The sequence below is a fragment of the Perognathus longimembris genome, chromosome 16, assembly GCF_023159225.1.
Source record: "Perognathus longimembris pacificus isolate PPM17 chromosome 16, ASM2315922v1, whole genome shotgun sequence".
NCBI classification, from domain to species: domain Eukaryota; kingdom Metazoa; phylum Chordata; class Mammalia; order Rodentia; family Heteromyidae; genus Perognathus; species Perognathus longimembris.
The window spans coordinates 2,230,398-2,518,755 of NC_063176.1; the positions used below are offsets into that span (position 1 = coordinate 2,230,398).

General features: G+C 41.8%; 2 protein-coding genes across 8 annotated transcripts; both read left to right on the forward strand.

The window, feature by feature from the left end:
- Positions 1 to 52,085: 52,085 nt before the first annotated feature.
- Positions 52,086 to 174,093, forward strand: Ankrd17 (ankyrin repeat domain 17). Of its 6 annotated transcripts, none has more exons than XM_048364546.1 (34): positions 52,086 to 52,514; positions 100,387 to 100,540; positions 102,473 to 102,629; positions 105,398 to 105,545; positions 105,754 to 105,901; positions 107,330 to 107,563; positions 111,186 to 111,280; positions 112,600 to 112,837; positions 115,101 to 115,292; positions 115,621 to 115,730; positions 117,523 to 117,610; positions 119,092 to 119,219; positions 119,438 to 119,581; positions 120,222 to 120,324; positions 121,793 to 122,545; positions 126,838 to 126,986; positions 136,370 to 136,481; positions 136,635 to 136,780; positions 142,314 to 142,456; positions 143,295 to 143,508; positions 144,751 to 144,926; positions 145,938 to 146,100; positions 149,085 to 149,180; positions 149,994 to 150,110; positions 154,577 to 154,748; positions 155,533 to 155,980; positions 156,458 to 156,613; positions 158,019 to 158,168; positions 159,991 to 161,624; positions 164,765 to 164,962; positions 169,329 to 169,577; positions 171,150 to 171,328; positions 171,772 to 171,936; positions 172,657 to 174,093. In XM_048364546.1, the coding sequence occupies exons 1-34, from the start codon at positions 52,101 to 52,103 to the stop codon at positions 172,714 to 172,716; spliced, it is 7,833 nt and encodes a 2,610-aa protein (XP_048220503.1). In that variant the 5' UTR covers positions 52,086 to 52,100; the 3' UTR covers positions 172,717 to 174,093. The 6 variants fall into 6 exon arrangements, with proteins under 6 accessions (XP_048220503.1, XP_048220506.1, XP_048220504.1 ...); XM_048364549.1 differs by having other exon boundaries at positions 155,536 to 155,980; XM_048364547.1 differs by having other exon boundaries at positions 126,841 to 126,986.
- Positions 174,094 to 177,133: 3,040 nt separating this feature from the next.
- Positions 177,134 to 186,715, forward strand: LOC125364836 (cytochrome c oxidase assembly protein COX18, mitochondrial). 2 transcript variants are annotated; one of them, XM_048364553.1, is made up of 6 exons: positions 177,134 to 177,243; positions 178,528 to 178,632; positions 180,630 to 180,793; positions 181,045 to 181,175; positions 183,423 to 183,530; positions 185,872 to 186,715. In XM_048364553.1, exons 3-6 carry the CDS (start codon positions 180,649 to 180,651, stop codon positions 186,043 to 186,045), a joined length of 558 nt encoding a protein of 185 aa, XP_048220510.1. In that variant the 5' UTR covers positions 177,134 to 177,243; positions 178,528 to 178,632; positions 180,630 to 180,648; the 3' UTR covers positions 186,046 to 186,715. The 2 variants fall into 2 exon arrangements, with proteins under 2 accessions (XP_048220510.1, XP_048220512.1); XM_048364555.1 differs by having other exon boundaries at positions 181,054 to 181,175.
- The last annotated feature ends 101,643 nt before the right edge of the window (positions 186,716 to 288,358 follow it).

A 288,358-nucleotide genomic window follows, 5' to 3' on the forward strand; every position in this document is an offset into this window, starting at 1 on the left:
GTTATCATTTAAATTTTTCATTCTCCACGTTAAAATAGTGATAGCCATGTAGAGGAGTTTCAGGGATCCTGGAGTTTTGTAGACCTCACTTCTGCTCTGACAAAGGAGCCCTGGACTTCAGGATAGGAGGAGAGGCCGGCTCTGCAGGGGGCAACACCGGGCTGAAATGTCATGTTCTAAAGCCTTTCCTTCCTGCAAGGTACAAGAACCAACATCCAGCTTGGTTCTTAACAAGAATTTCCAGCCCACGGAGACTCTTCCTCCGTGAAAAAAATCTATTCTGACCACGAGGCCAGCGAGCACGATTACCCGCTGATGATTTCTATCTGACAACTACTCCCCTCAAAAATTTAAAACAGCCCCCTATTTCTGAGAAAATATTCCTTTGCTCTGTGTTCCATACGTGAAAGGAAGCGGCCTGGAAATCAGAGCCTGTCCGCATTTTGAATCGCTTGGCCAACCTCAGATGACAAGTTGAACTTAGATTTGTCAAGCTGGTTGGTTGGGTTTCTCGTTTTGCTTTGTTTTCATTTTATTTTGTAAAGTTTTTTGTTGTGTTTTGTGTTTTTGAGACAAAAGTTTGTAGCCAGTCTGGCCTTAAACTTGCTATGTATCCCAGACTAGCCTTGAACTCACAGTCTTCTGCCATCACCACCCAAGTGCTGGAATTCAAGTTGCAAGAGCTCTGGAAAGGAAAGGTGCCAAACGGAGAAGGTTCTACCCAATTGGCATTCAATAGATGCTCATCAGGGAGCAGGAGAGTGAGGTTTCAAGGAGGTCAAGGAGGTATATAGAAAAGATACAACATGGGCTTGAGAAAGGTTGGAGATACAGATTGTGAAAGGCTGAGCCTTGAAACAGGTATAGAAAGGTTTTAGATCCAAACACGCTACCGCCAAAAGCATAGCTAAGAGCAAATGGTGAACGCAGAGCATGAGCCGGAAAGTAAAGGAAGAAATATCTGCAAAGGTGGGTGACTAGGAGTGATTTCTAAGTGTCTCCTAGAGGAAAGGAAAGGAGAACTTTGGATTGAGAAAATGTAATCACTTCTTAAGCAAATGTTAGAGGATGCGGGTAGTTTGCTAAGTCAGGAAGTAGAAGTGGAGGCAAATACACAGATAGTGATCCAACAATGTGTACATATTTATCAAGGATCATTTCGTAAATATTTTTCTGGCTTATTTCCTTATATGTTGTCTTCTCCCTGTTCAGTGCTTCAAGGAAGATTAAAATTGTCCCAACAGTAGCAAGAAGGGAAAGAAATGTTAACATCCATCTACCATTATAGCCTTCCCAAAGACGTAATACTCTTTTTATTTCCCCATTCCTGGGGCTTGAACTCAGGGCCTGGACTCTGTCCCTGAGCCTCTCTGTGCTCAAGGCTTCTAGCTTTTTCTGTGTATGTGGTGCTGAGGTATTGAACCCAGGGCTTCATGAATGCTAGGCAAGCGCTCTACCACTAAACCACATTCCCAGCCCAGACACAATGCTCTTGAGACATTTTTTTCTGAGAAAAGTTTTGCTCTTTAATCTTTTTCATCTACGTGTGAAAGCTAGATTCAAGCGTCTTAGTCTACAGTGATTGTTTTTCTTTCTTCTTCTTTTCTAGGCCTTATGCAAACCAGAGAGAACTCTGATGGTAAGGAACACTCCATTCTACCTAAAATTAAAATGGAAAGCCTTTCAAAAGCCAAAACTTAGGAAGGCAAAAAGAGATATTCAAGAGGAATGAGAATGGACTAACGCATCGCTGGTGGTATCCTGAGGTCTGCTCTCCTGGGAACGGGAAGTGGGAAGATGAAAACTCAGGTAGGCTCAAGAAAGAAGCAAAAGTTCTTCCCTGCTTCTCAACTTGGGATTTGTAGAAAAACTTACGCATTGTTCCTATCCATCTGTGCCAACAGGGAGAGACCCCTGTCCCGCAGAAATGACGGGAGAGCTCTCCAGTTAGGTCCAGCACTAGGACCTGAACGTTTGCAATCACAGCCTCTGTGAGTGACTACGAAACACACACTCGGAGCCCATATGCCACTGCACGGGGCTGAGGTGGAGGCAGGACAGCCCTATAGGGCGAGTTCGTCTTCCACGTTATGCGCGGATAATAAATACGGTCTTCCCAGAACCTCACCGTAGGTCCCAAATGTTGACCTGTGGCATTTCCAGCACGCAGTTCACATCCTCACAGGATGGCTATGCTGTGTAGATAGCACAGTGCGGAATCCTGTGGGATAATGACGCGCAGTGCTGGAGAATTAAATTTAAGAATACTAGAGGACAGCTTAAATATCCTCTCAAGAACTTGGGACCTGTAGCTATGGTTGATTTGGGAAAGTGAGTTCTACTCATCCTTTAGGTTACCAAATCGGAAACTAGATGAACTCCCGGCCATCATTCTGGTTGTCATTCCATCCTGTGATAATATTGCCTTAGGAAAAGAACATGGTGTTCTGGGCAGGTCGCAGAGACAGCGGCCCAAACCACGCGGAGGTAACAGTCCTTTGGCAATAGTTTATCAGCAAGTCCAATGTCACAGGGAAAGGCCATCCAGAACATTCGCAACATGTCTCATCCCAAAGAAGCCACCCACACGTGTTTGTCTGCCCTGTGCTCTTCTACAAATCTTTACCAATCCTATTGCAGGCTTGTTGACTCTGGCCCTGAAATCCGAACCAGAGAAACTGGAGGTCACCTATCAGCAAGTTCAAGTGCTTACCAAAACCGCCCACGGTGAAACCAAAGGCTGGCCTCGCTTCCTTCCGCCCTTTTCACTCTTGTTCCCAAGGCTTTCACGCTGCTGTCATCAATTTCTCCTCGTTTCCCTCATTTAAATCTACTTCTAGCATGTATTTCCAAAGAACGAGAGTTCTTAACTTTCCTTTTCTCTTACAGGCCTCTTGCTCACTTGCTTGCAGACAATTCCCTTCTCTGTTGTCTAAGTACGCTGTCCAAAAATGCTTAAATATCTGGCCATATGAGAAGGAAGACCAAATGAAAAATAACCAATATTATTTGCCACAATGAAATCACCATAATGACCATGATCTATAAACTAACCGAGACTGGAGGTACAGCTCAAGTGGAAGAGTACAGCACTGAATGAACAAGGCCAACAAGAGTACAAGGTCCTAGGTTCAAACTCTAGTACTGTCACAAATAAATAAATTAATAAATTTTAAAACCGCATTCACTATTATTCTCAGGAAGTATATGTCAGTTGTTTGTGTAGCCAAAACTATTAGTGAGCCAAAGAAAGAACCCTTAGTAAAGCTTATTCTTTTTTGTTTGTTTTTGTCAGTAGCAGGGCTAGAACCTGGGGCCTGGGCACTGTCCCTGAGCTTTTTCACTCAAGGCTAGTGCTCTGCCACTTTGAGCCATGCCTCTACTTCCAATTTTTTGAGGGTTTAATTAGAGATAAGAGTCTCACTGGGACTTTTCAGCCTAGGCTGACTTTGAACCTTGATCCTCATATCTCAGCGTCCTGAGTAGCTAGGATTATAAGCATGATCCACCAACAGTGGGCTTTCTCCTTCCTTCCTTCCTTCCTTTCTCTCTCCCTCTCTCTCTCTCTCTCTCTCCTTCCTTCTTTCTTTCTTCACTGAAGATGAAACCCATGGCCTTATGCATGCTCCATAGGTCCTTCACTGCTCACTTTCATGGCATTTCTAGTCTAAGCTTTTGTAAGTTGGCCTCTAATATCCATACTATCAAAATTGCCTAAATGGTGCATTTCTTAATACAGATCTCTTTGGTTAGTTAAGTGACACATTTTACGTATAACATTATTCAGAGTACAGTCTTCTGTAACAAAGAAACCTCAAAATAACTGTGGCTTTAAAAGGACACAAATTTCTTTCCCTTTACTATCACATCCAGATGTGAGCAGTCTGAGGCTAATAGAGCAGCTGCACTTTACCTGCTGCTCCCACCGCTGGAGAGAGGGAACTGCTGCTGCGTTTTGCCCACGTCCCAACTAGGGGAAAGAGCAGAATGGGACGGGGAAAAGGCCTGTTCAAAGAAGGCACAGATAGAATTTTACTCATAGCAGTACGCAGAAAGTCACCAGCTGGCTCAGCCCTAGTCTAAAGAGAGACTGCTAATGCACTCATTAGCTCAGTGGACCTGCTACAAAGCGTGAAGCTTTTCATTAAAGCAGGAACGGAGATTTGGCATGAACAGAGTAACCTTTCCCACAGAGAAATATGATTGGACATGGATGGAATAATTCTAGAAGAATAATGGTTTTGGGGGCACAGAACTGAATCCCAAAGATCTAGGTTACAGAACGGTTTCTATATTATTTATAATAATTATCAAATGAACATATTACTGAAATGACATTAAAATGTATTATCACTACTCTCAAATGTGCAATGAAATGATTACCTTTTTGTATTCCACTATTGGTCATGTTTCCTCTCCCCACCGGATAATAAGAAAAGGAATATAATTTGAATTACATTTATTTTACGATAAGGTGTCCTCCTCCATTAAGGACTCGACTTGAGAACTCGGGTTTCCGTTTTGTTTTACTTTGTTTAAAGGCCTATTCTTGCTGGGCACAGGTTGCTCCTGCTTGTAACTGAGATCCCATGATCTTGGTTCAAAGTCAGCCCAGGCAGGAAAGTCCGTGCAACTCTGAGCTCCAATTAACCACGAAAAAGCTGGTAATGGAGCTGTGGCTGATGTAGTAGTATACTAGACTTGAGCAAAAGAGCTCAGGGCCAGTGGTCAAGCCCCAGGACCAGCAAACATACACACACACACACACACACACACACACACACACACACACACACACCTATTCTGAAATCACTCCCATGCCCATAGCGGTCCTTGAGCTTCAGGAAGATGCACAGACAGGCACAAGGAAAGAACTCCTGGGAAGGAGGCAAGTGTGTACCAGGGCGTGCCTGTGGTGTGTGCTAGTCCCGGTCGGGATCCCTGGTAAGAACCCACCAACAGAAACTTTGCCATCTGTTTCTAACCGAGAGTGGGAAACTCTGCCTGTTCCATTCCAGCCACCCAGCAGGCTTCCCTAGAGTGGGGGCACTGGCACGTTAAAGAGGTGGGGGAAACAGCGCTCTCTCTAGAGTATGATCACCAGAACATGTGCTGTCACGTCTTCAGCTGCTCTAACACTTCTCCCCAGGACTCTAGCCGAAGAGAAGTCAGGACGTGTGGCCCGCACTGCTTTCTTGCTGTCTCTGCTTTTCAGTCTTCTGGAGGCATAATAAGTATATTTAGATCTTTTTCTTTGTTCAAAGTGCCCTGTGCCTCAATTGATTTCAGTTATGGTATCTATTATTTCAAAGTAAAGAAGAAACTCTATAAATCCTAGTAAGGGGGAAATTGTTCATATTTTGTGATAGTGTTTTTTCTGTAGTATACGTTTTTGTTCTAGACTTTTAAAATAAATTCTACATTTCATATTATTTTTCTTTCTCCTTATATTCCTTTTGTAAGGCTAAATTCTACCAACTGACAAAAAATATCAGTCAGGTGACATAGACTAACTAGAAAGAAAATCCCACTCCTTACATTGGAACACTAAGTGATATTTACGGTTTCTCGCTTTAGTTTGACAACTTTCACATAAAAGTCTTCTACAATGAAAACTTTGCTATGAGGTGACATTGATCAAGATGCACTGTACTCATAAACTAATATGTTGAATTGAAAACCCTTCGTATCACATCATGAAGATAACAATAATAGTAATAATAATAAGCATTTGCCATGCTTTCAGTGATTGGTTTATTATTAACTCACAATAAACCAAAGTATTTGGAATTTTGTTTTTAAATTTTTTCTCATTTGGACATACAATGGTTACTTTGTTATTAAGTAAAAGGAAATCAGAATGGAAATTCCATATTCACTGTGAGTATAATTTACATTTTATAAATAGGTTTGAAAGGGTATATCAACTAGAACATGTGTAGAATTGAACAAGAATTTTCCCTCTTGAAGTTTCCAAATATTCTCTAACACTACCATGGCATTTCTATAGAAAGATAATAGTGTTAAAACAACAAAAAAGACAGATTCGAAGGATTGTCTGACTATAACTTCCTGATCTCTGGTTTTCATTTTATCTAGTCAATTCTTGCCAAATTACAAAGTTTTTCCAATGTTTATCCAGTTACACAATGTATACTAAGAGTTCCAGATGGCTTCTTATGAAAAGTTAAAGCAATCTTGTTCCTATTAAACACATTCCATGAAAAAGTTCAAAAGATAAATGACACAAATGCATCTTGGCAGGGAGACCAAACACTTTAGAAAACTTAAATCTCAATTTTCTTTCCAGGGATATGTGGGCAAGCTCTGTAACATTATTCAAATGATGAGAAAATTAAACTGACTATAAAAAGACAGTTGAACAGGAAGTTAGAGAACCTGAGTTCTAATCTCTTTTCAGTTGTAGTTAATGACCTTTTTTACCTAACTGAATCAGCTATCATACGCAAAACCTAGAGAATATCTATCTCTCCCACATCACAGACAGTAATGTAAGGTAGAGTTAACAAACACATTAATACTTTTATTTTAACATTTTTGGTTTTGAAGCAATGTCTAACTGCTAAAGAGAACTGAATAGTAATTGTAGAAAGTGTCTTACTGGCAGCACTATTAAACCCCAAATCAGAATTTTAATTAATGGAAATCAGAATTTCAGAAGAAAACAGCATCTTCAGAAATAAATCCATGTAAAGAAGAAGGCAAGTTGGAAAAATCCCACAAATGATGCAAAAGAAAAGCATAGAAACTTGCAGAAACATTAGCTCTGATTGTACAAAATACATTATCTGTTAATGTATTATGTGATATAATATGCTTTCCTAGATAAATCCTTCCCTAAGGATTTAGAAGCTAATTTTCTAATTGCAATGTCTCAAATATTTCCCTCAAGCAGTACTTAAAATATTATAAGATGTAAAAATTCAAAACAATTTGCATAATCGAGACAACTACAGAGTGAGAGAAAGATCTTTGGAAGCTATTGATCGATCAATAATGAGTATATATAAGGGATTCAAAAAATTAAAAAGTAAAAGAACAAATAATCCAACTAGCAAATAAAGGCAGTGGAATTGAAAAGACAATTCTCAAAAGAAGTAGTACAAAGGGCTAATAATTTCATGATGAAATAGTCAATATCTTTAGCAATAAAGAAAATGTAAATCAAGATAACATTGATATTCTCAAAACAATGAATTCTGTTGAGGATGTGGGGCAAAAGAATTCTTCGACACTGTTGTTGGGGAAAGAAACTAGAGCAGCCACAATGGAAAGTAGTGTGATCCTTTTGTATCACTTTGGGGCATAGAGCCAAGGGAACGTAAGTCAACGTACAAGAGAGATACCTAGGGAGGAGAGGGTATTTGTGGGACGGGATTTAACTAATTATCAGATAGTTGTTTGTCATCTAGCATATAGTCTTCTGCAAAGAAAGGTATCGAGTTCTAATAATAGGCCAAGTCCCTGGGATTTGTTGCCACTGCTACTTGCAGACAAGTAAATGGCTAATGAACTTCAACTGGTACATAACTTAGAAAGAAAGAAATGGAAACTGGACATAGTGCCTCATATCAATTATCCTATCTATTTAAGAAATTGAGATTAGGAGGATAGCCATTTGAGGCCAGGCAGAACAGAAAGACTTTATATCAATCAATAAAATAGGGGACATGGTGGTGTACACCTCTCATACCAGCTAAACAAGAAGAATAAGGAGGAGGCCCTTGACCCAAGCAGGCCTGAGCACAAATGTGAGATTGCATTAAAAAAGTAAGGGCTAGAGATATGACTAAGAGACAGGCGGAAGGCCCTGAGTTCACACTCCAGCAGCAAAACCACCAAAAAAATAATCATCATCATCATCATAATGTAATTCATGTAAAAGAAAATAAAATAGCATAATAATTTTTTCTTTCACTTCCAGGAATCAGCAATATGTCAGTGTGGGTAGATGTAAAAACATTTAATTTTCATAATTTGTAAAAGTTCCTTGGGAGGACCTAAAGGTGAAGATACTGCATATCTAAAGAGTGTTTCGCCTTACCTTTGTGCACCATTAAGCAATCCAAATTATTTTTGTCAACCTGCCAATATTGCAACCACCTCTGTCTTTCTTGGAGTTTACCCAAATGTTTGCTTGTTCCTGCCATGTCCACTCTATAACCATGGTGATTTTTTAACATTAAGTTCTTCTACCTTTGGACTTCAAGGCATTAATTAATTGATGATAAATATTTCAATAATATTCCACAGTGACTTGATATGGGTAATTACAGTATGATGTAGCTAACATTTACCCAAACATTTTTCATGTGCCAAGCACCAGCTTTTATAAGAATTATTGCATTTTAACCCTCACAGAATATAAGAAAATTGAATCCTGGTGAGATTAGGTAACTTAACTACTGTAAGGCCAGAGAGCTAATTAGAAACTAAGCCAAGGATTCAAACCCAGATCTGGCTCAACCACCTGCCTTGAAGTAGTCATTAGAAAAGCAAATCATTAAACCTTGCAGCATGTTGAGTGTTTCTAACTCAACATGTAGTACACGCTGAGAAAAACACAGACAGTACAACTTTCCCAGATCTCTCATATGTGTGTGTATTTCAGTATTTTCTGTTTACTATAATTATAAAATATGAATACAAAATTTTAATCTCTGGTGGAATTAATCAAGCACCAGTTGAAAATAAATTGGAAAAAATAACAGAGGTTTCTGCTTTCGGGAATGACAGGCCATGTGATTTAACTCTTACAGATACCAACAAACAAGAAACCAAATGCCTATGGAAACACACCAAAACAAAGGAAAATGTGATATTAGTAGAACACATCTTTTATAAAGTTTAAAGCATAAAAAGGTAGACTAATGTAATGAACCTTGGAAGTAGCAGGGGCCTGCACCTAGCAAAAAGGGCATTCCTCCAGCTCCTGAATTTCTGTTTCCTCGGCTGATATGAACAAAATAAAAATCTATCAGAACTGTATCATGCATTCCGATAGTGTGCAACATTGTGTCTTTGTACATTGATTATATAAATATTAATAATGTATAGTATTTCTCTTTTTTGTAGTACTGGTGTTTGGCTCGGGACCTTGCACATGCTAGATAGGTGCTCTACCATTTGAGCCATGCCCTCAGCCCAATAATGTAAAGTACCTCTAAAAGCAATGTGACAATATATATGGAGTCATAAAAATCTTCATCCCATTTGGCATAATATTTTGCAATTTACCTGAACAAATGATTCACATGTGTCCCCAAGATTTATGTTTCCAGAAGTTCAGGGCAGTTCTGAATTTTAAGTGAATGCACTAACTCATCATGGGGAGATAGAGTTTTCTTTTCTTTTTGCCAGTCCTGGGGCTTGGACTCAGGACCTGAGCACTGTCCCTGGCTTCTCTGTGCTCAAGGCTAGCACTCTACCTCTTGAGCCACAGCACCACGTCTGGCTTTTTCTGCTTATGTGGTGCTGCGGAATCGAACCCAGGGCTTCATGTATGCGAGGCAAGCACTCTACCACATTCCCAGCCCTAGAGTTTTCTTTTTACTCCAGCTTCTTGAGTACATACATAACCAATCATTCTTTTAAAGAATATCTCAAGCTCAACTCCAAACTACTCCTTTTTCAACAAACTAGTAACATATAATAAAAATTATGACCATAAGACTAGGAAGGAAGCAAGGAAAAGAAAACTCGATACCATATACTATACAAGCTATCTGAAATATTAAACAGTATATCAATAAACATGAGAATGGAGAACAGATAATTAACATGAACAAGGATCTCGCCAGGAAGCCTTCCCAAGCAACTGGTACACGGAGTTCCTGTCCTGCCTATGAATTCTAATTTTCTCCTCTGCCTCTCCCAATTCATCACACTTCTAGATCTTCATAAAATGATGCTTTATGTATTTCTTATTTCCCGCCTGATGGCATGACATTTAAGAGCCTGTAACTCTATATCCCAGCACCTACTCATAAAGAGATTCATATACCGTACCACGGATGAGTGGATCAAGAGAATGTGACACATATCTACCATGGAATTTTACTCATCTATCAGAAACAATACTATTATGTCATGTTCAGGGAAATGGACAGACCTAGAAAAAATTATTGCAAGTAAGTCAGGCTCAGAGAGACAAATGACACGTTTTTTCTCATATGCAGAAGATAGATCTGAAACACAAACACACACGATAACATATACAGGGTTTTATGCAAATACACACAAACTGTCTAAAAGATGGCATACTTAGGGAAGGAGTCCAATGGTGTCACTCTTCTGAACAACGAATGGATTGCTTAGCATAATAAATGCAGCGAAATGGAAGCACGCTTTTGGGGGCCAGGAGCAATGAGACCAGGCGCAGCAACGGAGGGAGGGAGGATGAACAAATGCAGTCATTATATTCAATGTGCATTATGCAAAAATTGAAATCCATCACTTGAAGATAGGAATAAGAAGAATAATTCAAGAGAACGATGGAAGGAGTGGCATTGAAGGAGATGCATTGTGCCCACAACTCGACTTACGGAATTGAAAGCTTTTTCTACAACTACTTGATGATTAAGACAACTTTCAGGAAGAAAGAAGGGATTCAATAAGCACTAGTTGGATAAATCAACGATGGAATAAGTATTAATTCAGTAAATCAATGTGAGAGAAATTACTGGTGTTGTATGACAATAATCGCATCTGGTAAGGTCTCCACACTCTATTAGGTGTTCCACATATGCTAACTTGAATCCTCCCAGTCCACACGGTAGGCTTCAAGGAGGAGGTTAACTCAGAAGGAACGAGGTGGGCTCATCCATGAAGATGAAAGGAGAACAGAAGGCCCAGGCAGAACCCTGTCTGTCACATTGGACAATCACAGAGACAAAGCAACAGGACGACGCTCAGGGACTTTAGATTTCTACACGTAAGGAAACGTCAAAATCAAAAACAAAGCAGAATTTTATCCTGAAGACCAAAAGAAGCCATCACGGTTAAATAGAACTCATCATTATCTAGTATTCATTTTAAGTGGGGGGTGGGGGAAGGCAGCAAGACAATTGTCAGACTGCAATAAAGAAGAAGCATGTCTGACGGTGTCTAGTTCCCTTGCCATAGTGCCTTCCTGCACTACTGGATAAGGCAGCTTTCTAGCAAGACTTCCTGGAGCTCCATGGGAACTGTTTATACTCTGTCAAGCCAGAGCCAAAAGACATTCGCTCTGATCATAGGATTTTAGTTGTGCATGGGTTTCCTGATGTCCGCCCGCTGTTCCAGCCCTCACTGGGACAAGGGTGCCACCTAGTGTTGAAGCACCGGCTCTCCCTGGTCCACCACACGTTTCCTTGTTTCCTTTCCCCTTGAGCTACTTGCTGCTCACAAGCCCTTAGACGCTTCCTCCCAGAAGTAACAGGAAAGAGAGCGCTTCTTATCATTTTTTCCCCCCAAAGATAACAGAAAGGGAGCTCGGGGAATTTTCTCAACACAGCCACAGTGGTAATGCCTACGATCAGCAGATTGCTGCCTTCTGGGAAATGTTCGCAGTCTGTGCCCTCTGGACTTGTGTCAGTATTGTCTTTAACAACTTGGTGTTTTTTCTAAAATACATATGTCAAAATATACAACTGAAATTATGATCTAGGAACTGAAACCGATGAGGAATAAAACTACATATACTTTCTCAAAGTGGTCCTTGCCGGTAACAAACTTACAAAGGATTCCAAGAGGTTGTTTGAAAATACATTCCTTGATGTTTAAAAGAAAAAAAAAAAAGTCTGCAAGACTTTGCAGGCAAACCAACTATTTAAAGTATTTTAAAGAGATGATTAGACTCTTAGGGAAGAAATTCTTTGTGTTGATGGATTTCTGGTGGATTTTTTTCTGCTTCCTTGCAGGCTGCTCCTGGTCGCTGTTACACTTTCCCTTTCCCCTCTTCTGGCTTCAAAATTTTCTCATGCATGTTGCAAAATGAACTCTAACTATGTTGCTATTTTCCTAGTTCAGATAGAAGCCATGTATTTTAAGAATTTAATTTTTAACTGAAAAAGAAGTGTGTCTGTAGCTTAAAAAAATAGAAGCCAGTCTTGTGTCATTGCCAACTAAAATTCCTAATGGACACAGATGATCAGTGTAGTTTGACATACTACCTACAAAACAAGAACTATAATTATTAAGCACTTTGAAGTCTGGATCATTTCAAAACTTACTGCAAAGCCACAACCATTAGGATAACATGATACTGATAAAAGGCATCAGTGTAAAAAAAAAAATTGGGAGCCCAAAAACTAGTCCATACATTTACAATCGATTGCTTTTTATCAAGAGTGCCAAAGCTTGGGGCTGGGGATATAGCCTAGTGGCAAGAGTGCCTGCCTCGGATACACGAGGCCCTAGGTTCGATTCCCCAGCACCACATATATGGAAAACGGCCAGAAGGGGCGCTGTGGCTCAAGGGGCAGAGTGCTAGCCTTGAGCGGGTAGAAGCCAGGGACAGTGCTCAGGCCCTGAGTCCAAGGCCCAGGACTGGCCAAAAAAAAAAAAAAGAGTGCCAAAGCCATTCAATGGACTCATCAACAATTTATGCTGGGTTGATAGCCACCGGCACAATAATGAAATTAGACCTTTCTATAACAGCAGATAGAAAAAATAATTCAAAATGGGCCAAAGACCTAAATCAAATAACCAAATCTATCCATCCTTGAGCAGAAAACATAGGCATAAATCTTTGTGAACTTAGCTTGGACAATAATTTCTCCGCTGACACAAAAGGGCCAGCAACAACAACAAACCACAAGTTTTTAAAGAGGATTTCATCATGAAGAACTCTCATGATTTGAAGGACACCTTTGAGAACGTGAAAATTCATCTGGGCACAGTGATTCACGCCCGCATGATCCGCCCTCTCCCTGAGATGAGGGGAAGCCTAACGTGGGTGAATCACAGTCAGGCACACGTCCAGGACAGAAGCAAGCTCTACCTTAAAGCTGCCCAGGAAGAGAATGGCCAGAAAAGACTAACCAAACCAGAGGTGTGGCTCAGGAGGTAGCACACCAGCCTAGCGACGCCCGAAATCCAAACCCTAACCTAATGAATCGAAGCTCGGCCTCTCGGAGTCTTACAGCACACACCGCGCTTCACGTGCGAGCTTGGGCAGACTGTCTCCTCACCGTCTCATCCTCTTAGCATACTGGAAGGCGCAATTTCTTTGGGAAACTCACGGGCCCTTCGTGCTTTCTGCTCAACAAGGGCAAACATCACCTCTGTTTACATTCCACTGGCCACGCCAAGCAAAGCCTGACATCCACAGAGCCCGCAAGGACATTTCCACAAAGAAAGACACTCCTGGACTGGAGAGGGTGGTATCCTCAACCTTGTACAAGGGGAACCACAAATAGGTAGAAACAATAATCGAGCCTGCCTCTCATTCTTCTGTGTTTACAGATGAGATAGCAGAGTCTGAAAGAAGGAAAATGATTTACTGACAGTTCTACAACTAATCAGAGCCAAATCGCTCAAAAAGAATCCTCTCTCTTCCCATCATAGCAGGACCCACCTTTGCTTTTAGAAATAGTTTATCAATAAAAAGGGAAAAAAGTGAGCCACAAGTACCTGTGTAAGACGCAGGCCGAAGTTACTATTTTCAGCTGGCGAATGTGTATGTGTGCGTGTGCATGTATGCATGCATGTGTGTGTGCACGTGCGTGTATGCATGTGTGCATGCATGAGTGCAGGCTAGTCCCGGGGCTGGAAATCGGAGCTTTTTTTGCTCCCAGCTGGCACTCCGTCATTGAAGCCATGCTACCAGCTTTGGCTTTTCACTGTGTGAGTGGAGGTGAGAGTCTCACAGATTTGTCCAGCCAGCCTCTTTGACCCTCAGATGTCAGCGTGCTTAAGGAGCTAGGATTATAGGCATGAACTACTGGTCCCCAAATCAACTGACAAATTTTAATTTATGCTACTAATTGATAAGCATCATGTATATCTAACAAGGTACTTAAACTGAAAAGAAATGTTGTAAATCAGAGTATGATTTAATTGATAATGGAAATGCTAATAAAACAGATCAAACTTGTTTAATGTGCTATCTTATGTCATAGTATAGACAGCACAATAAAATTGGAGAAAAATAATTCACAATCTAAAGGAGCAAAGAACTCCTACATATGACTTCAAGGGAGTAAAGTTCCAACATCAGTCTCTGTTTTGTTTTGTTTTTTCATTTCTATCAACTTATTAATGTAAGCCCAATATCAATCAACATTTTGGATGTACCACACTGATCATTAATTGAAATCATAGGGAAGCAATGGATATAAGAATGTGGTTAAACAAAATCAATGGAAGAGTTCGTTAAGAGTCAGTTGACATGATCTTAGTACTCTGGAAATGGATGCAGGAAGTTCCTACATCTGAGGCCAGCCTGGCTACATAGTAAGAGGGAGGCAAAGCTGTACTGCAGCATGAGACACTATTTCACAAATGAAACTAAACTGGACAGAAAAGAATCATCTGGCTATATGAACTTCACAATAAAGATCACTATATAACATATTATTTATAAGTTGCTTATTACACATCTTTAGGTTTGGTTTGGTTTTTTTTGTCAGTCATGGGACTTGAACTGTCTCTGACCATGTCAGCTCAAGGCTAGTGCTCTACCACTTGAGGCATAGCACCACTTCTGGTTTTCTGGTGGTTGATTGGAGATAAGAGTCTCATGGACTTTCCTTCCTGGGCTGGCTTTGAACTGCAAAATTCTCAGATCTCAGCCTCCTGAGTAGCTAGGATTACAGGCATGAGCCATCTGCACCCGGCTTTTGTTATACATCTTTTATAACAATATCATGTGTCTCCTGAACTATACTACAAGCAAATCTGCCAGGAAAAAAATAACAATCAAATACCTATCAGTATGGGGGAATGTTCAGGACTGGGTCCACAGATGATTGGCAAAAAAAAAAAAAAATGTAGCAAGAATAAGCAGAAGTAATAGGTAGGCCAGAGCCGGGCCCCAGATGGCATGTGAAATCCTCAGAAGTTCTTGGGACTAAGCTCTGCTTTGGACAGTCTTGCCAAAGGAAAACAGCTCAAGGGAAAGAGAGATTAATCAGATTATAGTGCTCCCTGGTTTTGAGATAAACTGAAAGATAAACTTGAGTGTTCTTTTCAAGCTGTCAGCTTTGTATACATAATTGTATCACCTTGATGACCCAGTTCTGTAATATAGATTTGGTCATAGTTCCTCATAAGTCAAGTATATATCTCCAGCTTTTGGCTGTAATCCTAGCTACTCAGGAGGCTGAGATCTGAGGACCACCATTTGAAGCTAGCAGGGGCAGTAGAGTTCATGAGAGTCTTCTCTCCAATTAATTACAGAAAAATCCAGAAGTAGCACTGTGGCTCAAGGGGTAGAGGGCTAGCCTTAAGCAAAAAGAGTTCCGGGACAGCACCCAGACCCAGAGTTCAAACCCCAAGACCAACAAAAACAAAACACATTTCTGCCAGGTGCCAGTGGTTCGTGCCTGTAATCCTATTAGGGAGGCTCAGATCTGAAGATCATGGTTGAAAGTCAGCTTGGGCAGAAAATTCCATGAGATTCTCATCATTATCAACTAACCACCAAAATGCTGGAGTGGAGCTGAGGCTCAAGTGGTAGAACGTTAGCCTTGAGTGAAAAAGCTCAGGAATAGCAACCAGGCCCTGAGTTCAAGTCTCAGGACACACACACACACACACACACACACACACACACACACGCACATAGGCGCATGCACACACACACTACTACCACCACCATCGACAACAATAACAACAAAACAACATATATTTCTAAGTAAATCATTTAATACCCTTTAGGATGCTATCACTCAGTAGTATGTGAAAGGCCTTTGGTTTAATCCCTCGCAATCCCAAAAATCCTACAAGAAAAGTATTTTTTTGTCTAATGTAGATTTATCTTAAATTGAACCTTGGCTAATATATAATTTTATTTCCTTTAAAATGAAAACGGGAAAAGGACAATACAAGAGGGGAAATTGCATATGAATGCCAGTTATAATTATGGATTTAAAATCCTAAATAAAGTATTAGCAAACCAACTCTAATGACTGGCTATAGAAGTGATGAAGTAGATATTATTTCAGGAAACCCCAAATTGTCTCAGCCCTAGTAAATCAATTACGTGATTCATCCATTGATAAACCAAAGAAATAATACAATTTATTCTAATAGATGAAAAATGCATTGGAAAATTTCAGCCTACATTAATGGCTATTTAAAACAATAGCAAACCAAGACTAGAAGAAAATGTACTTAATCATTTTTATTTATGCTTCCGCAAACATCACACTTAATGACATGACTAGTAGAAACGTTTAGACATTCTACACAGATGGGCATTGTGGCCTTTGCTTTCCTGCAATGCACTGCGACGCTAAAGCAATAAAATCAGAAAAAAAGAATACAAAAGAATTATCAGAACCGAAAGCAATGAAGAATTTGATCCATAGTCTTCCTTGTCCTCATTTACAGCAACAAAGCTATTACCCTTTGTACATGGAATCAGTCACGACAGCCAACACCTGGTTTCTTTTTTGGCTCCGTGTGACCAGTGGCATGAATGTTCCAAGGCAATCAATGGGCAGTGTTCATTTTCAACACACCTGGAATTAGTGTGTATCCCAGAGGAAACGTGTAATATCCTTTCAGTATTAAGTAATATTTCTCATGTATCTTTTAGATAATAATACCTCCTAGACATTAACACTTCTCACCCAGGAAAAACTAGAGTTTATTTTTTTTTAAGGACAAGATGTTTTTAACAATGTATAAGCTGGACATTGGGTGCCATTTAGGAAGCACCACTTACGGTCATTACTTCTCAAATCTCTGCTCTCTATCAAGAAAACAGGCCTACGTCCTTCACACTTCAAACCCTGCAAGTGTTAAACAGAAAAATACTTTTATCTCTCAAGCTTTTCCCACCTACTGAGGTGTTTTCCGTAGAGCATTATGACGAACGGCGAGGCAGAGGAGTGTCAGTTACAAAGGAAAAATCAGCTTCTTGGGGACAATGCTGAGAGGGATATAATGACTATGAATGAGATACTCAAGAAATGCACAAAATAGTATTGCCAGCACCAACATGGCAGGCAGAGAAATCCTATCTAATTGTAGTTATCTACTCTCCACCCCTTCGAATCCACTTTATAACACTGTTGCACAGACACTCCCAAGTTAGCTATCAGCTATACTCTTCTGTTACTTCCCTGAGTGTAGCTGGGACTTGTGGTTTGCTTCTAATCAACAGACTATGAGGAATGTGACAGGATAGCATTCGTGGTTATATGGGAAAGGTGATGGATGTCAGTCTCATGGTTATATCATGTTATTAAAAAGTGTCCATCATTGCAGTCTGGAGCTAGAGACTCCTCTTACAGATAGGATTTGCTATACAATTTATGACACTCGATGTAAAAGCAATATTCCCTTTGTCTGAATTCAAAGGGTTACAACAGAGTGAGTAGTAAAGCCAGTATGAGCCTTGTAGGTCACGGCAACATATGTACGCCAACATACACCCATGAAGGCAGCTCTGCTTAGAGGTATTATGCAAGAAGTGGTCATGTGAAAGAAGACATACCAAGGAACCGTGGGAGGCCTCCGGATCGGAGTGAGCAAAAACAAAGTCCCTAAATCCGACAACCAACAATGTGAGCAGGCCTAGAATTAGATTCCTCCCTTACAGAATTTCCAGACAGGAATTCAATCAGTTTCCTAAGGCTTGATAATAACCTTTAAAAAAAAAAATCCTGTGCAGGGGGCTGGGAATATGGCCTAGTGGTAGAGTGCTTGCCCGATATACATGAAGCCCTACGTTCGATTTCTCAGCTCCACAGGTATAGAAAATGGCCAGAAGTGGCACTTGGCTCACGTGGTAGAGTGCTAGCCTTGAGCAAAAAGAAGCCAAGGACAGCGCTCAGGCCCTGAGTTCAAGCCCCAGGACTGGCAAAAACAAAAACCAAAAAACTGTGCAATGCAACAGTGGTACTCACAAGACAAAATGTTGGAAAGTAACTGTACAACTCCAGGGATGGGGGAAGGACTCGGTGAGGAAAGTAGGAAAAAACTGAGGGAGGCATAACAAGTATGACAAGAAATATACTCACTACTGTACGTATGTCACCTCCCTGAACATCTCCTTGACAAGAAAACTAAATTAAAATAAAAATCCTGTGCAGCAAAGCACACCTGTAATCCTAGCTACTTAGGAGGCTGAGATCTGAGGATCGTGGCTCAAAGCCAGCCCAGGTAGGAAAATTTAAGGAACTCTTATCTGCAAGCAATCATTGAAAAGCTGAAAGTGGCTCAAGCGGTAGAGGGCTAACCTTGAGCAAACACTAGCCCAGAGGCAGAACCCAGGCCCGAGTACAAGCCCCAGTACCCGCAGATACACACAAAATCTCAGCAAAGCCGCACGCAGACTCGTGCCTAACAGAAACTAAAACAGTAAACTTGTGTTGTTATGAACTAGTCATTCTGTCGTGCTTTATAGGTAACAATAAACACTAATGGAGACATCAATTAAAAGGTCGATAAGTTCTTGACCTTGTCATTTTGAATAGCGCCCAGGCCCATCTTCAGGAGTAAGTTCCATTCCTCCAGGATTGCCATTTTATTTTGAGCCTATTCAAAAGGCAAAGGCAGCTCTAAGAATTGTCCTGTTTATTTGATCATCCAGAGCTTTCTCAGTGGTAAAGACCTTAAAATGAGCTTTCACTTGGGACAATATTTTCAGATTCTAGGTCCAGTAGAAGAGCTCTAGTCATGTGCCCATTTGTAAGCATTATTTTTTTTTTCTAAGACCCTAATCTTCATTCTAGTGCTATTAGCCAATCCAATGGGCATGACTGAGCATAGTTTCTTGACATGGCCAAATTTCCATATAAACTAGAAAACTACTTGAAATACAACCTTATTCCTTAGAAGGAATTTATCTTTCATGGTCCTTATTGGGCAACTCTGAGTGAAGTGTAAAGCAAGAGCATTCCACTTTCACCTGCTACTAGTAAATCATGTGTATGAATCTATTCAGCAAGGTTACACAATTTAGCTCATAAGGAAGTCATCATGAGACCATAAACGAGGTTGAGGGAAACATAACTGTGTGACAAAATAGCATGTTCAGAATGTGAATCATCTGCATGTGTTACTTACTCATGTAGTAGAGTGCTCGCCTTGAGCAAAAAAAAGCTTTGGCATAGAGCATAGGCCCTGAGTTCAAGCCTCAGGACACACACACACACACACACACACACACACACACACACACACATGTAGAGCCAGGGTCACACCTGTTATCCCAGCCAGGAAGCTGAAGGTAGAAGATTATAAGTTTGAGGCCATCCTGGACTACATGGTAGTTCTACACAGTCTGGATTACCTAGTAAGATCCTGTCTCAGAACAAAAACAGGCCAAGTGTAAATAAGAAAAAAAATAAAGGATCTAAGCAGAAAAGGAAATCCTTGAAAAGAGTTTTTTGGTTTTTTTTTTTTTAGTAACTCATAAAATCACTAGGAGTCCTAGCTATAGGGATGTGCACCAAAAGCAATGCCCAAGATCACATCATAGGAGTTGTCTAATGAGACAAGCAACAGCCTGTCTGCCCTGAAGTGGCTCTGTCTACCTAATGCCACCAATTGCATGGCTGCCTAACTGTACAGAGTGTGACCTACACAACCATCCAGAATTCTTTTCCTATCACGCCTTGGGTCCCAATTTGCTAAGATCATGTGTTCACACCCTAGGTGCAAAAAAAGCTGAGAAATTAACCATGTGACATTTCTCCTAGTGGTGTTAGTAGAAAGAAGGATCTACCTTCCATCATAATTACATTCATGCCAAATTTCTAAAACATGAGAAGGCAGATTAGCTGATACAAATCTACAATGAATAAGTACTACCCATGATTACAATTGTGGGGTGTTGTGTGTACCCCATACTTCTGAAATACTACCTATAGAATCCATAAACAAATTTCCACATTTGCATAAAATAGAAACAAAGATATTTTTCAAGGTTTTATACATATATAATAATACACTTGTGAACACAATTCAAATGTGTTTGATAGAAGATTTGATAAATAGGTTGTAACACGCAGGTATAACAGGGTTTTCCACTCAGTTATTTAGAAATCACTGTGCTGGACACAATACTAAGCTCTGTAGACAAATACTGGATACATAAAATGGTGTGTGTGTGTGTGTGATATAGAAGTTTGTCTTAGTAGGCAGCTGCTCTCCTACCTGAGCCATATCCTTAGTTCTTTTTGCTTTAGTTATTTTTCAGGTAGGATCTCATGGTTTTGCTCTTCTTGGGCCCAGATAGCAATCCTTCTCTCTGTGCCTCCATGGAACTGGTGTGACCGGTGAGCTTCACCATACTCAAGCGTGCTGGTCGAATGGAATCTGTGTGACTTTTGTCTTCACCTTGGCTTGCCTTGAATTGCGAGCTCTCTGATCTCTACTTCCCAAGTAGCTGGGATTATAGGTTTAGCCACTGTATCTGGCATGTAGATGAATTCGTGAAAGACTGCCTTTGAGGTCCTTGTGATTCGGTTGGGAGACATGCATGTGTGTACGTCATGAGGACCTATGTCTTGTGCCAGATCTGGGCTTAAACGAATCATGTCCAAGTGCTGAGATGGTACATGAGAAGAATGGAAATGCCTTCATTAGTGGAGGTGTCAGAGAGGGAAAAAACTTCTCTGCTGCTGAGGACTCTCCAGATTGACAAGAGCCTATGATGTAAAGGAGGCAAGGGGCGTTTCCAGGCACTCCTAAAGCTTGTCATAGTAGAACATTTTTCTGAAAAGTGCCTGTGAAGTATTTGCTGTGCTTGATCTGGATACTAAACAAACAAAAGGTACTCTGTGACAAGAAGGGAAACCTCTAGGAAGGCATCTTAAGTTTCAAGGAAATCCATCTTTAACTTCAAACTAAAGTTACCGAAATAAATAACTAAATAAATAAACAGCACATAACACTCCAAGGTGTTTCATTTTTCTGTTCCATTTTAAACTGCTGTGGTTTAATTATACCTCTGAAAAAAAATTTATAGATAAATTTAACTCAGCCAGTCCAGTGAACCCCTTTACTGTGTACAATTAACACGTACAAATAAAAACCACCATCAATAGCAAATAAGGCATTCGTAGGAAACCAATCAATAATGAAGTTTTCTATCTTAAAAAAAATTGAAAATATTGCCATCTAGTGGCCTCATTTTTTTTTAAAACTGTGAACCAATCAAACTTTTCTTTGGAAAAGTTTCCTTAGTAATTCTCAAATATGTAAACTCTACAGTTGTGTCTTCATTTTAAAAGAAAGTATTCTGGATTTAGATGATCAGATTTTGAAATTTTTTGTTTTATCATTTTTTAGCTTAATGACTACAGAGAAGGTGCATGTAGTAATAACACCTCAACTTAGAGTTTGAGAATAAGAAAATTCAAAGTTTTTTAGCATAGCCCTTAGCTCTGTCATGTACATCTTTTTCTTAATTTTTTTTTTTTTTTGCCAGTCCTGGGGCTTGAACTCAGGGCCTGAGCACTGTCCGTGGCTTCTTTTTGCTCAAAGCTAGCTCTTGATCACAGCGCCACTTTGGGCTTTTTCTGTTTGTGTGGTACTGAGCAATTGAACCCTGGGCTTCATGCATGCTAGGTAAGCGCTCTACCACTAAGCCACATTCTCAGCCTCTTGTCATGTACGTCTTATAGGTAACAATAATTGTATTACCTAATGTGAAAAGTATTGCAAGACATTTGGTCTAGCAATGGAGTTGAAGTTTGATTGATACAATGCCTTAAAGAATGGCAATTTTATTGACAGTTCTGAATTGAGCATTGTGTTTTTCTTAAGTTAGTAGAAAGAATGTTATTATACATGGTTGCTATTATTTAAGTATTGGCTGTAAGTGATGGATAGTCTCCAACTTTGAATGTTATCAAATCAAACTATAACTGTAATATATTGTCATGATGTTTTTAAAGTCCAATTCATGCCTTATTTATTCTCTTAGCTACTCTACAAGAAAATACAAATCTGTCTTTGATAAGCATAGATAGAAGTGGAAGAGAGGAGACCTTTCATCAGTTAATTAAAAACACTTAGGCTCATGTAAGATGTAATCAACACTGAAACTGTGATAAAGACAAGGAAGAGACCATCTCTAGTTCTGACATCCTTTGAGTTATGGTACTGATCTGACTTATTTTCTCCTCCGTATTATCCTCGAGGAATAATTTAATTTGATTTTACCTATCCAATTATGCAAAAATAGCCTTATTTTTTCCATGCATTCTTAATAGTTATTATAAAAGTGATGTACAGAGGGGTTACAGTTACATAAGTCAGATAAAAAGTACATTTCCTTTTGAACAACATTACCTCTTCCCCCCTCTCTCCTTTCCCCTCCCAAATGTACAAGTTGTATAGATCATTTCCCACATAGTATCTAGCGAATACCACTGCTGAATTTTTTTCACTTTTTTTCCCATCATTTCTGTGCCCCCTTACCCTCTCAGAAACAGATCAGTGAAGAACTAAGACAAAAAAGAAAACAGCAACAAGGAGAAAGCCTCTTGTTCCTACTTCCTAGAGTTAATTTTGATACATATTATTTTATATGCTCATCTGCACATAAGTATTGTAACTTTGTGTTCCTCTCCTAAGAATAACGTCCTTTGATCCCACTGTGTGTGAATGCTTAAAGACCTGGAGACCTGTAACATTTATCACATCCCAGTGTATTTTTTTCCTTCTCTGGTGTATTTTTTCTTTGAAGAAATGTTCAACATTTCTGGCCAGAAAGGAAATGCAAATGAAAACAACATTGAGATTCTATCTCACCCCAGTCAGGATTAAGAAAACTACCAATAACAAATGCTAGTGGGGTTGTGGCCAAAAGGGAACTCTGTTCATGGGAATGTAAACTTGTTCAACCACTCTGAAAAGCAGTATAGAAGCTTCTCAAAAGACTAAACCGAGGTACCCTATGACCCAGCGTTTCCACTCCTGGACAATAATCCAATAGAACACAAACAAGGCCACACAAAAGCTACCAGCACAACCATGTATATTGCAGCATTATTTACCATAGTCATGCTATGGAATCAGCCCAGATGCCCTTCAATGGATGAATGGCTCAAGAAAGAAAATGTGCGTGTGTTTGTGTGTGTATGTGTGTGTATGTGTGTGTATATGTGTGTGTGTGTGTGTGTAATCCTCATCCTTCAGAAAGAATGATATTGTACCATTCATAAGGATATGAAAGACTTGGAAAAATTTTATTAAGCAAAGTAAGCCAGCCCTGGAGAATATTTTTCACCATTTCTCTCATTTGTGGTAGCTAGAAGGTGCATATAAATCTATAAGTAAACAAACTAGATGGAAGACTGCCTTTTTAAAAATTCTTTTGACAAAAATTTCTTCTCTTCTGGGCATCAGTGGCTCACACCTGTAACCCTAGCTACTCAGGAGGCTGATATCTGAGTGATATCTGGCTGATCAAAGTGCAAAGCCAACCCTGGGCAGGAAAGTCCTTGGAGACTCTTATTTTCAATTAACCACCAGAAAACCAGAAGTAGTGCTGTGTCTCAAAGTGATAGAGCACTATGTTTGAGTAAAAGTGCTCAGGGACAATGCACAGGCCTTGAGTTCAAGCCCCACAACCAACAACAAAAAAAGTTTCTTGTGATTTGTTCAGATGAGAGGACAAAATGTTAGACAATAGAGCTAGTAGCAATCTGCATAGCATCCGTAGGTAGACAGGCATCAATCTTGAGAGGGAAGAGCTTGCCACAAGACTATCATAAACACTCTTCTTCAATCAGATGTATTCTGAAGTGCAGACTAGTATGGGTAGACAGATAGGCAGTTTAAGATGGCTCTAGCCACAAGCTGGTGGCTCATGTCTGTAATGCTCGCTACCTAGGAGAATGAGATTTGAGGATCATGGTTCAAAGCCAACCTGGACTACAAAGTACATGAGACTCTTGCCTCCAATGAAACACACACACACACACACACACACACACACACACACACACACACACACACGAAAGAAAGCTGTAAGTGGAGCTGTTAACCTTGAAGGAAAAACAAAAACTCTCGGGGATAGCATCCAGGCCTTAAGTTCCTGACCCAGAGCCAATTAAAAATTAAAAATAAAATAAATTAAAAATGGATCAAGCGACTGCCATATCTCGGTGTGTAAGCTTCCCCTTGTGTATGAATTGGACCTAGAAACTCACAGGAGTCACCTCTAACATTAGACGTGAGAACTGTGGCTTCTGTCGCGCACATTACTTCTTGGTGCTGTGTTGGCATGGAATTCGGTTACTGTCCCGGGAACCTTCCCACCTGGCAAGAAACTTCACAGACGACGTGCAGAGCTCCATCGATCAATGAGCGAAGAAGCCCCACGTCCAAAAGCACACCAACAATTGGATCCTGTCAATCCTAAAGCTGGTGGTGCACACCTATAATTCTAGCTACTCCGTCAGCTGAGGTCTGCGGATCAAAGCTCAAAGCCACCCTTGGCAGACAAATCCAAAAGACTCCTGTGTCGAAATAACTAGCAATGATGACGGAAGTGGCTATGAGCATGGTTCAAGTAGTAAAGTAGCATCCAGGAATGAAAAAGCCCCGCCGAAGCAGGAAGTCCCTCCATCAACACACACACACTCACACACTCACACACACACAATTAAATCCTGTCAATAACTACAAGAAAAGCTCAGAAGCGAATATGCTTTCAAGTAAAAGCTTCAGAGAAGGCCCTAATCCCCGCCAGCGAGGGACCCCGAGGGCGAGGCAGGCACTCAGTCACGATCTGGATCCTTGGCTACAGAAACCCTGAAACAATCATGTTTACGATCTTCAGTAATGCATACTAGCTAATAATTTAACTAACAAGCAATTATTATTATTTGTAGCAGCAGTTGATATTACTTAACATTTGTAACAGTAACAAATCATTACCGATAATTCTAAATTATAAATCTGCAGTGGATGGACCACATCTGGCCTAAGGCAGGTTATTGTATGACCTAAGAGTTAAGAATGGTTTTTATCCTTTAAGGAATAGTTTTCCCCACTTGTTTTTAGAATAGATGATTGTGTTTGTGTGTTGTTTGTTTGCTCAGTACAGAGAAGCATGGTTCAGATCCTTACATAGGCTAGGCAAGTGCTCTGCCACTGAGTTGTAGTGAAAGAAAAAGAATTTGTTTTTCTGGTCCTGGGGCTTTGGGCCACGGCTAGTGTTCTACCACTTGAGCCACAGCACCACTTCGGGCTTTTTCTCAGTGGTTTACTGGAGGTGAGCGTCTCACACACTTTCTTGCCCTGGCTGATTCTCAGTTCTCAGCCTCCTAGTAGCTGGGATTGCAGGCATGAGCCACCCACCCGTGCTGGCTGAAAGAAAAAATAAATTTCAAGACTAGGCCACAAAGTTCCATTACCTACAAAATATATTCACTACTTAGCTTTTTACAGAAAAAGTTTACTAACTTCTGCAGAAAATAAGATGGCCATGACAGAATCAAGATCCAATCACCTTAACTGATTAGGAAAATGAAGTGCAGTTACTTAAATCAAATTGATAGTTGTCAATTAAAACTCCTACTCTTAAATTCAAAATTTTAACCTCCGAAATTAAAGATAATGATTGCGTGAAAAGGACTGTCAGCATTTAGTTGATCTCAGATGACTATAATGTGGGTGGTTAAAATAAGGTTAATGTGGGCTGGGAAGGTGGCCTTAGTGGTAGAGTGCTTGCCTAGCATGCAAGAAGCCCTGGGCTCAATTCCTCAGTACCACACAAACAAGAAAAGCCAGAAGTGGCGCTGTGGCTCAAGTGGTAGAGTGCTAGCCTCGAAGAAGCTCTGGGACAGTGCCCAGGCCAGTTCAAGCCCAAGGACTCGTTCCCCCAAAATAAATAAATAAGTTAATGTAACTTTACATTACAATCATAGCTAGCTTTCTGGTTTATATATTTATTACAAAACAATTCATCAGAGATTATTTGAAATCTTCAGTATATTTCCAGGTTGACTTTCAATGTTCAAAATATTTCCACTTGTCCAAAAATTAGAAAGCCTCATCCATAGAAAACACGCATCATAGCATGAGGTCTGCTTCTATGAAATCACACCTTTCTTTTGAATGTACAGCTTTTGGCTATGTCGTACTGGTTATATACAGATTCTCTCTGCCAACTAGAACGGAAACAGTTCCAAAATTAGTATTGCTGTATGTATGTTTTATCATGTAATTGTTATCCAAGAACGTGTTTAATTGAAATTGCTAAGTATCTTATTACAAAACAAGCTATAGAAATAGCTTTTATTTTCCTGATTTTTATGAAGTAAACAAATTGTCAGCGAAGAAAAATAAATATGACTGGCATGCCATCTACCACAACTCTGCCACAGTCTCCTTTCCCTGTTCTCATGATGTTGTGCCCATATTCGTGTCTATTATGTATACATACATACACATATCTACATACATCTATCTACATCTATCTATCTATCTACCTACCTACCTATCTATGGCCAGTCCTGAGGCTTGAACCCAGGGACATGTCCCTGAGCTGCTTTTGCTCAAGGCTAGCACTCTCCCACTTGAGCCACAGCCCCACTCCTGGCCTTTTTCTGTGTATGTGGTGCTGAGGAATCGAACCCAGGGCTTCATGCATGCAAAGCAAGCACTCTACCACTAAGCCACCTTCCCAGCTCTTCATGTCTATTTTACAGTGTTGCGTTCATGGCAGATCAAATGTTATGCTTTAGCTTGTTCACATAAAATCACATAAAAAGTGCCTTGCCCTTGCTGCAAGGATTCCTGAGTATGATCTCCACGTGTAAGCGAAGACTGCACGGATGAGAGAGGACGCTCCCCGGTGGAAAGTCAAGTAACCAGTGCCATTTGCAAGGTGCCATTCGCTTTGCTAAGTCCCTCACTGGCCCTCCACCCTCACATGCTGAAGCGCCATTTGGTCTCTGTCCCACGACTAACCCCACTGAGGAACATCAGTTCATTCTAACACCCTCCAAGACACCGCGGGGTTGATGTATGATGAAATGAGAGCAGCAGTGTATTCATTTGCGCTGTAAAATAGTCCATCAAGGCAACCTCCTTGTGTTTCTCTGTCCTATCGCTTCTCTCTAGGCAAGCTGCACATGATAGAACTGGTGCTTGGTTAGTGCAGACTACAAACAAAATGAAGGGCTAATCTAATTTGAATGCTTGGCCTACACCAGTTCCCACCAAGATAAGAGTGTCATCAGTCAGTGTTAAATGGGCACATCTGTTAGTCTTCAAGTTTTCTTATCTAGCTATCTGTTTATTGATCGGCAGTATTAGGGTTTGAACTTGGGGCCTTTGTCTTGCTTGGCAAGCACTCTGTCAATGAGGTTATGCCTCTAGTCTTGTTTTGATTTATTCATTTCTTTTAAAATAGCGTCTTATGTTTATACCCAGGCTTTCCTGGGCAGTAAGCTTCCTATCTGTGTTCTCCATGTAGCTGTCATGACAAGTATGTATCACTGTGTCCATTGGTTGAGATATAGTCCCATGACCTTTTTTCCTAGGCTAGCATTGAATGGCTATCCTCCTGATCCTTGCCTCCCATTATAATGGCTAGGATTACAGAGGCAAGCTACTTTGTCCAGCCTGATACACTGTTTCCTTAAAAGTGCCAGTAAGTTCATTTTCGTTACAGTTCTATCCTTTGGACCTGAGAGCCATTTTCTTTCTTCTCCTATGATGTGCTTTGATCTGGCTAAAAGAAAGGTTATATTGTTATATGTTTTATATATTTACATGAACACAACATATAATCACGATCATAGTAACTAATATAGAAGCATGATATATTAAATATAACCATAACATAATCATATATGCGTTACATCATATCATATATCATCAAACACACTGCATTATAGAATACAGAGCATTTAATTTTTCTTAAGTTAGTAAAGCACCTCACTACTGTGTTCTGTGATTCTTAAATACCCCCTACAAATGGCAGTATAGTGTTCCATTCCATAGTATTCCACGGAGTTTTTTTTTTTTTTATTAGCCCACTGAGTTCTTGCATCTTATTTTACTTCAGCAATTCTCTGATCATTGGTCTTTTATATTTTCCTCTCCCCGCCCTATGAAATCATAATGCATATAAAAATTTCTTCTTTGGTAGTTTTCACAAGAATAAATTCCTATGTGTATTAGAAAATGAAATGGAGAATATATTGTGCAACTTTTTGTAGTTATTGCCTAATAACTACAAATAGTTTGAGCGATTTATACTGAAAGCAGAAAATACAACAATTTCAACATGATCTTATCATTAATCTTTTTTATTTTTCTGAAATATCTGCTATATTAATGGGAATGATATTGTGCTCTCTCTCTCTCTCTCTCTCTCTCTCTCTCTCTCTCTCTCTCTGTTTAGCCAGGCATTGGTCGCTCCCATCTGTAATCCTAGTTACTCAAGAGACTGAAGATTTAAGGATCAAGGTTCAAAGCCAGCCCCGGCAGGAAAGTCCTTGAGACTCTTATCTCCAATTAACCACTGGAAATCTGAGAGAGATAGAGCCACCAGCCTTGGCTGAGAACGCTAAGGGGTGGCACCCAGGCCCTAGATCTAAGCCTCATAGGGACCTCAAAAAGGAAGGGAGGGAGGAAGGAAGGGAGGGAGGGAGGGAGGAAGGGAGGGAGGGAGGGAGGAAGGAAGGGAGGGAGGAAGGAAGGGAGGAAGGAAGGGAGGAGTAAGGTAGGAAAGGAGGGAGGGAGGGAGGGAAGGAGGGAGGGAGGGAGGGAGGGAGAGAGGGAGGAAGGGAGGGAGGGAGGGAGGGAGGGAGGAAAAGAATGAAAGGCATGGACACACAGACACCTGCGCGGTTGCGTTCACAGCAGCACTGCACACCATCAGCACACGTGCGCCCACGGAATGGATGAAGACATGAAGACAATGCACACGCAAGTGAATAGTATGCAGCCTTAAAAAAGAGGGAAATCCCAACGCATACTGCCCCATGGATAAACCTGAAGAACCCACGCCGCATGAAATACGACACACAATTTTTTAAAAGTCAAAAAATGTGTCATGCGTACACGTAAACTGTGTGCAACCCAGTGTGCAATGGATTACCACCAAGTACGCAGAAAGAAAGCAGAGTCGAGTACGCCAGGAGTTGGGAGGGGCTGAAACAAGGAGTTCAGCCATCACAGAGATTTTATCTTGTAAGACAAAAAGGGTTCTGGAGATGGATGGTGGCGACGGCTGCACAAGGTGGATTTATTGAAGGCCTCCAAACTGTGTACTGAAATACAGTGAAGGCGGTACGTTGTGCTACATTTATTTTACAACCATTAAAAACAAGTTATCTCAAAGAAATTCTTCGTATTATTTCCAACTGTATTTTAACTGCTAGTAAACCAAACATTTTTTTTTTACTGCTCATTTTTCTCATTGAACAAATAAAATTGTATCCTTTATCCATTTTTTGAAAACTTGATATTATGCTAGGACTTGATGTAAATTGTGTGTGTGGATCTGTGACTATGTGTGTGTCTGTGTGCGTAGGCACCAGTACCAGGGTGTAGACCCAGCCTAGGCTCTGTCCTTCAGGGTTGGTTGGTTGGTTGGTTGGTTTTTTAACTCAAGGCTAGTGCTCTACCACTTGAGCCACAGCTCCTCTTCTGGCTTTTTGGTGGTTCACTGAAGATAAGAGTCTCATAAACTTTCCTGCCCAACCTGGTTTTGAACCATGATCCTCGGATCTCAGCCTCCTGAGTATTCTAGGCGTGAGCCACCAGCACCCAGCTTATATGAACTTTCAGGATACAGACTGTTTTTCTGTTGACATTAACGCTCATTTCCCCAATTAACTACCTTAGTTTAAACATTCATATATGCTTCTATGTTTTGTTAAGTCTCTAAAATTTCTAGACCATTTAACTTAGCCATCACCTTTTGGGTAAAATCTTCCTAATTCGCTTCCTCTGACTTAACTATGTTGGTTTTAGCTGGGCGTCAGTGGCTCACACCTGTAATCTTAGGTAATCAGGAGGCTGAGATCTAAGGGTTGCAGTTTGAAGCCAGCCGGGGAAGGAAAATCTGTGACACTTCTGTCTCCAATTAGCTACCAAAAAAAAAAAAAAAAAAAAGCCAGAAGTGGAGCTGTGGCTCAAGTGGTGGGAATACTAACCTTAAGTCCAAAAGCCCAGGGGCAGTGTCCAGGTCCTGAGTGTAGGCTCCAGCCTCCCAACTACAAAGAAGAAGAAGAACCCAATGCTTGATTTTTCATTTTGACAAGCAAACCGTTACAGCCCACATCTCAGCTCTTCACCATTGCTTAGGGAATCCATCCACCACACTCGACACTGGACCGCACGCACCTTCCCACCGCCACACGCGCGTGCATCGAGCCGCACCAGCTCCATGGCTTGCTCAAGCGCTCACCAATACCTGAAATGCCTGCAATTCCGGTAAAGACTCATATTCGAAACTGTTCTCTGTTGGAGCACATCTGAAGTCTCAGTTACGTGGGAGGCAGAAACTGGGAGGATCAGAGTTCAAGGCCAGCCTGGGCAAAGGTTAGTAAGACTTCACGTGTATGGCGGTGCATGTCTAATATTGCAGCGATGTGGGAGTCATATCCTGGTCTGAAGCTAGCCCCTGGTCAAACAAGAGACCCTATCCTAAAAACAAAGCAAAAAAAATGGCTAGGAACAGGAGTTAAATGACAAGAGGACCTGCTACGAAGCAAAAGGCCCTGGGTTCAAACCTCAGCGCCACAAAACAACAAAAGTAACGACAAGCTTACCTTCTCTATTCTGTTTTACCACATATGGCCTGGCTCTTGCAATCAAAGCACTACAGGACTCTTATTTGTTTGTTTGTTCTGGGCTGGGAATATGGTGTTTGTTCTTAAATTTTACAACAATAGCCAATTACTCTTTAATCGTTCTAGAGAGTAATTGGCTATCTTTTAAAAATACTCAGCATAATAATGCCTTCCCCCCTAAAAAGAAAAAGGGTTGTGTACACTAGCATATTTTTATGCCTTTATATAATGTGTCACATTTTTGATCACTGGAATTCTTTTGCACATTTATTTCCATCTCAATATCTAATGGTTTTCCCAAAAGAAATAATTCTATGTGTTAAAGTACATTAAAGAGGATACTCCTGGATTGGGTTAGAGGTGTGGCTCAGTTGGTAGAGAGCCAGCCAATAAGTGAAAGTGTTGGCCACCAAGCTCAAGTTCTGATCTTGGACGTAAAAAAAATAAAAACAAGAAATAAAGTTAATACGCCTAAAAGGAGAGTAAATTTTCTATTTGTTATATCAACTATCGGACTATAAAGCTGAAAAGCATAGCAAGGAAGGGAAGGAAGAAGAGAAAGAACCAGGGAGAATGAAAATACAAGCTCTGGGACTGGGAATATGGCCTAGTGGTAGAGTGCTTGGATTGTATACTTGAAGCCCTAGGTTCAATTCCTCAGAAGTGGCGCTGTGGCTCAAGTGGTAGAGTGCTAGCCTTGAGCAAAAAGAAGCCAGAGACAGTGCTCAGGCTCTGAGTTCAAGCCCCAGCACTGGCAAAAAAAGAAAAAAAGAAAATACAAGTTCTGATAGCATGATTCATGGAAACATAATTGCAATTCTTAGTAAATGAGTCTTTTTTTCACTTCCAAAATACTACCACTCTTGACAATAAATTCTTTGCTGCATTCCAATCAAGCTTAGACACACTACAATGTAAGGTATGCTTTTATATACCTTCCAACCCTTATATTCCTAAATTCGAAAAGCAAAAAGGTATAGATTTAAGTATATGCTGCCCAGGGCTACTGAGAAAGTCTTTTCAATCATGTAAAGGCAAGTCTTTTCCTGTTAGTCTGGAGCCTTTTGTGTAACTAAAACTTAAATTGTCACAATAATCACCAGGGGCAGAGTTGATGCACATGTAGAAAAGGGAAGTGGGAAAATAAATTGTAGAGCAGAAGCTCCCTTTTAGCAACTTTGAAAATAATCAAGTACATACACCCAGGAAGTGATCAGCTACATTTGTAAGAGGGACCTATTGTTACAGTGTCTCTTTCTTTAGAGTGCAAATCGCCATAGACTGGGATGTGGGAAAAAAGAACTGGAAGGCTTTGATACTTTGCAGGGCATGATGGTGATGGTGTTTACACATTCCCTGGTATGCAACCTGGGCACTCAAATCACTTTGAACCACAATAATTTGTAAATCTTTACCACACTTCACAAACTTGAAAGTGGAATTTCACACTTAGAGATTAACAATCGTTTTCCAGTTAAGACCGTTGAGGTTTTCTTCATTCCAAAAGGTAGCAATTGCCTTGCGAACATAGAACCAATAAAAACATTAAATGTTACACATTGTCCTTGTTGGTTTTAGTATTTTGGATTAATTATAAACTCTAAAACACTAAATGAATAAAAAATTTACCAAGAGGGATCTGTCAATATATATGTAGAGTTTTGTGATATTTGTAACTAAAATTCTCACACATGCTTTTCCCCTAAATATTCCATAGAAAGCAAATGGTCTTAAAAACGTCTATCCTTGTTTAAAAGATAGTCTTTTTTTTTTTTTTTTTGCCAGTCCTGGGGCTTGGACTCTGGGCCTGAGCACTGTCCCTGGCTTCCTTTTGCTCAAGGCTAGCACTCTGCCACTTGAGCCACAGCGCCACTTCTGGCCATTTTCTGTATAGGTGATGCTGGGGAATCGAACCCAGGGCCTCATGTATACGAGGCAAGCACTCTTGCCACTAGGCCATATCCCCAGCCCTAAAGATAGACTTAATAGTCCTGCTTTACTCGTTAAAAATTACCTGAAAAATACATATTTTCTGACTAATCTTAAACTCACTACATGACTCACTACTAGCAGGCCCAGTTTTCTTCCTGGTTCTTCAAATATATTTCATCTTCATTATTTTTTATTAATAAAACAAAACTTTTAAACTAAATTTTATGCATTATATTTCTGGAATTTTTTCATCAATGTTTAATCATGCCAATTTGCTACGCTTTAGATATAGTCTTGAATGTTCACTTCAAAGCAGAAAATATACTGGCATATACATCAACTGGGGGATGTAGAAGGTACTGGTCAGGAATTGTCCCAATGTAATTGTTGCCAATCTAATCTTTTAAAACTATTTTCAACAATGAGTTCCTACTCCTAACCACTTTGAACTAAACTACTTCTAAGGATCCTAGTGCCTCTATCTCCATGCCTAATTTTCTTATTCTCAGTGATCTCAAACACTCTTCTTCTATTGCAGTTGGACTTTATTCGTTCAGTAAAAGGTTGTTGAATGCTATGTGACAAGTATCACACTGGAGTGATGGCCCAGGCCCCAGAGCCAAGCAGATGATGTTAAAATATGGTTGGAGCAGTTACTGGGAGAGGCTTTCATTTAGCCCTGCCATTTGCCTCTGTCTCTTTATGTGTCTTCCTGGCACATAGTAAACCCTCATGAAACATCAGATGATATTATTAGAAAGCTGATCATTTAACAAAGAAAATCAAAACAGAAGTAACTGCTGTGTGAGAGGAGGCTGAAAGAAATTCAGTAGAGCTGAGGGATGAGAGATGAAGCCAGAAACGTAGAGTAGGATCTCAAGTAAGAGATTCTTTGAGGGATTTTCAACTCTCCTCCAAAAGAAATAAAGAGCAACTTGAGGATTTTAAGAAAAATGTCATCGGAGCGTGTCTGGATTTCAAAGTATGTGGCTGCAGTAGAAAGGTGGAAGGTCAATTTGTGCCGCGAGCATGCCCCTCAGTAGCTCATTCCCAAGTCCTTCACTCAGGAGGAAATGCAGTGGTTATCACCGTGTACGCCCCACGGGGGTGAGGCAGCGCAGACCTCTGAGAAACGCGGCGAAACTCATCACAATCCTCATCATAACGCGGCTAAACTCATCACAATCCTCATCATAAACGCGGCTAAGCTCATCACGCTTCCCACACGGCCCTCTAGTCCTACCTCCGCGTACGTGTGATCTTCTTTGCAGAAGAAAAATGGATTTGTCAATGTAAACCAGTGGGAAAAGATGGTAAAAAAAAAAAAATAGGAAGAAGAGGAGACGTTCCAAATGAATGAGCAGCTTTCTTTGTGTCGACACTGGAGTTGTGATCTCGGGGCCTTGCCCTGGCTAGCCTAGAGGACTAGCACTCGGTCCTGCTTCTCACTGGTCCTTTTTAGAACAGGGTGGAGCTTCCCACCCAGGAACACACCCGAGGTGCAGGCTGTCTACTGCAGGCTTCCCACCAGTAGCACAGGCACACGCCACCATGCACAGCTCTGCTCTTTGGAGGTGGAGTATTGTAGACATTGAGGTCCAAGTTAGCCCCATAACATGATCCTCCCATGTTTAGCCTCCCAAGTACCTGTGATCCACTATGTCCAGCTACTTTAAACCATTGTGAGGGAACATAACCAAGCATATACTCTAGACATGCCTCTGCTCTCATAGGACTAGTATAAATAGAGGTGTAGACCCACGGAGCACTTAGACTCTCAACCACACCAGCATTCAGCATTCTGCTGAGTTACAGAACAACCACCGTACCTGATGTTTCCACTCTCAAGGCTCCTATAAAGAATATATAAGCCAAGCAAGATGTCTCACACATATAATCCTGGCTACTTAGTGTAAGGTTTTCCAGAAAGGGAACAAAGGAGTTTACTGGGGGGAAAGCAAACTGCCAGCCCATACAAGATGGAGCCATGGGGAGACAGAGGGGAAGGAAGAAGGGCAAAAGAGAGAAAAGAGCAATGGAGAGTAAGAGAAAAAGAAAGAGAGCGGGGACCGTGTTGAGCGGGATTCTATAGGGGCAGGTGGGAGAGCTGGCCGGGTGGATTGGATGTGAGCTCAGAGGAGGAGGAGGTCACGGCCTCCAGGTGTGCCAGTTACCTAGCTAACTCAGGTCCTGGGCACAGACTTAAGCAGGTGGGGGGCATCGGCATGGAGCCCTCCCCCGGGTGGACCTTACACTCAGGAGGCTGAGGGCTGAAGGATAGTGGTTCGAAGCCGACTCAGATGGAAAAGCCTTCAAGACTCTAGCTCCAAAAACACCCAACATAAAGCTGACTTGGAGGTGTGGCTCAAGCGGTAAAACCTGACCTAGGTAAGTCAAGCAAATCCCAGTACTGACCCAAAACAGTATTTAGAATATTTAGTCTCTTAAATAGTCTTGAAACAAGTAGATATTTTTCTGTGACTCATCAGATGACTCCATGATCTATTTTGTATCGGTGACTCAAGATTTTTATGAAAGGAATGTACTCTATTCTTAGAAGTTATCATGTTTTTGGAATTACATAGGTTTGTGATTCTCTCTCAACCGCTCTGCTCCTTTACCAGGGCATACTTTAAAATTCTACCAAGGACTATCGCAACTGAAAGGCTGCGCCAGTCTGATACCATCCGCCTCACAGGCATTAAGCCAACTCAAGGAGAACAAAACATCCAACCCATTTTCCCAAAACATTTATCAGAGAAATGCTCTTCCAGATACACATGAGAAAATTCAAATATCTGGTGATTCTCTGCAGGCAATGTCATACCCAGGTGGTCTGTAGATTCCCCATAATCCCAGTACATCAAAGACTTTGATGATTGAGGCTGCCTTGGTTTTGCCATCCCTAGCATTACTGCGTCATCTTGACTTCTGAGGAACTCTTAATAAATGTATCTCTGAGAGCTTTGAGTGGCATGTCTGAATTTGGTTATGTTGTACAAATTTAGCTAATGCTGGAAACTAAATTCCTCAAAATTCTCCCACTCTATGGTGACAGGTCAGAGAGGGCAAAAGAAGAACCGCAGAACATTTTGGAAGGCAGAAGTGAAGTAGTTATGACTCTCCACAAGTCAGCGTGATCAGACACAGCGAGGACCAGGTGATGAATGTTAGCAGAGATTGCCGTCCTCCTCTTCCCAGCTGCCGCACCTGAGATACACAACATGAACAAGGGGTTGATCTTGGCTCCTGGTTTCAGAGAACTCAATTCATGGTTACCTGACTTCCGTGTTTTGGTCCTGTACGTGACAAGGCAGAATATTAACGTGGACAACTTGTGGTTGAGCAAAGTAGCTCACCAACATGCCTCCAGAAAAGGGAAACAAAATATATATGTAGAAGGCAGGCCTCCAGAGTGACCTACTTTCTTTGCACTAAGACCTACTTGAAGGTCTTACCACTTCCCAATAACGCTCTTACATGTGAGATTTGTGAGGAACATTCCAGATCCAAACAATTGCACCCATAGAGGCAGCAACTGTATGACGGTAATAATCTTCCAGAAGTTTCCACAGATCTCACCACAAGCTTCCCTTTTGCTACTGTTGCACTCGTACGTTCTCAAGTACTTGGTTATTTGTCTCTCCCTGCAAATTGTGACTTGTCCGTTAGATAAATGATTTTTCTGAATTTCCAAATCACCTTCTTGTACATCTTCATTTCCACAGGTTCTACCACATTTTGTAAATCTCTTATTCTGATCATTTTTATAGTGGCTCTGTTTTCCTGACCAAATGGTATCTTCTCCAGGCAAATAAACTAGGGAAGCCAGATGTCATCCGTCTACAAATGATCTTGATTTCTTCGTTTCAACTTTATTTACACTACTCCACCCATATCTTTTGCTCATGATAAAGAGAAGCCATCATGCTCTCTATGGAAGAATCCTTGTCATGATCATGCTTCATGTCAATGTGAACTCTGACAATGCACTTCTAAAGAAAGTTGTCTATATGATGAATTACAGGACATGAAACTGAAGGTGTTCATTATAAATATTGTCTCTAAATCCTGGATACATTAACTTGAGATGACTTAGAACTCTCCTATGTTATAGTACAATGTAAGAGAGCACATTTCATATCAGACTTCTGGAGAGTCAAATTCCACATCATCAATGCAGGTACATGAAAGGCAAAAGGAATCTTTAAATTTATTGATGTGCAAGGTTATTCATGCCTGAATGTCATTTTTTCAAAGGAGGTAAATGTGAAAGCTCTCCTTATGGAGCACCAATAGGTAACCAATAGGAAAACAATAGGCAACATCTGAAGGACCAAGAGAATTATGTGACTACTCAAGTGTTGCTCCACTCAGAAGTCAGCCTACACAAATTGGCTTCCTTTCTGTCAGAAGACTTAGCTGGCTGAATGCTGAGATCTTTTCAAAGAAAGCCCTATGAGAAAAGTTGTTTGTTTCCTACCAAAGTGGGCTCTTTCCTTTCAGTCAATCTTGTGAGAGTTGTTTTTCTGAAAAGTCTTTGTTTGGTCAGGTGGCTTGGCCCTTGTTGATTAAATTAAAATCTTTATCAGTCTACACTTGAGATATTTTGTTACAAGCTCACTAAATTATAGTTACATTCTGTGCCTGTCAATTAAGACACATCTGTTTTCAGATTGTGAACCTGAGTTCGGCCAATTGGAGCAGAGAGGCAAGACCTGCTAGGTTAGGGATAAAAAGGGATGATCACCGGCCTCCTCCTTGTGCTTGGCAGTCTGCCAGATTCTTCACAGCCTTCCGCACAAGTCAACTTTGCCTTGCCAAGTTTCTTTCAAGCTGGAGGCCTTATTCCTACACCCCAACACAAGGCATATCAAACAACCCTGAATGTCTGGCAAGATCCTAGGATGTCTGGCAACAAGTTTTTTTTTTTTTTTTTGGCCAGTCCTGGGCCTTGGACTCAGGACCTGAGCACTGTCCCTGGCTTCTTTTTGCTCAAGGCTAGCACTCTGTCACTTGAGCCACAGCGCCACTTCTGGCCGTTTTCTGTGTATGTGGTGCTGGGGAATTGAACCCAGGGCCTCATGTATATGAGGCAATCTCTCTTGCCACTAGGCCATATCCCCAGCCCCATGGCAACAAGTTTTTTGATAAAGCATTTGGAAGCATAATATTGCATAGCACGCAGATTCAAAGCAGGTCAGGATTCTCTGGGAAAAGAATATACTGTGAAATATTCAAGTTGGTTTCATTTGAGGGTTCCCTATGTAAACTAATAATTATAATTCAAAAGGACTGGGGACTTGGCTAACATGGTTGAGGAAAGAAGTGGAGAGTCGGGAGGAAAAGAAGAGAAGGGAAGAGAACCAACCTCTAGGGGCTACATAGCAGATAAGCCATACGAATGTCACCCATCTGCCATCAGGGAAGTTGGCCTGATTAAATGTTGGTGTTTTTGAATGCCCCTTTAACAAAAATGTCGACTTCATCTTCACTGGTTTCCTTTATGCCTGACACTTAACTACTTTTCCCACAGGTCAGTTTCTGGGAAAGACCCTAAAACAACCTAAAGGAATTATAAATATTGCCGGAAATAAGGTTCTTAGGTTTTCCTATCCACCATGCCCCAGGCCCCGCAGCACCTGGGCCTTCAACTTCCATGTGGGGCGCCGTGGAAACCTCTCTGCAGGTTGTCATTTGTTTAAGCCTAACCACCCCAGTAAAGCTGTTCCTTAGCCCAGCCCCTGCCACACAGGCTCATTGTCTGCGTCCCTCAAAGCAATTTCTTAGGCCTTTCGCTGCTTCCTTCGCATGACCAATTCTATGGCCACCCAAATTCTACCTTCCTGTTACCATTTTCTTTCACTTCCTACAGAGCAGTACTCTCTCATTCCCTTCTTTCCAGTACGACAGTCAGTGCTTGTCAAGACACTCTCCAATATTCCTGAAACTTCTCTGCGCTCTCCCTTTATTCCCTGGCTTTAACTGAAATCTGTCACCTGAAGATGCTACACCCCGAAGCTCCTTTCAAGCATGTGGGTATTGGCAGGTAAAGGAGGAAGTACTTATCCGATGACTTTCACTTTCCTAGTAAGAGACGAGATCGGCTTCCAGGATTTTCCAGAAGTGACCAAGTAGGTGAAATGTCAGATCCTTGAGGGAAGTATTATCTATTTATCGCTCATCAGTAAGTTCTATCATACCTATTTATCATTCATCTAAGTTCTATCAACTCATATTTCAAAATTCATCTGAAACCCAACCTCTTCTAGCCGCCTCACCCAGTAAGCTAATGGTCTACACCCAAAAAGAATCTTTCCTGTCATATCAGCTTATTACTGGTCTATCTGCATCCTTTTGGCCTCTTCTGTAAAAGGAAAATAGGACAATTCTTTGAAAACAAATCATAGCACTCTTCTGCTTAATAAGCTTCAGCACATTCCACTTTTTAAATAAAGACAAATACTTTTAATACCCTCTATGACTAGAAGTTACCTGTTTCTTAGGCTAGTGGCAAGATACTAACGGTAGCTTTCTGAAACAACAGTTCTTTTTCATTTCCTTGAAGCTACCATGACTCAAACAAACACTGTAACAGTAAGGACCATGCCCGATCAAGTTGTAGTGTGTACCAAATACACACATAACAGATAAGGGAACATAGCAAGTGTCTGCTAAATAAAGTTTACCCTGATGTCCTTCAATAAAAAAGGAGACAATACAGAGGGCAGACTCTGACTACTCTCACAATAGTATGTGGCACTCATTACTAATTTCTAGTGTAGACATTAACAAGTTCCTTGATGTGGAAGGCTTCCACATTTCAGTTTTACCCTCCTTACATCTCAAGTACATTTTAACTGCTTCTTGTGCCCTAGGACTCTACTTAGAACCCAGTGCCCTTTTAATCTACTCCAACTTCCAAAAGGGAGTCAAAATACACAATAGTGATCTGGACTTCGGCATTAATATAGCTACTCCTGGCACTGAAACTGGTGAGGGCAGCTTTAGCATGAAACCATGTGAATAACCACTGGGGTGACTCTTGTAAGGTCCACTGGTTTGGGTTGAGGCAGTAATCCTTGACCAGAAATGGGGGTTAAGGTCCTTGGTGAAGAATAAAGTAAAATGGTTTGAAGTAAGAATGCTCATTTGTATGGTTGTTTTTTTTTTTTTTTTTTTTTGCAAGCCAAGAGTCAGAAATAGAAAACAAGATAGCAAAGTCTAGTACAAAGGACAGGAGCAGAACTGTACATTAGAAATGGAGTTAGAATTGGAAGCCACATGAACTATAGAGTGAAGGAGTGCAAATTTGAAAACAGGGAGGCACGTACACAGTAATTATACTATACAGATCAGGACGGGCAAATGACTGGGGCCAAGGCCAGGTTTGGCTAATTTAAGAGTTAAATTAACAGAGTTGGACTAGAACCTCCTCCCAGAAAGAACTGCTATCATCAAGGCAAGTCCAGGGAAAGGTCTCCATTCTTTGACAGAGCAAGCCTGGGTGATTGTGCAGGAGCCTACGGAAATCTTCCCCAGTCAGTTCTCTTTAACTCAATCTCCTACATACATTATCCACTTAACCTCACGCGATAACATAAAAACTCAGGCAATCACTCCTCTCTCACATCTGGAGTGCTAAATTCTCTAGAGTCACTGCTTTCTTGCTTCTCCTTCTCTCTGCGTTTCTGTGCTGACACAACCCATGACTTTTTAAACTTAAAATGAATTCTATTAGGGAACTTGTATTAAGGAGAACCCTAGCAATCTGAAGAAAAGATCACATGAGGTACTGATCAGTGTGCAAGTAAGATTGATTACCCACAGACTGGGGAAGAATCACATCAAAGGATTAGAGGAAACATTATTTGTAGTTCCATAAGAATTGACATAAAATACAAGGAGCTTAAGAAACCCCTCCCAAAGCTAAGCAATCAATCACTAAATGGGTAAAAGAGCTAAGGAGCAACTTCTTGGAAGAGGTAAGACTGGCAAATAAACACATGAGGAAATGCTGATCATCCTGGACATTAAGGGAAGGCAAGTCCAAACAACCATGAGATACCATCTCACATCAGTTAGAATGGCCAGCACTATGAATTTGAACAACAAATGTTGGTATGGATGTGGAAAAAAAGGAACCCAATTGTAGTTGGTGGGAATGTAAATGAATACAGCAGTATAGATGTTCCTCAACAAATGAAACAGATCTTCCCTACAGCCCGGCCATACCCCTTGTGGGCATCTACCCAGGACATCACAAGCCAGGATACCATAAAGACATTTGCACATCCATGTTCACAATGGGCAAGTTGTGGGAACAACCCAGATGCCCTCAATAGATGAGTGGATCCAAAAAACGTGGTACTAATACACAATGGAATTTTACACAGGTATTAGTATGTTATTTGCTGGGAAATGGATGGACCTAGAACAAATCATGCTAAATGAGGTAAGCCAAGCTCAGAGAGACAAATGGCTCATGTTTTCTCTCCTATGTGGAAGTTATATCTAAAATACAGTGCGCAGTTTTTCCAAGAATATTGGATATGACCACTCTTGCTACTCTATTGGTGAGGGATGGGTCACAGAAGAAAATATGCTCTAGTTGGATGGATAGTGCTGTAAATGAAAAATGGCTTGCAGAATTATTTTAGTGGATTGATGAAATAGATTATAAATGAGTTTCCAGGATTAATCATGAAAGCCACATCTCAGCACAGGGACACGAGAGGAGCTACCATTTCTACCAAGATCAGGATAACTGATAAATTCAGCTGAAGCATGTCTTCAAAACCATTTCACCTTTGTTACTAGAGGCTTTAGGTGAAAAATTGCAGGCCAGCTATAGTCAGAAGGCTTGCTGGCAAATGTTAGTGTTATGAGATGGCTTAATCTTTTATGTGCCTTGTGTTTTCTGCTGAAAGGAAAACATGATGTGTGGAGTAAGCAGAAGCATTCTATAGTCCTGTGGTCATGTCTATCTTTTGGTGAGTGAGAAACCTTGCGTTATGAACTTCCACCAGTTTTTCAATTGGTTTTCCTTTGTATTTGGGTCATGTTGACCAGAGAGGGTGGAGTTAGGTATGTTTTTCTTTACTACATAAAAAGCTAGAGCCAAGGGTATTGCTATATTAACGGGAACAAAATTGTATTTAAAAAACAAAACAAAGCACCTGAGCCAGGCAGTTCCTGCGTGTAATCCTAGCTGAGGAGGCTGAGATAGGAGGATTTCAGTTCCAAGTCAGTTGAAAGACGCTGTGGCTCAAGGGGTAGAGATCGAGCCTTGAGTAAATAAGCTCGTGCACAGAGGGTAGGCCTTGAGTTCAAGCCCCAAGAGTAGCATGCACGCACACACGCATGCGTGCGCACACACACACACACTCTCTCTGCTCTGGTGTATTTCAGAAATGGTCCCTTTACAATTGGAAACACAAGGGGGATTTATCTCATATACGAGGACATGGTAGTTGTCAGGGAGGCAAAATTTACGAAAGTGTGGGGTACCCCTATGGTTCTTAGTCTGGTCCATTCTGAGCCGCTAGCAATTCATCAATTATAGTTCAGATGTGCCTACTGAACACTGGTTCCCACACGAGCTTCTACACATAAAATACTTCTTCTGAGGTGACAATAGTTTTCCCTGTGAACTCACTCACATCTCTGACAAACATAAAAGGAGTGTTGACTTTGGTTTCCTCTTCTTGTTATGAGGAGAGAATGACAATTTCTAAGTTCATTGCCAGTCTAGAAAATGCTTGCCTTTTAAAATTCATTGTTATATATGAAAACAAAAAGGTTGCTTGTACTTTATTTTTCAGCCTAAGTTACATAATATATTTGCATATTTGAGGTTCTAGGAAGCACTTGGGTGAATTCTTGTGTTTATTTCAAAGGTGTATTATACTAACTACTGCTTGCATATATTCACATCTATGTATGTTTGTAAAAGGTGTACCCAGCCCCCTTAGTAATGTATAGCATAGCGTTCATACCTCACAAAACTTGTGCCATTGATAATAAGATAATAAAAGAATGAAGGAAATATATTTTTGGTACTCACTGGTTTCTCTCTGGTATTACCAGATCACTCCCCACATTTCCAACAGCCTCAACTTGTCTTTAGAAAGACACAAGAATTATTTTAACTCTTAATGTTGTTATTAGATGTTAACCTACTAACTTGCTCTGAGTTTGAACTCTGAAAATGTTGCTTTTGAGGCTTAATTTTAAAGTTACAAATTTAGAAACTCATAAATCTCAATACAGAAGTCCTACGCAATAACTTTGTGCTTCAGGCAAACAATAAAGAAATTGTTAAATCAACAAGCATAAAATAGAACACAAGATTTAACTGTGGGTCATTTATTTGTTCAGTGATCAAGACTTAATATACATTGTTTTGCCACAGGTTATCTTTGGTATATTTTATTATCAGATTGGCTTTCTCTGCTGCGCAGAAATCTAAACTTTTCTATCTCTTTATTCCATTCTTTATTTAACCAGTTATACATGTAGGAAAATAGTATTGTTTAAATTTTGATCAAAATAAAATTTTCAGTGAAAGAAAATTTATCACAAAAGATGTATTTATTTAATAGATCTTGAACGATTTAGGCAGAAATTCTGATCTACTTAATAATAGTTTAGTAATTTCTACTTGTACTACATACATACGCATCTCCACAGTCCTGCAGCTTACCTCCTTTTACTTTCTTTGTTGCTAATACACTAGAGTAAGAAAAATAACTAATTTTAGAAATCTGTGAGCAGAAGGTAACATTATTCACACACTCATATCATATAAAGGTGAGCTAAACAAGAAAACGATTTATTGAAAAAGAGACTAAGGTCATTACATGAATGAATTTTAGAGAGATCTGATTCTATAACACATCGATGTAAAGAACATTTTTCCATTCACTTTGTTTCAGATCTTTTGACAGTCTCTCTCCCTCCCTCTCTCTCTCTCTCTCTCTCTCTCTCTCTCACACACACACACACACACACAATTTGTTTCAAAACTTGGAATCCAACCCAAGGCTAAGCACTCCACTACTGTGCCACCGCCCTAGCCCACTACCACCCTTTTGAAGAGCTATGGTTCATGCTTTCCTTCAGTTAAGAATATTCTCTAGTCCAGGTACCAGTGGCTCACACCTGTCATCCTACCTTCTCAGGAGGATGAGATCTGAGGATGGCAGTTCAAAGCCAGTCTGGGCATGAACTTCTATGAAACTCTTATCTCCAATTAGCTACGAAAAAGACAGACATGGAGATGTGGCTCAAGTGATAGAGGGCCAGCCCTGAGTAAAAAGCATCCAGGCCCTGTGTTTGAGCCCCAGGACCAGCACAGGAGAAAAAGTATTCTCTATTTCCCCCCCACTACTTCCTACTATAGTTTGCTGATCAAACAAAGGCCTACTGTTGACATCTTTTGCAAACTATTCTCTTAGTCAAATGTGATTGTTTTCCCTCTGTCCTCACCTGAGGGAAATCCTACTCCTCCAAAAAGAACTTTCTAGTTCAAGTTTGTAGCAGTCATTTCATGTGTGCCTCTCACATTTGACTAGTATTCGCTTCAAGCTATAAGGAATTATGTGCCTTTCTAGCCATTTTCTCACATAGCAGGTATGTCACAAATATCAGGTGAATGAATGAATATCTATCCTTTTATTAAACCAATTATTAGTTTTCAATTCAAATGCCATTTTAAAGAAATCTACAAAAATAACAATAGCAACAACAATGAAAATGTACAAGGGCATTAATAAGAGTATACAATGAGAGACACTGGGGGGAATTGAAAACAAAGCATGCTCTCTATAAAGACATTCAATATTCTAACAACTTTGCAAAATTATGATGCCAAAATAAAGTCTGTTCTTATGCTAATTTGTCTGTAGGACATTTGTCTTATACTGATTGACAAGTAGCTCAAAGTAATTAACTGCTTGTCTAGAAAGTGCAAGAACCTGGATTCAATTCCCAGTTCTGGATAAATAAGATTCATCATAAATATTAGTATCAAAGATATTTAATGTCCTGAGGTAAAGGATAAAGTACATATATACATATGTTTATGCCTATATGTGCAATATGTGTGTATATATACATGCATACATATATTCATACACACACACACACACACACACACACACGAGAGCTTTTTTTTTGGTGCCAATCCTGGGGCTTGAAATCAGGTCCTGAGCCCAGTTCCTGAGCTTTTTTTTTTTCCTTCAAGACTAGCACTCTACCACTTGAGCCACAATTCTACTGCTGGCTTTTGGGTAATTAATTGGATATGAGTCTCATAGACTTTCTTGCCTAGATTGGTTTTGAACTGTGATCCTAAGATGTCAGACTCCTGTGCTGCTAAGAATACAGGTGTGAGCAGCTGGTGCCTGGCTGGTTTTTATTTTGTTTTGTCGTACACTAAACCAAGAGCAGTAATGAATGCCTGAAATGTCAGTATTTTGGTGGCTGAGGCAAAAACACAAAGAGCTGCAGGCCAGGGCTCTACAATACAAGACCTTGTCTCAAAAACAAAAAAAAAGCTGGGTGCCAGTGGCTCACACCTGTAATCCTAGCTACCCAGAAGGCTGAGATCTGAGGATCGAGGTTCAAAGATAGACCAGGCAGGAAAGTCTGTGGGACTCTTCTCTCCAATTAACCACCAGAAAACCAGAAGTGGCTCTGTGGCTCAAGTGGTAGAGGGTAGTTGAATTGAAGAGCTCAGAGATAGTGCCCAGGCCTAGAGTTCAAGCCCCACAAGCAACAAAACAAACAAACAAAAAATATCACACACAAAAATACAGCCAGAAAAATAACAAAAGAGAAAAGCACTACAAATACAGCAGAAATGTTCTCATCTTGTTTAAGAATACAGAGAAACCTTTAGAGAGGTTTATACCATTTGTTAATAAAAGCTCTTTCTAACTCATGGAATGAGACGTTCTTGTATGTGTGTTTTTTGTATTTTCTTAATGTCTTACAATGAACACATATTGTTTTCTTATTCAGAAACAAATCATTTTCATAAGGGAGAGCAGTAACTCAGGTGGCAATGTGGAGGGAAAACAAAGTAGAGTAGGATCAGAGGCAGACTGACTACTACAATGGTAAAAACAGGTGAAAAAATGGTAGAAGGCAAACGAAGGCAGTGGCTTCAAGAACAACATAATTAAAATGTAAGGATACAGAGTAAACAAGATTTAGTGATCTTGAGTTTGTGTAGGTTGTAGATACAGGTGAAGGAAACATGGTAATTACCACTGATAGGTCTAGACTTGGACCAGTTGGAAATACAGGTTATGGAATCATTGGCTTTGAACATGGCTATTAAAACTGAACCTAAGTGAGATTCCTTAGGAATATGCAAAAAGAAAAATAAGGCAAAAGTCTGAATTATTAATTCCTGAAGCTTAAAGTCCAGGTAGAATGAAGACATATTGAATACTTAACATTGGGTGCCGGTGGCTTATTGCCTATTATCCTAGCTACTTGGGAGGCTGAGGTGTGAGGATTGCCCTTAGAAGCCAGCCAGGCCAGGTAGGAAAGTCCAGAGACTCTTTATCTCCAATAAACTACTACTACTACTACTAAAAAAAAAAAATCCCTAGGTAGAGCTGTACCCACCTAGAACTCAGCCTTGAGTAGTGCTCCCTTGGGACAGTGCCCCGGCCCTGAGTTCAAGCCCCAGAACTGGCACAAAAACAACAAAGACCTTAGTGGGAATGATAAGACATAACCAGGTTTATTCAGCCCATTAAAAGGCGTTGGTTTCCAGTATGAATTTGGCCAGGACACGATCTGCTTCTGGTTTTCCTTTCAGTTTCTTCCAGGTTTTTATGCTTGGAAAGGCAGTGACTTGTATGAATGTTATGTTAAGAATGTCTGATTACTATGTCCTCCAGCTTTTAAACACAGCTGTACAACTAATATCTACCTGCTGTCCTTGTCAAGCAGTCAGGAATGAGAGGGATAAATCTGCCTAATTCTGGGGATTGATTGGCAGGTGTGTATGTGAGTGTGTAGTTGGGATCGCAGATATATGCCACCATGTCCAGCTTCCCTTCACTGAGATGGAGTTTCATAGATTTTTCTGCCAGGACTGCTCTGTAGCAACCTCCCATATAGCTTGGAATGACAGGTGCCCATCACTGTACCCAGCTATAGATTGAGAAGTCTTGTTAACTTTCCTGCCCTGGACCAAATCATGATCTCAGCCTCCCAAGTAGCTAGGATTATAGGTGTGAGGCATTGGTTCCCAGCTTCTCTTCCTCTTTTGTGGTATCATTGGGACTACCTATTTTCCTGCAATGCTTTAAGTCTTAGTCTCTATATAACCAAAAGCTGACTTTTGCTTGATTTCAATTGGGCACTTGCTTTCTCAATATTGGCTAATTGGTGAGGTTCTCTCAAATTGACTGGATTGTCAACTGACTGTATTTCTGAGCTCATCAGTATGACTGAAGAATCAAGTATATGACCAGCTGAAATCATTAGTCCAGTCAGATAGTATATGTTAGGGTTAGACCATGGATTAAAGCTTCAGAAGAAAAAGGAGCAGGTCTGTATTAGCCAGGACAAACTCTCAAAGGTTAGCGACTTACCACAATAAGCAGCTAGTCTCCATGTGAAGACTCAAGTCAGTCTTCTCCCTTGTGGCTTTACAATCTTGAACACATAGCTCCAATGCAAATCTCCTCAAAGTTAGTGAGATTTTGGAAAACTGTTCGTGTGGTATTTTTGTGGGCGAGCACTGGAATAGAAGTATATTCTTCTACTCATATTCAGTTAGTTAGAACTTGATGACTAGTACAGCTAGCCTTTTGCATTTGTTTGGAAGAGAGGCTAGAAACTACAATGTATCTTCAGAATAATCTACCATCTGCAAGACACTCCTGTTCTGACCACTAAAAATAATTTTATCTTTTCCTTTCTCATAGAACATGTACTCCCTGAGGAAAAAAAAAATCTGAAGTTTTAGCTAGTCACTGGGCCAGGTTCAAATAACGTGTAGTACTCCTTATTAAGTTCAGATGTGACCTATGAACCAAAGTAAACTATTATCTTTACTACCACCCCATGACCCTGCACACTGAACACACAGTGGTGGCAGATCAGGAACAGGAAATTACAATATGTTCTCTCATTTGGAAAAGAGGAACATGTGAGGCGCTGTGTCGGCAATGCACAAAAATAATGAAATATTGCATTTTAGAATGCATCTCCTCTGAGTAAGTTTTGATGTTACCCCCAATTCTAATCCTTGGGAGAAATTTTCTTTTTTTTTTTTGTCTATTGTTTTGTATGGCCCGTGACATTGTTGTTTTTTTTTGCTTATTATTTTGCATTGTCACATCCTATGTAGATATTGAACTGTTACACTTTTATGTTCTCCTTCCTAGTTATGTATGTAAATCTGGGGTTGAATAGTTGCCCCAGTTTTTTTGACACCTGAGCAATGATATTATTAGCTTTATGGTTTCATTAGTAAACCTCATTCAAACACTAGACTTCTGATCTATTTTCTCTACTATTTATTTAGTGTCAATAGAGAATCTGCCTTTCAATTATTCCAAGTGTTTTACCAATTACTTTGCCTCTAGCAAACATGCATCTCCATCTTCCAAATTAATGTTTTTGTTGCCAGTCCTGGGGTGTGGACTCAAGGCCTGAGCACTGTCCCTGGCTTCTTTCTGCTCAAGGCTAGTACTCTACCTCTTGAACCACAGCGCCACTTCGGGCTTTTTTCTATATATGTGGTGCTGAGGAATCGAACCCAGGGCTTCATGTATACCAGGCGACCACTTTACCACTGGGCCATACTCCCAGCCCTCAAATTAGTTTTTTCTTATTATCTGTTCAATAATCGATAAGGCAGTGTAAAATATTTTCTTGTCTTAGTAGTATCCAATTTCTGTGCAAATTTTTGGAGTAGTTATTTTTGTTCTAGCTCCTATAATATATAAATTCTTAAATCTCAACTTTCTTTTTTTCAAAAAGTCCAAAAGAGATGTCTAATAGAGGTAGGTCTTTCAAGTAGTGTTTGTCACTCATACTGTCTCTCATGACTGGTACCTCTAGCATAGTTTTCATTCACCCTGCTTGCTGTTATCAACCTAATGAAGGATAGAAGGACTTCATTAAGCCTAAGAATGAACATATCACTTTCATTCATATTTTATTGATTAGAACTCAATCACATTGGGCAAAATCACACGAGGAAATGAAATTTAGTTTAACTGTATGTCCATGAAGAAAATAGTTTAATAATTAGTCTCTGCCACAAAGTTCTAAAAGGAAAACAAATGCTAAGCAAAACAGAAAGTCACTCCAGACACCTTGACTATTTTAATAGCTTTGACTTTATCTTACTAACCCCAACAAAATCATTTCATTATTCAAAAGAACTCATCTTCTTTCAAATAATGGGACTACCTTAGGTTTTTTATATGGGGATACATATAAAACACTACAAAGGGCTAATAAACCAATTTTAAGTTAGAAATGATAATGAATACAGAGTTTGCTTTTTTCTTTAGTGAGTCCTGGGGCTTGAATTCAGGGCCCGGGCACCATTCCTGAGTGTTTGTGCTCAAGCCATAGCTCCACTTCTGGCTTTTTTGGTGCTTAATTAGAGGTAAAAGTCTCACAGACTTCCTAGTCAGTGGCTAGCTTTTAACTGGTATTCAGATCTCAGCCTCCAGAGTAGCTAGGATTCTAGCCATGAGCTACTGGCATCCTGAAAATATAGAATTTGTGTGTGTTGGGGGGGGGGTGAAGGGAGGGAAAGAGAGGGAGGACAGAGAGAGAGAGAGAGAGAGAGAGAGAGAGAGAGAGAGAGAGAGAGAGAGAGAGAGAGAGAGAGAGAGAGAGGATGCGCTCTATCACTTCTGGCTTTTAAAAATTTTGGGTTGTTTATTGGTGATGAGTCTCACTTTCCTGCTGGGGATGGCTTTGAACTGCAATCTTTGGTTCTGAGCCTCCTGAGCAGGTAGGATTACAGGGATGAGCCACGGGGTGGGGGTGGGGGTGAAACTAGACTATGTGTTAAAGAAAACTTGATTGAAAGAATTAAATAGTGAACCTTAAGAGAAGAATAAGCTCAGTGACGAACAGAAAAAAATAAATAAGTGAAGGAGAAGCGGGTGGAATTTCTCATTCCTCCAAAATTGACAAAAAGCAAAAAACAAACAAAAAAAAACAACCCCGGGAAATTCCTAGCATGTGGAAGACTGAATTTGTGTGTCTTCATGGCCTCAACCGAGTTAAGTTCAAGTAGGGCCCTACAATAATAAAGACGGGGCTGTGATTTGGAGCGGAAAGTATTCCAATGGAGGGGGGGGGGGGGCGGAGAAGAAAAGGCGTCCATGGGAAGGCATCCAGCTCGACTCACCCCTCCGAACTGAATCAAACTCTGGGCAGAGCCCTTGGGGAAACGATCCGCAGGTGTACTCACCGCGGCGCGCATCGCCCCAGGAGCCTCTGCAGCCTGCGGCGTGGATTTGGGGGGGGCTCCTACGGGAGGCGCGTGGATGTCTTGGGGGGCCTCACACGGGAGGCGCGTGGATGTCTTGGGGGGGCCTCACACGGGAGGCACGTGGATGTCTTGGGGGGGCCGCACACGGGAGGCACGTGGATGTTTTGGGGGGCCTCACACGGGAGGCGGCGTGGATGTTTTGGGGGGCCTCACACGGGAGGCGCCTTGGATTTTGGGGGGCCTCACGGGAGGCGCGTGGATGTCTTGGGGGGCCTCACACGGGAGGCGGCGTGGATGTTTTGGGGGGCCTCACACGGGAGGCGCCTTGGATTTTGGGGGGCCTCACACGGGAGGCGGCGTGGATGTCTTGGGGGGGCCTCACACGGCAACGGTGTCGCCCGGGCGTGTGGGGGGGGCGGGCCTCGCCGTCCTGGGGCGTGGGCACACTCACGCGCGCCCCGTACACTTACACACACACGCGTGCCCGCTGACCCACGCAGGCACACGCGACCCGGAAATGGCTGCCGGTGAGTTCCCGAGGCGGCGCTTCCCCTTCCTCCCCACGTCGCGCGGAGCTCTCTCGACACCTGGTCCTAACAAGAAGGAGGAGGAGGAGGTGACCCCGGTTAGCACGCGCCCGCCGCCCCGGCCGCCCTCGGGGGGTGTGTGTGTGAGGAGGTCAAAGGTCGGCCAGGCCCGGCGGGGGCCCCGCTTCCCCTCCCACGCGTGGATGGAGGGGGGACACCCCCCCCCCCCCGCCACCTGGTCCGCACGCGAGGCCGGCGCTGCCCACCCGGAACCCGGCCCGGGGGCCCGAGCTCCCCCTCCCGGGCTCCCGCCACCGGGCCCGTGTGGAGGCTGCGCTTCCGCCCGGGCTCCCCGCCACCCTCCCCTCCCCCCCCCGCGCCTCACGCACCGCGACGCCGCGCGTGCGCGTGCCCTCGGGGACTGCAGGCCCCGGGGCCCTCGGGGAGGGGGGGGGGGAGGGAGGAGGAGGGGAGGGAATCTCCCTCTCGACTTTCCGGCCTCTCTCGCTCTCTCTCACACGCGCACGCGCACGCGCACGCGCGCGCGCCGCCGCCGCCGCCGCCGCCCGGGTCGCCGGGTGATGGCGTCACGCGCGCTTCCGCCCGCGGCGGCGTCCTAGTCCCGAGTCCGGAAAAGGAAGACGGGCAGGAGGGCCGGCGAGGCCGCGCGTGTGGGAAGCGGCGAGGCGGCCGCGGGCGGGGAGCGAGACCGCGGCGGGGCGTGCGGCGCGGGCTCTCCCGCCGCGCCCGCCACTCCCCCCACCCCCTCCCCCGGAGGCCGCCGGGCGCACGCGCGCTTCCGGGCGCCGGGACTGCGAGTGTCGCCCCTCCGGCGTGTGTGTGTGTGCGGGCTGTGTGTGCGTGCGTGCGGGGAGGGTTTCCGACCGCTCCCCCCTCCCTCTCGCCCTCGCTCGCTCTCGACGTCCCCCCTCCCTCCCAGCACCGGGCTCCCCCGCCCTTAGTATCGCGAGAGGAGGTGAGAGCTGGCGGAGCGGCGGCGGCGGCGGCGGCGGCGGCGGCAGCGGCGGCGGCGGCGGCAGTAGAGGTGACCGAGGCGGCGGCGGCGGCGGAGGAGGCGGCCCCCACCCCCACCCCCCCCGCACCCCGAGCGCGGCGTCGGCGTCCGGGCGGCCCGAGGCGCGGCCCCAGCGTAGCCCCCCACGGCCCTGCCCGCTCCGCGCCCTCGCTCGTATCCCCCCGGGCATGGAGAAGGCGACGGTTCCGGCGGCGGCGGCGGCGGCTGAGGGAGAAGGGAGCCCCCCGGCGGCGGCGGCGGCGGCGGCGGCGGCGGCCCCGGCGAGCGGCGGCGGCCCCGGCGGCGGGGCCCCCTCGGCCTCGTCCCCGCGCGGCGGGATCCCGGTGCGAGTGTGCGACCTGCTCCTCAAGAAGAAGCCGCCGCCGCCGCAGCAGCCGCCGCCGCCGCCGCAGCCGCCGCACAAGGCCAAGCGCCACCGCGCCTGCCGGCCCCCGAGCAGCAGCGAGAGCAGCAGCGACAGCGACCACAGCGGCGGCGGCGGCGGCGGGGGCGGCGGCGGCGGCGGCGGCGGCGGGGGCACCAGCAGCAACAACAGCGAGGAGGACGAGGACGACGACGACGAGGAAGAAGAGGTTTCTGAGGCAAGGGCCTGCTGGCTTCCCGAGGCGGGGGGGGGGGAGGGAGGGAAGGGGGGAGGCCCCGCCGTGGGGGGGGGGCGCGGGTTACGGGGGCACCGACGGCTCGGGCTGGGGGGGGAGGTCAGGCCCTCCCTCCCTCCCTCCCTCCCTCCCCCCCTTTCCCGGTCCCCTCGGCCCGAGTGGCGGCGGTGAGGTGTGGAGCGGTGGGGGAGGGTAGCTGACACGTGGGGGGTGGGAGGGCCGGCCTCGGAGTTGGGGGACCCGCCCGCCTCACACACACCCCCCCACCCCCCCCACCCGGGGGATTCCCACGGCCGAGGGTGGAGGGGGTCGGTGGGAGAGCCCACCCCCCCCCGCTTTCTTTTCTGCACACCTGGGGGAGGACGGGGGGGGGTGTCTCCCCGGGGCCCGTCGCGTGGGGGGGGTGATGGCGGAGGCGGGGCTGCCCCGGGGAGGAGTGGGGGGGCCTAGGTGGAGGAGCCTCCCCGGGGACGGACGGACGGACGGGCGGGCGGACGGGGCCGCGCCCGGGTTTCCCGGGGGCGCGGGGAGCGCCGCCCCGGCCCCGCTCGCCGGCCCCGGCGTCCCGCGTGTGCGGGCGGCACGTGAGGGAGGGAGCGGGCTGTACTTTTCCACCTTCTTCGGCGGGGGTCTTCTCTTCTTCTCCCCCCTCCCCCTCCCTTTGTAACCCCCGCGGCCGCGGTAGGAACCTCCGCTTCCTCCAGCGCTCTCGGATTCGGGGACGGGACCCACGGCAGGTCCCTCCGGACGCGGGCAGCTCGCGGCCGGCCCGGGCGGGCGGGCGAAAGTGCGTTCCGATGCCCAGGTGTGCCCGCCCGCGCGTCCGGGGCTGCGTCCCCGGGAGCCCCTAAGCCAGGACCCGTCCTTTCCCAAATACAGGGCGGGCAGCCGAGTCCGCTTTGAGCCCAGGCTGGGTCGTGGTGAGGGGGTAAGGAGGAAGGCCTCTCGATTTGTCCTAGTGATCTGGTTTCATAACTGTTTACCATGTTTCCCGGACTCACAGACAGGCGGCGTTGCAGGACCTTATTCCTCAAAGAAGGCCCTTTCACCCCAAAGCTCGGCGCAGCACGCCGCACCGAGCGCCTACAGTTAGCCTCGCTGACTAAAACTCTATTACAAAAACTTTCTGGTGCCCTCTGTGAAATGGAAGTTAAAACATTCTTAATCTGAAGAAAACAGTGGTAACTTAAAGCCTTAAAGATGGAATAACAGTTGTAAGAGAAAAAAAACAACTGAGTTATCTAGTAGTATCACTGGCTGTATCCTTTTCCATAAACAGAGCTTGGTAAAAAGCTGCTTTATTAGTATATCATTAGTACATGACAAAGTTATTTTTTAAGTCTTCGTTTAAATGGAGTTATCTAGGGGAAGATAGGGGACGGAATGTGTGTGCCAAAAAGACACTCCCTGCTGTTATTTCCACTGGGCTACTGGATTCTCTGGATAGGTTTGTATTGATAGGCCTTGTATTGGCTTGAGCGTTTTAAGTAGTGTATTGCTTAGGTTGCATTTGAAATGGGAAAGGGAGGGCTAGGGATGTGGCTTACTGGTAAAGAGTTTAACCGGCTCGGTGGATCTGGGTTCAGTTCTTGGCACCATTAAAAATAAAAACACATGTTGAAACAATGAAGCAAGAGATAGGGTGAGATTTTTGTCTGTAGTCTATGGTACTTACAATCATTCCGTTTTATAATTCTTAGAAGCTTAGAAAAATATTTTAGAAATAATTAGGCTCATCTTTATTTTATTTTATTTTATTTTTTTGTCCAGCACTGAGGCTTGAATTCAGGCCTGTATGTTGTCTTTGAACTTTTTTGCCCGAGACAGGGGCTCTACCACTTGAGCCACAGCTCAACTTGAGGCTGTTTTTCAGTGGTTAATTGGAGATGAGTCTCTTGGACTGCCTCTCCAATATTCCTTCCTGGGTTGGCTTTGAACCAGGATTCTCAGATCTCAGCCCCCTGATTAGGCTTAGCCACTGGCCCTTGGCTATTTTTAAAACAAAGACAAGACTTACAGGAAATAGGTTGTGCCTAATAGTTAAAAAAGTAGAATTCAAACCAAAGTTTTTAAAAGGCTCCTCAATTTAGTACACTTCAGTTGAATTCCAGTGTTAAACCCAATCATGGAGGTATGGGGAAAATACCAGAAATTAAGACTGAATTTTCCAACACAATTATCAAGCTCTGGTTTGGAATAAGGTAGTACTATTGAGTGCAGCATTTACTGGAATATTCTGAAGCAAGCACAGCCTTGGAATGTGGCCTTAGTAGTTTCTTAAATCATGAATGGCTCCAAACTTGTAAGTTTGCTAACTTAATATTATTATTATTATTTTGCCAGTCCTGGGGCTTAAACTCAGGGCCTGGGCACTGTCCTTGAGCTGCTTTTGCTCAGTGCTAGCACTTTACCACTTGAGCCCCATAGCACCCCTTCCAGCTTTTTCTGTGTATGTGGTACTGAGGAATTGAACCCAGGGCTTCATGCATGCTAAGCAAGCACTCTACCGCTAAGCCACATTCCCAGCCCAGGTATGTTAGTTTTATAGGTCACATTTTTCATAGTAAGTAGTAGGAATGTAGTACATGTTGACTTTTACCAACCAGGGGAGTGCTGTTTGCCTTTTAGTGTGCTTTCTACAGTCTTCTGCACCTTGGAGTAAACAGTGCATTCGTCATTTGTTATGAAGATGAGTCAGGAGAAATCTATGCAACAGTGCAATCATTTAAAAAAAATCTATATGTATACATGACGATTGAGCAGGCAGGAGTACAATTTGTCTCTGCACATGCCTTCATTCTTTGATGAAAGTAAAGAAATAAGCCTCCTGACTGCTGTATCCCGTAGGCTAAATGGAGTTGTGCAATGTTTTTCTTAATTACTATTTTCCTGACATGTCAGCAGAAGTTTAGCTTTATGGAGTTAGGAAGTCTGTGGTTAAAAATCATGGTATATGTAAGGGTTTTCTTTTTTATTTCCTAATTTACTGTGATAGCCTACACAACTTAAAAATGAAGATGACCTACCCTTTGAGCCAAAACTTCTAGTAAAAATTATTAAAAGGTTAAAAATGAATATGGAAGGTTATGCTTAACCTGAAAAACTGAGGGATGATAAAAATGTTGTTTTACTAACAAGAGATGAATATTCTTTCTCTGTTGGAAGAAGAAATGTGCCTGTAATCCTAGCTCTTTGGGAGGCTGAGATCTGAAGATTGCGATTCCAGGGTTCCAAGCCAGGCAAGGCAGGAAAGTTAGGAGACTCTTATTTCCTACCAAAAAAGCCTGAAGTGGCGCTCTGGCTCAAGTGGAAGAGTGCTATCCTGGAGCAAAACGAAGCCAGGGACAATGCTCAGGCCCTGAGTTCAAGCCCCAGGACTGGCAAAAAAAAAAAAAAAAAAGTACTGAGAATTGGATTTTACCCCCAAATGTTAAAGAATAGAAAACTTTAGATAATATGCATAGTTTCAGATGTATGAGGAAGCAAAAGTATCAGATCAAGAGCTTTCCATTTTCTTAGCTCCTTATATTTGACCCCAAACCTAAGATCTAAAGTTAAAATGAATTTTTTTTTTGTGTGGTGAGTGACTGGCCAATAAGAAAATATAAAAAAAATTTATACATGTCTTGAAATTAATGTGCTAGTTTAAATTTTTACTCAAATATTACAAGAACTTGTAATTGCAAGTTTTACATTTTATTTTAGAAATCACATTGTACTTGATTGAGTGCGTTTTTAAACATAAAATGATAGTATTTTCTAAAGCAGAATTCAAGGAAGAGGAGGAAGCAATATTACTACACTTGGGACTTTTATGTTCCAAAGTAATTTTTGTTAAAGATGAGTAAGATAAGTACTTAGTATTGGAAGTATTTGCAGAGCTAGGGAGATTTACAGATATAAAAGGAAAGACTGAGAATAAGTGAGAAAGAAAAATGGATTTCAAAAATTAGGCTGTGGTTTCTTCAGGTTAATTTCAAAATACTGTTTGTTTTTTAAAATGCAAAAAATGCTAAACCCTATGTTGCGAAGGGATATAATTTCAGATTATTCCAGAGAAGCTTGCTTTTTCTGTTCCCCATTTTTTCTTTAATTGATATTGCATTATCTGTAAAGTAAATGTTTTGTTCTTTGTATCCTATTCTGATTTAAGTGCAAGACTTGATTTTAAAGAATCAATTGAATAATTAGTACCTAGAAAATATTCAGAATTCATGAAGGAAAGTTAAGGAAGAAATTGTTTCTTTTTCCTTTCTTGGATCCAGAGTCTATAAATAGCTGATATTTGAGTTTCAATGTCTTTCACTTAGGTATAGTGTTCTTCCCTAGGTATTAGTGGGAAAGCCAGCTAAGTCAGAAGGTTTGGTTGTTGAGTGCCTGATAAGTGCCTTAAGCCTCCTAGATATATTTATATTTTATAGGAAGAACTAATAATTAGTCTAGTGCCTATCGTGTATAAAGTAATGGTAATGATTAGGAGCCTGAATTGTGGAGCTCCTATTCAAATCCTGGTTCCATCAATTAATAATAGCTGACCATAGGCAAGTTACCTCTTGCTACCTCTGTTTCCTTATATGTAAGTAGTAATTATAATAGATCCTACTTTATAACATTGTTATAAGAGTTAGATGAGTTAACAGGGTTTTTAGGTATTCTCATTTTGTTTTCACTATAGCCCTGTCTATGAAATAGGTACCTTCCTATTTTATATTGTTCAAGAAGTGTTTGAAGTTCCAGTTGCTTGCCCACTGTAGTACTATATTGAACAGTACTTTTTAAATACGTAGGTATGTGTGGAAATAACACAATGAATCCCCCTCAGTGTATAACTAGTACATTTTAATAAAACGTGGAAGAAATTAGGACTGGGCCAGTGGGTAAATAAGTTGGATAAATGTACAAGTGAAGTTAAATGTTTGAAAAATCAGCCTGTTTCAGAAGTATAGAGATGTTTTATAGGCTGAGATACTAGTTTAGAAGGGTTTTAAGCAACTTCATGAGTGTCATATAACTAGTAAGTATCGCAGCAGGACTTAACCTGGATCTGTTTGAGTCAAAACATGAACATTATTTCATTTGCAGTTTGTGCTGTATGATACTGAAAATAATGTTTGTAATGTTGGCATTTTAGATAATGTCAATACTGCAGTTTCAGATGGTAGAGGAAGGTACTAACTTGGCAGTAGGGTAGTTGACCACAAGTTTTCCTTGTTCAGAAAAACTCATTTTTTAAAGAAGAAGAGAAATAAGAGAAGTACAAATAAATACCCATATTTCCATTTATAGTTAACAGTTTAATTATTTCATTAATTAATTTTGTATGTTGGTCCTGGGGCTCAGAGCCCGGGCACTGGTCCCTTGGCTTTTTTGTTGAAGGCTTATACTCTTCGTACCACTTGTACCACAGCTCTGCTTTTGGGTTTTTGGTGATTTGTTCAAGATAAATATCTCACAAACTTTCCTGCCAATGCCAGCTTGGGACTGTGATCATCAGACTTCAGCCTCCTGAGTAGCAAGGATTATAGGTGCGAGCAACTGGCACCTGGCAGCAATTATTAATAAAATGACTAGGTTTTTGTTTTGGTCCTAGAGCTTAAACTCAGGGTCTGGGTGCTGCTGTCCTGAGCTGTTTTGTTCAAGACTAGCACTGTACCACTTTGAGCTACACCTCCACTTCCAGTTTTCTAGTGGTTAATTGGAGAAGAGCCTCATAGATTTTCTTGCCTGGTCTGGCTTCAAACCGCAGTCCTCAGATCTCAGCCTCCTGAGTAGTTACGATTACAGGCATGAGCCACTGGCACCCAGTTAAAATGAAAATGAATCTTTATAAACATCTCATTGCTTTTCTGTCTTGTACAGTTTTCACTTTTAAAAACGAATTTCTCCTTATTAAACTAAAACCTTTATTTTCCTTTAAAATAGGGATTGTTGACTTGATAGAATGAATCTGAAATAAAACATGATTTTGTTAAAGGTTTTTTTTCCCCCAGCTCCATAGTATATGTGTAGAATTTTTATTAGATACCTAGGAAAGACTGAACTTGTCCCTACTACCTTATTTTGCAACATTTTCGCTGAAAGATACTGGGAGATGGCAGCCATTTATTTCAGTTGGAGCAGTGATACTGAAAATGACATCAAGAGGACCTCATGCTTGCCTAGGGGGTCCTGTTCTACCACCTGTTCTCTGCACTCCACAGCTCTTAGACTTGTATTTTGTTTTTTATATAGGGCCTTTCTACCTTTGCTCAGTCTGGCCTTGAACTCAATCCTGATTAGCTGGCATTAGGGACATACACAAACCACACTGAGCTCTTATTTAGCTTTAAAATTTGGAAGTTGCTTTCAAAAGTAATTTGGTAACAGAGGTCTCTTTGTGAAGTAGGAGGTTCAAGATTTATCTGTTCTGTTTAGTAGAACACAGCCTTATTCCTGCTACTTACTTTTTTCTTAAATCTTTAGCATTTTACATATTATGAACTGTAGGGTCTAAGAGGAGAAAAGACTTGTCTCATACATCTTTATCTTCCCTGGAATAGTACTTTGTGCTAGATCTTTGTGTATGCGTGTGTGTGTGTGTGTGTGGTGTGTGTATACATACACGTGTGCATGTGTACGCATGTGCGCGCACGCATGCCTGCCAATATGCTTGAGCTCAAGGCTGAGCCACACCTCCACTACTGGCTTTTGGCTGGTTAATTGGAGATAAGAATCTTACAGATTTGTCTGCCTGTGCTGGCTTTGTACTATGATTCTAAGATCTCAGCCTTTTCAGTAGCTAGGATTACTAGTGTGAGCCACCAGCAGCCAGCTCTGTGGTAGGTTTTTATGAAGCAAGATAACTGAATATTACATATTCTTTTCTTTGCTGCTTACTGAAGGAAATGATTGGAACCCTTAAATATTGAGATAACACAAATTGGTTGAAGTTATTTACAGTAGATTCCTGGAAGATGTTTTAATTGGACCTGATTCTCAGGTCTTTTTTTATTTTCTTGTTTGCTAGAACTAGGGTTTGAACTCAGGGCTTTATAGTTTGGTCAGCTTGCGGCTCAGGTTATTATACTACTTGAGCCTGTCTTTTTGCTGGCATTTGGAAAATGGAGTCTTGTGAACATATCTGGCTCAATGACATTGAACCTTGATCCTCTGGTCTCAGGCTCCTGAGTGGTTGAGATTACAGTTTGAGCCACCAGTTCTTAGCACAGGTTAGAGGATCTTTAAATTTTTCCATATTTGGCCACATGTGAAAAGGAATTTTAACTTCACAGTTGCATGTGAAGTGATACCTGTTGATAGGACTCTGTTTTAGGAAGGTTCCAGCATCCATGGTAACTTATACCAACGACTAGCTTCTTTTAGGTTATAATCTTTTGGAAAAAAACTAACAGTTCTTAGGGAGTTGAAGGTGGGTGTTGTATAATTATGAATGTCCTTTTAGTTCTATAATATTACCTGTCTAATGTAGTCCATCCATTTAGTATTCAGATAGGAGTGCAAGTACCCTTCCTGACTTTATGGTGCTTAATATTTTTCTTCTTTGGAAGTTAATTCTTATTCATGAGGGGAAAATAGAATTCTGTAGCAATATATGTTTCATTTTATTATGATTTATAATTTCTTTTTTTTTTTTTCCCCAGTCCTGGGCCCTGGACTCAGGGCCTGAGCACTGTCCCTGGCTTCTTTTTGCTCAAGGCTAGCACTCTGCCACTTGAGCCACAGCGCCACCTCTGGCCGTTTCCTCTATATGTGGTGCTGGGGAATCGAACCCAGGGCTTCATGTATATGAGTCAAGCACTCTTGCCACTAGGCCATATTCCCAGCCCTATAATTTCTTAACTGTATTTTTTTGTCTTTTCTCTTTTGGTACTGGGGATTGAACCCAGGATGTTGCGCTTGCTAGGCAAGCGCTTTGCCACTGAGCTACATCCCAGCCCTATGATTTATAATTTGAGATTTAAATTAGTAAAAAGGGAAATGTTGAAAATTTTTTTCCCAACAAGACTGTAAAACACCAGTTTTAATAGACTTAATTGTGTTGGAGGTGTGGTTCCTGTGACCTAAGTTCTAGAGCACCTGCAGGCCTTGACTTCAGACTGCTGACTGGCTGGCTGGCTAGAAGGGAGGGAGCAACAGACAGACCTAGCTGTTGGAAGCATAACTTGTTACTTTCTACCATAAATGAAACTTATAAACATTACATGCTCTTTTAAAAGGGTTGACTTCTTATGTTTCCTTTAGTAAGACTAACGGTAAAAATGAAGGCTGGGAAGAAAAATGTCAAGACTAAAGTACCGGAGCTAATATTATTTAGTATCTGTAAACAATTATTATACTTAGTAAAATTTCCGTTAGAATCTATGCAAAATTATTATTCGTGTTTCTGGTTGCTATATTGCGAAAAAGATGACTGAAACAAGAGATAGTCTAGAGATGGATAGTTTAAAGGTAATTGGAAGTTTGGGATAGAATCTGTTATTAAGGAGGATTGTGAATTTTACTTCCTTATATTGTTACTGCTCATTCCTCCAAATAAATTAAAATGGAGAAAATCATGAGGGATAGATTATTTTATTTCAATTTGAAAACCAGTTTATTTTTTATTTATTGAGATTTGAACATACAGTATATGCATGGTACAGATGGTCCTGGGGCTTGAACTCAGGACCTAAACTTTTTTGCTCAAGACTAGAGCTCTCCCACTTGAGCCACAGCTCCACTTGTGGTTACTTGAAGGTAAGAATCTCAGACTTTTCCTGCCAGACTTAGCTTTGAACTGTGATCCTCAGAGTAACCAGGATTATAGGCATGAGCCACTAGCGCCTGGTCTAACTAAAGTAAGTTTGACCTGGGCTTTTCCCACAGGGATCATCTCTTATTTTAAAAAATAAGATTTAATTATTTACTAACTTCAGGTGGATCTTTAGAAAGATTGGTTTCGTAAGTTTTTGTTAAAAAAAAAAAGTACACACTAACTTGATCTATTTATTCTTCAATTTTCTGTCATACTAAATACAAAACTTGGGGCTAGGGAAGGAAGTATTCCTGTATGTTCTACTAGGTCAATTGCCAGTTCAGCCTTGGGCCTTATTTATGACTGTCTCTTCTCTGTGCTGTTTCCATCTTTATGAAATTAATAATGAAAAGAGTCCTGGTGTAGAGTCTTTGTAGCTTTTACTAGTGTGAGACAAGTATGGGGCTGATTAATTCTTCAGCTTGACATTTATTGAGTATCTTTGTGTGGCTGTTTTCAATATCTAGTAATCACAACTATTTCTTCCAGTGAATAGGATACAATATATTGAAAGTCATTGTACCTATTAAATACAAGTTAAATAAATGTACACATATTGTCAGTGAAGCTTCCATAGGATCTTCTCATAGTGATTAATTTTGTTATCTATCAAAATTTTATCAGTAATCATAACTTAGTATACTTTTCTAACTATATCAAGTATTCAGAGCTAATCAGATCACTTAGGGATTATTAGGAATATGAAGAAAAGATACTTTTCTTAAAGAATTCATAAAATCTGAGTCTTGTTAATATGAAACTGTGTCTTGTTAATAATAAAACCATGAAGATAACTTTTATTGTAAGTTTATTTGGAAGTCTGTTTAGTTTTTGTTGTCTTGGTAATTTTATTATTTACTCTGAGATTTGTTTGTAACATTTTCTCTGGTATCCTTGACAACCAAATTTAGTAGTTTTCTACTCTAATTTTACCCTGGAAGTTTGATAGTAAGAAATGGGTCTATATTACTGTACTTGGAGATTATTGCAGGTAGAGATCTGTTAAAGTAGGAGAAAGTGAGCTTAGATGACAGTATGAAGTAGAAAAATCATATTTTTAAATAGTTTCAGATTGTAAATTAATGAATCATTAAGTAGATGCATCCATATTTGCAGAAAACTTGGCAAAATCAAAACGATCCAAAGAAGAATATAACCAGTCTTTGTTTTTTCATTACTTTTTCCTTCATTCTTTGCTCTTGGTGTGTATCAATCAGAGATTATCATAAAGACCAGCGCTGTCACTTTGAAATGTACCTGCTAATAAGGTTCATTGAGATTCTTCTGAGATATACCATTTGAAAAGTTGAGCTTTGAAGAATGTTTATTGACTGTACTAAAAAGTAAAAAAGGTCTTGTAATATGTAGTGGTTTGTATCTCACATTTTCACCAGTTCTGCCAATAACTTGATGTGTATCAAATACTCAGTTTCATTTCTTGGAGTGGGAATGTGGGTTTGTGTGTGTGTGTGTGTGTGTGTGTGTGTGTGTGTGTGTGTGTGTGATAGTGGTGGGAGGAAGAGAGAACATTAGGATTTGCCTCATTTGTTTTTAATTACTTGATTAGTTTCATAGTCTGGAATATTACATATGCAGAACATGTATTCATAATTTATATTGATGAACATTTTGGTATTTCATTATATTTGGTATTACAAATATGCTGAAATAAACTTCATTTGCAGTTTTTTTTGTTTTTTTGGCCAGTCCTGGGCCTTGAACTCAGGGCCCTTGAGCACTGTGTCTGGCTTCCTTTTTTGCTCAAGGCTAGCACTCTACCACTTGAGCCACAGCCCCACTTCTGGCTTTTTCTGTTTATGTGGTGGTGAGGAATCGAACCCAGGGCTGCATGCACGCCAGGCAAGCACTCTACCACTAAGCCACATTCTGGCTGAAGTTTTTTGTGGTTTTTTTTTAAACTTATTTCTTTGGGATGGCTGGCTGGAAATTGAATAAGTAGAGTAAGCCAGAGAGAACATACATATTAGACTTGATTAGTACTTTCACATTTACTGACTGCAAAAGTGTGAGAGTAGTTGAGCCCTGATATTGTAATCCTAACTACTCAGGAGGCTGAGATCTGGAAGATCATGTTCAAAGCCTGCCATGACAGAAAAGTCTATGAGATTCTATTTCCAGAAAAAAGGTTTAGAAGTGTAATTCAAGTGGTACAGTAGCAGTAGCTGAGCAAGCAAGCCAGTGAACTGCAACATCCTGAACGCAAACCTAGTACTACCTAAGGAAAAAACTGTGAGAATGCTCCTACTTATTAATTTTATTGATTTTTTTTTTAAAAAAAGTTAAGTCCCAGGTAGCTGTTGTGTTTTTCATTTTTATTTTTCTAATTACTATTAACATTGAATAGGTTTTTGTGTTTTAGTTTGGATTTGTGAATTTCCTTTTTATACCTTATATTTTATTAGAGTTTTCTTTTTTTTTTTCCTTGGAACTTTGTTGATTTTAGTTTGTTAGTTAGTGCACTGGTCCTGGAACTTGAACTTGGGACCTGGGTGCTATCTCTGAGCTGCTTTTGGTCAGGGCTTTTGAACCACAGTTTCCCATTTAACTTTGTTTGAATAGTTTATTGGAGATGAGATTCTTAATCAGTCCTGGCTGGCTTCAAACCTCAATCCTCAGATTTCAGCTTTCTTAGTAGCTAGATTATAGGCAAGAGCCACCAGTGTCCGGCATTGGTGCTATTTATATTTGTTGATCTTCGTTCTTTATGATAGTATTTGTTGCATATGTTTTATGTTGTTTTTACAATGTGAAAGATTGTTATTTGCCTAGCAAATTGTATTTTTTTATGACTTGTCGAGGCCATCCGCAAGTATTTATTTTAAAATTCTTAGAACTTTTCTTTTTATACCTCTACTTTGTTTCCTCAAGATATGTAAGTCTTTTTGAATATACTATTTTAGTTATGGTGTCCATTTCATGTCTATTCAGTAACAGTTGGCCAATCCATGCTTTAAAAAAAAAATACTCGTTTGTTTCTGCCTTACTAGTCTTTTGCTGAATTGGCTTCCTCTCACCCAGCTCAGAACACATATTTCAATCATTTACTACTTTATTGTCCTTCAGAGGGGATGAGCCTCTGTTAATGAGGGTTTGAACTGGGCCTTAGGTGGTTTGAACTGGGCCTTAGGTGCTTGCTATGAGGTATACTTCTAATTCATTGCTTTTTATTTTCTTCCTGTTTTCCATCTAGTCTTCTGTTTTCATATTACCCTTATGCTAATTATTCCTAAGTTTGCATTTCCAGTTAAAATTAATTCAAACTTTATGTAGACCTTCATATAATCCTTTCTCAAGAGTCAATTTAAGATCTTATCCAGTTAGTACATATATATATATTCCTTTATAAGTTGTTAAGCCTTTCTTTTAATTTAGTTCAGTAATATCTGAAATAATATCTTCTTTTCTTTTTACCCACCTCATCAAATGGTGAAAAGAAAAAAAGATAATGATTACAAAAGCTTCTTTGGAGAAGAGAATAGGAAGTATATACTAATTTTTGGTCTATATTAATAATGAAGTCCATTTGGGGTGGGAATTGGGATAATTATGTCCTACCTACTGTGTTTAAGGTCCTTGATTTTTTTTTTAACTCTATTGGAGGAATATTCTTTTTTCTGTGTCCATTACTTTTTTTTTTTTTTTTTGCCAGTCCTGGTCCTTGGACTCAGGGCCTGAGCACTGTCCCTGGCTTCTTTTTGCTCAAGGCTAGTACTCTGCCACTTGAGCCACAGCGCCACTTCTGGCCGTTTTCTGTCTATGTGGTGCTGGGGAATTGAACCCAGGGCCTCATGTATAGGAGGCAAGCACTCTTGCCACTAGGCCATATCCCCAGCCCCCATTACTTTGTTTTTTGGATGATTTGTACTTGTGACCTCATTGGCCACATCTGAAAGTATAGTAGACATTGGGAAATAGGAGAAGCCTTGGAACTGCACTTAGGGTGGTCATAGCTCCTGACCATTTGGTATAGATTTAGAACTTTTGGGTTTCTTTTAAGATTAGTCATAAGTTGGTTTTTAATAAGTCATCAATGTAACTTGGTGATTAAACTCTTCTCAAAAGAGGGTTGGGGATATAATTTAGTAGTAAAATTCTTGCCTAGTATGTACAAGGCCTAAGTTTTATTCGTAGCACTGAAAAAAAACACAAACAAAAACAAATAGATTCTAGATGGTTATGGTGGTACATGCCTCTTACATCCTAGCCTTGAGAAGGCAGATGCAGGAGGATCTGTAGGTAGAGGTCAGCCTGATCTCCACAGTGAGACTTTAAAACAAAGAAAAAGTGGGAAAGGGAGTTGTTGAGGTTTCTGTTCTCATCAGGACAATAGGACATAGCTGTGGAGCAAAAATCCCATTCTGTCCTAAGTTTTGGAACCTGCTGGTCTTGTTTTTACTTTTTATCTATACTAGATCTGTTCCTCTATCCCTTATGTTTCCTACCTACCTGAGGACATCTAAAATAATTTGGGGTGATATCAGTTAAGAAGAGCAAGTAGGATATTAGTATGTGATGCATAGAAGATAGCATTCAGAGATGGTAGTGCAAAGAATTGCCTTATATTATTGTGAGGGCTAACTAAGCCAGCCTGAACTCTGTAAGGCAAGTGATTAGGGAGAGAAACTTGTGAACAAGCTACCATGCTTAGACATAGGCTGAAGCTGCTTTCCACAGGCCATCAAGGGGGGGAAGATCTAGTGAGGAGGAAAGGATTGTGGATTCAGATGTTATTTCAAGCCATGCTTTGAGAAGAAGAGTTCACTTGACTAGTTCACAAGTGGGGATGATTACCTTTAACTGATGAGGGATTTACCTGCAAAATCTCACATTTGAACTTAGGTTAGTAGTTGATTGAATAACTGAGGACAGTATTTGTATACCCTCCCTTCTATTTTTAGTTTAGCCAAACCAAGTTGACACATTAGAAACTGTCATAGGTAGAAAATAAATACCTGGGATTTGCTACTATTTGGGGGGTTGGGGGAGAGTGAGGTCACAAAGTTATCTTCTGATATTTAAAACACAAAAGCAGCTTTTTCTAGTCAGAGAAGCTACAAATTATTGGGCTTTTGTAGGTTAGAGTTTGCTGCTGAGAAAATGGTCCCAGCACTACATTCATGTCTGTTTCTGCTTGTCCACCACCTTGTTTATAGTTAAATTGATCTTTCGGATTGCTTTTAGCCAGCATACACTACTATTTGAGTTTTTCTAACTGCTTTTCTCAAAGCTGTAGATAATGTGATGTTCCCTCTCTGATGTTGTAATCACATAGAGGGTCCTAACAAATTATACTTCCCTAACTAAATGCTCTGCAAGTACATAGTCATTAGCTCTCAATACTGAGGTGTGTTTTCTTGTTGCCCATTATCTACATCTCATCAAGAGTTTTGGGGATTTGTTATATCCTTTATTTCTAAATTAGGGTGATTGATTATACTTGTTTAAATGGATTTGAGATGAGTTACATGAGCAGGCTTGTGGTACAGACAGGATAGAATTTTTTCTGTTATACTCCACATATAGTCTTTTGTGTCATTCACAGATCTGTGCCTTTGTTGTCTTATTACTATACCGTTCTTTAAGTTATGGTGTCTGGTACTGGAGGCACTAGCCACTGTGGCTACTGAGCTAGCTCTTACAGTGTAGCTAGAGTCATCTCAAGAAGTAAGTTTTTAATTTTTTCCTTCTTCCCATTGCTCCTTTCTTTCTACGGATTTAATTTTAATGACTTGGAATACTCATTTATGGCTATTGGCTACCATATTAGAGAGTACAAGTAGTTATCATCACAGAAAATTTTATTGGACAGTTCTTCTTAGGTGTTGACTTTGTCTACAAGGTATGATCTGGCTCATGTCCATGTTCTATGTACTGAGTTGTGTTTCACAGACTGGAGATGAGGCCTTTAAAAAGACAATGAAAGTTGAGTTAGGTCCTATAAGTAAGTTTTAATCTGACTTGTCAGACGAAATTTGGACCTGGAAATCAAGGATAAAATTCTAGCATTATGCAATTCTTAAGGCTGGCAATACAACCACAGATACATGGTTTCAAGGAGACCACCACTGAGGAAAACCCTCAAATGCTCAGTATGCATAGAGATCAGGGCTCTGAAACTACTCGAATTTACCTATACTATTTATACAGTAGGCCTGAGCATCCATAATGTGCATTGAAACTACATGGGATAGGCCATCTTAGTGTCACAAAAAACACTTCTGTACATACTCATACTATTCACCAAAAACTCTTGAGTTCATGATCTTTATATGACACTGTGAATGCTTAATCATTTTCTCCATAATGCCACCAAATTACAGCTAAAGACAGACTGCCTTTCAATAAACTTACCTTTTCATTTTTATCACTCAAGTTGTCATTGAATATCACATTACAGGGGATTAACATAGTTTTTACCTTGCTTTTCTGGCACCATTTTTTGGGAAATGAATTTTCTTCACAAAATTAAGGGTAGCAGTGAAGCACTCAGCCATCACATAATGATTTAATCAGAACTGATGGTAACTCAGGACAAATAGGGCTTCTTATTAACTGCACTGTAAAATGTATATTGTGTGAATTTTTTTTTAAATTTTGATTTTTTTTAAATTTGCTTTTTGACTGCACTTAGTCAAAACAGTGGAATATATTCAGGAACAAGGCAAACTTACTGTACAAGAGAAAATGTCACTCCTGGTTCCTGAGATCTTGTCCTGTATTCATTTTTGAAACCAGTTGCTGTCACTATGGGAAAACACTTTTTACCTCATGTAGTACGTGAACTAAGAGAGCATTTCTACTGAACCTCATGGGATGATTTCCTAGTATAAAAGGATTTTTGTTGCTCAAACTATGGTGGAAGAGTGGGAAGGGATAAGACTTCCAAAGTGTACTTTTTGAGGCTTTCTTCCACTTCAATATTAACATCAACTGCTGTCTTACAAGCATTTCATAGTAGCCTCCTCTTTGGTCTCCTGGCTTTCTATTTTTCTTTCTGTTCTTCACATCATTCTCCATGCAACAGCTAGACTGAAAGTCTTTCTAAGATACAAAACATTATTTAACTTCTAACTGACTTTAGAGTAATGTCCAAGCTCCCAACTTAGCCTACAAGAATTTCTATGGTGACTTCTCTTGTTTGTTTCAGCCTCATTTGTATTCCTTTCATTATCATCTTGTCATAGTGAAACAAAAGATTTTTAGAATATGTGCAATTTTCTGGCATGGGGTCTTTAGGATATTCTTTATTCTTTTAACCTTTAGGTTTCAGAGTAGATACCCTTCCTTCTTCAGGATTGTTGGGAGAAACTTGCTTCTCTATACTGTTCTTTTTGTTTCTGCCTGTAAGTTGAACTGGGCTGAGAAATAGAAGCTCCTGTGAGGTGTTTTGTTTTTTTTTTTTTGACTCAGGGCCTGAGCACTGTCCCTGGCTTCTTTTTACTCAAGGCTAGCACTCTACCTGTTGAGCCACAGTACCACTTCTGTCCTTTTCTGTTTATGTGGTGCTGAGGAATCGCACCCAGAGCTTCATGCATGCTAGGCAAGCACTCTACCATTGATCCACATTCCCAGCCCTCTGCTGATTTTTTAGAAAGCTTTATTAGTACTAATTCCGTAGACTCTTCTGCAGTTCTCTAATTACTTAGAAAGGGCTTTATGTAGGGAGATAGGATATCATTCTTAATTGAACTTTGTGGCATTGCTGTTTATATGTAAGTCAGAAATTGGCAGATATCTAATTTCATATGGTTCAGCATGCATGTTAGCATTCCTTCTTCATTGATCCTGTTTGTCGGGCCTTGGTGCGCACTGCTGGCACTCTACTGATTGCTTCAGCTATGCTTCCAGTCTGGCTTTGCTGGCTAATTGGAGATGGAAATTTACAGACTTTTGATGAATCTGACCTTTACCTTCTGTTGTCCAAGTCTCAGCCTCCTGAGTAGCTGAGATTACAGATGTAATCCTCTTGCACCCAGCTCGTGTGTATTTTGACAGGTTATGTATTGAAATTTGGAACAATTTGGAGTAGATCTATATTGCTGGATATTCTAATCATGCCTCTGTTTTTTCAGGCCCTTAATCTGTCTTGCATAAAACTCTGTAGTTTTCATATAGCTCTTATACATACATTGTAGAGTTTATTACGGAATTTTCCACAGTCTTGACTGTAATGAATCTGAACAGGTCCATATGCTTTGACCCCAGCTGTTTTGTGCTCTTTTTCTTTTTTAGCCAAGGTGTCTAGCAAATGTTTCTGCTGTGCTCCTTCAGATCTCTGCCTCCTGAGTATCTAGGTGACAGACATGAGTCAGCAGCATTAGACTGACTCTTAAAGATTGCTTATTAAAGTTTAAATATTAGAGCATATATAGATGAAGAATTTCTCTTTGTATATCTGAAGTAGAAAGTTTTAAATGTAAGTACTTCTATGCTTCTTTTTGTGAATACTCAGACATACTTATGTGGCCAACTTTTTTGCATAAATGAGAATGTTGTAAAAATATGAGTTTTAAATTAATCTGTCATACAGTCTTTGTGTATGTACATATACTTATTTATATGTATACTTGTTTCTTTAAATAGCTATGGAGTATTCCTTTATTAGGAGTCATGATTTGTTTCCCAACTTGGATAATTTTAATTGTACTTGATGTTTTGCCATTACAAAGCTTCAGTTGCTACATTTTGAGATGTGTCTGCACACTCGTATATACTACATGAACATATATTTCTGTATTATTGTAAGATACATTCCTAATGATAAAAGTGTTAGACTGTAGGTGTATGGGTATGTTTTTATACCTTCCACTTTATATGTGTTAATACCCTACTTTTGAAACTACACTAGTTTTGTAGTGGTATTAGATTTACTAGATTAAATGCCAGCCATCGAGCTCTTATTGATAGGTAGTCTTTCTGGATTCCTATTGACTATGATTACATTTTTATAATGGAACAGATTATATATCTTCTACAGATGTTTATAACATTTAGCACATTGAATAATTATAAATAATTGTACTATTTTAATAAGTACATATTATGTACCAGGAACAGTTCGACTTGTTACTTATTAATATACATATATGTTGTATATGTATATATATGTGTGTGTGTTTGTTACTTTTTTTTTCTTTGTGCTGGTACTGGGGCTTGAAATCTGGGCTTCATGCTCTCATGTAGCTTTGTGCACAGGCTAGTGCTCTACCACTTGAGCCACAGCTCCGTTTCCAGATTTTTGCTGGATAATGGGGGATAAGAGTCTTATGGCTTTGTCTGCCTAGGGTGATTTTGAGCTATTATCCTCAGATCTCAGCCTTCCTAGTAGTTAGGATTATAGGTTCCAGCCACCAGTGCCCAGTAAGGTGGGTTTTTGTTGTTTTGTTTTGTCTTTTGGGCTTTTTTTGTATGTTTTGTTTTGGTGCCCTTGTTGGGGCTTAAACTCAGGGCTTTGCTCTCTGGCTTAGCTTTTTCATTCATGGCTGGTCCTCTACCATTTGAACCACATCCCCACATCGGCTTTTTGATGATTAATTGGAGATGAGCTAAAATTCACATCAGGTGCTGCGAATATGGCTTAAGAGGTAGAATGCTTGCCTTGCATGCATGAATCGCCCTGGGTTCAGTTCCTCAGTATCACATAAACAGAAAAGGCTGGAAGTGGCGCTGTGGCTCAAGTGGTAGAGTGTCAACCTTGAGCAAAAAGAAGCCAGGGACAGTGCTCAGGCCCTGCCAAGCCCCAGGACTGGCCAAAAAAAAAAAAAAAAAAAAAAAAATTCACACCAGACTGAGTATCTAATAAAGCCACCAATTTGTGTGGGCTGGCTGTGAACTGCAGTTCTGAGATCTCAGCCTCTTGAATAGCTAGGATTGCAGGTATGAGCCACCAGTGCCCAAACTAGATTATTATTTTTTGTATGTATTTTTATACCGCAGATGAGGGAGATAAAATCTACATAATAAAATGTATATTTCCTCATTACATATTTAACAAGTTATAAGGCTACTAACTTCTGTTCTTTTGGGGGGTTGTAGATAGTGATCAAAATTTTTCATGTTTCTAACTTATAGCTAAGTTCAGCATATTCCTTTTACTTCCTCCCTCATGGTGTTCTGTTAATTAAATGTACAGATTAAATTGTAAAGGGCAGGAACAGATGTTATATTAATCACTACCCTACTAAAGAGCAAAAGGTCCTCCTTAATTCTTAATTTTAGTGTGTGTTTCCATGTGTGTAGGGAGGGAAATAAGTATCTAACTTAGGTTAGATCCTGACTTGAAAAATGTCAGCAGTATTGTTTCTCAGCAATTTTGATATGTTTTCTTCTCAGTTAAGTTTGTGCTTAGGAAAAATAGTTTCTAGATGACTTGAATCTCATGTGTTTCTGTACAAGCCCTTTGGGAAAACCTTGTGGTTGTGGACTACTGCCACTGTAATGGCACCACCAAACCTCCATCAGCAATTATTTCCACTATTATGGTGTTAGGACAGGCAGCATGGCTCCTTCTTAATTAAACATAACTACTTCTGATTACAATCTCCAAGGTATCTACTCTTAATATACAAGCCCCATGGATTATTCAGGACTGGAGGGGAGTTACCAGCCATTTCCACCAGTAGAGAAAGGACAGGGGACTAAAGACTTAGGGCTAGTCCACATACCATCAAAAACTACTGAGAGGGACTGGGAATATGGCCTAGTGGCAAGAGTGCTTGCCTCTTTCTTATACATGAAACCCTAGGTTCGATTCCTCAGCACCACATATATAGCTGTGGCTAAAGTGGCAGAGTGCTAGCCTTAAGCAAAAAGAAGCCAGGGACAGTGCTCAGGCCCTGAGTCCAAGGCCCAGGACTGGCAAAAAAACAAACAAAACCCCCCCAAAACTAGTGAGAGTGGGGACTGGGAATATGGCCTAGCGGTAGAGTGGGGTTCGATTCCTCAACACCACATACAGAAAAGGCCAGAAGTGGCGCTGTGGCTCAAGGGGTAGAGTGTGAGCCTTGAGCAAAAAGTAGCCAAGGATAGTGCTCAGGCCCTGAGTCCCAAGCCGCAGGACTGGGGAAAAAAACGAAAGAAGTAGTGAGAGGCTGACTTTTTCTTTACTTTATATTCCCTAAAAGATTTCAGGTTCTTAAGTTCTTGAGTGGGTAATGAGAGGTAGCAGCCAGTCATGAGCAATGAGGATAAGCCAAAAATTCTGCGAAGTTTCCCTGCTAGACAGCAGTGACGTGTAAATGGTGACCATGGGAGATGGTTGTAACATGCCTGAGAGAATACTGTACTAAACACCTACTGGGGCTAATCTGAAAGAGTTGTGGAATTTTACCTATAAAAATGAAGGTATACAACATACAGTTCTCCATTGTCCCATGGTATCTTAGAATACCTCACACCTGCTCCAATAAAATACCAAAAACTAACAAATGCTCTTGTTGCTTTATATCTAGAAAAAGCATTTGTAAAAACAAAAAACTAAAACCCTGTGTATATCTTTTTAAAATAATCTCTAGATTATTTATACCTAGTACAGTTTAAACACTGTAAATGCCTATACTATATTGCCTAGGAGATGCCACAAAAAAAGTATACATTTACTTCAGATACAGTTTTATGTTCCTGGTTTTGATTTGCAGTTTGTAGAATCTGTGGATGCAGAAAGCATGCATAACATGCTTCTATTTGCATACAACATAATCTCATAGTAAGATGTGCATTGAGATATGTAGATTCTTATACTAACTGATAAGCCTTTTTAGGATTCATAGGAGGATTGTGTTTTTGCCTCATGGTGAGGGTTCTTTGTATGTACTACGTAATGTCTGTACCATGAAACTACATGTACAGCCTCTTGGTCTATGTTCTTTTTTTATAACGTGTTTTCATGTCCAGGTAAAAGCTATAGTTAACGAAAAAAGAAAATATAATAGCAATGAAAAAATATTACTGTTCTATAGTAGACATAAATCCAGAATCTCTAGTCATTTTATCACATGACTGATTTAAGAGAAATAAAAAGTTTAATCATGTGGAAGTGGCACTGTGGCTCAAGTGGTAGAGTGCTAGCCTTGAACTGAAGAGCTCAGAGACAGTGCCCAGGCCCAGAGTTCAAGCCCCAGAGTTCAAGCCCCATGACCAAAAAAACCAAACCAAAACTTTAAAAAGTGAAATCATGGGGATGTATTGTTTAATAATGAATGGACTTTCAAAGAACATTTATCATGTACAGAGGGATTATAGTCGCATATTGACTTTTCAAAATTTTTACCATATATTAGTCTTTTCACTTAAATTCATCTTTAATTCATTTATATTTGGTCTAAGCTATTTATACACATGAGTTTCATGCTTCTACTAAATTATGTCTTAGAAAATAGAAAAGGAAACAAAGATATAACTAAAATTTTATATATTCAGAGAAATGAAATTGTGTCGTATTTTTTTAAGTACTTTGTATGTTGGTGCGTGGAGTCATTACATTTGGCCTATTACCAGTTATCTGTCCTTGTTGCATTTAAAAACATCAATTTTGAATTCTCACTTGTCTAAACAGAAAAAAAATGATGGAACAAAACTTTTTTTTTACAAAGAATTGTGGGTTTTAAAAGTTTTGTATTGCAGAACAAACATCAACAAAGTATTAAGTATCAAAGCTGTTTGTTAGCATATTTATACAAACTTTGTTTTGGTTTCTTTTTAAAAGAACACCATTTTAGTTGTATGTATTTAGTAAGTTTTGTCTGTCTTTTCCTCTTTTATTATGTGAGACTTCACACTATAAACATTTGGATTTGGTTTCAGACCATATTTTTATTATGACTTGTATGAATTTTTAGGTATTGGTTTACATTTATCTGCATAACTTACTTAGCTATTATACACTTCAGTAACTTGGTTATTGCCAAAAAAAGGAAAAAGTCTTTTGCTTTTAAAATTCATTAGATAGAGGCAGTTATGGGGCTTGAAATCAGGACCTGGGTGCTGTCCCTCAGCTTCTTGGCTCAAGGATAGCACCCTACTACTTTGAGTGCCACTTCGGGTTTTTGGGTTTAATTGGAGATAAGAGTCTCATATACATTCTTGCCAAGGCTGGCTTCAAACCATGGTCCTCAGATCTTCGCCTCCTGGGTAGCTAGGATTTTTTTTTTAACCTAAACCATGAAGTTGAGTTGAAGGTGACTTTCAGAAGGGTGACTCCTAAGATGGATATACATGAATGTCCTGTCATATTCTTTTGCCCAAGGTATTCTGCTGAGTTTAAGTCATATCAACAGCAAAAGCAAAATGAAGACAGCCTTACTAGTAACATGCCTATGATCTTAGCTGTTTGGGGTGGAAACAAGGTGGGTTGTGGTTTGAAGCCACCTCTGGCAGAAAAGTCCTTGAGACTCTAATCTCAATTTTAAAAACCAGCAAAAAGCAAGAGTGAAAGTGTGATTCAAATCACATAGGGCTAGCAAATCTAGCATAGGACGTTTACTAGTACTACCAACCAGGTTAAAAAAAAAAGTGTTTTTTTTTTTTTTTACTGTATAGCAAGGAATTACAGCAAATTTGAGGTTTATATTTTATTCATAATGAGTACTTTAGTGACCTAAAAATATACTCAGAGAACAAATATTTTTTGCCAGCACTAATTTTTACAAGTGCTGTAGCTTGGAGGTAGTGTATATGTATCATGCACAAGGCTCTAGCAACATACTTCCCCCAAACCATTACTATTCTTAGCAGTAGTTTTACAGATTTGGGTGCACTATGAGATAGCAGGTGACTCTTTTAGTGATGTATTTATTAATTTAATTAACAATTTGCCTTTGCTGTAGCTCTTTCTCTATGCCTGAGACCACTGGCCCAAGGTATACATTAGCCAATAAAGTATTTCTTGTTTCACCAAGTTTCTGATCTCTAAGGGAGACAAATGATAATGGTATATAAAACATTTGTTATACTCTAGAAAAATAATAATCTTGTTATAAAAACCTAGGATTCCCAAGGTACCTGTAGAAGTGTGTCTTAGTATGCAATGGCTTTAGGTTTGACCTCCAGTACTCCAGTAGGGAGTGGGGGAAAGACAAAACTTACCTGGAAAGCTAGTAAACAAGAAACACCCCATAGTAATAGAAAGGAGGAAGAAAGTGGTTTAGTTGGCTTGAGTTTGGTTGGCTTAAGTTTTAGTGGGGCCTCATTTCTTATGAAGTAAAATATTTGTAGAGCCTGTTACTGGCTATGGGAAAATTGAACCCAGTCTTGTCTTTGCTTATACTGGAGGAAGTTTTGAGGAAGAGGACCTTTGTTGATGACTTCTAAAGTCTTAAAAAGACAAAGCAGTTCGTTTGAACACTAGAAATAATTGAGCTGGAAGGTAGGAAATTTCAGTTTGCTATTTTCTCTAAGCCAGATTTCAACAATGGAAATTATTTTGAGAAACCACCAAATTACAAGCATAACTGTACATAAATACAAATAATAGGTATATTTTCACGAAATGTACATTTATTATCTTAAATTTCACTTAGTCTTTCAGTTACATAATTCTGTATTTGAATCTGGCTTTGGCTGTTTTGTATAACTAGGTGCCCTTTCTAGGACTTGGTTTCCTTATCGATAGAGTAATATCATCTGGAAAAAATGTATGCTATATGATTCTGAGGATAATCTGGAGCCAGCTGCCTAACCTTTATATCCTAATGTCTCAGCTGAAACAGTTTATCCAGGAAAAATGGAGTAAGGTGCTTGCTTATTACCCTGTTAACCTCTATCTTTATAGTTGGCATAATGACATCTTTTAGAATTAGGAGACTCAAATGAGTTATATTTATACAAAATAGTTTTAGTGGCATGTAGTATACATAGTATACCTATTAACATTAAGTTTTTACATAGCTAGATTGTATTGTATGAGTTTAAAATATACTTAACAAAACAACTGATGTGTTTCCTGGCACAGTATAAGTGTTACCTTAATTCCAGAAACTGTAGTATACTTTGTATCTATCTTGACTGCACCTTTAACACTTTTCTAGTCTCATAGTATTTATGATGAGAGTAAACAGATCCGTCCCTCTTTGTGGCTAGTAAATGATGTTAGTGAATATAAGATTATTTTTCTGGCATTACCAGAAATGAGTATATCACGGTGACATGGTGTCTTTTGTCAGTTCAATGTTAAGTCTCCTTGTGTAGGTATTCACAGACCAATTAGTTTACAGAAAACAAGCTTACTGTTTTTTTCTTTTTCAGTTCTAAATCAAGGTAATTATTTGGTATTCTCAAGTCAACAACTGTAGTCTGTGTACTATATAATCCATTTGCCTGATGTTGCAAATTTCGAACTTGGCATTATCTTGCCGCCTCTTTTGCATCTTTAACATAGCCATTAATCTCACTGCAAGGCTTTACTAAGGATAAATTGCTGCGTAACCCACTTCAACCTCTTTTGTTCAGCCAGGAATTCAGACGTGTTAAATAGCTATTTAAAAAATACATACAATTATTTCATTTTTGAAATTTAAAGATTTTTATAATTTGAAATGGTAAAATAAGAGAGCTTATTCATTGTGTATGTTGAAATTACTTAACAGAAGTTTGCTTTGGAATAGAGCTTCTGTATCTTTAAAAAATACACAGTGAGTCACCCCCTGCTCTTTTGGTAGATGCCTGGCTAGTGAACAGCTAAGCTGCTTTAGGCATGTAATAGAACATTCCATTTCCTGTTCCCTTGCTGACACAGAGGAGTGTTCCTGCTGGCAATGATCTAATCATAGTGCAGTAAGAAACATGGCAGTTTGATAAAACATGGTGGAGACAGCGGCTGAAATGGAAGCATATGTTCTAGAAGATATTCTTGAGGTAGGGTTATGTTTGTAAATGAAATGAAAGTTGAAACCTGAACAAAGAAGTCTTACCGAATTATTTTACAGATGAATAGATTAGAGGAGAAAGCAAAGAGAGGCAGAGCATAAAAAAGCAAGGCACGATCAGACCTTTCATGTGAGAATGTGTCGGTCTGATTCTCATTCCTAAAGAAGCATAGAATTGTTTTATTTAAACTTCATGTTTTATAAATTATAAATATGTATTGTAAGGGGAAAAAGGAAAGGGCGGTAGGTTTTGGTTAAAAAAATACCTTCTGTTGGTGACCTTTAGATTAACTCATTAGAAGGTGGGGTCTGCAAAGCAGCTTTGAATAGGTTTAGTATCACAGTCTTAGAGATCATTTACATATTTAAGCTTAAAGCTTTGCTTGTAATTAACTGTTAAAAACAACTGGCTGTTTTAGCTTACAACTAAGCTTGTAAATCAACTGCTTGATCAGATTTTTTTCATTAGACTTTCATTTTAATCAATTATGAAAGTAAAATTTGGGAACCTAAAATTTAGGGTGCTAGAGTGATCAATAAAAATGTCCTGTATTTTAAGTCATGAGAACTTTAAATCTTCTTTTTTCTGATTGTATTTTAGAAGAACCTAATTTGAGTAGAAATCACTTCAAGAAAATATATGTCAAAGTGAAACTAATTGATTTTGGCCTTGGTTATAGAATGCTACCAAAATCTGTATTCATAAGTACAGATACTTAAATCGTATTTTAAAGGGCTTTTGCCTTTTATTTCTTTTTTCTCATGAAGAAAAAATTGGTTTATAAAGAGATTTAATGGGATGAGTGGAATTCTTTAATATTTTAACTACTTGGATAATTTTAACTATTTCACTGCCTCCAGGAAGAGATTTACTAGTAAGGAGAGGGTTTGAAGAAGCTGCAAAGGGAAGCTAGGCAAGCTAGGCGGGGTTAGCAGGAGAAAAAAAGCCTATGCGCATTATAAAGTGCTGCATGATCAATGAGCATTTTCTGGAGTCCCTCTGTGTGTGCCTGGAGCTGACATTGCAGCAAGTCTCATGGTTCTGCAGAATGAAAACTGATTCCATTGTATTAGCTACTTTCTTGCAGACATCTACCAACATGTTTTTGTGGATTTGGTTTGTGTTTTTTCTTTCCTGAATGCTATCAGGTGGATTGAATTGTGTGGTTATTTGCATTCTTTACCTATTTTTTTTTTGGTTAACTTTGATGTGGCTAGTGAGTTTCTTTAAAATGTTGTAAAAGTGTCTACAGAAAATAACTATGCACTTACACAAAGGACTTTAATAATTACTACCTTTGGTCACAAAATGTTTTTTAATGGTTCAGTTTAAAAATGTTATTTAGATATAAAGTTCTTGTGGTACATTTTTGTTTGCCTTTAAAGTTTTTGCTTTAGAGTTTATACAAGTGAACTGTGTACTTCATAGATTTTGATAGATTTGACAGTTTCCTTGGCATATCCTATTTTAGAAGTCTTAACTTATTTTCTGGTAAAAACTCAAACTTGCACATAGTTTTTTCTACTTTGGAATTACAGATTTATAAATTCTAGGTTAAAAGTTGATTTTTCATTATTTTCATCAAAATTAGGTGATTTTTATTATTAAAATAGCAAATAATGAATGACTAATTTTTAGGTTAAGATTTCATGTTACCTAATTTGTTCATTGTTACTAATTTTTAAAAGAAGTTGTAGTTTGATCCTAAATTGGTTTTTTTTATGCCTGTTACATTGAGATAATATATAATTTTCTCTAAAGCATATTAACAGCATTTATCAATGATTGGCAAGTATTATAATGACTATATGCTTAAAAGTGCAAAAAAAGTGTATTCTCTGAAGTGAAATGTACTGTTTTCTTTTTAAAACATTTTAAAATTGTTATTACAAAGGTAATATATAGAGCAGTTGTAAGCCCAGTAATGAGTATGTTGCTTTGGACAGTGTCATTCCTTCCCTCTCTCCCAGTTTTTCCCTCCAAAGTTACCATTTAAAGTTTACCATCTAAAGCACCTGGTATTGCAAATAAATGAGTTTTCTAGAAAAAAAAAAACATTTATAGAAAAAATTGTGTGTGTGTGTGTGTGTGTGTGTGTGTGTGTGTGTTTGGCCTCCTCCTCCTACTTGGCATTTTTGCTCAAGGCCTGAGCTCCAGTACTTGAGTCATATTCCCAATTACAGCTTTTTAAAAACAAATTCTAAATTGTTATTATAAAAGTGATATACAGGGAGGTTAGTTACATAAGTCAGGTAAGGAGTACTTTTTTTTTTTTTTGTCAGTTGTGGGGTTTGAACTCAGGGTCTGGGTGCTATCCCTGAGTCTCTTTGTGCTCAAGGCTAAGTGCTCTTCTACTTGAGCCACAGTATCACTTCTGGTTTTTGAATGCTTAATTGGTGATAAGAGCCTCACAGAGACTTTTCTGCCCAGGCTAACTTCAAACCACAATCCTCAGATCTCAGGCTCCTGAGTAGGTAGGATTACAAACATGAGCCCCTGTCACCCAGTGTAGATTTCTTTTTGAATAATGTCACCCCTTTCCTCTCTTTTTCCCCATTTTCCCTCCCATGCTCACCCACAAGTTGTATGGTTCATTTTCAATATAGTGTCTAGTGAGTACACTGCTATATTTGTTTGCCCTTTGTTTCTCCATTTCTGTGCTCCTCGGCTTACCCTTCCAAAGACAGATAAATGAACAAACAAGAAGAAAAGAAGTTCATTTCTACAAATATTATTTTATATAATCATATATATAGGCATTGGGCCTTTGTATTTCTCTCCTAAGAATATTCTCCTTTGGTCTCACTTTGTGTGAATGCCTAGAATCATGTATAATTCAATTATAGCTTTTTGCAGGTTAATAACAGATAAGAGTCTCATGGATTTATCTGTCCAGGCTGGCTTCCAACATCAAATCATCAGATCTTCGCTCCCTGAGTAGCTGGGATGTAAGCCACCAATACCCACCATGTTCTTTTTTTCTAAAAGGGCTAGCTTTGCATAAAATATGTCCAATGATGGAGAATAAAGTCCATTTATATATACCACATTGCCCACTCACATCGTACTTAATATTATTGTTACTATGGTTTTGCATGTTCATGATTTTGTTTCTTGAACACAGGAAATTTCATTTAGATTCTGCTTATTTACATTAAATTAACTTTAAGCTCTTGGTTCATATGAATCATGTAGTTTTTAAAGATGCTTCTATTAAGTCTTTTTAAAAGGAAACTTAAATTAGTATTATCATTGAGTCCCAGTGATATACATGAAGGCTGAGGTCTTAGGGTCATGGTTTGAAGCCAGTTTGGGCAGGAAGGTTTCTGAGATTCTTACCTCTGTAACCACCAAATAGCCAGAAATTGAGCTGTGGCTCAATGGATTGAAATGGATTGTTTTTCATCAATCTCTGTGTGTGTGTGTGTGTGTGTGTGTGTGTGTGTCTGTGTCTGTGTCTGTGTGTCCAAATATGCTTAAATTATATATATCCAAATATTCTTAAATTGAATTTTTAGCTATCTTTTAAGTAAAATATTACAACTTTAAAAAATTTATAATAAAATAGTTGATTTGAACTTAAATCATTCTTCTCATCTAGCTATTACAAAGAGAATAATTTGGTAAATCTAATCACTTTTTCTTCTCTAAACCAAACTAGTCTTTTTTTCTTGTGCTCACTCTACTTCTGTAAAAGGAAATAAATACCCAGGAAAGGAAATGAATATACATGGTAGCAATTAGTGTTTACTATTTTTCCTGAGACATGATTATACTTTTAGAATTTGATGATTTTTCCTCTTAGTACAATGGTAATAAATCTTAATCATACTTAGAAGGTTAAGTATGAACCAGGTGCCTATGGCTCATACCTGTAATCCTAGTTATTCTGGAGGCTGAGATCTGAGTTTCTGATCCAAGCCAGCTTAGGTAGGAAAATAAGTGAGGCTTTGACCTCCAATTAATTTGCAAATAAACAAGTGGAGCTGTATATCAGTGGTATAGAGCCAGCCTGGAGGGAGAAAGCTAAGGGTTAGGACCCAAGGCCCTGAGTTTAAGCCCCACTACTGGTACACACAGAAAATAATCAGGCAGGAAAAAATCATGCAATTTTTGTTCCATACCTGACATTTCTATGACGAAGTTCTCTCTCTATATAAATCTAAGGATATTTATTTTTGGTTTGTTTTATTTGTGGGGCTTGGGGCTTGAACTTGGCCTGCACAGTCCCTTGAGCTTTTTTGCCCAAGGCTAGGTAGGGCTCTATCACTTGAGTCACAGCTCCACTGTCAGCTTTTTTTGGTGCTTAATTGGAGATGAGAGTCAGACAGACTTTCCTGCCTGTGCTGGCTTTGAACTACGATATGATCCTCAGATCTGAGCCTCCTGAATAGCTTGGATTACAGGCTTGAACTACTGGCACACATCCAACTTTGGTTTTCTTTTTATGTATGCCTGTTTATTATATATGTTTGTGAATATGAGGCTGTCAGGAACATCCTTTAGATCTCATCTTCATATTTTTATCCTTAGGGTTGTTTTTTTTTTAACCTGTAAATGCTAATAGTAAATGTACCCAAACATGCATCATGCATATATGCTTGCATATTCTTCACACACATGTTCCTACTACTACAATACAGATATTCTTATTTGAAAACTTTTCTTGAAAGAGTATACTTGATATTTTAAAGGAGATTGAGAGAAGATAAAACCTTTTCTCAATTATGAGATTTTTTTACTAGAAGCTTGATGAAAAAAAGATGTTTGAACTTCTTAATTTTTTTTTTTTTCCCTGATGGTACTGGGTATTGTACTTGGGCCTTGGGCTTCTTATACTTCTACTATGTAAGCTATTCTTACATCCTTTTTTATGCTGGATAATTTTAAGGTAGGGTCTCAATGCCAGAGCTGACTTGGGTGGGCTATGGTCTTTCTTATAACTTCTTCCTGTTAGGGATGGCATATGCTACTGTATCCAGCCATTAGTTGCGATGGAGCCTCGTGACTTTTTATGCCTGAAACCTTGATCCCCTGATTTCTATTTTCCAAGATTACAGGCTTGAGCCACTGCACCCTGCCGGAACTTGGTTTTATCTTTGTCTTTCGAGTTGTCTTTTGTCTTATATTTTCTCCTTTTATTTTTCATGATGTCTCTTATCTTGACATTGGGTAGACATGCACATATACACACAAATGCATGTTGTTTAGCAGCTTATAGTTGACTAAGTCTTAATATCCATAAAGAACTACCAGAGTAAGGAGTTCACGTCTAATGTACAAAAGATCGCTAACGTCTGTTATACTCATAAGACATCATTTAAGGCACCATATGAGATGTGTTGTAAGTAAGTGGGCAATTGTAGAATTTTTTTAAATACCGCTCACTTTAAAAAAAGAAGTATTTTAGCGTATTAGAGGAGGTTTGGTTGTTTTTTTATGTGAAAAGTTTTAGGTCATATTCCTTACCCAGTATGTTTAACTTGAAGGATTAATAGCATTTATTTCATATTCACCAATTCTACAATTTATTGATCATATATTTGAGTATCATTAGGAGACAGGTTGGCTTTAAATCTGTTGGAAGACTTGTGGTTTAGGCCATCTATCTGATGAAAGGAATATTTATAATTTTAATTGAATCTCTGACTTTTGGTGGTGGAGTTGTAATACACTAACAGCAGTTTGTTTATCTTGTTTTCCTTGTGATGCTCGTTTATTTATGCACAGCGTCACTTTATTTATTTATCTATCTATCTATTTATTTATTTTTGCCAGTCCTGGGGCTTGAACTTAGGGCCTGGGCACTATCTCTGAGCTTCTTTTGCTCAGGGCTAGCAGTCTACCACTTGAGCCACAGAGCCACTTCTGGCTTTTTTCCCGTTTATGTGGTATTGAGGAATTGAACCCAGGGCTTCATGCATGCTAGGCAAGCACTCTACCACTAAGCCACCTTCCCAGCCCACAGCATTTATTTTTGAGGTATTAATTTTGGATCATATATATGACTGTCAGTTGTCATTTTTGGCTCTATGAAGGTGTGGATTTCATTTGGAATTATGCATAGGAATATTTCAAATATATTTTACCGGCATACTATTAGAAAATTCTGACAAAATAATTGATTTTTTTGCTTTTGGTTAGGCAGACCTATTCTTAAGTGATATCTTTATCAACTGAAGTAACTGATAGCCATTTATTTCATTTGTTTGATATACATTCTTGATGTATATTTTCACTTGAATAATTTCAACTTAAAAATGCTTAATATTTACATTTATAATTAAATGACATTTCACATTCTCGTAATTACTCCAAGTAATGGGTCAAAGTTAGTGATATTTTAATAAAACTTCCTAATGTGAGTGCCCATAAAATTAGGTAGATGATTCTGTATTTCTTTCTTAATATACTTATAAAGCATACCACCTTCTTGGCATAAATTTGGAAGTGTTTGCATCCTCAGGTTTTAAAAAGTCTAGACCAGACTGGATTAAAGCTCCAATACTTGGCACAATAAAGTGGGGGAGGGGGACTTGCCTAGAGCTGGTGGTTCATGCCTGTAATACTAGCTACTCAGGAAGCTGAGATTTGAGGATTATTGTTTGATGCCAGCCCAGGTAGAAAGCCTTATATCTAGTGAACTTCCAAAAAGTCGGAAGTAGAGTTCTGACTTAAGTGGGCGAATGTTGGTATTGAATTAAATAGTTTCAGAACAGCTGGGCACTAGTGGCTCACTCCTGTAATCCTAGCCACTCAGGTGGCTGAGATCTGAGGATTGTGGTTCAAAGCCAACACATGCAGAAAAGTCTATGTGAGAGTCTTATCTCCAATTAACTACTCAGAATAACAGAAGTGGAACTGTGGCTCAAAGTGGTAGAGCACTAGCCTTGAGCAAAAGAGCTCAGGGACAGTGCCCAGGCCCTGAGTTCAAGCCCCACAACTACAAGAAGAAAAAAATTGATATGAGAAAAGCACCATGCCATGAGTTCAAGTTGTAGGACAGGTGTGTGTGTGCGCGCACACACACACACACACACACAGTAATATATATAATTTGAAGTATTGAGAGTACTCGACCCAGTTAACTGTGAACTGAACAGGAAATGATCCAAAGAAGACAGACAGAATGAATGAAAAAAAGTTTAGGGTTGTGGAATGCATCTACTTGCTAGATAATTAAATGACAGGATTGAAGTAGCAAGGTGTAAATAAAAACTTCAGAGTTTTAGGAAGATTGAAATATATACATTATGAAAAGCTCATTAAAAAGTTTTTTTAGTGCACAATAGTTTTGAAAAAGGGTGCAGGGAACTGGATGAACCACCCAAAAGACGAAAGCGCAGCTGTGGCTCAAGGAGTGAGAGAGCACTCTTCTTGAACTAAAAAACTTGAGGGACAGGGCTTAAGGCCCTGAGTTCTAGCCTCAGGACAGGCGTTAAAAAACAGGGGCGGGGGGACAAATATGACCAGAGTATATGAATGTGAAATACATCTTCCTCTGTGCAGTTAATGTATGCTGGTGTTCAAAAACTATCAAGCAGTATATTGACTAGATACAAATGTGTGAAGGAATAACAAAATAGACATTTTTACTATGTGATCCTTAACTTTTCCACCTTTAAATTTTTTTTAAATCTTGAAATGGCAAATCAATATTTTTCTCTTAGTTGAATTGTTGTTTTTTGTTTTTTAGGTTTTTTTTTTTTTTTTGGCAGAGCTGAGGAGTGTACTTAGGGCCTGGCCGAGCTAAATCCCCCAATCCCTCTTGAATTGCTTTTTAATTTATTTCTTTATTGTCAATCAAAATGATGTACAGAGGGGTTACAGTTTCATATGTAAGGCAATGCGTACATTTCTTATCCAATTTGTTGCCACCCCCTCATACCCCTCCCCATTTTCCCTCCTTGAGTTGTGCAGTTGACTTACAGCCTACAGTTTTGTAAGTATTGCTGTTGCATTGGTTTGTCTTTTATCCTTACTTGAATTTTTAAGAGGAAGTTTACCATTAACCTTTTTTTTGCTTTTCTTAAATTTGACACTTAATTGAATTGTAAATTCTGCAAGCTCATTATGTTTTCCCCCCCTTTTCTTTATTTCTTATTGTTGTTTATATTCATAAACTGATCATATTCATGATCCCTCATACGTGTTGGGGGTGGGGAGACAGTCCTGGGCTTGACCACTGTTCCTAAGCTTTTGTGCTCAAGACTAGCTCTCTACCACTTGAGTCATAGCACCACTTTCAGCTTCTTGGTCTCATCCTATCTAGGCTAGCTTTGGACTGGGGTTTTCAGGTCTTAGCCTCCTGGGTAGCTAGGATTCCAGGCATGATCAATCCACTGGCTCCTGACAAGCTCCCCCCTCATTTTTGTACCAGTATCAGGGCTTAAACCAAGGCTTTGTGCTCTTGCCTGGCCTTTTTTTTTTTTGCTTTAAACTGACTCTCTACTGCGTAAGCTACACTTCTTGCATTTTGCTCGTTAATTGGAGATAGTTTTTCAGGTATGTCTGCCTGGGCTGATTTTGAGCAATGATATGAAAATTTCAGCTTCTGAGGGCATAGAATTATAACTATGAGCCATTCACTGCCTGTACCCATTTTTTTCATTGTTACTACAGTGAGCATATGTGAAATGTACATCAGCATTACTTCAAGCTCCTGGACCAATTTAAAAAAACCTCAAAAAACTTGAGAGAAGTTAGAGATCACCTAAATCTGAGTGGATTGATTAGCGTGATGTTTACTATTCCTCCCTCTCCCAAAATGGCATGGCAAAATTCCATGAAGCTTTTTGGGGGTGAAATGTGTATAATTTTTTTTTTTTTTTGCCAGTCCTGGGCCTTGGACTCAGGGCCTGAGCACTGTCCCTGGCTTCTTTTTGCTCAAGGCTAGCACTCTGCCATCTGAGCCACAGCGCTACTTCTGGCCATTTTCTGTATATGTGGTGCTGGGGAATCGAACCCAGGGCTTTAAGTATACAAGGCAAGCGCTCTTGCCACTAGGCCATATCCCCAGCCCATGTGTATAAAATTTATAATCTTTCTAATATCTACATAAAAAAGGCCCCAAGTAGCTAAAACAATTTTGAAAAATATGAATTAAGTTGGAGACTACCAAGATTTAGTTCATATAAAACTTTCCTAACCATGGCAGTATATTATTGATGTGATAGCATAACATAATTAATGGAACAGTGTAGAAAGTCAACAGAAGAACTATAATTGCATGGTCAATTGACTTTCAATGGAGTTGCCTAAAGAATTCAATGAGGAAAATGTTTCCTGCTAGGCACTGATGGCTGACTCTGTAATTCTAGCAACTCAAGAGCCTGAGATAAGAGGATCCTGATTTGCCAGCCAGATCAGAAAGTCCTGATGCTCTGTCTTCAGTTAACCAGCCAAAAGCTAGGTTTGGCTCAAGAAACAGCACCAACAGTCAGCAAAAAGTAGTATTGAGGCCCTGAGTTCAAGGCCTAATACTAGTATAGAAACGAAAGTATGGTGTTCTGAACAATTGGAAGTGAAATGTTTCAATATCTTCTAGAAGGGAAAATCAACCTAATGATTACAGAATACAACAACCTAAAATGAAGCACAAATAAGATGTAAAAGCCAAAACAATAAAACTTGTAGAAGAAATCATAAGTGAAAATCTTTTTGACCTTCAATTGGATAAGGATATTTTAAGGCACAAAAGATGAACATAGAAATCAAAATGATTGATTAGTGTTTTATCCAAATAAATATTTCTTAGATGGTATTGAGATATGGTAGAAAAGACAAGCCACTTAAGTGCAAACTACTTATCTGATAAAGATTTCTTCCTCAACATATTACCAAGTTCTCAGCTGGACACAGGTGTCTCATGTCTCTAATCTAGCTACTCAGGAAACTGAGATCTGAAGTATTGAGGTTTGAGACTAGCCCATGCAGAAAAGTCTACAATTTTCCATCTCTAAAATAGCAAAAAGCTGGACTGAGATCATGGCTAACGTAGTAGGACACTAAATATCAACAGGCAAACCAAGGGAAAACATGAGACTGATTGCAAACCCAGTACTGGCAAAAAAAAAAACGAAACAAAAACTTACAACTTGGTAAGGAAAAAACACAATCCAATAAAAATTGAAGAAAAGATCTTAACAGACGCTTATGAAAGAAAATTTATTGATACCCAGTAAAAATAGAATAAGAACAAGGTGTTCCTCACTCACTAACCATTAGTTAAATGTAAAGCAAAAGTGTAGTGTGATTTTTTTTTTTTTGTTGTTGTTGTTCTGAAAGTGGAAAAATAATACCTAGTCTTGGTGAGAATTTAAAGTAACTAGAAATTGACTGCATTTTGGCTAGGCATATGAAAATGGCGAGTCTTGTTTCTCTTTTTGTTGTGTGTGGAGATGTGTTTTACTCTGTATCTTATGTTAGCCTGGAACTCGTGATCTCCCTGCTTCATCCTCCAGAGTACTGGAATTATAAAAACATGCCACTATGGCAGGCTTTAATTTGGGGTTGGTAGTGGCAGTACAAGGATTAGAACATGGGGGGGGGGCAGTGCACTTCCTAGGCAGATGCTCCACTGCTAAGACACACCTTTAGCCTTTGTTGTTGTTGTTACCTGTTATTTTGAGATAGTCTTTGCTTTTGTCTAGACCAGGATTTTGATTCTCCTGTTTTATACTTCATACTATCACCTAAATGACAAGCATGTACACAGCTCATTTTTTTGAGTTTTGAAAAAGTGGATTTTTATTACCTTTTAATTATCAAAGGTAAAATTTTAGATGTAGAAAAATTTTCTAAACGCAGAATATGGAATAATTTAAATTTTCCTTACTGATGTTATTCTTTGTCATCATTGATAAGTAAATATTACATCTGATTGCAGTTGCCTTGTCAACACCTATTATAGAGATCTTTCAGTATCAGTATTTATATATTTACTTGATAAATGTTTTTAAGTTCTTTTTATGATACTTGTAGGTGTCAAGGACTAGATAAGTGAACAAAATAGTGTCTCTGCTAAAGGGAATGAATTTTCAAGTGAGGAAGATAAGAGTGAATCATCACAGTATTCATCAGTTATGGAATAGGAATGATGCAGGTTAAAGTGATGAGTGTAATGGTGCAGAATGCTACAGTTTGAGATTTAGGCCTTGGCATGAAGACTTCTATTCTTTATTCTTTCTTTCTTTCTTTCTTTCTTTCTTTCTTTCTTCCTTCCTTCCTTCCTTCCTTCCTTCCTTTCTTTCTTTTTCTTTCTTTCTTTTTCTTTCCTTCCTTTCTTTCTTTCTTTCTTTCTTTCTTTCTTTCTTTCTTTCTTTCTTTCTTTCTTTCTTTCTTTCTTTCTTTCTTTCTTTCTTTCTTTCTTTTTCTTTCTTTCCCTATTTCCCCTCCCTCCCTTTTTTCCTTTCCTTCCTTCCTTGGCAGCAGTGGGATTTGAATTTAGGGTCTTGTGCTTTTACTAAGCAGGCGGTTTTGCCTCTAAGCCATGCCTTTGTCCTTGATTTTACTGCTTAGTTTTTCTTGCTCACTGGGCATGCACCTGTGTTCATTGTCACCTATTAGCACATTCCACATATGAATGCATACCACTTTCCCTGAAACTAGTATAATAGGTAGGCTCCAACCACCCAATCCAGCACTTCCTTGAGGGGGTCAAGACGTGAAACTTTTTTTTTTTTTTCTGCTTGGAAGATCTCAGACCATGATGCAAACAATCTCATTTCCCCAAATAGCATGAGCCACTTGTGAAATAGTTACAACTAATAATATTTGTGTTGTTTTATTGTTATTATTTTAGTGGCACTGGGGTTTGAAAAAGCCAGCCTCACATTTGTTTGTCACATGCTTTATCACTTGAATATATGCTTAAGCAAACCTTTGAGTTCATTCTTAAGCCATTTATTATTCTGTATGTAATTTATTTAACCACTAGTATATTGATGTAGCGGTTATTTCATTTTACTCTAATCACTTGTAATGAACATCCCTATACACATTTCTTACATGTGTAAATATTTTTGTAAATTAAATGCTTAGAATGAAAATTGCATCTTAAATGTTGAGATTTTAGATATTATCAAATTTTCTTTCAAAACCTAAAATTTATGTGCTCATACATTTAAAAAGTGTTACCTTGTTTTATTAATAAAATCTCACTTTGAACTCGAACATACTGGAATTTTGTTTTAGTTGTAAATTGTTTAGAATTTTAAATTGATTTACTTAAAATTTTGTCCAGTGTAGTAAGTAATATTCTTACTAAAATCCCCACATTTCCTTGATTCCTTTGTAAATATATTAGATAATTTATGACATTTGCTCTTAGTTTCAATTTTTTTAATTTTGTGACATTTTTGGATCTTTTAATTTTATACTATTAAATAAAATCTTACTTTTTTCATTCTGAGTATGTCTTTATGGAAAAGCCTTCTTATTTACATTTCAGTCTTAATTTTTCTTCTGTTTAGTTTTATTTATGTTTCCTAGTAGATTTTAATTCATCTGGATATTTTTTGTTAGGAGCCTAATTACTTTTTTTTCAGCTTTATAGCCATTTTCCAAAATTAATGCAGTTTAATGATGTCTTTTTTTCTCACACTGACCTGAAAAAAAAAACCCCATCTTTATCATATAAGTCTCAAAGATATTTAATCTGGATTCAGTACCCCATTATTCTCATTTTATATTTGACATCCAATGAAGTTTCCCTTCCCATTGTCTTTTTCAAAAAATTTTTTGGCAATTCTTGTTATTTTCTCTTCCAGATGAACTTTAGCGTCAACATGTCAAGTTCCATTAAAAATCCCTTTGGGATTTTGATTGGAAGTGCATTGAATTTACAGATTAATTTGGGGAGAATTGACATCTTTACACTATTGAGTCTTCCCATCCAGGAACATGGTATGCCTCTCCATTTCTTCAGGTGTTCTTTTATGTCCTTCAGTAATGTTTTGTACTTTTTACATGTAGGCCTTATACTCTTTCCTTGTTAGGTATAGTTTAAAGTACTTTTTCCATTTTTGTTACATCTTCTGCTTTGTATATTATTTTCTTATGGGTATGCTGGAAGGGTACGGTTTTCTTTTTATATTGACCTTACTATTTATTTAGTTTTCAGTTGGTTCTCTTGAGCTTTCTAGAAGGATAATTATATTTTCTGCAAATGATGTAATTTCCTTTCTCAGGTTTTTTTTTCCCCCTTAGTTTTTTGTTGTTTGTTTTCTTCTGATCTTTTGGAAATAATTGGTTAGTTTTTCAGAACTGCTGTTCACTTCTATTTCTGATTTGGACACCTTGTTCCTGATTTGAATTGAATAGGCCTAATTTTTATTTTTCTAAGGTGTATATACCTTAGATTTCTGATATTTAATCAAATAAAAGTTTCTTTTTGGGCTTACCAGGTATTTTATGGTAGTAATATTGTAATTTAGTTTTTTGTTCGGATTTTTATTCTTTTTTCATTATAAATATGGCGAATGAATACATGTTTTTAAATACTTTATTCAACAAAGATTTAGGTACTGAGTTATCCAGGGAGATGTACACACATTCATTGTTTATACTTGTATTTAAAGAGGAGCGATAATAGCCAGGTACACCAAAGTGAGGCAGTTTCAGCTTGTGATACTATCAAGGAGTATTAATGAGTAGTATGTTAGAGTAGGTAGAGAGGGTACTACAGAAGGGAACATCCTTTTTGTGGTATCATTTGAGAGGTTAAAATATAAGTTAAGAACCTGAAGAATATAATTGTAGGAGAAAGAATTCCTGGCCCTGGAGGTAATCACTGCTTTTACTCACTCTCCCCCACCCATCTCACTTTCTCTTCTTTTTTTGGTACTAGTATTTGAATCAGGGCCTTGTGTTTGTTCCCTAGCCCCGCCCCTTTTCTTGCTGATTTCTTCTTCTTTTTTTGTTTGTTTGTTTTTTTTTTTGGCCAGTCCTGGGGCTTGTGACTCAGGGCTTGAGCACTGTCCCTGGCTTCTTTTTGTTCAAGGCTAGCACTCTACAACTTGAGCCACAGCACTGTTTGCGTGTTTTTCTGCTTTTGTGGTTCTGAGGAATTGAACCCAGGGCCTTGTGCGTGCTAAGCAAATACTTTACCACTAAGCTGTTTTCCCACCCCCAGATTTTTTTTTAATATGTGTTTTATTTATTTATTTTTTATTTTTTAGTGGGCTTAGCTTTTCCTGATTCAGGTCTGTTAAAGGGCTTATTTATGATGAGCTAGGGAGGTTCTTCCCCGTCTGTTTTCTTTGTAAATAAAACAAAATACTATGTTACTTTTGATAATACTTCTTAAATTAGATAGAAATCTCTTCTAAGGACATTTACTTAGTGCTATCTTGAATGGTAGATTGACAATCCTTAAGATATATATATATATTTTTTTTAGTGTACCTATTTTCTGTAGCTTTTTTGTGATTTTTTTAGGTGTATTTTAATAACTGTCAAAAATACCCACTTATTTCTGATCTTTCATTATACTTCTCAAAGACTTCTCTCATTTTGCTACATTTGTCCCCCAAATTATCTTAGTGTCTTCCTTTCTATTTTCTCATTATTATTTACATTGCTATGTTTGGGTTTGGATTTGTCTTTCTTGGGTTCTGGTAAATAGTTTCAAATCTGTAATTTTTTTTTTTTTGGCCAGTCCTGGGCCTTGGACTCAGGGCCTGAGCACAACTGTCCCTGGCTTGTTCCCGCTCAAGGCTAGCACTCTGCCACTTGAGCCACAGCGCCGCTTCTGGCCGTTTTCTGTCTATGTGGTGCTGGGGAATCGAACCTAGGGCCTCTTGTATCCGAGGCAGGCACTCTTGCCACTAGGCTATATCCCCAGCCCCTCTAATTTTTTTTCTAATAGGAAGTAATGTGCTCATAATTCAAACTTGTATTTGCTTATGGACTATCATCCATTTATTATTAAATTTTAGTTTCATGGACCAAGGCCATACATACATAGCCTTGTTACAAACTGTTAGTGTAATTTGAGATTTTGTTTTTTGTTTAAACTGTGTGTGTGTGTGTGTGTGTGTGTGTGTGTGTGTGTGTGTGTATCTATATCTATATCTATACCTATACACACCAGTCCTGGGGCTTGAACTCCGGACTTCGGCTCTGTCCCTGAGCTTCTTTTGCTCCAGGCTAGTGCTTTACTACTTGAGCCACTTCTGGCTTTTTTGGAGGTTACTGGAGGACTTCCCTGCTCAGGCTGGCTTCAAACTATGATTCTCGCATCTTTGCTTCCTGAGTAGAATTACAGGTGTGAGCCACTGGCACGTGGTTAGGTTGTTTGAATTAAATTTTAAAACTGTATTTCTTTGTGGCATTAAGCTTGATTTAGTATTAATATTACAGTTCTGTTTCTGAACCTTCTGTATCTTTACAAAATGATTTTTCTTCATTTTGTCAGATAGGTTTGGGAAAGTGTCTCACTATATTTGGTGTATTTTTCAGTTGCTTATGTTTGTAGTTTATCACATTGTAGGCTCTTATGTGTTTTCATGCATTTTTATTTCTTAACAAAATGTCCTTTTATACTTAAATTCTTTCTCAGCTGATATTATACATTATTGAATTTGTATAAGAGTTGCTATCCATTACAACAGTTTATGAATACTCTGCATTTTGGTCAGTCTTACCCCTTTCTTCCCTATTTTTAATCTTTAAAACAAAGATTTAGGTATCTTTCTTAATAATAGCATAGGTTGATTTTTTTTCCTCTTTGGAGAAAAGTATGTCATTTTAAACAAAACATTTTATATACTTTCATATTACTGTGTAGGCTTTTTAAAAAAATTTAACCATGAAGGGTATAAGTGAATATATTGTATTGATGACTTTCACTCCTACTTCCCTTTTTGTGAAACAGCTGTTTTATTATGGTCTAGAGCTATATGCATTTTCTTTTCTCTCCCAATTTAGGAATTATGTGTCTTACCTGTTTTTTCATTAGTTACTGAATCAAGTTAAACAACCTTTGTAACTTAAGTGTTCTTTTCCCCAGAACATCAGCTTTGGTATTATTTCAACTCCAGCTTTTTAATTTAAACAACAACAACAACAAACCAGCTTTTTTCTTAAACTGTTATAGTAACTGTCTGCTTTTCTAACTTTTTTTTCCCCCCGTCAGTCCTGGTGCTTGGGACTCAGGGCCTGAGTACTTTCCTTGGCTTCTTTTTGCTCAAGGCTAGCACTCTGCCACTTGAGCCACAGCACCACTTTGAACCCAGGGCTTTCATGCCTGCTAGGCAAGCACTCTACCACTAAGCCACATTCCCAGCCCCTACTTTTCAAATGGCAGAGCGCTAGCCTTAAGTGCCCTGGCCCTGACTGCAAGCCCCAGGATCAGCACATGCAAAGAAAGAAATTCCCAAATAGCTTTTGTTTAATAGAAATATTTTGTGGGTGGGGGGCAGTTGGAGAGCAGCTTTTTTTTTTTTTTTTTTTGGCCAGTCCTGGGCCTTGGACTCAGGGCCTGAGCACTGTCCCTGGCTTCTTCCCTCTCAAGGCTAGCACTCTGCCACTTGAGCCACAGCGCCGCTTCTGGCCGTTTTCTGTATATGTGGTGCTGGGGAATCTAACCTAGGGCCTCGTGTATCCAAGGCAGGCACTCTTGCCACTAGGCAATATCCCCATACCCGAGAGCAGCTTTTTTTATTATTACATTTCTAAATATTTTGCTATGGATGCCATATGGGGACATTTTTCTTACATAGCCAGAGTAGTTCCTTTATATTACCTAACAATACTATGCTGATTCCTTTACTTTTCAAAAAAAAATGCCATGGTTTTTATAGTTGGATCATTTGAAACAGAATCTAAACAACATATTAATTTGCTGGTTATGTTTTTAAAGTTTCTTTAGTTTGTAATTCCATTTTACTTACTTGGAGATAACTGTCCTTTGCCCTATGACATGTTCTACATTTTAGTTTTGTGTTTTGTTTTATTTTTTGTCTTGTTTGAGTCAATGGTTTCCAACTTTCTTATTCCTTCAGCATTTGTTCAGATTTGTTTTTGTTTGGTAGAGTATTTTTTCCTTCTCTTCCAAGGGGACATTTGGTGATGTCCAGAGATATTTCTGGTTGTCATTACAAAGGTTAAATAGGATTGCTCCTGACATATAGTGAGTAGAAGCTAGGACTGCTGAAAGATTATCCTAGAACAGCCCTTAACAAAAAATAGTTTTCCTAAAGACTGCTTATAGCTGAAGAAGCAAGAATACTTTGTAGGAGGTGCTGCATAATATGTTGTATAAATAAAGCATGTGGATTTTTGTTGCTTTTTTAATCATCAGCAGTGAGATTAGTTACTGACAACCTGATGGTTAAATGAAGAACTTACAGTTAGCTTTACTAAGGTTCTGTGAAAGTTTAACCTCCTACTTTAACATTGAATTTTCTTGTAGGAAGAGTATTGATGTAGTTAGTCTTCTTTGTGCTGGGTATTTAGAAATCTGCCGTATTTTTTCATCTGTATAGTAAGTTTAACTTACGATTTCCAAGGCTCTTGTATTTCTCCCCTTTTCTTTTGCTCTTGAAATTTGATAATTCTTTATAATGTACAATCCAGAAATGGTGGTGTCCCCAAGTAATACAGCACCAACCTTCAGCAGAGAAACCAAATCTTAGTACGGCACCAATTTTTTTTTTCAATCTCTTTTAAGCAGAACATCCTAGATAATAATTGACATGTTATACTTAAACTATTCATAACTTTATTTTTCTCTTAGTGAATAAACCTAATAAATCTTTATGAGTCATTTATACATGTAAGTTACAGAAAATATTTAAAAGGCTGGGATGTAGCTAAGTAGCAGAAGTGTGTGGCTAGCATGTTCTAAAGCCATGGGTTCCAGCCTCATAGAAAGTAATTTAAGATTCTTATTTAGACCAGTTAGAATGCTTACATCCAGAACTTTGTTGTGCTTCTAAATGATTTTTTTCTATAGGAATTGTAATAACACAGGGCTGGGAAATGTGTCTTAGTGGTAGGGTCCCTACCTAGCATGCATGAAGCCCTGGCTTCAGTTCCTCAGTACCACATAAACAAAATACGCTGGAAGTGGCAGTGTGGCTCAAGTGGTTGGTTGCTAACCTTGAGCAAAAAAGTAGTTCAGGGTCAGTGCCCAGGCCCTGAGTTCAAGCCCCATGAGTGGCAAAAAGAGAGAGAGAAATTTGAAGTACATACTTTATGTTGGGGACATGATAGGAGTTTACAGATATAATTTGGTTTAAATTTAAATGAGACCATTTCCCTGCCCTGGCCCTGGGACTTGAACTCTGGGCCTGTGCATTCTCCCTGTGCTTTTTTTCGCTCAAGGTTAGCACTTACCACTTGAACCACAGCTACACTTTCAGGCTTTTTTGAGTAGTTTATTGGCGATAAGAGTCTCATGGATTTTCCTGCCCTAGATGGCTTCCACTGTGCTCCTCAGATCTCAGCCTCCTAAGTAGCTAGTATTACAGGTGTGAGACACCAGTGCCTGGCTTAAGACATTATTTTTAAAGGATTATAAAATCTCATTTCTGGATGTCAGTCTTTCCCCATTCTATATTGTAGTAAAAGATCTTTGCAGCTGGAAATTTGAATTGCATATTTGCATCAAACTGTATATTAAATATTTGTTTTTGCAGCTGTGGGGATCAAACCCTTGGCTCTGTGGTAGGAAAGCACTGTCATGGAGCTATACCCATAACCCTCCAGGTGGGAAAAGGATAACTGATGTTAAAGGAGTTCTCTTCTTCTTCTCTGAATTTATATAGTTACTGTACCCCTTTTTATCATCTTACATATTTTATAACCCAGTTGCACACACACTCATTAAAGAAAGAACTTAATGGGTTATAAGGCTACTTTCTAAATGGAAACTCTATTCCCCCAAGTAGTAACTAAACTATTTTGGAACTTAGAACGTTTGCAGTAAATAGGCTTTAATAAATCTGTGAAGATAGCCTTTTTCCAATCTGCTACTTTATGTACAAATTTTCAGTGTCTTCTGTAACTTCTATAAAATACATCTTTTAAAAATATTTGTTATGGTTAACCCTTTTTCATACATTAAAGCCTTAGAGAATTTGAAAGACAAGAATCTCATACGTTTACTTAATCTAGTAAATTTCAATTTCATAGATACTCGAGAAAGTATTGCTGGGTCATCAGTAATTCTCAGTCCTTGTTTTCTTGGAGTATTGGTAACATGTGTGAACAAATATGAAAAAAGATCTAGAGATGTCTGAAACACATGATTACTTTACAGTAGAAGCAACAAAAGCTGTATTCATTCATACCTGTAACTTCCGATCCTAATAGTCTCTTTGAAATTATCTCCTTTGTTAGTCCTCAAACTGAGGGGGGAAGGAAGGAATACTACCCTTAATATTCTTTTCTTCTGTCCCAGAATTCCTCATTTTTTGGACGTTCCCTTTACAGAATGTCGTAGTCATTTGAATAAACTATACTTTTGTAAGCTATCAAGTTGTGTATATTATATATTGTAAGAATGGTGAATTTAAAATACATTTGCCAACTTTGTAGAAACCTTCCATTAAGTTTTATTTTGTTGTGCTACGGAAGAACAAACAAAATTTTTACTTGACATATTTATGAAGTATATAGTGTGGCAGTTCAGTAAGTATACATAATATATTACGATCAGATGAGGATAGCTTAGCTTCATTACCTCAGACATTTCCTTGTGTTTAAAATACTCACACTCATCCTCTGGTATTTTGAAATATAGTACTAAACATTTCCTTGTGTTTGAAATACTCATCCTCTGACATTTTGAAATATAGTACTAATTTTCAGCCATCATTATCCTATTACACACTATAGAATAGTAAACATTATTCATTTTTGTAACGTTTCTTTTCTGTGGAGAATCTTTAGTAAAAAAGTAATATTAACTTGCAAGAAAAATAAAATAGTAGGGGATGAATTTGATCAGTGCATTATTTATGCATATATGGAAATATAATGAAACCATTCAGTACAGTTAGTATATACCAAATAAGAAGAGAAAAAAAAACTAAACGTTTTTATACATACGGATTAAAATGTAACTTTCTTAGTAAGTCTTCATTAGGTTTAGTGATAATGCAATATAGCATAGAGGACTTAGGAAATAACTGGTAATTGAGAATTAATGCTTCTGTGATCCAACCTCTAATCTGAGTTTTCATGATTCTTTCCTGTCATAGAAAATTATACTTCACCCAGTGCCATAGTTTTTTCTTCCTGTCACATTGAGCAAGCCCTTTTCTATCACTTTAAACGCATACATGAACACATTGAGCACCCTTAAGGATTCATTTCTTCATGGAACTTTGTTTTATTTTATATTTGTTATTTTTCCCCCCTTATGTGCGTGCGTGTGTGCATGCGTGGATGGATGGAATGCAACCACTGTATTGCTTGAGCTGTACCTAAACTTATACCCTTGATTTCTGTCTTTGATCAATATTTAGTTTTCACCTGTTAATTTTTTTCTGTGCTCATATTTTTATGTGTTTTAATTTATTTTTTATGTTCTTTCATTGGATTGAGTGGTTTTTTTTAGAAATCCTTACTTTAGATTGTTTCAAAAGCATTTTTCCTGCTATAACAAAAATTGTCAATTTCCTAAAATATGGCACTTTAATATTTGACATTCATAAACTGTAATACAACTACTTAGCCTGTATGATTTTTTTTTTTTTTTGCCAGTCCTGGGGCTTGAACACAGGGCCTGAGCACTGTCCCCAGACTTCTTTTTGCTCAAGACTAGCACTTTGCCACTTGAGCCACAGCGCCACTTCCGGCTTTTTCTATATATGTGGTGCTGAGGAATCAAAACCAGGGCTTCATGTCTACAAGATGAGCACTTTACCACTAGACCATATTCCCAGCCCCTGATTCTTATTTTTGATTGAAGTTAATGTAGTTCAGAATTTTAGAAAAATTTCTAGATGTTTACAGATAGCATTTTCACCGTTCTATTTGAAAATTCGTTTACTTAGATAGCTTAATTTCAAGATGAAACGATGCACTTTTTTTCTTGTTTGTTTTGTACTAATACCAGGCTTGAACTTGAAGCCTAAGTGCTGTCCCTGAGCTTTTTAAAAACTCAAGGCTAGCATTCTGCGACTTAAGCCACAGCTGTACTTCTGGCTTTGGGGCGGTTGATCGGAGCTGGCATTATGAGTCTCCTGAATCCTGCCCAGGCTACCTTCGAACTATGATCCTCAGATCTCAGTCTCCTGATGAGAGCCACAGGCATGACAGAAGGAATATACTGTTAATGTTGTGAATTTACAGGTGATGCCAACAAAGATGTTTACTTGAGCCCAAGATTTTGATAGAGTTAGCAACACAGTAAAACTCAGTTTCAAAAGCAAACATATATATTTGTGAAGTAAATTTCTTTAAATCAGTAATATTTTGGATAGTATCAACTGTATATCAACAGATACATCTCTTTGCCAGTATCATAGTGACAGGGAATGGCAAAACAAAAAATTTCCCTATTGTCTTGGATGTTTGTTTTCTAATTGTGTGAACTTCTTTTAATTGAATGTGTTTTTATATGGTAATGCTTTTGGTCACGTACTTTGCAGGTCTTTCAAGATCTCAGATACCACTTTAGGATACCTTAGTGTGAGTGAGTGAGTGTGTTTGTTAGAGTGTTCAAGGGATCAAAACTATTCATTACACTAACAAGTTATTGGTCAGTTTTACTGTGTTGACACTTGGACTGATAATTAATTCATAAGCCATTATCAGTAAACTTTTGGTCTCTGGCACCAAAATATGCTAACTATACTAGAATTCTTCATTGCCATGCCAATTATATTTAAAAAAAGAAGCAAAAATGAATTTACTTTTAATGATATCCTTGAGCCAGTCGTTTTATTTATTTATTTTTGCCAGTCCTGGGGGTTCAACTCAGGTGAGCATGGTCCCTGGCTTCTTTTTGCTCTAGGCTATCTCTCTACCACTTGAGCCATATCACCACTTCTAGCTTTTTCTGTTTATGTGGTACTGAGGAATCAAACCTAGGGCTTCATGCATGCTAGGCAAGCACTCTTAGAGATAAGCCACATTCCCAGCCCTAGTCATTTTAATAGACTATATATTACAATGATAAAGTTAAGCTTCCAAGAATTTTATAATTTGTATTTGCTTGGGCCTAACATCTTGTAATAGCTCAGGAATTTTCTGAAGAAAGCAGTGACAATACTATTGAACGTGGGTTTACGGGCAACTGTAATTCAGTTCCCAAAGCTCTTACCTGATGTCTTTGAAAGAACAGTACTATAACAATGTATACAATGGTTATGAAGCCAGGTACCAGTGGCTCATACCTATAATTCTAGCTATTCCGGAGACTGAGATCTAAGGATCATAGTTTAAAGCCAAATGGGCAGGAAAGTCCGTGATTTTTTTTTTTTTGTGGCCAGTCCTGGGCCTTGAACTCAGGGCCTGAGCACTGTCCCTGGCTTCCTTTTGCTCAAGGCTAGCACTCTGCCACTTGAGCCACAGCGCCACTTCTGGCTGTTTTCTGTATATGTGGTGCTGGGGAATTGAACCCAGGGCCTCATGTATATGAGGCAAGCTCTCTTGCCACTAGGCCATATCCCCAGCCCAGTCCGAGATTTTTATGTCCAATAAAGCTACCAAAATCCAGAAGTGGAGTTGTGGCTCAAGTGCTTAGACTGCTAGCTTTGAGTAAAAAATGGTGAGGGACAGCTCTCAGGCCCTCAGTTCAAGCCCCAGGACTGTCACACACATACATACAAACAATGAAAGTAAAATGTTTTAAAACCTCTGAAGTATTAGAGGAGGGAAGACTACTAATACATATTGTCTGTTAAAGTAATTTGTTTCATAACCTACCAGTTTTATAACCTCATATATAACTCTCATAGCCACAATACTATGGAAAAGAATATATATGATTTTATTTTAAAGAATGAAACTGCAATTGAATGAGTTCTCAATAAATTTCTGTACAAATTTAATTTTTTTCATTACTTAAATAATGGGCATAGATATTTTGAATTTATTTGGGGTTGTCATTGTGTTTGTCATTGGTAATAATCATGCTCAATTTTTTTTTCTCCTGGTTTTTCTTTCCTCTTTTCCCTTTCATTCCTTCCTTCTTTCCTTTTCTAAAAACTTGTGTTTTAGGTGGAGTCTTTCATTTTGGATCAGGATGATTTGGAAAATCCAATGCTGGAAACAGCTTCCAAGTTGCTCTTGTCTGGTACTGCTGATGGCGCAGACCTCAGAACGGTAGATCCAGAAACACAAGCTAGACTAGAAGCTTTGCTCGAAGCTGCAGGTATGTCTGTGAACTAAATCTTGACTCTTGTTATTCAAAATGTATGTTCAAAGAGATTCATCAGTTCTTTTTCTATAGAATTCCATGGAACATTTTATTAATACATTTTAGTTTTGTTGCCTGAGTAAAAGCCACATTTTGTAGTGTAGTATATCTTAAAATAAAGGATTGATTGGCTGGGTGTTGGTAGCTCATGCCTTAGTCCTAGCTATTTGGAAGTTTGAGATTAGGAGGAATATAGCCCCGGGAAAGCTTGGTCAGATGTTTGCAATGCCCCTTCTCAACCAGTAGCATGATGACTCATACCTATTATCCCAGGTGGGAAAGCCTAAAATAGGCAGATCGTGGTTCAGGTGCCTGTCTGGGCAAAAGCAAGATCTCTGTCTCAAAAATAATCAGTACAAAAATGCTAGGGGCATGTCTCTGCATAGCACCTGACTGCCTGGTAAGCCCAGGGCCCTGAATTCAAACATCAGAAACCCTCATCCCCCAACAAAAAGATTTCTTAGACAGTTGGTTTTCCTTATTTGTGAATTGCATGATTATGAATTTGTGTACTTGTTTACCTGTAGTTGTCACCTTGAAATGGGTTCTCATAGCTTTTCATGGTAAGGCACAGACTGAAAAATTTGAATCATCCGATTTTCCCTGGTTAAAGTGATACCCTATCTGCTGTCTCCTTCAACTCTTATTATACTGTAGACAGATATTTTTAAGCAATCAGTTTATTGCCACATTTTCCACAACCTTTTGCTTTTTGCTAGTGTTTGTAGCTCCAAAGGATTTAGTGGTAGAGTGCTTGTCTGGATGTGTATCTCCTTGAAATCAATCCCAGCACCCAAGAAAAGATAATAACCTCAAGCATACTGAAATATTCTGGTGTTTTTTAATATGGGAGGGCTGTAGTGGGCTTTACTAGTGAGGCATATTAGGTGAGCATTCAGGCCTGAGTTGTGGTGCCTAAGTATAGTTGTAGACCTCTGAGGTCAATCTTAATAATCTACTGGAATATATTAAGAAATCTAAGCAAAGTTATTTACTAATGAAATATGACCAGAGGCTTGCAGTAATGTAAAGGAATGGTGGCTTATTATTCACTAATTCAGCAATTTCACAGAATATAACTGCATGGATACCAATAATTAATTGTATACAATCCTTCATACCCTTAGATTTTTGGAACTTGCAAAGTGAATCATTAAGAGTTTTTGGAGTGGATTGTATGTTATTCCCATGGGAACAGCGTTTTACCTATTGATTAAATATAAAATTACTTCTTATCTCACTGTTTGTATCTTTCACTTCTCTCCCTTTTTACTTTTCTTTTTCTTTTTTTCTTTTGCCAGTCCTGGAGTTGAATTCAGGCCTGGGCTCTGTCCCTGAGCCTCTCTCTGCTTAAGGCTAGTGTTCTACCCCTTGAGGCACGGCACCACTTCTGGCTTTTTCTGAGTACAGTGGTGGTACTATTATGTTACTACTGATGTCAATAAGTCAAAAAATATTTTCTTCATGTCTCTATCTGCTTTCTGTTTCTGTTTTTTGTATAGACTTTATTTTGGGCAGTCTTTTTCTGTTTGTGGTGACAAAAGTGACTAGACAGCTCATGACTCACATCTTACCAGTTTAGCAACCTTTGAACATAGGTTCTTCTTCCAAAGCCATGACAGATGCCTAAATGAAGGCTACTTAGATTCCCAATGTGGTCTAAAGGCCCTTATCTGGTACTCAAGGGTGACAAGATCATGAACCATATGGAAGACAGATTTTTTTGAAAATTAGAGTGCAGAGGGATTTCCCAAAATATTCTAGATAGACAACATGTATATCCATTGTTCTATTTGGAGGTTAGATAAGATAAGTAGATTTAAGTAATGTGAGTTTTGCTTTATTTTTCCTTTTGGGTGTGTACGTTTTGGCGTGAAACTAACATAGGAATTGGCAAATTATCCACGGCGGATGGTAAGGCCTTTGCAGACCCTGAAGTTCTCCGGAGGTTGACATCATCTGTCAGTTGTGCGTTGGATGAAGCTGCTGCTGCACTTACCCGTATGAGAGCTGAAAGCACAGCAAATGCAGGGCAGTCGGACAAGTAAGTACTCATTTGCTGTGATTAGTATGAAATGATTTAACATTCAGCATGTATTTAATCCTTTACATTGCTAACATCTTAAGATCTAATGTTGGATTTTGTTTTAATTCCCATTTTATACATGAGAAATTGAGAGCAAGGCTAACGTCTTAATTTTGCTAATACCTTTAGCTTACTTAAGTTTTATTGTGTTTATATGCTGGTAAAGCATATATGTAATATACAAAGCAGTAAATACTCTACAGTTACTTTTAACATTTTCCTATTGTAACATGTTCCAGTGTCTAGTTCTGATCATTTTAAAGGGAAAGACTTTTGTTGGGGTTTTTTTGTTTTTTTTTTTTTGACCATCCTGTATCTTGAACTAAGGAATGGAGCACTGCCCCTGAGATTTCTTGGTGAGGGCTAGTGCTCCATCGCTTGAGCACAGCTGTACTTCTGGCTTTTTGTGGTTAATTGGATATGAATCTTGCAGAGTTTCTTGCCTGGCCTCGTTTTGAATCATGATTTTAGCCTCCTGAGTAGCTGGGATTATAGACATGAGTCATGGGTACCTGGCTGGCTGGCTTTCTCTTCTCTTCTCTTCTCTTCTCCCTTCCCTTCCCTTCCCTTCCCTTCCCTTCCCTTCCCTTCCCTTCCCTCCCCTCCCCTCCCCTCCCCTCCCCCCCTCCCCTTCTCTCTTCTCTCTTCTCTCTTCTCTCTTCTCTCTTCTCTCTTCTCTCTTCTCTCTTCTCTCTCTCTCTCTTCTCTCTTCTCTTCTCCTCTTTCTGAAATTCTTTAACTTCTAAACAAGCGATTGAAGAGAATTATTAATGTGTTAATAATTTTCAGTTCTTAGTGACTTCTTTTTTTTCTACTTTAAACTAGCATAGACATGTGTTTTAGCAATTAAGAAAATGAAAATACTTTTATGGTTCTACTATAACCATGAAAATAGCTTTGAAACATGAGATTTTAAGCAATTTTAGTGTTTTGTGAACATCACAGAGGTGAGGTACCAGTACTTTCCAAAAGTAAAATAGGTCAGTAAGTGATAATCACTGTTTCATGTGCAGTTCATTGTTGGCCAAACCATCATTATGTACACCTGTATGAATTTAGACAGAAAATGATACCATTAAAGAATTGCCTGTTTAGAGAGAATTACCTTGTCTGTTTTTATGAAACAACTTTTGAGCACATAAAAGAGGTAGCTCTTTATTAGATTAATTTGCTATTGTCATAGGTTTACTTACTTTCTTTAGTTAATCTTGGGTTCTATTCTTTATTATTTAGGATTATTCCAGGCTTGTAATTTTAGCTGCTCAGGCGGCTGAGATCTCAGGATCACAGTTTGAAGTCAGCCTGGGCAGGAAAGTCTGTGATACTCTTTATCCAGAATAAACTAAAGAAAAACCAATCAAGGGGCTGGGAATATGGCCTAGTGGCAAGAGTGTTTGCCTAGCATGCATGAAGTCCTGGGTTTGATTCTTAAGTACCACATAAACAGAAAAAGCCAAAAGGGGCACTATGGCTTAAGTGGTAGAGTGCTAGCCTTGAGCAAAAAAGAAGCTCAGAGGCAGAGCCCAGGCCCTGGGCTCTGAGTTCACGGCCCAGGACTGGTTAAAAACAATCAACAAAAAAACAGCAAACTTAATAATATATGGGATTTTCAGCATAAGGGGACATTAGAATTAAGTGAACACATTTACACACATTAATAAGACCTCTGAGTAAAAATATGAAAGTGGAAATGCTAAGGTAGAGGTTTGTTTTTAATGGAGGGTAGGTCAGAGAGGGACTTGAAATTGGAGCGTATTTAATATATTTAATGAAAAACAAGACCAGTGTATCTTAACCCAGAAAGAATAAAGGTGAGAGAAGAAGACATCAAGCTTGGGATTAAAATGGAGAAGGCATGATATCCTACCACTGGATAGATGTAAGCATTTTGACTTTTACTATGGGGATGATTTAGAGCAGAATAGTGACAGGATGCCCTTGTCTTTCAGTGAGATACCTGCCTCCCTTGTTGAAAGCTTGAAGAGTCAAAGATGAAAGCATAGATAAGTCAGGAAGTGTTGCCATAACTTGGGCTACATATGATACATTCAACCTGGCTAGTAGCAGAGGTAGCAGTGAGAACAGATTATCATGGGTGCCTTTAGTAACAGGTGACAAGGCCATGTTTCAAGAGGATGATAAGATAATTGATCATATTTTTAAATAGAGCAACAGGATTCTCATGTTTAACTTCGGAGTGAATTTTACCAAAGAATGTCTAGTAATTGTTTTGGAAGACTTTTTGGAAGTTTTTGTTTGTTTTAGTCTAACTTTGTAGTACTCTACTACTCAGATGATTCTGGCCTTTCCTTGCATGGATTTTTTTTGGTGTGTGTGTGTGTGTGTGTGCGCGCGTGTGTTGCATGCATGCATGCACGAACACATACATCCTGGTCCTGGGGCATGAACTCAATGTCTAGGAGCTGTCCTTATTCTGTTTCATTCAAGGTAGGGCTCTGCCGCTTATACTGCAGGTCTACTTCTGGCGACTTGGTGGTTAACTGGCCTCACTCACATCTCAGCCTCATTAGTAGCTAGGATTATAGGTGGCCCACCAGCACAACCCAGTGACTTTTATATGTAAGAATTTAAACCCAGTAGTTTTCTTGTTAAGGTTATAATATAATCATTCTAGTTTTAGCACTATTGTTAAGATTAATATCAGACTAACATGCCGTGCGATTTTTATGTTATATCCTAAGATTACAATATTCTTCCTCAAATAGCCGCAGTTTGGCAGAAGCCTGTTCAGAAGGAGATGTAAATGCTGTGCGGAAGTTACTCATTGAAGGGCGAAGTGTAAATGAACACACTGAGGAAGGGGAGAGCCTCCTTTGTTTAGCTTGTTCTGCTGGATACTATGAGCTTGCACAGGTTTGTATTACTGAAAATAAACTTCAGAATGAGAATCTAACTTACTAAAGAAAGAACACACTTTTTCAGCCATTTAATTCAACAGATAGTTTTGTTAGACAAAAATCGTGTATGTTAAATTGACCCTTACAAATCTCAAGAATGGATGTTAGAAACTTTTATTGAAATCATTTCCCACTATTCTTTAAACTTTCCTTTCTTTTCCAAGGTTTTGTTGGCAATGCATGCAAATGTAGAAGACAGGGGGATCAAAGGTGACATTACACCTTTAATGGCTGCTGCTAATGGAGGACATGTCAAAATTGTGAAGTTGCTGCTAGCTCACAAAGCCGATGTCAACGCACAGTCTTCAACAGGTCACAAGTGTCTTTTCAATTTCATTTTCAATCAATAGTGACATTTTTTAGTAATAGTTTCATTGTAATGACCATTGATGTGACTTTCACAATTCCCTATTTCTTAGATGTGCTGTGCATGTATGCACATCTGTAGATGAGGTTTAAGGTAAATAGAATATATTTGAATGAATTTTTTCCTGTTCTGCTTATGAGGACAGGTACTTTGCCTCCCAATGCTGTTTTAGGTTAGATGAAACATTTACTCTCTTGGAAGTATAAAGCTGTGGGTTATATAGTTCTCAAACCCAAGTTTTCAGTTTTCTGGGAAAAATAGAAAGACAGGAAGCAAGAGATTGGTCTGTCATACCCTACTATTGTTACATTCTGATCCATGGGAAAAGAAAGTTATGAAAATACTGTCTTCCACAGGGGTATAACCTCAACCTAATTTTTTTACCCCAGTAGATTTGTGTAAAAGTTGTACAGTTGTGTGAAAATTATTATTTTTTAATTTCTTTCATGTAAAAGTCTTGGAATTATTACGTTTTAAATAGCTACATTTTCCCCAAATCTTTATTTTTATGAAATATTGGTTTTTCTTGTAAAATGGGAGAATTTTGTTACCGACAGGAATGTTTCTATGAGTTGGGTTTAATGGTACATACCTACAAGCGTAGATATCAGGAGGCTGAAGCAAGAAATGATGACCAGCCAGGGTTAGATAGTGAGACATGATTTAAAGAGAAAAAAGACATCACTGTTAACTAGTCATCAAATTAGTGTTGGGTATTATAGTAAAGCCAAAATGAGTGCTATTATAACATATGGTAATATATGTGTGTATATGTATATGGTACTATGTATTTCATATGTATGTTGTGGCATATGTATTTTATATAAATAATAAACGCATTGTAAGTATGTTTGTATGTATGATGACTTTTGGTTTTTGTTGTTGTTTGCCAGTATAGGGAGTTGAAATCTTAGCCTCTTGGGCTTTTTTACTCGTGATTGTGGATTTCTACCACTCAACCCATGCTTCTATTTTTACCTTTTTGTAGGTTAATTGGACATAGGAATCTTGAAGTTTTGTTTGCCCGAGTTATCTTCAAATCTCATCCGTGTTTGGCAATATTTTAAAATGAAGCTTGTAATTTTTCTAGTTAAAACAACTTTTTTCTCATTTGAAAATGAATTCAGTTTTGGGGTAGAATTGTTTCATTCTTAACTCTACAATTCTATAAAAAGTACACATATGTATATGAATCTTTGAGTGTAAATCTCTTAAGGATTTTTTTTTACAAAACACAAACCAAACACACAAAAAATATTAATTCCTAATATTAATTAGAATTACAGTCTATCAGTTTTCTTAATGTAAATTAAATGCTTTGGGTGTTTCTATTGCTTTATGTTGATTTCTCTTTTTTTGTATCATTAAAATAGGCAATACAGCGTTGACATATGCTTGTGCTGGAGGTTATGTAGATGTTGTCAAGGTGCTCTTGGAATCCGGTGCTAGTATTGAGGACCATAATGAGAATGGTCATACTCCTCTTATGGAAGCTGGAAGTGCTGGACATGTAGAAGTAGCCAGATTGCTGCTAGAAAATGGGGCTGGCATTAATACGCATTCCAATGAATTTAAGGAGAGTGCCCTTACATTAGCATGTTATAAAGGTACAGTATAAACCTCTTTAAAACAAAACTTTTTTAAAACATGAAATTACATTAAGTTTTTAAAGTCTGCCTAAGTTACGGTACTAATTTGTGAATTAAATTGTTTTCAATTAAATGCTTTTATTTTATTTATCATTTTTAAGTAGTTGTAGAAAGAAGTTGCCATGGGTCTTTTGATCAGTATCATCCCTTTCAACATTATTACCCTACTTTCCCACCTCACTTCTTCCCTCACTTTTCTTAGTTGTATAGGATATACAGTGAATTGTTTTTACTGCATTCTCCCTCACTTCTTTTTTTATTTTTATTTTTGTTGTAAGGGTGATGTATGGAGGGATTACAGTTACCTAAATAAAGTAATGAGCACATTTCTTGTCGAGCATTGTTACCCCCTTCCTCATTTTTGCTCACTTTCCCTTCCCAACTATCTTCTCCCCCAAGTTGTAAAGTTCATTTTCACCATAGTGTCTTGTCCCTCTCTTCTTTTCTTATTTGGTCTACCCCTTTCCCTTGACCCCACTCAACCCTTTTAAGTTCTCCCATCAGAAACCTCTGTGTATGGGGCTGGGAATGTGGCTTAGTGGTAGAGCGCTTGCCTAGCGTGCACCACATAAACACAAAAAGCCAGAGGTGGGCACTGTGGCTCGAGGGGTAGAGTACTAGACTTGAGCAAAAAGAAGCTAGGGACAGTGCTCAGGACTCAGTCCTGAGTCCAAGCCCCAGGACTGGCAAAAAAAAAAAAAAAAAACCCTTCTGTGTGAGGCCTGAAATGAAACTATTACAGGAAGGTATATGAGAAACATTAGGACCCCTAGGCACAGGGAAGAACTCACAGGGTAAATGTCCACAGACAGAGAAAAATCAAAGAAAGACTTAATAAATGGAACCTCATCCAACTAAAAAGATTCTACATGGCAAAAGACATAGATAACAAGCAGAAAACCAGCCTATTTTGCCAGCTGCACATCAGACATTTGGCTATTATCCAGAGTATACAGAGATTTAAAAAAACTAAATCCAAGGGATCAACAACCCAACCAATAAATGGAATAATGAGCTAAATGTTTTTCTTTTAAATAAATGTTTTTAAGTATTTCAGAGTTTATGTTTAATAAGTAAACATTTAAAATATAGCCTCAATATTATAAGTCCTGTCAATTAGAAATGACAGTTGATCAAATTGTTTTATCAGAAAATTACTTAATTTTAATAAGAACTAAATTTTTGTGGTAGTTTTTTATGTGGGAGCATACATTTTTTCCTAGTGCAGAGTGTATGTGGAAAAAAAAAGGCCACCTCAACTGAAAAAAGTAAATTTTTTATCTATTGTGGGGGGTGAACTCAGGGCATGTGCACTGTCCCTGAGCCCTTTTTCTCTAGGTTTTTGTTTTCTAGTGGTTAGTTGGAGATAAGAATCTCATGGACTCTATCTCCCTGGCTTGTTTTCTAACTATAATCCTGAGTAGCAAGGATAATAGACTTGAGCCACTAGAAATACCGGACTGGCCAGAAAATTACCTACAGACATGTCTGGTCTGTAATGTTCTAGATTCTTAAAAAGCAGCCACGGGGTGAAAAATACTCAGATTCCTATGTGGAAACAGGCAAGTGGTTATAAAGAAAGGTTTTTTCCCCCTTATAAAATGAGCTTATAAATGAAAACAGTCGTGCATCTTTTGATTTGTATAAACAATCACTTCATTTCATATCTCCAGCTGTGGCATATTTGAATCATAAAATAATTGATCATGTTTGACCCTGAGGTATCAAGAAAAAGTTATAACAGGTACAAAGCATAAAGAACCAATCACTCTCGGGGCCAATACCTCTTTACTTGTGTAAGAGTCTGTGTGAGTGGCTCCTAAAGTTTTACATCCTGGCCTTGGCCTTTAATTTCCTCAGCCTAACCTTGTTTGGATTTTGTTCCATTTTAAGAGTGGCCAAGACTGTGATATCACTTAAAATAATTGTTGTTAAAAGCCTGATAAAATAATGGTAATCACATGACTAAAAGTTTAATTCATATTATAATAATAACATACTTTATTTAAAATGATTTGGTTGTTGTTGCGGGTTCTCAGGTAGGTAGCACAGCTGAAGGCCCTCACTTCTCCAGCTTTGGTGATTTGACAATAGGCCAAACTTCATTGGGAAGGGGAGGAGGAAAGCCGGGAAGTGGGCTGATAAGACAGTCCTCTCCCCTTTGCTGCAGCCTCACCATGCTTTTCGGGAATGGCACCTGAGGTTGCAGCTTGCAGGCTTTAATTACAAGCTGGCTTAGGGGAACTAAACTGTTTAGATGCATCTCTGCTACTACTACCCAGGATCCATGAAACTTCTTTCCTCTGTTTGTGGTGAGGTTTCCTAGGATATGGGTTGACAAGGAGATGAAAGAGCCAGCGTATGAGCTGAACTTGAGCACTGATGCAGCTATGTGGAGGTTGAGGATGATAGAGAGGTTGAGATGACACAAGAGGTTAGAAATTAACAAAAGATGTAACTGTTACTGAGGTCTTGTTTTAACTGTTTACCTATCACTCCACTTTCTTTCCCTCTCAAATTCATTTGGTTACAAATTACTTAGTTCCTTCCAAATAAAGCTGGGCTCAGATAGGGAAGTTATTTTTTTTCCTTACATAGTCCTTTTGCAGTATAATTTACTTCGCCTTTTTAAGTTGGGTTTTTTTTTTTTTTTTTTTTTTTTTTGGTCTTTTCTTTTTTGGTACTGGGGATTGAACCCAGGACGTCGTACTTGCTAGGCAAGCGCTTTGCCACTGCGCTACATCCCAGCCCTACTCTGCTTTTTTAAACCACTAAACATCTGAACTTTAACACGGTTTGTTTGAAACTGTACAAAAGTTGTGTATGTATCTCAGTGAATATATTTGTGTGTTTTATGTAGTGTTTTATATAATAGAAATTAAATATTGTTTCATAAACATGGAGATCCTAGTTTACAATAAGTAGATTATCCCTGAAAATTTTCTGGAATTGGCTATTGAAATTTCAAATGTATTTCCTCAAAGAAATAGTTTCAATGATTGTCATCGAAAACACTCTTAGTTTTGAAACTTACCTTATTCTGTTGCATAAGTAAATATAGTAAGCATGCTTAGGTTCCTAAAACGTTACAAACAGAATATTCCAGATGATTCAGTGTGGTGTCTTTGTTTACCTACAGTAGGGATTGTAGTGGAGGCCATTTCTTAGGGCAGTAGTACTACTTAAATTATTTGTTTAGAGGTTGTGTCTGGGTACCCCTGGCTTATGCCTCTCAGGAGTTTGGGATCTGAGGATCACATTTCCAACCTGGGCATAAAAGTTCCCATGAGGCTCTTACCTCAGATTAACCACTCAAAAACTGGAAGTGATGCGGTGGCTCAATGTGGTAGAACATTAGCCTTGAGCAAAAGTGTTCAGGGACAGCAGCCAGTCCTTGAGTTAGAGCCCCACAATTGAAAAAAAAAAAATAACAACCCCCCCCCCCACAAATTTGTGGGTAACTCATAGTTGACTTTCGTATTATGTTCAATATTTAATCTAATCATAAGCAAAGATGACTATGCTGTAAAAATGTGTTTTAAATGAATTATCTCAGTAATCTAACACAATTTTGGTTTAGGACATTTAGAGATGGTGAGATTTCTTTTGGAAGCAGGCGCTGATCAAGAGCATAAAACAGATGAAATGCATACTGCTCTAATGGAGGCTTGCATGGTAAGATTGGTGAAATATATGCATGAAATAATGTTTTTATGTCAGATAGAAAGACTAAAGCTTTATCATAAACATTGTGAAGTGGAATCCTAACTATGAATTACCAATAGGTTTTTTAAGACTTACATAAAGATTTATAATACAAGCTGCAATTTCTTACGCTTAAGTAATTCTATACTGATGTTTTAGTTGGCACAGAAGTGATTTTTTTAAAAGATTGGTCAGTGATATTAAGGAAAAATATCCAGAGTATCTATACTGTACTATGTATGATATGTATATATCAAACCAATAAAATAAAGGCATAGTTGTATAGTAGTTTTTGTGTTACATAATTCCTCTTACGATGGTCTTTGCTGAACCCTAAAGGTTTGTTGCCTTTTTAATTGTTCCTTAGGAGTGGATAATTATAGTCAAAGGGATAAATAAGAATAAAACCATAGATACATTTATGAGAATAACATGTCAAAGATTGTAAAAAAAATAAATCCCAAGTGAATTTGTAATTTCTTGCCTCAGCTTTAATTTAAAAATGATTATTAAAAGGTTGTTGGATTTAATTTACTGATTTTTAAAAGATACTACCTACCCATCATTTAATACCTGAACTATTTTGTCATGATCTTTATTATTCTAATAAATACATGCTTTTTTTGAACAAGTATAAGTCTTCATCTACAACGTGAAAATAATAATACCTTTCCCTGAGGTTCTTGTGAGTCTTGAATGATATAATTTCCATAACACACCTAAGTGATATTAACATTTTTAACAATTTCCTGTGGTGAGGAAAATTAGTTATTGTTGTTACTCTCTATCAGAGAATCTATGTATAGAACTTTATGGTTATTTTAAAAACAAAATAATGATTTTGAAAACCTACCAAATGTTCACTTAAATTGTGTAAATAAATGAAAGATAGCTGGATGTTGTAACGCACATCTATAATTAGATGCTGACCTGGGCTGCATAGTTTCAGGCTAGCCTGGGCTCTGCAAGGCCCTGTGTTAGGGGAGAGGGTCTTAGTTGACAGAATGACCTTGGTAATGTAATGAGACAGGTGCAGGTGCCTGGATGAAATAGTATGCCATATCTGTGAGGTAATAACCTCCAAAAAATAAATAATAACAGAAGAGAGAAACGTTTATTGAAGGTAAAATAGTAATTAAGTAAACTATGATAAAAATAACAGCATAATAATATTGTAGCTTTATTCTTATTTAAACGGAGGTTAGTATAAACTTTATTGTATAATAGTTGAGAAATCTCAGGATGTTCTTCGTGGCGATTTCATTCTTTTTTAATTGCCTTGTGATTAGGACGGCCATGTGGAAGTAGCTCGGTTACTTCTTGACAGCGGTGCCCAGGTGAACATGCCTGCTGATTCATTTGAGTCTCCACTGACTTTGGCTGCGTGTGGTGGGCATGTGGAACTGGCAGCCTTACTAATTGAGAGAGGAGCCAGCCTGGAAGAGGTCAACGATGAAGGTTATACACCTTTAATGGAAGCAGCTCGTGAAGGACATGAAGAAATGGTGGCATTACTTCTAGGACAAGGTAACCAAATGAAAGAAGATACTAAAGCATAAACAAAACAGAAGAATAAAATTTTATAAAGTTATTGAATTTCAGTATTTTACGGCTCTTATAAATTTGCAGTGTAATATTGGTGTCCAGACTTAAAAGTAGTTGACATAAAAAATGACTCACATACTGTTAAAATCAGGTAGCAGAGAAATGTGGTTGGTGGGCATCTGTAATGTGAATAAACAAAAACAAGTAAACAGGGTGGGCTTAGTATTGGGGACATTATAAAATACAAGGTTGTCAGGCTGATAATGTTAAAGGTATTCTTTGAATCCTTACTAATAAATAATAGAACTAATGTTTCATACAATAATATGAGAAACACTGCCATAATGACCAACCGATGAGAGTGAAAGAATGCATATTAGGCTAGTTATATGTATATTTATAATCCCAGTACGTAGGGTCCTGACATCATCATCATCATTATTATTATTGTTAGACTCTTGAATTAGAAACCAGCCTGGGTTACATAGCAAGGCCTGTTTAGACAAAAACAAAAACATTGAAAAAAACAAAGCACATAGGAAACTGGGAAAAATGAAATAATCTACTTGTTAAAATACCTTAAGTCTAGAAACAATTTCCCAAGAGAACAGCAGAAATGATTCTAATTCTAAATACCCATGTGAAAGGGTAAAGTCCTCTGGTAAAGTTATATAGACACTAAAAGAAGGGTTGAAAGAAGAGTAAAATGGGCTCCTTTCTGGTGATGAGTTATAACAAGGATGGGTTGAGATGTTTTGTTTTTTTCTACACATGAAAAGCAGAACAGTGAAACCTCTTGAAGTTGTTTTAAGAAGAGGATATTTAGAGCAAATGATAGAGGACATAGGAGGTTGATGAGAGGTATATTGTGTGCATGTATAGAAATCTCACAGTGTACAACTAATATATTCTAAAAGTTTAAAAAAGTTTTTCATATTTGTAGCCTGATTTTTTTTTCAGTTGTAAGGTTTACCTTCTAACATGAAACCTACATAAAATTTAAGAGGAATGGCATTGGTTTTTATTTAAGGCTATATTGACTAGAATTTTATAAATAAGATTTTAGAACAGATTACATAGGTTTGAATCTACATAGAAATTTGGTACAAGTTTCTAACCCTCTGGCTCCTTTCTAGTCGCTTTAAGTTTGTTGTTTGAGGTGGGCGTGAGTGTAGATAGGGGGGTGTATAGGCACATGTGCACATACAAGACAAGTTCTGGTTTGTAATAATGTTAAGTGCTAGCTGTAGAGATGATGGCAATGTGACCTTTGGGCAGGTTAATTAACCTCAGGTTTTTAGCTGTACAACTGAGTTGATAGGGGGTTGAAGGCATGGCTCGGTTGGTAGAGCACTAGCCAATGAACGAGAATTAGGTACTAAATTAGAGTTCTGATCTTGGATCAAAATAAAAATCTTAGTTGATAATAATACCTCAATAGTGGATAAAATACTTAGGGTATTTCATGACAAATGGCAAGAGCTTCTTTTGGTTTTTGTTGTTTGTGGGGCAATGGGTGTTGTCCTAGAGCTCTTATTGCTCAAGGCCAGCACTCCACTTTGAGCCACAGTGCCACTTCGAGTTTTCTGGTAGTTAATTGGAGATAAAGTGTATCACGGACTTCCCTGCCTGGGCTGGCTTTGAATTGTGATCCTCAAGTCTCAGCCTCCTGAGTAGATAAAACTACAGGGAGAAACACTAGTGCGTGGCTATTACCTACTATTATCATCAACTTTATCATCTTATTTATAATGAGGATAGTCAACTTATTTTTCTGAGTGCTGTTACCATATGACTTGTATGTCTGAGCCTTTTTCTTTCCCAGTCCTGGAGCTTGGACTCTGCCTGTGCACTGTCCCTGGCTTCTTTTTTTGTTCAAGGCTAGCACTCTGCCACTTGATCCACAGTGCCAATTCTGGCCTTTTCTATATATGTGGTGCTGAGGAATCGAACCCAGGGCTTTTCATGTATACGAGGCAAGCACTCTACCACTAGACCATATTCTCAGCCCTGACTTGTATCTCTGACTAAACAAATATTTTGGCTATGTAATTCAAATGTGGACTTGTGAATGTGGTTTTAATCATTTATTTTTCATTAATTTACTTTAAATTATTTAATAATTTATTTTAAATTCTTTTTTAGTATAGTAATATACATGATTGTTTCTGAGATAGAGTTAAATCTTATTTTGCTTATGCCTGAAATAAGGTAATTAACTCACTTTAATTTTAATCTATTTTAGGTGCAAATATCAATGCACAGACAGAAGAAACTCAAGAAACTGCCTTGACTCTGGCTTGCTGTGGAGGTTTTCTGGAAGTGGCAGACTTTCTCATTAAGGCAGGAGCTGATATAGAACTAGGCTGTTCTACCCCTTTAATGGAAGCTGCTCAAGAGGGTCATTTGGAATTAGTCAAATACCTACTAGCTGCAGGTATCCATTTTTGCATTTGAGAGTTCTTCCTTTGTTTCTTTAAGAAAAAATGTCAGTAGTCCCTATAGTCTGTTGGAACTGTGGTGTGATAGAGTTTCTGAATCATTTCCTGTTGAATTATCTGCAGCTTAAATTTCAGTTTGTTTGTGATTTTTTCATTTTTTTCCTTTTTTAAAAAAGTCTCTGAAAGTTTTCTCTATTCCTAGAAATGGACAAGGCTGTTTTATCTAGTTTGAAGAAATATAGATTATCTTCTAGAAGTATCTTTTGTTTATTTATGCTGTATGACTTTTTTTATTAACTCTCAATTGTTTCCTAACTGCTACAGGAGCTAATGTCCATGCAACAACAGCAACTGGAGATACAGCACTAACATATGCCTGTGAAAATGGTCACACTGATGTAGCAGATGTTTTACTGCAGGCAGGAGCAGATCTGGTAAGCCGTTAAGTTTTAAACCTTTTTTTCTTGTTTTCTTTGTAAAATTTTGTCTTTGTTTATTGGATTTGCCTTTAGGTCCTTGTGCATGGTAGAGTACTTTATGACTGGACTGCATTTCGCCCCTACTATGAAAACCGTAATCTTTAAAATTAAGTAACTTAACTGGGTGCCAGTGGCTCACTTCTGTCATCCTGGCTACTTAAGAGGCTTAGATCTTCATTATCTCAGTTTATGGCTAGTCTATACAGAATACTTTTAAAACTTCCCACCTCCCAAATCACCAGCACAAAGCTGAAGGCTGAAGGTATGGTGAAACGGTAGAATGCCATCCAAATAAGTAGGAAGCTGTGAGTACAGTTTTTTTCCCTTGCCATTCTTTATCTCTTGTGGTGTGATTTGCTTTTTTTCCCCCTGTATTAGAAAGGGAAATTTTTCGGTTACATTTTAATACATACTTTCCTTTAGAGTTTACTTAGCTATTTTAGAAAGCTTACTATATTTTTGAATTGCCTACAACATTAAGAACCTTAGTTTAAAAAATATTGAAAATGGTCACTAAAAGTCCTTTCCCCAAGTAAGTTGTAATTTAAGTTGTCTAAAGGATTTTATTGTTGTTGTTGTTGTCCAGTCCTGGGCCTTGGACTCAGGGCCTGAGCACTGTCCCTGGCTTCTTTTTGCTCAAGGCTAGCACTCTGCCACCTGAGCCACAGCGCCACTTCTGGCCTTTTCTATATATGTGGTGCAGAGGAATCAAACCCAGGGCTTCATGTATACAAGGCAAGCACTCTTGCTACTAGGCCATATTCCCACACCCTAAGTTGTAATTTAATAAATGAAAGTGAAACGTATATATAAAATCAGTTATATGGAAAGTCTCATGTCTGTGAAACATACAGCAATGTAATGATTACTAGTTGCTTAGTTAATAGCAGCAAGCCAAATAGTTAAAGAGAATGATCAACAGTTTTTAGCCAGGTGCTTGTATGACGTATAAATTATATACTTAAATTTTTGGATATATGTGTTTATGACTATACAAAATGTACCATTTCAGATTTATTATTATAAGTCCTCAAAGCTTACCCATAGGATTCACAATCACTCAATCCTAATCTCCATCCTTTTCTGTATTCTCCAGGAAGTTCTTAATAATTATTTACAGTGTTAATTTTTAAATCATTAGCCTTGTTATTCTTTTTTTTTTTTTTGGCCAGTCCTGGGCCTTGGACTCAGGGCCTGAGCACTGTCCCTGGCTTCCTTTTTGCTCAAGGCTAGCACTCTGCCACTTGAGCCACAGCGCCACTTCTGGCCGTTTTCTGTATATGTGGTGCTGGGGAATCGAACCCAGGGCCTCATGTTACGAGCCAAGCTCTCTCGCCACTAGGCCATATCCCCAGCCCCAGCCTTGTTATTCTTAACATTTCTGAGGTGAAGGAAATAATGAACATGCAGAAATTTATACCAAATATAAGGAGTATCACTTTGATAAGACTATAGTGCCATCCATATATATTATCCCACCCCTCTGATCTATTTTGTAGAGAGAAGAGGAACTACAAAGTGGATTTAGCATATCACTAAGCCTGGTTACTCCCAAGTTTTAAATTATTATTTCCTTAAAATCTTTTTGTAATATGATAGACTTTTTTAAAAACGTTTCTGATTTGACTCCCTAAAGCGGTTTTGTGTATTTAATTACAGAAGTTAATATAGTTCTTTTGATTTCCATTAAGAATAGTTATTCTCCAACAATGAAATATAAAATAATTTTGTATTTTTCCAAAAACAGGAGCATGAATCTGAAGGTGGGAGAACTCCTTTAATGAAAGCTGCAAGAGCTGGTCATGTTTGCACTGTTCAGTTCTTAATTAGTAAAGGTTAGTTAATACAAAATTACTTTTCTTCCACTACCCTCTCCAAAACTTGCCTCTGGCATCTAGAGCTTTGAGGAGAGGTAAAGAAGATAGATGATTACCTTCTAAGATAGGTAATATTAACTTGACATAGGGATTTTGATGTTTATGCTACTTAGAAATTTGTGGTAACTGTCCTATTTTGTATTTATTTTGGTCTAAGATTTGTTTTCTCCATAATGTATGGAGAGGTTGGTTATAAATGCAGCTCAACAAGTGTTTAAAATTGAAACCATATGATCGCAAAATGAATGAGGACTAATGACCCAAGTAGCATTTTATTACTTATTTAAATTACTACATCAACTGTTGATTTTTTCCAATTCTTTTTTAATTTCTTTATTGTCCATCAAAGTGATTTTCAGAGGGCTTACAGTTTCATACATAAGGCAGTGTGTGCATTTTTTATCCAACTTGATCCTCCTCACTCATTTTTCCCCCACTCAACTATTGTTAAAAGTCATTTTTCAGGATGAGTTTACTGCAATTGTAAAACAACTACATTAAAGATTTTACTTCTCTTCCCAGAATTGATCTGTATGGCCATAAATAATTTCATGATAATATATATTATTTTATTACCAAAATCACGAAAGAAAAATTTATAAATGAAGAAGAGTTAAAAATCAAATTTATAAAATTCTGTATATACAAAACTCCTGGTCATTCTCAGACATTTTGATCCTTAGTACTTACATGTTTGTGCTCTTTATTTACAAGAATAGAATAATGTCAAGATGCATTATACTCACACACTGATGATGAGTTGAAGTGCCTTTGTACAACTAAAGATAATATGAAAAATTAATTAAAAAATAGAACGATGTACATAGTTACTATCCTATCTTTTAGGTTTAATTATTTTGATTCTACTTCTTTTCCTGCTATTTGCTTTCCATCTTGCCCATTACCTTGCATAGTTATCCAAATCGAAGCTACTCAGATCCTAACGGTGGTCCAGGGGTGCAGGGACTTACCAATAAATAATAATTCTGATAATTCCTAAAATGTAAAAGAGGAGAGGTGATATTATGTTTATTTTCTATTCCTTGTTCACTCTTTGTATATTTAGGCCATATGGGGCAGTGTGGCTTATATCTGCTGCTTTTAATCGATCATTTCTGTAGCAGGACTGAATTGTAAATGTAAATGAAATTTTGTTTTCTTCCAATTTTTAATATTTCTTAGGACTAATACAATTATTCCAATTAAAAGATAATTATCTTTCTGATACATATGAACAAAATACGTTATTTTCATCTGCGATTAACTTTAGGATAATTCAGGGTGGTTGAGGGCAATTAATAGGGGTTTATTTGAATTTGAGATTGGCTGTGTGTTTTTATTGAAGCTGAGTAATGGATATTTGGGGCTTCAACTATTTTCTCTGTTGTTTGTGATTAAGCAAAAGCCTTACAGTGGTTTCTCTGTCTTTTCTGACGTAGGAGCAAACGTGAACAGGACCACAGCTAATAACGACCACACAGTACTGTCCCTGGCTTGTGCGGGTGGTCATCTGGCAGTCGTCGAGCTCCTTTTGGCTCATGGGGCTGATCCTACACACCGTTTAAAAGTACGTAACTGAAGTGTTCCAGGCAGCGTTATACCTTCAATTCTTCACTCTTCATCCTCACAAAATGTTGTATACAAGTTATATTTGTAATCCATTCTGAGTATTTTTTCTGTTTTACTAGAACTTTTAAAAACTAAATCCATGATTTTAATGTGAATCTCTAAGCTAACTTTTTTCTTTCATTTTTTTTCCCCCTCTTCTTTATTCATTCTCTTTAGGATGGCTCAACTATGTTGATAGAAGCAGCAAAAGGTGGTCATACAAGTGTTGTTTGCTATCTTTTAGACTATCCTAATAACTTGCTTTCAGCCCCTCCACCAGACGTCACTCAGTTAACCCCTCCGTCTCATGATTTAAATAGGGTAAGATTCAAAATGAAGCATTTTATATTATCTCTTCTTTTTCTCCTTGTTGCTTATACTTTATATGACTAGTTGACTGCTTGGTTAGAGAATACATGTTTCTTTATAACTATGTAATAATTATACTTTATGCAGTATACTTACCTATAGTATATACCGTCTATACTTACATACACTATATCTGATGTAACGTGTTCTAGGCTGATACAATTTTGCTTTGCCTTTTTACAAAGGTCAGTATGGCAACTTGAATTGAAAGGTCATTTTCAAAAAGAATGGTATCACAAGTGGCGCTTTGGCTCATATGGTAGAACTCTAGCCTTGAGCTGAAGAGCTCAGGAACAGCGCCTAGGCCCATAGTTGAAGCCCCGTGACCAACAATACAAAATGAAAGAATGGTTTCACTGTTGCTCAGTAGTAGGGTGCCCAGTTAGCACGTATAAGACCCTAGTGTAAGTTTCTAGCAACAAAAAAGCATATTAGGGAAAAGAATTTTTGATACCAACATATTTTTAGAAAATAGGTCATTTTGGTGGCATATTAAAGATATTTCAATATTTCTATAACTTAACTCTTTTGTAGCATAGTATTGAATGAGTTGTATAGGAAGAGAAGACATAATCAGTGTCTTTTGTCTTAGGCACCTCGTGTACCAGTTCAAGCACTGCCCATGGTTGTACCACCCCAGGAGCCTGACAAGCCACCTGCCAATGTTGCCACTACTCTTCCCATCAGGAATAAAGGTCAGTTATACTTCTAAAGACTGAAAGACTGACTATTTTGTACATGTTGTCCGGGTAAAAATAACATTAACGCCCCCCCAAACCCCCACCTCCAAAGAAGCTAGGCATACAATTATTTTTCCACAAAAAAAGAATTTTAGTAAGTTGGAACAATTCAAGAAATTTCTAACCAATTAAAAAGCATGTAATTATGAGGGAAGACAGTTATTGACACTATATGTGCCTGAATTAAAAGTTATTAGCAAGAAATTCAAATGCTCATTTTTGATAGAATTTTGGTTATCCATGATTTCCTCTAACAATTTTCATTCATGTTAACCTGTTATAGTGGGGTGATATTTTTATAAAATATTTAACTTTTGTAGTGATGTAAGGCATAAAGATTAACAAGTTGGATCAAATATTAAATTTTATTTTAAAGTAACTGGCTTAATAGAGATTTTTATATCTGAATCTGTCCTCAACCAATAATTAAAACTTAATTGAGATGTATTGTTTATTTCTCTAGAATTCTGAGGTCCATATTTGATTTGTTGATGTTACACCATGCATGTTCTTAAGTTACATCCCGAAGCATTGCACCTACCAGTTTCAGTCGTATTTTTTTTTGTTTTGTTTTTTTTAAGTTTTACTTGAACTAGTGCAGCTTTTATATTTTGGCTTTGGCTACCTATTGTTTTACCAACAAAAATGTTAAGTATTTCCACCAACTTCTGTCAGTCACTACTACCAACTTTAAAGCCTTGGTACCTTTTTCAATTGGTTGCTAAACCGTACGTAGCCAGATCAGTCCATTCTGGCTGTCAGAAGATACAGAGGATGGCATAGTCCAGCATCTCTTCCAGGAAAACTGAATCCCAGTTCTCTATTGGCCAGGTAGCTGTGTGGATATGTGAATTTATATCTTACCAGTCTTGAAGATGATAGACCCCAACAAAGACATTTATTATAGTTGGTTTTTAATTTCTTGGTACTTCTTAGTAGTTTGGGCACTCTTTGTGTGTATGTGTGTGTGTTTAAAGGGCAGACTAGTAAATGTGGAAAAACCTTGACTTAGAGGTCTAAGCTTTCTCTATACCTTAATAATTTAGCATTATTTCTCTGTTCTTATGGTGAGTTTTTGCATCTTTTTGATCATATGAAATATCTACACATAATCTTAGATTTTACTTTAATTGCACCACTTAGATATCACAGACCTACATTCCCTCTATTGTCTAAATCTAGCCATGTTAAATTTTTTTAAATTATGAAATTGATTTTCAGAAATTACTCTATGCACATAAAATACATACATCTTATATTGATAAAGAAGGTGAATTTGTTTTTAGGTCCTTAAAGGTACATCTTCACCTTCTGTAGATATGATAACTTGGTGCATAACTGTTGGCACTAAACCTCCCAACAGTAACTCTGTAATGAGGATGCCATTCATGTGCACTTCTGAGGGGGTTTCTTTTTCACACAGCTGCTTCTAAACAAAAGTCCAGCAGCCATTTGCCAGCAAACAGCCAGGATGTACAGGGTTACATCACCAATCAGTCTCCAGAGAGCATTGTAGAAGAGGCTCAGGGAAAGTTAACAGAACTGGAACAGAGGATAAAAGAAGCCATAGAAAAGAATGCACAGCTGCAATCCTTGGAACTGGCTCATGCTGACCAACTTACCAAGGAGAAGATCGAGGAGCTGAATAAAACAAGGGAGGAACAAATTCAGAAGAAACAAAAGATTCTGGAGGAACTACAGAAAGTAGAACGAGAGTTACAACTGAAAACTCAGCAGCAGCTTAAAAAGCAGTATCTAGAGGTTAAAGCTCAAAGAATTCAACTTCAACAGCAACAGCAACAGTCTTGCCAGCACCTGGGACTACTAACTCCTGTTGGGGTTGGAGAGCAGCTTTCAGAGGGAGACTATGCACGCTTACAGCAAGTGGATCCTGTTTTGCTTAAAGATGAACCCCAGCAGACTGCTGCTCAGATGGGTTTTGCGCCAATCCAGCCTCTGGCGATGCCTCAAGCTTTGCCTCTGGCGGCAGGTCCCTTGCCTCCAGGGTCCATCGCAAATCTTACAGAACTTCAAGGAGTGATAGTTGGACAGCCAGTACTGGGCCAAGCACAGTTGGCAGGGCTGGGGCAAGGAATTCTGACAGAAACACAACAAGGGTTAATGGTAGCCAGCCCTGCTCAGACCCTCAATGACACGCTGGATGACATCATGGCAGGTGGGTTTATATTGTTATGAGCAGGTATCAAATATGATTGCTTAAGGCTAGAGTGTGCCAGAATTTTTTCCGTTACCGAACTTGAGAACTACTTTTGGACTCTTGACCCATGTATATTTTTAGAAATACTAGTTCACTCTAAGAAATCCTCTGATGGATACAGGTCGAATTAAAGATTGGTTCATGCAGTACAAGTGACTAAAGCTTTCTGGCTTTGCAGAGTAGTCTGGCTTTTTCAGTAGTGAGGTTGATTATTTGATTTTTGTTTTTGCTTTTTGTTTTTTCCTTTTAAGTTCAGAACACTGAGATTGAATTTTGGCCTTTTTTACTTCTGTATTCACACCAATAACCTGGAAAATTGATAGACGTTCAAGCTCAAAACTAGTAGGACATAACAGGGAGATTTTTCGTGATGAGAAATTTTTTATGTCCTAAGGTACCAGACTTCAGACTTGATGGATACTTAAAAACAGATGAGCAAAAACACCTTTGCAACATTAATGAAGTACCAAACCAAGTAGACTTTCAGTATACTGTAATTCAGTGGCTTTATTCCCTGTGAATGTTAATGTATAGTCTCTTTCTACCTGTATTATGGGAAGGTGTGGTCCCTGATAGTATGATAGATGGCGTATTTTTGAATGTATGGCCAGAAAAATGTTATTTCATTGTTATTTGTTTCATTGGCAAGAAATATTCATGACATTGTTTTAATGCTGCTAGTTGATAGTGTTTACTTTTTCTGATTTCTGTAGCAAAATGGAATAAGATTTTGTAGTGTTATAGGAATGTTATACTGAGAAAAAGGCTTTGATTCCTTGAATGAAGGGAAAAGGACAAAGTTGTATTTTGGTCACTTTCTTCTGATTTCGTCCCCCTTTTTATTTACTGGTCTGTACTTATACAATTGACTTTTTCTGATTTTTAAACCATATTTTGGTAGCAGTACATATTATGATGAGAGTGTACATAACTTAGTTGATATTTTCAAGTTGCTGTATGTCTCTCACACCTTATTTAATATTGCCTCAGCACAAATATGTGGAATGATCATCTCTTTTAAGGATCTCTTAAGGATGATATAATCACATTAGAAAAAAATGCAAGGCTAGGGTGTAGTTCAAGTCTATCAAGTCAAAAAATTATGAGGCCCAGAATTTCTTGGTACCACTAAGAAAAAGTGTTAATCATTAAAAAAAAAAACAACCCTATAATAACTATGTATTGATGAGAATAGACTTGCCTATAGTCCACCTACCGCTAGCTGGTTAAAAAGTAAAATGGAATATTTTTAGATACTCTGTGAAAAACAAATTACAATAGCTCTTAATCCAAATTTGACACTATGACTGTAGCCCATTCATTAACTTAGATCCAAAAAATAAAAGATCAAGACAAGTTGTTAGCTAAGTTACTGTATTAGTCAAAACTACCTAAGGCTGTTTGGATAGAATTGAATATTATCCATTTAAATGAAGAATGGACAGATATTACATACTAGTGAATGTTGGAATTTTTTTTGATATCCTGTTAGAGTTTGTTTTATCTACTTAAATATAATTGTCAAAAGGGATTTTCCAGTTATATAGATTTTTATGCTGGTGGGAATTACCAGATTTTAGTAAAGGAGCTTTTTTTTTTGTAAATTCATATACATTCTCACCTCCAAATATCTTTTCTGTATTGATGTTCCTGTGCAACAAAAATTTCAGTGGATATAACTTTTTAGGAAGTATGACAAATACCGTGTGTGTGTGTGTGTGTGTGTGTGTGTGTGTGTGTGTGTGTGTGTGTGTGTGTGTGTGTGTGTGTGTGTGTGTGTGTCCGTGTGTGTGTGTGTCCGTGTGTGTGTCCTATGGGCCTGCACTCAGTCCCTGAGCTTTTTTGCTCAAATCTAGTGCTCTACCATTTGAGCCACAGAAGATGAAAGTCCCATAGCATAGACTTTCCTGCCTGGACTGTCTTTGAATCATGATCCTCAGATCTCAGCCTGCTGAGTAGGTAGGATTTCAAGTGTGAGGCACCAGTGATGCCTAAATACACTTTTAAAAATGAATTGTACTCACTAATGTTAAGGAGAAATAGCCTGGAGAAAGTATAGAATTTAAAATGTCTAAGTCTAGGTGTCTGTCTACAACTCTTTCTTAGCATTTTGTATATGTTCAGATGACCTTCTTTCACTTTCTTTCCTCTCCCTATCTTCTTTTCCTCTTCTGAAATAGAATTTGCCCTTTCAATTGGGTAATAATCATTTCCACTTTTTTTTCCCCCAGTTTAAAGTATGCCACAATCTTATTAGGTTTTCTTTTCTCCCTTTATAGCCTCTGCTCTTTATTCATTGGAGAATACTTATTATTTGTAAGATTTGCCTTTCTTTTCTCTAGTACTTATCTGATTAAAATCTTTATTCTTTCTTGTTTTTCATCCTTACCAAAGTAAAATTAGGCCCCCATTTAACCTTTTTAAATAACTTTACTTTGAAAAATTCTTCTCTTCTTATCCCAATGTTAAGACTTTTGTGAAACTGTGGTTCTATTTCTAAACCTAACCATAAATGAAGTCCCACATGGAAAATGTACAACAGAGTACTTTCAGGTATGCAGTGTACATTTGTTACTTTGATCTGTAAGAGAATGATTGGAAGTAAATTAATTAATTTCTTTTTTTATAGTTAGATATGAATGAATTTGACAAAAAGATATGAAAGGAGCAAAAAACTTAATTGTAGATACTTGAAAAGAAATTATTCAATTTGAACTGTTAATTATGATTTGGTCATTTTAACAATAAAGCTCAGAATATTTTTTTGTCCTAAACTGTGAAATAAAAACCAGTGATTTAGATAGGGTTGTTCATTCTACTTAAGTTACTTTATTTGATATTTCCATTTGTGAAAATCATATTGCAAGGAAATATGCAGTCTACTTTGATAGCTATAGTTTCATAATAGAAATTTATAAATAGAAATAGACATAGAAATTTATGTCCAGAATATGTACATTTAAATTACTTGATTGCTTCCTTAACATACAAAATTAACAATATGGAGTAGTATCAAGATACAATTAAATGAGCAATTTAATGTATTTGGTACATGCCCATTTCTATCTTTCTGGATCCTCCACAAGATTCAAACAGTGGTTTGTTTTGTTTTTTGTTCTCTCCTTTGTTTTTCTTTGACTTTGAAGTAAACTTAAAATTGTATGATTATAGAATGTGTGTTGCTATAATGTGTAGTATATGTTTGTGCCTGACCTAAGGATTTATGTGAAGTCAATTTCTTAATTGACAATCGTGTTTTTAATTGTTATATGAGTTCAATTTTAGTTTTGTTTTTGGCAGGATCATAACCTCTTTTGCCTGGTTTCAGATCGAGTTGTGGATCATGATTTTCTGTACAACTTTTTTGGTAGCACATATCCACAGTCCTGTTGACCATTCAAAGATTAATGCCCATACTTTAGTAACATGTTAGCATTACTACTGTTGGGGTGAGGGGTGTGAAGCAATGATAAATATGTTAACTCCAGAATTGAGTTAATACGAAATTAAGAACCCTCAGCTGAATCTTCATGATATCCTATGATACCATCTTTGGAATTCTCGCACTTCAAATACAGACCTTAATTAGTTGTTGCTTAAGTTACATATTTGGGTGGAAACAATACTACAGCAGGATCCAACCTAGAGAAACTAACAGCAGTCTATTTGAAGAATGATGGTGTGTATGTTAATTTCTACCTTGATCTTTTAATTTTGTCCTTATAAATCAGTGTGATTGCTGGATTGATTGATGAGCATTTTACTTCCCTCAAAATAATTCATGTGAGGCCCAGATTTTTATATTCCAAAAACGGTCACATTAGGGCTATAGTGCAGAATATTATCTTCCATTCATAGGTAGTAAACAGTAGATGTTTTAAAGAATTGGATTGCTAGATTCTTCCCACTCAGTGATACTGCTTTCATTACTTGTAAAATATAAGCTGTGACCTTGGCAAGTAAAGAAATGACATTTTACATATTTCTGATCTTGACTTTTACCTTTTATTCCTTTTCTAATTCAGGAATAAAATCAATATTTTATGCTTATTTTAGTTTTAGTACATATAATTTTGCTTTTGGAGTTATCTTGAATTAAAGTTTTATGGCTACATTCAAGAAGAAAGTGCTAAAAAACTTATCTTTCAGATGAATTATTTAGGAAATAGATTACTCTCAGTACACATAAACTATTTTCTCGTACTTAACTATGTTTCATCCTTATTAAGTTCAGTTATTTTGTTCAACAGCAGTCAGTGGAAGAGCATCTGCAATGTCAAACACTCCTACCCACAGTATCGCTGCTTCCATTTCCCAACCACAGACTCCAACTCCAAGTCCTATCATCTCTCCTTCAGCCATGTTACCTATCTACCCTGCCATTGATATTGATGCACAGGTAAGCTGTAAATTCAGGAGAGATGGTTTTTTTCATTGGAATTTAAGTGATTTAAAATATGTTAGACTGCCTTGTCAAAAGACTTGAATCACAGTTATAAATTAAAATCCATGTTTAAAAAATAAAATGCCTAGATCATTACTGACATTTATGTGATGTATGGTTCCAGGCTTATCACAGTCTTTTCAGATTTGATATAGTTTAAAAGGTGATGTAATATAAAAACAACTTGCTGAAGAGTCGTGCTATTTTAACTTGTGCTCTGGTAGCACATACCTATAATCTTAGCTGTTCAGGAGAATGTGACTGGAGGATTATGGTTTGAAACCAGCAAAGAAGGCCCATCTTTTGCAAAAACTAGCAAAAAGCTGTACTGGAGGTATAGATCAAATGGTTACTTTCTAGCTGAATAAATACTAGGACTTGAATTCAAACCCTGTTACTGGAAAAAAAAATAAAAAGACATACTTTATGTAATGGGTTGCATATTAAGGAAAAATGCTCTAACATTTATGGATTTAGTATTTTGTTTTATTATCTATAATGTTCTAAATTCTGATTTTGCTGGTGAGAACAATGTGAGTCTCCATGTGTATCTGGAAATGAGTTTACTCTGTGATCTCAGGGAAAATTGAGGAGAAAGAATAGAATAGGCTAAGAGATCTAACTTAAACTACTGATGAACAAGCAAGGTAAGTGAATATGGCCTTTGGGACCAAGTTTTCAGTTTATATACATTTTGTTTGAGGTAGTCCCACAGTGAGTGAGGGAGTATGTGTTATTTTTTTTATGTGACCAGGTTTGTGTAAGTCTGAATTTCAGAAGAGGGTGACACTCTTCCTAGTAAGAGCCTCCTACTAAAAAAAACTGAAAAATCAGAAATGTCTAGTAAGTGCTAACTGCTGTCATCTAATCCCCAGACTATATATATGAGTTCTTTTACTTTTGAGAAAGAGGTTATGTTTTTTTATTTTTATTTTTCCCAGTCCTACGGCTTGATGAACTCAGTGCCTGAGCGCTGTCCCTGGCTTCTTTTTGCTCAAGGCTAGCACTATGCCACTTGAGCCACAGCGCCACTTCTGGCTTTTTGTGTATATATGTGGTGCTGAAGAATCAAACCCCCAGGGCTTCATGTGTAAGAGGCATGTAGTCTACCACTAGGCCACATTCCCAGCCTCAAGAGGTTATGCATTTTGTTTGTGGTCACTTTTAACTGAAAAAGAACAGCAGGGCTGGGAATTAGACTGAGTCTTTTTGTGGTCAGACACCTTTCTCAGCAGGTGTCATCCCCTGCCATGCCACCCAGCCCTCTCCCCACCCTGGTCTTGCTGTGTTGGCTAGGCTGGCCTTAAATTCAGGATCTTCTGGCCTTACTCTCTTGAATAGGTGCACAATTGGTCCCCCAGCAGCTTTTTTTTTTTCCTTGAAAGAGGCATTCATGTGTTGATCCATGGGTATTTACATTTATTAATAGCATTGTCAAATTACATTAGGCTTAGTATTGAATATAAATTACATCACATTCTTTTTTTTCCTTTGTGGCTTTTATACCAAGAATATTCTTCTAATTTTTATGAGACAAAGAATGAGCTGCAAGCAAAGCTAAATGCTTCTACTTTATAAGTGTTTTTAAAAATAGGCACTGAATGGGGTTAGTATAATTAGAGTAAAAGTGCATTGTCAGAATGCATGAAAACACAAAAATAGAACCTGTTGAAATTGTAGTAGAATGGGGAAAAGAGTACTAAGAGATAGTCATAAAGAGGGGTTGAGAAGATTTAAATACATGATACATATGTGTTAATGTCAACAATATATACTAATAACACGATAGTAAACTATTCACTAATATATGGTTATAAAAATATTAAAAATATAGAAAAATATGTCCAAATATTAGTGTAGTTTTAGTAAATTTGCATTTATTTCTGAGCCCTAGTGTGGTGCAAGTGGTAAACACTTTTATAATACTCTGAGTTTGAATCCCAGTATGACAAAGGTCATAAAGTTATTATAGCAGTAGTGAAATGATTTTACCTTATTATATCACTCAAACCATAATTACTGTGTAAATTAACATGGGTTTTTTTGAAGTACTGAAATTTTGAACGTAAGAGGCATGCCTATGTAGAAAGATTTGACAGTGAAGGCTGGGAGTATAGTTTAGTAGTGGTAGAGTGCTTGCCCTAGCCGCATGAAGTTGTGGGATTGATTGCTTACTACCACACAAACAAACAAAAAAAATAACAACTCGGAAGTGGTGCTGTGGCTTAAGTAATAGAGTGCTAGCCTTGAGCAGAAGAAACTCAGAGACAATGCCCAGGCCCTGAGTTCAAGCCTGAGGACTGGCAAAAAAGAAAGATTTAACTATGAATCTTTAAAATTATCTTTTTATCTGATTTATATTGAGGTAATTCATTTAGGTTAAGTCCTTAAATTAGAAAGTTTCTGCGTTTCAAAAGTATACTTCATACTCAAAAGTAACTATTCTTCCTTATTATCTTTAACTTTTAATTTCATTTAAAAGATTTTTTTGTGATGAGGGTGGGGGTGGCATTGTTCATTTTGTATATGTAGAATTGAACTGAGTACCTCATATTCCTAGCAACATGGTACCACTGAGTCACACATACAATTCCTTACTTTGATCTTTTAACATTTTCAATTTCAGATTTTCGGGTTAAGTATATATGACAAATTTTATTAATGTCTCTAACATAGTCTTTGGAATGACTCCATGAAATAGACACCATTATTATGCCCTTTTTAATGAATAAAGTATGACATGGATATATTGACTATTCAGCAGCTAAGAAGAGCCAGCTTTTAGTAGGCTTATTTTGGCTCCTGGCTCTAGAGTGTGTGCGCGCGTGCGTGTGTGCGTGTGTGTGTGTGTTTCTTGGATTTGAACTTGGCCTTGCACTCACTAAACAGGAATTCTATCACTTTCACCATGCACTCAGCCTAGTCCTTTGTGCATTCATTATTTTTTTGAATAGGGTCTCGATTTTTGCTTAGAGTGCAGTCATCCTATGTATACTTCCTACACAACTAAGTTGTCCAGATATATGACACTATGCCCTGCTTTTTATTGGTTAAGATAGGTTTTTGCAAACTCCTTCATGACACCCCTGTATCACACCCCTGTACCCTTTGCCTGATCTTAAAGCACCATTCTTAGATCTCAAACTTCAACATAGCTAGGATTATAGGCATTACACCACCATGCCAAGTTTGCAGTCTGTAGTCGTAATCACATAATCATATACAATTTTTTGCTTTATAACCTAAGCACTAGCATTGTATTTGAACTATATTAAACTGATAAATTACAGAAGCATAACTACTGTCTAGATGTCTTTTTTTAACCTTTACATCAAAAAGAACAAAAGAAATGTTAGCTTTATTTAAAGTTTCTTTGTATAAGCCCTCGTATCAAATGCAATTAATTCTGATAACTACTTTAGATAGGAATTAATAATTTTTTGTTACATTTTAATTGTTTTTCTTTTTGATATAGTCTCTTTCTTTGTAGCCAGTCTACTCACCATGCTCCAGCCTCAACTAAGTGCTGAGATTATTTGTGTCATCATGCCCAGCTAGAAATAGAGAGAGAGAGAGAGAGAGAGAGAGAGAGAGAGAGAGAGAGAGAGAGAGAGAGTGTGTGTGTGTGTGTGTGTGGTAGTCCTTGGGCTTGAACTCAGGGCCTACGTGCTGATGCTGTCCCTTAATTTTTCAGTACAAAGCTGGTGCTCTACCACTTGAACCACACCTCCACTTCTGGGTGTGTGTGTGTGTGTGTGTGTGTTGTTTTTACAGATAAGTCTTAAGGACTTTGTTCTGTTGGCTTTGTACTCTGATCCTCAGATCTCAGCCTCCTGAATTGCTAGAATTACAAGCATGTATTACCAGCACCATTTATTTTAAAAACTTTTAAGATTAATATCAGATGTGTGGTTTTCAAAATCTAGGGAAAAAGAAATCAGAATTTGGAGGAATTATTTTTCTTAATTTTTGAAAGCATAGCTTTGATCTTTTAATTTAACATGAATTATACAACTTAATTTACTCTTGTACTATATATCATGTATTATATGTGCGCATATTATTTATATGCATATGCCATTATACATGACAGATAGATAGATAGATACAATCATATGGACCAAGCGTGGTGGTGCATTCCTGTAATCCCAGCACTTGAGAGGCTTCTGCAGTAGGATTTCAAGCATAGGTTTTGCTATGGGGTAAAAGTACAGAGGCCCCTGGCTTGATTTTCCCCAGCCACCTGAAGAGATTTAAGAAATGAATCTTGTGGCTCAAGTGGTAAAGCACCAGCGTTGAGTGAAAAAGAAAAGAGTGCAAGGCCCAGAGTTCAAGCCCCTCAGTACCAGCAAACAAAGAGTTGGGTCACTGACTTAATTAGATACAGGATTTATTTCAAAAAATAAACTAGGGAATTTAATTGATTATAACCACTGAATGTAAGAAAGAGCCATCTATTCATAATCTTTTAAAACTTATTCAGGCTGGTACTTTGGCTTAGTGATAGAGTACTCAAGTAATCAAAATATTACTTGGATTTTTTTCTCCATTTCTGGTGATTTTGAAATTCATAGAACAACTTTATAATCAAAGTGATGTAACAAGACAGGAAAAGGAGGCCACAGAAAATTAATTAACAGTGGTATGTAATACACAAGACATTCTACTTTATACTGTTTACAATGACACATACCTGTGATCTTAAAATTTGGGAGCTAGTACAGGAAGATCATGACTTTGAAACCAATGCTACAAGGTTCTCTCCCCCCCCCAAATCTGCATTAAAATACATGTGCTCTAGACCATAACCCATCATTTAGAGTAGAATTAAATAAGTTTATATTGAATATAAACTTGTAAGAATGTTGTAATCCAGAATTTATTATAATAACATGTTATAGTCCATACCATGTTTTATGATACTGGAAGCTTCAAGGGTACTTTCTTTAGAATATAACTCTAAATGAGTTTGTAATAAGGGTATGGGTATCTGTCTTCTCACTCCACCCTCCCTTCCTTTTTTTTTTTTTTTTTTTTTTTTAAAGTTTCGTGTCTGGGAATGTGGCTTCTCTGTAGAGTGCTTGCCTAGCATGCATGAAGCCCTGGGTTCAGCACCACATACATAGAAAACGGCCAGAAGGGGCACTGTGGCCCAAGAGGTAGAATGCTAGCCTTGAGCAAAAAGAAGCCAGGGACTGTGCCCAGGCCCTTAGTTCAAGCCCTAGGACTGCAAAACAAAACCAAAACCAGTTTCTTCACTTTCATAGCATAGTTTTTCTCAACATAATTTATGTGGGAAGATTTTTTTCCTTTAATTACTACGTTGCATTTTATAAACTTCTGTATTTTTTATCATCCACATTCAAACATTAATTCTTTTCTGTACTTTGTCATTTTGGCTCAAATACTATTTTAAGTAATTTTTTGATAGATTGCAAAGCACAGTAATATCACCTTGGGAATTGTATAGAAGAAGTGTATTGGGCCAATAGAAGGCCAACTTTAGAATCTTTTAATTACTTGTATTCCCGTAAAGATCGTTATAAAATAGTGTTCTGTTTTTAATGCCAGTCTTGGGGCTTGAACTCAGGGCTTAGGGCTGTCCTTAGCTTTTTTGCTCAATGCTAGCACTTTACCACTTGAGCCACAGCTCCACTGCTGGCTGGCTTCAAACTGCCATCCTCAGATTGAGACTCAGATCTCAACCCCTCGAGTAGTTAGGCTTCCAGCTGTGAGCCACTGGCACCTGGCTGAAATTATGGTGTTCCCATTAATGTAAAAATTTAACAGACATAGTATTCTTCAGTACATCAAGGAATTTGGTCTGTTCTCTTTTCTCAGCTTTAAATACTTTTCTTTAGACTCTCATAATACATTGTTTATACTTTGCTCATAAGTTTGACATAAATTTGCCTGTACAGTAAGCCATTAAACTCCTTGTAGGTAGAGCTTACATTGACTTTAGCCCAAGAATACACAGCAGAGTACTTTGAATACAAAAAATGTTTACTGCCAGTTTGCTTTATCCTGTGGAAAAAAATAGATTTTAATGGCCCATTAGAATGGGTCATTATTACCTTTTTTAAAATTGAGAACATGTGTCTTTTTTTCTTAAGATTTATACTGCTTTCATAAATTATCCTTTAGATCCTGAAGGAGTTCTTAAACATTTATTAACTTGACTGATGTTCAGATTGCATACTCACTAATGGATAAGTTGACATTGTAGACACCAAAGTTCAGTGTGTGTTTGGACTGTTCTGTGATGTAGGTGGGAGATCAGAATTGTTAGAAGAAAAGCCTTTGTTTTGTTTTAAAACCCATCTCTATTGCTTACTAGCTTGTGTGGCCATCAGAAATTTATTCCTCTGAGCTTTTGTTTCCTTTTTTTCTGAAATCAGACATGATATTTTCTTTTTTATATAAACCAGAAATGACGATCAGATACTATAACAGCATTAGAGTTGTTGCTCATTTTAAGTTTCATGTCCTTCTCCATTGTTGTAGTTGGTGCATCTCTCCCTTGTGGCCATTCCTGATCTCTGCGGTCAGTAGCTCTGCTCTCTGCCAGCCTCTTCTGCAGAGCAGCTTATGCGGTCTCCCTCTTCATCACTGGCTAGTAGGCTTTTTCTTATTTCTTAACTCTTTATCAGTTTTGCCTTTTTGTCTTGTTTTTAGCTTTTTAAAATACAGTTTTGGGTTTTTTGTTATATCTTATGAGGGTTCACCCCTCATTTATACTTATTACATAAATACTATATAAACACAAACTGTATATGTATAGTCTTTCCTTACTAGCAGTCTTTTGAATCTATTACCCCTTACACTTATTTTCATTAATTCTACTTAACTAACAACTAATGTCTCCTAGGAAACTATCACATACACATGGAGAATATAAAAATGAATAAGGCATGTTTATCATTTTTCAGTAGTTTTTAGTCTTCCAAGGATGATAGTCAAAATAATTAGACATAGTCATACATTATATCAAAAGGAAGGAAGTGTTCAGTGGGAAATAAAGTAGTCAAGGGATTGATAGGTGACCATAATCAGCATTTGAGTGACTAAGGTAGGTAGAAACCAACAATAACTGAGTAACATGGATAACATAAAAGATTTTAGTAACTGTCTTTTAAAATGGGATAGGTTAAATTAGTTTTAAGATTTTCAAAAATTTAATATACCTACAGCTTTATTTCATACTAAGCATTTTCCAAATTATTATTTTTGTGATGTTAGTAATGAAATTCCTCATTCCAGAAACCACCACAGTCATTCCCAGATTGATCAACCTGTTAAAGTATATCTCAATTTTTATTTACACAAGAATACTCATTTATGTGTAGGTTTGTCTGAATGTGCAGTGAACAGATACCCCTTTATTCAAGTTCTAGATATGCTAAACAGTTTTCCAGTAGTCAAGATTTGCTTATCAGTGAGTACGTTTATTGTATATATGTGTGCTACCTATGGAGTTTGAACTCCAGTCTGTGTTTTAGCTTTCTTATTCATGGCTGGTGTTCTATCCCTTGAACCACAGTTACCCAACTTTCTGATGATTAATTGGGAATAGAGTCTCAAGACTTTACTGTCCAGACTGGCTTTAAACCACAGGCGCTAGATCTTGGCCTCCTAACTATAGGATTTATTAGCATGAGCCATCAGTGCCTGGCTTTACTCATTTCTTTACTTAAATTAAAACTTAGCACCCTAGCGCTTTTTCAAGACCAATTAATCATGTTACTGGTGGCTAGTTTTCAGACAGCCCAGGTCCTGTATAAGATTGCTAAGCATGTAAGAAATGAGATTGCTCGTCACCATTTAATGATGCACAATTATAATACATTAGTGTTTAAATTATGGTAGAAAACAACCCCTAGTAAATTCAGTATTGATCACTTTCATTAGACAGTCAGTGTCCTGTCTCAATTTTGATTACCTTTGAAAATTCTCCATGTCTTATTTACATAATTTTTTCTTCTTCTCCTAGTCCTGGGGCTCAGACTCAGGGCCTGAGCACTGTCCCTGGCTTCTCTTTGCTCAAGGCTAGCACTCTGCCACTTGAGCCACAGCGCCACTTCTGGCCATTTTCTATATATGTGGTGCTGGGAATTGAACCCAGGGTTCATGTATACAAGGCAAGCACTCTTGCCACTAGACCTTATCCCAGCCCTTTATTTATATAACTTTTTAAATTATTATTTATTTATTTTTGCCAGTCCTGGGGGCTTGAACTCTGGGCTTGGAAGCTGTCCCTATGCTAGGGCTCTACCACATAAGTCACAACTGCATTTCCAATTTTTTTTTGTGTTTAATTGGACATGAGTCTCATAAACTTTCCTGTCCAGACTGGCCTCTAACCGTGTACCTCAGATCTAAACCTGAGAAGCTAGGATTTCAGCTAAGTTATTTCCATACAACTTTTCATATCTAGGCTTGCTTTTCAACATGATCAGGTAGGTCTGGAACAACTAATTTAACCTCGCAGCTGAGGATTTTATATGATATCCTGTCCTTTTAAGATCTTTCTCTTGCTGGTAGGCCCCAACTATTTCTGGCCCTGTGCTCCAGTTAGTTCTTGATATTCATTCAGCCTTATTGTTTTTGGTGTGTTTTTTCCCCCTGGCTTCCATTGAATTTCTCATGCAGATATCATGGGCTGATCTGAAGTCACATGAAGCCTCCATGGGAATCCTCAGCAGATCTCCATAGTATTCCCTCTGCAGTGCGTGCTCTCTTCAGTAATCTGTGTCATGAATTCTACTGGGTGTGACCTGTCTGAACTCTTCTTTTACAAGGGAGATTGCCTGAAACTCTATAAGCAGTATATTGGGATTTTTTTTAGTCCCCAAGTATCAATGTCCCGGACTGCCTATATGAATGCCATCATTTCAAATAGTTTTTCTTTTAAAAAGGAAAGGTTATATTCAAGTTAAGAAAATATACCTAGTCCATATTATCCCATTAAAGGTTAGAGGAAAAATGAGGGCACATTACTTCTTTCACTTGTGTAATGAAAATAGGATAAGACTGCAGATTATTTTAAGACTTCCTTATAAGTTTCCAATATTATTTGTGATCTTAAAAAAAAAAAATACTGTTTGGCCACTACTGGGGCTAGGGGAAGCAATGAACCTTTACTAGTTCAGTGTTTGGTATAAACCCAAAATGGTGACAAGCATGTATCATCTTAACACTAAGGAAGGTTTCAGGAGCACACCCCTGCTGGGGAAATTAAAAAAATATAATAGAGTGGGTTGTGTGTGTGTGTGTGTGTTTTGTTTATTATTGCTGCTTAAATTATTTGTTACACTAATCAAAATAATTTTTTACAGACTGAGAGTAATCATGACACTGCTCTAACACTTGCCTGTGCTGGTGGCCATGAGGAACTGGTACAAACACTGCTAGAGAGAGGAGCTAGTATTGAGCACCGAGACAAGAAAGGTATGGCTTGCCCTTTTTTTCTGCAATACTTAGGAAAACAAATCTATATATTTAGAAATACTACTTAGCTCTATTTCATTGTTTATTATACTGTAAAGGAGTACTGTTCCTTCGCTTAGCATTTTAATGAAAAAAATAATTATTTTTCTTCAGGTTTTACTCCACTCATCTTGGCTGCTACAGCTGGTCATGTTGGTGTTGTGGAAATACTGCTGGACAATGGTGCAGACATTGAAGCCCAATCCGAAAGAACCAAGGACACACCGCTATCCTTGGCTTGTTCTGGGGGCAGACAGGAGGTAACATTCCCCTTAGTGTACTTTTTTTTCTTCCTCTGTTCAATACGTGCTTATATAATTTTGTTCCCTATGGGAACAGTGTTTGACATTTAGATGTTTCATAGTAATTCATACTACTAAGTAAAAATATATGATACCTTCCCAGAAGAAATCATATATTTGTAGAATTTCTGCTACTTATCTAACAGTGTAGTACCTTCTTACTGGGCACTAGTTCTTCACGCCTGTAATCATTTAACTACTCAAGAGACTGAGATCTGAGCCGTTAGAAGTCAGCCTGGGCAGGAAAAGTTGTAAGACTCTTATCTCCAATTAATCGCCTAAAAACTTAAAGTGAAGGTTTGCCTCAAAATTGTATAACACTAGCCTTGAGCACAAAAAAAACCCTCGGGAACAGCATCCAGGCCATAAGTTTAGCCCCATGGCCAAAAAAAAGAAATAGAACCTTCTGTAGGAATTCCTGTTTTATATTTAGGGTAATAAAAAGTGAGCACATTCCAAATAGATAGTAAGCTCCTGATGAACGGGACCTGTATTCACTCTTTCCTTGCTCTAAAAGCTAGACAAATTAGTGTTATCTGGTTGGCCCAAGCAATTCCAACTTTGCAGTTACTTGCATGTCTTCTGGTATTTAATAATTAAGTGGTTAAGCTCATTCTTCCACCTCAACACATATCTGTTCTTTACCACAGGGGCTTATTAGGCTTTTATTAGTAAAGCAGTTGTACTATTCACAGATTCACAGCTTTTCAATCAGGTAATTACTGAGTTTTAAGCTTAGCAAGCACACGGGACATACATATATGCCTTAAAAGGCATTGTTTTTTTACATTCTTTCTTCCCTTTTTCTGTCCTGTCCTCCTTTACCTTTCTCTTATCAAGCCCTAATTTCTCCCAAGTGTTCTTAGTTTGTTAAAAACATGGACACAATTGCAGGGGGAATAGCATCTTAAATTATCTGCATTGGGAAAACTGGGCATCCGTGTCACCATGCACTAATACCTATTCTGAGTGGACCAAAGACCTCAACCTCAGACCCAAAACTTTGAGACTACTGCAAGAGAGAGGAGCAGAAGCTTTAGAACTTACAGGTATAGGTAGAAACTTCTTGACAGCAGTCCCAGGAGCTCAACAAATAGGAGAGAGACTTGACAAGTGGGACTATCAAAATAAAGTTTATGCACAGTGAAGGACATAGTTACTAAGTGGGAAGGAAGGCCAACAGACTGGGAGAAGATCTTAACCAGCAGTATAAGAGACAGAGGCCTAATATATCCAATATATAAGAATCTAACCCCTCCCAAACCTAATAAACCAATCACTGAATGGGCAAAGGAGCTAAGAAGAGACTTTTCAAAAGATTGTGGGAATGGCAAAGAAACACGAGGAAATACTCATCACCACCCCTGGTCACTAAGGAAATGCAAATCAAAACAACTCTGAGATTCCATCTCACCCCCAGTTATATTGGCCAACATTGTGACTTCAAAGAACAACAAGTGTTAGCAGGGATGTGGGGGAAAAGGAACCCTATTGCACTCTTGGTAAGACTGTAAACTAGTAAAAGCACATTGGATACCAGTCTGTTGGTTCCTCAAAAAACTAAACATAGACCTTGCCTGTGACCCAAGCATACTGCTTCTGGATATCTACCCTGAACATCATAAGCCAGAATATGATAAAGACATCTGCACATCCACGTTTATTGCTGCACTAATAACAGTAGCCGAGATACAGAAACAGTCCAGATGCCCCCACAGTAGATGAATGGATCAAAAACTTGTGCTATCTATACACAGTGGAATTTTACACAGCTGTTAGGAAGAATAGAATAAGGTCATTTGCAGGGAAATGGATGGAACTAGAACAAATTATGCTAAGTGAGGTAAGCAAAGCTCAGAGGCAGTGCATGTTCTCTGGTATGTACAAATTAGATTTAAAATACACTGATATTTGATAAATTACACAGAATTCTAGATACACAAAAAAGGATATTAGAGAGTAACACAAAGGCTTAATGCCTATGCACCTGTTCATATTAATATATATATAAATCAAAACGAACTCCAAGATACGAAAACGAGAGACCTGTCTTTTTATTTTTCTCTTAATTTTTTATATTTTTACTTTTTGATGATTCTGTGTTCTTTTCCTTATATATGGTGTACTAGAGCATGTATCTTCAGGAGGGTTTTGGGGAAGGATACAGAACTCGAGAGGAAAGGGACCCTGGTGAAAGTGAAGTGTATAACTGATGGGGAGAGACAGCAGGGAGGGGGTGCGAGAGAGTAAGGACTCAGAAGATGCTACAAAAGGAAATGTGCTCATTACCAGACTCGTAATTGTAATCCCTCTGTACATCACCTCTATAGTAATGAATACATTAACTTTTAGAAAAGTTATGAGGGAAAAACGAAAGCATGGGCACAAGTTTCTTACCTCCAAGTTACTTATCCTTTGAAACAAAATCTTAAGTTATTAGACAATGCATCTTCCAGTCATTTCATTATCTTACCTGTTCCACCTTCACATTAGTTAGAAAATTATCTATAGGAAACCTAGATGGGCATTTTTACCTAGCCCCTCTTCCCTGTGTCATTTACAGCACAGTATGGTTTTATTATAGTCTATAAAGTGATTATACAAAGAGGTTTAAATTCCATAAGTCAGGTTATGAGTGCAGTGCATCTTAATGTACTGAACTCTTTCTATTGGCCTCTTAAATCAGTTAGTTTTAGTGGGTTTATTTAAAATAAATTAGGTGTTTTATTCTTTTTGTCCCAGTCCTCAGGCCTGAACTCAGGGCCTGGACAATGTGCCTGAGCCTGTGTGCTCAAGGCACTCTACCACTTGAGCCACAGCTCCACGTGAAGATTTCTTGGTATATAATTGGAGTCTCATGGACTTTCCTGCCTTGTCTGTCTTCAAATTGTGGTCTTCAGTTTCAGTTCTTAGCCTGAGTTGCTAGAATTAGAAGCATGAGCAACTGGCGCCTGGAAATAAGAGACTATTAAAAGGTAGAATGATTCTCTACAAAACAATGGAAAATGTAGTTAAATGCCACAAATATAAGAATACAGCAATATACTTTTGTTTCTAGGTTAGAAAGGGCTGATTAGAGGCTAGGAATGTGGCTTAGCGGTAGAGCGCTTGCCTAGCATGCTGAAGCCCTGAGTTCGATTCTTCAGCACCACATATACAGAAAAAGCCATAAGTAGCACTGTGGCTCAAGTGGTAGAGTGTTAGCTATGAGGAAAAAGAAACCAGGGACAGTGCTCAGGCCCTGAGTCCAAGGCCCAGGACTGGCAAAAAAGAAAGAAAGAAAGAAAGAAAAAAATGGCTAATTGAAGATATATATGTCTATATATGAAAGTCAAGTTTTGCTTTGGTTATTTCCACAACATTTGCCACTTAGATTGGGAGTAGATGCTTCATATATGTAGTAAGATGTACTTCTTCTTCAAGAGAAATGACAAAGACTATTTTTCTGTGTTGTTTCTTTCTAGTCATGTTAAATGAGAAGTGGAGCTAATAGATCGTATACCATACACTAAGTGAAAATTTTTAAAGGAAATTTCTTAATTTGATAAATTTAATGCGTGCGTGTGTGTGTGTGTGTGTGTGTGTGTGTGTGTGTGTGTGTGTGTGTGTGTGTGTGTGTCATGTGGCTTGGTCTCTCTCTGAGCCTGGGAGCTGTCCCTGAGCTCTTGAGCTCGAAGCTAACACTGTACCAGTCGAGCCACACAGTGCCACTTCTGAGTGGTTTATTGGAAATAAGACTATCGTGTACTTCTCTGCCCAGGCTTGCTTTGGTTTTGAACCACCATCCTCAGATCTCAGCCTCCTCAGTAGCTAGGGTTACAGGTGTGAGCCACCAGCACCTGGCAATAAATTTTATTTCTACCACAGCAAAAACAAGATTCCTATCAGTCTGAGAGTAAAGCACATGTGACTACAAAAAAATTTTACTATTAGATAACAGAATTAAATCAATTCTAGTAAAATATTGAACTGAATTATTTCATTTCTTTTTTGAAATTTTGAATGTAAAATTTTGCCTTAACTGAAATTTTGAAACATTAGTTTGAAATACTTGCTTCAAGTTGTTAGCAAGTATTTAGTGATGAATCAAAGAAATTAGCTGATTTATGTAATAATTGCAATGCCAGCAAAATGCCCTAATTTCTATGAATTGTCTATTCTAATGAAAATTCAAAAAACAGATAACATATGCAAGACCCCTAGGTGTCATCCCCAGCAGTACAAATCACAATAGTAATAAAAAGACGCAAGCAGTGAGGTTATCACTGGTGCAAAAGTCTTTTAGGTTTATCATTTTGCCTATAAAGTTTATGTTGTTTTAACTTGGTATTTTATTAGAACACGTAAGTATTTTGCAGCCGTTGGTGAAACCATGTGATACTAGTATAAAATGATAAGCAGAATTTTAATAGGGAATGCTTATTACGTGTTTAGAACAAACTGTTCTGTCAGAGATAACTAACATTGGTTGCTGTTTTGCAATGAAATAGCTTGAGAATACATACATGAAATTTAGTTTTCTGCTTTATTTAACAACTTCTGTAAAATAACCTATTGCATTTTTTTAACCTTGTTTTAAAACCCTGCCTAATGAAGCATCTGGTCTGAAAGCAAAAGGCTGAGAAAGTCATAACAAAGCTACATATGACTTTACTTAAACAATTAAAATTTTCAGTGATATATTAGTAAAAGCATTACAAATTCATTATTTCTTAGTATTTTAGAATATATAATCACTAACTGTCAACTAATGTAAAAGTCCATCATCTTGAGCCACTCTTAACTTTCTATACCTTATTGAAAAGTGACTTAAGTACCAATACCTGTGTCAAGGTTGTTTTGTATATTATTGGCAAATTAACAACTTATATAAATATAATACAATATTACTAGTAAGATTTAAGTAGAATTATATATATGAAACCTTTTTTCCAACACTATATGTAGGAGCATGTGTAGGTTTTAAAAAGTAGGTAATAATATCCTTTATATTCTAAGTAAAAAAAAACTACTGATTAAATGGTTATAAATTTTTTGATAAAAAAATGGTTCAGTACAATCCTTACAACTGTTTAATGGTTTAGTGACAGAAATACTAATTCCACAAATAGCATATCATAATATTTGAAGTCTATATCTATACATTCTGTACATTTTTTATACAGTTCTCAAGAAAATTTTCTTTGAAATTAATTTTGTCTCAGTCTGTCTCTCCCTCAGTCTGTCTCTCCCTCTGTCTTTCTCAATGTGTGTTGTGCCTTGTAAGACACCCTTGGTTATCATTTGAAACTGATTTTTTTCTAGATGATGAAAGAAATATACCAGAAAACAAAGAGAAAAGATGACACACACACACACTCTCTCTCTCTCTCTCTCTCTCTCTCTCTCTCTCTCTCTCTCTCTCTCTCTCTCTCTCTCTCTCTCATGTATATCTTGAAAAAAAAATTTGTACCATAGGAAACCATATTTTTTTTCCCTTTTTTCTTCCCAGGTGGTGGAGCTGTTGTTAGCTCGAGGAGCAAATAAAGAGCACAGGAATGTTTCTGATTACACACCCCTAAGCCTGGCTGCTTCTGGTGGATATGTAAACATCATCAAAATATTACTAAATGCAGGAGCTGAGATTAATTCTAGGCAAGTTTTCTGCTTACTCTCTAGGCCTTTGAATAGTTAAACACTCTAATGTTATTTTTTTTGCATAACGCGCTTCTCTTAAAATCCCATGTAAGCTCTTTCCAAACTTAGAATCTCTTTGTTCGAGCCTTTCAAGATTAATAATGGGCTGGGAATGCGGCTTAGCAGTGGAGTGCTTGCCTAGCATGCATGAAGCCCTAGGTTCGATTCCTCATCACCACACATACAGAAAAGGCCAGAAGTGATACCGTGGCTCAAGAGGTAGTGTGCTAGCCTAGAGCAGAAAGAAGCCAGGGGCATGCTCAGGCCCTGAGTCCAGAGCCCCAGGATTGGCAATTATTAAAAAATTAGCAATAATAATTTCATTGAAGTTAGTGTTGGCACAGAATGACTACCTTTCTTGTGGTATGCTAAGCAAGCATATCTTAGTGTTTTTAGTAATCACTAAGCAAATATGTGCTTAATTTTCATCATGTCACAAAAGCCCACCATAATAACTTAATTACCATTTTCTGTTCAAGTTGGTATGTAGAATGAGATACAGTGTCTATCTCATTTAAGATATTTAGAATCCTTCATAGCATCTCACAGATGATTAAATTTAAAAAAATCTTAAAGTGTAACTTAGCCTGAACATGACAGAATAAACCTGATAATCTTAGTACTTGTGAGGCTGAGGCAAGAGAATTTTTGCTTTTAAAACCATATCAGGCTGCATGCTATGTTTTAGGACAGTCTGGATTATGTAAAGAAACCATATCTTGAATGAATAAATGAATGTGTCTATTATAATTTTCCATTATAAAGTTGGACTTTTGTTCTCTTTATCTTCACCCAGAACTGGTAGCAAATTGGGCATTTCTCCTTTGATGTTAGCAGCTATGAATGGGCACACTGCTGCTGTTAAGCTCCTGTTGGACATGGGCTCTGACATAAACGCTCAAATAGAAACCAATAGGAACACGGCCTTAACATTAGCTTGCTTCCAAGGAAGAACTGAAGTGGTTAGTCTTCTGCTTGATCGCAAAGCAAATGTTGAACACCGAGCTAAGGTAAAATCTGAGATCTACCCATTTTGTGAGTCATCTGTTTGTCAGTGCCAAAGAACCAGAGAAATAATTTGAATGGACAGAAAGTTTATTTTAGCTCCTGGTTTCAGACATTTTAGTTCACATGGCTTTGTTAGGGAGAAGAGTGTTGCAGGGAACATGTGGTGGGATGGAGTTAACGGACAGTTTATCCTAGTAGAGCTGGGGGCACTTGTAAATTTAAACAAGAGGCGGCCCAGCTCGCACTAGTGACCGTGGCCTATTTCTTCCAAACAGGCCCCACTTCATAAGAGTTGTGAAATAGTGAACTTATCAGTAGATTAATTACTCCCCTGATGAGATTAGAGCACTCTTCTTTCAATTCTTTCAAAAGCCTGTCAGCTTGCAACCAAACATAAATATAGACATGGTCTCTGACAGACATTTTAAATATGTATTATATAATACATACCATATATACTATATATATTAGAGAGAGAAAAAAATGATGAATTATATCTGTAGGTTTAATGAAACATTAACCTAGAAAGAGTCTACGAACATATTTTGGCATGTATTAAGAGTTATTAGAGCCAGACACCAGTGGGTCATGCCTGCACCTGTAATCCTAGCCACTTGGGAGGCTGAGATGTTAGGATCATGGTTCAGAGCTAGCCTGGGCAGCAAAGTCTGTGAGACTCTTGTTTCTAAATAACCACCAGAAAACCCAAAGGGGCACTATGGCTCAAAGTGGTAGAGTGCTAGCCTTGAGGGAAAAAAACTCAGGGACAGTGCCCAAGCCCTAAGTTCAGGCACCAGGACCAATCACTCCCCCCACCCACCAATATCCCTGTCTGTAGTCAAAGTTAGGCAGATAATCTCCATTCCCAGTCTCTCAATCTATACTTCAGAGACATAGCTCTATTAGAGTAGGTATAGATTAAATTAATGAAAACATAATAACAAAAAATAGTTTAAGGGCTGGGAATGTGGCTTAGCAGTTAGTGCTTGCCTATCATGCATGAAGCCCTGGGTTTGATTCCCCAGCACCACATAAACAGAAAAGGCCAGAAGTGGTGCTGTGGCTCAAAAGGTAGCGTGCTAGCCTTGAGCAAAAAGGGACAGTGCTCAGGCCCTGAGTCCAAGCCCCGGGACTGCCAACCCCTCCCCCCCACCAAAAAAAATCTTATTCCTTAATGTTTTGTGTAACTCTAGTTTTGCATGTGTTTTTCTTCTTTCCCTTCCTCCCCTGCCCGATAAACTTAGACTGGCCTCACACCACTAATGGAAGCTGCCTCTGGTGGATATGCAGAGGTGGGCCGAGTTCTTTTAGATAAAGGTGCTGATGTTAATGCCCCTCCAGTGCCCTCCTCAAGAGACACAGCTTTAACCATAGCAGCAGATAAGGGTCATTACAAATTCTGCGAGCTTCTCATCGGCAGGTATGCTATTACCAGTGCTTGTTATATAAATATAAATTGCTACCAGTGGTTACCATTCTGTGTGGATAGTGTCAAGTACTGCATTTTAAGTCCTGCATTATCTATTTGGACATTTAACTGTTGTCCTCCATGTTCTCTCCTACTTGGTTGTTATGTAATACATTCCTTTTAAGATTTAAAAGCCTGACCATAATATAAGACCTTATTCTTGATAGTAATTAACACTTTCAGAGATTACAGTTGTAGAACTGTTTAGGTTTCAGATAAAAATCAGGGATAGTTTATAATTTCATTTACTTTGACATTTACTAGACTTAAAAAATGTTTTTCTTATTTGGCCTTTTGACCTCAATGTTCTTTTTTTTTTTTCCAAATTTTTATTATCAAACTGATGTACAGAGAGGTTACAGTTTCATACATTAGGCATTGGATACATTACTTGTACTGTTTGTTACCTCGTCCCTCATGCCCCCCCCCATCCCCTTTCCCTTTCCCCCTATGAGGTGTTCTATTCACTTAGACCAAACAGTTTTGCAAGTATTGCTTTTGTAGTTGTTTTTCTTTTTTTACCCTGAGTCTCTCAATTTTGGTATTCCCTTTCAATTTCCTAGTTCTAATACCAGTATACATGGTTTCCAATATACTCAGATAATGTTACAGAGATAGTGTAGTCACAACCACAGGAAGGTGATACAAGAACATCATCTATAATATATGCTATAGATACACATGGTACGTTGAAAGTAATTACAACTGTGATATAACAATCAAAGACCTCAATGTTCTTTAAAAGACCTTTACATTGTGCTGTAAACAGTAGTGTTTGGTTCTCCTATTGTCATTGTCTACTGTTACTACCATTAGACTTCTAAGCTATCTTGATACCTGTTGAGTATTAATCCTGCTTGTTACTTTTTTTTATCCTCATTGAATATTTTCACATGTTAATAGTTGATTTTCATTGTGAACCTGTATTATTCCATTTAAGACAGTGCTGTTATTTATTTTTAGGGGAGCTCATATTGATGTACGTAACAAGAAGGGAAACACTCCTTTGTGGTTAGCAGCAAATGGTGGGCATCTGGATGTGGTTCAGTTATTGGTACAAGCAGGCGCAGATGTAGATGCAGCAGATAACCGCAAGATAACTCCTCTTATGGCAGCCTTTCGAAAGGTAATAATTATTTATACACATTTATTTAGACCTTCCTATTTTCACTAGGGTGTACATAGTATGGTAGTCACCAAAGGTTTCCATTGTATCTCACAGTTTTTCTGAATGCTGTGCTACACAGGTAAGTACCTTGTGGAGAAAAATAAATGAAAATATTTCAGAAAATCTGTTATGTACTGCTTAGACATCAGAACTGAATAAAACTTAAAAATTATCATCACATTCTCAATCTGGTTGCAATCTTTGACAAAATGTAAATCCATAATTATTGTGGACATATTTTTATATTTATCCCCACTTCAGAGAAAAATTCTTGTTAATTTTTACTCATTGACTGAAATATTACTTGAAAACAAGACTCTGTTGATATTTTTGAACTATCAGTTACAAGTCATTTGCAAGCAGAAATGTGAATATTTATTCATTTGTTTGTTTGTTTATTTATTTATTTATTTATTTATTTATTTATTTATTTATTTATTTATTTATTTATTTATTTATGGCCAGTCCTGGGCCTTGGACTCAGGGCCTGAGCACTGTCCCTGGCTTCTTCCAGCTCAAGGCTAGCACTCTGCCACTTGTGAATATTTTTTTATGTGTGTGCTATATGGGGCTTAAACTCAGGACCTTGTGCCCCTAGTTGGCTTTTTTACTCAAAGCTGACACTCTACCACTTGAGTCACACCTCCACTTTGGCCTTTTGTATGTTAACTGAGGGTAAAATTCTCTTGGATATATCTACCTGAACTAGCTTTAAATGAAAATCCTCAGATGTCAGCTTCCTGAATAGCTAGGATTGTAAACATGAGCCACTGGCACTGGATTAGAAATGTGAACTTTATGGGACCAAAGTAAAGGTTCTCTGTAGTGCATTGCACAAGTCATGTATAATTTAATGACCCGATTGGTAATATTTCATTCATATGCAATATCAGATACTATGTTGGGGAAAGAAAGATGACTTTTTCTTAGATAATTCTGGGCTACTCAAGCACTATTTCTTTTTCTTCAGTGGTCATCCTTATTTTTTCTTCTTTTTTTTTAAAATTATTGTTCAAAGTGTGATGTACAGAGGGGTTAGAGTTTCATATATAAGGCAGTGAGTACATTTCTTATCCAACTTGTTACCTCCTTCCTCATTGCCCCTCATCTCCTCCTTCCCCGTGAGTTGTGCAGTTGGTTTACACCATATAGTTCAGTATTGCTGTTGCATTGGTTTGTCTTTTTATTCTTTGTCTCTCGATTTTGGTATTCCCTTTCCCTTCCCTAGTTCCAGTACATGTATATACAATATCCAGGGTACTAAAATCAGTTACAGTGATATCAGGGGTAAAACCACAGGAAAAAAATACAAAAGCACAGAAAAGGGGCATAATTTCACATGGTATGTTGAAAATAACTTTTTTCTTAATGTATACCTTCCTCTGTGCAATGTAGCATTACCAAATTAATTTCCCTTATTACTCTACTATGATAGTACAGGAAATGCAGTCTTTTTTACTCAGAGCCACCATAATTTAATGTCTTTGGAACTTACCTTTTCTGAATCTTTAATCTTCTTGTTCTTTTTTGTAACCTCTTCTTTTCTCATACTTTTGTTTTCATCTAGAATACCCATAGCTCTCTTTATATTTTCCAAAGTTACCTATTACTTGAGTGATTTAAATCCACTACACAAAGTATTTTCATGCTGTTTGAGCTCCCATTGAGATACCTTAATGTAGTAATTGTATAAGTTCTATAATCATTGGTTGCTTTGTCATTCATTTTGATTAAATATCTTTATATGTCCTCATTATTAGTTACTGTATTTGCTGTTATTCTAGTATTTAGCATACATAATTATACTGTAGAGATAAGTTTAAAGCCCCGTGTATAGTGCTTTTTTCTAGTCTTGTATTCATTCTACTTTCTATTTTTTGAGTTACCCACCTTTAACAACTCAGTGATGGAGATACTATACATAGGTTAAAAGTTATTTCTGTAAGATCCCTGCCAAAAGTTAGGTTCATTAAAAGATAGCTATTCATCTAAGGAAAGTTCTTTTTTTTTTGGCCAGTCCTGGGCCTTGGACTCAGGGCCTGAGCACTGTCCCTGGCTTCTTCCCGCTCAAGGCTAGCACTCTGCCACTTGAGCCACAGCGCCGCTTCTGGCCGTTTTCTGTATATGTGGTGCTGGGGAATCGAACCTAGGGCCTCGTGTATCCGAGGCAGGCACTCTTGCCACTAGGCTGTATCCCCAGCCCGTAAGGAAAGTTCTTAAAAGTTACAGATAAGATGGAAGAGATAACCCATCATGGTGGCATATATGCCTGTAGTCTCAGCCCTCGAGGACGAGACAGGAGGATCTATGATTTGAGGCCAGTCCTGTCTGAATACTGGTATCCCATCTCAGAAAAGCAACAGAGAGAAGGAGAGAATGGGGGACAGAGGAAGGAAAAGGAGGAATTGCTGTAGCTTTTAAATGAAATTCCAGCAATTTGGGGGTTTACTTATTTTGAACTGTCTTTCAGCAGGCAATCACAGAGCATACTTTAACAGAAGTGGGTTTTTCCTTGAAGCTGCTTAGCACAATGCCTTGCATTTGTTTTCTTGTCTGTGAAGGAGTGGACTATCTACTCAACACACTCTAAGTCAGAATTAAAACAGTGCTCTTGTGTCTAGTGAACTTTCAAGGTATTGGAAGATGTTCTTTCCATTTAAAAAATGTTTTTATTAGATAAATCTGTCCCTTTTTTCTTTGTACTGTTTTCAGGGGTTTGAATTTCATTTAAATTGGTTTCAACTTTTAGGTCATATTACTTTGTACTTTCTTAGACGGTAGAATGAGAATGAATAATGTAGACTGTGAGGGCTATGTTTTTCATTTGTACTCCATATAAGTTTGACTTGGTGGCATTAATGTTAGTGTCAAAGTGTACATAATCTATTTCTGAAACCTGTTAAGAGTCTGTTTTCATTCTGACAGTGATGTCTGTTTTTTAGGGTCATGTGAAGGTGGTGCGATACTTAGTCAAGGAAGTCAATCAATTTCCATCAGATTCTGAATGTATGAGATACATAGCAACCATCACCGATAAGGTATTATGTTGTACAGCTTGTCTTGTAGTGAATGCTAAAGAAAGTCTCAGTATGAGCAACAAAGTATAATTAATACATAGCAACTTCACTGTCTATACTTGTGAATGTATTATTCCATCCAGCAGATAATTACTTAGCAGACTATTTACTCATTTAATGAGTCAATAACACATTTTCGATAGAATTACTTGATTTTTAGCATCAGTGATTCTTTCCTATAAACTTTTGCAACAATGCTTAAATATTTTGAGAGTAATTATTGCCAAAAATTACTCTATGTATGTGTGTATGTATACTTTATTTTATTTTTTTGCCAGCCTCGGGTGTGTGTATATCCTTTTTTTTGCCAGCCCTGGGCCTTGAACTCTGGGCCTGGGCGCTGTCCCTGGTTCCTTTTTGCTCAAGGAAGGCTACAACTGTGCCACTTGAGCCATAGCACCATTTCTGCCCTTTTCTGTAATTGGAGATAAGAGTCTCATGGACTTTCCTGCTCCCCTCTCAGCTTCCTGTTAGCAAGCTAAGGTTCAGATGCAAAGTACCGTAACTTTGGTGGTTACATAGTTTCTTACTCAAATTACTGGCCTAAATTTCACTTTTCCAAAGTACCAGTGAAATTAATATTTAGTATAGGAAAAGTTGCTGTGTGTATTTTTAAATAAGCACTTAAAGTATGTTCTTATTTGTATCCTCTTTAGTACTTTTTGTTTTTCCCCAGCGTTCTTCATTGCCTAATAAAGCTCTTCATGTTCTTAGGAAACCCAGTAAATGTGTGTTGTCCCTTGAGATTGAGAGTGTCTTTAACTGTCATTGTAGGAGATGCTGAAGAAGTGTCATCTCTGTATGGAGTCAATAGTGCAAGCCAAGGACCGACAGGCCGCGGAAGCAAACAAAAATGCCAGCATATTGTTAGAGGAATTAGACTTAGAAAAGGTACTGATAATTTTTTAAATTAACTTACCGTTTATTGTCAAAGTGATGTACAGAGGGGTTAGAGTTTGATATGTACCGCAGTGAGTACATTTCTTATCCAACTTGTTACCTCCTCCCTCATGTGTCTTCCACCTGCCCTTACCCAGGTAGTGATAATTTTTACATAAGAAAAGTTCATTTTTCAATTGTTTTCTGGTTTCATTGTTATTTTCCACTCTAAATAATGCAGTTTATCTCTCCAAGTTTGCATGAGTATATTGAAGCAATTATGAGCACTTTAAATTTCATTAAACATTTTTCTTGGGATTAAGTATACAGTTTAGCACTTGACTTGAGGCCTGTATTGAGTTTTATTCCTAACATCAATTTATAAAAGGATAAAGGGTGTTTTTGTTAGCAGTTGACATGATAAAACTTTACTAATCACAATGAAACTAAAAAAGTAATCTCTTAATCTTCAGCTACATCAATAGTTTTTGAAATTTTAGACCTGATTTAATGCATACACCATGGCACCAACTAGTGAAATACGATGTTCATTCCATAGGTTGGGCATTTCTTTTTGTTTCCCTCCCTTACTCCCTCCCTCCCTCCCTTTCTTTTTAAAGGTAGCCTAGATTAGCTTGGAACTTGACATATATATATATACACACACACCTATGCTGGTCTCAAACTCTGGATCCTTCTGCCTAGACCTGCCAAGTGCCGGGGTTATGGGCATGCCACCATGCCCAGTGAGTACTTTTTTAATAATTGACTTCTACTGTACGTAGATAGCAACATTTGCATCTAGTTCTGTGATAGTAAAGTACTGCCTCACAGTTCTCCTGTATTTGGTTTATGTGATCTATAAGGTAGAACTTGAGGAAATAGATTATGATTGATTATGCTTAATCAATTTCCACTGGTTCACTTCCTCTCCTGTCATTTCTCCTTTCTTTGCTAGAGATCCAGCCCATGTTCTTAAGCATGGCAAGGGCTCTAAAACTGCTGTGTCCTCACCTTGTTTCCGTATTCACTTTTATTTAAGTATATGCATACATGCATGTGCTTGTGTGCATGTATGTCCATATGTCGGTACTAGGGCAGCTTTAACTTGGGACCTAGGCTCTGTCCCTTCCCTTTTTTGCTTAAGGGCTCTTTACTATTTGAGCCATAGTTTCATTTCTGGCTACTTTCCTGCCAGAGCTGGCTTCAAACCTGGGCCCTCAGGTCTCAGATTCCTGAACAGGTAGAATTTATAAGCATGAATCAACAGCAATTACCTCATTTAACATTTTACTATTAGGGAGTGTAAGAGCACCTTAAGTGGCAGAATATTCATTTTTCATTTGGGGAAAGCCAAATGTTTGGGAAGTTAAATAACTAACTGGGTTATAATTTATGTCTGGGTCCCTGCCCAAGAAAAATAAGAGCAATTAAACATTTCCCCACCTCTTTCAGTTTTACTACCTTTCTATATACTTTTAGTAGCCAGAATATCTAGCATCAAGTAAAATCTTTGTGCTATACCTTTGACAATTCTATATGACATTACATACATTTTCATTTTGAGACTCATTGGGGCTAACAAATCAGGAAGCAGTTTTACTAATAAGTACTAGATCCTGATTTCAACACCCTCGTACCATCAAACAAAAAAGGAAAACTGAAATATTGCAAAGTTAAATAAGACATATGCCAACCTTTTAAGACAGGTATAGTTAAAACCCTATAATGATAACTTAGGATTTTTTTCTTCAGTTAGCCTAAAGCATTTTTAGTTCCTACAAGACGTGCACATCAACAACTTCTTACTTGATTTTTTAAATTCCTGTTGCTCTTATTGCCATGTTCTCCTTCTTATACTGTGACTTGTACCTAGAATATCTCTCAGATATTCTCCTACTCTTCTTCTGTGCTTTACTTTTTTCACTTGCCAGCATTTTTGTCACCATATTGTAGTTTTCTTGTCTTGCATGCCACAAGGTAGTGGGTGGAATGCAGTGTATACTCAATAAGTTTGTTGAATTTATAAATATTCACATGGAGAACATATGCTTTTTTGAAAACAAACTGACTTGCCTTCTCCTACTTAATAACTAACAGATATGCATACTGATTTTAAGTAACTGCAGAACATACTATAGTGTATTTGTTCAAATATTGTCACATTAAATACCTTCTTTATATGTGATGCTCTCATTTCTTACAGAATTAGATCCTTAATTTTGTTCGGTATATTTTTAAGTAGTAATATATGTATGTCATTTTGACATGCAAGTGCGCGCGTGTGTGTGTGCGTATGTGTGTGCGTGTGCGTGTGTGTGTGTGTGTGTGTGTGTGTTGTTACTGGGCAGTGAACTCAGACAATACGTGCTATATCAGTAAACCACACCACCAGTTAGTGACTTAAAATTATTAGGAAAATGGATTTTCGTTGTGCTTTTAACTCCAATAATTTTTGTTTTAGGAACATGGGTAATAGTTTTGATTAGTCAGCATTGATTTACCATATTTCTTTGGTTGGCTTTTATTTTAATCTCTGCTTTATGAAAACTTGGGAACACTTTCCCTTGTACTTAATTATTGGGCATTTACTTTGTAGAAGATACTTACCTTTATAGAGTAATTCATTTGTCTGGGCTATAAAATCATTTTATAAGCAATTGCTTATTTTCTTAGGACATTAACAACCCAATAATGTTCTTGGTTACTAGAAACCCTAGCAGAAGTACTGGAGATAGGGCTCAAAACGTATGGTCCTTTCCCTATCAAGCTCAGCCAGGGCCCTTAGTTCAGTGTCAGCATCACTAAAAAATAAATAGAATGCCAAATTCCTAGCACATTAATATTTGTTCTGTATGTATAATGTGTTGGTTTCACTCCATTTCATAGGCTTCCACTCCATAGTTTTCATGACCTTTTAGGGAGCTATGAAGGGAATACTTTTAAGTATACTGGTCCTATAATCTCAAACGTTTCATTCTGTGATTTTCATATCCTGTTTCTTCAACTGTTCTTCGTTTAGAATTTCACCTCCAATAATTCTGCCAACAGTCTGCCCCTCGGTGGTAGGATCTGTCCCTTTATATCATACTATTTTTTCACTTTTCCATATTTTTTTTTCCTCCTGGTCTGGGGAATTGAACTTAGGGGTTTTGAGTTTGCTCATGGTGGTGTTCTACCACTTGAGTCACACCAACAGTTCAGCAGTTCTGATTTTTTTCCTGGTCAGTTGGAGATGATACTCTCTCTCCAGTTTGCCCAGGCCAGCTTCAAACCTTGATCCTCAGATCAAGATTACAAGTGTGGTTTGTAAGTGTCACTTGTTTTGAATCTTCTTTACCTATGACCTATTAAGTGTGTCTAGAGAAAATACTCTGACGTACTATGAGTGTATTACACTGACCCTTTTCATAATGATGAGTAGTCATGTGGTTAGGTTAGCCTTTTGTGTTCAGTTACAGGTTCTGCCTTGAGTATTCAACCAATTGTAGATTGAATGTCCACAGGGAGAAAAACCCATCTGTGCTGAACTTGTGTAGACATTCATTGTTGTCATTTCTAAAGCAGTACAGTAGAACTACTAGTTTCATACCATTTCCTTGAATTAAGTTACATGCCAAGATTACAACATTTTGCAGAAGGGACTTTACTTCTAAGAAATTTGATGTCCAGTGGGAAGGAGAGATCCTAGTAGAATTCCACACCAGTTTTACTTGGATGCCTATTACATTTCCCCAGATTCTCAATGCTGACTAGTAGCTAGAACATTGATTATATTGTTCTAGTTTTGATTCAGATTAGGCAGACCATTATTTCTTACCTTCTTTACCTTTAGACTTCTAACAGCCTATCCTCTTTCACCTTTACTTAATGATATTGCATTCTACAACAGTGAGAAAACTAAAGCATCAAAAGGAAACTTCAAGTTGGGTACCCATCGCTCATGTCTTATAATCCTAGCTACTCAATAATGAGTAAAAAAGCTTGGCGTAAGGGTCTAGTAGAGTGCCAGCCAAGCAAGAACTCAAACATCAATACCGGTACCTAAAAAAATGGAAAAAGGAAAGATATCATAAACCAAGGGAGAGAGAACATCCAAAGCTTTTCCCTACCATTTGGCCAGTCTGGCTTTGAACCACAATCCTCAGATCTTAGCCTCCTGAGTAGCTAGGATTACAGGCCTAAGCCACTGGCACCCAGCATTCTTGCCAACTTTTTGCCTGAGTTGCTTTGAAATATCACGCCTCTGCTCTCTGATTCCTGTGTACCTGAGATTTTAGCCATTAAATATTGTACCTAGCTCCCCTCCCCCCCCCAAAATTGTCTCTTTAGGGTGGGTTTGATCTAGATCAAACAATTGATCTAAATGACTAAATTCAGTATATCCTGTTTACTATATGGTAAAATAACTTGATGTGATGATTTTTCTTAACAGTAAATTCCAGTGTTACAGTTTTGTTTTGTCTTTTATTTAACAGTTAAGGGAAGAAAGCCGAAGGCTGGCTTTGGCTGCCAAAAGAGAAAAGAGAAAGGAAAAGAGACGAAAGAAAAAGGAAGAACAGAGAAGAAAGCTAGAAGAAATTGAAGCCAAAAATAAAGAGAACTTTGAACTTCAGGCTGCTCAAGAAAAAGAAAAGCTTAAAGCTGAAGGTATTTTCTCCAAATAGCTGGCTGGTGTTCATATTTACTTAAACACATGTAACAACAAAGAAATAGTTTAAAGTTACTGATCTCTGTTGTTGAGGTATTTGTGTGATAGTTTTATCAACCTTGCCCTAAATTTTGTTTCATTCAATTTTTTTTTTTGCTATGTGAGATGTGTTTGAACTTACATGATTCTCTCCCTTTTTTTGACTAATTTGCATGTAAAGTGTGCATATTATATTTAATCATCTGTATGCTTTTGATTGTGTATTTCCTAGAAAAAGAACATTATTCTTACATGGTATTTGATTCATACTCTTATTTCCCCAATTTTTATAAATTATTGTGTATAACTACTGTCATACTTTGAATAGGTCAATGGGATACAGATCAGTTGCATCTATTTCATTAAAAGTGAAGCTGGTCGAGGGTGGCTAACACCAGTAATCCCATTTACTCAGGAAGCTGAGATCTGAGGATAAGTTTCAAGTCAGGCCAGCAGGAAAGTCTAAGAGAGTCTTTCTCTAATAAACTACTCAAAAAAGGCTGGAAATGGTGCTGTGGTAGAACACTAGCCTTGAGCACAAAGAGGCTCAGGGACAGCACCCAGACCCTGAGTTCAAACTCTAGGTCTGGCCAACAAAAAAGAAAAAGTGAATGGCAGAATGACTGCTAATTTAGGGAAGTAACTCCTGGCTCGATCTTCTCTGTGCCAACCTTCCCCTTCCCCACCCCCAAGAACTTATAGGAAAATATAACTTGCTAATTCTTGGTATTGCTGCTTTTTCAGAAGAGCCTGAAGTCTTGACAGAACCTCCAAGTGCCACAACCACTACGACCATAGGTATATCAGCAACCTGGACGACTTTGGCAGGTTCCCATGGTAAAAGAAATAATACTATAACCACAACCAGTTCAAAGAGGAAAAACAGGAAAAATAAAATTTCTCCAGAAAACGTTCAAATTATATTTGATGATCCACTACCAATTTCATACAATCAGCCCGAGAAAGTGAATGGAGAGTCCAAGAGCAGCAGTACCAGTGAAAGTGGGGACAGTGATAACATGCGGATTTCCAGCTGCAGCGATGAAAGTAGTAACAGTAACAGCAGCCGGAAGAGTGACAATCATTCACCAGCTGTGGCCACTGCCTCCGTGGCCAGCAAGAAGCAGCCATCTGTTCTTGTCACATTTCCAAAGGAAGAGAGAAAATCTGTGTCTGGCAAGGGTTCAGTAAAGTTAGTTTCATTCTTTATTTTTTTTTCTAGCTGTTTTAATGTGGTTACTAAAGACTTAGTTGCTAAATTTTTTTTTTGATAAAACAAATTAACATCTATGCAATGTACTTTCTACTAAAAAAAGATACCTTGAAATGAACTCTTTTAGAGTTTATATTAATGAGAAGTAATGTGATTCCCTACTGTGTGATTTCTGATTATTAAACTAAACCAAAGAAAAGTATTGCTTGTATTAGGTTTTATACAAAATACAGCAATTCTAAATTTACTCATCTAATAACATAAATTGTTTAAAGTAAGATCCTCATTTGTCCATATTTGTTTAATTAAGATAAACAATAAAATGATTTTGTAATAGTGTTAAAACTCGAGTGGTAAGCCATCTGGCTAAAGGTAGGTAGTAAATTACCTTTTTCATTTAAAAATTCTATTTTAATTTAGTTCCATATTAATGTTCTATTCCTTCCTTTGTTAAAGATTGTCAGAGACTATCAATGAAGCAACCAGCAATTCTCTTTCTACTTGCACAAAATCTGGTCCATCTCCCCTCTCCTCTCCAAATGGGAAATTAACAGTAGCAAGTCCTAAGCGTGGGCAAAAGAGGGAAGAAGGATGGAAAGAAGTTGTAAGAAGGTGAATGATTCTTTGATTTGTTTTCTTACCTTACTTTGTTTTGATGCAATGTTATTTACATTATAGCTACATTATTCCTACTATTCCCAACGGTGAAAAGGAACTCATTGTTTATGTGTCCAATGGAGATTACCTTGCTATATTTCAGATGGAAGAAAAAGTATGTTCATACCTTAAAATATGAAAGATCATGAGAAGTGCGTCTGTGGTTCAAAGTAGTAGAGTGCTGACCTTATGCAAAAGAGCTCAGAAACAATACACAGGCCCTGAGTTCAAGATCTAAGACCAACAACAACAACAAAAAAGAAAAATCCTCCCTTGTGATCTTTTGTTATCTGTCTTCAATTATCTTATTTCTAAGCACTTCTAGAAAATTCATAAAATGATGAAATTGTATTTTGATATGAGCTGTATGAAATTCAACTTAATACTGCTGTTAATCCACCAATATACTATACGGTTTTCTTTCCTTTCCTTTTTTTTTTTTTTTTTTTTTTTTGGCCAGTCCTGGGGCTTGAACTCAGGGTCTGAGCACTGTTTCTGTGCTTCTTTTGCTCAAGGCTAGCACTCTAAATAGAAATAACTTAGCTTTTTTATGCATTTAATATTTGTATATCAAGATATAATTATATCAAGATATAATATTTGTATACCAAGAAATTTTCAACTAACTTGAAAATAATCCCTGGCCAATTACCATATCCTTTTTAGAAGCCTGTGGTATTGTATTATAGTTTTCTTATTTAGTATCCATATCTTACATGTGGCAATTAACCCAAGTCTGTCATGTTCACCATTACTTTGCCATTTATGTTATTAGCACAATGCATCTCTATGTACTATGTGCTTTACAGATGAAAGAGGATAATGCCAAAGCAAGCAAATAAATCTTTTTGTTGTTGCTTTTGCCAGTAATGGCAAAAATGGTGCTTGAGCACAGGGCCTCAGGCTTTCCCCTACTTAGCTTTTTCTAGCTAGCTGGTGTTCTACTACTTGAGCCACAGCTCCATCTTTGGTGGTTAACCAGTGATAGGAATATTGCAGACTTTCTTGCCTGGTCTACTTTAAGCCATGATCCTCCGCCTCTTGAGTAACAAGGATTGCAGGTGTGGTCCACCAGCTACAACTCTTTGTTCATCTGAACTAAGAGTGGGTAGAAGAGGTTTGTTTAATAATTTTCTATTTATAGATAAGCCTTTTAGTGTATTCTTTACATTTACCACAGCATTGATATTAATGATTTAGTCTTTTGCTGTTTTGTCTTTGATACAAGATCACTCTGTAGCTAAAGTCTGAACTAGAACTGTCTACTAGCCTACCATGTACTAGGATTACAGATATACCTTGCCACACCCTGCTGATGTAATTCTTAGTTTAATCATTTATCTTTGGAATTTTTAAACAGGTCAAAGAAAGTATCTGTTCCATCAACTGTGATATCCAGAGTAATTGGAAGAGGAGGCTGTAATATCAATGCTATTCGGGAATTCACTGGTGCACACATAGATATTGATAAGCAGAAAGACAAAACAGGAGACCGGATAATAACTATAAGGCAAAGTTCCATCTCTTACATTCCTTCCTATTTTATTGCATTGTAGCTTAAAGAAACATAGCTATTTGAGTTATCAGATGGATATATTTAACACTGTACTGCTCTAATGTGAATGTTTTATTAGTGTATTAAAAGATAACGCTAGGTTTTTTTTTCCTAGTTAATAGGCTCTTGTAGAATGTTTTAAAAGATTTGATAGAAATTTTGTATGGGGCTGGGGATATGGCCTAGTGGCAAGAGTGCTTGCTTTGTAGACATGAGGCCCTGGGTTCGATTCCCCAGCACCACATATACAGAAAATGGCCAGAAGTGGCGCTGTGGCTCAAGTGGCAGAGTGCTAGCCTTGAGCAAAAAGAAGCCAGGGACAGTGCTCAGGCCCTGAGTCCAAGCCCAGGACTGGCCAAAAAAAACAAAAAAAGAAATTTGGTTGGAAAAGTTAATCTTTTGTGTGTTACATATTATAACTTAGATGTATTATATATTACATACATTATGATAACATTCTTAAATATTCTGAGACTGAGTGAGTCTGTAAAACACTTTTAAGCATTGGGTTTCTATCAAATTCTTGAGTTTTATTACTCTGGGATTACATCCTCAGAATTTGACCTCAGTAAAACAGATCTAAAGTGAAAATTTAACTTACATTCAATAACTCACAGAATGTAGCTATGCCTAAATAGTCATAAAAGGAAGATAAAACTTTAAGAAATCCTAAGCATGGAAGACTCTCTGTTGAATTATTAATGTTAAGCCCAAGTTTCTCTGAAATAGTATAGCACATTTTTTAGATGGCAATTACAGTGAAATTCACTTGCCTCTTTAAAGAATATAGTAGTGCTACATTTAACAGTTAACAGTTTCTCTTTTGTAATCATTGTCTTTTCATCTCTTGTTTTCCCTCTTCTGGACTAGCTAGGTAAACACAGCATGCCCTATTTAGAAAAGAGGCAGTTTACCTTTTCTGGGTAATTTCTTCTTTAGGTTTCTATAAATAATTTTCCTCAAGATCTAGCATTGAGATTTGATATTATGGCCTTTTTTCTCCCCCACGTTAATTGGGATTCCTCACTACATGTGTGATTATCTTCCTAGAGGGATTTTAATTAAAGGTCATCGTACTGATAATTAACTCCTAAAGGATATGTACTCAGTGATCAGAATTTTAAGATAAAATACTATTCTCTTACTAAATTGTAATGTTTTCTCCTTCTCCTCTCTGCCCCCCTTTGCCTGCCCCACCCTCATTCTATGGATAGAACCCAGAACCTTACTCATGCTGGGCAAGCACTCTACCATTTAGCTATATTCCCAACTTAGATTATTTCTAGTATTGATCAATATTATAGTAACATTTAACCTTATGATAATATTGTATTGCAGCGGTTTTTCTGACCATTTGTCTTTATAATAGGAAATGTGGATGTACTAGACATTATTGACTGTACTGTAAACTTTCTTAGTCTAGGAAAGTAATGCTAAAATAGTTGTTTAGGAAAAGTAAAGGTCACTTGAATTAAGGAATATACCTCAGTGGCAGAGTACTAGCCTAGCGTGTACAGACTCTGAATCCTAATCCTCAGCACTGCACAAAAAGGAGGGGAAAAGTCGTCTATTCCTCTTAAAAGTACAGTGTTAATTCAGAACAGTTTCTTACATTGTTTTCAGCGTGCTTAAAAAGTGATTAGTAGATGGCTGTCTAATGTTTATCTTGTTCTCTGTGTGTGTGTTCATGCACAAACTGCAATGTGGTTTTATGTTAACTAGAAAAGGGAAATTAAAGGAGATTAGTCCTAATCTTTTTGTTCTGGTCACTATACAGAGGTGGCACGGAATCAACAAGACAAGCGACTCAGTTGATCAATGCTTTGATAAAGGATCCAGACAAAGAAATTGATGAACTTATTCCAAAGAATCGTTTGAAAAGCTCCTCAACAAATTCCAAAATAGGGTCATCTGCACCTACCACCACTGCTGCTAACAGTTCCTTAATGGGAATTAAAATGACGACTGTAGCTCTGTCATCAACATCTCAAACTGCCACAGCACTTAGTGTGCCTGCAATTTCTTCTGCGTCTGCCCACAAAACCATTAAGAACCCAGTGAATAACGTGAGGCCTGGCTTTCCAGTTTCTCTTCCACTTGCATACCCTCCTCCACAGTTTGCACACGCTTTGCTTGCTGCTCAGACTTTCCAGCAGATCCGTCCACCAAGGTTGCCCATGACCCACTTCGGAGGTACTTTTCCACCAGCTCAATCCACGTGGGGTCCTTTTCCTGTCAGGCCTCTCAGCCCTGCCAGAGCTACTAACTCGCCTAAGCCTCACATGGTGCCTCGCCATAGCAATCAGAATAGCAGTGGTTCTCAGGTGAATTCAGCAGGTTCTTTAACTTCAAGTCCAACAACTACAACCAGTTCATCAGCTTCAACGGTGCCTGGTACATCTACAAATGGCAGTCCAAGTTCACCTTCTGTCAGAAGGCAACTTTTTGTCACAGTTGTGAAGACATCCAATGCCACAACCACAACAGTCACAACCACAGCAAGCAACAATAGCACTGCACCCACAAATGCCACATATCCCATGCCTACTGCCAAAGAACACTATCCAGTCTCATCCCCATCTTCCCCATCACCAACAGCTCAGCCAGGAGGGGTTTCTAGAAATAGCCCTTTGGATTGTGGATCAGCATCTCCAAATAAAGGGGCTTCTTCCTCAGAACAGGAAGCCGGTAGTCCACCAGTAGTAGAAACAACAAACAATAGACCTCCAAATAGCAGCAGTTCTTCTGGGGGTTCATCAGTCCATTCTACTCCACAACAGCCTCCGGGATCTGTTTCTCAGGAGCCAAGACCACCTCTTCAGCAGTCTCAGGTTCCTTCCCCGGAAGTCAGAATGACTGTTCCTCCTTTAGCAACAACAAGTTCTGCTTCAGTGGCGGTGCCTTCTACTGCCCCAGTGACTTACCCTATGCCTCAAACACAAATGGGATGTCCACAGCCTGCTAAAATGGAAACCCCTGCTATTAGACCACCCTCTCATGGCACAGCTGCCCCTCATAAGACCCCAGCTCCAGTGCAAAATTCATCTGTTGCAGTCCTCAGTGTCAATCACATTAAAAGACCTCACAGTGTTCCCTCTTCTGTCCAGCTACCTTCGACCTTAAGTACACAAAGTGCTTGTCAAAATTCAGTACATCCAGCAAATAAGCCTATTGCTCCCAATTTTAGTGCTCCCTTACCATTTGGGCCCTTTAGCACATTATTTGAAAGCAACCCTACTTCTGCGCATGCCTTCTGGGGAGGATCTGTTGTTTCATCTCAGTCAACACCAGAATCTATGCTATCAGGAAAATCTTCATACTTGCCAAATTCTGATCCTTTACATCAGTCTGATACTTCCAAAGCTCCAGGTTTTAGACCACCATTACAGAGACCTGCTCCAAGTCCCTCAGGTGGGTTTCTTTTCTGGCATTCTGTGCAAAGTGTTCACTTTTGAGCATTTCTGGTGTTCATAATCTGACTGGATATGAGGACAGAGATTATTGTTTTGTTTCTGTTGTACTGGTATTAAACCCTATGCTTTATGCATATAAAGCAAGAGCTCTGCAAGCAAGCTACATTCTAGCCTAAGATTGTTATTGTTATATTCAGTTAAACAGAACTGTATGGCCTGTAATTTGATGTTTCTCCTTTCCTTTGCTGTTTGTAAAGTAATGAAAAAAAATAGAGCTTTATAGTGATTACCCATTTCTGCCATTTCAATTTAAGTAAACAGAAATTAAATTTAAAAGTTAAATAGAATAAACTATTAATAGAATTAATCTTCCAAGTAGTCATATTTTGAGTGCCAATAAGTGCTTGTAGTTAAGGGCGACTATGTTGTAAAGCAAAGATAAATGAACATTTCCATTGTGTTAGGAAATTCTGTTACACAACATTGATTTGCAGAAAGTCTAAAGATCTGATTATAAGCTGTTGCTTTTATTTTTAGTTTGAAATAGTTTAAAATTTGCAGGAAAATGTTTCCAGCTTCTCCCATATGTAAACATACTACATAACTATAATACATATATCAAAACTAAGAAATTAATATTGGTACAGTGCTGCTATTAAGTAGGCTACATTGTTTGCAGTAGTGTCCTCCTGTTTCAAAGTCTCATCAGGATACCCCATTGCATTTAGACTTAATGTGTTTTTGTATGAGTATAGTATTCAGTCAGGTCTGCTTTTCACACGATGACGACAGAATGAGTAATTGAATCAGAAACATGTGACCTGAAAACCCTAAAAAAGTTAATGTTTAGTGTTGTTCTGTAGAAAAATTGCTACTTTTTTACTTAAGAGAGAAATCTGAGAAAAAAGTTCCTAGTTCTACAAAAGCTCAATGTTATTTTGATCTATTTCTTTAACATGTAAAGTATTTCTCTTGGAGGAACCTAATTGGGATGTTTATGTGTATTTCTTTTTTAAAAAATGATGATGTATACACATATAAAGTAGTTGTGCAAAGGGATTTCTGTCCCACAAGTCAAATTATAGGTACAATGCATCTTGATCAATGTCACCCATTCCCATTGTTAGCCCTTTTATTTCCTTAAAACAATTATTTTTGAGCATTAAAACAGTAAAGCTGATAAAAGTTTATTTTAAAATCTTAGTGAATGCCAATGCATGGGATTGTTTTCTTTCTTTTTGCAGTGGGGGGCTGATTGTCCTTGAATTCATAGCCTCAAAGACTGTTCTTAAGCTTTTTTGATACTCAAAACTAGCACTCTGCAGGCCTAGTGGTAGAGTGCTCACCTCATATACAAGAAGCCCTGGGTTCGATACCTCAGCACCACATATATAGAAAAAGCCAGAAGTGTCACTGTGGCTCAAGTGGCAGAGTGCTAGCCTTGAGCAAAAAGAAGCCACGCCCTGAGTTCAAGCAAAAACAAAATCCCCAAAACTAGCACTTTACCACTTGAGCCACAGCTCTACTTCTGTTTTTTTTTTTTTGTTTTTTTTTATGATTAAGTGGAGGTGGAGTCTCACAGAATTTTTCTTTCCACATTGCTTTGAGTCATGATACCAAGATCTCAGCATCCTAAGTAACTATAATTACTACAAGCGTGAGCATCTAATGCCTAGCTGGAAGTTCTGTTTCTGACAGTTGCAATTTAGCATTAAAATACTTTGCTTTTTCCTTTTCCAAAAGTGGAGGCTAAAATTAAGAGAGCTGAGCCTGGTGGCTTATACTAGTAATCCCAGCACTGCAGAAATGGATGTGAGCAGATTAAGCAATCAGGCCTGCTTTACAGTGCTTAGAACCTGTTGTAAAAACAGAGAGAGAGAGAGAGAGAGAGAGAGAGAGAGAGAGAGAGAGAGAGAGAGAGAGAATGAATGCAAGGAAAGAAAAAGAACGAACGAACTTTGTATTTTGTGAAAAGACATAGGAAACAAGCAAAGTTGGGCTGGGAATATGACCTAGTGGTAAAGTGCTGCCTCGCTTACATGAAGCCCTGGGTTCAATTCCCCAGCACCACATGTATAGAAAAAGCCAGAAGTGTCGCTGGGGCTCAAGTGGTAGAGTGCTAGCCAGGGACAGTGCTCAGGCCCTGAGTCCAAGCCCCAGGATTGGCAAAAAAAAAAAAAAGAAAGAAAGAAAGAAAAAGATAACAGCAAAGTTTTATAAGAGGTTGAGGGGAGTAGAGGGAGGAAATGAACAGTTTTTTACACCTCAAGTTAGTGTTTTCAACTTATTTGTGATACTCTACAAAAAGGTAGTATTGCTAGACTCAGGTCACTTAGAGTTGAATATATTCATCCTTGCTTTTATTACATAGGAAACATCTCTTGTTGTGGAGGTTTGATTCTGGGTCATAGGTCCAGTCTAGCAAGTACAAGACCCCACTCCCGCCCCCCTCTCAGCCCCCCAGAAGGAAGTATCTCTTACTTTTTGCCTATACATTGTCCATTCCTAATTTTTTATCATTTTTCATATATATACATCATATATAAACTTCCATGGTATATAATGTTTTAGATTATATATATGTGTGTGGGTGTTGTGGAACACGAGATTAAACTCTGGGTCGTGTACATAATAGGCAAGCATTATTAGCTCTTCTTACTTTATTTTGAGTCAGAGCCTAAGTAAGTTATCCATCTTGATTCGTACTGGCCAACTTTAACCCCTGTAAGTCACTATTTGAGATGGAATTTCACTGTGCTGCCCAGGTTCATACTACGTGCTACCGTACCTGGTTCATATATCTAGAATGTAAGGAGAAGGGTGTGCCTGTGATGTGTCAGAGTTTAGTATATAAATAATATGTACCAGCATACTCCCTCGTGTTATTTACTGGTTAACGTCCTCTTCTTCTTTTTTGAGACAGGGTCTGATTGTGTAGCCCAAGCTGGTATTGAATTGTCAATCCCACGACCTCCTGAATTCTGAAATTAGAAACATGTACCACAATGCCAGAAGTGGGAGACGTTTTTCTTAGAATTTCAGTGGTATTGGATATATTTCAGGCCTCGTAGAATTTCAGTTTTATCTTACTCATTTCTCTTCAGAGTAACTTACAGATATGGTCCTTTCCACTTATAGGTATTGTCAATATGGACTCGCCATATGGTTCTGTAACACCTTCGTCCACACATTTGGGAAACTTTGCCTCAAACCTTTCAGGAAGTCAGATGTATGGACCTGGAGCACCTCTGGGAGGGGCACCTGCAGCTGCTAACTTTAACCGACAACATTTTTCCCCACTTAGTTTATTGACTCCATGTTCATCAGCATCAAATGGTGAGTAAAAAATAGGAGTCCTTCTAAAAGCATAACTTAAATGTTTCATTAAAGCAAGTTTTCCTAGTTCAGCTTTTTAGCTTTAAAAAAACTTAAATTTTGGGGGATTCTAATACTCTGAATAAAATTGGTCATTCCTGACAATCTATGTAATTTCCAAAGCATTTGTTTTGTTTGTTCTGGCCAGTCCTGGGGCTTGAACTCAGGACCTGAGCACTGTCCCTGGCTTCTTTTTGCTTAGTTAGCTCTCTACCACTTGAGCCACAGCGCCACTTCTGGCCTTTTCTATGTATGTGGTGCATAGGAATTGAACCCAGGGCTTCATGTATAGGAGACAAGCACTACCCCATTTCCAGCCCCCTTTCAAAGAATTTTTTACCTTTTAAAAAAAAATTTCTTTATTGTCAAAGTTATGTACAGAGGGGTTTCAGTTTCATAAGTAAGGCAGTGAGTACATTTCTTACCCATCTTGTTACCTCCTCCCCCTTCCCCATTTCCCACTCCCCGCCCCCCATGAGTTGTACAGTTGATTTACACCATGTAGTTTTGTAAATATTGTTGTTGCATTGGTTTGTCTTCTTGTCTTTTGTCTCTGAATTTTGGTATTCCCTTTCCCTTCCCTAGTTTTGATACATGTACATATAATATCCAGGGTACTAAAATCAGTTAGTGATAGCAGGGGTAAACCATAGGAAAGAAATCTGGAGTTGGGGGGCAGGGTTCCACATGGCATGTTGAAAATAACAACAACAATGATATACCACTTGTGTCCATAACTTGAAGTGCATTTCGTTTAGCCTCATATGGGCATAGCTATTGAGCTATTGTGATCTTCTAGGACTAACCTAGACGTGTACTCATTATTTCCAATGAGGGAAACTGTAGAGTCCATGTTTCTTTGGGTCAGGCTCACTTCACTTAATATGATTTTTACCAAGTCCTTTCATTTCCTTACGAATAGAGCAATGTCATTCTTTCTGATAGAGGCATAGAATTCCATTGTGTATGTGTACCACATTTTCTTAATCCACTCATCTACTGAGAGTCATCTGGGTTCCATATTTTACCAATGACAAATTGTGTTGCGATGAACATAGTTGTGCTGGTGGCTTTAGTGTGGTCTTCCTTGTAATCTTGGTTAGATGCCCCAAAGTGGGGCTGCTGGGTAATAGTGGAGCTCTATGATTAGCCTTCTGAGAAATCTCCATACCGCTTTCCAGAGTGGCTGAACCAGTTTACACTCCCACCAACAGTGTATTAGTGTTCCCTTTTGGCCACATCCCATCCACCATCTGTTATTATTAGTTTTCTTGATAGTGGACATTCTTACTGGGGTGAGGTGGAAACTCAGTGTTGTTTTGATTTGCATTTCTTTTATGGCCACTGATATAGCACACTTCATGTGTCTCTTGGCCATTCTCATTTCCTCTTCAGAGAAGTCTCTTTTTTGGTCTTTAGACCATTTGTTGAGGGGGCAATTGGTTCTTTGAGGATTTGTTTTGGAGGAATTTTAATGTTTTGAGTTCTACGTATAATTTGTGGGCTTGCTGTTTATCTTGCAAGCTATGTCCTTTGCCAAGCAGAAGCCCTGTAGTTTGATACAATCCCATTTGTCCAACCTTTCATTGATTTGTTGTGTTTCTGGGTCTTTATTAAGGAAGTTTGGTCCTGTGCCAATGAGCCCAAGTGTTTCTCCTATTCCTTGTAGTGTTTTCAAGGTATCTGATTTTACCTTGAGGTTTTGATCCATTTGGAATTAATTTTGGTGCAGGGTGATATATAAGGATCTAATTTTAGTTTGTTACAGGTGTTGAACCAATTTTGCCAGCACCATTTGATGAAGAGGCTATCTTTCTTCTGTCCTTTTTTTAGCTCCTTTATCAAAATCTAAGTAGCCATAGATCTGCGGGTTCATTTCTGGGTCTTCAGTTCTATTCCATTGGTCCTCAGGCCTATTCTTGGTGCCAGTACCACACTGTTTTTATTACTGTAGCTTTCAAAACAGAACTCACACCAATACTCTTCAAACTCTTCAGTGAAATTGGTGCTGAGGGAGGAAGATGGACTGAAGTCCACCTTGAGCAACCTATTGAAAGCCTATGATCCTAGTTAAGGCTAAGATTTGACTTGAAGCCAGCCCACGTAGATAAATCTTCTAGATTCTTCCAGTTATCCGGCAAAAGACTCAGACAAATGCTATTGAGCATAGAAGTACAGTAGATACATATTAATTTTTCAGTAGTAGAGAATAATTTCTTGGTTTACTTTTATATATAGCGAACCAGTATATTTCCTCTTTGTTCACCAGTAATACTAATGTCGACATAATAAATTACTTTTTTTAGTCACTTTGTGTATGTCCTAAATCCTTTTTATGTGTGTGATGGGGTGCAGTGTGTATATGCAGGGACTTGAATTCAGGGCTCTGTGTTCGTGTTTGGCTTTGTTTATTCATGGTTAGTGCTCTACTACTTCAGACACACCTCCAGACTGCTGTTTGCTTATTAAATAAGAGAGAGTTTCACAGACTTTTCTTCCTGAGCTGGCTTTGAACTGTGCTCCTCCAAGTCTAAGCTTCGTAGGTATCCAAGGATACAGACATGAAGCACCAGCAGCACCTGGCCTGCCTAGGGAATTTTGTGGGCTAAATCTCATCACACCTTTATTTCCCACTGACCCTTGCTTCTACTCTCTTCACTTCCTAGGGATCCATCTCTAGCCTCTTTTCTCCCTGTTAACTGAACTCTTCATGTTCCCTCCAGTCTGATACCATGGTACTGCCAAGTGTACTGGTATCTCACACTCTGTAATCCTAGCTACTCAGGAGGCTGAGACCTGAGCATCACAATAGGAAGCTAACCTGGGCAAAGAAGTCCATGAAGCTCTCATCTTCAAAAAGCCACCAAAAAGCTGGAAGTACAGCTGTGGATCAAGTGGTACAGCATTAGCCTTGAGCAAAAATGCTCAGGGACAGTGCATAGGCCCTGACTTCAAGCCCAGGACCAGCACAATAAAAAGTACCTTTGGAAATAGAAGCACTACTCTGATTAGGAGTATATATGTGAGGTGAATTTATTTATGTCTGTATTACTGTGAAGTCTATGATCTTGTCTAGACACACACATGCAAACCTAAATGTGTAAATGGAAAAGTTTTATTAGATAATTGATTCTGGGTCATGAATAAATTATGGATCTGAAGATAACAGTTTAAAATATTAAACTTCCAGGTTCCTTCATCATGTATTCTTAAGGCTAGATGTGCTTAATATTTTTGTGTATGCATGTTGTGTGCACGCCTATGCTGAGACATGAAATTTAAATTAGGTTGTTTGTGGCTTTTTTTCTTCATGTATGAAGGATTCACTATCCAGTGAATATTTTCAAAACTACACTTTGCTAGTGAGAGAAAGCACAAGTCTAGCACTTAGGAAGGTTAGGCAAAATTGTAGATTTTGAGAGGCTCAGAGACAGTCTAGGCCCTGCGTTCAAACCCCAAGACCGCCCCCCCCAATAAAAAATTTAAAAACAGTTTATTTTTATGAATTAAGACTTTTAGAAACACTGGTTTACTAAATAGGTCAGTAGAAATGATATAGCTTACTAGGCATGTAGCTTGCTTAGTAGTAGATTGTTTTCTCTCTCTCTCTCTCTCTCTCTCTCTTTTTTTTTTTTTTCCTGCCAGTCCTGGGAACTGCACTCAGGTCCTGAGCACTGTCGCTGGCTTCTTTTTGCTCAAGGCTAGCACTCTGCCACTTGAGCCACAGCGCCACTTCTGGCTGTTTTCTATACATGTGGTGCTGAGGAATCGAACCCAGGACTTCATGTATACAAGGCAAGCACTCTTGCCATTAGGCCACATTCCCAGCCCCTAGATTGTTTTCTTTCTTTTTTTTTTTTTTCAACTTAGGACCTGAGCACCGTGCCTAGCTTCTTTTTGCTCAAGGCTAGTACCCTATCACTTGAGCCACACTCTGGCCCTTTCTATATATGTGGTACTTAGGGATCAAACCCAGGTCTTCATGCATGCTAGACAGCACTCTACTGATAAGCCACAACCCAGCCCAAGAAACTTGTTTTTTCCTTGCTAGGTATTCCAGTTTTTTGATCCCCCAAGAAGTGTTTATAAAGAACACAAAGATTTTCAGTTGCCAGTATAGGCAGTGGCATTTCTTTACCTCCATTTTATTATCGTTTATCATGTGGTCATGGAACTTTATCCAAGTTTTAATGTGCATAATGTATTGCTTAAACATTTTTTTTGTTTTAGCTTTTCTCAAGAGATGTCCCCAGAATTTAAGATTTGTGTTTGTAAAATTACATATTCTACCGATAACTTGTATTCTATTCAAATATCTCTTCTGTAGATTCTCCTGCACAGTCAGTATCCTCTGGAGTTCGTGCACCATCTCCCGCCCCATCATCAGTACCTTTAGGGTCAGAAAAGCCCAGCAATGTCTCTCAGGACAGGAAAGTTCCGGTCCCTATTGGGACTGAACGTTCTGCACGTATCAGGCAAACTGGAACTTCAGCACCATCTGTTATTGGGAGTAATTTGTCTACATCAGTAGGACACAGTGGCATTTGGTCTTTTGAAGGGATTGGTGGCAATCAAGGTATGTATGGGATGTTATCTTGTTTAATGGAAGTCCATAAACACTGTTTAATGCCCCATAGTTTCTTAATTTTGCTTTTGTGCTAGCACTGGGGCTTGAACTCAGGTCCTTTTACTCTCGCTTGTTGTTTTTGTTGTTTTTACTGATCAAAGCTGATACTGTACCACTTGAGCCATACCTCCATTTCCTCCATATTTATTTTTAAGTTCTATATTTGTATTTGTATTTATTTAAAAATGTGTTCCTATATGATCTCTATTTACATTTATTTTTCATTGCTTGTTAAGAATAAGCTACTGCAAGTATGTTCTTTTTTCATCATATTGGGGCCGGAACTCAGGGCCCTGAGCGCTCACTTAGCTTTCTTGCTCTACTGGCACTCTGCTAGACACAGACAAGACATTTCTGCCTAGTCTGGGTTCAAACCTCAATCCTCTATTTTCAACCACTTTATTAGCTAGGATTACAGGCACAAGCCACTGGCACCTGGCTATGTTTTTTCACTATATCTCAGCTTTTTTGTTGTTGTTGCTTTTTTTTTTTTTTTTTTGGCCAGTCCTGGGGCTTGAACTCAGGGCCTGAGCACTGTCCCTGGCTTCTTTTTGCTCAAGGCTAGCACTCTGCCACTTGAGCCACAGCGCCACTTCTGGCTGTTTTCTGTATATGTGGTGCTGGGGAATTGAACCCAGCGCTTCATGTATACGAGGCGAGCACTCTCGCCACTAGGCCATCTCCCCAGCCCTGTTGTTGCTTTATAGTGCTATTTATTAAGCAGTTTCAAAACCTTTAGGTAACACCCTGTTTTGCTGTCCCTTAATTTTACATTTTTATTGAATTTGACTTTATTATCATTTTGAAATCTCTGATAAAAGGGATATCCATTTATTAGAATCGCAGACTGATAGAAATCTAAAAGCATGTAGCTTCAGTAAAACATTTTGCACCTGCAGAATGTTGCTACGGTATAGGCATATTGCTTCTTAGATTTCAGGCAGCTACAGTTGCTCCATATACTTCATTGTGTACCCCATTTCTACTTCCCAATAAAGAGAAAATGGGACATGGGATAAACAGTGATTTATAAGCACCTCCTCGGTCTTTAATGGGATATGTAGCGAAGAGTGGGGTTTCTCATTAGCACATGTTATCGGTATGAATGCTCTGCTGGATGTTGTATTTGAGATAAATGTGACTACAGTACTAAAAATCTCATTTACAACCTCTCAGCTGATAACACAGTCACTGGACGGGTAGGCAAACCTGTAGAAATCTTTCCGTATGTCTGTCACGGGACATCCAAATTCCAGGTACACCTCGTGAAGAAGTAGATTACTGATCCTAGCTTACCAGTGGGTTAACAATGTCATCAATCCAATGGGAAGTACACTGGACCCAAACCACTGCTGCATCGCCATATCCAAACAAAGTCACAACAAGGAGAAAGCAGAAAGCTAATTGTAGAAACTTATGGTGCCAGATGAAAGCAACCACCTCAGGGTGCAGAAGTTATTAGCACCTGTCCCTTAATTTTAAGTATTTCCAATTTTTGTTTTTCTCTGTCTTTTCCTTCAGACAAAGTAGACTGGTGTAATCCTGGGATGGGAAATCCAATGATTCACAGACCAATGTCTGATCCAGGAGTGTTTTCACAACATCAAGCAATAGAGCGAGACAATACAGGAATTGTAACTCCTTCTGGTACATTCCATCAGCATGTTCCTGCAGGATACATGGACTTCCCTAAAGTTGGGGTAATGGTGATTTAAATACACAATTTCATTTCAAAATGTTTTCCCTTAAAATATTAATCGTCTTTGTTCAAGTAGAATGCTTATGAAATGATTCCAGCAAATGAGTCAAAAAATCTAAAATACGAATATTTAGTTCTCATTTATTTAGAGGAGTATCTTTTTGTTTTATTTTGGGGTTTGAGGTTAATTTGGTTTTGTCTTTTTAGCAATACTCTGCTTTCATGCTTACTAGGTGAGCACTGTTACTGTGCACTAAGTATTTTGAATATACTAGGCTTATTTATGATCTAATGTTAAATAAATCATAAGGAAAAATATTTTAGTCCTTAGGTAATAACTTACACATTCCCAAAGAGGAAATTTTATATGTCAGTTTTAAAGCTATTAATCCAATTGGAAAAAAAGTTAAAAGTGACTTGAATCTTTTTTTTTTTTTACTTAAGGGTATGCCTTTTTCTGTATATGGGAATGCAATGATTCCGCCAGTAGCACCTATCCCTGATGGTTCTGGAGGACCCATATTTAATGGCCCTCATGCTGCAGACCCCTCTTGGAACTCACTGATAAAGATGGTTTCAAGCTCCACAGAAAATAATGGTCCTCAAACGGTAAGACTTATTATATAGCAAACATTTATGATATACAGAAATATGGTCAAATCTTGGTAGCAAGAGGATATCATTTACTAGTGGATGTCATTATTTACTAGTGATGTGTTAAGTGATGGAGGTTTTTGAAAGGTACTGTGTTCAAACTGTAATTAACTGAGCATTTATAGAAATGTTTGTATATTTATATATTTTAGCATTATATATTTAGCTTATTTTGGTGTGTTTTAATAGCTTGAATTCATCCTGTTTTCAAAACCATTAATAACTCTAAGAATTGGTGATCTATCATATATTTGGAAGCACCATAGCCTAGTAATAAAGTGCTTGCTTAGTATGGCTAAAGTCCTAGGTTTAGTCCTTAGCATTATAAAAATATTGGGCTGGGAATGTCTTAGTGGCAGAGCGCTTGCCTAACATGCACAAAACCCTGGGTTCGATTCCTCTGCACCACATAAACTGAAAAGGCCGGAAGTAGTGCTGTGGCTCAAGAGGTACAGTGCTAGCCTTGAGCAAAAGGAAGCCAGGGACAGTGCTCAGGCCTAGAGTTCAATGCCCAAGACTGGCAATAAAAAAATTTTTAAAAAATAAGTTTCCCCATCATTTCTTACCATGATCGTGAGTTATTTTAGAATAGGGACTTCATGAGTTTTATACATTTATTTTAACCAGCTACCTGTTGAGTACGTATTTCATGCAATGCATGTTGTCTCCTCCCAGGTGTGGACCGGCCCCTGGGCACCTCACATGAACAGTGTGCATATGAACCAGCTTGGCTGATGAGGATCAGCTTGTCAGCCTGCAGACTCCTTTTCCTTCAGAGGAAATCACAAGTGGCCAGAAAAGAAAACAAAAAAGTTATGTTCCCAAATCATTCTACTGATGTGCTTGACTGAAGTGTTTAGGCTTTTGGCAGAAGAACTTACTAACTGACCTATTTTCTGTGAACATTTGTGACTGCCCAGTCCCCATCATCATCCATTTTACCTTAGTTAGCATTTTTCTTATCCTTTTCTTTATTTTTTTTTCTTTTTTCTTTTTCTTTCCCTCTTCCCCTTTGGACATAACTTTCTGTTGAAGCTGTTCTTTGGCTGGTTGGTTTTAGTACTGTAAACTGCTTCTGAGCAAACACGGAAATTTAGCAAAATTATGTAAACTTGATCCTGAAGTTTTAGAATGGCAAATAAATGTACAATTGTTTACATAACAGAAAAGGCTAAGCAGAAAGTAAATTTCAATATGTCAGTATAGAGGCTCTACTTTATGTAGACTTAAATTAATGTGAGATATGTACCTTCATATTCAGAAATCTGGATGTTTCCTTCATACATTAAACTATTAATAAGCATAACTTTTCTACTTGTGTAATTTGGAATATAAAGTAAAATAATGATCATTACCAGTAAGTGTTTCTCTGCAGTAGCTTTAAAAACACCCCTCTTTCTCTTTACAAGTTGGTTTTAGCCAGGCACATACAGACGAAATTTCTGACTTTAACATGTTTTTGTTAGTTACCTTTTCATACTTTTAGAACTAATACACACTTATCTCTTCTTTTCTTCTTACCTTTGCCTTTTCTCCTTTACTATGCCAATAAAACTCTCTCGGTGATAGTGAAAAAAATTCTATTAAGATTTTCACTGTCACAGCTGCTATCAAAAAGATGGAGCATCCTGCTCCTCACCAGTGGTTTATTCTAATCATAAAATACCTAGACTTTGTGAGAATTTAAAATGACACAATAGTTTCCCCCAGTCAGCACATACAAGTTCTTAATATACTGTTAATTATGAAATAATTCATTGTACTATTTTATATTGGATAATATCGATTCTTAACATTGACTTTCCAGTTATCAAGAGTCAACATAAAAAATTCATTTTTCAGTAATGTAGTGGAAAGTATCTTTTTTCAATTTGGAAGGATTCTTGCTCTCTACACTTGTATATTATCAGTAAAAAAGGATAAATGGCTAACTTGAGCCAAGTAATAAAAAAAAGTTTGCCATTGTCATTAAGACAATTTATAGTAGATACATGAATACACATATTGAACTATCAAGTCTACATTTAACCTGTTTGTATTTCAGGGCCACACTACACTCAGTGGGATTTATATATTTCATCCATTTGAAACAATAAACCATAATATATCCAAGAAGAGTATGTGTCTTACCCTGTCTCCTGTGGGAAAATTACACCATTGATATGTGACAGAAACTAAGCACAAAGGTGAAGGAATGTATATATCAATGTGCCTTTTTTAAAAATAAATTACAAATTCCACACTTAGAGAAATTCCACACTGGGTAACATTAAAAACTAATTAAAATTCTGATAATTCATCCAGAAAAGATGACACTATGATTCAAATAAATGACATAACTTCTTGCCTAAAGTGGCCTGAATAGTCAAAACATTTTGAACAAATATCCAGACGTTTGTGAATAGCACACTCATAGCTATTAATTTAGGAGGTGATTTAAAAGTATATAAATTTGGTATTCTACCTATGATAGGCCCAAGTTTTAGAAACAAGGATTGAAAATATACACTACAAATAAATATAGTTGATATTAAAATGGGGCGACAAAATATAGACTCGAATGCACCATCTTTTTTGGAATCAGGCTTGTAAAGTACAAAGCCGTGGTTTTAATAGTCTGTAGATGCCATAATCCATTTCTTCTCTTCCTGTGTTACATACCTTGATTGCCTAAGTTACCATCCCTTGAATATAAAGTATTCTGCTGTGTCAGAATTTTTAAAGCGTAGAATAGTTCAAAACATTGCTGTTGTTATGTGCCACTTCTACCTCTAAATGAATTCACACTTTCAAAGAGAAGTGCCAACTTTGTATCTTCAAGTAGAGAAAACCTGGGTTAAAGATGACATAGCAAGGTGCTGGTGGCTCATGCTTGTAATCCTAGCTGTTAAGGAGGTGGAGACCTGAAGGGTTTCATTTCAAAGCCAAAGTTTGCAAGATTCCATCTCTAAAACTGACCAGGAATATGTCAGAGTACAAGTGTGGCTCACACGGTGGATGGGCAAGCATACCAAGTGAGAGGCTCTAAGTGTAATTACTCTACCCCCCATGTATGCTAAGTTTAAAAATAAATAAATGGGCTGGGAATGTGACTTAGCAGTAGAGTGCTCACCTAGCATGTATGAAGCCCCTGGTTCGATTCCTCGGCACTGCATACACAGAAAAAGCAGGAAGTGGCGCTGTGGCTCAAGAGGTAGAGTACTAGCCTTGAGCAAAAAGAAGCCAGGGACAGTGCTCAGACCCTGAGTTTAAACAATTATTTATGAGAATAAATATGTCTAATGAATACATGAAATAACTATGTTAAGAATTCTGACTAGTGTCTTTGGTTCAGTATGCTATAAGACAAATAATATTGACTGAACAATTTAACAGAAATATTTCTCATTTCTAAAAGCTACATCCAGTATGGATACGCTTGACTGTTCTGTTCACACCCCAGAGGGGTCCATCCTTTTATAACCTAATTAACTCCCAAAGCCCCCAGACTCAAATACAGTCACTAGGCAAGTAATGTGGGGAAATGGTAAACACTGACTCCAGAGCAAACTCCTCTCCTGCATTCACTTCAGAGACCGACGGCAGGAAATGTTTCAGGCGCTTCGTTTTTTGATGGGATTCCTTGGTGTAAACATCAAGAACTGAAAATGCTGCAAGCCAACATGCGCTTAGTACAGACCAAACGTCAGAGCTCAGCATGGCTACACTGTGGAGTCGTTTTAGGGAGCTGCTGGTGTGCTGGGACTCGTGGTCAACCTGGCCGCCGACTGTGAGCACTGAGCCGTGCCCAGCAGGCACCCCATGGACGTGCAGCTTTAGGGTTACGAACGTGAGCCGCCGGCGGTGCCGAGCTGTCGTCCGTTTTGTGAAAGTAGGGGACTTCTGGAATCGAGAGAAAATTGTCCTCGGCCCTCATGGTTAGGTGAGCCGCCTCACAGGTACCATGGGCCTTCACCCAGGGGGTGTGTCTGGGAGGTTCCTCCTCCCTCCCCTCCTCCTCTCCTCTTTTCATTGAATCTCCGTTTAGTCAGAAGACAGAAAGCGTCCAGAATGGACACACACAACAACATGGCTGGTGTCAAACTGCAGCGGTGAAAGACACCTAGCCAAAGACATGAGAAACCCAGGTGGTCCTGGGGCGCCCACATCACGCGCACGCAAACGGGGCGGGGGGCACTTCCCTCTGGCCTAGGGGCCTTGGGTAACCTTTTTTCGTTCTTTTTCTTTCTTGGGCTAGTGCTGTGGTTTGGCCTCGGGGCCGGGCACCGTCCCTGAGCTCCGGTGCTCAAAAGCTGGGCCCTCTGCTACTTGAGCACAGCTCCCCTTCCGAGCTGTTTTTGGAGAGAAGTCTTGGGCTCCAGTTCCAGCTCCCACGGGGTGTTGAGTCTCGGTGGAAAGCGCGGGGGTGGTCCACAGACACGGGGGACGCCCTCGGTGTGCCACGTCTCAAAAACCAGCCGAGCGGTGCACGGAGCCCTGGGTTCGAGTCCCCAGCACCACCTGCACAGAAGAACCGGAAAGCGGCGCTGTGGCTCCGGGGGCAGGGTGCTAGCCCGGAGCAAAAGGAAGCCAGGGACGGTGCTCAGGCGGGCCGCGGGAAGGCGCGGCGCCCAGGGAACACCGAGCGCCGCTCCCTCGCCGGCCACGCGCTGACCGAGGGGACGCTCCGCACTTCCGCCCTGCGCTCCGCCAGGCCCCGCCCCGGCGCCGCGTCCTCGGGTCTGTCGTCATCTCCGGTGCGACGCGACGTCGCCCGCGGGACTGCGGAAAGGTCAAGGTGGGCGACGGGGCCGGGCGCACGCACGCACGCACGCACGCATGCGCAGTGTCACCTTCTCCCCCGGGCGCCTGCGCGGCGCGCCGAACGCCGGTTTCCTCCTTCCCGTCCGGCCTGTCGGTCGGTCGGTCGGTGAAGCGAGTCCGGCGCCTCGGGCCCGTCCCCGGCTCGGCCCCGGCATGCTGTGCCGCCTGCGTGGTCGATGGCTCCGGACGGCGGTGCCCCCCGCGAGCGGCGCCCGGCCGCGGCCTCCCCCGGGCTGGGCGGCGGCCCCGGCGGCGGCGGCGGCCTCGGCGGCCCCGGCGGGCGGCTGGTACGAGGCCCTGGCCGCGTCGACGCCGGTGCGGGCGGCCGAGGACGTGCTGCTGGCCGCGCACGCCGCCACGGGCCTCCCCTGGTGGGGCAGCATCCTGCTCACCACCGCGGCCCTGCGCGGCGCCGTCACGCTGCCCCTGGCCGCCTACCAGCAGCGCGTCCTGGCCCAGGTGAGCGGCCCGGCCCGGGGGAGGGCGGGCAGGCCCGGCGGGCGGGTGGGGCGCCTGCCCGCGTCCGCCCCGCCTCCCCTGCGCCCCAGGGCCCTGGCACCCACCCAGTGCGCGTGCGCGGCGGGGATGGGGCCGGGGTGGGGGGGCGGGATTGAGGCCCAGGCTCGCAGCAGCAGCGGGAATCCCCTCCCCCCCACCCCACCCCACCCCCCCCCCCCCCGATCGCGTAAAGCAGTGCCCTTCCTGGCCCTCTCCCGGGGTGCCAGATCGAACCCCACGGAGCTCCGACGACGGCAGAGGTGGAGGGAGGTCGTTCCCACGGGAAGGTCTCACTGCGGTGAATACAAGGACCGGGGCCCGCAGCGAGGAGACAGGGCCAGCGCCCCCGGAGTTGGCGGCCCCGTACCGAAGCATGCTAATGGCGTGGTGTCTCTTTGAGGAAAGCTCAGCGAAGCCTGGGTTTGAACCCCGTGATCCTGGGAAGTAGTTGCATTTATTTAACACAGGAAGGAACGGGGTCTAGGATGTTAAGTACAAGCCGGGATTTGGACTCGATTTGTGACTGAAAGGCACTAGTGAGGAAGTTAACGCGTGCTTTATTACTTTGGCCATACCTCCAGCCTGGCTTTTTGCTAGTTATATTGGAGACGGTCCCACCCTTCCCCCCCCCCCCTTCTTAAAATGTACGTGGGTCATGGAGCTCGAACTGAAAGCCTGAGCTCTCTTGCTCAAGGCTAGCTTTCTTCTACCGCTCCGGAGAGCCACAGCGCCTCTTCTGGTTTTCTGGTGGTTCATTGGACGTGAGAGCCCAGGCTGGCTTTGAACCGCGACCCTCAGCTCTCAGCCTTGCGAGTAGCTAGCATTACAGGCGTGAGCCGCCAGTGCCCGGCTCCCACAGACATATTTTTTTTCCAGTCTAGCTTCAAACCTCAGTTTCATCTCTTGAGCAGCTGAAGTTACAAGTGAGAGCCACAAGTGAAAGTTAACATCTATGCTTAGTTTCTCCTCCCCTGTTGAACTCAGATTACCTGAGCTCTACAGTTTGAGCAATGCCCTCAGCCCACAGATAGCTTTTTGCCAATCTGATCTTGAGCTTGAAATCCTCCTGCCTCTGCCTCTCCTTCTGGAGTCATTGGGGTTTCAGACATGTGCCGCCATGCTGGGCGTGGACCAACAGTTTCTTCATCTACAAACTACATGTTCAAAGAAGGGAATAGAGAGTAAGATTCAGAGTGGTCATGGATAAAGGTCCTTTCTGTGCTTAAGAAATTACTTTTTCTTTAGTTAGGTGGAAAATTTGCAACCAGAAATAAAGGACATTGCCAGGCACCTTAACCAAGAAGTTGCAGTTCGTGCAAGGCAGCTGGGATGGTCCAAAAGAGTGAGCCGGTAATTCATTTCATCCATGTGAGACCATGAATGTGTGTGTGTGTGCGCGTGTGCAGTGTCAAAGCTGACGTTCATCACAGCTTTGGGTGTTCTGTCAATGGTGCAGGAAAGTAGTTCTTTCACTTGTTCATGTTTCAACAGGTTCCTGTATGCCATGGCAGTTCGTACATTGGCCTGAAAGCAAAGAAATGCACACAAAAAACCTATTTTGTAGGTGGTGTCCACGTGCTTATATGTGTTGGTACCGGGGTTTGAACTCAGCTGCCCTCAGGTAGCCAAGGTCCTGTGCCTTCCTTCCATATCCAGAGCAGTTGCACACATAGCTTTTTGGGATTAAAAAACCCATCCAGTGGCACCTGTCTGCCCTCAGACACCGCCGTTGCCGCTGGAACTTGTGAGTCCTGCTTCGCCAGTCAGCCCACATCATTATTTGGTTGATTTCCCAAATTTTGATCTTTTCTAGACTATGACTGAGTAGTTACCAGCATTGAGGAAGAAAAAAAAATCGTGAACAAATGTATATTAAATAGGCTGTTATTCATATGTTGTTTTGTAGGTACAAACTTGCCATCTTTTGAGGGTTTTTTGGTTGTTTGGCTTTTTGAGAGGAAAATTGTAGCCCAGGTTGACCTTGAATTCTTGAACCTCCTGCCTCAGCTTTCTGAGTGCTAAGATTATAGGCATGTACCATCTTTTATTAATAGGAGCTCATGTTGATCTTTACTGCTAAAAAGACCTGACATTTAAAAAGAAAAAATGTGATAGTTTAACATCTTTATTTGGTAAAAGCTGACAAACCTCTGATTTCGAAATCTTATCATTCAAAAGAAATCTGAGAGCTATAGGCTTAAACCAAAAGAAAAGACGGGTAGCAATTCCTCTGAGTAATCCGCAGCCTTGATACAACTGGACCTTCTACAGAACTAGAAGGGTGGTTATGCAGATACATTCTACACAGACAGGTGGCTTTCCAGGAAGAAGGCTCCATTTCATATCTTGAAGGGTAAAATGGAGTAGAGACTCCTTGATGTAGAAGTCTGCTTTATTGGTGTCATCCAGGAACCAGAGTATATATGTAAGTGTCTTCAAGAGATGTAAAGATAAAAACACAAGAATAGAATATCTGTGTGTACTGTCTTAATTCAGTAATTTGACTAAATTCAGCAAAACAATTGATGGCCTACCTTACCAAAAATATGATTCAAGAGCTTTGAAAAATAGTTAACATCCGACACTTGAACCCAGCCCCCAGGAGGCAGAGGCAGCGGGTTAGAAGTTTGAAGTGAACCAGAGCTCTGTAAACACCCTGTCTCAGCAACAGCAACAGAGAACCAGCACTTGCCTCTCAAGGAGACTTTAGGAAGCAAAACTTAAGAACAGACTAAGGTAGCAAATAGTAAAACAGGTGAAGAGAATCTTCATGGTGTTGAGCATTTTGCTGGTCCAGTAGCACACACAGTACACAATTATTCAACTACGAAGAATATATGTCAGTTTTGAAATTTTTCTCTGTTATAGTCTAATTGGCTAGAGATTGGAGACAGTCAGGTTACCAAATTGTTGTGTACTAAGTTATATTATTCTGTTGTTGTTGTTTTTTTGACAAGGCTTTATTTGCCTTTTGCTTAGGCAGCTTCTATTCTTTTGCCAATCCCGGGGCTTGGACTCAGGGCCTGAGCACTGTCCCTGGCTTCTTTTTGCTCAAGGTTAGCACTCTGCCACTTGAGCCACAGCGCCACTTCCAGATTATTCTGTTTATGTGGTGCTGAGGAATTGAACCCAGGGCTTCATACATGCAAGGCAATCATTCTACCACTACCTAAGCCACATCCCCGGCCCCTAGGCAGCTTCTTAACATGAATTATGACAGTAAACATTGACAGAGGTCCAAATCTTTGCATCACTAACCACTGGGTGGGTGTGATTTTGCTTTGGGGATCAGCCAGTAAGTCTTAGCCGCGTGACATCTCCTCTCTTGCCTTGTGTCCTCCATGCAGGCTCACTTACCTAACGAACATGAGGAGGCTTGTTTCAGAGCTGTATGTTCGGGACAACTGCCACCCTTTTAAAGCCACGGTGCTGGTCTGGATTCAGCTGCCAATGTGGATCTTCATGTCGGTAGCCCTCCGGAATTTTAGCACAGGAGCAGCACATTCAGAAGGTAAGTCCTCTTAACCCTGTCCTTTGACAAGAGAAAATACAGTTTTCATAAGTACGATTAACTGTCTTAAGTATAAACAGGTCATCTATATTAAGGAAAAAATTGTTTTGAGCAACAGATTGCATTGTGAATAGAAACAATGGAAATGGAGCGGGTGTGAATGGTGGGCGCGCAGGCCACCTTGGAGTTTTCAGTCCTTGTGTTTTCTGTCCGTGTTCATTCTGAGTTCTGACATGCGCATTCTGACACAGTCTGTGCAGGCCCCTCCGTTCAGGAGCAGTTGGCGTCAGGCGGGGCGCTGTGGTTTCCTGACCTCACAGCGCTGGATTCCACGTGGATCCTGCCTGTCTCTCTTGGTGTCATCAATCTGTTAATTGTGGAGGTCAGTGCTTTCATAGGAAGTTACTTTACCACGGAAGCCATCGGGCTTTGGTTGCTGCTGCATATATTTGAGATGGGTGGAGAGCATTAAGTCCTGGGGCTTGAACTCAGGGCCTTGGGCGCGGTCCCTGAGCTTTTGTGCTCAAGAATAGCACTCTACCACTTGAGCCACAGCTCTGCTTCCAGCTTTTTTGCTAGTTAATTGGGGATACAAGTCTTGCTGACTTTCCTTCCCTGGCTGGCTTTGAACCATGATCATCAAGTCTCAGCCTCTTGAGTAGCTAGGATTAAAAACATGAGCCCCTTTTGCTGGTGCCCTACATGAATTTAGTTTTATGACTTGTTTTTGATAAAGATGGTAATTAAGATGCGTGGCAAGTAAGAGTAGTTTTATTTATTGTTTTGTATATGTGTTTGTGTGCACATGTATCTCATGTGCATTTGTCTTGATGCATGACTTTAGAATAGAAGCTTTCTTTATCATGTAAAACGGGAACATAATACAGACCCGTCCTCAGCCACCCACCCATTACCCATGCTGCCTTACTCCGTGGTTTAGCGAGAGCACGTCTATGACTTTATAGAGAGCTGTTCTCAGACTGTGAGTACAGCATACACTAAACTCTTAGAAACTTCAGAAATTGACCTTAGTTGAGAGCACACATGCTTTATGTCCTCTGGTTTGCAATCAAATACTCATCGTTATTGTCATATGCCCCTTTTCTCAGACAAGGAAAAATGAAACGGGTACAATCTTAGGTCTTTTGAGTGATGATTTCTTAAGCAAAACAGTGTTTAATCTAAAAGTGTTTTCTTAAGAGCACCTAGCTCAGCTCTCTAACGGTGGTTGGTATTCAGTAAATATTGGTAGGAAGAAGGGAGAAATAGACACATAATCTAAATGATTAAAGTTATTGCTGTAGTCCTTTCCATATACCATCTACTGTCTTAACAAAAGCTTATTCTTACTTAAAATACACTATATGTACCAGGCATTTTCATAAGCAATTTACACGGATGTAATTGTTAGAATAACCCTGTGGAAAAAGTATCACTACTGTCCCCTATTCCTTTCTGGCTGTACCGCTCTAGGTTCTGCACTTGCGAGGCAGGTGCTCTGCTACTTGCGTGATGCCTGTACCCACATTAGCCCATTTTAAGGTAGAGAGAATTTGACATAGAAAGGATAGAACTGCGAGGTTGGGCAACCATTGAACATGTGGGGCTGAAGCCCAGATCACTGGTAGGGAGGTTGTCTGGCTTTGCTCTGGAGTCATAGTCATTACACTGTGCTTCCCCTAAGTAATCCAGAAAGCAGGACTGCTTTTCCTGCCTTTGGGTTCTTTTCCTCATGCTGCCATGCCAGACTGCAACCTTTGAGACACCGAGTGAGTACTTTTTCCATGCAAGACGCTATGCTTAGAAACAAAGGCAGCGATTCTTACTTAGCACCTATCTTCTGGGGACCCTTCAAGTTCCATTTGATAATTTACATAATAAGATAAGTCATGCAAATTATCTGCTTTATTTTTAATTTCCTTGTGATTCTAGCTGTGGAATTCAGTGTCTTCCACATGCTCAGCAAGCACTCCATTCTGAGCTACATCCTCGGCCTTTTTCTTATTTCATTTATTCATTTATTTCCACTTTTAAAAAATCTATTGTCTTAAGTTGTTATAAAGGTGAATTACAGAGGGGCTAAGGTTACATAAGTCAGGTAAAGAGTACATTTCTTCTGTACTGTCCGTCAACCCCTTCCCTCAGCCTCTCCCGGTGTTTCCTTCCCATCCCCACCCACAAATTGTATAATTCATTTTCAGCATGGTGTCTAGTGAGTTCCACTGATGCATTTGCTCACTCTTTGTCCCTCCATTTCTGCACCTCCCTTGCCCTCTCAAAGACAGGTAAATGAACAAAGCTAGGACTATCCTCTGGTCTCACTGTGTGGATGCCTACATCCGCATATTGCACCAGCACCAATGAGCTGTACAAAGGAGCTTCATTTGGGGTGTCCACGTAGACCACACCCTGTACACCACTCTCCCTCACCTCATTCTCGGCACGCTGCAAGCTTCAGCTTTGTGTGTCATACATGTACAGAAAGTATTTTGACCCTATTAACCTTGCCCCCGTCCCCTTGCCTCTCCCCTGGTGCTTGGTAGAGGCTAGTAAAAAAGTAAGCATTTATGTTGAGGCTTGTCTGGTTAATATGCATTTTGATGATCAGGGTGTGTGTGTGCCTTTTCAGATCTTTGCTCTGCAAAAAAGCGGGATGTCCCGCTTCCAGACGTACGTCACTCACTTTGTCCGTGCTGTGTCGGTGTTGATGGTTCCGATTGCTGCCACGGTGCCTTCCGTGAGTAACCGCGCGCACTGGGGATCCGACCCTTCCATGGGCCATGGGGCTCCGCCTCACGCACCTGTCTACCAGATAATTCCTAACACGGTTCTTGGAATTGGCTAATTTTCTTTAGTCTGAATGTTTCTAAACTCCTCTACTAAATCAGCCTCCTTTTCCTGCCTCCCTTTGCACCGCACCTGAATATCATATTTGCCTATGGATAGATTACTTGATAGGTAGGAGCTTTTTCTTCCTGTATAGATAAAAAGAAACAAAAGCCTCTGCTAAGTTTCATTTGGGTTCCTGTATGTTATTTAATCTTACAGCTTTGTTTTAAGATGTAAAACTCTGTTTATAGGTACACTTTTTTTGTTTTTGTTTTTTTTGCCAGTCCTGGGCTTGAACTCAGGGCCTGAGCACTGTCCCAGGCTTCTTTTTGCTCAAGGCTAGCACTCTGCCACTTGAGCCACACTTGTGGCCATTTTCTGTGTATGTGGAACTGAGGAATCGAACCCAGGGCCTCATGCATGATGGGCAAACACTCCACCACTAGGCCACATTCCCAGCCCTGTAATTAAACTTCTTGGTAGAAGAAGATAATGAAATAGTTCTTAGTTATTTCAGTCTTTTGTATATTTCTCAGAGGTACTATAGATATGTGTGATTAAGAGGACAGAGCTGAGACAGATTTGTCTCTGTCTTGATCAGAACCAACCAACATGTTAGCCCGAAATGTAGAAATTAATTCTTGCTAGTAGTTCTGGTTATTTGAAATACCTTATAGTACTTGTTTTAGGAATTTTAAGCAGGATATTTTTGGCATCACATGTATTTTTCTGCTGTCACATGAACATAATATACTGTCATTAGTGGCAAAATATTTTTTATCATCTCTGAAGTAGATATTTGAGAATTAATGAAGTAGTATCAAGTTTCTAATACCCTCTGAATGTAGAACAATGAAGAGTCGCTGCATTTCTGGGGGGAAGCAGTACAGTTAGAGCTGAAGGAACCCCAGTGAGGTGGGAATGGCAGCAGGGAAGCTTCCGGGAGAGTTAGGTTCCGCTCGCGCACCGATGTGTTGGGATGTGGTCGGCCGACACCGTGTCGCTGTGGGAGGCCAGCCTGCCGCCCTCGGCCCCTTCCGTTCTCCAGCTGCCGGAGCCTGTCCTGCAGGGGTGGAAAAGGACACTTGGACAGGATTGTGCTCAGAAGAACTCGGAAAGGATTTATGTCCTTCTCTACAGTTGTTTTTTTCTTTTTTTAAAGATAGCAGTACTAAGCAAAACATGAGATTTGACTTTATTTTTGAGATTGTGTCTTGATTTCTAACTCGGGCTGGCTTCAGACACAGTTCTTGTGCCTCTGCTTTCCAAGGGTTGGGATGATAGCCATGCGCTGCTCTCCTTGGCTTCAGATTTTGTTTCTGAGAATGAGGAGGGTTGATATGTAAAGGCAGCTGTGGTCACTGAGGCTGCGCTCCTGTGTTTTCTTGCGTGGTGGCTGCGTCGGGTGGTGGTGGTCTCAGCGACGACTGATGCTTAGTAAACACCGTGGACCCCGCACCAGGCACTGCTAGGCTCCTTTACCTCATCCACGTCTCCCCACAGTGCAGTGGTCTGCGGGCACAGAAAGGTGCAACGCCCCACCCTAGGTTCTACTTTGACAACATCTAGGTAGTGTATCTCTCAGTTCTACCCACGATGCCAGTCTGTCTTTGATGCTGTATAACTTTGTGCACTGGCTTGCTGTGGAAGAAACACAGGCTCTTAATGTGGGCCACACACTGTGCTCCATCTCATTTATGACAGCAAGCCTCTGAGGTAGGTATGATTACATTCTGCTTTATAGATGAGGAAACCAAAACAAAAAAATGATACAGAGTCCAACAGTGGCAAAGTAGATGCATTCCCAAGCAGCTTGAGCCAAGAAACTGGACTCTCCCCCACATGGTTTTGCCTTTGACGTCTCTCTTCATGATGTGCGCACATGTGTGCACATGTGCATACACACGTACACACACAAAGAGTGTGTGTGGAAAAGTGAGTTCGAGGGCCACTGAAGTTGCCAAGGTAACTGGCCTCCTTGCCAGTATTCCGCCTCACAGTCAGCTTCTCAGGAGATGGGAAGGGAAGTGTGCTTCGGGCCACGCAGGAGGTGAGCTGACCTTGGGCCTCTGCCATCCACCTGCCGCTTTCCCCCATACGACGACCTGTTAGATCGCTCACACGTGTCTAGCAGCTGGCCTTGCTCCGTCCCTGAACACTTGTGTTCACAGTGCTTTCACCGTCTGTGCAAGGGACTCTGGCGTCCTTGAAGCACGCACCACGCTGACATTCTCATCTTCTCTTTGTAGTCGCTTGTGCTCTACTGGGTCTGCTCCAGCCTTATGGGCCTCTCCCAGAACTTGCTGCTGCGCTCTCCTGGATTTCGCCAACTCTGCCGAATACCACCGACCAAGTCAGACTCGGACACTCCTTACAAAGACCTCTTGGCTGCCTTTTGTGTCAAGTTCATTTCAAGAAAATGATGTGTTTTCAATCATTTTGAAGGAATTGCAAGTAGCACTATTACTGTAGTGTGTTCAGATTTGGGTCGTATTTAATTTGCCTTTTTAAAAAATCATGAGCTACATAAAGTACTCTTGCTTTAGCTATAATTCACGTCTTCTGACAGTGTCTTTTAGTGCTAGAAGTATATACGGTTAATTGTAAAAATGTGTGTTTCTGTTTATAAAATCACGGCTCATTAAAGGTGTCAGTACTTGGGGAAGACAGAATTAGATACTGAATGTTAAATTGTGCTTAGTACAGCACATGAGATTTTTGTAAAGTAATAGGATCTGGTGAAGTGATTTCTAAGATTTTGGATTGGAGGATGGTTATGGTCTTGTTTGAGCATTTCATAAGAGGCCATGTGTGGCTTTGTCTTCATCAAAATTCTGAGCCTTACAATCTGAGAACCCTCATTGACCCCCACTTGTCCTTTGGCAACTCCTAGCTAAGAAATTCAGTGAATGTTAAATTAATGTGTAGATAGAAAAAAAAAATAGAAATACACGCAGTAAACTGGGTGTGGTAATGACAGCCCATAATCCCAGCTACTTCGAAACTAGTAGGGAGACTACTTGAGCCTAGATGTTTTGACCAGCCTTGGTAACATAGTAAGACCCTGTCTTAAAAGAAAGGGTAGGAATAAAAGAAAAAAAGATAAGCAATAGGGTAATTCATGCATACACATACCTGCAGTGTTATCTACCAATTGTGTTCTGAAAAAATATGATATGCTCCTTTTCTGTGCTTTTAAGAATTCTAGAATACAGAGTGTAACATCCTATACTGCTAGAGCCCAAAGTAGAATTTTTTCATGCAGGAGAGAGAACTTTATTCAGGCAAACTGCGGGCCTGCTGCTGAATCCCAGGCATGTGTGGCAGGCCCCAAAGTGGAATGTATAAGCATTTTATTTAATCCCACAGGAAAAACCCAAGGTCAGCTTCCTATAGTGCAGGTGGTGTTTGTTTTCTGGTGTATATGTCAGTTCTGGGGATTGAACTCAAGACTACATACTCTTTGGCTTTTTTACTCAGGCTGACCCTCTATGTCTTTAACTATACCTCCACTTCTGATTTTTTGCTAGTTAATTGGAGTCTGGATTTGCCTGCTCCGGCTGGCTTAAAACCAGCTGAGTTCAAGCCCTAATACTGGTATTTTAAAAAAGCAAAAGAAGAAATAATAAATTTGATAGGCGTTGGAAAAAATTTTAGCTTTTTATTGAGAAAATTGTAACTTTTTATTGGTAGAAAAGATCTAATTCTTAGAAACCCTGTTATCTGTCTTACTGTTTATGATAAAATAAAAACTCAAGTATATGCAGACATTTCTTTGAGTGATGTGTGTTAACTCTTTTTTTTTTTTTTTTTTTTTTTTGGCCAGTCCTGGGCCTTGGACTCAGGGCCTGAGCACTGTCCCTGGCTTCTTCCCGCTCAAGGCTAGCACTCTGCCACTTGAGCCACAGCGCCGCTTCTGGCCGTTTTCTGTATATGTGGTGCTGGGGAATCGAACCTAGGGCCTCGTGTATCCGAGGCAGGCACTCTTGCCACTAGGCTATATCCCCAGCCCATGTTAACTCTTAATTGATCTACTTAATGGAATTAGGACGTTTTTACTAAGTATTTTACTAAGTATTAAGCCAGGTGCCGGTGGCTCACACCTGTAATCCTAGCCATTCAGGAGGCCGAGATCTGAGGATTCCCAGCTCAAGGATAGTGCCCAGGTCCTGAGTTCAGGTTCCAGGACCTGCACACACATGAGAGTCCACTCTGCAGTGGTGGAATGCGGTCGACACGAGCGTGCAGCACCTGATTTCCTGGTTGAGGCAGCTTTGCTTTCTAGTCACAGGGAAGGGACTGGAACTTGAGACAGTTCTTGCTATTGGTGGGTTAAAAGTTACTCATTTCCCCCAGTGATTGTTTGCAGTGATATCAAGGTTATTCTTAGAGATCTGAGCCACCCCGAGAGGCTCAGTGGCGTTCAAACAAGTTAAGACTCGCTTCCGTCCCTGCAGTGGGTGTGCTTCAGTCGCAGTCCATTTAGTACTTTTTCCAATTTTTCTTTGCTTTTTTGCTGCTGTTCTGCTGTTAAATGGCCTTCGGATGCCCTACCGCAGCGTCACCCCTAATGTGTCTAAGCACCAAAGGACTGCTGTGCCTTTAGGAGAGCAAATCCGTGCGTGTTGCCGCGTGTTGGCAGAGTCCACTCCGTTCCGTCGTGTTGACACGAGCGTGAGCCCGGCCAGCACCCGGGCTTTGCGCGAGGATTCCTTGTTCACTAACTCGGAGCTTGCTGACGCGAATGGAGAGATGAGGCTAGACAGCTGCTTCTCGACTTCACACGCGTTACATCCTGATAAGGCGGGGCGCGCTGGTCTTAGTCCCGAGCGCATTTAACACCCACGGGAGGTAGGCAGATGGGGGGGGGGGCGCTGGTTGCCACGGTGACAGGAAAGCCTTCCAATGACCAGGGTCACCACATGGGGGCTGATCACATTCCTGGAGCCAGACAGGGCTGCCATGAAGGCCCCGTCACCCGTGGAGGCGGGGCTCCTGCCCTGCGGGGGGGGGGGGGGGACACAGTGACTCGATGACCCCAGTGCCCGCCTCCGTTCTAGACTCGCCCCGGCCCCCACTCGGTCACGGGGCCGGCGTGGCTCTGCTCTCCCCGCCAGCTGGGTGGCTCCCGCGTGCTTCGTCTTGTTCCAGGCCGGCAACCGTCGCTGAGGATCCTGACCGCCGAGGCCGCGCGGCGCTTGCGCAGGACCGGAGCGCCGTGAGCGTGGACACCAGCGCTGTGCGGCCGGGGGAACCCAGTGCCCCCCAGGTGCCCGGGCACCGTGAGCTCGCCAGATGACAGCCGTCGCTCACCTCCCGTCGGCTGGGGCACGCGTTCTGTCGCTCAGAGCAGAGCAGGAGCTGTAAAGAGAGCAGCGATCGTAAGTCACTCCCACCCGGGACGGGCGCGTTAGTCCTGGCAGGGGGGAGGGAGAAATACAAAGCCAGGCCCAGAATGAGGGACCGGAACCAGCAGAAGGCCGTGGGACGGCAGAGCCGAAGCAGGAGGGAGCAGGCTGTCCTCGAGAACGTTCTGAATAGGCAGGCCATATCTGCCCTCCCTTTCAAGGTCTGGGTCCTAGGCAATTTGGCCTTTGAGAAGATCAAGTAAGAGTCTGTCTTGAGGCTGGACTGGTTAGTCTGGAAGTCACGTCATAGTGCCAAGAATGCAGCCCAGGGTGAGCTCGGGAGAACCAACCAGGAACCACTCGATGGCGAGCTCGGGAGAACCAACCACTCGATGGCGTGGGCCTAGTGTCTGTGGAGAATTCCTTTCCTCAGAGAGACCATCCTGAGCTGAAACCCCACACCTGGTTCCTCACCCACGGGCTGGCTCAGAGGGGGCCTTTCCAAATCCTCCTTGCTGAGAAGGCCCGTGTAGCGCACACTCTATACACACACACACACACACCACACACACACACACACACCACACATACACACCACACACACCCTGCGCCTCTAATTCTTGGTCATCCTCTACTGGAGTCCACCATTGCGCAAAGGGAAGCTCTTGAGAAGACCAGGCAGTCAGTAACAAAGGAAGTGTCTTAGTAAAAGAAGACGGTAGCTGGAATAAGTTTTGTCTAAAGTAGGAATTTGAAGGCACACGTCCAGCCTTGTCCAGATAATTACAGTGGGAGAGAGAAGGAGGGGGGGGGGAGATCCATAAAAGAAAGAATAAAGCCTGCAAGTACATATTCTGAGAACATTTGAACTGGTTCTCTCCCCTCTCCCTCTCCCTCCTCTCCCCTCTCCCTCTCCCTCCTCCCCTCTCCCTCTCCCTCCTCCCCTCTCCCTCCTCCCCTCTCCCTCTCCCTCCTCCCCTCTCCCTCTCCCTCCTCTCCCCTCTCCCCTCTCCCTCTCCCTCCTCTCCCCTCTCCCCTCTCCCTCTCCCTCCTCTCCCCTCTCCCCTCTCCCTCTTCCTCCTCTCCCCTCTCCCTCTCCCCTCTCCCTCTCCCTCCTCTCCCCTCTTCCTCCCACTCCTCTCCTTTCTCTTGTCTTCTCTCCTCTGTCCTCTTTCCCCTCTTCTTTCCTCACCCCTCTCCCCTTTTCCCTCTCTCCCCCCACCCCCCCGTGTGTGTGTGTGTGTGTGTGTGTGTGTGTGTGTGTGTGTGTGTGTGTCTCCTCTCCTGCTGGTCCTGGGGCTTGATCTCAGGGCCTTGGCACTGTCCCTGAGTGTTTTTTTTTTGAACCACTCTACCACTTGAGCCACAGCTCCACTCCTGTCTTTCGGGTGGTTAATTGGAGGTAAGACTCTCACGAACTTTCCTGCCTGGGCTGGCTTTGAACCTCAGCCCTCAGATCTCAGCCTCCTGGGTCGCTAGATAAGAGTTCCAGGCTTGAGCCGCTATCACCCAGCTTTGAGTCATCTTTCTAACAAGGGACAAATAAGCCAAACCCTGCTCTGTTTGAGGTAGGATTGGTCAACCCTAATAACCCCTAAGGGGGGGGGGAAATAGATTAAGGATGCAAGTGAGGAGCTGCTCCCGGCACTTAGTAATTCCATCAGAAGACCTTCAAGCCGGCGAGAGGCCCAGCGCAGCGGCTCCGAGTTAATACTAGATGAGCAGAAGGAAGCAGAGGGCCATCAGTGGAAGACGTCTTGCAGAGCCCTGGATCTGGAGAGAGGTGAGGGGTGACGGGGGGGGGGGGGGGCTCACCTGGTGCACACAGGCATGTCAGGTCTGAGTCACCGAGTCACAGGCAGAGGTGGCGGAGAGCAGGGGACTCCAGGTCAGAGGAAAGGTCTGGACGCAGGGACAGCGTAGCTCCAGCCCCAAGCAGGAGCTGCCAGGGGGCCACACGGATCTGCGTGCATTGCACACCGGCATGACAGGTGGAGTTAAAACCCCGCCAACCACCGTCTAAAGATAGAGACAAGAGTGTTCTAAAAGATAAACTGGCTCCCCTGGAACCCTAGCAGGTTAGGAGTCTGAGATCCGACGATCTCGGCCGGAAGCAAGCCCGGGTAGATGAATTCCCGAAGTCTTCTCTCTCTAGTTAACTACCAAGAAGCCAGAAGTTGTGCCCTGGCTCAAGTGATACAGCACCAGCTAACCGACAGCACCCAGGCTCCGAGTTCAAGCCTCAGTATTGGCACCAAATAAATAGATACTTTTAAAGTCAGTGGAGCTATCAACCTTAATCTTCATGTCTGGTGAGAGCAGAATTCAGATACAATTCAAAAAAGTAAAAATGATAGGACCGTTTCTTAGGAAAGGAATTCACTTCCAACAGACTGAAAGAGAATGCTCTGAAAACCGGCTGTTGCTTCCATGACAAACCTGACTCAGAGAAAAATGACTCCTGGTATTTTTTTTTTTCTTGCCAGTCCAGGGCCTTGAACTCAGGCCCTGAGCACTGTCCCCAGCTACTTTGTGCTCAAGGCTAGCACTCTGCCACTTGAGCCACGGCGCCACTTCCGGATTTTTCTTTTTATGTGGTGCTGAGGAATCGAACCAGGGCTTCATGGAGCATGCTAGGCAAGCGCTCTGCCACTAGGCCACCTTCCACGAGAAGCTATTTTCATGAAACCCCACCATGTTAGAGTTGACTTCTGGAGCTGGAGGTGCCGCTCCAGTGGCAGGGCACCGCTGCGTAAGAATTGCTTTTTCTGGCAAGCCCCTGCTTTGCCCAGGTGCCCTGGTTTGGGTTGGCGACTTGGAACAGCTGTTGACCCCTTTCACACTAGCCAATTGCGCAACCCTGCACCTGTTGGGACCAGGGGCTATAACAAAGCCGGGATGAGTCCTGGGTGGCCGGCCCGCCCAGTGTGTGCGCATGCGTGTCTTCTGGCGAGGCGCACTTTCTGGTTTTTGATGCGGGGTGCCGGTGCTGGGGCTTGGAATCGGGGCCTGGGCTCCGTCACGAAGCATCTTTTGCTGAAGGCTGGTGCTCTCCCACCCGAGCCGCAGCTCGACTTCTGGCTTTTTGGTGGTTAAAGATGAGAGTCTTGTGGACTTTGTTGCCCAGGCTGGCTTTGAACTGGGTCCCTTGGGTCTCGGGCCTGAGTGGCTAAGATTTCAGGCCTGAGCCCCGGACTGGCGGTGCCAGTTATTCTGCAGAAGCAGACTTTGCCTTGCCACGTTCCTCTCGCGTTGGTGTCCTTACTCTTTCCCTACACTGCATCACCTTGAGACATTCCCAACAAGCTGAAATAAATAATAATAGTGTTCATTTCGAACGCCAGTACTCTCGTTGGGAGTCAGAACGAACGTAAAAGGAGTTTCCGTGTATAGTGGAGGGCAGAGGTGAGCAGAGACTTTACAATGGACTCTGTCCCCTTCCTCTTCTCATCTCCCCCACAAAGCCTTTAGAACGATGTGACGCGTGTGTGCACACGCGTGTGTCCTGCTTTCCAAACTCTGCCGAGGAGGCAGTGTTAAAGACCAAAAACTAAGCTCAAGGAGTTACTCCTTTTTCCTTTCTTCTTCTGGTTTTCTTTTCCCTGGGTTTCATGCGTGACATGAAGAAGAAGGCGAAGTCTTTGTTTTTGGTGTCTGGTGGTTTGTTTTGTTTTTTTGTCTGGCCAGTCCTGGGGTTTGAACTCGGGGCCTGAGCACTGTCCCTGGCTTCTCTTTGCTCAAGGCTAGCACTCTGCCACCTGAGCCACGGCGCCATGCTGGCCGTTTCTGGTGCTTGAGGAATGGACTGGAGGGCCTCGCGCGTGCTAGGCGAGCGCTCAGCCTCCTTCCCAGCCCAGCCACTGATCTGCAGGTAAGCGTCTGCCCCGGCCACTTCCGCGTGGACAGGTGAGTCCGGTGGTGAAGATCCACGCGCAGCCTGTGCGTACCCACGTGACCGCCAGAGGGCGCGCCACCCCGTAGCCGGTGAGCACCGCCTGGGCGGAGTCCCGCAGGCAGGCTGGCATCCGCCACTCGGTCGTTTCTCCCAGTTTAACTTCTTCTTCTTCACGTCGAGGCCACGAGGCAACGATGTGCTTCCTGGTCACGTCTCAACTCCAACACTTTAGTGAGAGCCTGTGGAGAATAAGTTCTTGCACAAGATTACACTGCTTGCACTGTGTGGCACAGTCAGCGTGCTCGTGACCTTGGCCTTTGCCTGTCAGGGCAGCCCTTCTAGAGCCTTCCATGCGGGAGACACGGTGCGGCGCCGTGCCTTGAGGATGCCCTCCCCCCCGTCTCTGATTCTCTCACCGTCGTCGGTTCAGGATGCCCTCCGCCCTCCCCCCCCCCCCCCCCCGATTCTCTCACTGTCGTCGGTTCGAAACCAGCTTCACAGCGGAGCTCAGGCTCCCTTTCCCTTCACGCAGCGCTCCTTGCTCCTCCGCAGGTGCTGTTCCCGCTCCGCACGCTGTGCCTGGCGCTGCCCCGCGCTGCTGCCGCGGTGCTGCGTGCTTCTCCCGCGACGGTGCGTGTGCTCTCGGTGCGTGTGCTCTCGGTGCGTGTGCTCTCGGTGCGTGTGCTCTCGGTGCGTGTGCTCTCGCGTGCCGGGGTGAGCCAGCTCCTGAAACGTTGTTTTGGCTTCGAGAACAAATTTCCCCAAATATAAAGTATACTTCTCTCCCCAGGCCTGCGGACATGCACATGGTCTGTGCACACGTGTGTGTGTGTGCATGCGCTGGGTGCTTCTGTCCGCTGAGCCTCGAGCACTTTCCGCGTGCGGTTTCCCGCGGTGCTGTTGTGTAATCCAGTAGCACTGACTTGCACGCTGACGGCCCCTCGTGACGGGCTCCCTGCCCCTGGGGTGCAGCCTGGGCCCGCGGCGGCAGGACCGGAGGCCTTCTTTCTCCTCCCAACCTGGCATTTTAACCCAGGACCTCGCTCGCGCCTACTGGGCAAGTACGCCGCCCCTTGGGCCATTCCCCAAACACCTTTTCCCCCCTTCAGCTTCTCTTTCGTGGGCCTCACGCGTTTTTCTTGGCTGGGCTGGGTCCACACTGTAGGCCTCTTGCCCATTCCCTCTCCACAGCTGAGATTACAGACGTGAAGCACCACTCCTGGTTTGTTCATTGAGATGGGGACCCTAATAACGTCCCCCTCTCTAGCCTTGGATCGTCGTCCTCTGGACCTCTGGCTCGTGAGTAGCGGGTATCACAAATGTCTGCTACTCCACGCCCCATCGGGTGTGGAAGGTTGTATGAAACACTGGACTGTACGCGTTGCACTTTTCTCACTGGTTAAAAAGAAGATGGAGTTATTGGTCCGAAATTGCTGATAGCTCACTGGGTGCAGGTGGCCGAGGTCTGCAGTCTGGCTGGGATCTGAGGATTCTGGCTCAAAGCCAGCCTGAGCAGCCAAGGCCACGCGCTTCTCTCCGCTTCACCAGCCAAATGCCCAGCTGGAGCTGTGGCTCAAGAGACGGGCGGTGCCGTCCACCCGCCGGGGCTGGAGTCCATCGCCGTGGAGCGAGGCGCGAGCAACTGGGGGTTCTTCTTCAGTGCAGGTTTTAGGCGGTTGCTGTCTGTGTTTTATTACTCAAGCCCTCTACCTCTTGAGCCACAGCTCTGCTTCGCGAGTGCTGTTATTTTGGTAGTTAATTGGAGGTAAAGGTCTCACAAACTTTTCTGCCTGGGCTGGTTTTGAACCTTGATCTTCAGAGCTCGGCCTCATAAATAGCTAGGATCACAAGTGTGAGCCACCAGGACCCCATGAGTGAGTTTTTTTATTTATTAGTATATGTGTTAGTTCTATAAGGAGGGTTTCGTGGTGACATCTCCATCCATCCATCCCTCTCTATCCCATACCCTGCTTCTTAGGACAGTTTGAACAAGTTTTGTTGTTTTGTTTTCATACATAAACTACTTCAGTCACTTCCAGGTTGTTAACCCCCAACCTCCCCACTGATGCCTCCCTCCCCGCAGAGACGGCTTTTATTGTTATTCAGTGTTTTTATTGTGCATTATTTGTACCAAGAGGTTTGACTACAGAACCTACATGACGTTTTCATGTATGTGTACATTGTAAGATACTCAAATCAGGGCAAACATACCTAGCTCCTAAAACGTTGATTACGTCTTTGTTTTCTGCTGTACTTGCGGAGCTTGAACTCAGGGCCTGGGTGCTATCCCTGAGATGTTTTTGCTCCAGTTGGGGCTTCACCACTAGGAACCACAGTGCCACTTAGAGTTTTTGAGTGGTTACCTGGAGATAAGAGTCTCAAGGGAATTTTTCTGCCCAGAGCAGTCTTCAAACCGTGATCCTCAGATCTCAGCCTCCTGAATAGCTAGGATTACAGGCGTGAGCCTCCAATGCCTGTCCTTCTGTTACTTCTTCATGGGAAAAATGTTCAAAAAGTTTTCATCCTTACCTATGATCACCCTACTGTGCCTACTTAATTCTTCTGTAAAGATCAGGTCTTGAAAACGTTTTGCTTGGGCAGGCCTTGAACTCAGGTATCAGATACTGGTGGAAGTTGGACTCTTTTTTTTTTTTTTTTGGCCAGTCCTGGGGCTTGAACTCAGGGCCTGAGCACTGTCCCTGGCTTCTTTTTGCTCAAGGCTAGCACTCTACCACTTCTGGCTTTTTCTATATATGTGGTGCTAAGGAATCGAACCCAGGGCTTCATGCATGGGAGGCAAGCGCTCTACTGCTAGGCCATAGTCCCAGCCTGTAAGTTTGACTCTTAACGATTGGTTACAGTCAAATATCTGTCTGTTAAAGGTGGTAGTGTATTCTCAGGCTGAATTGCAGGTCTTTCTTGGAAGCATGAACTGGAGAAAGGGTCCCCTTCTTCCCTGGGGAATCTCAGTGACTGAATCAGGGATTTGGTGGGAACGCCTGTTCCCACTGGAGTTCCCAGATGGGCAATGCAAATTAATGTTCTAGCTGGGGACAGGCTTTATTTGCTTATTTTTAAGACCACCGCTGCTGCTCTAAAAATCTTCTGCACCTGCAAAGGAATCTTTATTATTCAGGCAGAATTGGATTTCTTCATGGAGAAATGGGAGGGCTTAATTATAGTTTCAACACACATTGGCACGCTTAGAGCAATTCGAAGGGAAGTCAGAGAATTTTGAAAATTTCAGCCAGCATACTTATTCCATCTTAATAAGGCTGTGACTTGATGTTTATTTTACCAGCAAATATTCCCCTCAGTCCCGAGTCCTTGGGCTGTATTCTATAGCCCAAAGGCCAACATGCTGCACTTGGTGAAACCAACCGAAAAAGCGAATTCCGAAGGTGGAATGTCTCCATGGAAAATGTGCTGCTTGGTATTCACACCTACGGCCCTTGGCCTCTGTTCTTGTGCTGGCCACACAGGCATGGTGGTATATAAAGGCAGTTGCTACGGAAACCTGAAATCAAATGCTCTTGGGGCTAGGAGATCAAAGGCAACAACCTGAATTGTGTGGAGAGCGCAAGGAAGGTTTCAGAACTTTGTTGCTCTCTACAGAAAAACCAAACCAAACCGACTGCAGTCGAAACTGTGGAACGCTTTCTTCTTCAGGGGTCCTAGGACCTATGGGCACACGATTCAAGTTTGTAGTTAGTGAGGAATCTATCTGTGTGAATTCTTTCACCAGCATTTTTATAACATTCATCTCTGCGTAAAGGCAATTGTCACCTTCCATTTCCCTTTCTTCTTTAATACAGAGGTGAGGAAATAAAACACACATGGGGAGCTTGTAAATGTGGTTGTAGGTATTGATTCCTTCTTATCATAAAATCATGGGCTGTCTGCTCAGGCTACCGTTTGTCACACGCTGTCATTAATATAGACAAATGACCGTATTATGGAAGTGAGTTCAGTCATGCCTGTAAAAAGGCCTGGGCCTTTAACTCCCTTAGGTAAGCATAGTCTTTGAGTGGATTGCTTGCTTAATTCTTCGTGACAAAACTCCATCACTGCAATGTGAGTAAAAACCAAAAAGGAGGTGAAAGAACATATTTGCGATGACGTGTCTTCCCAAGAATGCTTTTTTTTTTTGAGACAGGATCTAATTACATTGTCCCAGTTGGCCACGAGCTTGGGCTCTCCTGCCTCAGCCTCCTGAGTGCGGGGATTCGAGGAAGGGACACCGTGCCCGGCTCCTTTCACTTCGTATTCTGTTCTTTTAGGTGGATCTTGATGTCGACCTGTTTGTTGTGACAGGTTCCTACTTTATAAAAAGTCAAAGCAGGGACTGGGGATATGGCCTAGTGGCAAGAGTGCCCGCCTCATGTACATGAGGCCCTGGGTTCGATTCCTCAGCACCCCATATATAGAAAAAGCCAGAGGTGGCGCTGTGGCTCAAGTGGCAGAGTGCTAGCCTTGAGCAAAAAGAAGCCAGGGACAGTGCTCAGGCCCCGAGTTCAAGGCCCAGGACTGGAAAAGAAAAAGAAAAAAAAAAGTGAAAGCATGGTGAGTGGCGGCACAGTACAGCATGTTCTTCCTGTCTGGGGGAGAGTGTCAAGATGAAAGACGGCAGTGTCCTGAATCTGTCTGTGAGGATTTCCACCCTTGGTTTGCCGGGACACTTGGGAGTCAGCGGAATCCATTAGGATGAAGCAAAATAACAAAAAACACCCTCTTGTTTCCATTTCTTGAAATTCATTTTGATAACTATCATTTTATATGATCAGATGCACATAGCTATTGAGCCTTTGTGATCCTCTCCTAAGATTTTCCTCCTGGTCTGTGTGAGTATCTATAGAGTGCAGTATAATTTATCACATTCAAGTGTAAATTGTTTGTCTTTTACCATCCATTGAGTTTACTTGTAGATTTATAGGTGCATTCTAATTACCAGAAATGAAGGAAACTATACAACCTATGTTTCTTTGGCTCTGGTTTACTTTGCTTAATATGATTTTTTTCCACGTCATTCCATTTTCTTATGGACAGTGCGATGTCATTCTGATGAATGCATAGAATTCCATTGTGTTTATATGTCGCATTTTCTTGATCCATCCATCCACTGAGGGACATCTGGGTTGAGTCCACATTCTGTCTATGGTAAATAATGCTGCAATGAGCATGGTTGTGCTGGTAGCTTTAGCGTGGCCTTGTTTGTGTTCTATTGGATAAATGTCCAGGAGTAGAATTGCTGGGTCACACGGGAGCTCTATGTTTAGTCCTTTGAGAAACCTCCATACTGCTTTCCGGAGTGGCTGAAAAATGTGGTAACGTCCCTTTGGGCCACGTCCTTGCCAGCATTGTTAGTTTTCTTGATCATAAGTATTGTTTCGATTTGCCTCTCTTTTATGGCTAGAGAAGTTGAACATCTCTTGATGTGTCTATTGACCATTCTTACTTCTGAGAAGTCACTCTTTAGGTCATTAGCCCATTTATTAACTGGGTTGTTGTTTCTTTGAGGATTTATTTTCTGGGGGGGGGGTATTACTTTTTTTTTTAAGCTCTAAGTATATTTTCCATATGGAGCCCTTGTTCAAAAACGTTTTTTTAAAGCTCATACAGAGTTTTGTAAGTAGCATATATTGTTGTACAAGGGTGAGAACCACTGGTACCACACTGGGTGGGGGCTGCCGTGTTGTATTTTCCTATTAGTAGATTGGCTGAGTGGGGCTCAGTAGTCACGTAGTTTCAATGCTCAAGTCATAGGTGCAGAACTGTTCTGCACCTAGGGTGTGGAAGTTTGGCTTCCAGAGCTATTTCAACTGACAAACCTCAACCTGGTATTTTGTGACAATCCCTAATGAAGACCATTATTACGCTAATATATTGTTTTTCATTTTTCTTTTTCTTTCTGTCATATTATTCCATTTTTTTTCTTTCTTGTCTGTCCTGAGGTGCTGTCTCCATTTCTTTTCTTTCTTGTCTGTCCTGAGGTGCTGTCCCTGAGCTTCTTTGGCTCAAGGCTGACACTACCAGTTGAGCCACAGCTCCACTTCTGGCTTTTGTTGGTAGTTCATTGCAGATAAGCATCTTGTGGGTTTTTTGGCCTGGGCTGGCTTCGGACCACAATCCCCCATGAAGGAGAGACTAAAATAGACATGTGTGTAATATGAACACGTGTATGTTTAATTTTATCTTGCAGCAAATATTCAACTCATTTGTAGCTAACAGGAAAATAACTTATTTTGGTTAAATATCGAATTGAATACCAAGGAGTTAAGACCTAGTGTTACTTCTTAAGAAATTTAAGGGGGAAAACCAATAAATTATTAACATGTTTTCAGCCCTAGCCCTGGATATGAGGTAGGTTTGTGAGCTCATTGTTTAAAGTAGGTAAAACATTGTGGAAACAAACCAAATGAAAATGACACCAGCATGCACCCTCCTTCGTGGCAGGCCAGTGCGGGTGATGCGTTTTCTCTGCACGGTGATCGTAGGGCCCTAGGCTCCTTCCAGTCCATGCCTTTCACAGCGCAGCAGCTCTTGGGCTCCTCCCTAGATTCTCGGAACCTGGGTTTCAGGTCAGGCCTGGGCCTAGAAGTGGCAAATGTCACTTCCTGCACCATCCGATGGCCAGGGGGCCACTGGCTACAAGGAGGACCAAGAAATGCCGAGGCTGGTGCATTACTTAGTCTCTGCTGTTGGAAGGAATCTTTTGGGGTGATCTGTTTGGTTGGTTGTTTTGAGACAGCTTCTTACTATAGCCCAAACTGGTCTCAAACTTACAATCATTGTACCTCAGGCTTTTGAAAGCTTGGGTTTTAGGTCCGCATTACCATGCCTGATTCCGGATCACCTTTATAGTTTCTTGAAGCTTGATTTGGACTTATCAGGCATTATACACTTTTCAATATGAAATAGAAGCAAGGAAACAATGTAAACTTCATGAAAACCTAACACACACACACACACACACACACACACACACACACACACACTTGCAATTAGCTCTAAAGCGGCTGGGAGAGCCCAGGCAGCTGGGCAGAGATGAGTGGAAATACATATTTTGATATACATATCTGTTTTTAAAGTATTCATTCTTTCATTATCTGGGAAGTACGAATCTGGCTCAGGATGAATAAATGTTTGTTGTAAGAGTAAAAATGATAGGAGAATTAAGGTGTCGAAAAGATAAAATTAAATGATTCAGAGAAAAATTAAGAACATTTATGGAATTTAACAGGGAAACCAAAAAGACAGATAATGTAAATTTACCTGCTTAGAGTTAAGGATGGGCTGGGAACTGGTGGCTCACGCCTGCAAATCCTAGCTGTTCAGGAGGCTGAGATCGGAGGATCATGGTTCAAATCCAGCCCAGGCAGGGAAGTCTGTGAGACTCTTAACCTCTAGTTAATCACCAAAAATCCAAAAATCCAGAAGTGAGGCTGTGATTCAAATGAGCAAAATGAACCAGCCTTGAGCAAAAAAAGCTCAGGGACAGCACTCAGACCCTGAGTTCAAGTCCCAGGATCAGCACGAGGAAAAAAAAAATAGTGCAATGTGCTCTGTGGTTGGCTTGCGCTTTACTTCCGTTCTGAACCCGGAGAGCTGAGATCAGCTCAGTTTTTAGCCATTCATCTCTTCAGCCAGTCTTGTTTAAATCAAGAGCTACAGAGATAAAGAAGACAGATGTTCTGTTTATTTCCCCTCTCAGAAAACCCCCACACACGTGGGGGAGGCACAAACCAACCATTTCACCGAGCCCTGGGTCTGGGAAACCCTTGCTTTCTATGACTGCTGCAGTTGGAACCCTCTTATTAACTTTATTCTTTACAGGCATAGGAGAGAATTACGTCTTGTAAAAGGGAGTTTGAAGGCTTTTTCCTCTGGGGAAACAAAGTAATAATTAAAGCGTTCCTTACACTGTGTTTCTAGAAGTTGTTGAAGGACTTCTCCCACGTATGGAGAAGATGAACACTTACTTACAGTTCCACAAAGCAGCTTTGCCTTGGGTTGGTTACAGGGTCACAGGAGGTTTAGAAGTTGGGGCACGACAGCTCCGAAACCTCAGCTTCTCATCACGCTTATTCCATTCCTCCTTCTTGACAATTATTCATTTATTTTATAAAGAAGATTCTAGTTATACTTGGATAGCACTGAGATAATGAATAAACCTACAACACAGGTGTTTTTCTTTGTCGGTTGTGGGGCTCGAGGCTAGTACTCTATCACTCGGAGTCACAGCACCCCTTCTGGTTTTCTAGTAGTTAACCATGGATTAGACACTACCTTGTGTCAGACCCTTTATGTGCTAGGGTTTAGGCAGATCTTTCAAAAATAGATGAGTGCCCAGGAGTTATCATATGGAGGGGTATGAGAATATATATGAGAAGGGACTTAATCCATATTCGCAAGAATTGGAGACAAGTAAGACTTAAACTACAGTAAGTGAAAGATCAGTAGGGAATTAGCCAGCTGAGATGAGGAGGAGGAGGGGGAGGAATGGGGGTGAAGAGGAGCTGGAGGAGGAGGAAGACAGAGATGTTGGTCTGATGCAGCCAAAGGAGAGCTAATTGTGGGAGGCAAGGAAGGGATAGGAGGCAAGGAAGGAGTTGGAGACAGGACAAACGGGGTGCACAAGAAGAATGCTATGGAGTTTGGGGGGTTGAAGCACAGGATGCCTTGGGGAAGCATCTGTAGAGCCAGGCAGACATCACAGAGGCAGAGTTCTGAAAGCCAAGGTGAACATTTTGGTTTTTAGAGCAGCCGAGAACCCTTCACCGGAGGATCGTAAGCAACGGAGTGAGGTGTTCGTGTCTAAGAAAATTCTAATAGTGTTTAAAAACAAAGAACAGCTGAACTAGGTGAGCCGAGCCGAACGCTTGCAATCAAGACTACTGTATTGACAGTGAGGAGACGATGTAAGCCCAGTTCTCTTTGCAGATGAGCATGAAGGGCAGCCGATTTATACGTGAGTATAGAATGACTGCCCAATTAACTTCTCTCCTGACCAAAGCCACGGAAGCATTACACCTTCCTAACCTCCTACCATCTCTGTTTATCTTTGCCTTCTGACTTTCACCTGCTATGCCTCCAAATCCTTGCCCCAGCTCCCCTTTCTAGCAGAAAAAAGCCCTGGAATGCCAAGCTCATGGTAAGGCTGGGTTCCAGATGGAACTTTAGGACCAGCTACCTCTGGCAAGCTTTTGCTTCGCTCCTGGAGGGGAGACCTAGACAAGAATGTGCTTTAGTTTATTTGGGCACCACCTGATTTTTTCAGTTGGCCAAGGAATGTGACGGCCTTCACTATTTGCAGAGAAAAGCAGGTTGTTAGCAAGTTGTCACCGTTCAACCCCTAAGGCTGCCCAACTTGCTTCACACCCTGGATCAGAAATGGATCCTGTCTCTTGGGTTAATTTTCAGGAAAAGAGTCCTGGAGTAGAGGGGAAGAGAGAGGTGGGGCAAGCTTTGAGAGACAAATCTTATCAGCCGTTTCTCCTTCTTTTATGATCGTGAGCTCGCCATACCCTCTAATTGTAAAGTCATGAGATCCACAGATGTTGGCTTGGCAAGTGTGAACCAGGCGGTCCAGAAAGGAAGCCACGGGGTGCCAGGACTGGGGCATGAGTTTTCAAGGAAGCCACACCTTCCCGTTAGCTGGTGAACAGTAAAGCCAGTCTACTCTGCCTCCTTTCTCTCTTTCTTTGAGGCTGGGGAAGAGAGGAGGGTTTTGAAGATTGGGGTTGAGCCGGGGAAAAGGAGAAAGAACTGGAAAGGTGTTGCGTTGAGCATCTGGGATCTCTGTACCGTACCTTGTGTTGGGTTGGGTTTTATAGGTTCAGAGTTGAAATACATAAAAGCTAGGTGCAACAGGAATCGGAAAATCATCTGGAACAAAGATAGGAGCCGGATGTAACCGCGTGGTGAATGTTACTCACATAAACAGAGTGGGGGGGGGGGGAGCCCTCCCTTTCCAGTGCAGGTTTGAGGGGGGAAGGAGAGGTGGGATGCCAAACACTGGTAAAATGTTCTGAAGGGCAAAGCTTCCATGGCCCGAGCGTTTGGAATTTTTCACTGGCTTCTTTCTACCACTTCAGTTTCCAACTCCTTCTTGGGTATAGGAAAAGATTTCTTCATTTCCAGCAGGCTATTAATTCTCTAATAGGTAGTCTTTCATCTCATTGGTGAAGCTCAAGCCAAAGAATAGCACATCAGAAATGGATTGTTTTCCTGTTCTGTGAAGATTGGCGAGCCCTCCGGAGCTAAGCACAGACCTCCGCGTGCTCCAGACGGTGCGGGACCCTCTTGATTCTTGGACGTGAAGTTTCGAGCTTCCACAACCATGAGATAATGAATTCCACCGCTTAGGTGATTCATTTTGTGCTACATTGTGAAGACAGCTTTAGAAAAGGAATAAATATACTGCCTTTCGGGAAAACGAGTGTCAGGGAAAGTCTTCAATGCCGTCGTTCTAGGTCTCCTTGGGCAAATATTTCTACCTAGAGCATGACTATAGCTCCGCCAGAGCCAGTGGGAATCCGGTTACTGTGGTTCTGTTCCCACGCAGTCCTCCGCATGTGCGGGTGAGTTGTGTTTACGGCGAATCATAGTAACAGCTGGGGATGAATCGATTCCTTATATCTGAATCAAGGAAAAAAATCATCCTTAAGATTTGAAAAGATATTTACGTTTTTTTGAAGAATTTCAAGAACAGTTTTTAAGAATTGTTAGTATAAAGGCAAAGCACAGAGAGGGGTTACAGTTACGTGAGTCAGGTAAAGAGTCCGTTTCTTAGCCGGCTCACTCTTGTAACCCTAGCTACTCAGGAGGCTGAGATCTGAGGCTCGCGGTTCAAAGCCAGCTCGGGTAGGAAGGTCTGCGAGACTCTTATCTCCAGTTAATCACCAGAAAACTGGAAGTAGAGCTGTGGATCAGAGGGTAGAGCGCTAGCCTTGAGCAGAAGCGCTCAGCGACAGTGCCCTGGCCCTACCGACAAGTTGAATAGTTCATTTTCACCACAGAGTGTAAATGTTCCTACTTTTAAATAGCTATTAGAATAATGTAGTTTGACAGCCTCAGATAAGGCAGTTAGCTATATAAATAACACTTTTATTTTTAAAATAAGTGTAACAAGACTTTCCTGCTTACACCAAAGGGAGGCTTTAAAAAATAGTCTGAAGGGGCTGGGGATATGGCCTAGTGGCAAGAGCGCTCGCCTCGTATACATGAAGCCCTGGGTTCCATTCCCCAGCACCACATCTGTAGAAAAAAAATAGTATGAAGACCTTTTGTGAGCTGGAAAATGTATTTTTTGCTGATATTAACCAAGTTTGTGATTGCTTCTTATTTATAATTTGCATCCTATTTTCATAAGCTGACATAGTGCATTGAAACCCCTTCTGAACTACTAAAACATAAAAATGTAATAAAAATTAAAAGACTTTATTCTCTTTGCGAAAGAATTTGAGATCTCTAATAAGACAACACATGAACTCGAAGAGAACGAAGATAGAAAATAAAACACAAACCCATTTCCTAGAAGGAGAACACAGCCCTGACTCCACGGTGAAGCCGCGTGTTGGACGAGGCACAAGCACTCAGCCGTTAGAGGTGGACGGGACTGGGATCTCGTGGGTGGAGGCAGGTGAGCCCCTTCCAGCGCTGTTTCCAGCTTCCCACTGGGCGCTGGTTCACTCCGTAGCCATCCACAAAGAATGGGGTGATGAGCTGAAGGCTAGGTAGTCTTCAGAGCCACAGCACCACTTCCGGCTTTTTCTGTGTATGTGGTGCCGAGGACTCGAACCTGGGGCTTCATGCATGCTAGGCGAGCGCTCTACCACTAGGCCACCTTCCCAGCCCACTAGCTTTGCTCCTTTTGAAAGGGTGAACACAAGTGACTCTGTTTGGGATCTAACAATATCCTATCCTCTCTTGATCTGCATGGTCCCCCACCCCCTTGTCTCTGTCTAGTTCCTCATCGCTGGGATAAGCTTGGTCCCAGTACGCCTCTCCTTAACGCTACAAAGAGATGTCCCAGGTGAAGGAAGGAGACAGGTCGGCCGAGAGCCTGTGCTAGAAAGCTCCTTTGGGGCCAAATTTTAGCAGCAAAGAGATTTGCTTTTGAAAAGCAGGGCTTAGCTAAATCTGAAAAGGGAATTAAGCTTGAGAAATAAGTACTTCAAAGAGCCATTCTCTATGGCCCTGACTAAAAAGGCTCCAGGCAGGATCAAATCTACAACGCCAATTCTACAAAGAATAGACATGGCAAAATTTCTGAAAGTGAGCAGTTAGCTAAGACTGAGATACAAGGGTCACAGTTCAAAACCAGCCTGGGCAACAAAGTCCATGAGACTCCAATTAACCACCAAAAATCTGTAATAAACCAGAGGTGGAGCTGTGGCTTAAGTGGTAGAGTGCTGGCCTTGAATGGAAACCATCAGGTACCGACAGCACCCAGGCCTTGAGTTCAAGGCCCAGGACCAACACACACACACACACACACACACACACACACACACACACACACACACACACACTCTACTAGTTCAGATTGACAGCAGTATTAGGACTACTAAACTTTCCTTATAACTAGAAGCCAATGGGCACACACTTGTCAAGAGCTGAAATTATTCATTCAGAGGACACCTGCTTGGTGTAGTGTCTTCCTAAATTTGGTATCCTAGAAGGCTTACATATATGGAAAACAGAAATGCTTTAAAAATACAAGGTGGAGAGCAACAATTAGCATCCTAACTTTAACACTTCGTTAAGTCAGAGTTTCCTAAGTAGTTAAAAACTTGACATGATCGACACTAGTAGGTAAATAATTACTTCGATAAATAATGTTCTTAAGCCAATTTCCTGCAAGAGCGGCAACAGTATCCTCAAGAGGGAGTTACTGTTAAAGACATAGAAAGTTAGGTTTTAGATTTATGTCAGTGTATGATTGACCTTAGAAAACCCTTTCGATAACCTTTTAAGTTACAGTTAGCTATTCCACACAATATTTCCAAAGTTCCGTCTTGACAAACTCATAGCTTTCTGCTACTTGACCATTATGAGATTTGTCTTAGTCCTTCTTATTCCATTTTGGAACAACCAGTGAGGACAAACCTTACTCTTCAGAAATCTGTTTCATTTGACAGCCTTTTCAGTTTCCTTTAACTTTCTTCTCCAAAAACATGTCCTCATACATTCCCATATCTTCTCTACTTGGTGGTGATTTTTTGTTGTTGTTGTTCCTTCTTTTAAATTTGTATTTTGAAATAACACTTATAGGACCTTTGAAACTAGGTAACTTTTTTTTTTCAAGAAAATAGAATACTTTCTAGATCCAGGAAGAAAAATAACCTTACATTGTTTCTCGGGGCAATAATATTAATGGACCTATATATTACGAAATGGTTGAATACAGAATGAAACAGATTATGATGGTTTGTTCATTCCAGGACCTCGCCGTTTGAATTCAAAATGGCCCGTGTTTCCTTTGAGTTAATTTCCCAATGCCTGTATTTTGGTTGCATCCCTTAAAACGGGAGGCAGTAGTTTTTACATATGACAAACAATGAATCAGCCGAGTCCCGCGGGCTCCTCAGGAGGCTGAGATCATCCAAAGATCATGGTTTGAAGCCCGGCTAGTCAGAAAAGCCCTAGTGTCTAACTGGCCGCCAAAGAGCAGGAGCACAGCTGTCTGAAGGGGAAGAGTGCCAGCCTTTTCTTCAAGAAGTTGCATGTTGGTCTTTCTGAGCTTGGCTTATCTCTTTAGTGTCATTCATTTTCCTGCAAATGACACAATTTTGTTCCCCGTGGATGAATAACACTCCACTATGTACACTAACCCACACAGAGGAGGAACCTAGAGGCCCAACAACTAATAACTGGGAAAGAAACTGGAGCACATAAATTCAAAATCTTTAACTGTGGCTCCGAATACCTGTTCGGATGCCTCCTTTCTTTCACACCTTTAATCTTATCATTGTGTCTTACAGAGCAGGCCTTCTCTCATCAGAGAGAAAGATCTTTAATTTATTCTACTTTTTGAACTTCTGGTCCATTTTGTTTTAATTTCCCTAGACTGTTCTTTGTTTTTCTTGTCTTCTCCCCTCCCGCCCCCCGCCCCCCACCCCCCCCACTTTTTGGTGCTGGTAGTCGGCCTGGGCACTCTACGTTAGCTTTCTTGTTTCAGGCTGGTACTTTACCACTTGGGGCTGTTGCTTCACTTCTCTATTTTTGCTGGTTAATCGGAGCTAAGGGTCGCATGGACTTTCCTGCTTGAACTGGCTTTGAACTGAAATTCTCAGCTTTCAGCCTCCTGAGCAGCTAGGATTACAGGCAAGAGCCATTGGCACCCGGAATCTTTCTTACCTATTTTGACATTAGTGCAGCTGTGGCTTCCTTTGGAGAGTATTTTGTAGCCTCTGACTAGATTCCTTTCTGTATTTTCCTCAACACTTCATGTAAATGCTTTAAATAACACTTTATTCTACTTACAATCATTAGTTTCAGGGTTTGTTTTTTTCCCAAAGACTACAGCTCATTAATGGCAGAAGGATTTCTCTGAGACATTTCTTGTGTCTCCAGTTTAATATGTTTTTTGAGATGTTCCTTCCATATGAGGACAAGCAATTTGAGGGCTTTAAATGTGTGCGTATAATGGTAATGAGGAACTGAGAGGCTACTTGCACTTAAGGGGATACAATCTTCTGAGGAAGTCAGACAACAACCAAATAGTCACATACATGGACGTACAAGTATATCCACATGAACTGTTAGTGACTTCTGAATTCCTAACACGTGAGCAAAAAGATAGTAGAACTATCAAACTACATAAATAGCAACCATAGCTATCTTGAGCCGTTATGGATAGCGACTTTACCAGAATCTTCATACTTAGATTTTTTTTTTTGAATGCATGGAATTGACATCAGGCACAGAGTTCTACTGAAAGAATATGGTGTATTATTAGGAATGGGAAAGGGAGATAGGATAATGGATGTCGTAATTATAATAGATGCTCAGATGCTCTGTAAAACATGAACTATGGGGTCAGGAAGCCATCTGGGGCAGAGCAAGGCCATCCCGTAAGTCAATGTATTTAATGAAACTCGCGGTGGCGGTTTGGCTGGGAAGGCGGGAGGGAGCACCCTGAGTGTTTGGAGAAGGGTATTTTCCGGGTAGGTTCAGCAGCTGGCGTCTCTGGGAGCTGGCAGCAGACACAGTGGAGGGGGAGGAAGGAACGGAGGCGGCGGAGGTGCTCGGGTTAGAGCTGGCTGCCGGGAGCGCCTTCCTGTGCGGTCCCTCGGTCCTGCCCGACACCCGGAGGGTCGCGCCATTGCACTGGGCACGGCGGGCACGGCGTCTGCGTCCCGGCGGGGACGGCTGGACGGGGGTGTGCAGGGGAGCGGCTCTCCCTCAGGGGTGGGTAGTGAGGGGCAATGGCGCGCCCCCTGCGGGGGCGGGGACAGGACGCTGGGGAGGACAAAGCCGCCGTGCCAGGGCGCGCGGGGTGCGAGCCACGTCAGCCGGAGCCCTGGGGCATCGGGGAGGGCGGGCGGGGGTGAGCTCGGGTAGGGGGGAGCTGGGGGGTGAGCTCGGGTGGGGGGGAGCTGGGGGGTGAGCTCGGGTAGGGGGGGAGCTGGGGGGAGCTTGGGTGTTGGGGGGAGCTGGGGGGTGAGGTCGGGTTGGGGGGAGCTGGGGGGTGAGCTCGGGTTGGGGGATCTGGGGGGTGAGCTCGGGTTGGGGGGATCTGGGGGGTGAGCTCGGTTTGGGGGGATCTGGAGGGTGAGCTCGGGTTGGGGGATCTGGGGGGTGAGCTCGGGTTGGGGGGAGCTGGGGGGTGAGGTCGGGTGTTGGGGGGATCTGGGGGGTGAGCTCGGGTTGGGGGATCTGGGGGGTGAGCTCGGGTTGGGGGATCTGGAGGGTGAGCTCGGGTGTTGGGGGGAGCTGGGGGGTGAGCTCGGGTAGGGGGGGAGCTGGGGGGGTGAGCTCGGGTTGGGGGGATATGGGGGGTGAGCTCGGGTTGGGGGGAGCTGGGGGGTGAGCTCGGGTTGGGGGGAGCTGGGGGGTGAGCTCGGGTTGGGGGGATCTGGGGGGTGAGCTCGGGTTGGGGGGATCTGGGGGGTGAGCTCGGGTTGGGGGGATCTGGGGGGTGAGCTCGGGTTGGGGGGAGCTGGGGGGTGAGCTCGGGTTGGGGGGATCTGGGGGGTGAGCTCGGGTTGGGGGGAGCTGGGGGGTGAGCTCGGGTTGGGGGGATCTGGGGGGTGAGCTCGGGTTGGGGGGATCTGGGGGGTGAGCTCGGGTTGGGGGGATCTGGGGGGTGAGCTCGGGTCGGGGGGATCTGGGGGGTGAGCTCGGGTTGGGGGGATCTGGGGGGTGAGCTCGGGTTGGGGGGGGTCCTTCATAACCCTGGAGTGAAGGGACAGCGGCTTCGGAGCCCAGTGTCACACCGTGGGGGAAGGACGGGAAGATGGCGCGCCTTGGAGAGAGGGAAGCAAGGGCGCTGGGTGTCAGTGCTCGGAGTCGGGTGGAGGGCAGAGCACTCAGGTCGGGTGGAGGGCAGAGCGCCCCGTCGGGTGGAAGGGAGAGCGCCCCGTCGGGTGGAAGGGAGAGCGCCCCGTCGGGTGGAAGGGAGAGCGCCCCGTCGGGTGGAAGGGAGAGCGCCCCGTCGGGTGGAAGGGAGAGCGCCCCGTCGGGTGGAGGGCAGAGCGCCCCGTCGGGTGGAAGGGAGAGCGCCCCGTCGGGTGGAGGGCAGAGCGCCCCGTCGGGTGGAGGGCAGAGCGCCCCGTCGGGTGGAGGGCAGAGCGCCCCGTCGGGTGGAAGGGAGAGCGCCCCGTCGGGTGGAAGGGAGAGCGCGTGGGTGCCTTAGCATCTTCAGCTGCTGACTTGCGCCATTGAGCTGTAATAAGAAGCAGGGTCGCGGCGGGGCGCGTCCGCGCGGTGGTGTGAGCGTGCGCAGCAGCGGCACGGGCACAGTTCAAAGGACTCGCACGAATGGGCCGCGTGCCCCGTGGTCCAGTCCTCCAGCGTGAAGAGTCCACCTGGACAGCTGCACAGCAGGCCATGGCCGCCCCTCGGAAGCCGGACGTGGTGGTGAGCGCCGACCCCGGCCAGACGCACCAGAACCACGGCAGAGCCACACGAGAGCCACAGCAGAGCCACGCGAGAGCCACGGCAGAGCCACGCGAGAGCCACGGCAGAGCCACGCGAGAGCCACGGCAGAGCCACGCGAGAGCCACGGCAGAGCCACGCGAGAGCCACGGCAGAGCCACGGCAGAGCCACAGCAGAGCCACACGAGAGCCACGGCAGAGCCACGCGAGGGCCACGCGAGAGCCACAGCAGAGCCACGCGAGAGCCACAGCAGAGCCACGCGAGAGCCACAGCAGAGCCACGCGAGAGCCACGGCAGAGCCACGGCAGAGCCACAGCAGAGCCACACGAGAGCCACGGCAGAGCCACGCGAGGGCCACGCGAGAGCCACAGCAGAGCCACGCGAGAGCCACAGCAGAGCCACGCGAGAGCCACAGCAGAGCCACGCGAGAGCCACGGCAGAGCCACGGCAGAGCCACAGCAGAGCCACACGAGAGCCACGGCAGAGCCACGCGAGGGCCACGCGAGAGCCACAGCAGAGCCACGCGAGAGCCACAGCAGAGCCACGCGAGAGCCACAGCAGAGCCACGCGAGAGCCACGGCAGAGCCACGGCAGAGCCACAGCAGAGCCACACGAGAGCCACGGCAGAGCCACGCGAGGGCCACGCGAGAGCCACAGCAGAGCCACGCGAGAGCCACAGCAGAGCCACGCGAGAGCCACAGCAGAGCCACGCGAGAGCCACGGCAGAGCCACGGCAGAGCCACAGCAGAGCCACACGAGAGCCACGGCAGAGCCACGCGAGGGCCACGCGAGAGCCACAGCAGAGCCACGCGAGAGCCACAGCAGAGCCACGCGAGAGCCACGGCAGAGCCACGCGAGAGCCACGGCAGAGCCACGCGAGAGCCACGGCAGAGCCACAGCAGAGCCACACGAGAGCCACGGCAGAGCCACGCGAGGGCCACGCGAGAGCCACAGCAGAGCCACGCGAGAGCCACAGCAGAGCCACGCGAGAGCCACAGCAGAGCCACGCGAGAGCCACGGCAGAGCCACAGCAGAGCACGGCCAGGGAAGCATGAGCTGCAGAGCGCCAAGAGGAAGGACAGGGAAGGAAGCCAGCAAGGGAGCAGACAGGAATCGTACCGACATGCTGTGGGAGGGAAGGAGCTGCGGGGGGGGGGGGGGTTCAGGAGATCCAGCAGGAAGACTGGAGCCCCTGACTCGGGACAGGGCCCAGCCGGGCGCAGGGACTTCTTGGAGGCGGCAGGGCTGGGTGCGTGCCCCTCCAGAAGCCCCGCGCCGTGCACCAGACAGGTGGATTGGAACAGGCCTAGGGACCAAACGAGAGCCATCTCTTTCCCACACCCAGGGACCAAGCAAACGCGTAGCGGGTCACAGGAGGGGAGCTTCAGGTGCTCTTCCTCTGCTGCTGAGAAGGAAAGGAACACAGCCCTCCCCACGCCAGACGGAAGCTGAGAGAGAAAGGACGGTGATGGAAATGAGTGAGTCCCAGCAGTTGAGCAGGGAGGGATGGGGGGATTTGAACTGGCTTCCACACCCGCAGCTGCGCTTCCCCGTATACATGCGAGGGCACCGTGTCTCCTGACCTTGCTGCAGCGCCTGGTGCATTTGCACTGCACCAAGTCAAATAGGTGACCCGAGCCGTTCTTTTCCACCCTTGACCTAAACAGCTGAGGACGCGAATTAAGAGTGATTCCGAGCCAGAAACACGCAGGGTTCGTCTCTCAGGCTCCTGCGCAGCCCATTACACGCAGGTCCTTTAGGCAACTTGGGGGACTCTTTTCCAGCAAGGGCCACGGTCAGCCTCACCCCACGCTGCGAGGGAACCTTCTTCCCTCCGGACAGGTGCCGTGTGGACCCTGTTTCAACACTGATTTTAAGCAAACTTCCCCCATCTTAAAAAAAAATCAGCTATGGTGGGCTGGGGATATGGCCTAGTGGCAAGAGTGCTCGCCTCGTATACATGAGGCCCGGGGTTCGATTCCCCAGCACCACATATACAGAAAACCGCCAGAAGTGACGCTGTGGCTCAAGTGGCAGAGTGCTAGCCTTGAGCAAAAAGAAGCCAGGGACAGTGCTCAGGCCCTGAGTCCAAGGCCCAGGACTGGCAAAAAAAAAAAAAAAAAAAAAAGAAGAGAGGTTGGTAGCTCATTTGATAGTTATTAGAATAGAATAGAGATTATAGTTATTTGTGGAGAATAGAAATTATTCTATTTTCAAGAATTATTTGTAAGAAAGTTATATAAAATGGAAGCAATGCACACAAATCTATTTACTGCAATATTATTTATAAGTGCAGATTAAGAAAGAAGAGAGGTAATTGCTTCTTTTGAGAGTCTCTCATAAGTCTCCGGCTCTGCTTTTGAAAGTTGGACAATTATCCATCTATGAGACATGGTTCACTCACAAACTCGAAAACAAGAAGAGCAGCTGATTATTCCATAACATCGTATGGTTGTTCCGTTTACCTGGATAGTCCTGTGTACGTCGGCATGTACGCATTGAGTGCTGGCGCGGGGCCGGGCGCTACTGCGGCTCACCGTTCCCTCTCGTTTCCTATCAAGCCTGAGACCTCATGCAGTGGTGGCGGAGCCCTGACTTGCTGTCCCCTGGTTTCCCTCCGCCTCCCTCTGTTCCTCGGCTACATCGGCCTCCTGCGAGCCTCCTTTCGCCCCGCAGGCTGAGTCTTTGGGTTGTGTTCTCAGTACTCCTTACTTCCAGCCCCCATCTCCTCCATAACAGTGAGCAGAAAGTAAGAGCACTGTGCCATGCAGGGACGATTTCCGAGGCTGGGACTTTTCCTATGGGAAGAACGGAAGGTGAGGAGACTCACGCGGGGAAGGGAAGGAGCCGGGGCTGACACCTGGCGCTGCTCCGTGCTAGCCAGGCTCGGCTCTGCCACTTGCAGCCTCCTCCTGTCTGTGGGGGCCGGCACTTCCTGTGGTTTCGAACTACTTTACAACAACTCTTGAAGTTCTAAAGACTTAGCGGTAATGCCCGTGGTCACTCCCTCCTGCTCACAGAAACGCAATTCCTGCGCATAGGTTGGTGCACAGTGGAAATACAATTGGGTTTGATTTCAAGAGGCTACGAATATTGCATCCATCTGCAAATTTCCTTCCGCCTTCCTTCCGATGTGTCTCCTCTGTGAGTTCTCCTTTGAACAGTTTTTTAAAGCTCTTATGTATTCTTTTATTTGTCATTTAAATTTAAAAAATGTTGACAAGCTTACTTCAGTGTCAATGAGGGTCGCAGTGATGTGTGTCTTAAAACCCGTTACCCCTTGCGTTTCACAGGTTGTATGGAAATACCAGATGGCTCTACCTGGGAAACCCAGGCCAACACTGGGCTTCAGGGAAGTGTGCCTGAGAAGCAGGAGATGGCGGGATGGGCACACTGAGCATGCTGGGTTGAAGGAGTGAATTACAGGGTCAGTCGAACGCGCACTTGACTATTTCTAACCCGTTCATTGTGTGGTCGTGCGATTTTAACTCAAAGCCTTGCTAGGGAGACGCTTGACCACTAGAGGGCGCCCTCACCGCTTTCTTTCATTGTTCTTCTCTTCTTTTTTTCCTTTACTGATTTCGTGGTTTTGTTTCTAAGTAGGGTTTGCGCATAAGTTAAGTTAGAGCCTGTGTCAAGGAAAACAGTACTTTTGAAATTGACTTTATAGTCAGATTATTTGGTGATATCTAGCAATCGATAGCCAGATATCTATTCACCAATGAGTGAGAGAGAAGGGAGAAATTTGCTTTAGTTTTGTTTATTAGTTGGTTTTGGTCTCTTTGCTCTCAGATGAAAACACCACTGAGTGTTTTTTGAGTGTTACTCTAATTTTGTTATTAGAATGAAATCTATAGGCAGGGTACCTGGGTACGAGGTAAGGATTTGAACTCAGGGCCTTCTGCTTGCTTCGACAGGCAATCGACCACTGAGCAGTGCTTTACTATCAAGCTTAAGAACAGAAGGTGATGACTCTTCTAGATCTGGTGTTTGCTGTCAACTCCTGTTGTTTCATGGCCGGTAGTTATAACACGCCAGTCTCTGCCTTTGTTAGCACACAGCTCTCTTCGTATTATCTTCCTTCTGAGAGTGCCTGTGTTTAAATTTCATATATCTGTATATATACACATATATGTGTATATATGTGTATATATCTGTACGTATACACATATATATGTGTATATATACACACACATATATGTATATATATACGCACATATGTACACATTTATATACACATATTTATGTGTGTGTACATATGCCTCAATCATATTAGAGGCCTCCCATATTCCAGGACCTCATCTCTCAATTAGCGATACCTGCAATAAATAACCCTATATCCAAATACGGTCACATCCTGGGGTAGTGAGCGTTAGAACTTCAATATATGAATTGAGTGTGGGACATAATCCAACCAACCATGATGAGGAAGTCAGAATTCTAGGAGGAAGAAATTGTCAACAAATAGCTAGAAAATTGGCCAAGAATCTAGGATTCGTTTTTATGTTTTTTGTTCTTCGCCTTTATCTTTAAGGCTCTGAGACCGTACCAGTTGGGAGTTGAGCTGGGTCCCATTATGTTCTTGGTTAGAGAGCTGTTTGGAAGGTAGGTCCATCAGAAGTATAATTTTATTTAGAGGTGGTTTGGCCCGTAGGGCTCACTGTGGGTCAAAACGGTGGTAATGTCTTGGTGGAAGAACCAGAGATGATTCCAGAAACAAGTTAAAAGGACGTTTCTGCCTACGATTCACTTTCCAGCCCGTCACAGAAAGCAATTCCTACTAGACCTGGGAAAAGACTTTCTCTCTCAATAGAATGTGACCCTGGCCAGCCAGAGACACAGGATTTATGAGTTTTCCTGTTACTTTCCTTATTTTCATCTTCCTAGTTGCTTAGAGGAAAATGAGGATAATTCTGAAAGTAGCATTTTCAACCCAAGCTTTTTAAAATGTTTTATTGCTCCTAGGTTTGTGGTTTTAGGTATTACTCAGACATTTACACTCACGAAGCGAGCCTGACTTGTTGAAATGTGGTCATTAATTAATCAATTAATCTAAGTAAAACCTTCCCTGTGAGGTATTTCTTGTCTCATCTTTCCAGTGAGTTTGAAACCCGGTTTCCAATGATTTCTGCTTGTGAAGGTGCCTCTGGAGGAGGCCTCGTGGTAGAAAAGTTCATGCGAGTTAGGGTGTTACCTTCTTTCCTGGCGGGCTTCCAGGTGGTTTCAGTTCCTCTGCTGGCTTTGGCTCTCCCCCAGTCCCTCTTTATGTGGGTGTTACAGGAACCTTCCTTCCAGGGTCCAGTAAAACCCACCCTGCCCCTTCTCCATCTTGCTACTAAAGGTTGGGAAAGAGTGGAATGGGGATCTTTCGTTAAGACCACAGGAGACCCCCAGACAGGCGGGGACGAGGGGGAAGGGAGCAGTGGCTGTCACTGCCCCGCACTGTTCTCCCAAACAGCACTGTGGGAGGAGATCCACAGAGGAGCGCGGCCCTTGCTGTCCCCACCCCCGGGAGGGAATGCGAGGCCCAGAGAAGTCAAGGTTCACCCGGCAGCTCAGGAGAGGATTAGCAAATCACACGCGCCAAGAGCCAAGGGCCAGAAGAAGGTGGATGGTGTGCTGTGGGTGGTAAGATGGCCGTCGAGCGCTGAGACTGAATGGGTGACATGGAACGCAGCGACGAGGAGCAAGGCAGGCTCTATTGTAAGCCGAGGGCTGCATTGCAGAGCCGCCCGTGGGCGCTGGTGGGAATGTTCCCACGGACAGAGCACCACCCCCAGGGCCCAGCGCGCGGTTCCGCCATTGGTGGGGCGTCAGGCTGGGCGTCGAGGGAGGCATGCGGAGGGAGGAGGTCGCCATGTCTCTTAGAGAGAGGAAAATAAAACATGAGAAAGCGGACGGGCGTAGCTAGGGGCCCACGGCTCATGCCTGGAATCCCACTCGGGAAGCTGAGGTCTGAGGACCGTGGTTCAAACCCATCTGGGGGAACAGGTCAGTGAGACGCTCACCTCCGATTCACCGCCACAAAGACGAACGTCTGCGTCGGCGCCATTTAAGTGGCAATGGAAGAACTCATCAGAGCTTGAAGAATAAATCCTTTGACCCTGGTTGGATGTTAAGCACGCGCGTGCATACGTGTGTGCGTGTGCACACACACACACGTGTACTGAAGCTTGAACTCAGGCACCAGGTGCTAGGCTTTTAGCTTTTTGCTCAGGGCTTCACCACGTGAGCCGCAGCTCCTCTTCTGTCTTTGTGGGGTTCATTGGAGGGAGAGTCTCGCAGACGTTCCTGCCCGGGCTGGCTTTGCACAGCAACCCCCAGATCTCAGCCGAATGAGTCGCTAGGATTCTAGCTATGAGCCCCTGGCACCGGGCTTAGAGTAGCGTCTTCCTGAATAGTACTCCACAGTATTATATGTGAGGGATTTCTAGACGGGATCACTCGGTGCTTCATAGGAATGAATTTGTTAAAAATGAGAATTACCCAGCAGCACATAAATCATTTGCGGAAGATGAAGACTAGAATGTTGATAATCCGAATTTTATTTCTCGAAAGGTGAAAGAGTTGCTTTTGAGATATCAAGGGGAGTCGCAGAGAAATGTAAGGTCTTGGTAGGGAGATAATTGATGTAATACTATATTTCTGTAGTCATCATAAGAAAGCATTTAGCATGGTCTGTGAAAAAGGAAGCCAGAAGTTCAAGCCGAAATGCAAGAACTTTATGAAAACTTTTCTTGGCATTGTAAGCTCACACATGTATTTTTATATGCTACAAAATTGGGGGAAAAAGTTAAAATTGTAAAGTATTGAGGCCACAGCTATAAAAAATTAAGGTTGTAAGCCAGATTTGTGAGAATAAGAAATATGTGTTATGGTATGCTAAATGCTATTCTATACGGTACTTTTTCGTGCTGGCAAATCTTTGACTTCTGCCAATGTGAACAATTGTTTTCACTGGCAGAAACAGTTCAAACAAAAACAGAAGCAAGCCACCATTTCTTAACTCAGTAAAGTCGAAAATTTCAAATATTTAGAGGAAATCATCTGCACATTTATTTCATTGCTATTAAAAGAGAGTAGGACGAAGTCCATGAAAATCTGTGCTCATGATGAGAGCAAATTGTGGAACTGTTGGAAGAATGAGAAATAGGAGATAAGAAAGAAACAAGCATATCTAGTTATAAAACACGCTCACTGATGGCTTTAGCTTGCTTAAGAGTCTGGGAAAGAGAGTAAGATATCTGCCAAGTATTCATTGATCATTTTTTTCTTGATTAAGAACTGAATCTTGTGGAATGCATCCAAGGGCCCACTAAAATACATTCCCAGACGCGTTTAAAGTTCGGGATAGCTACCTGACGTGACACCTCATACAGCAACAGGAGAACCCGAGTCCATTCCATTCCTCTGTTCTTTCTTCCTTCCTGCTCATTCTTGCCTGGAAAGCAGGTAATAAGGCCTGGAAGTCATAGCCACCTTGAGACTGCCCCGCAGCAAAGACGAGATGGCATGAATGGCGGAAGGCAGTGGAAGTAGACTCTGGTGCATTGCTGGTGACAGAGGTCTGCTGTGCGGCGTGAGTCCTCCTCTCTGCGGTGTGAGTCCTCCTCTCTGCGGTGCGAGTCCTCCTCTCTGCGGTGTGAGTCCTCCTCTCTGCGGTGCGAGTCCTCCTCTCTGCGGTGCGAGTCCTCCTCTCTGCAGTGTGACATCCTCTCTGCGGTGTGAGTCCTTCTCCCCGGGAGGCTGTTTGCTTAGATGGCCGCTTGGGATTTCTGTGACACAGTAGTCATCAGAACCTGTGACATATCCTTCTTTGATATGTTATACTTTTATTTATCTACTTCCTATTATGACAATGATGATGTGTTTAATGATTTTTCCTTTAAATCTGCTAAATTATGAATTATATTGATCAGTGCATATTGCAAGGCATTTCATTCTATCTATCTGTCAACCATCTATCTATCTAGTGTGTGTATGTGTATGCTGGTCCTGAGACTTGAACTCAGGGCCTGGCTGTAGTCTCTGAGCTTTGCTGAAGGTTAGCCTTCTACCATTTGGGCCATAGCTTTACTTCCAGCTTTTTTGTTGTTGTCCTCTGTTTATTGGAGATAAGAGTCTCCCAGCCTTCCCTGCCCAGGCTGGCTTCAAACCCTGGTCCTCAGATCTCAGCCTCCTGACTACCTGGAATTCCAGGCATAAGCCATCAGCATCTGGCTCATCGTTGTATTTAATGCCCAACACGCAGCTGACACATTAGTGCGCATTTAACAAATATACATTTCCAGGTAATTAGAGAGGTTTTTAAAAATTATCTTTAGGTAATTAATTGTACAGAGGGGACTCGGTTCAAATTACGAGTGCAACACATCCTGATCAATGTCGCTTCCTTCATCCTCCTCCGAGCTGTTTCCACTATTCGGCTCTCTCTCTCTCTCTCTCTCTCTCACACACACACACACACGCACACACACACATTTCAAATATAAATTTCTGGATGTGCAGACATTTTACATAGCTACGTGATGTGGTTTTAAATACTTGTATGGGTTTCAAGTGCTCGGACATTAAAGAATTCCTCGGTTAGAGCAATGATCATCTCTTACTCTTCCGGCCAGGATTGGTGTGTTACGGTGACTTCTCAGACCTTGGGGAAGCAGAGGAGAGGTGGGTGGTTGAGTGGGAGATAAGAAACCCCGGATCTGTGGGTCCCTCCCCCCGCAGAATGTCCCAGATCCCACGAGCGAGGACCCTCTCAAAGCAAAACACAGAATTCAAAAGTCAGATAACTGTGATAATAGTTTGCTGTGCCCCGGTGGCTCATGGGTACACTTAAAATTGTCTACCGTAGAGAAGTCAGTTCAGTTTTGTTGAATTCAGCATTTCCCAGTCTTTTGTCATCACCAAGCTCTTCTATTCCCTTGATATCAATTAATACCCAGCAGAAATATTGTTATGACAAGCACTCTAGGAAATCCTTCCATACAAGGTCCAGAAAAAAAAAAAAAAGACTGTCACCACTATTATTTTGTATTGATTAGAATATGTAAAATAATTAGGTAATGAATGTGACTCTCGGGAATGGGGAAGAAAAATGAAGACTTTGCAGAAAGGACAGGCGAGGTGGCTGGGTGGTAAAGCCCCGGGTTTGGGGTTTGATTCCTCTCGGGCCCCCCAACCCCCACACAAGCTAAGCCTTAGCAGACGACAGACGTCTTGCGTTCTCAGGCGATGGACACGTTTATTTGGCTCCTCGTTTTATCTCCGGCAGCCGGAGGACTTGTGTCTGACGTAGACATTGAATGAAGGCTGTTGAGGGAGGAGGGGCGGAGGGAGGGAGGGAGGAGGGAGGGAGAAAGAAGGCAGCACTCCAGGGAGTCATCCCCGGGAAAGCGACCCCAAGAGGCTTTTGGGGACTCTCACATGCTCACAAGTCAGGTGTTCTTCCCAGTTTTCATGGATTCAACTCCCCCCCACCCCCACCCCAACTTGTCTATTTATTTATTTTTGTGCCAGAACTCTCAGGGCCTGGGTGCTCTACCACTTATGCCACTGCTCTGCTTCCATCTTGTTTTTTTTTTCATTTCTTTATTATTAAAGTGATGTGCAGAGGGGTTACAGTGTCATACGTCAGGCAATGAGTACATTTCTTATGCACCTTCTTACCTCCTCCCTCATTCCCCCCATTTCCCTCCCCCCCATGACTTGTGCAGTTGGTTTACAGCATATAGTTTTGTAAGCATTGCTGTTGCATTGGTTTGTCTTTTTATCCTGTATCTCTTGATTTTGGTATTCCCTTTCCCTTCCCTAGCTCCGATACACACATATACAGTATCCAGGGCACTAAAATCAATTACAGTGATATCGGGGGTAAAACCACGGGGAAGAGAGACAGAAGAAAAAGGGCCCAGCGTCACATGGTGTGTTGAAAGTAATCTTTTTTTAAAAGCCTTTAACTAGTTGCACAAAGTGGTTTCCATCCGCCACGTGTCACTGTGTGCAGAGTGCCCCTTGATGGCTGTCCTCCTTCCCGTCAGTCAGTCTCCCCTCCTGTGTCTGGACCCATCGCTTCCTGTGAGCTTTCCGCTTTCGTTTGCGCAGAAGGCGTAGTGAGCGGGATGACCGCGCGCCCGCCGTGCTCCCTTCCCCTGGTCCCTCCTCCTGCCCGCGGCGCTCAGCGAGTGTGTCAGCATCCTCATCCTCATTCTGCTAAGCTGCCCGCTGGGGAGAGGAGCCCCACTGAGCGCCTCCGCGCCTCCATGTGTCTACACCGCACCTCCGTCATCCTGAGCGTGCGTTTCCGCATGGGGCCCTGCTTGCTTTTCCGCGCGTGTTTGTATTTCGGACTTCACTTGCACATAGGACAGAAGCCACGGGGACTCCGGCTCTCGGAGCCCCACGGACGTCACGCCACGTAATTCTTTCTACACCCGTTTCCCCACAAATGACAAGATCTCATGAACTGAACAATCAAACGCACTTTTCCTCCAAACACGGAAAGAACACGCGATCCCGGCTGACGCGGCTCCTCCTCCACGGAGCGCCAGGCCCCGCGTGGAGTCAGTGAGCGAGTTGAACTGGATTTCCACCTGGAGCGTACTCGTTTAAATCCCGTTTTTTCCTCATCGAATATGTCAGTTATCTCATCGCCGCCGTCTCCACGCCCCGGCTTCATCTGAAGATGGATGTGTGTGGTTTGTTCTTTGTTTGCTCAAGCGCTGTGTTGGTAGATTTTAGACGGCCACCCCCTCCCTCATCCTCCCATCGTGACTGAGGAGGGGCCGTCCTCTCACGAGGAGAAGAAGGGGATGAGCGCGACCCCAGGAGGCCCCGAGCCCCGCCAGCGGGAGGGGGGCGCCCTCCTCTGCCTCCCCGAGGGCCCCAGCCTCACTCACGCCCGGCTCTGCCCCCCGGCTTCCTGACCCCCCACGCCCGGCTCCCCTCCTGCTCGCGGGGAGTCGCCCATCCTAGGACTGCCCCCCCATGCTGGGGCGGGGGGTGACCCCCACGAGGCACGCATTCCTCCACTGGATGTTGAAGGAAAGCCCCGTTCACGGGGCCCTCAGGACCTGCCGCTCACGGCCACGCGGCGGGTCCCCTGGCCCCCCAAAACCGCCGCCACCTTCCCGTCTACAACACTTTCCCTAGAGTCCCAGCCACGGGGGCCCCGCACACCGCACCTGCCAGCAAGAACGCGCCTGCTCTCCAACCACTAAGTTTTGACTGGTTTTTAATGACTAAACAGATGGCTAACATAACTATTTAAATACCTTGCTTCCATATATAGGATGTATTTTATATATATACCATACATAATTAAATCATATATACTATCTAATTTGTAGTACTCCATATATAACATCTGTAATATATGCATGTATCTCTCTCTCTCTCTCTCCACACACACACACACACACACACACACACACACACACACACACACACCCTGAATCATGTCCCCAGCCCTATTTTTCACGCGTTGTTTTTAGAGTAGGGTCTTGAGTCCCCTCGGGCCTTGATCTACCTTTAGGCTTCCTGCTGTCACTCGGACCACACGCAAATGCACCGTGGCGATAGGATTTCACAGACTTTTCTCTCCGGGCTGGCCTGGTAGCATGGTGCTCCCATCTCAGCCTCACACGCTCAGGATCACAGATGTGTGCCATCCTGCCCAACCACGGGCTGCACCTCTGCCTAGGCCGGCCTCGAACCACGATCCTCTCGTCTCAGCCTTCCAAGCAGCTAGCGTTATAGGCGTGAAACATGTGCACCCAGCTTCCCTTAGATGGTTCACGTAGGGTCTCCCTTTTCTTTGTCCTCACTAGCCTATGACCAGGACCATGACGCTTCTACCTGTGCCTCCCACACAGCTCAGATCACAGACATGAGCCACTATACCCAGGGTAGTGGGGCTTGAACTCAGGGCCTGGCTGCTGTCCCTGAGCCTCTTTGTGCTCAAAGCTAACATCCTACCACTTGAGCCACAGCGCCACTTCCAGTTGTTGAGTGTCAATTTGGAGATAAGAGTCTCAAAGAGACTTTTCTGCCTAGGCTGGCTTTGAACAGCATTCCTCAGATCTCAGCCTACCGAGTAGCTAGGATTACAGGTGTGAGCCACTGGTGCCCAGCGTGTCAGATATCCACCCACCTATCAATCATCTATCTATCTATCAATCATCTATCTATTTCTTTAACTGTATTTTTTTTTTTTGCCAGTCCTGGGGCTTGAACTCAGGGCCTGAGCACTGTCCCTGGCTTCTTTTTGCTCAAGGCTAGCACTCTGCCACTTGAGCCACAGCACCACTTCTGGCCGTTTTCTATCTATGTAGTGCTGGGGAATCGAACCCAGGGCTTCATGTATAGGAGGCGAGCACTCTTGCCAGTAGGCCATATTCCCAGCCCTAACCATATTTTTTGTCTTTTCTTTTTTTGGAACTGTGGATCGAACCCTGGATGTTGCACTTGCTAGGCAAGCGCTTTGCCACTGAGCTGCATCCCAGCCCTGCCCAGTTCGTTTTTTAGGATCTGGTTTTGCACCATATCCCCTGGACTCCCATCTCCCAAATAGCTGGACTTACAGGTGTGAACTAACAGCCCCCGCCTGCATTCGGCCTTCCTTCTGATTCATGATTTCCTTTGAATTTGGAAGTGAACAAACGTGCATTTATGTTCTTCATTTTTCCCTGCTTCAATCATACTTTTGGTCAAGGCAGGAACGATATTATCTTACAGAAATAGAAATCAGTTATAATAACTTCTGGAGCGTAATTAATTCACCTTGTCCTTTGTGCAGTTGACTTACATAGACACAGTGGTTTCAAATTTTACCCTCAAATATTTCGTGGTCCTGTGGTATTCACGTTCCTAAGGTAGCTCAGAAAATGGTTGTGAGCTGGGCACTGGTGGCTCATGCCAATAAACCTAGCTACTCAGTGGGCTGAGCTGTAAGGATCACAGTTCAAAGCCAGCCTGGGCAGCAAAGCCCATGAGACGTTTGTGTCCAGTGAACCACCAGAAAACCGGCACTGGGGATCTCAGGCAGTGAACACGAATCAGACGTGATTCCACAGTCTCACCAACAACTGACGGAGTGAACGCAAGCACGAGGCCTTGTCTGTGCTCGACCCCCTGGCTTCCGTGTGTGCGTGGACAGCAAGCGATTCTCACTCATGCCCCCCCCCCCCGGGCACCGGAGCCGGCCCCGTCTTCCAAGCCCTGGCTGCGGGAGTCCTCCTGAGTCCTCCTGAGGTCTGGGGAGAAACAGCCTTGGCTCGGATTCCGCCAGGGGCCGGCGAGTGGAAGGCGCGAGGTCTGGGCTGGTGAATGAGGAAAGAATGTGCTTGGTGCTTCCAGAGGCAAGAAACTCAGTGTCCCCCCCCTCGGGCCTCTGCCCACAAGGGCTGCGTGGACGGGGCTGCGTGGACGGGGCTGGGTGGGGCCGATGGTTAGGTGACTTTTGGTTTGGATTTTAGGGAGCTCTTCGTCTTTATTTTCCCTTGCAGAAGAACAGACAGACGCCAAGCCCAGCCCGGAGCGGTGGGCTTTCCGCGGTGCGGGTGTGGAGGGCGCTGTGGCTCCCCGGCTGTTTGGACGATCGCCGCCCTGGCTGCGTGAAGACTTTGCGTGGCTCTCCCTGCGTGGAAGCTAGGATTTGTTGCCGCGCTTTGGGAGAGGTAGCGAGAGAGGACCAAGAGGGAAGCAAAGGCCCCGGGAGGAGCCGCCCCGAGCCTGACGGCGGGGGCAACGGGCTGGGAATCACTGAGGCGGGATGGAAGATGTCCGCGGAGCTCGAGCACTCGTTTCTGAAGAGACAGGGAAGACGGGCTCTCAAGGCCACCCTCTGCGGTCATACATTGACCTCGTTGCGGTTTTGATCTGGGCGCTTGTGGACATGGACAGGGAAACAGTCGCCGTGTCCCCCTTCTGAACTCCGTTTGGTGGACGTGAAATGTGAGACTTGATTTTAAGTGTCACGTAGAAAATGAAAGAAAAAGAAAGAGCGTGCAGTGTGAACGCACACGCGGCGCTGGCTGTGATCACGCCCGCGGCGCTCGCCTCACTCTTGCCTTCTAGTTATATTTTCATCCTCTTTAAGTGGGGGGATAGAAGAGTGACCGTCTGACAAATCAGTTGACGAGTCAGGACATCTCCATCCCCCCTCTTCCTCCTCCCCCACCCCCCAACCCAGCCCTTCCCATCCAGTTGCGGAACTTCATGATGGCCCCCTCTCCTAACTCTCGGCGTCGCGGCCCGCTTCAGCGTCTTGTCGAATCCCGTCGGTGTGAGCGTCTTGTCGAATCCCGTCGGTGTGAGCGTCTTGTCGAATCCCGTCGGTGTGAGCGTCTTGTCGAATCCCGTCGGTGTGAGCGTCTTGTCGAATCCCGTCGGTGTGAGCGTCTTGTCGAATCCCGTCGGTGTGAGTTGCACCTCCGCGCGGTCCTTTCCTCGTGAGAAACTGGGACGGAAGAATGATCACCCCCATTTCAGAGGCGGAGGCAGAGGCTGCGGGTCTAACATAGAAAAGTCAACTCCGGCGAATTGTCTTGAGCTTTGGGACCTGTCTCTGAGGTGAGGCTAGCAGGTTTCATTTAGTATATGGGGTGACCATAGCAATTCCCACCCCACCCTGAAAGGATTTCTTGGGGAGGCTTTTATTAAGAGGAGATTGTGAGCAAAATAAATATCTAGGACTTCATGGTCTCCTAGCCATCGCAAGTTTGACTCCTACACTTCTTATCTAAGGTAAAATATGTAAATATGTTCATGCCCGTTAGAAGAAATCCTACAGTGTATCACAAGCATCATTCTTCTCCTATTTGTTTGTTGTTTTTTTTGCCAGTCCTGGGCCTTGGACTCAGGGCCTGAGCACTGTCCCTGGCTTCTTTTTGCTCAAGGCTAGCACTCTGCCACTTGAGCCACAGCGCCACTTCTGGCCATTTTCTGTATATGTGGTGCTGGGGAATCGAACCCAGGGCTTCATGTATACGAGGCAAGCACTCTTGCCATTAGGCCATATCCCCAGCCCTATTTTTCTCCTATTTACCAGCAGTGGGAGGATTTCAAATTCATAGACAGTTTTTTGGGATGGTGCTGAGACTTGAACCTAGGCCCTGTGCAAGCTATGCAAGTGCTCCACCAGTAAGCTATGCCCCCAGTCTGACGGACACACATCTTCTGAGCTTCTTGTATCTGGACTTTCCCTGTCTGTGATAATTTGAAGATTTTTTTGACTGTTTGTGGCATTGCCTTTTCCCTTCTATTTACATTCATAATTTCCCACAATACAAATAATTTTTAGCTTACCCTTAATTTTTAGCCTTCCTTCCTTCTTCCTTCCTTTCTTTCTCTCTTTCTCTCTCCCTCTCTCTCTTTCTCTTTTTTGGTTCAGAAATTGTGTCTTCTGCTTGTTCTAGTTGGTTGTAGAGTCTCTCTGTTATGCCTTTCATTTCATTAATTAAAATGTTTAGCTCCAAGATTCTGAATTTTTAAGATGATATTTATTTGGCAAATATCTCATTCATATGCTAAATTTATTTATTTTTTGCTGTTCTCTATGTTTAATCTGTATTCCCTTGCATTTCACCGAGTTTCCTTAGAATCGTTATGTCTTCAAGCATTTCGTAGCTCTATCTCAAACTGGGATGTATTTCTGGAGAATGACTATTTTCTTTTGGCGGCATCGCCGTTTTTCATGTTTCATGTGCTCTTATAGTGATGTCTGAACATAAAGTGTAATGTTTGTCTCCTCCCATTTTATGCAGTATATTTTGTAGAAGATTATTATGACTATTTGTAGTAATAATAATAGATAGGATTCTATTCTAGGCGGGTGTATTTATTTAATTATTACCATACAGCAGCTATATACATGTGACATTTCTGTTTGTACACAGTGTATTCCAGTCAATACCACCCCCAATCGTCTCCCTTTCTCCCATCCTAACTTAATTCCAACAGGTTTCATATTTCTCTATTCACCCATGCTGACAACCTATTTCAGTCATATTCTTCCTTTTTGGTATAATGAAATTGTAAATTTATAATTTACAGTGAAATTTATAATTTCATTATATTTTATTTCATCAGCTCATTCAAGCTTTGAAAACAAAACAAATGCTTGTGCTTTTTTCTTTTTCTTTTTTTTTGGTTGTGGGGCTTGAACTCTGGGCCTGGGCGCTGTCTCTGAGCTCTTTAACTCAAGGCCAGCGCTCTGCCACTTGAGCCACAGCGCCACTTCCAGATCTGTGGTGGTTCATTGGAGATGAGAGTCTCACGGACTTTCCTGCTCGGGCTGGCTTTGAGCAGCGATCCTCAGATCTCAGCCTCCTGAGTCGCTAGGAGGACAGGCGGGAGCCACCGGCGCCTGGCGCTTGAGCTTATATATGTTTCCCTGGGCGCGGTTCCTGAGCTCTTTAACTCAAGGCCGGTGCTCTACCACTTGAGCCACTGTGCCACTTCCAGTTTCTGGGGGCTAAGTGGAGGTAAGAGCCTCGCAGGCTTTCCTACTTAGGCTGGCTTTGCCCTGTGACCCCCAGAGCTCAGCGTCCTGCGTAGCTAGGGTTACCGGTGTGAACCACGAACACCCAGTTCAATTGGTACTCTTCTGATTAGCACCTAAGTCCTTTGCTCAACAGCTCCGTGACCCCGTTCTGCCTTCTAAGCTAGAGCAGTGTCGACTCTCTTACAGACTTTGAATGGTTTATGAGAAACAACTTGAAAGCGTCGTGTCGCTGAGCCTGAGGAGAGCTGATTGTGCTTCCTCGTTAGACTGAAGAGGAGAAAAATCTAATTCATTCATCTAGAAACTCCATTTGCTACAGGAATTTGCCTGGGCGAATGCAGCTTTTAAGACCTGTTGGTTCACTCCAAGGTCAAGGCACATTTACGTAAGGAATTGCCAATAACATTCCTTCAGCTTGGCCCGGAGAGAATGTCCTGATGCCAGTTTCTCCTCTTTTGAGTATTAAACTTGCGTATAGCTTCATTTGACTTCCAAATGCTTTGAATGCTGTCAGAAATGCAGATAACATCATGTAAACTCACAGATACTCATTTTACCTTTATTTCTTTTTCATTAGTTTTTCTTTTCTACTTTTGGAAACAATATTTGTGAAATGATCATTATCATGAACATATTGAGCCTGAGCTATGACTTTTTTTGTAACTAGACAAGTCAGTTTTCATTAAGGGCGCTTCTTAAAAGATGTTCATTTGCATTTACCAATATATGTCCTGAACATTTGTTTTCCGTGCCGTTTCTGGGGCTTGCAAACTGGGCCTGGGTGCTGTCCCTGATCTCTTGCGCTGAAGGCTGGTGCTCTACCGCTTGAACCACATCTCTTCTTCAAGCTTTTCCCATAGTTAGCTGGAAGTAAGAGTCATAAGGGCTTTCCTGGGCTGGGAATATGGCCTAGTGGCAAGAGTGCTTGCCTCGTATACATGAAGCCCTGGGTTCGATTCCCCAGCACCACATATACAGAAAACGGCCAGAAGTGGCACTGTGGCTCAAGTGGCAGAGTGCTAGCCTTGAGCAAAAAGAAGCCAGGGACAGTGCTCAGGCCCTGAGTCCAAGCCCCAGGACTGGCCAAAAAAAATGTATATTATACATAAGGGCTTTCCTACCTGGGCTGGCTTTGAACCTGGAACCTCAGATCTCCCAAGTAGCTAGGATGACAGGCGTGAGCCCCTGGTACCCCTTTGTTCTGAACAGCTTTAATTGTGGATGCTGTTTCTTGGGATGGAATATGGCATTATCCAGTGAAAGTGTTCTATGGTGAAGTATGTGTAGGCGATTCTGATAATGTGATGATCAGAACACAGCACCCTTCCAGCACCCGTTCAGATTTGCAATGACTCAACTCCCCGAGCTAGGTATCTGCTACGCCTCCAGGGCGGCGGTGAAAGCTGGGGCCACATGGGCCTCTTCCAGTGGGAAAGGAACATGCCGCTTGGTTGGATCATACAGGAAAAGCCAGAGGCACGAATCCTGGGGAGTTCCGGGGGAAATACCCACCGCGATTCCCAAACAGCAAGTTGGGTCTCAACACCCGAAGTGTCCAGAGACAAAGAAACACCAGAGATGTTCATTTGCCCCTGCCCCGCTGCTCCTGATAGGAGCCAGCAGGGAACTTTTCTTCAGTGTCTGTGACCCTAATTTTTCTTGATGGGCCACAGATTCTAATGAACTTTTGGATTTTACTGCCGTGTGTGCTATCTCAACATGAAGATAATCACCATCTCAGAGAGAAGGAACAAGCGAAGATGTGCCGGCAAACAGAATGGAAGAGATAAAGCTCACACGAGACACAGCTGCCCACGTGACCATGAGAAAGGATGAAATGCAAGATGTCGGCCCCCAGGACACGCACTCAGTGACCTGCGTCTTCCCGCTGGGCACATCCCGATTATCCGGTCATATTATAGATCCACCAAGGGTTGAAGCCAATGATTACGTCAGAGCTCTCAGCATCTGTTTGTTTCTAGAATCACAGAATCACCTAGAGTGTGCTTTCCTAGTCTCCTAAGCACTTCTTCCTCTTTCTCTTTTTTTTTTTGGCCAGTCCTGGGCCTTGGACTCAGGGCCTGAGCACCGTCCCTGGCTTCTTCCCGCTCAAGGCTAGCACTCCGCCACTTGAGCCACAGCGCCGCTTCTGGCCGTTTTCCGTATATGTGGTGCTGGGGAATCGAACCTAGGGCCTCGTGTATACGAGGCAGGCACTCTTGCCACTAGGCTATATCCCCAGCCCCCTCTTTCTCTTGAATGATTAGCATGGCCTGGGAAGGTGGCCTAGTGGTAGAAGCACGAGGAATGCACGAAGCCCTGGGTTCGATTCCCCAGCACCACATATATAGACAACGGCTGGAAGTGGCGCTGTGACTCAAGTGGCAGAGTGCTAGCCTTGAGCGGGAAGAAGCCAGGGACAGTGCTCAGGCCCTGAGTCCAAGGCCCAGGACTGGCAAAAAAAAAAAAAAAATTAGCCTACATTTGTTGTACAGTGGTACTTCATTGTGTCATTTAACATTTTTTATTGTTATTATAAAGGTGATGTACAGAGGGGTTACAGTTGCGTAAGTCAGGTACTGAGCTCATTTCTTTTTGGACAATGCTCTCCTTCACTGTGACATTTTATACACGCTTACAACGTGTCCTTTCCTCACCCTCCTTCAGCCCCTCCTTTTCTCCTGAGGATAACTTCAACAGGTTTCCCTGCTCTATTGTATTTATCTATTTTTTCATTTTACGTAGTTGTTCAAAGGCCTGGGCACTGCCCCTGAGCTCCTTTTGCTCAGTGATAGTTCTCTCCTATTAGAGCCACGGTGTGACTTCGGGCCATTTCTGAGTATTTTATTGGAGATGAAAGTCTCTGCCTTCCCACCCGGGTCCTCGGGTCTCAGCTTCCGGAGTTGCTGGGATTCCAGGCGTGAGCCACCGGTGGCTGGCTCCCGCTGAATCTCGTCGTCATTCCCCGTCTCCCTCAGTTTCCCTTGGGCATCCCTTCCACCCTCCTGGGTCCTTCGTTGTCATTGTGTTCAATAACGTCCCAGTGTATGAGGACAGTTTCCAAGACATAAATGACAGGCTCTGCAGACAGTGTAATCTAAGAAGCACACGCAGCTCTTTCCCCTTTGCTCATTGGGTAATTGTCTTTGATACCAATGGAAGGGGACAGACAGGTAAACCAATTCCACAGAGCAGCAAGCATGAAGCAGATGTTCGAACTTCTCAACACACATAATGAGTAACAAGAAACGGTTCCCTTTCCCCCGAGGTCCAAAGGAAATTTACATAATTTACTAATGTAAATCAAAGAAAAAAAAACATTCGGTGGAATGCTGTGACTTTAATTGAAATAGGTTTCCCCCCACAGGAGGACATCGTATTGCTGACTTCATTATACTATTTTTCTATACTATAGGAGTTTGGTAGCTGCCAGATGTTACAATGTCTTTAAAAAAGAAATATTTCATCCTGGAGGACGTGCGAGACATGTTGGTTTATAATGATCCTAGACTTCTCAATTCCCCAAACAGCACAACGAAGTGTCTAGAGCTCATTTGTATTCTTTCAATATCATCTACCTCCTTGTTGGGCCAAGGTTAAAATGCAATAAAGCATAATTAAAAAAACACCTCATACCTGGGCTGGGAACATGGCCTAGTGGCAAGAGTGCTTGCCTTGTATACATGAAGCCCTAGTTTCGATTCCTCAGCACCACATATGCAGAAAAGGCCGGAAGTAGCTCTGTGGCTCAAGTGGCAGAGTGCTAGCCTTGAGCAAAAAGAAGCCAGGGACAGTGCTCAGGCCCTGAGTTCAAGACCCAGGACTGGCAACAAACCAAAACAACAACAACAGCCCCCCCACCCCAAGAAAAATCCTCATACCTACAATATAAGGTTAAAATAATGATTGGCGTAAGAAGATCATCTGGACTTCCTATTTGTCTTTCCTATATAAATGGGCAAAGCAATTGCTATAATGTTAGAAATAGGGCCAAGAGTGGTGGGCACGCCTGTAATCCCAGTTATGAACAGAGAACGATTGGTGTTCAGGTCAGTCTAGGCAATAATGGGACACTATGTCAGAAATTAAGGAACAAAAGCTGAAGGCATAGCTCTTGTGGTAGAGGGACTACCTAGCAAGTGTGAGACCATGAGAACTGAGAGGGAGAGAGAGAGGGAGAGAGAGAGAGAGAGAGAGAGAGAGAGAGAGAGACAGACAGACAGACAGAGAGACAGAGACAGAGAGAGAGGGAGAGAGACAGAGACAGAGAGACAGACAGAGAGAGACAGAGAGAAAGAGAGAGGGAGAGAGAGAAACTTTCCTTTTACACACTTAAATTATATAAATCTAGGGCTTCTTTGCCTTGCCTGCTCTGCTCAGACAATGAGACTCAAATTGAAAAATAAAGGTAATGAGAACTGTGTATAAAAATGCAGTTGGCAAGGGAAGAGGGAACTTTTTTTGCTAGGGAAAGAGCCCGTTCGTGTTCAGGCAGGAACTACAGACGGCACTGAAATGCGGGGCAGGATTTCTCCCGCCTTTGAGGAACTGTCATAGAATGTGTTAGTTGGTCAGAGTTGGTCAGGGAGCCACGCTCCTTTTGCATCTTCCTGCATGCGTTCCCTGAAGGCGATGGAGAAGCTAAGCCGCTTCTGCTGGTTGCTTCCCGTCTGACCATGGGATGAAAGGAATTACTATTTTAAATCACACTAGAGGGAAATCTCGGTCCGTAGGGTATCTTGACTTCATTGGAAAAGGATTTTATTCCAGGGATGTGACCAGTATCGTCTTCGGAGTTGGAAAGGTTTCTGGTTTAAGACTCACTGGTAAGTGAATGAGACCAAAGGCTAAAAAGGGATGGAATACAATAGGCTTCAAAATTCTCCTTCCAGCTCTAGCACTTGGAATTCTTCCTCTAAACAGAGCTGTGATGTGTCTCTTTAAAAATGTTTCTTAGCTAAGTAAAAACAGTGTCAGCATTAAAAAAATAATGATGTAGGTGCAGCATTTAGAAGCTTAGTTCATCTTTAAATGAACCCCATCAGCATCTACATCTATACCTGCATATATTTGTTATTCATGGTTTAAATTTTGTTACTCTCCGAAGCACATCCCTTTAAAAAAAATCATAATATTGTATTTATATGTTTTCAAGAAAAATATACTTTCTATGTAATATATAACATATTTATGTGTATATATAGTATATGTGTATAGGATATATATCTGTATCTATCTATCTATCTATCTATCTATCTCTATAAACGCTATTGGAGAGGCGATTTATGAGATTAGTCTTCCTTCAGGTTTCTTTTGGGGATGACACACTACACAGCCTAATGGTTATCCAGCAAGGGCCCAGTTTAATAACTAGAACGGAGCATGAGGCAAAGCCACAAACTTCAAGACCTCTTCGTCCCTATCGCCTTCACGCTGTGTCCCACGAACCACCGTGCGGAGGACGTGGTTATCAAGAGCTCAATAGAGATTGCCGTTTGGCTGAACTCCAGCAGAGGAAGGCATGCACATGATCGTTGACAGAGATAATGCATCGTCGCATCTGATTCTCAGACTCTGACACAGGTACCATTTTTATTTGGAAGTTGTCTTGGGAGTGGATATAACTTACCCCAGGAGGATGCGGAAAGCCCAGTTGTTTAACTTCCTACTATACCAACTTGCTTTTGCCATATTACCGTGAATGATGTTACTTTTTTTTTAAGAACCAAGGGAAGTTGCAAGTCTCCCGTGGCGTGCTTTCTGGAAGTGGAGTGGTTTGCTGTCAGAGCTCAGTGAGTAGGATAGAAAAGCTATCCAATAGGTTTGAAGTTGGAGGAGCTGAATGCGCTGTATCGGGAGAGCAGATTTGATGTTTCTAAAGAAAACATTTCCAAATGAGAAAGAGAGAGAAGAAGATCTTGGAATTTTTTTTAAAATTCGTTTTGAAAAAGCTTTTTGAATATGCAAGGAAGGAAACAAAAAACCCTTAGCAACTCGAGGCAGGGCTCTGACACCAGTGTCGCGGTGGGTGATAGGTCCAATTATACCAGGCATTCTAACAGTGACACCAACTTATTTTCCTTTCACTTTCTCCTCCGTTTTCTGTGCTAAGTTTAGAGTTTCGTGAGACTAAACCGCCTCTGAAGGCATTTCTAAGGCAACCTGTCAGGTCGTGAACGGAAGCTGCTCAGTAGAAAGTCAGGTTGTGTGAAGGAGGCCAGGGGGGTGGGCGCTGGGGAAGCCGCCGCCCCGGCCGCTCGCTTAGCGCCTCTTCTAGCAGCCTCCGGGAAACAGCTTTCTAGGAGTCCCAGGGAAGTCCAAGGTCACAGTGCTCTCAATTCGCAAAGCGGATGCAATAGTGTCATTTAGCATCTTCTTCCCCAGAAAGCCCACGCTCCATGATAAGTAACGTCTCTGTCTCGTTAACGAGTAAGTGAACCCCACATAAGATGATACATCCACAAATGAGGATTTGATAAATAGATAAAATAAGTGACAATAAACTTAATAGCATTCCTGGTGGCGAATTCTCACTTGAAAGTGCTCACCATTACAATGGCACCCACCCGGCTTCGATTTCTCCTTTAAATATTCATAGCTTACGAAATTTCCTCTCTCTACTATGTCATATTTTATATATTTCTAGGTAATATCATGCATGCTATTTTTTTTTTATTTTGGCGATATAGGTATTTGAACTCAAGATCTTGACATCCTCTACTCTTCGTTACTTGAACCCTACCTCTTTTCCACTTGTGCTAGTTATTTTTAAGACAGATCTTGCTTTTGGCCCATGATCTTCTGGACTGTGACTTTTCTGGCAGCCACCGCCAGAGTAGTGAGGATGAGAGCATCAACCCATTAACACCAAGCTTCCTCTGTGGTTAGAACAAATCCCTACGCTTTAAAAATAACGGGAGGCATTAATTGATATTGGAATACCAGAAAGTGATCTCTGTAGCTTGATTTGAAGTCCTGAGATTTTCAGGAAGAGTATGGGTCTGACCCTAGGGGCCAGAAGATTCTCTGTCTGTCTCTCTACGCATATAGATACCTATATCTATATCTCTATTTATCTATATATCTGTATAGCCAGAAGACACACACACACACACTCTCTCTCTCTCTCTTTATTATACAGATAGATAGATAGAGATATGGAAGTATCTTATCTGTCTATTTTTGTAGAGAAAAAGAGAGATCAGCTGTAGAAAAATAAAGAGTTCTAGCAGTGGCTTCCTTGGCTTTAAGTCAGCCGCCACGCATGAGGTGTGCGAGGCTTTCGATAAATTTCCCACTTACCGTAGCTATTTCCATGTATGGTGGCGGCCCGCTCTCTCCGATTAGTTGAGGCCACTAGGCATGAATGAAGTTACAGTCTTCTGTTTCCTGTTCCTACCAGTCCTTCACTAAACTGTGGTGGGTTCTTTGGAGTGGTGGGAAGGAAAATTCACTCTACTCTTAGTGCTATAAGCCAAGGAGGAGCACATCTATATTCATGTATTCCTCTTCTTCACAATGTTAAATCACTATGCTTGATACATCTACATAGCAATTGCTTGCGAAGCAAAGAAGCATTAGTACTGTTTTATTATACTCTTTGCTATGTCGGGCGGCAGTGGCTTACACTTACAATGCTAACTACTTGGGGTTGGGAGGATTACAATGCCAGGCCAACTTGGGCAAAAAATGATCCAGAGACGACATCTCAACAGACAAAGCCCGGTCTGGTGCTACGCACGCATCAGCTCAGCTAACGCGGTGGGGGGGTGGGGTGGGGTGGCTGAGACCATCATCTTCACCATCCTGGTGATAAATGAGGCCAGGTCTCAACACCAAACCAGAACAACCACCAACCCCCCCCCCCCCAACCAGGCCTGCCTCTAACCAACCTCCCCCAAATTTACAGTCAGACAGTCATTAAAGAGAGAGAGAGAGAATGGAGCCAAGCAAGAGCTCACGTCTAGGAAGCCTGTCTAGTTTTAAGTAAGGAGAAGACAGTCACAAAGGTTTCCAAGGCTGAAGCTGAACTCTGAGCGTTACCCAGTGGGTGCAGCCCTTTCCTCTCCCCACAAACCAACAGCAAGGTAGAGGCGCGAGTTGCTTCTCATCCTGAAGGTATCTGATTGCTGCTGCTGTTGTTATTAATGCCAGTTTCTCTGAGAAGTCTGAATGAGCTGGGTCTTGGCATTCATGGGTTCGATTCCAGTTTCCTTGCAAGTGAGGCTGTGCAGAGCCCACGGTGACGCTGCCTCTCCAGGAGGTGCCCCGGGCCCGGGGCAGAATCCTGGGAGAGAAAGGGTCGTCAGGGTTCTGTCCGACCCCGCAGGCCCCGAACGTGGCCCTCACAGGCCCGGGCGGGGAAGGCTGTCCGTGGGGTGCGGTGCCCACGAGCAGGAGGCCAGCGGGAGGAGAGGACAAGCCGTCCAAGTGCCAGAGCCAAGGTGTGACACGGACGCATTGTTTTTTTTTTCCTTTTAAAAAATGGTTATCTTGTGGCTGGGAATATGGCCTAGTGGCAAGAGTGCCTGCCTTGTATACATGAGGCCCTGGGTTCAATTCCCCAGCACCACATATACAGAAAATGGCCAGAAGTGGCGCTGTGGCTCAAGTGGCAGAGTGCTAGCCTTGAGCAAAAAGAAGCCAGGGACAGTGCTCAGGCCCTGAGTCCAAGCCACAGGACTGGCCAAAAAAAAAAAAAAATAAAAAATAAAAAAAAAATAAAAAAATAAAAATAAAAAATGGTTATCTTTAAGTAGTTGTACCGAGGAGTCGCCATTTAACACAGCAGTTCAAACACGCCGTGTCGGGATGAATATCGCCCTTTCCAACGTTGCCGCCCTTCCCCTTACTTCTCTTGATTTTGTAGGACATCCGTTGCGTTTTTGTCGCCTTTCTCCTCCCGTGTCCTCCTCCCTTGTCTATCCCTCTCCCATCCCTTCTGAGGACCCAATTCCTGACGTTTTATTTGACCGAACTTTGATCTGGGCCTTCTAAGGAATTACATCCTTTGAGATTTCCCTCGAGCCTGTCATAGTTCAGTGAAATCCACGTGTGTACACTCGCCTTCCACTCGGTGTGCTTGCTTGTGAGTTTGTAAGCTGACTCTAGCTTCCACATGTAAAGGAAAACATGCGTCCTTTGTCTCTACGGGGCTGACTTAGTTCACTTAACATAATTTTTTTCCAGGTCTTTCCATTTCTTTACAAATGGTACAATATTGCTCTCTTCTAATGGATGAGTAAAATTCCCTTATGTATCTATGTATAGATGCATGTGTGTATATATTAAGAGATAATATATGTGTATATATAATATTATATATATGGAGAGAGAGAAGAGAGAGAGAGAGAGAGAGAGAGAGAGAGAGAGAGAGAGAGGCACACGCTTGTAATGCCAACAATCATGAGTCCAAGGCAAGAGGATCTAGAGTTTAAGTCTGGATTGTACATAGCAACTTCAAGTCCAGCCTAAACTACAGACGAAGGCAATTCCCATCTTTTAAATTGTGGGTCTTTTATCTTGTTTATGCACATGTAGTCATATTTACACACATAGGTGGGAGTCTGGAAGGTAGTTCACCAAATGATACTTATAAAAGCTGTTTGGTTAGCAGGACGCCAGTGGCTCACGCCTGTCATCCTAGCTACTCAGGAGGGTGAGAGCTGAGCACTGCAGTTCAAAGCCAGCCTGGGAAGGAAAGTCTGTGAGACTTTTATGTCCAATTGACCTAGAAAACCCGAAGTGGCGCTGTGGCTCAACGTGGTAGAACACTAGTTTTGAGCATAACAGCTCAGAGACAGAGCCTAGGCCCCGAGTTCAAGCTCCTAGTGTGACCCCTTCCTCGCAAAAAAGCTGCTTGTTCCATTCCTCAAACTAAAAAAAGAAAAGACAAAAAACAAAAAACCCAAACAAACCCTAAAAGTATTGTTCTAGTTACATGTTCATCAATAAATACGTTTGAGTCTGAGCTATGTGCAAAATTACTATGTGAGTCGCTTACTGTCTTTTAAAAATAACAAGCAAAACCAGAAATTTGGGTAAATATCGAATTTTTTTTTATCATGGTCATTTGCTTCCTTTCTTTTTTTTTTTTTTGCCAGTCCCAGTGCTTGAACTCATGGCCTGGGCATTGTCTCCGAGCCTCTTAAGTGCTCCAGGCTAGCACTCGACCTCTTGAGCTACAGCGCCCCTCCTGGCCTTTTCTGTTTAAGTGGTGCTGAGGAATTGAACCCAGGGCTTCATGCAGGCTAGGCAAGCACTCTACCGCTAAGCCACATTCCCAGCCCTGTGCTTGAGCTTTGGCCTTCAAGGGTGATGCGCTACCACTTGAACCATGCATGCCTCCAGTTCTGGCTTCCTGGTGATTAATGGAAGATAGGAGTCTCGTGGATTTTTCTGCTCAGGCTGTCTTTGAACTTCCATCCTCAGATCTATACGAGCCGCCGGTGCTTTTGTGCTTTTCTTTTGCTTTTGCCACAACTAGACGTGATCTTAAGGGGAAATCTGTCTCTTCGTCTTTATACTAACTGTGGGCCTTGTGCTTGGAATAGAACAAGTTCTTTATAATTCTTTCCTTGATACAAATTTCTCAACTTTTCATTATGTAAATTAATTTAGAGTTGAAATAACTCAGTGGAGACGAAATCTGTGTGGAATGGCTTTAGCAGAAGGCTAAGAAAAAGACAATTACAGAAATGATTGCCTAAGTTAAAGTGCCCAGAACAGAATTAAAAATAAACTTCCAGACCTAGGAGTAAAATTATTTTGAAGATGCTGAGGACGAAGTGTATGTTTCAGGTTCCAGATGGACCTGTGGCAATCTTTAAGTTTAGTTGACTAAAAACCATATTTTATATCTGTCTAGATGGGACCTTAAAAAGGCAAGAAATAAATGCTCTAAGATGATGGAATCTACCTTGATCATAGAATTCGCATTCATTTTCCTGGAAGTAGTATTAACTTTGTTGTTAATGTCCGTTTAACGGTAAGAAAACCTCTTTTTTTGGTTATAACACATGTTTAGAACTTAATGGTTCTTCTTGAGCAGAACAATTATTCGGTCCTGACCATTTATCTGGCTATAGTAAAAATAATATGTGACTGTATTTTAATCTTCTGTGACTGTGCTAGCAGAATTAAGTTTTTCTTGCTATGATTTCTTAGCCTACCTCTACTGCAGTTCCTATTTGCATGCTGATATTTTATTCCAGAGAATTCTTCTCACTGAGGGTGCCCTCTCTTAGCCCATCCTCCAAAGGATGGGTATAAGATGCCGAGAATTGTGGCAAAGTTACATCCTATCTCTACACCTTTTGCTACTCACTCAACCTTTTGAAGTCTCGATTTTCTTGTATGTAAAGTGGACAAAACAATACTTTACCTTACAGGAGTGTTGTGAAGAATAAATGGCATGTATGAATAAGTTACTTTGTATCCTTTGGTTTTCCAGATAATTGAAACCACCCTTCCTATATTAATGGAACAAAGGTTCCCCAGACTTGGATCAGATAAAGCACAAAGCCTGGTGCCTTTGCAGTACTTATGGCCCTTAGGAGGTGAAGTCAGTATACAAAAGATACTTTCACGCTTCCATTTATTGCAGTGCTATTCATAATAGTTATGGAATCAACAGATGAAATGTGTAAAAGTATGGCTTATATACACAACGGAGTATTATTCAGTGATCAACAAGAATGGAGCGCCACCTTTTCAGCAACATGGGCCTGGAATTGGAAGGTATAATGTTGAGAGAAATAAGCAGACACAGAAAAATGAGTATCATGTGTTCTCTCCCACCTGTGCAAACAGGAAAGATAAAAGCGAACCTGAAGGAAGAAGAGTGATTACAAGGGCCTGCACAGGTGTCATTTGGGGAGAGGAGGAGAGCGTGGGGTGATGTATATGGGTATGAGAAGTACATGCCCAATCTGCTGAGCAAATATCACAGTGAATCCCATTCGTTTGTACACTTAATATGTGCTAAGAAAATATGATGTAAAAACATGAGAAAGAATACAGTCCTATTAATTATGGAGTTGTTAGAAGTATTATGTCAAGTATCAGGAGCATAAAGGAATCTTACATTTGGGAGACAAATTAAGGAACAGACACTATCTTTGCCTTGATCAAACAAAAACAGATTCTGAAGGTGGGATGTGTGCATATAATTCTTGTACTTAACAGGCTCTGAATGGGTTAGATTGTTATTGGGCAATTCTTTTTAGGGGATGAGGAAAGCTGAATTAAGAATCAATCATGGCCAGGCGCTGGTGGTCTATATGTAGCATCCTAGCTACTCAGGATGCGGAAATCTGGAGGGTTATGGTTCAAAGCCAGCCTAGGCAGAAAAGTCTCTGACTCTTCTTCTCCAGTGAACTTCCAAAAAGTTGGAGGTGGAGCTGTGGCTCAAGTGGTTGAGGGCTAACCTTGAGCAATAAAGCAAAGCAACAGAGCCCAGGCCCTGAGTTTAAGCCCCAAGACCGGCAACAAAAAATAGATTCAAAACAAGGAGAAGCTGTGAGCCTCTTCCGTTCCCCTCCGTCTTGGCATATGTGTCTGGAGAGCCACATGTGGTCTTCAGCTAAAAACAACCAGGCCGAAGGCTGCTCAGATGTCAATGTGTTCATTCGAATGTCCTTACTAGTAGGAGGGTAAAGGAAAATGGTGCACTGACTGCCACGGGGACACGGATTCAAGTTGACTTGAGTGTGAAGATCTGGAGAAAACTAAGCTCAGCTAAAGGAGTTACACGTGAAGAATTGAAGCACTCTTAATATGTTTATGCTAACAGTATATTTGAGAACAAAAACAGTCTACAGCTGCCTAAGTCATTACATAATATAGTGGTAAACAGAGGGAATTAATGGATGTTGAACTTGAATGAAATCTACATACCTGTAAACAACCAGATTTTTTGATAAACACAATCTGCTCTCCAGAATATTACATTTTATTTTAGCAATTATTGAGGGCTTTATAGGTGTGATTTTTTTTTTTTCCAGTATTGAGATTTAAGCTCAGGACCTCGAGCTTTCTAGGTGAGTACGATTATCACTTGAGCCATTCTTCTAACCCTTTTGACTTTAGACATTTTTCAGCCCAGGGCTGGCCTCAAACTCTGGTCCTTTTTACCTATGCTTTCTAGTAACTGGAGTTACAGGACTGGACTCCCAGACCCAACTTGGTTGAAATGGACCGAGGGCTGGTCTTGAGCTGCTATCCTCTTCACTTCTGTCTCGGTTACACTATTGCAGTGGACTAGTTTGCCCCGCTTTGAGTCACTAATTAATATAGGTTTCAACGTATGCTCAACGCTATTGCTCTGTGGGTTAGCAATGCTGGAAATACAAGTTTGCCACATGCCCTTCATTATTCTCTAGGCATCTGTGAAACGAAATAAAGCAAAAAGTCAGACCTAGTGTGGGTTTTGCTTTTGAAATTCTACCTCTTTTCTTTGTGCAAAATGGTCTGAATTTAGTGAGAATGTTTTTCTTGGGAAATCTTGGAAAGTGTTCACTTGGACTGAATGCCAAGAAATATCACAGTCAGAGAAGGGGAAAAGACAAAAGACGTGCTTCAATCACTGGAGTGAACAGAAGCATAGAAAGCCATCAAGTGGGGCCTGCGGCGTGTTTACAATGCATTTTATCTTTGCATCTGCGAGACGTTGAGTCAGTGTCTTGATAAGCAGGCGAACAAACAATGGCATCTGGGAAACTGCTGATGCAGCCACTAACTCCAAACCTGGCTGCACAAGCCCAGCTCATCCGCCCCGCTCAGGTATGCTTGTCATAGCTGCGAGATTCCGGGACCCATTCCTTAGGTTTTGCATAGCCAACAATGAAACTGCATTCATATTTAATTCCCACTTTCACCACAGGTACAAGCTCCTGCCAAATGTCTCCGTAACTGGATCCAGAACGTATTCCTTACAGACTTTCTTATAAGGTGCTACTTATGTGAACAACTTGAGATTGGAGAGCAGAACTTCTAATTTAACCCGAAGGCCATCGCAATGTATTAGATGTGGCTTGGGAGAGAGTCAGGGGATGAGAAAACAGTGTTTTTTGCAGGAAGAATTAGAAGTGTTTATGGGGGATGGGCTGGCCATTCTTAGCCATCAAGTCAGATTTCTGGGCAAAGGAGTTATGGAAGTGATATGCAGTTTTCTTATGGGTTAGAGGGTTCCAGCAGATTGACCTGCTGATAGGTTACATTCCTCTCCAACAATGAGGAAACTCAGTCCAGGAAAGTAGAGTATGGAAACAACTGCTACGATTTTTCTCCACGTGGGCCGTGGTCGAGTGGGCCATTCCAGTGGGAATATGTCTCTGTGACAGCCACTTTGGGTTCCTGTCGGGGGCAGAGAGAGGAAAGGTCCAGAGGTATTTGATGTTGAAGGCTGAAGTGTAATAGAGTTTGCCACAAAGCAGGGAGAGGCTTGTTAATGTGGTTCATGTATTGAATTTCCACCTTGTTTTCAGACACGATAATGATATGGGTCAAAAATAGTAGGCACTGGTGGGGATATTAATTGGCCAAGTTCTTTTGCTCTATGTGCTAAGCATTTCTCTCCTTTCCCCACCACTCAGAGTCCTCATCATTATCCTGTTTCCGCTGGTCCTTTTCTCTGGATCTCATCTATTGATGAAGCTCAAGAGATTATCTTGGTGACAGTGTCAGAGATTCTTGGGCAGGATCATCTTCTGAGGCAATATTTGTAAGTTAGTAAGGTTTCTGGGTTTTTTTCTTTCTGGCATATCTTTTCAAAAGTGACAGTTGATCATCAATTAGGGTTCTTTTCTGATATTCTTCTAAATATCCCCTCATGACGCTGATAAGAAAGTACATTAAAATAGGCACTAGTTAACTAGTTAAACTAGTTAGAACTAGTTAAACAAATCCTATTGTTCTAGCCACAGGAATTCAGGATGAGTAGAGTACAGCCCTCCCCCGTGAGCCACTGGAGATGTTGCTAGAATGGGAATGTCAGTGTGCAGGCCTGTGCTTCCTCCTTCGATGGGAAGGAGACGGTTCGCTGTCAGAGGGCACGGCCCCTAAATAGGATAACAGTATGAGATTGCAAGGGCCATGCTCGTAACTCCTCTGGTCCTTGACGTCACACAGCCAATGTCACGCTATGCGTGTTACCTCTACCGTCCACTAACTGTGATCTTTGATACCAAGGCTGTATCAAAGGCCATGGGAAGGGTGACACTGGCGTTTTGTGTTTACTCCGAGCATGTCAGATGCTGCTAGAGAATTTAAGGCAAGATGGTGACATCATCTTGCCTTTCAGAAACCCCAGTGTGATTTTGTCTGGGTAACTGGTCCCGGAGCCGCAGGGTGAAAGGGGGGGAGAGCGTGTGTGGAGGGGACTATCCTAACAGAAGGCAGCCTGGAGGTGGGAAGATGGGGGGTTGGAGAGAGACGGAAGACAAGGATTTATTTCTGGGACGCCTGGATGTCACACGTGGGATGAGGCTGGAGGAGCTCGAAACCGAGCGGACAACCAAAGTCAGGCAGGTGAGCAATGATGGCCGGGATGCTACCTAGTCTAATGAGACGCTAGCTTCGCACATCGCAAGGTACGAAAGGATGAGACGGAGCACTGGAAGATGAGACGGAGCACTGCAAGATGAGACGGGGCACTGGACGATGAGACGGAGCACTGGAAGATGAGATGGAGCACTGGAAGATGAGACGGAGCACTGGAAGATGAGCCGGAGCACTGGAAGATGAGATGGGGCACTGGAAGATGAGATGGAGCACTGGAAGATGAGACGGAGCACTGGAAGGGAGAGACGGAGCACTGGAAGATGAGACGGAGCACTGGAAGATGAGATAGAGCACTGGGAGGCTGAGATGGAGCACTGGAAGGCTGAGATGGAACACTGGAAGGATGAGACGGAGCACTGGAAGATGAGAAGGAGCACTGGAAGATGAGACGGAGCACTGGAAGATGAGACGGAGCGCTGGAAGATGAGACGGAGCACTGGAAGATGAGACGGAGCACTGGAAGGGTGAGACGGAGCACTGGAAGATGAGACGGAGCACTGGAAGGGAGAGACGGAGCACTGGAAGATGAGATGGAACACTGGAAGGATGAGACGGAGCACTGGAAGATGAGATGGAGCACTGGAAGGGAGAGACGGAGCACTGGAAGATGAGACGGAGCACTGGAAGGGAGAGACGGAGCACTGGAAGATGAGAAGGAGCACTGGAAGATGAGATGGAGCACTGGAAGGGAGAGACGGAGCACTGGAAGGGAGAGACGGAGCACTGGAAGATGAGATGGAGCACTGGGAGGCTGAGATGGAGCACTGGAAGGCTGAGATGGAACACTGGAAGGATGAGACGGAGCACTGGAAGATGAGAAGGAGCACTGGAAGATGAGATGGAGCACTGGAAGATGAGATGGAGCACTGGAAGGCTGAGATGGGCACTGGACGATGAGACGGAGCACTGGAAGATGAGAAGGAGCACTGGAAGATGAGACGGAGCACTGGAAGATGAGACGGAGCACTGGAAGGCTGAGATGGGCACTGGACGATGAGACGGAGCACTGGAAGATGAGATGGAGCACTGGAAGGCTGAGATGGGCACTGGACGATGAGACGGAGCACTGTCTCCTGATCGTCCTTCCGTGCGGAGACTATTGATTTGGCTCGTCTCGGATCTCCGTGTTTGTTCTGGGATAATCAAAGGACCCCGGGAAAGTACGGAGAGGAGGAGGGCCTTCCTGCCGTCAGCTCTGCCTGCCCTCAGCTGGTGCGGTGAGGATTCCCCCAGCCAGCAGGGGGTGACGGCGGCTTGCGGAATGAAGAGGGAATAGGCCACAGATTTGAACTGACTCCTAAACTGACGTGTAGCATAAGGAGAACCAAACCTAAGTGATATTTGCAAGCAATTACCAACATATGCCTAAGAAAGTTTTAACATCCTTCATAAATGTAAGAGGCCTCTGATTCTACAACCATCAATGAATGCCCATTAAAAAGAAAAGAAATCACCCTCCGTCAGACGGAAACACAGCAGTTCTGTTTCCTGCAGTAATGAAGCACATTCTTTTTTAGGCTCTATCTGTATGTAAATGTACACATACATACATGCGCACATATGTGTACACACACGTATGTACACACTCAGACACGTATGTAGGCATGTATGTGTGTCTTAAAAGCAATGATATGGGGCTGGGAATGTGGCCTAGTGGTAGAGTGCTCGCCTCGAATACATGAAGCCCTGGGTTCGATTCCTCAGCACCACATACATAGAAAAGGCCAGAAGTGGCGCTGTGGCTCAAGAGGTAGAGTGCTAGCCTTGAGCAAAAAGAAGCCAGGGTGCTGTACAGCGGGGGTACAGTTACATAATTAGGTAGCGAGTACATTTCTTGTCACTTATTACACCCTCTCTCATTTTTCTTTCCCTTCCCTAGTTCAGATTTACTGATTTACAAATTTGCTGAAGTCACAGATACATAATGCAAAAAAAGTAACATTCACACACATTCTTAATGAACTAGCTAAAAAATAACAAAAGAAAAGTCTTTTTCACAGTAACCATAAAGTAAAACACCTAGCAATAAATTTAACAAAGAGAATGAAAGTTATCTACAATCAAAATTATAAAGCACCTATGAAAGAAACCATAGAGGATGGAAAAAATGAGAAGAAATTGCTTGCTAGGGGATTTCAAGAATTAGTATTGTTCAAATGTCTGTACTATCAAATCTCCCAGACCAATGCAATCCCTTTCAAACTACCAATTCCTCACAGAATTAGGAAAAAAAAAAACCCCAACCCCAATTCATACGTAACCAAATGAGACTCAAATAGTCCTGGGTTTAAAAAAACACACAACAGAACAAAGCAACCACTCAAAACTGGTGGTATCACCATACTTGACTTGAAAATACATGACAAAGCCAAAGTGCTTTACAACTTGGGCTGTACACTTAGCCCTTTTGGCTTCAGCTTGTTTTGTTTTCTAGGTTAGGGTCCCATGATTTTTTATCTGCTGCTGGTTTAGAGTACAATCCTTCGTCTCTTGAGTCACCGTGATAATGTGTGTGACAAATCACATGTCCAGACTATTTTTTCTCCTTTGAACTTATACTAATGAAAGGACTTCTCATTGTAGTTTTTTTTGTTTGTTTTTGTTTTCGTCAATACTGGGGCTTGAACTTGGGGGCTGGGCGCTGTCCCTGAGCCTCTTTGGCTCAAGGCCAGAGTTCTACCACTTGAGCCACAGTGCCACTTCCAGCTTCTTCTGAATAGTTGGTTGGAGATAAGAATTTCACAGATTTGTCTGCCCCACTGGCTTTGAACCTTGATCCTCAGATCTCAGTTTCCTTGAGTAGTTGGGATTATAAGCATGAGCCACGGGCACCCAGCCAATATAGCATTTTTGAGATAATAATTGTATCCTGGGATAAATCCCACTTGATCATGATCATCTTTTTTTTTTTTTTTTGGCCAGTCCTGGGCCTTGGACTCAGGGCCTGAGCACTGTCCCTGGCTTCTTTTTGCTCAAGGCTAGCACTCTGCCACTTGAGCCACAGCACCACTTGCGGCCATTTTCTGTATATGTGGTGCTGGGGAATCGAACCCAGGGCCTCATGTACACGAGGCAAGCGCTCTTGCCACTAGGCCATATCCCCAGCCCATGATCATCTTTTTTGTACTGTTAGATTTAATTTGGTTTGCTAGTGCTTTACTGAGAATATTTGAATCTATGTTTATCAAGGATATCAAGTTTTCTAAATACATAAAATAATAAATTATAGTGTATCCTCTGTAAGATCCTATTCAAGACCTAGCTAAATGGACTTGGGTTTAATTTTGCCTCTAATAGCAAAAGGAGGCCTCAAATGGAGGAAGGAGAAAGAAATGTGTCAGCCAGCTGTAACCAGCAGGAAGAATTTCTAAATTTGGGAATAGATCATGTTATGTTTCCGACCTTATCACCAGTATCACAGTGTACCGGTGTTCAGCCTAAACCTCAACTCTTTGGCATTTCCGTCTTGGGGGGGGGAAAGAAAGTTGTCTAAAATGATACTAATTTTATTCCTTAAGAAGAAATTCTGAAATGGTGAGACAAAGGGTAAAAGGCAAAGCAATGCAACAGCAATGCTTATAAGACAATATGCTATAAATTAACTCAGTGGAGGGGGGCCGGGGAGGAGGGAAGGTGGGAGAAAAATGAGGGAGTAAGTAACAAATTTGACAAGAAATGTACTCCCTACCTTACCTGTGTAACTATAAACCCTCTGTACATCACGTTGACAATAAAAATTAAAACAAGAAAAAGAAATTCTGCTTGGACACTGGCAGCTCACGCCTGTAAATCCTTGTTACTTAGGAGGCTGAGTTCTGAGGATCTTGGTTCAACCCCAGCCTGGGCAAAAAAGTCTAAGTCTGTGAGAGTCTTGTCTCCAATTAAGTTCCAAAGAAGCTGGAAGTGGAGCCATGGCTCAGTTGTAGAGTGCTGACTTTGTGAACAGAAGAAAGGGAAAAAAAAAAGGCCCAGGAACGGTCTCCAGGCCCTGAGTTCAAGCCCCAGGACTGGCACAACATAACACTGATTGCTAGTCTATGGTGGGTTATGACTTGCATAGAACAAGAAGCCACTGTTCAGAGAAGAGGTATTCTCAGTGTTTCCTCATTGCATTATAGGACTAAGTGGGATGTTCAATGTGGAAATGCAGTGCTGTAAAGAATAGTTCTTTTTTCAGGTGCACTGCTTTAAGTTTATTTGGTTGTGTTCTGCACGCACAGATGGTTATTGATAGCAGACGGTTATCTGGCGCTCAAAGGTTCTGAGTCAAACTTGGAGGTTGTCAGGGATTCAACCTAGATGATTCAAAGTATTATTTTAAAGTTATATTGTATTCAAGAGTCTAGATTTTTCTTCTCTAGAGAGAATAAAATATTGGCCCTTAAGATAATGAGAGAGAGAGAGAGAGAGAGAGAGAGAGAGAGAGAGAGAGAGAGAGAGAGAGAGAGAGCGCTGGCTGACCCAATGGGTGGTTCATCTTTGGAATGGGCCACTGAGTGAACTCGTGCAATCCTTCTCAGGCTGCCCAGACGGGGCCGTGTCTTCCCGTCTGTCTGGTGTGTTAGGGTAGAGATGGGGCAGGGCATAGGATGGTGAGCTCGCTCTCTCCAGCTCCCTCGAATCCTAAAACGGTCCTCATTTTGCAATGGAACGCGCCGCATTGGGCAACACGGCAAATAAAACCTTCTCTTGTCAAGAAGGCCTTTCACAAATAAGAATTCGTCATTCTCAGGAATTTTCTTAGGAACGGAGGGCAAAAGATTTACAAGTTATTATCATGCTTTATTTTGAAATGTCTATTTTTACACCTGGCACACTTGTTATCCAGACATAATAGAGTGCATCCTACTGTACTTCTCCCTTTTTTACTAGCCCGTGTGTTCTTTCTAGGCAGGTGCCATGCCTTTGTTTTATATTCTTAGCACCCAGCCGAGTGCTGGAGAATGGAGGGATTCCAGCTCCTAAACTGAACGTGGGCAGCTGACCTGGGTGACCCATTCTGAGTCCGCTCTGCTTGTTGTTGTTGAATTTACTAAGTTTGACTCATTGTCAATTTCGAATTCCTTTATCTCTGGTGCTGGTTTTGTTTCTCTTATGACTAAGAGAAAAGTGCTTTAGTGTCAAGTAAGAACGTACCATACTATTAGAATATGGTTATGTAGTCCCGTTGGCTGTAGCACCGAATGCGAGTTGCCTAATCTCTCTGTGTCTGAGAACCTGATATCTGCAAAATGGTGACTGTACTTACTCCAGCAGGTTTTGTAAAAGACTCGACGTGATAAAGTGCATAGGAGTTTAGCACGATAACACGGTAACATGAAAAGCTAGCTGCAGGGCTGGGGATATGGCCTAGTGGCAAGAGTGCCTGCCTCATATACATGAGGCCCTGGGTTCGATTCCCCAGCACCACATATACAGAAAATGGCCAGAAGTGGCGCTGTGGCTCAGGTGGCAGAGTGCTAGCCTTGAGCAAAAAGAAGCCAGGGACAGTGCTCAGGCCCTGAGTCCAAGGCCCACGACTGGCAAAAAAAAAAAAAAGAAAAGCAAGCTGCATTTGCTATTGACTTGCCCTGTAAGTACACGTGATTTGTGAGCGGCCGGCACTACGCATTGAGTCAGAATAAGTGGGTAGAGACTTCTAAGAGTTGATTAAGTCAGCTTCATTTAGCATTCAGCATATTTTAATACATTTTAATTTTTTAAGTAGAACTTGGGTTTAAACCTGCTAAGCAGGTGCTCTACCTCTTGAACCACCGACTAGTTTTGCTTTAGTCTTTTTTTTTTTTTTTGAGTAAGATCTCATGTTTCTGCCTGGGCCTCAGTCCAGCCCTGTGCTTCTCATGTAGCGGGGTGACAGGCTTGCCACCCCACCCAGCTGGTATGGAGGGAGACGGCTCCCACGAGCTCTTCGTCCAGACTGTCCTCAAACTAACGTCTTCACTTCTGCCTCTGGAGGTCAGGTGTGAGCTGCCTCACCTGGCATGTGTCAGTTCTTCTGATCGCGATAATGATTCCTTCCATTAAAGAGAAGGAGAAGGTGCTCTCGCGCACACTCCGTCGATCCTCTTTATAGCATAGACTCCCTCAGTACGTAGACGTCACACTTTCTAAAGTTAGTACTTGTGATTTCAGGGGGAACGCATTTTCACAGAGCTCAAGGGCTTCCTTTCAGGGAAACAACTTCTATAATACGTGAAGTGCATTTGTGACGCTCATTAAAATGTTAACAATGCGTGGCTGGAGGCATGGTTCAAGTGGCAGTGAACCTGTCTGGCAAGCAGAAGACCCTGAGTTCGAATCCCAGTATTGCTAAAAATAAATAAAGAAAATGCTGCTAGTTGTGACTTGTCTTATAGTTTTTGTTTCTAAGGCTTGTTTCTAAGTACTTGTTTATAGAAAATGCTACTGTTCACTTAAATTTCTTATTCGCTTTAAATGAAACAGTTACACCATTGCATATTCTACTGCCATTTTTGTAAATATATTTTTAGTGTTATTACAAAGGTCATGTACAGTGAGGTTCCAGTTACATAAGTCGGGGAGCGAGTGCATTTCATCTTGGACAATGGCTCCCTTTCCCTCCCTTTCTCCTAGCTTTTCCTCCTGTCCCCATCAACAGGTTGTATAGCTCATTTTTCCTTTCTTCTGTCTTGTCGTCCCTTCCCTCCCTCCCCTTTCCCTTCCCTTCCCTTCCCTTCCCTTCCCTTCCCTTCCCTTCCCTTCCCTCCCCTCCCTTTCCCCCTCCCTTCCCCCTTCCCTTCCCCCTTCCCCTCCCCTCCCCTCCTCTCCCCTCCTTTCTCTTTCATATTGGTTATGGGGTTTAAACTCAGGGCCTGGGGGCCACCCGAGCTCTCTTGCTCAAGGCTAGCGCTCTATCACTATCACTTGGGGCCACAGCGCCAATCCCAGTTTTCTGGTGGTTAACTGGAGGGAAGTGTCTCATTGGATGTTTCTGCCAAGCTGGCTTTGAACCGCGATCCTCAGGCCTCAGCCTCCTGAGTGGCTGGGATTACAGGTGTGAGCCACCAGAGGCCTGCTTATAGAGCTCGTTTTCAACCTAGTATCTAAGGAGTACCACTGCTCTGTTGTCTTTTAATGTCTTAAGGAGCAAGACACACAAAAACGAGTCTGGTATATGAGCTGGCCACCTGCCCCTTTGGTCTTGGATCCATTTCCCACCTTCCCTCTCTCCTTTCCACGCGTCTGGTTCTCTTCACAGTGGGTTGTGGGTCAGAAAAAGGACTGGTGAGAGAACTGAAAATAGAACCCCTGGTTATAGGCACTGCTCATTGGGTTAATGGCCCCCAGCAGTGGGTTTGTCTCATGGGGTTAATGGCGAGGGGGCCCCCAGCACTGGCCCTGCTCTGCTGGTTCTCGCTCCTGGCCCGGTCCCCTCCTGGGCAGTGGACCTCTTGCGGTCACCGCACTGTCTGGCTGTGGCGCTTTGACCCCTGCTTGCTCGTTTGGTTCCACTGGATCTGGGGGTGGTGGCCGCCTCCCCCCTCGCTGCTCTTTGGGGTCACTCCTTGATCAAGGTCAGAGCTTGCAGTTCTTCCCAACTCCGATCAGGTACTTGAATCTCAATGGGGGATGGCTTGACTTTGACGCTGTTCTTTGCAGTAGAGAAGCAGTAGCTATTGAGGAATTTACCAGTCTAAATAGATAAGCAGAAACCTTTACACCTAATGTAGTAGGAAACACAAAGGTTTCTGGAATCTTTGGTTTTTTCCCAGATAAGAAGGATTTATTGGGGCTGGGGATATGGCCTAGTGGCAAGAGTGCTTGTCTCGTATACATGAGGCCCTGGGTTCGATTCCTCAGCACCACATATACAGAAAATGGCCAGAAGGGGCGCTGTGGCTCAAGTGGCAGAGTGCTAGCCTTGAGCAAAAAAGAAGCCAGGGACAGTGCTCAGGCCCTGAGTCCAAGGCCCAGGACTGGCCAAAAAAAAAAAAAAAAAAAGAAGGGGAAGGCTTTATTTAAGGATTTGAGTACTTCAGGCAAAGACTTACGGGGTTGTAGTTCTTATCTAAGTTCCCGTGTCTCTCCTCTGTAACTGAAAATTTACCTGCGCCTACCTTTTGATGATGGATAAAGGGAGAGGACAGAGGTGATCTAGAGGCTCTGTGTATAGCCTTCTTGTGAGGGCTGAGCTTCAACCTGAGATGCTTCCAAGCTGATCCTTCCTGTCACAGAGTAAAGAGGACATGGCGTTGAAAGAGAGTTGGACTTTTTGTCGACTTGTGAAGGGCAGTCAGGTTGCGGTCATGGAAGGCCTTTCCCTCTCATCCCCGTCTTTTCTTTCAACAAGGAGCCCTATTTCAAGTATTTACTGGTACCATGGGAATGTTGTCTAGGATGACCCACTCAGAACATTCCAGATATAGACGCTCCTGTTAAGGAGAGCCAGAAGCAGTGGTCACCAACACCGGGTTCTTATTTACTGTTGTGGGATTTACGTGCACCGGGGTTTGGCTCAGCACTGGCTGGGTGTAGGCATTGCCGCTGAGGGTTTTAGATTCTTCTGTTTCGCTGAGACCCACGTAGAGAACTGTGCCACGTGATGTCAGCCCGGGGACGAAGGGGTGCTTTCGTGGAATGGTGTCATTATTGATGGAGAGGATGCGAGGATGCTGCTTGGAGATAAACCGCGGGAAGACCCCATGTGTGCCCCAAATGCTCAAGGCCCAGAGCCGGGCTCCGAGACGCTCATGCTAGGGAGAGACTTAGAACGACACCAATGACACACTACTCAGCTTCTCTGAGAGAGTATAGTACACTTACAACTGTGGAAATCCTCATACAATTTAAATTCACCGTTTGAGATAAATATTTTGAAGGGGAAAAATAAACTGAACTCTGGCATGGATCTCGTGGTTTTCAAACAGTCTGTAAGCATTCTTACAAAAGTTATTTGGGAAAATGATATATTTACAAATTACCATTTTCATTGCCAATATAAATTAACCCTCTTGATTTCCTTCCTTCCTTCCTTTTTCTCTCTCTCTCTTTTTTCTGAAATTAAACTGTTGAGAATCCTATTTGAGGAAGTTATTCAGAAGACCAATAGTGCCTTTATTAAATTAAAGGGATAGTACAGTTCTTAAAAAAAATGATGGCATTGAATTATTTGTCCTCTTCAATAGATTCTAAGCTTCTTAAAGACAGGAGCTATTAGTTTGTTACCATTTTTTAATTGACAAAGATTACATATTTATAATATACAGCATGATGTTTTCAAGTGTATGTACATTATAGACTAGCTACATTGAATTATTTAACATATGTAATATCTCCCATGCGTGTGTGTGTGTGTGTGTGTGTGTGTGTGTGTAAGAACCCAACATCTCCTCTGCTGGCAATTATACAACAAATGGCTGTAGTCGCTATGTTGCACAGTTGTACTAAAGATCTCTTAAACATAATCCCCCTACCTCCCTGCAACTTGGTTTCCTTGGATCTACAGCGATCCCTACATGTGAATGTGTTGTACGTTTCATTTCTAATAAAGCAATGTTCAGAGGTAGAGATTGTTTTGTGTCAGTTGTGAGGCTTGAACTCAGGGCTTGGGCACTGTACCTAGGCTCTTTTGTTCAACACTAGTCCTCTACCACTTTGAGCCACAGAGGCCCTTCTGGTTTTTGAGTGGCTAATTGGAGGTAAGAGTCTCATGTTCGGCCTGGGCTGGCCTCTCACCGTGATCTCAGCCTCCTGGATGACTAGGATGACAAGTGTGAGCCACCAGCGCCTGGCTAGAGGTAGGGATTTTAAAAGCGGATCGAGCCGTGAGGGCTTTAACCTCCTCGGTGTATTTGCCCATTCGTGGATTCCTGATTGGATCACATCACTGGGGGGTGATGGTAATGTTAGGTGGTGGAGCCTAACTGGAAATGGGTCTGGGTAGGTGTGCCCTGGAAAGGTACCTCTTGACCTCTTGGGTAGGGTCCCACCCTCCTTCTACTTCCCTGCTGCCAGGAAGTAAGAAGCTTTGGCCTGTGGCCCAAAGGGGTGTGGCCGAGTGACCATGGACCAGAACCTCTGGAACACTGAGCCTGCATAAAGATGTTTTGTCATAGCGAAGGAACGCTAACACAAGGCCCCAACTCCCCCTCCACAACTTAATGCTGAATTATACACAATGTATGTAGTATATTTTAATTACCGACACCACCAAGATGATGAGCACAGATAAATCACAAACTCTTGAGTAGACTGGAGTGAAAATTACAAATAAGTGGGGGATAGTAAAGCCTTAACAAATGAATGATCTATCCCCTATGACTGCAGCTGAGACGCTCTTGTCCTGGTATTTCACAGCCCTCAGGACAAAATGGGCTCTCTCTAAGTGACTGATCGGTTCCACCAAGTTAAAGGAAACTTTTTCATTCTGTAAAGGAAAACCAATGATCAAGAAGCACTTTCCTGGGGGATATAAATCCCTACGACGGAGCAGAAAGATGAAGTTAAATGGAGTGTGCAGGGCTAGGGGGAATATTCGTATTTTTGTCACATCGTGCAATTTCCTCTGAATGATTTTTGGACTCTGAGTAGGCAACGTATATACATTTATCAAAATAACATGTTTGTCTCACTTCTTCTAGAAAATGACTTTTCAAAAGCTTATATTTGCCAAGTCACTAACATTTTCATTTCCTGACCTACTGTTCGCTTACTCATTTGTTCGGCAAATTTCATTTGGCTGTTCTCATGTTTTATACTCTCTGAATTATCACGTATAATTGCTCATTTTTCATGTGCTGCATTTTGAGCATGTTTTTGATCATAAACTCTTCTCACCAGATATTCAAGCACGAGAAAAATAAATGGGAGAGAGGTAGTGAAGAGTATAGCAGATCCAAAGTGCTCAGCACACCTTTGTTCACTGATGTATCTTAAATAGCCAATAAGAAACACAAGCCATCTACTGAACAAATGAATAAGAACTCTGAATTCTTTGTGGGCTTGTTTTGTGTTTTTTCTTTTGTTGTTCATGGGACTTGAACTCAGGGCCTGGGCACCATCACTGAGCTCTTTTGCTCAAGGCTAGCACTCTACCGCTTTGAGCCACGGTGCCACTTCCTATTTTCTGGTGGTTAATTGGAGATAAGATTCTCAGAAATGTACTCACTGCTTTAGGTATGAAACTGTAACCCCTCTGTACATCACGTTGACAATAAATAAATCAATTTAAATAAAAAATTAAAAAATTAATGTAAAAAATAAAGAGTCTCAGAGACTTTCCTGCCCGGGCTGGCTTTGAACTGTGATCCTCAGGTCTCCCCTTCCTGAGTCGCTAGGATTACAGGCGTGAGCCACTGGTGCCCAGCTGTGGGCTTGTTTTATTATTAAGCTTGACTTGTTTTCTGGTGCATTTTCCACTCACGCTATTTGCCATTTTAACGATTAATGTCTTATTCGCCGTATATATAAAATAGATATGCCGTATATACGGCAAAACCGTGCCATAAATTTCACAAATATTTTTAAATTTGTCACCTGCTATATTAGTGTCCCAGCTTACAGCATTCGTTTCAGTTAAAAAGAAACAAACCCTTCACTTAAAAGTAACAAAAAGATCGGGTATTGATCTACATTTTATTTCAAAGCCAGCCATCTAGCCTTCTCATTTGGTATTTATTTTGGCTGACGCTTGAACATTAGATTCCACATTGTATTTCCCTGTGTTTCGTTCAAAGGAATGCCTTCTGGTTGCGCAGCAAAGGGATCTGTGCAGCGGGCGTTCGATCCGTCACTGAAGCGCCGAGGGCTGGGGCTGTGTGGAACGGCGTGGCGAGCAGGTGCAGCACCGTGCTCGCGGTCCTTTGAGGACACGCCGCTCCTCCTGCTGGACACTGAATGTGGGGTCCACCAGCACGGAGCCCTGGCTATCACGGCCATTACTGCCGGGGAGAACTTACCATGTCCCCCTCTTCTGCGTTTTTCAGTCACAAGATGGTGGAAAACAGCCTTGTCCCTTCTAAGCCTCTGTGGTAAATTCTCCACACATGGGATAGGATTCAGATGCTGAGATTATATCATATTTTTCTCGAAACTATAGATCGATGCCGCATCATATACACTAGTCATACTTGGAGTAAATACTTGAAATAATAATTCATAAGGCCGTTGACATAGCACATGCCATCCTTGATAGTAAGCTAAAAGTATTGTTGTTGTTTTTATAATACAACAGCTCCCCAAGAAATTCCTTCCCCTGTTGTAGCTCAGTGAGCTTAAAGCAAACGAATCCTCTTCTTTCATAGCTTTAGTTTATCTGTAAAATGGAGGTGTGGTTGTTGGTTGTGCTGAGATGCTTTTAATTGGAGTGAGGACAAGGTGCCTAGCACAGTGCCTGGCACAGCCTATATATTTAATAAACGTCAGCGTTGTTGGTTGTCTCTGTCGTAGGCTTGGCGGCTCTCTGCTGGTCATCTGCTCTGGTTCCTTTTAGTGAGAGATGGACTCCTTATTTTGAGAAACTAGTTCCAGCTCCAGTCCACTCCAGTCCGATTGGAAAGCCAACCTCTTTCCTAGCACTGTAAGATCTGTGCACATTCATACTACCAAAGGGACTTATTTTTATATACGAGACCATGAAATACACGTCAATTCTGGGCAAGTGTTATTTTTAGTTAAGCAACTTCCAAGCAAATACAAAATTAGGATAGTTTATTGTATAATTCCTTACTTCCTAGCCTGATTCAGTAATTATCAAGATTTTGCAACTTCCATCTAAATTAAATTAACAAATTATATTTGGTTGGAAGTTAACTCTGAAGTCTTTAATAGGTTCAGTCTTCTTTAAAAGAATACATCAGAGCTGGGCATTGGTGGCTCATCTCTAATCCTGACTAGTTAGAAGGAAGAGATCTGAGAACCAAGGTGCAAAGCCAGCCCAGACACACAATCCAAGAGACTCTTATTTCCAATTGACCATCAACAACCAGAAGTAAAGTGGGGCTCAAGTGTTAGAGCCCCAGCACTGAGTGAAAGAGCCAAAGGAGAGGAGGAAGCCCCGAGTTCAAGCCCCAGCACGGATGAATGAGTGAATGGGGAGTGAATGGCTGAAAGACGGAGCTGGAATGCTTCATGCCGTGTCCCAGCGGTGAGTCCGCCAGATCGGGCGGTCCCACCTTTATGATGCTATGATCGTGTCTGGTGACGACAGCCCGTGCTTCCGTTATAACGTCTGTCACGATCTTGTTTCGTCGAATGGTCCACGGATCCTCTTTTCCCGGCTAGATATTTCATTAGGGGGTCCAGATGGTTATTTTTCTAAGGCCGTCTTTCCTTGCGCATTCACTAGTTGGAATTCTTTTATCCTTTAGAGCGATTTGGCCCACCCTCAAATATGAGCCACCCCTTTGGGCTCAAAATATTTGAGTTAGGGTGAAGGATGCAAGGTGAACGTATTCTTCAGAACAGCATCTTCCTGGTGTCGTCTCTCCTGGATAATTGCTGACAAGTGGGAAACTGCAACACAGCTGATGCTCACATCTTCCTTGTTCTCCAGGCCCATCAGCAAACACGGCACTCAGAAAACCTAGTGATTCAGCAGTTTTGGTGTGAGTGGACTATTCTCAAAGTATGATAGGAGTAAGACAATTGATCAGTTTCGTCTCCGTAAAGCCTATCATCACTTTGCTTCTCAATTTTCCCTTGTATTCTAGGCACGTAGACTAAAAGAGGACTTTTTTTGCGTAAATAGTTGAATATGCACAGTCAAGTTGCACAGCAATTCAGTAGTTTTACATGACTTCTTACACATTCCTCTTGGGGAGATGTTCCATGCAAAAGTAATGGCTTCCGAGTGGAAAAACATGGAGATAAACCCAAATCATGCAAACCAAATGAAAAAGATAGTTCATTCTTTCTTTTTTTTTTTTTTTTGTAATACATTTCCAAGGCAACTGCAATGCTGCTTGATTAGAAGAATGGACTTGGACATAGCAGCCTATAAGTCGTGTTTAATCTTGAATTAATTATGAGTCTTTGATTTTGTTTATAGAAATGGATTCCTAAAAGTCTTGACTTATAACTGTGTGGAGAAGCAAGTTTCTCAAATTAGTGCTTCCCAAGTACAATGAGCTGGTGTTAGAGCCCAAGTCCTGAGTTGGTGTTCTCATGGCTTTCTCTGGGTGGCGTCATTTCCTTATTTATGCAAGTACTATGGTCATCTATGATGAGACTTGTACTTCTCACCGATGGTGAGGGATGGATTAAAAGGTCAGTTTCCCTTTGTGTGTGGATGTGTGTGAGCGTGTTGCTCTAATAGCCTGAACGCAGAGCCTAAGCACTGTCTCTTAGCCTTTTCACTCAAGGTTAGTGTCCTACCCTCTGGAAGTACCACTCCCAAAGTTTTAAGGGTGAACTGGAGATATGAGTCTCACGGGTTTTTCCTTCCCAGGCTGGCTTTGAACCACGGTCCTCAGATCTCAGCCTCCTGAGTAGCTAGAAATTACAGGTGGGAGCCACCCGCACCCACCTTCATTTCATCATTGAAGTCTAAGAAGTTGGAGAGGCCTTAAGAAAAGCTCTGTAGGGTTGTTGAATCGTGTGAAGGCTGGCGACATGGGCAGAGATCTGTCTCCAGTCCTCAGTGTGAGGAACGGCTTCGGGCATGTTGGTCACATTCACTCATGATTTTTCAGTAGTAAGACTGTGGATCCGAAGATTTACCTCGTGCGCATGGGCCCAAACATTGGTCAAGGCAGTCAGGCAATGAGTGAATCTCTCCCTTTCAAGTTGTTCTGGATGAGCCTTTATTTTTCTCTTTTCCTCTGAGGTTTAGTTTAGTGTCTTGACTTGTCCCCTAGAAGGCCAGTGAGTATCAGTGTACTAGAAAAGAAATGTACTCTCTAATTCTGCTTTTTATTAAAAAAAACAAAACAGAATAGTTTTAAAAGGTGGTTATGCAAAGATCTGCCTCAATGAAGCTGACAACTCCATAGCAGTGGAAGACTTCTTGCAGTATTTTTGGCTAAGTGTTTGATACCATTGCAGGCTGATCTGTACAGCAATACATTCCAATGTCATGGCTGTTTCTCTCTTCACCAAAGTGACAGAACTTGCCCTGCCAAACATCACAGGTGCTCCATTTTTTTTGTACAATATGCCAAAATTTTCTTCCAGTGGGAGTTTTTCTTGGCGAAGAAATCATGTTGACAGAGCCCTTGGAGTTTCTAAAAGGGGCTCAGAGAGTAGGAATTCTTCTAGGAGTCCATTGGTCCTTATAGATTTAAGAAGTTTTATCTGGCTCAGTGCTGAGGGAAAAATAATTTTTCCACCAAGAGTTTGATTGAAGACATGCGATGAAATGTCACCGATTTGGTACTGGGTGACGAGGCTTTCCAGTGCTGCACATTTGCTTTCAATCCTTTGGTTCACAAATCGGGTCAACAATTGCGTGGCACCTGTGTACCTCGTGTCGGTCCTGTTGTAGCACTTGGATCCGACGGTGTACCCGTCAGATACACGGTAACCTCGTGGGTGGCTTCCTGACAAGCTTTAGCCGTTGAGACAAATTGGGGATTTAGGAACAACAGTGGCCTTTTCAGTAACAACGAAAATCTATCCTGCTCTATGTATTTTCAGTTGGGGGGCATGGAGAAATGTTAGCTTTTTTAGTTCAGCAATTCCATTGGCAAGAAAGTGAGCACGCAGGACCACTTAGGATTTCGATTTCAAGGTGGGCGTGGGTGGCTCATGCCTGTCATCCTACCTACTCAGGAGCTGAGGAGACCTGAGGATCGCAGTTCAAAGCCAGCCTGGACAGGAAAATCCACGAGACTCTTATCGCTCATAAACAACCAGAAAACGGAAAGCTCAAAATGGTAGAGCACTAGCCTGGAGCAAAACAGTTCTACTTATTCTTCTGTGTTGAGTTCCACTCTTTGGGTTAGGTACTATTAGGTACTATTTCCACTTTACATATAATTAAAAAAAAATGAGGTCCAGAGATTACATAATTGTGAAAATCCCATCAGCGTTGAGCGGTGAACTCCTAGCTTCTCAGCAAAATGGTCATCTTGTCATGAGTGACAACATATTCTACTCTTCTGTGTGTCTTTATTATGGTCATCAGGATGTTAGCACTGTCGTGGTATTTTAAAAGTTTTTGCCCATGAACCAGTATTCAAAGTAACAGCAAGGAAAACCTATTTTTGTGAGAATCTCTTAGAGAGTAGCGATGAAACATTTGTGCGGTAATATTTTTATTTTAGAATGTCCTGCGTGTGTGTGTGTGTGCGCGTGCGTGCGTGTGCGTGTGTGTTTACTGGTTGAAGCTGAGGCACTGGATCAAGGTCTTATGATTGGACAGTAGGCCTGGACATTTAAAAACCACGGTCGACTACAAATACTCTTTGGGAGTCTGCCGTGGGTCGTGTATGAGGCCGTCCTGTGCTGCCATTCTGTCACCATCTTCGCAGTGCACCATCTAAGAGGGGCAGCCATCGCATTTTTAAGGACTAACTAGTGTGTGTATTGTTGAGTGAGGTCATTTGTGGGCTGCTCGGTGGACTTGGATGCCAACAGCAATCTCTGCCTCATTCGGTCCAGGAAGAATTCCAAAGATTTCTTCACAAGTTTAAAAATTTTTTTTATCATGCTTTCCCCAGTTTAATTGACAGCTGAATCTGGAACAGAACTCTATAAATACATGTTGTTCCCTGGAAATAAATTTGTTTTGTTGTAATGATGACAGCATGTGTTCATTTTAGAGTCACTTTATTAATGCTTATAAATGACTTACTTTTTAGATTGCTATAAAGGCCTCCTGCCTCATCTAACTTCCTTTTTTTCTTTTCCTTTCTTTCCTTCTTTCCTTTTTCTTCTCCTCTCTTTTTCTTTCTTCCCTTCCCTTCCCTTCCTTTCTTTTTTGTGCCCACAGTGAGGGGGATTGAACCCAGGGCCTCCAACTCTTGCCTAGCTTTCTCTGCTCAAGGCCAGCACTCTACCCCTTAAGCCACACCTCTGCTTCTGGGTCTTTGTTGGCTAACTGGAGACGAATTTAACTCTGTTTCTCTAAGGCTGAGAAATGGAGCTTTGTTATAACTTGTTTGCCTTAGAAGCCTTTAGAAACCCGAGTGTACGCGTGGATGTGCAAGACTATTTCTTCCATGTTGGAAATGCCCTTCCAGGAATAAGATCTCACTGTTGCTTTGCAACAGGCAGAGGCCTATAACAAGGATCAACAATGTGCGCTTTCAGGCCTGGCAGGCAAGACAGTTTTAGTGGATGAATCAACATTGCATGAGCTCCTGCTGGGTGCAGAGGGTGATTCAATCCCTGTGGGAAGATATTGGGTACCCTTGGTTCCTATTTTCCTCTTCTTGTCCTCTGCCTATTTCCTGATTGAATGCTTAGCCTAAAAAGAGAAATTCCTGTGGGATATGGCATTATTATATCAAGTAATATTATCAGATGTGGGTCAGTGCCTTAACTTCTGGCACTCATAGCTCATCTATCCAACTTCTTGTGGTACTCAGTGTTTCCCCTTCAGATTTCATGCATGCTTCGTTGATGAGCCACAAGAACACATAAGCCATCTGAGTAACTCTTTTATTCTCTTGGTGGTTGGAAAAAGATCTACAGTTGTTAGACCGAGGTTGAATTTCCAGTGCCTGACCTAAATCCATGGCCTATATTTCATTCAGTTATGTATAACTTCTCTTTCCAAACTTTTCCCCCAAGAACATCCCTCCCTCCCTCCCTCCCACAACCCTCTCTCCCTTCCTTCCTTCCTTCCTTCCTTCCTTCCTTCCTTCCTTCCTTCCTTCCTTCCTTCCTTCCTTCCTTTTCCCTTCCCTTCCTTTGTGCAGTATCCAAGCACTGGAGTCCATGAGTAAATAATACATGTTCCTTCACTTTGTCACACTGTGTCACGACACAGCTTGCTGTAAGGGCTAACAGCATTTACTAAAGAAAAAGGGGTCAACCGTCTTGGGATGGGAAGGGAGTCGTGGAGCACTTGGTTGTGTCTTAGAGAACATGCAAGCCGTTCGCCAGATGGAAGGGGGAGCTAGGTAGAGGAGCGTGTGCTGAGGAGTCGTGTAATTATGGAGCTTGTGAGGACATTGTTTGTTTGGAGGGTAGGCAAGCAACAAGTGTTTAATTTAGGAATTCATAAACATGGAGTGGCAGGTTTCTTCCCAGCAGAGCGAGATTCCCTAGAGCAACAGTGGGAGTTTGTATCCAGGCAAACATTGCAAAATCATGGAAGCTGAGGCCGAGTTCCTATTTATTCACTTGGCTGCGTGCTGTCTTTTGCACACTCGGTGCGTGGACGAGGTTCTAGTGTGCAATCCCAGCAAGGCTCAGCTATTCCCACGGCCGGGCCTGTATGGCTGGCGTGGGGCAGCGCCCCTCACGGCGTCTTCCTCGGACCCTGTCTTGACTTGATGTACGCTGCGTCTGAGCAGCCGGCCCAGCAGGTCTGATGGGGCCAAGAACAAGGGCTGGGGGAGCCAAAAGCAAAGGGGGTCAGGCCTGCGGCGTGCGTGGCCCCGTTCCTACCCGCGGCTGCTCGCCTCCTTAGGGCAGGGGTGGGAGGTGAACCGGGCGCTCGGCCTCACCCAGCCCGGGACCAGCGCCCGCCCGGGGCAGAGCCAAGGGGCTTGGCACGCCAGCGCTGCTGTTGACGTGGCTCCCCGCCTGGTACCCTCCGTGCAGGCGAAGGAGGATCCCGGAGGATGGACAGTGCTACTGTTGAACGCCGATGACCCTGAGGCACGCCGGAGTTCACTCCTGGGGCCGGGGTGGAGGAGCTCTGTGGACGCACGTTCGCTCTCCTCGTGTCGGTTGAGATGGAACGCAGGTCGGAGGAGTCATCAGCTGACTTTACTCTAGGAAGGGAGGCGGTATACTGAACTTGTAATGTTAGAATATGTTTTTTTTTTGTTTGAGAACTTTTGGTCCTTCTGCCTCATTCTCCCGAGTGCTGAGATTACAGATGTCTGCCACCAGTGGCTGTCCAGTGACAGCCTCGTTCCGCTTCATGGTACCGGGCTCATCTACACCAGGGGTGGGGTCGCCTGGGTGTGGACTTGATCCAAGACCGTGGCTCAGTATCAAGGGTATTGTCAGTAGCTCAGTATCATTGCTTAGTAGCAAGAATGTTATCCAGGGTTTTTAGAAAAACAAATCTGTGTGTACTAGAAGAGATAAAGCCTCTCCTTTTTCTACATAATTCTGTTGACCATAAGTAATTGTATACCATTCTTCTTCTTTTGCCAGTCCTGGGCCTTGACCTCAGGGCCTGAGCACTGTCCCTGGCTTCTTTTTGCTCAAGGCTAGCACTCTGCCACTTGAGCCACAGTGCCCCTTCTGGCTTTTTCTATATATGCGACGCTGAGGAATCGAACCCAGGACTTCATGTATAGAAGGCAAGCACTCTACCACTAGGCCATATCCCCAGCCCCCCATCACATCCAGTTTTTGAGTGGTTAATTGGGGATAAGCATCTCACGAGACTTTTCTGCCCAGGTTGGCTTCCAACTGTGATCCTTAGGTCTCAGCCTCCTAAATAGCTAGGATTACAGACATGAACTACCAGTACTGCCTTGTAATGATATATTATTACTTAAATATGCTACCAAGATGACGAATTGGCAGAGACGATTCCCCAGTGAAACCTAAGAGAACAAAAATAAACAAAACCCAGAAACCCTATCACCCTCCTACTGAAATTGGGCAAGGCACTGAGATAAGAGCTTCTGTTTTAGGTGTCTGTAGTATAAAAGTATATTCTCTTTCTTCTCATGTACAGTCTCTCACCTCATTTCTCTGGAGTCCTTACCTGGATAGTGTAATCCTCATAATTAACAAAATGACATGCCCTATTTCTGTGAACCTTACTTAGCCTGATAGAACTTTCTAGAAGAAAAACCTCCACTGATATGGGGAAGGCAATCGTAAAAGGAACAGGGGATTTGTTTGTTTGTTTTCTATTTCCTTTGAGTATTTAAACTTCTATCTCGACCTTCTTACCCAGAGGTAACTGAATGCCACAAACTCCTGAACATTTGGGGGGCAATGTTCTCCTTCTAGATGTACTTTTTTTAGTTTATTAAGGCAGTTACTATTTGTTGATTTTTGTTGTGATTGTTATTCCTAGAAACTCCTCTTTCATTTTCCTGGTCCTTGAAGATTTCTGAATTTTTATTATTTTACTATCATTTTAGTGAATCTTTAAAAAAAAGAAAATGTGGGCTGGGGATATGGCCTAGTGGCCAGAGTGCTTGCCTCATATACATGAGGCCCTGGGTTCGATTCCCCAGCACCACATATACAGAAAATGGCCAGAAGTGGCACTGTGGCTCAAGTGGCAGAGTGCTAGCCTTGAGCAAAAAGAAGCCAGGGACAGTGCTCAGGCCCTGAGTCCAAGCCCCAGGACTGGAAAAAAAAAAAAAGAAAATCGCTTTGTAATCTCTTCAAATCTCCTCACATCTGTGAAAAAGTGAGTTTTCCATTTGGCCCTCATGACACATGTTTATTTGTTATTTATTATTATTTATGATTGTATTTCTTGTTTACTCTGTTACACTACTTGTAAATACCAGAATTTATGGTTTGGGATAGTCTCAGTGGTATTTGTACAAAACCCCATACACCTGTTGAGGTGAGGTTCAACGCGCGTGGCTCGTGTGCGACAGTCCGTCCGCGTGACTGATGGGCGGACACGTGTAATGCTTTCATCGGGCCTTCGAATGATGGATGGCCACGGGCCTGCAGAACACATGCCTTAAGCTCCTTGAGAGCACGCCTGGCACAAGACAACAGCGTTCCAACGCCGAAACCAACACACGACCAGCTGAAAGGAGAGGCTCAGGAGCGCACGCACGCACGCACGCACACAGACACACACTCGCACACAGACACACACTCGCACACACACACACACACACACAGTGATCTCTTGGAAATGGAGGGAAAGGACTCGTAGCTAATGACTTCCTCACCATGAATCAACGGTGCAGACGTTTTCAGATGGTGAGACGGAGCACCAACGTTTCTCAGCAAGAAAACAGTCCTGGGAAGAACTGGAGTATCAGCAGAGGATCGCAAGAGCCCAATAGCTATGCCCCTATGAGCACATAAGATGATGCTGAGTGAAATGAACCCCACGTTATGGAGACCACTGTCATATCACTGTTGTCATTACTTTCCACATGCCATGTGTATCTGTAGCTTCTATTATTGGTGATCCTCTTGTATCCCCTTCCTGTGGTTGTACCTGCACTATCTCTGTATCTTATCTGAGTACATTGGAAACCGTGTATACTGGTATTAGAAATAGGAAACTGAAAGGGAATACCAAAATCGAGAGACACGGGGTAAAAAGACAAACGACTACAAAAGCAATACTTGCAAATCTGTTTGGTGTAAATCAACTGGACAGCTCGTGGGGGAAAGGCGGAGGGGGGAGGAGGGGGGAGGTAACAAACAGTACAAGAAATGTATCCAAGGCCTAACGTATGAAACTGTAACCGTTCTGTACATCAGAAAAAAAAAAAAAAGAATGCAAAACCCACACACACCAGAAAGGTCTGGAGCAGTGCTGCAGTGCTGTAGCCTCGGCGTTGGTCGGTGGTTATGATCTCGTGTCCAGGCCTTTGGGCAGCGCACGGTGGGCAGCTCCTCTTCAAGCTGCGTCCTCGTCTTCTCCAGCGGCTCCGGGCATGGCGCCCCTGCCCTCCGCCCGGCCCTGGGCCTTGGTGTTTGTCTTCGCTGCTGGGGGGAAGCAGGTGACTCTGCCCAGAAGACCTGGCTGCCGTTCTCGCCAGGGTGGGACCCAGCCCGTGTCGCCCTTGGCGTGCTGGGTACGCAGAAGGAGATGCCCTCCCGCCCCAGGGCGGGCACTGCCCCTCCAGCGCTGCCCCCCCCCCCCGGCAAACCCCGAGGCCTGGGGGGCGGCGGCGGGCAGCTCCACAAGGAGAAGGAAGGTCAAAGCCAAAGAGGATTCCACTGAGCACCGGGTCAGACGGGGGGAGCGAAGCGCCAAGGTGACTGGCAGGTGAAAGGAGCAACCGCGCAAAGTGGAAAACTAAGCCCATGGGAAATGACGTGGTGCAACCCATGGAACTCCCCCTTCCTCCCTCTGCGGGCACAAGTGGTGTGAATAATTCACACCTTTCTCCAAAACCCAGCACGGATAAAGCTATGCCGTGGGCACATGGATAGCTACTTGCTCTTTGCATCTCACGCCTTCTCGGGAGATTGCGTTTTCCTTTCGCAATACATCATAGACAACGTTCCAGTTTTAGTTGCATGAAGATTAATTTAATCTGACCTTTTTGATCGCTGCATACTATCCCACGGTAGAATGTGCTGTAACTCAATCAATCCTTCTCTCACTAATGGACTGCAAAGGGTTCTCAGGAATATTTTTGTAACTTTAATAATGCTATAAAATGCACATATTTATAACTATCTGTGGGTTTTTATGGTGGGTACCAACAATAAAATAGTTTGTCAGATATCTTGGCAAAACTGTTGATACATTCTCCTAGTGTTCTATGTCCTTAATAAAATAGGCTATACTTGTTCTTTGTAATTGTCGCTAGTCTGCTGGATGACAAGTTATGTCACGTTTTCATTTTGAATTTTATTTTTCCAGCAGTCAGGAGACCATTCTCGTTTGCTTATTGGTTTCTGGTGTGGGATCTTTTGGGTATTTTCTCTTGGTGTGCTTTGCTCTTTATTCCCAGTAAGCTGTTGGTCCTTTAAGATCATTTTGGAGCGTCTTTTTATTTTATTTTATTTTTGTGGTACTGTACCAGGGTTTAAGCTCAGGGCTCTCACTTACCAGAGAAGAGCCGGGCTCCGCCTCTTGAGCTGCCCCCCTCCCCCCCCCCCCCATCCTTTGGCTTCCGTTTGTTTTGCAGCTAGGGGTTCACGCTTCCCTACAGAGGCTAACAATATATTCTTATAGGAAAATGAGTCCCCCCACCCCTTTTAATTAAAATTTTTTGGCACATATTGTTTTCTAAACTCGGGCTCTCGTTTGATGTTATCTGTAAATTGTTTCCTGATTCACCAATCACCCTTGATTTCTCTAGTCTGTCTAGGAAATAGGATGCAGTTATCAGAATACCGAATGAATATAGGATTTCCACATTGAATGGAAACTGCCTCACCCCGTCCTATGCTTGATTCTCAACATAAACACGAACATACAAAAAAGGGTGGCAGCCACCAAGTATTTGTAAGTAATCCAGAGATAAGACTGCCATATTGTCGCTCTTCTTGGGTGATGGGGTAGGAGCCTGGCATCCATTGTCTTCCAATTGGCCACCTGTTTCTCTGTAGTGATTAGAAATATTACGCAGTGGAGAGGGGAGAAAGCCCTTGCCCTTCGCTCTACGCGGGGGCTTGGGACTCATCCGCTTACTGTCCGTGGAAACAGAGCCTTTTGCAGATGGAAGGGGATCCAATCCCAGCGGGAGACATGAGCTCTCTTCCCTACGCATCCCGGCGTGGAAATACAACTTCACAGATGTCTACTTCTGGCCGCCTGGTGCGGAGGGCAGGTGCTCGCTCTCCTGTGCACTCTTGCCACTAGGCCATATCCCCAGCTCTCTCCTGTGCACTCTGTTCGGTCTTTCACCGCTGATCCCCCGCGCACTCTATTCGGTAGCACACCGGGGAACTCAGACGCCTTCTCAAATCCTGCTCGGAGCTGGAGTCCAGCCGCCAGCGTGGATGACCGTGGCGGGAGACAAGGACAGACATGGTTGGTGTGGGTGGTGTTGCTTCCTCGGACGCACCGGCTGTCCTCGTAGGAGTAGGCTGTCACCTGTTGTGCTGGGAGACTTGGTGGAACAGTGAACCTCCCTCGGAGACGAGTCGGTAACTCTCTTGGCGTCCGTCCTAACCCCTCTCCACTGTGTAGAAAGCTGGACTTCCAAAATAATGTCTAAACAAGATTCTAAATGTCTTGGAAGTTAATGATGTTTTCTATTCAAAGTTTTAAATCCTTTTGCTTTTTCCGCTGCTAGTTAAACTTTCCCGTTATTGGGGTGGGGGGGTTCTTCGGGTTCTTCGGCTATTTTAAAAGCCTGCTCACCACCCGGGTATCCCTGGCTCCTGCCTGTAATTCTAGCTACTTTGGAAAGAGGCTCAATTCTGAGGATCTTGGTTTGAAGCCAGCCTTCGCGGAAAAATCCATGAGACTCTTACTTCCAATTAACAACCAAAAGCTGGAAGTGGGTATGTGGCTCAAAGAGACAGCAGATAAAAACAGCGCCCAGGCCCTGTGTTCAAGCCCCACAACTGACAAAAACAGAAACAAAAACATGCCTATGATTGACTTTGATCAAATTCCCCCCCCCCACTCTCTTTCTTAACCTCTCTCGTGTTTCTTTTGAAGTTTTGGTAGATTTCATTGTGCTGTTGCCATATCTATCTATCTATCTATCTATCTGTCTGTCTGTCTGTCTGTCTGTCTATCTATCTATCTGTCTATCTATCTATCTACATCTCTCTCTCTCTCTCTCTCACACACACACACACACACATATACATACATCTCGGTAATATTCACCCATCACCTTCTCCTCCCAATCCTCTTCCCCAGGCAGCCCACTTTTTACAATCATGTTATATTATTTGGTTCTAGGTCTAGATTCCACATAGGAGAAGAAATATGTGATATTTATCTTTCTAAGCTTGGTTTTATTTCACTTAATGATCTCCAGTTCCACCCATGTCCAGGACAGGAAATTTTAGGGCAAGAGAATGAACTTTATCCTCAGGAATTTTAATCTGCACTAAGGCACTTAGCATGTATTTGCAAATGACCAAATTTTGTAATGTAATGCTCGAACCCAGAGTTCCTACATCTTGCAAATTATATGTCCACATGTTAGCGATGTTTTAAACAAGCCAAGAGCCAGGACCTTACTGAGTGTGGATGGTGTGGTATCTGTTTCGTAAGTGGCGGGAAGGGTTGTGCCTGCTTGGTTTTAGAGAACAGCAGCTCTCCCTCACTCCTGTGGGGCGACTCCACGGTGACCAGCCAGGCTCCGTGGTGGTTTTTGCTTGCAGGGGCCACATCATTACTCACTGCTAACAACCTCACTGCTGCCAGTCACTGCAAACAGATTCATCCCCCAAATGGCTGGATTTCTATCTGTCTGTCTGTCTGTCCATCCATCCATCCATCCACTCACCTACTATCTATCTACCCATCCACCCACCCACCTACTACCTACCTACCTACCTTCTACCTATCACCTATCTACACATATATGTAGATGTGTATATATACATGTATATGTACATATTCAATGTACATTATGTAAAAAGATGAACTATAAAACTTGACAGCAGAGATGGGAGGGGAGAAATGGGGGAGACGATTAAAGGGGTAACATTAATCCAGGTGCATTGTATTTATAATCTGACTTCTGGAACTGAAACCCCTTGGTACAACTATTTAGATAAAGAGATATTTAAAAATACTGCTTTCAGCCAGGCACTGGTGGTTCAAGCCTGTCATCCTAACTACTCAGGAGGCTGAGATCTGAGGACGGTGCTTTGAATCCAGCCTGGGCAGGACAGTCCATGGGACTCTCCAATTAATCTCCAATTAACCAGCAAAAAGCCACAAGTGGCTCAGTGGTAGAGTGCTAGCCTTGAGCAAAACACAGAAAAAAAAACCCAGTGAGTTGGCTGGGGCCAGCTGGCCCCCACCCCCAAACCAGTGGCCACCGCCCGGGGGAGGGGCCTGGGCCTTGCCGTCACTCAGGCCAGGCCTGCTGCCATTCATCCTGTGTCAGCTTGTGACTAGGGACCGTGTTTTTAACAAACGGACCACAGTCGCATCAATGGCCCAAGGAGAGACTAAAAGGGGGCGGGAGAGACGCCCGGAAACAGCCGGTCCCCAACCACGGCGCCGACGCCCGAGCTCTGGACCCCACTGCTCGCCCTCTCGCGTGGCCTTTCCTTTCTCTTTGCTGAGTGAACTCTTTGCAACTGCGCTTACTGTTCCTGATGTGACTCCTGCCCGGCCAGAGAGCGAGAACCCGCCCTGCTCGCACGTCGGACTCAAGCCCCGGGACTGGCGCCAGTGGAAGCACCCCGCCTCCCCAAGTCACCGAGGTCTTTTCGTGGCCAATGTGACCACCAAGCTCGTCGGAAGCCGTTCATTAGGACGGAGATGTGTGAGCACTGGGTTTTACAAATGGCACCTCCATTTGAAAGCTCAAATACGACGTGGGAAACATATTGTTAATGACTGTCCTCAGCGTGACACATTTCATTAATTCGTTCGGGGAAGGATGTCTGCCAAGTGCCCCATACACGGACACTGACGGTGCGTCCGGCCCTGAGTGGGACCTTTGCATAAACGGGCCCTCATGAGGAAGGCCATTTTATCTTGTAACTCAATCCATTTTGCAGTCGCTTTTGATTTCTGTTTCCATTTGCAGCGGCAACGCATTATACGTCTTTTTCCCCCCCTGCAGAGTACAACCAACACACGCGTTGGAAGGTGGAGTCCGCGCCGGGTTATGTTAATGCCTTGTCAAGTGTGTTCATAACTGCGCCCGGCCTTCCGCCTTCTATTCGTGTGTGTGACTGTCGCTCACAGCTGGAGGCCGGTGGCTTGGCTTTTAATCTCAATTTAAAGTTGAACCCGTAGCCCCTGAGAGCAGTTAGGTGTCCTCGGATGTATCTGGACATCACCGGTGTAGCCAGGGTTGAAAGTCATTCTTTCAGATCCGTGCTTTTCAAATGTTAACGCGTGCACAGGTCACCGGGGAGGTGTGTTACAATTCAGACTGTGATTGGGTCACCCCTGATTGGTAGACCTGCATTTCTAGCAAGTTCCCCTGTGAAGGTGGCGCTACCTGGCTATATTTTGTCTACCATGTTTCTTGACCCGAACGATTCCAGAAGCATCTACTAGCTACTCTGGGGTGATTGCATGTCCGGTAGTTTAAACTGTTTTGTTTTATGTGCCGGGACTGGTTTTAACTCAGGGCCTGGTGCTTGCTTCGCTGGTGCTCCACTCTTTGAACCCTGCTTCCAGCCTGGCTTTTTTTTTTTTTTTTTTTTTTTTTTGCTGGTTGTTGTGACTAGAGAGTTTCACAGACTTTTCTGCCTGGCCTGGCTTCGAACCGCCGCACTCCCGATCTCAGCCGGCGGAGGAGCTGGGAGGGAGGAGCCGCCAGTGCCCCGTTCTGAACTGATTGTTTTTTGGTTTTTTTTTGCCAGTCCTGGGCCTTGGACTCAGGGCCTGAGCACTGTCCCTGGCTTCTTCCCGCTCAAGGCTAGCACTCTGCCACCTGAGCCACAGCGCCCCTTCTGGCCGTTTTCCATATATGTGGTGCTGGGGAATCGAACCCAGGGCTTCACGTATACAAGGTGAGCACTCTACCACTAGGCCATGTCCCCAGCCCCTGGACAGGTGATTTTTGGGAGCGGGTCTCGCTTCTTGTCGGGGCACAGCCTAGACTGACCCCCCCCCCGCCCCCCGTGCTGGGCCTCCCGTCTCACTGGGGCGACAGACACAAGCCGGGGAGAGGGAGTCGGCCCGACGGCCCCGGCTGAGCTGGCCTGGCGTTGCGCACATGGCGCGGGTGACCGGTGCGGGGCCACCCTCGTTCCTCCAGCCCTCCCTCGCGCCGCGTGTGAACATGAGCCCCGCACACGTGCAAACCTGCGAACGCTGCCGCGCGCCGCTCCGCGGTCACGGGAGAAGGATCGCGTCTGCGAGATGGCAGCGACGCCGAGTCCCCGGGCGGGTGAGCAGATGAGCAGGTGGGAGCGTGTTTCTGCTGGGCCCGGGCCAGGGCACACGCGCGAGCCAGGGCACACGCGCGAGCCCAGGGCCTCCCGTGGGGCTCGCCCGGAGGACGGCTGGCCGAGCTCCGCGCTGCCCTCCTGACTCGGGAGCCCGTCCAGGGAAGGCCTTCCACCAGCATTCCTGGTGTGCAAAGTGTGCACGCGGAGGCCAGCTGAGCTGCCCTGGAGAAGGGTCGTTAACACCAACCACAAAGGGGGAGGAAAAGGCAAGGTGGGCTTCCGTACTATGTGCGCTTTGTTTTAGGGGGATTTTCTGTCATTGTATCCATGAGTACAATGCACTGTAAAACATAGCACGCGCGCACACGCACACACACACACACACCCCAGTTATTTGGGGCTCTTAGAATATTTGCACAGCAAGGTCAAAGCCTTTTGGCCAAGCACACTGCGTTCAAGAGATAAGTGTGGAGCTGGATAAGTGGGGAAAATTGACAAAATTCCTGCCACGTTCCTGGTGTGTCGTTACGCTCCTAACACACTTCCCTGAGATTCCCCGGGGGGAAATAACAGGTGATGGAGTAGTCCACAAGTTCCAGTCCTTGATCTGCCAGGACCGGAGCGTAAGACAAGCAGTGCTCGTCGCTTCGTCCTCCAAGGCCCGCGCTGCTCTTCTCAGTGCTCCTCTCCTTCACGCCTCGGCTGGAAACCCTTCAGCCGTTCGTCAAGCCCCTCGCGGGGGGAGCACTGACGACCTCCACGGTACCCACGCATCACCCGTGTGTCCTCTTGTACTGTGAAATGAGTTTCCTCTTCATTTCATTCTTGTCACGTCCGAAGGAAACCTCGCGGCACTCAGGTGCGCGGTAGCGGGGTGTTTGGTGATCGCGAGCGCAGAGGACGAACAGCAACGCGTTCTTAGCATGCGCTAACGATTTCTGGTTTGCCGACAGCTTTTGATCTGGAAGGGAATGAGTGATAGTGGTTTAAACATGACTGTGTCCCTGCGGTTGCCTTAGCCAGGCGGAGACGTCGACCTTGTCACTCTGAGACTTCACTTGAGGCACACACAGCGGGATTTCCCGGATGCTCTTCGGAGCGGAGGTATGCTAGAGATGAGGGGAGACGAGAGGTTGTAAGACTTCATCCGGGTCGTCTGCCTCAGTGGAACCACTTGCTTGACCGCCGCATTTGCTCAAGCACCTCCTGCCCCAGAACACTCCCCACCATCGCTGGCGGCTGGGGGGAGCCGGTGGTCAAGTTCGCCTCTCATCTTGGTAGGATTTACTGAGTATCTACCGTGGGCCGAGCTACGTGGGTTAGAGAGTGGACCTTCACCTACAGTTATTTCTTGACTGTAGGAAAAGATGGTCTAGGTATTAGCATTGTTTTAAAAACTGTACTTTAGAGGGGAGACAAGGTGAGAGGTGGAGTGTTCACGGCAAGGAGTTGGAAGTGGAACGGCCAGTCTTTCCGTTCTCTCCGTGTACGTCGCTGGATGCAAGGACCGGATAGCTGCTTGTTTCTTGGTACTTGTTTTCCAGCTAAAACCTATAAGGACAGAGAGCCACCTGTACTTGCAACATGGTTTGGTTTTGTTTTCAACTCGGAGCAGATATCACAAAGCACCACCCACCATCAACGACAGGGAAACAAAGATGGTGGTGAGTACGTTACCCAGCTCGCCGTGGTTGAGTAACTTGGTTTTCTCCTCTTAAGATGAAGACAATAATAATACTTCTTACCCAATGACATTGTGGTGAGGAAGAAATGAATTTGTTATGTGAAAAGCATTTCCAATAGTGTTGATACCTAGCCATTACTTTCATTTTTATAGTCTAGAGTTTCTTATCAAAAGGAATTCATGTCAAATAGGTAAGTATTCATATGTGCTATACTTATGCCATTTACTGTTGTGCATCATATAAATCACAGAAATGGAGATGAAAATGGATGAGATAATTAAATACTTTTGGATCTCAAGACACTGTCTGACTAGAAACCCCAGATACCATTGACCTAATTTTCATGCCCTGTATTTATTTATTTGCCAATCTACCATCAAGCCTTTGGGCAAAGGACAAACTCCTTCTCATTTCCCCAAGCAATCCTTCATGTGCTGACAGGCCAACTTCCATTAGCTGCAGAGGTCTAAAGCATTGATAAGCTTATAACAGATATCTTCAGTAATTGAGAGTTTTCCTTATCTAGCACCAGTGGAATCTTCTGTGGTGATCTCTCACAGGCTGTAATAAATTACACTGCATACTTAGTGGTTGGGATTTTGTTTTAATTGCTTGACTCTGAAGACTATAAAAGCCATTCTATGCTTTATTGCTGATGTTGTTTGTACAGTGTTTAGTTTGAGGATGGAACTTCATCAAGAACTTTTCTTTCTCTTCATATTTCTCAGTTTGTCACTGGAGGAGTTTGCATGTGGTCCTCGTTACCATAGGGAACCAGACACATTCCACAGAGGTCTCGAATGTTCCGTATGTCGGAGTCCCGCATGGGTTCCAGATGATGTTGAAAGGAAGGTTATCTTTGTGGGGCTTTATCTGAGACTTAGCCAACCCAATTTGGTATGATGATTCATGTTTCAGGGGGAACTTTCGTCAATATTTATGTGGTAACAAAAGTAGTTGAGACAGTGCCAAGGCGATAAGAAAATGTGATGATCTAAGTTCACTTTTCACTGAAGACTTAAGTACTAATCACTCATTTTCATTTTGGAGAAGGCAAAAGTGCCCTGTAGTAAACGTTGGCTATGTAAAGATATGTAATGATACCCTAAACACAAATGCACCCTGGAAATTGTTGACAGGTTCATTTCGTAACTTGTCTTAGCCAGGACTTTGAAAAGCAACGACTAAATTCTCTACTAGGAGAGTTCTGGCATTATCTTAGCATTCGCTTATTATTTCATGAGCAATAGTCTGCTAGCTACACATTGTTTCAAAAGTAAAAAGTGGCAAACCCAGGAAAATGGTAGTTTTGAAGACAAAGATTTTGTAGCATTCCTGAAAAGCTTGTTGTGTGAGCTAGAATGGCTCTCAATAATCTTATTAAGATTTGGAGGAGAAGAGCAAACACATTTCCTAACCTACCCTCAGAGAACTAATATTACCTGCAAGTAATAGTGGTCGGAGACCACCTAAACCAGGATCTGAAATGTGAAGCAACCAGGTTGGCTATTTGGTATATTTGGTACGCATCTTGTGCAGGAAGGCAGTTCGCTCCATGACAATCGCTTGTATTAGCCTGCAACTACATTTTCCATTTAGTCATCTCGTCATCAGCAGTAAACAGGTCCTGGCTCACAGCTTCTCATTGATCTTACGTGGTGAACCAATTTTGTTGGAAGGGAACAACGTAAGCATAGGTAGCATTTCATGGATCATTAATGTGTAATTTTACTTCAGCTTAGGCCCAGCAACTCAGGAGGCTGAGCTCTGAAGATCACAGTTCAAAGCTAGCCTGAGCAGGAAAGCCAGGGAGACTCTTACCTTGAATTAACTATGGAAAAGCTGGCATTGGATCTGTGGCTGGAGTGGGAGAGGGCTTGCCTTGAGCACAAAAGCTCAGGGAGAGTTCCTAGGCCCTGAGTTGAAGCCCTAGGACCACACACACACACACACACACACACACACACACGTGCATGCAAAATTGGAAAGTGTCATTTTACTAATAATCCTCAAGTCTGTCATTGTCAAGTAGGTCACTGAATTGTCTATGTTGACTCCTATGAAGTTGCTAATATTTCTTTTCTTTTTCTTTGACACGCAGAAATGTCCCCTTTGTCCCCTAGCCTGCCCAGTCCTAAAGGTACTGCAGTGAGATGTAGAGGCAACGTGTTAGAGGAAGGGAATTCAAGCGCAGGCCGGGCCTCGCCGACCCGCGGGGAAGGGCTGAGACCTCAGCGGCGCGGGCGTTAAGAACAGTCAGCCCTGCGATGGGATGGGAAAGACGCTGGAGCAGCAAGCACCGTTAGAGAAGAAAAGCCACTCAGGGAGAGGGATGCTTAGGGCTAACTAAGTGTGATTTTTAAGGAATATTTCTTTGATTGGGTTTACAAAAATATCACAATTCCAATGCTCGCTGGGAAATAGAATTTCTGTTTTGAAAGAGTAAGATGGAAGGTTATCAACTGAAAAGGTTCACTTTTTGCAAGCTACACTAAGAAGGAAGGACATAGCTCTGTGAGTCGCGTGTCTGGGATGAATTGGTGAACACGGGACAGAGACAACTCAATAGGTTGTGTCTATAATTGTATTTATAAAGTAACTTTGTGCCATTACTATATCATGATTGTGTGTGTGTGTGTGTGTGTGTGTGTGTGTGTGCGCGCGCGTGCAGGTCCTGGGGCTTGAACTCAGGGCCTAGGTTCTGTACCTGAACATTTTTGCTCAAGGATAGTGCTCTACCATTTGAGCCACGGCTCAAATGTCTCTTTTTGGTGGTTAGAGAGACGAGTCTCACTGACTTTCCTGCCTGGGCTGGCTTTGAACTGTGATCCTCAGATCTCAGATTCCTGAGTAGCTAGGATCACGGGCGTGAGCCACCAGTGCCGGGCTAAAATTATTTTAAGAAACGATAGCAAATAATGCTTTAGAGAACGCTGTTCATGTGTAGTTTATTTTTAAAGTATCTTCTTAATGTGTGTTCATTTATTGTTAAAACATTTTTTAAAGTTTTATAATCCCGAAGATTTAGCTTTGTGGACAAATCACCATCTTCCTTAACTTTAAACGGCATGATTAGATGCTACACAAAAAAGTTATTTTTAAAAGATTAAATGAATCAGGACTAAAGAAAATGATGGTGGGCAAAGCATAATATTTTTATTACTCACAGTAAGCATTGCATAGACTTCCTTACGGGATCGGATAGGTCTGCTCTCTGGATAATGCGTGGGTGAGCTACAAGGCTGTGTTAAAACAATACCCTGGCTTTTGCTGCGCTAGCACCGGTCCGAGGGTCATTATCCCGAGTACAGGATGTGCCGTCGGAAGCTCGAAGCCACTCCTCACAGAATGGCAGGACTGAAATGTGGTCTGGACAGAGCGCTGCAAGATGAAATTCCAGAAGGAAACACAGTATTGTGGGGCTGTCTTTTTTATAATCACATCTGTCATCCGGTATAGACTGGCTTTTGTGTTTATTGTTTTTGTTCATTTTAGAGTCAGCTATAACCTATAATATTTGAGCTAATCCAAAGTCCTTTGCTTATTTCCTTCCTGCAACGTATTGGCCATAGCATTCTAAAAATGTTGACGTTGGACGGCGCTCACACCTATACATCCTAGCTTCTCTCGGGAGGCTGAGATCTGAGGCTCCAAGTTCAAAGCCAGTCGGGGCGGCGAAGTTCAGGAGACTCTTTGTTTCCAATTATCCACCCAAGCTACCCAGAAGTGGAGCAATGACTCAAGTGACAGAATGTCAGCCTTGAGTGAAAAGGCCAAAAGACAGCTCTTAGGCTCTGAGTTCAAGCTGCAGTACCAGAATAACAAAAACAACAACAGCCCAACCAAAAACAAAACAAAATAAAACACACACACAAAAGAGCTGTTGAAACTGGACAAGGAGATACAGATTAAGAAAAAAGAATTGGAGATGATATCTTAACTGTCTGTAAATCCCGGACCCCCCCCCCCTTTCTTTTTTAGAAGGAGATGGTTTCTTCTGCACTGGTTTAGAATAGAAAATGATCGATCTATCTTCGGGTTTTGATGCAAATCCATGTTAGCTTTTTTAAATGGAGCACTTCCACAGGATAATCTGTTTTTCAAGCGTCTCTTAAAGGCAGAAGAACACGTGAAGAGCAGGGGACTTTCCGCCTTACACGGCGACCGCCGTCCGCTATGAAGTTGCAGCTTAGCTTTTCCCTAAGGTGAGAGGTCACAGTGTGGTGAGGTTGAGAAACGGCGTCTGTGCCTGTGATCTTAGCCGTTTGTCCCGAGAGTCAGCGCGAGAGGTTGGGCGCCGGCGGCTCACGCCTGTCACCCTAGCTACTCAGGATGGCACACACACACACACACACACACACACACACACACACACACTATCAATTATGTACGTAGTCTGATGCGTTACCACTGAAGTGGGGAGGAAGGTGCGAGGCAGCCCTGCGGCCTTCCGCTGGAACACTGGAAGCAGCCTGGTGATTCTCTGGCGATCACATCGCCGTACCACCATGGGAAGACCACAAAGCCTGAGAAGACCGTGTTCGCATTCTTTCTTTTCTTCTCCCACAAATTCTCGTCCTGTTTCCATTTCCTTAGCTCTCTCCTGGTCGGTAGCAACCAAGATCTCACAGGCGGTTCCTAAGGGTTCATTATGAGCCCACGATTTGTTCCTTCCCACATTTCTTTACTTTCCGACACTCTAACCTTCTCCACGTGTGCTAACGTTGCCAACTGTTATTTTTAAAGCCTTCTTAGACTTCTCTTTTGGGCTGGATATTTTCTTTTCTCCACATCTCCCTATCTATCTCTTTCATCGACTCCATTTCCTCCATTTTGCTTAAATCACCACTAACCTCATAGTCTTTGCTAGGCTTCTTTTCTTTCTTTTTTTTTGGATCCGTTGTGGGGTTTGAGCTCAGGATCTGAGCACTGTCCCTGAGCTATTTACCTGTTTGATTTATTGATTGTTCCTCGGCCTTTCGCCCAAGGCTAGCACTCTTATCATTGAGTCACAACTCCAATTATCCTTTTCTGGTGGTTAATTGGAGCTAAGAGTCTCCTGGACTTTCCTGCCTAGCTGGCTTCAAACTGGAATCCTCAGATCTCAGCCTCCTGAGTAGCTAGGATGACAGATGTGAACCACCAGCGTCTGGCTTCCCTAGGCCTTTTCTTATGATTTCCATCAACCCTTTTCTCCCCCGTACCTGCTTATCCTACCCCTTTTTTATTCTTTCATTTGAGTTTCAATGTCTTCCCTAGTTACCATTCCCCTTTGTTTTTCAAGGTTGTTTGCTCCATTATTAAATTCTCTATTGCCTTCCATTTGTTACAGTAAATCTGTATTAAGCAAATATATCATCGGAACTTTTAAGCGAGTTTATAATTATTTGATATGCTGGTTGGGTTGAAGCCTTCTGGGTGGCTAACCTTGCGAAGGAGCAGTGTCTGCTTTGTTTTCAACGAACACATTTTGTGTCTCCAATGGACGTATTTAACAAATAAATAAGTACACAAATATTGTATACAACTGACATACTTGCCTCGTTCTAATTGTGCAGGGACTGTGTAAAGATTCTAAGTATGCTTCAATAGTACCGAATGAAAATCCAAACTAAAATATTAGAAAATCTGAATTGGAAAAGATAATACCACTGAAATTCCATGTGAAGGAAAAAAAAAAAAACCAATAACAAGGGATCAAACACACTTCCAAGGTCTTTACTTTTAAAGAAGTAAGAGCCCATTATTAGCAATTTCTGTTGGTATAGAGTTAGGAAAAGAAAATAGTGGTTTTCCTCTGAAGTAAAACAGATTTAGTTCCCATTGAAAAATAGACTAGAAAAATTGAAGTCGAATCGGCTCTAAAACAACCAACCAAGTCACTACTCTCCTGTAGGCTGCTCTATGCTCCAAAGCCTTGAGCATCCTTATTCGCTGCCCACGTTCACCTCCTTATCGTATTGCTTCTTATTTATCTGTAGCAGTTACCTCCTTTGTTTCTGAAGAGCAACGGGGGCACAAGCCCCCTTTCTCCGGCGGTCGAACCGTTTGGTGTCACTGTTTCCCCCGTTTCTTCCTCCGTGGAACTGACTAGCACACAAGCCATTTGGTTGGAAAAGCTGTCACATTTGGAAAGCAGCAGCCAGTCAGAGAAATTAAATTGTTTTTCTTTGTCTGCCTGCTGTTCCAAGTCTCCGCGGGCTTTGCCAGTTCTGTGGGGGGAGATGCGTGGGGCTTGTTCAGCTGTTAGGGAGGACGGGGGAGGAGGGGTGGACTCCCACCAGCCAAAACCATGGAATCCGTCACCCAGGCCGGGTGGGCACCGGCAGGGTCGCGCCAGGCAGGTGCAAGGCCCAGAGCACGCAACGGATGCTTTCTGAGAAGAGGAGAGAAAGGGGTTAGGCCGGCCCACGGGATGCACCTCAGATTTTCCGTTGTTCTATCTCAGGCAGTAAGAGTCTCTGTGGGCAAAATCACCCTCAGGAATACCATCCACTGAATGGCGCACAAGGTTCGCCTGGCCATCCAACAAGGGTGAGATGAGGAAAGAGGAGGAATTTCTTTGCCTGAGTCATTCGTGCTAGATGGCCTTGGAGTGTTAGGTCAAATCTGTTTGCATTTGAACGCGAGCACTGATGTGGGATATATTAGAAATGTAGCTCTAAGAACAGCATGGTTGGGGAAAAAAAAATCCATACTTGATTAAGAAAAGTCATTGAGGGCTATAAAGTTTCCTGTGGAGGATGGTGAAAGACACGAGAACCATGAAGCTCAAGAGCTAAAATGTATGGGATATTGAAATGGTTGCCAGATATTCAGTGTTAATGTGTGTTTATCTCTAGCTCTATTGCAGACATCAGTGGTACAGTTGCTGGGAAATGAATCTAGTGGTTTTAGGACCGTGACCTTTCCTGTTGGAAAGTGCGTTTGAAAGCTATTACAGGAAAAAATTACGCTTTTCTTTCTTTATGTTTTATCCAGGGTTGTCTGTGTTCATATGCTGAGGACTTTGAGTGCACTATATCATTTAATACTTTCAATAAATTTATGGGGAATAATTGTTATCACCTCCACTTCCTGAATGAAAAAAGAAACGGAAACGGAAAAAGTTACCGCAGTAATTTGCCCAAGGTGACACAGCAGGAAAATGGCAGAGACCAGTTCAGAGCTAACTAGTGTTCAGTTTGTTAAGTATTCATTATGTGATTCACAGTGTATTCCTAATATAGGTTCAGAAAGGAAGGGGGGAAGTTTTCTTCTCTTTATGTCTGTTGTCATAAAAGGTCTTCTTGAGCCAGGGATAGATTTCTTAGGGTCTGGATCTGGTAAGACACAGGAAAAAAAAAATCACTCCTAGCACAGAACTTTGCAAGACAATGTCAAACATGGCTGCAGTGTAAAAGTTTTATGCAGATGGTGGAGATTAGCAAGGTCATATATAAAACATTTACTGAGACTTAGTCATGCACTAAGCCCAAATTCATCCTGTTTCACGGTTTTGAAAACAGGCTCTACCACTGACTCAGTCTGTGAAACTTACCCCTGTGACTTCGTTTCTTCGCACTTCGTATTTTTCTCCTTTGTCAGAGAAGGATAATCACTATTACCTACTTCTCAAGGCTGTTGCAGTGGTTAACAAGGGTTCATCCGTATAAAAGGAGGGCTGGAACGTCATGATTACTGCCATTGCGGACACCATCCCCAGGTCCACTGGACTGTGCCCCGGCTCTCAGCGGTCCTGTCGGCTGCACTGCATCCTAAGTACCTTGGAAATATTACCTCTCCTTGTGGCTGAGGCCTGTGTCGTGGGCCATTAAACGCCCCTTGCTGAGTGAGGGTCCTGGGGCAAGCCAGGCCCCTGCCCGGGCTCTGGAACCAGCTTTCTCAGCCTTTGAGCCAGGGTTCATAGCTACTGTTCGCATCCATTCCAACCTCAGGCAGCTAGAAAGGGCCAGAGACGGAACTCACACTTGTCCACTCCCACTCCAAGTCTAGACTGCATTCTGGGGAGGGGGGGGTGTTATCCGGGGGAGGGGGGGCAGAAACTGATGAAACTTAAAGAATCGCAAACACGGTTGTACCTATCAATCAGAGAGGCACTCACAGGGCGAGCCAATACAAGCACACTGGCTAGTTCTGCCCAAATTGGATCTTCTTCTGAAACGGAAGAATTAAATATACAGAATAGAATTCAACAAATGAGGGGCTGGGGATGTGGCCTAGTGGCAAGAGTGCTTGACTCGTATACATGAAGCCCTGGGTTCGATTCCCCAGCACCACATATATAGAAAATGGCCAGAGGGGGCGCTGTGGCTCAAGTGGCAGAGTGCTAGCCTTGAGCAAGAAGAAGCCAGGGACAGTATTCAGTGCTGAGTGAGTCCAAGCCCAGGACTGGGCAAAAAAAAAAAAAAAAAAGAATTTAACAAATGAAATACTAGAAATAAGAAAGAAGATAACATTATATTGATAACAAAAATTAGCCATGGAACAAAGGAAATCTAACCAGGGACAAGTTATCAAACGGCAACCCCAAAAGCTCATTTTATCATAGCAAAAGAAACCGGAAGCAAAATAATTGAAGTATATACTTCTTCCCTGTGGTATCTTGCTTTTCTGATATACTGAAAAGGAATATTTACAAAATTGTAGCAGTCTTATAGAAATAAGATAGTATTTTGAATTATTTGTTCGATTTTTTTTTTTTTCCAAAATGGATCCTGGGCACCAGGTAATGTTTCAATACATGTATGCGTTGAGTAAATCAGATTATCTTCTCAGCCTTCACTGAAAACTTTCAATATCCTATCTTCTAGCTTTGGAGAGAGAAACTACACTATTATTTTCAATAGCCCTCCTATTAGCAGTAGCACACCAGAACTTCCTGTTCCTATCTAACTGTCACTTAGTACCATTGGTCAGTTTTGTTTCACCCTTCCCACTTTCCCAGCTTCGGTAACCACCATTCTATTCTCAAGTGCTAGGAGACCAACTTCGTCATCATTTGCTTATGAATAGACTAAAATAATAATGGCAGAAATACTAATGCTTGGAGTAAAGACGGCACATGAATAGAATAGTTTATTTATTGAAGGCTTAAAACTCTAGCAAAGTACAACACTGAACACTGTACACCTATGCTTTTTTTTTTTTTTGCCAGTCCTGGGCCTTGGACTCAGGGCCTGAGCACTGTCCCTGGCTTCTTTTTGCTCAAGGCTAGCACTCTGCCACTTGAGCCACAGCGCCACTTCTGGACATTTTCTGTATATGTGGTGCTGGGAATCGAACCCAGGGCCTCATGTATAGGAGGCAAGCACTCTTGCCACTAGGCCATATCCCCAGCCCACTCCCCCCTTTTTTTTAACCAGTACTGGGACTTGAACTCAGGCCCTAGGTGCTGTCCATGAGCTTTTTTGCTCGAAGCTGGCACTCTACTACCTGAGCCACAACTCCATTTTCTAGCTTTTTTGTGGTTAACTGGAGATAAAAGTCTCAAAGACGTTCCTGCCCTGATTGAATTTTAATTGATATTCTTTAATCTCAACTTCCTGAGTAAGTAGGATTAACACCCATTCTATTTTTCAACACTCAAAGTTTCCATCCATCTATCCATCCATCCATCTATCCATCCACCCAATAAATCTTTTATTAAGAGCCCACAGTATGCAAGCTACTCTTTTAGGAGGTGGACTTTTATCAGTGAGTGAAAAAGATAAGGCCTGTACTCTGCTACAGTTTGTAGTCAGCAACAAATATGAAGAGAAAACTTAAAAAAAAAACAACAATAAAAGTCTGTCAGGTTTTGTGGTTTGGCAAGCTGAGCTTAACATGGTGAAACCAAAGAAGCAGAGTACTAGGAAAAGAGACCCGTCCCGAGAGTCCTGGGATAGGTAGGGAGAGACTCTCCCCAAAGAAAGCAGACGGAAGCAAGGGTGTAATAAGTAAGGCCAGAACTTAGATTATTTAAATAAGCAGTAAATAACTTAAGGAACAATGTCGGGAAGAAGATATACAACTGTAGCATCCCCCATTTGAGGCACTGATGTGAGCGTTAGGTCTGAACAGAAGACCGTGGGCAACCCGTGGTCAGATGGCTCCTGAGAGGTCCAGGTTGGGTCGGTGGCTGGGAGAAGTCAGTATTGCTAGAGGGGACGGCTGGAGTTTTCACGAGATGATTGCTCTGGCTTCAGGGTATATAGTCTGCTGAGCACAGGTCATTGTCCTTATTTGGGGTAAAAAGGAGTATTTACCCATCACTCCTGTCCGTCTTGCGAATCCAAGATGACAGCATGTTTCGGACAATGTCTAACGCCTTTCCCATTCCCGCTGGGTATTGGGAGCAGGATATTGTGCAAGCTAACAGGAAGGCACGTCACGTGCTCTTGTCTTTGTGACTTCAGTGTTGAAAGGCAAGCAGATGTAGGTGAAGGATTACCAACTATTAAGCACACACTACTTGAGAGGCCTACGTGTCTATGCGCACAATGAAGTGCAAGTCTGGCCCTGAGTTTTAATACATAGGAGAAGGGTCCAGAATGTTTGTCACGTTTTTATCTTGCCTTGACTTAACTTGTGGCTCCCAATAAGGAGTCTGTGCTTTTTAGCAAAAGAAATTTAAGTACCTTACTGTTAGGCAGTTTCTAATAGAAGGAAAGTGGAATCTGGTATGATGGTAGATCATCCAAATGAAATTGGCCTGTGGCCGTTTGTAAGTAGAGGAGGAGCAGCTGTTGAGAGGCAAATGGAGATTTAGGAATTACCTGAGAGAAGAGAGTGCAGGTGAGGGAGTTTGTAACTCAGCGACTGATAGAGCATCAGAGAGAAGACTCCTGGGCAGAGGAGAGACCCTGGGGGAACGAGAAAGGATTGAACCCTGAATAGGGGTTCTATCAAGGAAGCTGGACCAACAGAGAAGCGTGAAGAGATGGCGAGAGTTCTAAATGCTGGTAGGATTCAAAGGTACTTTGACCGGAGTTGCAGCAAAGAAGTCAAATGCAAGAGTAAGAAAGGAGTGAGCAGGCAAGAGATAGACACAAGGAACATAAAGAAGCAGAAATAGGGCAATAGGCTGTAGAGTCCACTCGAAGAATGACACGCTACCACTCTCATTCTAGGAGGTCTCTCGGCACGTTAGCTTTAGCTCAAGGAAAATGCCTGGTGAGAGAGCGAATAATCTGGTTGTGAGAGCAGCTGTTACCTTTCAGGATACCACTGAACACAGAAGAGATTTAGGTATGAATTCTTGAATATGAATGAGAAAATCTGAGTTCTCCAAGATGTTCCAATATGTTCTCGTCACACAGAGATTTATTTTTGCTGTCAGTCAGCAGGGAAAACTTTCCCCTAGTACGTAAGGTTTGAAGCAAGGGAGAAAATGAAATGTACTCAGTCACCAAGCTGCATTTGTATTAGGAAAATAGCGTTTTGGCAGGGGAGCTATTATGACTTGTCAAGCTGATTAATCTCAGCATTGCCACTATATTAAGAAGCCAGGGGCTGGTGGCTCATGCCTGTGACTCTAGCTACTTAGGAGGTTGAGATTGGAGGGCTGAGGATTCATGGCTCTGTGTAAAAACTTCATCTCAACTGGTAAAATCTGGGCGTGGTCGCACGTGCACAAATGGGAGGATCGTGGTTCAGATGGGCCTGGGCAAAGGTGAAACCCTGTTTGAAAAATAACAAGGATGAGGAGGGTTGTGGGTGGCTCAAGCCGTGTCACGCTTACCTAGCAAGCACTAGGTCCTGAATTCAAAATCTGGTATTGGGAAAAACGGGAGGAAGGGAGGGAGGGAGGGAGGGAGACAGGGAGGGAGGGAGGGAGGGAGACAGGGAGGGAGGGAGGGAGGGAGGGAGGGAGGGAGGAAGAGAAGGGAAGGAAAAGATAAACAAAAATATAAAGGGCAAACTCATTCAAATTGTACTCTGAAATTGTTATCTCATTGAGGGGTCCTTCAAGAAACATTTGTCTAAGGACAGATCGATGAAGGATATGCTTTAAACGTTGGCGTGTTCTACATTGAATTACCATGGGGGGGCGGGGGTAAAAGGCGAATGACTCCAGAGCACTGAGATATTTGGCTTTGGTCAGCTTTTTATGACTGAGTCCTCCTGATCATTACCAGGATGCTTTGTGGGTAGGAAGTCCTCATAAAGCAGAATTGAGTGCATGGATGATAGCATGCATGTTGTTGTACTTTTAGCTACAGTAAAAATCTGTGTAAGAAAATCCTGTAAAGGAGTCAGATGGATGAACTTAAGAGCTGGATATAGATTATAAAATATGCTAATAACAAAATACTCATTGCCCAATTCCTAGGGATAAATGTGTTGAGAATCACACATATCTTTGTCAATACCGACAGATTATGCCCAACGTTTCTTGCTCCCTACAGAAATTTCACTTCATTTCAGTACCGAAAGTCCCGGGGAATGGGGGAGTCCGTGCACATGAACTGCCACTACTTAATCAAACTGCGTTATCTCTCCTTTCAAAAACTGTAGACAGCGTGCACATACCATCTGCTCTTTGTCTGTGCTCCTTCTGCGCTTTTCTTCATCTAGAAGAATGGCTCTTGAAATTCTTACAGGACTCTTTGAAACATTTGTTGCATATTTTGAGCTGCATCTGGTGGGCCGCGGTCCCAAGTGCTGTGTTTGTTCCCAGTTGTCTTGTGTGTGCCATGTTTCTTGTGAATCTACTTTTGTTAATGTTGTGGGTAAATGCTTTTCCGGCTTTTTTTCAGCACACATTTATGGAGAGACTCATAGCCCAAACCAAGTGGCTAAGGGTCATTTTTAAGGAATGACTCAGTGTCAAGGAAACTTGATTAACTTGCCTGCCATCTGATTTGTACATGGTTACCTGGAAATTGGTGTTTGTTTCTGTAGCTTGATGATTTCAAGATGGACGTTGGCCCTTTAAGGAATCCTGGATACCTTGAATACTTGCTTAGACTTCTGCTCCAGTTTCATCAGGGAGACTTCAAGAAAGCTATAATTCACATAGTGTTTGGTTTTTTTTTTCTTTTTTCCAGCAAGCAAGTATCCCACCTGTCAGGAAGACACGTTTTTCCAGGGGTTCAAAAGGAGCGTATTGTAAAGGAGCTCTGAATCTCACAGGGTTATCACTATCTGTTAAGTGAACTATGGAAAGTCACCAATTGTTGGCTACTTTTGAATTTTTCATAGTTTTTTATATTAGCACATATGCTAAAAATTTGGAAAGCTCAAAACATATAAAGAAGAAATTAAAATCCCACAGTGTTCAGAAATAATATCTGCTTCTTCTGAAATGGTAATTATATAATAAGTACTAGGCTAAACTATTACTTAGATCAATTATTTTAACGCTTATGATGCTTTCATTAGCATAGATACTATTGCTGTCCTAAATAGATAAGGAAGCTGAAGTACATTTTTACCTTACCTGCCTGAAATCTCTTGTCCAGTAGGTAGTGTAGCCAAGATTCAAACTATGTCCAGGGTCAAACTTCCTAACAACTTACACAGTTAACTCCTTCCAACTTGCACTTTAACACCTACACAAATGGTCTTCCATCAAGTTTTTAAAATACGGATCAGAGGGTCTTTAATAATGTGCCTTAATTTTGTATACTTGGTTATGTAGCAGATTTCATCTTACACCGTTTACAAGTTTGTGGGAAACCTATGTATAAGAAAGATATTTTAATTCAGTAAACTACGAGGCCCCTACTTCTTGTGGTACCTATTCACGTAAGCTCTTGCTTAGTCACGCAAGGTTGGTAGTGCCCTACCGCTTGACCAACGCCTCTACTTCGGGCTTTTTTTGCTAGTTAATTTGAGATAGGAGAGTTTTATTTGTCTGTTTGGCTTGGCTTCAAACCTAGATCTTCAGATCTCAGCCTCCAAAGAAGTTAGGATTGCAAGTATGAGCAACCAGTCTTCGACTTCAACAATGCTTTAAAATAACAACAGTAACAGTAGCCAAACCACCCTGACAAATCCCTAGAGGAAATGTTCCATAGGCAAATGAAGTAGGAGACGGTCATCAAAGCAATGGACATTACACACTGTGACAAACTGTTAAAGGATACTTAAGTATTGATGGTAGAACCACTATAAAACAACAAAAATCAACAAACAACACCACACTTCACAAATAAGATTTCCACATATTTCTTCCCAGCTCTTTTCTACCAATTTTATTTTAAAGCTTGTCATTTGGTTCCTTCCTAGAAGTCAACAGATTTTACTAAATCAGCAATTTGCATTTTCCTTCCTTTTAAATGTTTTCCTCACCCATCTCCTACCTCATTTCCTCCTTTTCTACTTTGTTCACCCTTAACCCGATCTCACCCTTCTCTTCCCTTCCCTGGCTCATCCATTGTGAAGCCCTTCTGTATGTAGACAGAGCAGGGCCTTCCCCTTCCTGTTCTCAGCTTTCTCACAACGCCATACCCGGTCACTTTCGGCCACCAAAACAGTCCACCCGTCACTGAAGCCCCCAGGGACAAGGGAAGACCTTTCCCCCCTCGCTCCCCCCCTCCCTAGCTTGCAGAATCGAACCACGGGCATCAACTTGATTTATCGTGTGCTGCTTTGGATCTGATTTTAGTCACTTTAGATGGAGAAAATATTCAAAACGCAAATAAAATAGTGTTTTTATAACTTCACAGTTCTTAAAAACAACAAAAAAAAACTTTGGTTGGAAATATCAAAATTGTCCTGACAACATTTTAGATGAAATACTCTAATTCAGTTGCTGCCATTTTGAGATGTCATCGGTAATAACACATCCTGACATGTTTTCTATTTTTTTTTTTTTTGTCTTTTAAGTTAGGGTTTGGCACTTGCGTTAGGCATCTGAGTGAGACCAAATGGCACATCCAACTGTGGCGAAATACCTGTCTTGTGAACTTGTTATGGAGATATCCTAGAGAATGTGTGGGGAGAGAAGCCGTGTTCTCTGAAGAAACCATCGTCCGTGCCCTCTGCCTTGAGTCTGACTTGCTCTTCTCAGAGACTGATCCACAGAGAATCCTGCAGAGGTTAACTCTAGACAAAGTACCTTTGGATGTGAAGAGCATATCCTTTTAGGTTAGATCCCGTTGCCAAGGGGTTAATTGGACTCAAACATGTCTCCCCATGAGGTTTGTGAGTCTGTGAAATAAATTCCATCTGTTTCTTGAAGCGGTTTATGGGTTTGGCAAGATGATGTGTTGGCCTGACAATTGCTTAAAAATCCTTTTTAGCCTGATACAGGTATACTTTTTTTTTATAGTACCCAGATTTATTTTCTTCACCATCTAATTTTAAATTAGAAACCACTCCAGCCCTGTGTCTTAGATACTAAATCTGTTCAGAAAGTGAATATCACATAACTATCACTTGACCAAAAAAAAAAAAAAAAAAAAAAAGAGTGTAACTTTCATACTGTAGTAGAGAAATCAGATATTCTTCCACCAATTTGAAAGCTATGAGACTTGGAATGTTAGCGTCAAAGCAGTTTTGCACTGTTTTTTGAAGTATACTTCCTTGTTTCCAAGGGGGAACCTTCAGTGGACTTGATCCGAGAACACCCATGGCTTGTGTGGACAGTGAACACTTGTGCGAGTCGGGTTTTGTGGCTGTTGTTGTAGCAAATACACGAACCTGATAGAAACAGTTGAGAGGAGGAAAGATGGGATTCGGCTTGTGGTTTAAGAGGTTTCGATTCACGCTCAGCTGGCTCCTCTGCTTTGAGACATGGAAGGACAGACAGCAAGGCAGAGAGCGTGTTGTGAAGTGGAGTGGCTCTTCTCACGGTGGCTAAGAAGCAGAGACAGGAGGAAGGGGCCAGGAAGAAGACCCACCCACCTACCCCTGGACGCCCAGAGGGACCAAGCGTTTAGCACCTGAGCATAGGGGGAGCAGGTCATGTTCAAATCCTAAGAGCACCCACGTTCCACGGATAGCTTTCCTGCTGTCAATCCAGATGAAACAAACACACAAAGCAAAGACAGAAGCAGCAAAAACGACTGCAGAGGGAGGAAAATGAGGCAAGTCATCCGGAGGGGGAATGTAAGTCAAAAAGAACGACAGTGGTTCCACCTGTTTGGCGAGGGGGCATCTGCTCGGTTCGGGTGCTCTGCTCGCAGGCACGCTCTGCTCGGAAGCTTTGCTTGCGTGTAGGTGCTTGAGTTGTATTCCTTCGTGCGTAGGGATTTCCTGCAAGTCCATCGGGGTCAATCTTCTCCTGTTCTTGGAAACGTTAGCTTTCGATCAGGTCTTCCCTTCTCTCATCTTGGGTCTATTTGTTTCTGGTAGGTCTGTACAAGGTAAGATTTCAGGTGATAGGTGAATTGGCAATGTCGGGCTGGAGGAAGGCAGAGCGCCCGGTCTGTGAGGCTGCTGCGGGGACATCGTACCCACCCAGCCTACCTGCAGACGCCAGAAGATGGCAGCCACTGGGACTCCGTGCCCGCCCAGCCTACCTGCAGACCCCAGAACACGGCAGCCACTGGCAGCCCCCAGAGGAGGTGTCATTTCCCACGAGTTAGACAGTAGCAGGCTTCTGGCCTTAGAGAAGGATGATAGCGACCGTCTCAGGAGCCTCAGGTAGCTTGGTGGACCAGGTAAATCAATCGGTGATTCTGTGTTTCTGTGAAAAAATATACAATAGCTTATTGAAGTCTGGTCCCCATTATACTCATTGTGGCCCCTTCTGGGATTTTTTGATCTATCTTCTTTAGGTCATAATTTGATCATTTACATATTTTCATATCATGTATTCAAATTCTAGTATTCTGGATTAATATATTTGTAGGTATTAGGAACAAGAATAAAAGGAATAAAAGAGTCTGTCCTTAGCTCTATCGAGACTACGGAAGCCATGTTAGAGTCAGCATCTTGACATCGCTACCTGGTTTTGT

Excerpts from the sequence above, each read along its gene's own strand:
- LOC125364836 (XM_048364553.1), top strand. The coding sequence starts at position 180,649 with ATGAGGAGGCTTGTTTCAGAGCTGTATGTTCGGGACAACTGCCACCCT. Across the intron at positions 180,794-181,044 it reads AGGAGCAGCACATTCAGAAG|TCTGTGCAGGCCCCTCCGTT; the intron begins GTAAGTCCTCTT and ends ATTCTGACACAG. Across the intron at positions 181,176-183,422 it reads TCAATCTGTTAATTGTGGAG|ATCTTTGCTCTGCAAAAAAG; the intron begins GTCAGTGCTTTC and ends GTGCCTTTTCAG.
- Ankrd17 (XM_048364546.1), top strand. The coding sequence starts at position 52,101 with ATGGAGAAGGCGACGGTTCCGGCGGCGGCGGCGGCGGCTGAGGGAGAA. Across the intron at positions 126,987-136,369 it reads CCATTGATATTGATGCACAG|ACTGAGAGTAATCATGACAC; the intron begins GTAAGCTGTAAA and ends AATTTTTTACAG. Across the intron at positions 171,329-171,771 it reads TGGACTTCCCTAAAGTTGGG|GGTATGCCTTTTTCTGTATA; the intron begins GTAATGGTGATT and ends TTTTTACTTAAG.